Source organism: Sprattus sprattus, assembly GCF_963457725.1.
Source record: "Sprattus sprattus genome assembly, chromosome: 19".
NCBI classification, from domain to species: domain Eukaryota; kingdom Metazoa; phylum Chordata; class Actinopteri; order Clupeiformes; family Clupeidae; genus Sprattus; species Sprattus sprattus.
The window spans coordinates 2,916,804-3,171,803 of NC_137917.1; the positions used below are offsets into that span (position 1 = coordinate 2,916,804).

The 255,000-nt window shown below is 44.8% G+C and overlaps 3 protein-coding genes across 10 annotated transcripts in view; 1 reads left to right on the forward strand and 2 right to left on the reverse strand.

Moving 5' to 3' along the window:
* The window catches only part of LOC308380353 (nuclear factor of activated T-cells, cytoplasmic 1-like), a gene marked incomplete at its 3' end in the record, with an annotated part of 67,370 nt that extends 38,278 nt beyond the window's left edge, over nt 1–29,092 (forward strand). Inside the window, exons 8-10 of the mRNA XM_080857664.1 lie at nt 1–18; nt 8,513–9,112; nt 29,037–29,092. The exon at nt 1–18 is cut by the window's left edge and continues 115 nt beyond it. Coding sequence (XP_080713790.1) covers nt 1–18; nt 8,513–9,112; nt 29,037–29,092 — 674 coding nt within the window. The remainder of the gene's footprint in view (nt 19–8,512; nt 9,113–29,036) is intronic.
* Nucleotides 29,093–39,633: 10,541 nt separating this feature from the next.
* LOC308380846 (solute carrier family 52, riboflavin transporter, member 3-B-like) lies at nt 39,634–43,132 on the reverse strand. Its single transcript, XM_080858285.1, has 4 exons — nt 43,010–43,132; nt 41,204–42,294; nt 40,927–41,050; nt 39,634–40,549 (listed from the first exon to the last, which is right to left on the reverse strand). The coding sequence occupies exons 2-4, from the start codon at nt 42,247–42,249 to the stop codon at nt 40,337–40,339; spliced, it is 1,383 nt and encodes a 460-aa protein (XP_080714411.1). The 5' UTR covers nt 42,250–42,294; nt 43,010–43,132; the 3' UTR covers nt 39,634–40,336.
* Nucleotides 43,133–82,228: 39,096 nt separating this feature from the next.
* LOC308380402 (plectin-like) lies at nt 82,229–204,776 on the reverse strand. Of its 8 annotated transcripts, none has more exons than XM_080857727.1 (36): nt 204,633–204,776; nt 124,735–124,796; nt 120,999–121,013; nt 119,818–119,907; nt 117,816–117,893; nt 117,603–117,695; nt 115,983–116,149; nt 112,106–112,221; nt 111,539–111,645; nt 110,322–110,441; nt 108,632–108,727; nt 108,260–108,387; nt 106,645–106,738; nt 106,089–106,243; nt 105,554–105,905; nt 103,245–103,322; nt 102,978–103,139; nt 102,703–102,807; nt 102,491–102,586; nt 102,245–102,370; nt 101,977–102,129; nt 101,475–101,629; nt 101,021–101,147; nt 100,363–100,546; nt 100,166–100,186; nt 99,372–99,529; nt 98,052–98,227; nt 97,714–97,852; nt 96,905–97,261; nt 96,709–96,792; nt 96,499–96,603; nt 96,186–96,284; nt 91,223–94,576; nt 83,659–90,886; nt 83,270–83,368; nt 82,229–83,107 (listed from the first exon to the last, which is right to left on the reverse strand). In XM_080857727.1, exons 1-34 carry the CDS (start codon nt 204,721–204,723, stop codon nt 84,542–84,544), a joined length of 13,788 nt encoding a protein of 4,595 aa, XP_080713853.1. In that variant the 5' UTR covers nt 204,724–204,776; the 3' UTR covers nt 82,229–83,107; nt 83,270–83,368; nt 83,659–84,541. The 8 variants fall into 8 exon arrangements, with proteins under 8 accessions (XP_080713853.1, XP_080713855.1, XP_080713851.1 ...); XM_080857729.1 differs by lacking the exon at nt 204,633–204,776 and adding an exon at nt 184,085–184,159; XM_080857725.1 differs by lacking the exon at nt 204,633–204,776 and adding an exon at nt 150,794–153,875.
* Between the last annotated feature and the right edge of the window lie 50,224 nt (nt 204,777–255,000).

The window sequence follows — 255,000 nt, forward strand, 5'->3', positions numbered from 1 at the left end:
CCTACCTGTCTCCTAACGGTAACCATGTCTCCTCAGATCCCTTCTCCTTCACCCACCTCCATGTCCTGTCTCCTTCACCCCCCTCCATGTCTTGTCTCCCAACTGTAACCCTTTCTCCTCCACCCACCTCCATGTCCTGTCTCCATGAGCTCCTAAATCAGTTAGTCTGAGACAAAGAGACAAATCTCCATCTGTGTATCTGTGTTCCTGCAGCTCATCGACTCTAAGATCACACAGTGATTCAAAGGGCACACATAGGCTGAGAAATCCAAATGTATACCTGTACTTTTTACATCACATTGGGAGAGAGCGTCTTTTTACACGCGAATGTTTAATTTAAATTTCTTAAATGTATTTAAACTTTTCTCAGTAATGACAAGCATGTCAAAGGCGAGCCTTTCAACACTCCTGTGAAGTACATCCAGTATGATAACAATAATGCTACAATAATTATACGATACTTACAGAGAGATTCATCTCCTTAATACCCACTCTGTGTCTTAGCACTTAACCTTCTCCTGGAGGGTCCACACTGGTTGCCTGCTTGGTTTGTTTTCTTTGCTCCGATAAGGTTAACCCCTTTCAACCTTAAACAATGAGCCCAATCCGCTTGAGTCAGGAAGGAGCTGGGCCAAGCGTGAGGGACGTGAGCTGTGTTTGTTTGGTTGCGCCACTACAGTATGGCATTTTTTACTGCTGAGGTGTGTGCTCCCCCTGATTGACAGGGCCTTGGGGCTTTGTTGACTTTTTGACGGAGTCAACCCTGCTGCCCTAGCTCTCACACTTCACCGCTCCATGCCTCTCTCTCTCTCTCTCTATCTCTCTATCTCTCTCTCTCTCTCTCTCTCTCTCTCTCTCTGTCTATTTCTTTTCTTTGCTCCTCTCTCCTCCTCTATACTTGTGTCTCTTCCTCTCGCGGTTCCAACAATGCGTGTCGGAACCTGAAGGCCCGGCAGGGTGACTTCCCGATCTTTAGCCACACTCCACTTTTAGCCTCCACTTCTCGAATGGATGGCACTTCACTCTTGAATTCCCCTGGACCAGAGAGAGAGTGAAAGAGAGACCTAATGTTAACACGCGAGATGCTGATTTTTGGAAAAGGGGGACTGGAGAAATAGCAGTTTCTCAGGTCACAGGCCAGCTTTTTCCAGGTCTGTGAGGGAAGTCCCTGAAGCCCATGGATCTGGTGCACTTTCTTTTCTCTCTTTTCTTCTCTATCTCTTTTTCTTCCTTTCTTTTTGTGAAGCGCTCAGTCCTCTCACCCGTCTCCTGACATTCACAGGTTGGCAGTCGTAAAGTGAGAGTTCAGCACAGCTGGCTAGGTCAGGTCATGACCCCTGATGTGCCTCATAGACCTAGGCCCCATTGTCTCCCCCCCCCCCCACCCCCGTCAAACTGGCATTTTATCTAAGCCAAAAAAAGAAGAGGCTGCTCCGGGGTCCACTGCGAGGTCAACACTTAACATCGTTCAAACACTAACTCTGATTAGTTCCGAACGACACTCAAACGACACTTAAACGACACTCGAATGATGCTCCAGCTGGGTTTTGAAAGCTGCCACGTGAGGCAAACCGTGACTCGAGACATCACCGTGTCTGAGACTCATCCACACAGGAGGGCAGAGTGACACAGTCGCCCTATTTGTGTGGTTTGCGCAGGGAATTCTGGGTCGTGTTCAACCAGCGCAGAATTGACTTGACATGGAAGACCCAGCCCTCGAGGACCACTGCTGTGCACAAGGACTGCGCTGTGATACACCACACCGCTGTGTACGTGCAGCTTCAGGTTGTTGCTCATCGTGGAGAATAAATAGCTGTTCCTCTAACCCTAGACACATAAAACACACAAGTCACCGACCACACGTACAGTGAATCACTGCTGTGCATATATTTAATCTCTCTCTCAAAATGCTGTACCTATTCACCATTCTAAATAGACATCGTGTTCCAGTTTACTGGACCCCTAATTACAGCAGTTAGACAGTAAATTGAAGCATCATGATCTAATTTTACCTTTGGCAACCATGGTAGTGTATTGTGTGTTTATGTGGCAGGGTGTGACAAAATGGTTCTGCTTCGACAGTTTATTTATTTCTCCCCACAGCTTGCACAGTATTTTGCCTGTTACAACATGAGGAACAGAACTTCTATTGTAAGATAAAGACCGTCAAAATGCTCACTCACTTTTTGGTCTCTCTTATTTCACCTATGCTATCATATGTAGAGGACTGCTCTGACATACCACATGTCATTTTACAACGTTTATGGCCTTGGACCTGGTATAAGAAATAAAGACGGTTTTGACATGTGCAACCAGATATGGCTGTCATCAGGCCAAACATATTCTAACTAATAACAATGCCAGTGATAGCAGTGTGATGGGCGTCGGAAAAAAGGCAGTCTTGTCTTAGAAAGAAACGGTGTTTGTGGTTGTGAGTGTGTGTGTGTGTGTGTGTGTGTGTGTGTGTGTGTGTGTGTGTGTGTGTGTGTGTGTGTGGAGAGATAGTATGTAGGTATGGGTGTGTATGAGAAAGGAAGAGCGAGACAGTGTATGTGTGTGTGTGTTTGAGAGAGAGAGAGAGAGAGAGAGAGGGAGTAGTCTGAATGAAAGTGTTAACAAAAAGGCAGCTCTGTGACATGTAATATGGGTCAGGCCCGAGCGCACTCTTTGTCAACACTTCCGCCCTCACCAGCCCGACTGGGCCCCCATCACCTCACAGCAGCACTCAAGCACTACTGTGGTTGTTGACACTACTGAAGCACATCTCATTCACACTCGAGCATCTGCCTGAGGAGTTCAAAAAAGAAAGACACAGTCTATATAAAAAAACAAACTGCTTGAAATAGCTCCCCCGCTTAAAAGCTGCGGAGGGAGAGAAAAAAGCAGAAGGACAAAATAAACTTGTACTGGTCAGCTGCAGGTACTGAAAAAAACTAGTGATGTTTTTTTTTCTTTTTTCCTTCCACTCGTGGCCCTCATGTGTATCATCAAAACAAATAATGTTGTACTGTTTGTTCCCCTTCATAGTGCACACAGCTTTAAAGGCTAATAAGGTTGTACTGTTTGTTCCCCTCCATAGTGCACACAACTTAAAAGGCTAATAAGGTTGTACTGTTCGTTCCCCTTCATAGTGCACACAGCTTTAAAGGCTAGCGGCTAGTGCACAAGTGTAGACTTAGGGTAGACACTTCAAAATGATTATTGTTAAAAGCAACTGATGAGTTGACTCCAGTCAGATTCTGATCGGAACGTCTGTCTTGCATATCTGGTTTCGGTAAGAGGGGTATTAGGGGCAATTGTGGTTTGGGTGACTTTTCTTTTGTGTGAGCCTTTCCCCCGCAAGCTCCCGGCGCTAGCGTTACTTTTCCGATTGCGCGTCCAGTAACTCTTGCGTGAGTAAAATCATGACGTGTCATTCTCTCTTTTTTTTTTTACTTTCTTCTCTCTCACAACGAGAAACATTCTTGCCTTGGCCACATGAAACAACAAACGCTTAAAGAGTGTTGGCTCTAATAGGGCCGGGTTGAAGTCAGTTCTCGGAATCCCCTTGTTTTTACAAGGCGTTTTGAAGATTTCTTTGCAATATCGTGTTCTATTAATAACACAGTCGGCGGTTGACGCTTGATCCTACGGCTTGTGGTTGGAGAACTGGTGGTGAGGTATCGTGCCAGACAGAAACAATGGAGAGCCGTTCACCAGCCGGTTTATTTACCCTTGCACCAAGCCTCCTGGCCCGGTGGCACCGCAACAGCCGGGCTCTGGAGGAAGGCACGGCCGTGAGTGGAGCCTTACGGGCTTCCCACTCACTGTTGTGACGTGGACATGGCGTGATGTGCCGACACGTCTCGTGAAATGTCACCTGACCATGACCTAGGCCATTTTTAGACACCCAACATGTGCCAGTTTTGGAGAACAATCAAGGCATGCCGAGTTGTTGGCCATACTATATACATATGTCAGTAGGGTTGGTTTGTGTGTTTGTGTGTGTGTATATTTGTGTTTAGTTTCTGTTCCTTTTTCTTGTGTGCATATGCTTCTGTTGTGTGTGTGTGAGTGTGTGTTTTTGTGTGTGTGCGTGTGTGTGTGTGTGTGTGTCTATGTATATGTGTATGTGTGTGTTTGTTTGTGTTTAGATTCAGGGCATATGCTTGTGTAGTGTGTGTGTGTGTGTGTGTGTGTGTGTGTGTGTGTGTGTGTGTGTGTGTGTGTGTGTGTGTGTGTGTGTGTCTGTGTGTGTGTGTGTGTGTGTGTGTGTGTGTGTGTGTGTGTGTGTGTGTGTGTGTGCGTGTGCCTGTTTTTGGCATTGTCTGTCCAGGACATGGGAGCTGGTCCTAGTTTCAGGGAGGGGTAGTGACAGACAGACGCGCGCCCCAAGCCGTCCCCAGTGTGTGACCAGATTGAGCCCAGGTAGGGAGGCTATGAGTGCATGTCCAGCCTCTCCAAAACTTGATTAAGCACCACCTGCTCCTTCTGCTCCTCCATGTGTCTCGAAGTCCTTATCTCATCCAAGCCTGGCTCGTGACGAAGGAGCATGACATTCAGGATCCTGGCTAGAATCTCCCTCCTAATACGCTTTATGTAGAAACCAAGGATTCCCATATATTAAATCAGCTATTTCTGACTCTCATTGTCACTTGATTCACATTGATACGACATTGGGTGTGCAATTCAATTACATCAGATTTCATGTTATTTGTCAGTAGGCGTTGGAAGATACTTTCCAGAAACTGACCCAATGATGAGGCTGTTTTTAAATTCTGTGTCAGTGATGGCGAAATGTGTTTATGACCTTTCATCTCATGCATCTTGGCTCTTTGGCATCTATCTGTGTTTGCGCTCTGTGTTGGCGACCGGCTCCTGATAATATCCTCCGTGTAAGTGGGTGTGAATAAACGGGGCCTTCGGATCGCCACGCCGTCCTCTGCTCTCCGTCCAACATGAGGGAGCCATTAAAAAGCCAGGATGAGGGAGAGCGCGAGTGCAGCCGGCCCTTTATGGAGTAAGTGGAGAAGGCGCCACCATCCCTGATAGTCCGAACAGAAGGGCCCCGCGAATCCCAGCAGCCCTGGCGGCGGCACATGGTGCTCTCTTCCTCACGCAACAACCTGCCGCCCCCCCGCCTCCCCCGCCCACACACACACCGCTCCTCTTACCCCGCCCTCCAGAGAGGAAACCAGCACTCAGTATATACCCAGATCAGGCCTGATTACTTTAATGTGAGCCGACAGACACGGGCCTAGAGGGAGAGCGATGGAGAAAAAAAGTAAAAGAGAGAGAGATAGAAAAAGAGAGAGAGAGGGATAGAGAGAGGGGAGTGAAAGGATGGGAAAAAACATGTGCAGAGCGTAAACTGTCTGTGGGCCATAACGCGCAGGTTGGGGAGGAAATGGGAGCCAGCTGGGGATGAGACTGACAGGGTGAATCTTCTCTCTGTCGTGCATGCAGGCAGGAGAGACAGACAGACAGACAGACAGACAGGCAGACAGACAGACAGACAGAGAGAAAGACAGACAGACAGACAGACAGACAGACAGACAGACAGACAGACAGACAGACAGACAGACAGGCAGACAGACAGACAGACAGAGAGAAAGACAGACAGAGAGATAGGGGAACACCTGGAGAAGTGCTGGAGGGCTGTGTGTTGTCTCCCAGAGGCCCTCCGAAGTGTGTGTGTGTGTGAGGAAAAAGGAACGAGAAATAAAAAGTGAAGAAGTACAGTAAGCCAGTTAAGATTAAGCGCCGGAGAGACAACAGCCACTTGTGAAAATGCTCTCTATAAGGACAACACTCCTGATAAAAAGGGTGTAGGGTCTACTTGATGCATCCACTTGCACTGCACTGAGGGAATACATTTTTCTACAGGTAAAATATGCCTCAGACATTTCTCTGACTGATGCTGTCATAATGGTTCATCAATTATACTACAACATGTAAGGGATAACGGCCGACGAGCTGTCCAGTTCTACGAAGTTAATGGACGCTGCGGGGCAAAGAACACCACGACGCGGAGCCCATTAACTTCGTAGAACTGGACAGCTCGGAGGACGTTATCCCGCTTATCTCCCGCTTACAACATCCTAAAATGTTTTTATTATTTGTATTAATATTATTTAGAATTTCCTTTATGTTTAGGAAATTTAATATGCAAAATAACCTGATGAATTCTTGATTTGAAGCCTAGTGCTCCCGTTAGAGAAAGTAGTGAGAAAGTAGTGCGTGGAACTGGACCTTTAGTTTCCCCGGGCGTTGCTGCAAAGTGACACTCATGAGCTCACCTCTGTAAAGTAAACGGACACACGGACACAGGTATTGTTCATAAGGTTTTACTATTTACAGTTGAACTCCACGTTTCCGCTGATGGTGAAGTTTTTTCTAAGCGCTAACAGCCGCCTACAAATAATATTCGAGACTTTCAGTTAAGAATTACAATACTCTGCAACATTCGTGTAGAACATAAACAACTAACCAAGTCAATTTAGACATATAAAAAGTCGTGTAGATAGCTTAATTGACATAAAACATTGCCCACTAACTTGTCCCAACACGCCGCCATCTTGGTTCAAATTATCCTAGCTGTCAAAAAATAAACGTTGGTTGTCAATGGTAACCATTCAAGAGCATTGATATGGAACGGCGATTTAACGTTTCTACTGGGACTACGTCCAAGGTGTCCGGTTATACGAACTTAATGTACACCCCATTAGCCAATCAGAAAACAGTATTTCGTTCCAGAGGGAGATAAGCTAGATTTAATGCAGAAGAGAATTTGCTGGACAAACAAAGCTGGACAGAGATGCAAAAGACTAAGCCAGTCAGGTTGTGTGCTGGGTGTAAGACAGAGAGGGCCTGGTCAGAGATGCAATAGACTAGGTCCGGCTGGTTGTGTGCTGGGTGTAAGACAGAGAGGGCCTGGTGTATTGTGAACCCTCATGTGGACCACACTGAGGTGTCTGCTGGAGATCCCTCTGGGGTCCTGGCAACAATCTAGGCGGGCACCACCTGGGACCTCCAGGGGGACTCTCAGCCTTGCTCCCATGCCACCTAAGACTCGCTGGAATGACGCACATGCCACTCCCAGTGGGTGAGCCTCATCAACACCCACCCTCAGAGTGTGAGTGTGTGTTAAAGCAGTGTAATCACTGAATAGATAGAATAACACACACTATAACATTCGTCATGAATGAAAGCATGTTGTTAAAGCCTTGAGTGATGAGTGGCTTCTGCGGCCACGGATGTCTCCAAAGTGCACACCATGCGCAGACTGTGTCCATGGGAGTATACATTCAAATCTAGGGTACATTTTTGAACCTAATATATGATCTACTCTCAGCATACTTGTTTTAGTTAAATATTTAAGATTGAAGAGTTAAATGCAATGCTGGCTTATTCTGGTCAGAGTTAGTATTATTTGAGAGAAACTGCTCAGAGAATTGACTTGATTGTTGGAATAGAGTTGCGCACGTGTTTTGACCTCCCCTCAGTGTTTAAGTCTCGTCTCTGTATGTTTTAAAGGATAAGCTGTGTTTAAGTCTCGCATAAACAGCGTGCCACGTTGAGTCATGTCTCCCACATGAAAACCGATCTTGATGATGCGCAGGAAACCGATGATCATTGTCAGTCTGAAGTAATCTAAACTAATCAGTAAATGGCAGGAATGCACTCAAAATGGAGGTTTATTTCTACCAAGGCTGGCAGCAGGAGCCAGATAAGGTCATCGCACCAACCCCATTAAAGCCACGTCGGGGCTTCTGAAACCACAGGCACAGTGAACCCCTTGAAGAAGCAATAAGTATCCAATCAAAATCGAATCATCCCTCTATTTGTCTTTCCCATTCTCTTCTTCATTCTTTCTTTTTCTCTCTCTCTCTCTCTCTCTCTTTCTCTTCTTTCCTTTCTTTTTTTGTCTTAATTTTTGTGTCTCTTTATTTCAACTCTCTCTCTCTTTATCTCTCTGTCTCTGTCTCTCTCTCTCTCTCTCTCTCTCTCTCTCTGTCTGCCCCTCCCTCTCTCTTTTGCTCACTTTTGTCTTGAAAGCAACAATTACTCTGAGAGCATGGAGCCCTTGGGGTCTAAGGCTCCTACAGCAGCTCGCTGTTTTAAAATGCTCTTTTATAGGATATCAGAGCTGAGGGAGAATCCAAAGAAAATAGGGCCTGTTCATTATTAGAGCCAGCTGTGGTGCTCCACTCTGATGACTCATCAGTTTTTTTTTTCTCTCTTTTTTTTTGTCTTTTTTCCCTTTCTTTTTCCTTTTCTTTCTGTTTTTGCTCAGCTGGGTGGGAGTGTTGCATAGACACTGACACAGAGACCCATTCACGGCTGCTTGTTTGTTTGGCTGGTGGCAGGGTATCCTAGCCACAATCCCTCTCACTAACTCCTGTTATTCACTTCTTACTCACTGGTCTCGGCCACGTGGACCTACAGCACGTTTTTATTAAGACCTGCCCTCTGTTTTCTCTCTTTTTCTCTTTTCTTTTCTTTTTTTTTGTTTTGTCTTTCTCCCTTTCAGTCCCTATGGTTAAGACAGAACCGAATGACGACTACGAATCCCAGGGGCCACCTGTGATGTCAATGCATTCCAAATCCTATTACGGCCAGCAGAGACTGACCCCCATGATGCCGTTGGGGGAGGCGGACGTCTGTCTGGTGAGCGGGTACCAGTCCTGCCCGCAGCGTCACGCCACCATGCCCGCCTTGTCGTCGCCCAGTTCCAGCCCCAAGCTGCACGATCTCTCCCCCGTCGTGGCCTACCCCAAGTGCCTTCCCAGTAGCCCCACACAACACCCCGTGCCCTTGCAGGAGACGGCCAGCCGCGGGTCCCTGGGTCTGCCCGGCTCGCCGGACCACCACCCGTCCCTGACCCTCCTCCACTCCCAGGGCAGTCCGCACTTGGCCAGCCCCAGCTACAATCCTCCTCCGCACCCCCTCTACCCCGACAGCAGCCCCTCTTCCTCCCCGGTCTCCCATCCCTCCACCCCGGGCACGGCCACCACGGAGAGCCCCTTCAGCCCCGGTCAGACCCAGGGCACTCCTCCCGACAGCCCCCCTTCCCTTGCTGTCACTGTCAAGAAGGAGCCCCAGGAGCTGGACCAGATGTACCTGGATGATGGTGAGTCCACAGCAGTAGATGAACACACATGCCAAAGTGCTTCTATTTGACAGTTGCAAAAAATGTCACTCTTGACGAACAAGCAACTTTTAGCAAAAGACACACACCACATATCTCACTTCTACGTGGTTTGTGGTGGGTAGCAGATAAACACACGTGACACATTGCCTCCATTTGACATTTGCATGTAACACAAAGTCGTCTATTTGTCTATTTGACAATTGAACAAACTTTCAGACATCAACATTCGCCACTTTGCTCACTCTTACTGATCTTACTCATCTCATGATATCTCAATGGTCAGGTCCCAGATCAGGTCTCACTGACATGGTGGCAGGGGAATTCATCCCATAAAGTTCTAACGTAACGTTTGCCTTGATTTCTTAAATACCACACCCCGCTCAGGCACTTTTATTTTACTTTTATTGAGCACCGACAAAAAATGTAATCGTTAAAGCCATGACAGGTGAAGCACTGTTTGCTTTGTTGCTATGAATACTTACCATCTTTGACTGTAAATGACCGCAGTGGGATTTCAAACAATCTGTCAAAACAGCAGAACGCCACAAGGTCAGGCTCGGAGCGGTCGAACACAAACAGTGGCACACGCGTGCCGGGCCCAACTGTTGACACAAGGACTAATGAAGGAAACAAAACAATGGGTAGCGTTTTCCTGAGAGGGACAGGGGTTGATTTCGCTTTTTTTTCTCCCTCCCCTCCCCTCCTCTCACTGGCATTTCATTCGAGGGGATGTAGAGAGCAAGAGATCGAGAGAGCGTAGCGAAAGGCAGGAGGTTCTTTGTTTTTGCTTGTTGTCCCTCCAGAGGGTCTACATCGCAGCTGTCGTCATCGGGGGAGAGCTCTGGGGTTGAGCAGGTCGGGGTGGGGTGGGGGGTGGGGTGGTCCCTTGAGCCCCCACTGTGATCACAGGGTTGCCTACGCCCATGGGAACGTGTGTGTGCTGCGTGTTCACCCCTCACACACACACACACACACACACACACACACAGACACACACACATAACAATCTCTTCCGCTCATTGCCACATTCCCCTCATAATTGTTCATGCCTGCCAGTGAGGAAACTCTCGCCCTCTGGTCATCCCCCGCCAATAGCGCACTCCAAATGTTGGAGCCAAAATAACTGGTGAGTTTTGAGGGCAATAAAAGTGGGCTATGCATCCTCTGCACGCTGCCAACACATGCTACGGGGGGCTACATCCTTTTAGGGGGTACGAGAGAAGGTCCCCACTCAACTGGGGGACGTCACTCTTCCCGTGCAGCCTTTGTCCGGTTGACTCACAAACAGCGCACTCGGACCAGAGGGCCGACAACCCGTCGAGTTTTTGGAGGAGGGGGCGAGTGATGTTTCAGCAACCGGGAGCAGGGATTGGGATGGCGGTAGTGGTGGTTTGTCGGACGGGGGGGGGGCAAATTGACTCAAAAATGCCGCTGTCAGCGAAATTCTCCATTCCGTCAACTCCCATTTGTCCTCACCTCGTAAATGAACTTCCGACAGACGTCCGCAGGGACACGCTTGTCATCGGCACAATAAGAAAAAATCAAATTTGGTGAAACACGACATTCGATAGGCCCTCCATTTCATTTATGAAGTGTCTGCTTCGCAGATTATCTCGTAAGATTCTTTTGGTGTGTCTGGGACTGAAACACATTGCCAATGACCCCTTCAAAGTTCAAACAGACTGTAATTATTGTAAGGAAATCTAGAGCCACTAAGAGCAACCTCCGTATATTTATTGCTTACTTGAATGTTTTCAGCAACACAGTAAATAAGGATGGCTAACAAGCTCAGGCTTAGCCCCAAGCCCTTAGCCAGGGGATGAAACCCAAGCTGCATCTCATGCCTTTCTAAAGGTTGTTAAAAGGTCAGTTTACTTTACTATTGGTCTGAATTTCGTTACAATACGTCTAGGTTCCAGATCGGTGTGTAAAAAAACACCCAGGTAACCTAGTTTTGCCTTGCAGCACCTAATCTGCTGTCACTCTAGCAGGGTCCATCTCTAGGTCCTCACCGCCCAAAATGCATTCAGCCTGTGATTACGGCTGCATTAGCCCCTGCAGGAATGCGTATTGATTGGTGGAGGGCGACCGAATCGCATCTCTCGCATCTCATAAAACCTCAATAAGCTGCCGTCTCACGTCATCTAATGTCTCGAAAACGAGCGCCTGCGGTCGGCCCCGCTGGAGTCCCGGTAAGTGTGCGGTGGTAACAGCATACTGCGAAGGCATCCGCGCCCATGCAGAACCAAACCTCCATTCCGGTCCCCTCAAATGAGCCGAAAACAAAATAAATAAGACTAGTGGGCGGCTGGTTTTTCCCATCTCGTCGTGCATTAAGCCTGGAGGCAAGTAGAGCATGTGGTTGGAGGTGCTGTGTGTGTGTGTGAGTATGTGTGTTTGTGTGTGTTTGTGGGGAGGGAGGCCTTTCGGGAGATCCATCAGTGACAGACACAAGGCTATGACCTCACCCCCTGTCGGCTGTGAGTTAGCGGTAGCGTCGGGTGTCCCCGGACCTCAGTCCCAGTCAGAACCAGGACATATGAGCTCTCCCAGAGACCCGCCAGCCTCCCCAGCTCTCCCTCCCCCGCACCACTCCACTCAGGAAATGTCTTTCAGAGGCACACTTCTCACACACACACACACACACACACTTACACACTCACATACGCACACATTCACCCTTGACCCGTCTTAGACTTGTGTAGCCCCAGAGAAATCACTCAAGTTATCAACAACTAACTACCGTGCTGTTAGCAGCGGCTCTGCTAATGCTGGGGGACCCTCAGGGAGGGGAGTGACACGCAGTATGTCAACCTCTCTAACTACTCCACACTCTCCATCTTGGAACAACTACATCTGGACTCCCAGACCAGTACAAAGAGCATGACCTCATGAAGTGTGTGTCTTTTTAAAGACTTTTTTTTAAGGTTTCAGTATTTTTAGGCTTATGCTGCACAGTAGCCGCGCCGATGTACATTTATGTGCATTTATATTTACACCCAACGTCATGACTCACGCGAGGCGAGTCTGGAGGACTACTTAAGGAGTCCGCTCTCTCTCCCCAGCTGGCAGACACACACACACACACACACACACACACACACACACACACACACACACACTCACATGCTGAGCTGGTGTTTGTTACGGGGATGAATCAGGTCTGGCTGTGCTGAGTCACAAAGCTTTCAGTGGACCAGACGCTGGCCAGCCGGCTATTTCAGGTAACACAAGCCACTGCCAGGCCCAGACCACCGAGACAGTCCACTGACTCTGGTCTAAGAAACCCATCCCCCAGAGATGTGGCACCTGTGTAATGCCACAACCTCCCCCACACACACACACACACACACACACACACACACACACATGACTGCAGGTCCCAGAAATGTCCCATATGAATGATCAGAATGTCCAATTAAGACATTTTGTTAAGTCTCCCCAGCACCTTCTTTCATCTGTGGCCATTTACAATGGATGTGAGATGGAGGATAATGGCTGGCATGCAATGTCAATTAAACAAATAAAGAGAGAGAGAGAAAAAAATAGATTCTAGTTGATGAAATAAGAAGCGGTATTCACGCTAGCCTGTTATAGTGGGGGGGGGGGGGGCTAGCGATGATGGCAGATTCTGTCGCATGTCTAGTGCTCAGGCGATGATATCATGTTCCCCTTCTGTCGGTGTATGTGTGTGTTGCTGGCGTTCTCTTTTCATTGTGGACTTGGCACTCGGTTCTGTAGTAGGGTCTGGAGGCTTTTGGGCCTCATTAGCCATCACCTCCACAACTTACGAACTGGCCTCCACTCACAGGCTACATGAAGGCTCCTTTGTACTAGTCCGTGTGTGTGAGTGTGTTTATTGGCATGTGTGTCTGCGTGTGTGTGTGTCTGCGTGTGTGTGTGTGTGTGTGTGTGTGTGTGTGTGTGTGTGTGTGTGTGTGTGTGTGTGTGTGTGTGTGTGTGTGTGTGTGTGTGTGTTTATTGGCATGTGTGTCTGTGTGTGTGTGTATGCGCATGTGTGTGTGTGTGTGTGTGTATGTGTGTGTGTGTGTGTGTGTGTGTGTGTGTGTGTGTGTGTGTGTGTGTGTGTGTGTGTGTGGGCATGCATTTCTGTGTATGTGTATACTGGGCCAGCACTGCATGTGCCTGCACTGTGTGTGTGTGTGTGTGTGTGTGTTCATCAGTGTTTGATTGTTTGTCTGTGTGTGTGTGTGTGTGTGTCTGTGTGTGTGTGTGTGTGTGTGTGTGTGTGTGTGTGTGTGTGTGTGTGTGTGTGCATGTGTTATGCTCAGAGGCTGCTGCTGTGTGTCTTCTCTCATTAGTTGCCGTGCTGTTGGGTGATCTCACGGAGCAGAGCAAAGCGCCACGTGCCACAAGGGCTAATCAGGGACGCAGATTTCTCCCAGCTGTGCGGCACCATACAGTGGGCTCCTATTCACTAATGCCTATTTACTCAGAAAGAGAACCAGAGAAGAATACTTTCATTCTTTTCTCTCTCTCTCTTTCGCTCTCCCTCTGTCCTCTCTCACTTTTTTTCCCCTCTGTCTTTTAGTCTGTGATTCCTAGATCAGCAGCATTCTTAAATTTCAGAGGATCCCCAGTCTTCCACCATCCCACAACACCCCTCTCCTCCACACGCACCCTCGGCCCCCCCTGCCCCCTGCCCACCACACACCCTGTTCTCCCCCTCCGCTGCTTGAGTTTTTTTCTGAAGGCAGCTGAAGGCTTTTCTCATGGAAACTGTTACGCGTGCTGGCAGTCAGCCCAGGCCCCAGGACTCCGCAAAACCCCTAATGATGATTGAGAGTGCGTCCGTCTGTCCGTCCGCCCGCCCCGCTCTCAAAACATGCTGAGTCGCTAACATCGCAGTAGGGGCAGGGGGCTGGCGCTAACTGGGGATAGAGTGTGTACATGTATCAGTCTGCGTGTGTGTGTGTGTGTGTGTATGTGTGTGTGTGTGTGTGTGTGTGTCTGTGTTTGTGTCTGTGTGTGTGTCTGATCAACATTAAAGGCCTGGGGTCAGGTGCAGGGGGCAGTAATGGGACTAGCATCTGTTTGGAACCCTCTTTCTCTCTCTTTCTCTCTCTCTCTCTCTCTCTCGGAGCCTGCTCGTGGTCAGACAGTGGACTTTTTCCTGCACTCAGCCCTCGACCCCTTGACCCCAGCGAACGGCCGCCGACTCCGATGGGGGCTTTCAGTGAGCGCTCAGCACTTGGCTTTCTGTTGGTTAAGTGTAGTGTCAAGACCACAGTCTCCCAGTAGCCCCCGCTCTTTTATTGACAGGTAAAAAAGAGCCCGCGTGCCAGTGTTCTTTTTTCTATTATTTATGACTGGGGATGGACTAGAGGATGTGGATTTTTTATTATTGTTATTATTGCTGCGTTTTCATATTAGGAATCTTGTTTTCCTGGCAGCCGAATGAGCTGATGTTGAATAAACGCGGATCAGCTATGGGGAACTTATAATTGTAGGAAAAAAGAATATGAAACCAGTATATAGGCCTCAGACAGCCATTGAAGGCTTAAAGCGATGGTTTCTCAGCTATGAAGGCATTGCGATGCTCAAAGGGAGACCAGAAATGGGAGATTTCAGGGCTTTATGACACTGATTACCATCAATGGAAACCAAGCCCATTACTGGCTCTTTGTGTTTGAGGTTATTCTTTTTTTTTGGGGGGGGGGGGGGGGGGGGGGGGGGGGGAATTCCTAATTATTAACAGCAGGTGCTGGAAATGACAAAGTGTAATTAGCTTCCCACAACTGTGTCTGCTTTCATGTAACTGTAAGCAGTTGTCAGGGAATCTGTGTCAGGTGGAAATGTTGAACACAAATGGGTACAGACCTGCTCAGTTTCTCTCTCTCTCTCTTTCTCTCTCTCTTTCTCTCTCTCTCTCTCTCTCTCTCTCTCTCTGATGTTACATCTCCGTGTAAAGTGACTACACTGAAAATAAAAGACAGACACATCAGGGATGATGTCAGTGGATCAAATTGAGCTCATCGGACCCGAAACCAGGACCTTGGTTAAGGGATCCGCGTCTGAGTGACACAAGATTTCCACAGTGCGGCCTGTCTCTGCCCGTTCCACAGCGGTCGGGTCCGCAGTCCATGATCTGTTTCCTCTCAGCGCAACGTTTTATCTGCAAATTCTCTGGCAGGCCATGACAGGCATGGCTATTCATGTTTGCAATCAGGGCCTCCACATTTTACCTATTAGGACTCAGAGACGCTGGCCGTCCAGCATGGCGTGATGGCTGGAATTCTCTATGTGTGCTGGCTTCTTAGACGACAAGCTGGTGTGGAGTTCTGTTTGCATGAGCGGTTTGCTTGAGGAAGAAGAGTTGATGTTGCCATCTCGGCCCCCAGTACTGTCAGCATCCAGCGGGTTGCAGTTGCTAAGGTGACTGTACCTCAGACGAAAGCCTGAAGGAGAAGGAAGGGCCCACTGTTACATGGTGCCCTTTTTTTCAAGCCTGTTCCCATTTCATCTTTGAGGGAAAGAAAACCAAGACTTCAAGACAGATATAATGAACTTAGCAAATCCTGCTGTAGTCTAATGTTTTTCTTTTTCTCAGTTTGATTGGACAGGGCTTCTGTTTTCCTTTTTTTAGGAGGAGGGGGGGGGGGTTCTGCATTGGGTCCATTCAGCAGGTTGCCCAAACCCCCCCCACCTCCTCCCCTTCTCTTTTTGTGCCTCTTTTTCTTTCCTGTCAAGTCCTTTTTGTGGCGCAGTTCAATCAGCGCGGTCCAATTCCAGCCAGTCCGTCATTACACGTGCAGTCAGTGCAAAAGAATCTGTCTGGTGCGTAACTGCCTCTCTATCTAAACAAATTGGGGTTCTTCATGTCTGAAGCTCGATGCATTTAGTTCCGAAAGCAGATTTTTTCGCTCAGAAAGAGGAAAGGGTTCCAAGTGTTTTTATGCAATAATGGTCGGTGGAGGTGGGTAGCCAAGACTGGGAACGGCTACGGCACAAGTATTCCTGCCTGATTGATTCATGCTGTGGTTGTTTTTTGTGAGATACCTACTTCTAAGCCCAGCAGTCGTGTTAAGTTTTTTAGCCAAATGCTAAAAGTGATGGCTACCGCTGAGTGTTTGTGCATATATCTTGTGCTCAGTGTGAGCATAGCTAGCCCCGTTTTAAACAGCATTTGAGTGATGAATTACAGTGATGTGACCAGTTGGTGTCTCTTGGCTGCCATGATGTGGCATGTGGAGATTCTCTCTCTCTTTCTCTCTCTCAAATTCAAATTCAAATTCAAATTCAAATGAGCTTTATTGGCATGACAAATATAGTTTGCATTGCCAAAGCATAGCACAGACATAAATCTACACATATCAACACTCTCTCTCTCTCTCTTTCTCCCGCTCTCTCTCTCTCTCTCTCTCCTTCTCTTTCCTTCCCTCCTTCCTTTCTCTATCAGCCAGGTCAAGTCCCCAGTAAGAGTGTGGCCTGTGGCTTGGCTGGTGAGGGCATCTCTGTGCCCCCTGTGTTCCCCCACTTCCCTCCCCACAGACACCCCAAACATAAAGATGATGGATTGGAGATGGTGTGGTTTCTTACCCAACCTCACAGGATGGTCTTGGCAGTTTATGTTGGCTTTGGTCCCCCGTGTTTGGCAAGGCTAATTAGTGCCTGAGGTTGATGTGCTGCCATCCATGCATGGTGCTGTCAATACCTATTTATTTTCTGCGGCTGACATCGCACCACAGACATTGCGATGCTGAATTTTCTGAAATGGTAAATATGCCAAAATATAGTTATTTTTGTCCTTTTTTCCCCTATGAGGGTTATGCTCATTCCTATCTTGTCTTGTCTCAAATTTGAGTGACTTTCTATGTGGTAGCAAGGACTTTTCTTTATATTTCTCAAATGCACCTTTGTTTTTGTTTGTTTGTTTTGGACAGTGCCGGGAATGTCCCCCAACCTAATTTCCATAAAATATGTTAATTGTTTTTACCCCTGTTGAAATGTGCTCGGTGAAGGAGTATCCCGTTGTGACGATGGATGTCAACGGAGTGGCTGTAATTTAGCCGACAGAGTAGGGAAAGCCGTGGGGTTTTGCTACTCTTGGCAAACCCTCTGGTCTTCTGCTCCTTAAGATCAGCGAAGGCCATGGTGATGAAAAAAAAGAAAAGAAAAGAAAAGAAACCTTCCGGTAGCTTCTGTCACCGGCCAATAAACTACTGCATATCTCCATTTCAGTGGTGCGCTTTACTCGCACAAATCATCCCCTGCACGGACGCTGAAACTGCTCCCCAGCAAAAACAACCAAAAAAATGGACGACCTTCAAAATGAGCTCAAGGGCTTATGTGAGTGAACATTTCACAGCTCGATTTATTATCTCACCGCGCTTTATCGCTTTTGTCTATATCTCTCTGCGTCTCTCTTTCTGTCTTCGGGATCCAAAGCCTGCCAGATTTCAGCAATGCGGGTTCAGTTTCCTGTACAGGTCTGCAAAGGCCAGGGAACAGACGCAAGAGAAGCATCTGGTGAAGAGAGAGAGAAAGACAGAGAGAGAGAGAGAGATTGTAAGTTTGGAAAGATAGGACAGTGAGTTCTGTTAGCAGCTAGCACTGGTGAAGTCACGTGTGAGAGAATATGGTGGATTTGTGATGGGGTGGGCTCTTGCGTGATGAAAGCATTTGTGATGTGTCTCTGCGGTTGGTTGGCCTTTTTAGACGTGTGAACATGACAGTTGTATGATTCATCAGTAGGTTAAAGCACATGTTTGAAATATGTTAGCGCATTAGTGCCAAGTGCAGATGGAGATTAGTAAGCGTGTAGGGAAATGAAGGATTTTTGAAGAAGTGTGTGCGTGTGTCTGTGTGTACTTTTAGTAGTAGTCTGTATCTTTCTGTGTAGGTGCGTGTGATGTGGTAATGACTATGTACCAGGGCTTCCGTGTAAAAGCAGTCCCTCAGCACCTGTTCATTGCCCTGCTTCCCGTCACAGAGGGAAAGTACCTCTGTTTGAAAGAAGGGGAGAATCTGAGAAAGGGAAAGAGGACAGAACAAAAGAAAAATAAAACGTCCGTGGACAGACAAGAAGGAAAAACTGAGGCGGGGGAAGACGAGGTGTGCGTTTGTTTCACGACCTGTGAAGTTCCCTGGCAAGTTCCCCTTTCCCATCCTCTTTTCCACCAGTACTGCGATTGTCACGCATGTCGAGGCCGAACCCTGTACGTGCTACCGAGAGCATTGGAGCTGTTGAAGCTGAACCGTAATAAGCACTAGGAGAGACCGTCTGGGTCTCCCTTTTGATTCTGGAGCCCGGACACCTGTTTTGCGTGCAGAGCTACAAGCTACGGTACCCCAGCCGCCGCAGCTTCACTAGTGAGACTTTGCCTCTCCTCTGACTTGACGGGGTTTAGTGTCTTACGGCTCGCTTGGGAGCCACGTATGTTTCAAATCCCAATCAGTCCCCGGGCTCATAAAAGCGTCTCCTTTACATATGTTCATTCCATTTTCCCGTCGCACAACTAATAATTCCACTAATATGGAAAGCGAGTCAATTTGTATTACCTCGGCACATAAGATAGCAGAAAAGCCTTTTTAACATTGCAAGGTCGTCCGTGAACTATAAATCTTTGGATAAACTAGATCACTTGCGATGTCCGTGGGGACGGAGAGCAGATCTCAAGAGCACGCACGTCTGTCATATTTATCAAAAGCAAGTAAACTGTCGTAGGATTTTTCCATAGCATAAAGGGGACTAAGCTTTTCCTGAAGCCCAGTCTTCAGTCCAGCCTTCAGTCCAGCCTTTGTTGAGTTGTGTGAGAAGCGTAGCACAAGAAGCCCGTTCTAGACGGATCCAGTTGAGAAGGCCAGCACTCATTTTTGGGTGATTTGTTTCTATCTGTTTTCTTTTTTTTTGCGTGGTGTTATTTTTTTTGTTTTCGACATCACCCCTGTCAAGCACTTTAGCACATTTTCTTTTGTCTGATCGCACCAATCATAAAATGTGCTGGAGAAGGGGCCTGCCATAGGTGTTTATATTAAATCTGTAAGATTTATACTGGGATCCAGAGGAGGCTCTCTGTGAATGTGCTCAGGCCCAGGAGTCCATGCGCCAACTTGGGTATTAAATCTGCAGGTGATGAAATCGCACGGCCGTAACCTGGTGAAGGGCTGGCGGAGATTTACAGATGACAGCATGGATTGATGTCTCTCTCACTCACTGTAGGGTTGTGTGTGTGTGTGTGTGTGTGTGTGTGTGTGTGTGTGTGTGTGTGTGTGTGTGTGTCTGGACAGTCGTGTAGACTGTTGTCTGTACATGTGTCTGCATCTGCTTTATTTTCTTTTGAGCCTGTGTGTGTGTGGTGCGTGTGTGCTTGTGTGTGTGTGTGTGTGTGTTTGTGCATACATATGTGTCTGTACTTATCTGTCTGGTTGTCTGTGCATAAATGCATATGTCTGTCTGCAGGCACACGTGTGTCTTTGTGCACCTGTGTGAGTGTGTGTGTGTGTGTGTGTGTGTGTGTGTGTGTGTGTGTGTGTGTGTGTGTGTGTGTGTGTGTGTGTGTGTGTGTGTGTGTGTGTGTGTGTGTGTGTGTGTGTGAGTGTGTGTGTGTGTGTCTGTCTGTGTGTGTGTGTGTAAGTGTTGGAGCAGACTCAGCATTCCCCCGTGGCTTCAGAATTGTTCATAATGCTGGATGGATATTTCAGAGGCTCCAGATGCAGGGAGCTGGGGGAAAAGTTATGTGCATTTTAAAGAAGTCCAGAAGGAGGTCAAGGGGGGGGGGGGGGACAACGGCAGGCCAGAGCGCCCCACTGGCCCGAGAACAGAAAGGCGTGCGAGGTGCCCTTATGTCACCCTGTCACCAGCCTATCAAACGCTCCGCTCGCCTCTACAACTCAGCCGCTATGAGAAGACTGCTGAGGAGTAACTCTCTCAGGAGCTGAGGTGCATAGAAAAGAGGCAGCTGTATTTCTTTTTTTCTTTCTTTCTTTCTCACTCACTCTGTTCACTAAGTTCAAAGTTCAAGTGAAGCTTTGTCGTATGACCTCTATCACAGTCTAAAAGTACAGCATGTGACTTCTACCTACATATTTGAACGCACTGTTAATATAAGAACACATGGTAGCTATTCAGATAGTATAATGGCTGCCCTCTCTTTCTCTCTTGATTTTCCATTCAATTCAATAATGATTATTGGCATGATAACATTATACTTTTGCATTGCCAAAGCAAGTCTTAAATTGAACACAGGGTATAACTTAAATGAAGACATACATATGTCAAAGAAAACAATTTGTGTGTGTTTGTGTGTGTGTCTGTCAGTGTGTGTTGTTGTGTATTCAAGTGTTCTTAATTATTAGACACTGTGCCTAGTCGTAGTGTCATCCAGTTATGATTATTCTAAATGATTCTGGATTCTATCTCCGTGGAGTAAAAGGTGCTGTAATATTAGCTGGACTGATTCTGATTCCCTCCCTGTCATATGCATTGTCACTCTCTGTGGGTGGGTGGAGGGGTGCATGGAGAGTTCTGGGGACTATGGTTCATGGAGCCAGTGGAGCCAGGGAAGCGTACAACCGTAGCCTGGAGAAGGCCTATCTGTGATCGGCTAGAGGCTTGTGCCAGAGACAGTGACCTGTGCTGGACCCAGTCACAGTCGGCTGTGGGGCGTGTGCAGTTGTTAAGATCACAGACTCCCCACGGCAATAAAAGTGAGGAAAGAGAGAGAGAGGGAGAGAAAGAGATGGCACTGCGTAGTCCTCTACCTCTGCCTCAGGATGGAAAGATCCGGCATGTGAGAGGGCCACGAGCCAAACACTCTCACTGGAGTGAAATGGAGTGAGGCAGAAAAGTCACTGAGAGGGAGAGAGAGAGAGGGGATGAAGAAATACAAAGAAGGGGCAGAACAAGGGAGAGAGAAGGGGGTGAGATGGAGGTAAGGATAAAGGGGAAGGAGGGATAGTGGAAGGACGAGGGAGGAAAAGAAAGGTACCTCAGAGCTCTGTATCCTTGATGGATGGGGACCAATAAAGCTTACACTGAGCTAAGCCCTTTTGGATGCAGAAAATCTGTTATATATAATGTATTTATATGAATACGTTATTTATTACATATAATCACTGCCTCAGAAGAACTTTGCTTGAACAATGGAAATAAGACTTTCATCTGAAATGCCTTAGTATAGGTAATTTAAAAAAAGAGGCAGGAACAAGGACTGGAGAGGTAAAAAGGTAAAAGAGTTAGAAAAGAGTCTTTAAAAAACGATGACATTACAGCTGACAGCGAACAGGTGATTTAAAGAGGCAGACTACAAATGCTGATGTCATAAATCCCATTAAAACACAGGTGTATAGCCAACTTCTCACTCACAGACATTTATAATATACCAAAAGTATGATTGCTTCAATATGCTTCCTGCTCCCCCACCAACCCTTACACATTCACACACACACACTGACACACACTGTCACACACACACACACACACACACACAAACACACATACACACACACACACACACACACACACACGCACACACACACACACACACACACACACAAATACACAAACCACATATTTAAGAAGTGAAATCTCTCTCCTCGTAATATGTCCACTGTTTTTCCCCCCTCCTTCATTTTTCCAACTTCATACCAGTCAGAAGGAGTTTATCAGATGGCTAGTGTTATTTGACCATGAACCTTTACCAAATGAGGCGAAGCGAGGGGTTTCCATGCCTCTCCATATCTCCATATCTCCAAATCTGAGACTCCACAGTAGTATCGAGCATTGGACGTTAGTCAGACAGAATTAGGATGGAATCCTGCTGTAGTTTTATACACAGCAACAGACTGCACTGGAAATAAATGTACAATATTAGCAGTTAGCGTTTTTAGACTGTGCATCATTTCATCATTTCACATTTCTGTACTGAGGTAGATGATTATTTTTGTCTGCAGGGTGTCCCCCGACACCGAAGGTCTATTATGTGTTGTTGGTGCGTAAGTGAAAAAGAAAAACAAGGAGGCTGTTTGCCACCCCCCCCCCCCCCCCCCCCTTTATATCAGTCACGTCTCAGTTACCATGGAGCTTTAGCGGTAGCTTCAGGTCCACATGTATCCACACACGCACACACACGCACACACATACACGCACACACACACACACACACACATACAGAGCGCAGTGCTATCCCTGCGAGTGTGTGTGCCGCTCTATGATTCATTTCTGCCCGGCAGTGATTAGGGCACTGGAGATGGTCCCTAACCATGTAAACACCTCCCAGCGGCCACCCAAAGAGACCCGCCCAGGGCGCCGCACACACACCCTCCACTCCCACGGGGGGCCCCGCAGGAAGCGCGAGGTGGTTGATAGCGGAGAGGATGAAGAGAAAGAACGAAAGAGAGAGGAAGAGAGGTGTGATAGAGAGACACAGCATGCTCTGAATGATCAAAGGCCTAGGAGGGGGGAGAGAAAAAAAAGACTGTTTGAATTTGCAGCCAAACTAAACACATTAGTTTCAGAAGGCACAGACAACACAATTGAGTGGGTTTTTTTTTGTCCTTCGTTTTCTCTGGTTTTGTCTTTGGAGATTAGCAGTCTAAATTTGGCATTGTTATTGTGTCAGCTCTTCTCTCCTGCCCTCTCTCAGCTGTGTGTGTGCCATATGTAGAGGGACTGTCTGTGCATGTGTATATGTGTATGTGTGTGTGTGTGTGCGAGTGTTTGTGTGTGTGTGTGTGTGTGTGTGTATGTGAGTGCGTGCGTGTGTGTGTGTGTGTGTGTGTGTTTTCTGTCTGCTCTAAGCAGACACTCCGCTGTCTCAGAGGCCCCATCTCTTAGCCTGGCAACAGCTGTGATTCATCTGACCCGGGAGACGCGCCTCGTCTCCTCTGCAGCCCCCTCCGCATCACACAGTCACGCAGACAGACACACGCACAGAGACACGCACAGGTGAACACGCTGTCCCACGTCGTCCCCCACCAACAATCCCACACGTGCTGTATCTCTTACCTCAGAGAAGAGAGACCGAAAGAGTGTGAGAGAGTGAGTGAGAGAAAGATTCTTTGAAATGTGTCCAACGCTTTATTTAAATTTTCTTCCCATAGCATGCCTTTGAGTGTGCTGCTGTTGCTGCTGCTGCTGGGCTCTTGTGGCATTGGCTATGGAGACGGAGAGTGCTGGCCCAGCGTCATGACCCAGAGAGACTAACCTAAACAGGGGAAACACAGTCTGGGAACGGGGGCAGGAGCTGGAGAAGCTGCCAGTGGGGGATTAGTGCTGATCACTTTCTGTCCTTGTGCCTGTCTCCCCCCTAGAAACTTCCTTTCTCTTTCTCTCTCTCTCTCTCTCTCTCTCTCTCTCTCTCTCTTTCCTTGAGCTCAACCCATCTGACAGTTCGAGCTGATGAATGCTTCCACATGGGGAATGCAGACATCCCTCTCGTCACCAATTTTTTCCCCTTCCCTCTCTCAAATAAATATGATTGTCTGTCCGTCTACACGTCCGTCCGTCTGACTGCCTGCCTGTCTACCTGCCTGTTGACCTGTCTGTCTGTCTGTCTGTCTGTCTGTCTGTCTGAGGCGCCCTGGACGTGTCTATCAGCGTGTCTGATTTATTGCTAATCCGTTCATTACAACCCGCTACTGGATGGACTGGATATGAGAAGGGTGAGCCCTCTGACCGGGGCTTGCGATGCGGCGGGGGTTGTCAGGCGGACGCCTAGTAGTGTAGACGTCAGCCGTCAAACTCCAGTAGGACCTCTGTGATAATCTGTCTGCATGGGCGGTGTGAGAAGAGCTGTAACTGAACCCAACCCTGAGGCAGCAGGAGGGAAGCGAAGAGAGGAGAGAGACAGACGTGGGAGGCTAGCAAATTGTCCATTAAGCGTTTCTGCTGAAACCGAGAGTAGATTTGATATTGTGGGGAAACAATAAGTAATATGTACCAGGAAATTCAATTGTCTTTCTTCGGGCGAGCATCATATTCAGAGTCGAGCTTCCTTACCAAATCAATTCCACATGCAGTTCAAACAAGGCTAAGTACCTTTGGGCAGAGGCTGCCCTATCTTATTGACTAGAAAATATGCCAATCATATTTTGTACTTCACTCTTAAGAACCGAGGCAGTTTTCAAACTGAACACAAGTGAGGTCTGTCATGAAGGCAGCGTCTGACAGCTAGGCCTCTCAGCTCCCCTCACTGGTTTGATGAAGCTCACCATTTCCTTGCTCTTCGGTTTTCTATGAAAACCTAGCGCTACTCCCACATGTGGCTTGTGCACACACACACACACACACACACACACACACACACACACACACACACACACACACGCATCAGCTTGAGTTGAGATCCTCAGCTCTGGCTTCTTAGAGCTTGTTTTTAAAGGATCAACTCTCTGTCTATCTGCACATGCTGTAAGTCTGGGGCCTCCCTGCGTTTTTACAATCACAGGAGGTCCTCACACCTTCATCTATCTCCATCTATCAAAGACCTGCGCTAGTATCAAAGCCACTCCGAGGTGCTGAGGCTGAGGCTGAGCACAGGAAGTCCTGCTGCCTGAGATCTGAGAGCGGCCAGCATGGCTCTCTGGCTGAATGTCAGCGGTGGTGAAAGGTGAAAGAGGCACATTTGCACCACCTTTTTGTGTTTGGTCATTAGTGTCTTCTCTCGCTGAGTGTGGAGGGCTGCCTCAGTGCTATAGAGAGCAGTGTGTGTGTGTGTGTGTGTGTGTGTGTGTGTGTGTGTGTGTGTGTGTGTGTGTGTGTGTGTGTGAGTGGCCATGTGTAGCATTTACACGTATAGAAAGGGCTGAAGGAGAGTGTTGGGTTTCAGAAGAGAGGCTTGAGCACAAGGCTTTTATGGAGTGAGGGTGATCCATCTTTGAACCGCAGGGTTTCCCCCCTTTCTCATCTCTCTCTCAGCTCTCTCTCTCTCTCATACACACTCTCTTCCTCTCTCTATCTCTCTATCATCTTTTCTTTTTTCCTCTCATCACATTTCCTCTCTCCCCCCTCCCTTCTCCCTCCTCTTCACTCATCTCCTCCTGCCTCCTCCTCCTCAGCCTCCATAACTGGTGTGCAGTGAGGAGCTCTAGGCTCGTGGTGGCCTGATGAACTTCTAATGCTGGCCTGAGGTAACTCAATCAGAAAGATAATCACCTCCATTGCCCTGATGGACTCACCCCTTGCCCTACTATCTTAGTGTCTCTACCAGCACTCTAGCTTGCCAGCGCTTTGACTCTGCGCTCGCTAGTGCCTCCCTCTGTTTGTGTGTGTGTGTGGTTCTCTTTGGTAGCTGAGAGGACAAGGTTGATCTTTTCAGTGCGTCACATGGAACTGTGCCCACGGTGGTATATATATAGCACATAGTTATATATAGCACTGAGAAGGGGAGCTGGGGTGGCCAGGATCCTCTCTAGACGTCGCTAGTCGTGTGAACATAAAGGAGCATGGGCTATTTTTGTGGGTTGCGGAGGGAGGGGGCTTGTGTTCGCCACAGGGCATGGGTGGGCACTACAAGATGGTACCTTGGACAGCACACCATCTAACGCACAAAATACCACACCCAGAGTGGTGCTGCTGGACGTGAGTGTGTGTGTGAGGGTGTGTTTGTGTGGGTGTGTGAGTATGTGTGTGTGTGTGTGTCTATGCAGAATAGAGGGAGAGGGGGAGAAAGTTAGTATAGGGAGATAAGATGCAGAGTAAAGCTGTGTGGAAAGGTAGATCCAATGTGTACATTTATAGTGTTTTTCTCTCTCTCTCTTTTTTTCTCTTCATTCTTTCCTTCTTTTTCTATCTGTGTGATGTGTGTCATGTTATGTACATATGGTGTGTGTGTGTGTGTGTGTGTGTGTGTGTGTGTGTGTGTGTGTGTGTGTGTGTGTGTGTGTGTGTATCTTCCTGGGTGTGTGCAGTGTGCTTGTGTGACTGTGGGTTTGTTTGTGTCTTCTTTTTTTCTTCCTCATGCATCAGTGGAATCTTCTCGCCTGCATTTTCCATGTCATTGTATTTAGGTACTCGTGATGGACAGACTAATATTCAGTTTATAGAGCACAACCTGTGACCTAGATTATTAACAGAAACAACACACGAAATGTTCCATTTGAGAGTTGTCAGGCCAGGTAGATTACTGTCAGTCAGGCATTTTATGCAAATAAAAATACAATCACATAACCTCTTTTGTACTCTGTACAAAATGGAAGAAAAAATACTTTACTTTAAGATGACAATCAAGATACATTTTGTATGTAGGGTCTGTTCCTTCCTCTTCTCAGTCTACTAAATAATTAATGCTTTATGATTCTTTATTATTTTGAGTCTGGTTTGGAGATAATGGGGGGGAAATCCTTGCATCTTTCCTTGTTGCATTTTTCCGCACCATCAAATGTCTACTCTCTCTGTCTGTAAACCAACAAGGTTTGCTAAAGGAACTGCTGTGTCAAGATTTCGTTGAGACTTTCAAACCAGTTTTCATTGTTTTGAAAGCAGGCACATTTCTTTTTTTCTCATCAAGAACGTTTTGAAGAGCTAAACCAGTGCTACTTTTACGCAATAATTGTTTATTAGTAAAAGAGTTTCATGAAATATAGCTTTAAATCAGATGGAGGTTTGTAATGATGCACCCACAGGAATCCCAACAAATTGCAGAAAAAAAACCATGAGCAACCCGTCGTCTGTGGTAACACAGTCATCAACAAATTTTATTAAGTAAAAAATTACACTATAATTACTGTCAGAGATTACTCGCAGAAGCTGGTACTCCCCCCTAGATACCAAAGTTGACAGCGCTATCACAAACACCATTAAGCAGCTATAAATAACAGTGGGTGATAGCTTTGTGGTCTAACAGTCTGCCGCATCCTGTTTCGTAGGCCTTTATGAATGTCAACAGGGCTCTGATGCAAGGTCGCCAGCCTGTGGCCCTACCTGAACAACTTTTATTTGTTTTCACTCTCTCTCTCTCACACTGACACACACACACGCACGCACAAACACACACACACACACACATACATAAACACACACACACATACACACACACACACACACACACACACACACACTGCTGCTTAGCAATGGAAAACATGAGGTGCCTGGGAATGGAAAATATTAGTCGATAAAGTACAACAGAACAGCTCTGTGGGTGACATGTAGGTGTCGAACAGTTTGTGGCATTCAGGCAAACACATTTTTTTTTTTTCTGGGGTTTTTTGCACACGGACTGACGCAAAGAGTGGATGCGGCACTTTTCCTCAGAAAGCAGAAAGGTTACTCGTGCTACTAAGATGCTGATTTTTCTGATTGTTATCCCTCCCTCAGAAACTCTGTTGACCTCCACACCTCCGTGGCTCAGCAGGCCTTAAAGAGGAGCGTTGGAGCCCAAGCTTTGGTGCAGATTCTCGTTAAGTTGGTGTGTTTTGGTTAGTTTTTTTTTCGTTGTTTTTTTTTTTTGTCATGTGGATATAAATATACTGAGCACAGGCAGGTAAAAACAGCCCGCAGTGTTGGCTCAGGCGCCATTTTTCCAGTGGGAGTTCCTCTTGTAGGAAAGCGAACCCTAATCCGGTGTGTGTGTGTGTGTGTGTGTGTGTGTGTGTGTGTGTGTGTGTGTGTGTGTGTGTGTGTGTGTGTGTGTGTGTGTGTGTGTGTGTGTGTGTGTGTGTGTGTGTGTGTGTGTGTGTGTGTGCATGTGCGTGCATGTGTGTGCGTGTGTAAGTACATAGGCCAATGTGTGTGTGTGTTTGTGTGTGGGAGTGTACTTTTACCTTACATGTTGGCAGAATTGTTTATTTTCCCTCTTATGCTTCAGTTGCTTGCGTGCGCCTCTTTTCCTAAGCCTCCATCTGAAGATCATTTCTTTTCTTTTTTTTTTGTCCACACTCAACCCTAAAGTCTCTGCTCTACCTTTCTCAAACACTCGTTATGTGATGGATCCATCAGCACCCATCGTAGCATTAGCTCTTGAATAACATATTTACCCATTCAATTTTGACACCCTTTCAGCTTAAAGATACAGAACTCCAAAGCCTTTGAATAGAAAAGCTGAGAAATGTCCCGGCCTTTGTAGATTTCATCCTCCATGTGGAGCGTTTCCTCTCCTGCTCCGAGACGTTGTTTAGATGGAGCGGAGCCGCGTCGGCCGCTGTGACTCGTTGCGTTTATTTAGGGCACGTGTGTCAGATAAGGCAGGCAGGGCAGCACCTATACCAGGAGGTATAGGTTGAAGGGTGGGAGGTGGTGGTGGGTTAGCTGGTGGTGCCCGTGTGCCTACAGGATAAGAGAAAGGGGAGACCAACTTCCTGGCCTTGCCTGACTACTGCCTGAGTCCCGCGGAGGAAGTTGACCTCACCATCGGGCGAGGCGAAGTCCGAACCTCTCTCTTATCGGTGGAGAACGCTGTGTGTGAGGAGCCACTCTGTTGTTTGCTGATGGAATGGGCGCTCTACACACACACACACACACACACACACTGGTCTGCCTTCTTCAGTCACTTCCTCTCCAGCCCCCGCTGCATCAGACGGCTAAGATAAGGAAGGACCAGTCCAGGGATGGCTGAGAGAGTGTGGGAAATGTGCGACCACTGAGCTAAAGCCTCACTGTGTGTGTTTGTGTGTGGGTGTGTCTGTGTCTGTGTGTGCCAGAAAAAGGAGACTTCACAAGCTAGAGTGTCTTGTTTTTGCCTTCGTATCTGCACTTTTTCTTCCCCCAGTAGAGAAGGCATCAGAACTGGCCTTTTACCAGAGCCAAAGAAAACACGAAATGGCTACAAACAGCACACTCACTCAGACACACTCACTCATAAAGAGATGTTAACCTTACAGGAAAAAAAGTAATTAACGTGAACAGACTGCAGAGCTCGTTTCATGTGGAAACTGTCTTTGGTAGCGACGAACACTTTTGCCCAAATATTAACACAACATCCTGTTTTTCTCTTTTCCCCCGTAGTCAATGAGATCATCAGGAACGACCTGTCCAGCATCTCCGTCCACAGCCACGCATAGTGGCGCCTGCCACCGACACGCCAAGACCAAAGGGACCACAAGAAAGGGAGCGTCTCTTGATCCAGTTTAATGTGCCCCCCCCCCCCCCCCCCAAAAAAAAGACCAACAAAAGGGCGTGAGACATCCCCAAGACCCCGACCCCCTCCTGACTGTCCCTGTCACCTGTGCTCCTCTTGGGGGCTCCCTCTTATTGGACTGGCTGCAGGTTTCATCTGAGAGCTGCACATCTACTCGTTGATTGATTGAATGTCTCACATGAATAGCCTTAAAACCAAACGAGGTGTACATAGCATTTGTTGCGCTCTTGCCTTAAATGAGAGAAAAGGAAAAAGGATTGCTCTTCCATGGACCAAGACTTTTACGTTCTTCAAACTGATGAGCTCTTCTGCTTACAGGAGATGCGGGGGCTGTGCCGTGTTGTGTTGTGTTGTGTGTATGACCAGTGGGTGTGAGTGTCTCTCCGTGAGTGTCGACCAGTGTGTGTGTGTGTGTGTGTGTGTGTGTGTGTGTGTGTGTGTGTGTGTGTGTGTGTGTGTGTGTAAGTGAAATAGAAACAGGGTTAGGGAGGGCGGTGACTTGCCGTGGCGTTGCCTTACAGCATGCACAAAAAGGGATGCTATCTGCTCTCAGTCTCAAGCCGCATTTCAACCAGGACTTGTTTTTATATGCTTTTTTTTAAACTTTTTTTTTGTTATTGATTGTTTGTTTACAGGAAAGCTGGAATATGTAGAGTTCGTAGAGTAGACATCTTCAAGAATACCCAAGTCCTCTCTTGTAATGTTGACAACAATGTCTCTGTAATGGTCTTTGTATAAATATGTGTATTGTGCTGTAAATATGCATTTCCTGCCTGATGTAGCACTCCCTTCACCCCAGTCCCAGTGAGTGACATGCCCACTTCTCTGGATTTGCCATATTTCCCATCTTTGCGAGGGATATGTGGCAAATATACTAGGACATGTTGGGCTTTTTTACCGCCATCATTTATATCTGTCGATGTTTCACTATATACTGCAGGGATTCACAAAAGCAAAAGCCATGAAGTGGACCAGAAACTTTATCTCCTATGCATTTGCTAAAGCGTCTATGGTCACCTTATTGGTTTAGTTTAGATGATGATTGTTGAGTTTCAGCAGTTAGACAATTAAGAGCTCCTGACAATCGTGTTTTTTTTTCTTAAACCTGTAATCTATTGTCGCCTTCCAAACAATCCCTGATTTTGCCTCTGTGGAAGTCTTTCTTCTTCGTCTTATTCCACACATTCCATTTCAAATGTAAATTCAATCCGTGCTTTTTTTTAAAATACCAACAGGACAGGGCATGCTAGTTTTTGCATGTTATTTACGTTCAGTGTTGCCTACAGTTATCATACCCACTCAAATTGGCAATAATATGATTCCAAAGAACCACAGCCATTTTTCAGAAAGCTTTAAAACTTAAATTCTATGCACATACGTCATTTCTAACAGGCACGGCAGGGTTTCATCTCGGGGATATTCCCTTATGTTTGAGATCAGATATTTGAGATATGTTTTTACACTTGACAGGACCAAAATCGAGGACACGTTTTGAAAAATTGCCTGTGTTCCTTTTTTTTTCAATCTCTCCTGTCCCTGTAAGTGACCTAAGCCCCCCCTCCTGTGATGTGTATTTCCTCATCTCTCATGTTTGAACCACATTGAGGTTAATTGTTAAAGAATGGATTACAGAGACCAACACTGAGTTTTGATTGGTTTCCTTGCTGAGGATCAGTGCTCTGCCATGTTGTAAAACATTTGTTGTTATATGCTATCAATATCTTTAAAAGCATGCACTTAGTACCGATGCTACGGTTGTTATCCTTTTACTTTAGTACGCCATAATTAGCTACATTTGTATTTTGGAGTATCATGTACATTATAAACGCATGTGTAATGTTTCCAAAGATTTTCTCTCTTGTGCCTTACTCCGTGTTGTCTCCGTTAAACATGATTGTATCTCCTGATCCTGTCCTTTCTTCAGGCACACAGTGAAATATCTCCTCTCCTCTCTAATATGAAATATTTATAGTAATGAAAGTGTGTTTTATGTACACAGTATGCATTCTGCAACATGGATGAATAAAACCCAATTATTTAAATATATGTGTGTGATACCAGTGTCACTTCTTTCTTGTGTCCATAGTATCTGATAGATGATAGATGAGTAGCATTTACTCCCAAGTGGCCAGTGCAATGCAGAGATCTCCATACACTAGTCTTATACCTGACTTACAGAAATACTAGGCCTATTTAAATGTTGCTGTTTTTGAGCAAATTTCCATGCACTGGTCGTCTATAAGGAGTTTGAAAATAGATATTTTTTCAGTTGTAGGTATCACTTAAAATATATATAAAAAAAAATTCAAGTTCTTTTTATCAATTAAGCGCACTGCAGTAAAATGCAGTTGACACAATTATACTCAAATCAGCTGCATTGTTTTTGTTAAAATGATAGTCATGACTCATAGGGCGGATTCTCTCCAAAGTCACTTACAGTACAGTGGAGCCATATCTACCATTATAACACGGGTAGATAAAATCAAGCATTCTGATTGATTGAGAGTGAGTCACGGGGTGTGCTTTATTCAGCGATAAAGGTACTGTACGACCTGTTTACATTTAGCTGAGCGTTCCATATCAGTGTGCACTCAAAAATAACAGTAGATTTGAAATTGAACCAAGATGGCGGCGTGTTGGGAGCCTGTTAGTGGGAAATATTTTATGTGAATTAAGCTATCAACACGACTTTTTATATGTCTACAGTGACTCGGTTAGTTGTTTATGTGCTACACGAATGCTGCAGAGTATTGTAGGGCTTAACTGAAGCTCTCGAATATTATTTGTAGGTTGCTGCTAACGCTTAGACAAAAAATCTATTGAAACACATAGTAGCTAGCTAGCCTCGCTGCTAATAAGTATAACGTTGCATTCACACGCCTCCCTCGTTGAGGCAGAGTTAGTGGCGATATCCAAATCAATATAAACAAATATTAACAAAGTTGAAAGTGTCCCATTGTCGTTTTAGTTTTTGTAATGGCAACTTTATAAAATGAGCAATGTGAATTAATAAAATGGTGCGAGATTAATGTCGATCTCCTAGGTAATCATCAAAAAACGTTTGGTTCTAGGCTAACAGACGTGATGTTCCCAATGTTGTTTGTCTGTTGCATAGCAACAGCTACACAAAGGGGGACTATTTTCTCTAGGATTCTAATGTGATACACAATGTTTGGTGGCTACAACTTTTTTGTGCTGAAAGGCGGCTTACTATGTATAATTCAATTTTATTTAATATTTGTAATGTCGCTGGCAACCGTGTTATAAAAGCAATAAGGTACTTGAGTCAGTGCTGTATCGTCAATAAAGTACTTGTTCGAGGGTTGCTGCGCGTCGGGCCTAACAACACCCTCGAACAAGTACATTATTGACGATACAGTACTGCCTCTCGAACCTTATTGCTTAAGTGCACACGGCCCTTGTTGATAATATCATTGCTATCACCATGCCAGCACTCTGCCCTGTGTAGAGAGACATGAGAATGATAACAGGATGGACTGGGACACACTGAGTTGCGTCACACGGGGCTCTCCTGTGTACCACCTGTCTGTCCTGCACACTTTTTCCACACCACTACATTTTTAGGACTCCTATTGCCATGGTGACAGAAGGCAGGTACAGGCACCGCTCCTGCGTCCTGCGCCTGTGGCATTCCAAAAATAACGCCCAAAAACACGCTCCAAATTCAGTCACGCCTCTTTTTCCTGGCACCTTTTTTTAAACTCACCTGGGTTGTCCCGTGATGAACTTGTTTTTCCAGCAGCTCTTTAATCTTTGATGTGGGGGTGTTTTCTTTGAGTGATTTTTGTGTTTACATTTGTAGTATTAATTAATAGGCAAAGCAGCTCTTCATAAGCTCAAATACATATCCTTGCAATTCAGAGCTAACAGTAAGATACCGATCGTAAGATTTCTTACTTTATTGTAAATGCAAAATACCCCTGCTTATCATTTAGCACATAAAAGGAACCGGTCATGTCACCTTTTTGACTAGCGTCTTGAGGTAGGCCCTACCTGTTGTGTCGTTTAGCTGCTTTCTTGAAGTCACACACAGTACCTTGCCTTGGTTAATGGTATGGAAGAGTCAAATGTTTGTGTCATGAGTTAAATGTTTGTGCATACATGCTATGTTTGTGTGTGTGTGCGTGTGTGTGTGTTGGGGGTGGGGATGCTGTGCGTGGGGGGGGATGTCTGTCTGTGTGTGTGTGTGTGTGTGTGTGTGTGTGTGTGTGTGTGTGTGTGTGTGTGTGTGTGTGTGTCGGGTTGGGGATGGGGGGGTGGCGGTTGGAGAGGATGTCTGTGTGTGTGTGTGTGTGTGTGTGTGCTGCCTGCACTCATCCTCTGGTCCGTGCTGTGAACTGGACAGCCCAGGTGACCACGCAGCCTGGTTATATCTCAGCCGTCCACCGACAAATCACCTTTTAAAAGATGTAAAAAGACACTCTAAAAGGCATCCAGATGGCGTGGAAATATCTGCACTGTTTTATTTTCCATCTGCAACCATTCAGCCTGATCTTTCTTGGCAGAGGTTGGGAGGAAGGGGGTCAGGAGGTCATTTAAAGCCAATAAGATCTGTATGATACAGACTGCAGGTACCATGAACGAACACCCTGGTGAAATCTGCCCTGATGTCCAGAGCCATATTCCTCCATCCAGTCTCCCAAGTCAGTAATCAAAACTCAAGTTGAATTTTTTGGAAAGTCAGGCAGCTTAGGGGTCTGCACAGCGCTGGACACCAGGGTGGACACTCAAGGCAACCTGCTCTTCGGAGCGGAGCTCAATGAAGAGCACAGAGATGTTCCTCTACGTAGAAGTGTGTTTGTGGTTTCCTTAATGGTTTAAAAGCAAAGGGGCAGACAGGGTGAGTGAGAGTGGGCAAGCACCCACAAGAGAGAGAGAAGTAGAAAGAGCGAGAGAGAGAGAGAGAGAGAGAGAGAGAGAGCGAGAGAGTGAGAGCAGAGATCATCCTGGCATTGCAGGAGATGATGTCTAGACAATTACAGAGGCCTTTAAGCCATCCACTGTCTCCTCATTCACTCACTCTTCATTCCCCCTGACACTGATTCCGACAGAAGGATCCGGAGAAAATGGGAACGTCCATCTATTTATTTCAATAATCGCTCATCATTGATTGGCAGGAGGGTGGGGGCGAGCCAGAGTAATGATCCATTTATTTATTTTTTTACAGGACGACATCCTCATTGCCCAGATAATACACACAGTAGCCTCTCTAATGGACATCAAGGACGACCCTTGGATGACCTGACAGCGCAGGTCCATAGAGAGAGGAGAAAGCTTGGAGATAAAGGATGTAAACACGGTAGCTTACGGTAACAGTCCATCATATAGAGAATGCCAGTTAGTTCTGGTAACGTCATGTCTTGTGGCAAAAGTCATCAGAATACTGTAGTGGGGAAAAAAACACGCTAGAGTAGTATATCATGGAATTCCAGTGCAGAGAAATGAAAATATTTCTCCTGACACAGATTTTGCTTCAAATTTCATGCCCACTGACCTATCGTTTAAACATTGAAAAGTATCCCTCAACTTAGTAAGTGTTCTGTCATTCACAGACTTTTGTGATCTGAAATAATTTGCCGTCCGTTTCAAATCAATTTTATTTAATAGCGAGCCTCCTGGCCCTCACTGTAGAAATCACAGAGGGCCCACAAGGAAGTGCCTTCAGGTTTTGCGGCGCAGTAAACATGGAGGTATTTCCTACGCTGACCACAGTTTGGACATTCTGTTTCATATAAATCCCGGCAGTCTTCATGTAGCACACTGAAGCTTTGACAGTGGATTATTATGTTAACAGAAGCTAGATTTCACAACTTTGTGTCTGTATGTGTGTGTGTGTGTGTGTGTGTGTGTGTGTGTGTGTGTGTGTGTGCGTGTGTGCGTGTGTGTGTGTGTGTGTGTCCCTCTTCCTGAGTATGTCTGCGTGTGTGTGTGTGTGAGTGAGTGTGTGAGTGAGTGAGTGAGTGAAGGAGTGAGTGAAGGAGTGTGTGTGCCTGTGTGCAAATAGGTGTGTGTGTGTGTGTGTGTGTGTGTGTGGCTATGTGCCCTTACATGTGTGCGCACAAGCATGTGTGTTTCTGTATGTGTATGTCTTCATTCTGGGCCTCATTTATAAAACGTTGCGTAGAAACCATCCTACATTTTGTCTAAGACATTTCCTGAAATGAGCGTAAGTGAGATCCACAGTAAACAGACGTACACACAAAAAACACGTGTACGCCAATCCTTCGGTTATAAATCACAAATGGTCGTGAAATTGTGCGCAACTGAATCTCCGCCCTCAAAACGCCCCTATTTAATCTAATCAGCATATTATCAATGCACAAACAGAGCGCATCCTCAATGCACAAACTCTCTGTGACAGTGGCAAGCAAGAAAGAAACATGTAAACAGAAGAATTAAAGTGAGGCTGACATCGACGTTCTGCTGATGGAACAGCAGATGCGGGCCAAAACATCGTTAGAAAAGCCTGTCTGGTGGCGTAATGGCAAAAGCAAAGTATTTGACATGTAGAAGGCACGTCTCCGAAGCACCAGCGGCCGCAACTGTCGCACTGCTGCTCCAGCATCGAAGTCTCGCTGGCCATCGCCACCTTCCCTTAGGCATGCCTTTGCTGTGCTCCACTACCAACCGCGCACGGGCATGTGCTGTATTAAAGTGGTCTTCCTAGGCTGTTTGAGTGTGCGCAATCTGGATGAAAATACATTGGGAACCCTGTTTTACGCAGGAAATCCTCTTACACATATTACTTTTCCTGGGCACTGTATGGAAATCTAATACATTACGGGCATATAAAGTGATAATACTGCGAAGAACATCGGGCAAAATTCTGCTAAATGAATTCCAATTTCTCATCGGAACGTTCCTGTAGCCAGGAATCCAAGAACAGACAAAACCTGAACGTGTATGGCCTGGTTGCATCTGGTGCGCCTCTGTAGACGAGAGGCTATTTGGGCACAACGCTCTCGACAAGCTGTAGGCCTACCTGCTTATCAGCCATACATCATCCTGTGTCAAAAAGTGTGCGCGATCACGAAAAAAACCTTTCTCTCCTTATTGCGCAGTTGGCAATATCCTCTAACAACGCCAATGCAGCTATATCTCCTAATGAAAACTAAGCCACTATTAGACTTTCTATAGGCTATAGATTGAGCGAAATGTTTTACACTTGTGAAATAAAAACGAAATACCTATTAGACGTGAATCTCATTCATGTGTGAATTGTTCTAATAGTTTAATTGATTTTATTGAGCGAAACATTCGCCCTAATGGTGACGGTGGTGCACGATGATGATAATGAAACTGCGTGTCGGCGCTTTGAGTTCTAAATTCCTGCAGTACTCCAGTATTGCCACAAGGAAATGTACTTACACGAACTAAAACCAGACGTAGAGATACGTCCTTTTCTACGTCTAAGACGGTTTTTATAAATCTGTACTTAGACGTGGATTTGATCGCACGCACAGTCTAAGATCAATTCTGTGTGTAAGTACGTTTTATAAATGAGGCCCTAAGTCAGATCAAAAAGTGCTTACTCCAGTAGCTGGGATCTTATTACTCTGCTAGCCTGTTTAAAATATTATACAAGACTTCCCTCTGCAAAAATATAAATCCCAGGCTGACTGACACCGTTGCGTGAAAATGTATGGAAATGGCCACCTATGTAGGACACTTAATAGGAGCCAGTAATTACTGAATGAGTGAGAGCAGTGAGCCAGGCATCGCTCACTACTGGAGGTGGCCAGATCACAGGGCCTGAGGCCTTTCTAGTAAGGCCTCTGAGACCATACTCATTGTGGTCAAACTGCTGTGAGCAACACTTTTTGGAAAACTTAATTGTACGATTAGTCATTCTGATTGCTAACGTGAAATCAGATTCTTTGGTTGAAATGAAAATATGTATGTGTCTGGGAGGCCTGGTCTGTAGGCTATATGGGCAGTGCATGGGGAACCAGTCTGGTTGGAGCTATAGAAATATATAGGGTTGAATTGAATTGGATTTAGGCAAGACACTTGTGTTACTGCCACACACTTCCTCTCACTTTCCCTTCCGCCCACTGTGGTGTTGGTTAAGCGATTGGAGGCCCAACATAGATCAGAAAGAGGAAGAGAAACAGAATCATTAAATCAGTTTCCAACCATAACATTGGCATGAACATTCTGCTATGCTGAGATGAAAAGGAAGTTCCAGATGCCAGATTTGTTTATAAAAGATAGACAAACAGACTGACAGATGGATCAGTCAGTCACCTAATCAGTCAGCCAAACAACAATCCATGCCTGCTATAGTTGTACGTTTATTACACCAAGACATCCGGTGGTTGAGGTTGGTCTGCTGAAGTTTTTTTTTTTAGTAGCAGCATTGTGGGTCAAGAGTCACAGAATGAGCTCAATCTCACCCCGTGGTTCAAAAGCTGAGAAAAAAAGCAGGAAGGAGACTGAGACAGTAAGAGACATGACCCAATCGTATAAATAAGAAAGTGCGTAAAGTCTGGGTGTCTATAAGATCCACGTGTCACTATCTGCCAGAGGAATATATCCCGAGCACTGCTGTGTTAAAGGGTTCATTTGTACTTCTGAAGCGCCACATTTCTCAAGTCCACATGGGCAGTAAAACAGGTCCTGCTTTTAGGTCCTGTTATGTCCATGCACTTAACTTACAGGTTTTTCTTTTTCTGCAGAGGGGATACGTCTGTGATTTAGACATACTTGTGGCCATCTTCAGATGTTACGTTTTCCAACCTCCTCCAGCTTTCCTCAGACAGCTCCGAGCGGGGTTGGAGCGGGCGATTGCATAACTGCAGACGAGACCTGAGCGTTCCTGGCTTTTCCACAAAACTCAACCATTCCCGGCATTCCTTTAACCAGGCCCGGCTCATTAAAGTGCTAGGATTTCCCTCTCATATGTTTTAAATTGAAATTACGATCACAAACGTCTGCCATACACACGGACCTAAGCGAGTAACCAGATAAGTAGGGGAGAGAGTGAGGAGGTATAGGAAACACAGACCATCACCACACCAGACCATCATTCATTAGTATACTCAAGCAGGGTGGATAGTATGGAGTTGTGTAGAAAACTAAAGTGATGGATAGTGTGCAGTTCCTGCAGTAGTAGTATGATGTCACACGGTAGTCGAATCCCAAATTGGATGACGCAAGCCCGTTGCCCGCAACAATTTGCTGTCTGCTCAGTCGAATCACTTTTTTTTCCTGCATTCCAGAGGAGTCTCCTCACGCAGTGAATGGTGGGGAGGTAGGAAGCCTTACTCATTCAAACCATCTGAGACAGAGAACGTGAGGAGAGAGGTATGGTCTGTGACAAGTGTGTGTGTGTGCATGTGTGTGTGTGTGTATGTGTGTGTATGTGTATGTGTGTGTGTGTGTGTGTCAGACACAGTCCTGATGGTGAACACAGATGCATAGCCAGGGCCTATGGGGACCTGAATCAGAAGCTGTGGTCATCCCCCTGAAAGATGGCCTCGTGGGCGGTCACACGAGTGCAAAGGTAACCAAGAGATAAGTCAGTCTGCCGAGCAGCCAGGGGAAGTGCTCCAGACGTGACTCCAGCTGCAAGAGGAAATACCCCTGAGTAATGGGACACATTGCTCTCCCTCTCCAACACCAGAGAGGAGGAGAGCACAAAAAACGAGTGAAAAAGAAAGTGCCTGGCCTTGGAGAGTGAAACAACAAAGTGTTTCTGTGGACACAAGTAAACAAAAATACATTTCATCTTGGCATAAAAAAACCTTATATGTCCTTGCTTTTAATACGATGGGTAAAATGCTGAAAAGAATCAGGCAGATTTATAAGGCCTGGTGGAATGAGCACTGGAGGGGCTTCTGGTGTTCGGGCCGCAGTGCCCAACCATTAGAAGGCCGATTTTAAGATCCAAAACCAATTGTTTTATTCAGGATGTATAGCATAATAATCATTTAAGCTTGCAAAGTATGTTCTGAAGATCATTTTTTTCTGTCTAAGGCCATGTACTTGAGTTTTGGTTAGATGTCCTAGAAATACTTAAAAAATCAGCTACCAATTCATATATATATTTTTTTTTGTTTACATCCCCATATGAATACGTTTTCTGAGGAGGGACCATGTTAATTTGCAGTATTCAAAAAGTACTTCTGCTCTGACAAAAAGAGAAAAGGTGCATTTAAACCAAGAATTCGGTCATCAGGGTTAGACCGTTTCTGAGTCGGTTGGAGTATTATCATATGGACAACACTGACACCTTCTGGAGAATGCGGTAGACTGCATAAGATAATTGAACTGCTCAGTGACTAGACATGACTTGATCTAATCAGAGAAATTAGTCAAATATGACTACTTCTTAAAATTATCCATATATTTAGTTTTGTGGAATAGAATAAAGTTCCACATTTTGTCTGTAGGGAAATAAAGGTGAATGCATAATTATACTGTAAATGTTAGTATTCAGTTCGTTGAAATAGTGAAGAGTGTGTAGGTGGTGGAGACATCAGCAGAAATCCACTTGAAAATGAAACCAAGGAATCAAATCTTTTCATGTATTGAAAAAAAAAACAGGCAACACATAGAAAAACACCAGCAAATATCAAAAGAGACACATAAAACCATAGAACATGGTTGTGTAAACTGTTCAAATATATAGCTTTAAACCTTACAATAACAACTCATAAATTAAGGCACTGTAGCTTTTAGCTAGTAACAATATCTGTGACCATTCAGCCTTATATGATAAGTGTTGTGGAATTACCCATTGTGTATAACTGACATATTCCAATCTGTTATGGATCTTAATAAGCTCTCTCCTGCTTGTGGTAACAATATCATGCGCAGAGGTGAAAAATCCAGGTTTAGGAAGAAATTCCTCGAATTTTTTAAATTGATTCAACTGGATAATGGAGAAAAGGACTTTGACTTTCTACACCTGAGCTTTTCAATATCTACCTTAGTTATAGTTCAGAGGATAAGCATATGTTGTAATCACATTCTTGTTGTAATCACATTCTTTGGAATAGTAATACATTGTCTGTGCCATCAAAGAACCACAAATACAGCAGGTTGCCAGCCCTAATGACTTAATACAGTTATCAGACCTACCAAAAAGGAATCACTCAGGTATTTTTCAAATGAGCTGTTATCAGTGCATCCGTATCAGTGATTATTTGGGGCACTTGGTGTTACAGGGGTGTCCCGAGGTAAAGAATCCATACACGCTGACTAGAGGGAACATGGACATGGCACCAACCATGGAGCCTAGCTGCACAACAGCTCCACACCACACGAGAGCGCTGTGGCCCTCATCTCGCAGAATGATGCCGATGATCACCTTCACGTAGGAGAGGGTGAGGACAAACAGTATCCATGTAATGACCTGCAGCAGAGAGGGAGATAAACAGTAACTACCTGTGGCATTTGACCTAAAATGCTGCATACCTATCTAGTGTTTCCCATACAATATTCAATGTTTACTCATTTAGTATGCTGAAACTTACAGCAAGCCATTCACAGTTAGAAAAGGTTGTATTGTTATCAATATTTGTGCCTCCTGAGAAAGGTGTAGGTATGACTTGTCTTGTTGAAGAATAGACACAATTTAAATTAACTTTACAGTATATTTGTACCTTTTGCATACATTGTGCTATTCTCAAATGTACAACATTAGCCTTCAAGCTATTTATGATTACATGCATTTTGTTGGACCTGATAGTGTTAGCTGATCAAGTGTCTGGGGAACAAAAACAGGCTTACAATCATAGCTGTCCCTGAGGGACTGTGGACCAGCAGAGGACAAGGACTAAGAGCAGCCATGGCCATGATATACGCCCCAAAGCCTGTGCCAGTCAGCGTGAGGAGTGCCATCAGCGTCAGAGACCTGAGGCACAACCAGACAGACAGACAGACAGACAGACAGACAGACAGACAGACAGACAGACAGACGAGGATGTGGTAATTACACAAATGGATTAGCATCAGACAGTCAAATGAGGACACTGTGAATGATTTAATTAAAAGAACACAGTTTTACCTGATGGGAACAAACATGGCGATGAAGCAGGCCACTGGGTTGGCTACAGCTGCCATGGTGGCTGCCAGGTGATATGCCTGATTGCCGTACGGCAGGCAGGAATAGGACTGGACTGACGGGAGCACGGCATTGGTCAGCGCGTTCACCCAAGCCAGCACCATGAAGATGAAAAGCACCTCGAGCCGGCAGTAGGTCCCCTTCCCAAAGCTGCTACGGGGCTCCACCCTTTGGTCCTCCAGGATGTCCAGCATGGGCTTCTGCTCCGGGGCAGCACTCTGGAGCCCCAGCCCCACCTCTCCCTTCTCCCCGCCAACCCCTGTGCCACTCAGGTAGCGCTGGCTCTTGTGCTCCCTGGCCACGTCTGGGTGGAAGTTGAGCAGCAGGAATGCAGCCAGGCACACCACCATCATGGCACTGAGGAACAGGAAGAAGGTCTGCGCCGAGAAGTTGGCCGGCTGGTAGTGGGCCTCGAGCTCCCACGCTCCATAACCCAAACTGGAGTTACCCAGCTGGGTCTCGTTACCCTGGAGCCCTAGAGTGGCATTGCGGCACTGCACCATCCCGACCCCCTGGACAAGAGCGACCAGCGCCGGGATAAGCCCGCTCAGGCCCTCCCCGGTGAAGTATGTGGTGAGGTACTGGGGCGGCAGCCGCATCATGAAGGGCAAGAAGGTCACCGAGGAGGTGCAGTCCACCACCGACAGCAGGAAGCTGAGCACCAGCAGCGCCACGCTGTGCTCCGAGTCACCCACAAGCGTGCGGCGCCTCCAGAGGAAGGCCAGCAGGAAGGTGGCCACCACGCCCAGCCCCACGATGCCGTAGATGACGGGCCGCTCATCCAGGGCCCCGGGCTTGAAGCGGTGCATGAGGGTGACGAACAGGGGCCCGATGTTGGCCATCTGGATGATGACCGTCAGGTAGGAGGGCAGTAACCAGGCCTCTGGGATGGCAGAGACTATCAGAGGCAGTTCGACCCACATCCCGTTGATGGCTACCCACGAGCCCACACCAAACAGGCACGCCAGCACATGTGTAAGCAGCGACATGTTGGCAGGCAAAGTGTTAGTGTTTTTTTTTTTTTTTCTATGAATCTGAAACACAAATAGAAAATATGGATTATTTGTAAATAGTAGTAATCATTAACAGTGTTGTTACTGATATTAAATGTATTTTTAATATGTTTAATCAAAGATTATTCAAAGTCAGAGATAACATATTTAGTTATTTAGACTGATTACATGAACAAAAATACATTACTATACAACACATACTCTTTTTTGACATTCAAGACTGTGAATACAATGTTAAAATCAGCAGGTTTCTCTTCAACACATTTGCTAATTCGCTGGAGATACTAGGTAATAAAGCTGCAAGTCATCATCATAAGCTGAATTCAAACAAACTGGGTGCCTGAGGGTCGGACAGAGGTTGTGTGACCCTTCACACACAAACACACTGCTCCAGTGTCACAGCCATGCTCCCTTATCCGGCTACCAGCCAGAGACTAACCCACCAAGCTCAAAATAACTACAAATACATACTGTACTACTGCTGTTGGACAACACAATACAAGGGCAACTGCCTCTTTAATATCCACTTCCTCATTTGCCAGTTTGACTCCCATACAAAACTGTCAAAACAGGTTTTGTCTTTTAGCTTCTCCACTATTGTTGTCCCACATCATAAGCTAATTAGCTCAAAGCAAGTAAACCAAGTACAGCATGTAGGTATTAAAGAAACAGTTCCCCAAACACCATGCCGTTCAATGTCTCTGCTCATTCACTCACACTATCACACACATCCTACCTCGAGTCTGCGATTTCTACCTCTGGGCCGTCCCCTGGGAAATATCTCTCTCCATTGTGATTAGTGGATTTTCATGGTTACATCAGCTAGCATGTGTGCGTGTGAGCTAGCTGCCTTCCCTCCCCCATCCCTCTCTTAGTATAAGCGCGCTAGTTCCCTATGTGTGTGTGTGTGTGCACCTGACCTGACCTCCTATGAAAGCACTACGCAGGCGCAGGCTTCCCCGTCTGCCCTACACGCCCTCAAAACTTGCCGGCCGGCAGCACAAATGTCTTTTCAAAGGCAGTCAGCCATGTGCTCTATCTGTATCTCTCTCTCTCTCTGCTTCCTGGTTGGAGAGGCAGCCAATGGGGAGCCTGGGAGAGGGGGGAGGAGATCTGAGTGAGAGCTGGCCCCTCCCTGCTACACCCCCAGCCCTGTCACACAGGCGACCTTGAGCCAGCCCTCCACAAGCAGGAAGTTCTGGGTACCTTATGACACAGAGGCAAGCAGCTGCTGAGCAGGCACCGGCACTTACAAATAGAACTTAACCAGGATCGGCTCTGTTTATGTGGGCATTTCATTCTCTCAAGATAGGTATCCTAGATAGAGGGGCAGGTTCCTGTGCATTTATTCACAGACTATATGATTGTGTTAGGTTTATTCGTCTGTATGTTGTGTGGTTGCTAAATGTTATTTTTGGAATTCAGGGAACTGTTAAATTTACTCAGTTTTGTCCTGAGCAAAGCAAACTCAGTGGAGGAGTCTGGAGGGTTTCTCAATGTAAACTCTGAACAACAGAACGTCTTTCACAACGCTGCTTTATTCATATTTTATTGTGGTGTTTAACATATACTTAAACTATGTAACTCATATTCTCCTATTTTTTTTTTTTACAACAGAACAGAACAGAAAAGCAAACGTATGTCATAAAATTGATAGGCCTGCACAAACACACACATATAGGCACACACACACACAGACACACACACACACACAGACACACACACACACACACACACACACATACACACACACACACACAAAACACACACAAACACACACACAAAACACACACAAACACACACACACACACACACACACTTAGGCCAGGCACGCCAACGTACACACACAAGTATATGCATTACATACACACACAAACAAACGACATTGGCCCAGCTATGATTTAGACCTAGAATATCCTTGCATTTTTTATATACCAGGATTTGTTTACAGTTGAGATGTAATATTCTGAATGGTATGTGATCATTGTAATGCAGGGGTTTGCATACTGGATAGGCAGCTATGCAATCATGACACAGAATGCAGTGTATGAGATAATTGTCTCTTATCTTGAAAGACCGGTAAATTAGTTTCAAGACTTTACAGCATCATACCATGTGACTTTTTCTTTCTTTTATCATCACATTTAAGAATATTTTTTTGTTTGTTTTGTTTCATACATCTTGGTCAATTAACAAAGATTGTAAAATCATTTCTCCAGCGAGGCGGTGTGACGGTATGAGAAACTGTGTTTTGAATCCCGTGAGGTATTTCACCGTTAGGTAAGATGGGGTCAGTAGGTTTGTTGCTGCCTCGTCTGCTGGGCTACTTAAACATTCTCACACAGACAGCACAGAAGTTCACAACTGAAAACTTCATGTGCATTTGAACAGAACACATCCTCTCCAATGACTGTCTGGCCCTCTTCCTAAATTCTCTTGTTGTTGTCAATGTGGAACATGTAACAGAAGAAATTGCCATAAAATCGAACGACTTTCAGAGCCCTCTGAAGCATGACGCTATTCCAGGCGTTTGTTTAGATTCTTTGCACTAAATCTGAGACTTTGAACTTTGAGAAGGCTCCCCTTGTGAGTGTATAGAAAAGAATAATACCTCAAAAAAACAATTGGGTGTTGAAGCAAGATCCTTTAGGAATTGTATTTACACGTATAGGCTCAGACATCAATTCCAAACATCAAGGTCTGCGTTAGCCATGTGTAATGTGCCCACATTTCAGTGTTTATATGGCTAAGACATTTGAATAATGCAGTAAAGTAAGTACAGATAATGGCATGAACACTGGCACTTACCTAAGATGATGTAGCAGCACCAGCAGTGCTATGGGTGGTTGTGTGGGAGTGCAGAGGTGTGTTTGAGGAATTCAGGGTGCAAAGATGAGCTGCGCTGAGCAGATCTCTCACTATCAGGCCGACCTTGGTCTGATTCAGTGTGTTAAATAACAGTGCAGAGGCAACCCCCCCCAACCACCCCCACCCATCTCTCTCCACCTCTCAGTCTCTCTCTCAAACACACACAGACACACACACACACACACTTACATATACTCCCTCACGTGACCAAGGGAGAGGTTCACTGGGGTTTTGGATCAAAGAGGTTCAGAGTGAGAGTAAAAAGTCTTCTGTCAGGGAGAGGCCTGGGCGAGTGGGGGGGGGGCTGTAGAGGGGGGGCTGCTGGGGGTAGCTACCAGGGTTAGGTCCTAGCAGCCAAGTGGGCTGGGGGTGTGCTCTGTTAAGCCAACCAAAAGAAGGCTTTTGACAGCAGCCAGGGGAAGGGGGCGAGGGGGTGCCGTGGCTTTTGTTCTGGATAAATTCCATGTGAAATGAATGAGCCGCACTGATCTGGACTGTGACATAATATATTTTTTCTTTTTAACACAATTTCATAACTCTTTACTCGTTTACATAATCAACTCACATATTGAAACATTTATAGACAAAATAGAAAAGATGAAGCTTAACAACTGTTTCTTCAGTCCTTAACACCTGGGGTTTTATTATTTATGTTGAGTTAGAGATGCACTTTCATAAGAAAATGTGAATGTGATTGCGCCACAGTACCATACCCTATGCAGTTACATACTGTATATGCTAATGTGGGGGTAGCCAGCGGTTACAGAGCTGGGTAGTGAGGAAACGTCATCCCAAACACCTTAAGACGTGTGCTGACGATTTTAGCATCCATGGGTTTGAGTCTGGTGTGAGACTGTGCTTGTCTACACAACACAGGTATCATTAACACTTCGCCATATGAAAGAACTTTGACTCTCCTACCACCTGTGGGATAAACATGAAGTATCATCCAACAAGGTGCAGGTCAGTGGTTCTCAAACACCAATGACCCACTGACATTCTGGCACACACCGCCAGTTGAACAGCGGTGTTGTCCTGAACAGTGTCTCCTCGGACATGCTGGCACTTGGGCTTTGCCTCGTCGAGGCTCTTGGAATATGAGCCTTTGGCCTTGCCCTGCCACGTAAAAGCTGGTTGATGGGCTCTCAGTTCTTCACATCTTTGGTCACCTCTGACACCAATGTAGTGGCAAAAGGTTGAAAGGTTGGCCTGAAGTCTTTTATTTTGAAGCACATACAGCAGGAAACACTGCTGCAGACGGGCGGGAATGGCAGACAGGTCTATTCACACACACACACACACACACACACACACACACACACACACACACAAACACACACACACACACACACACGCACACACACACATACACACACACACACACACAAACACACAGGTCTATTCTCAACATAACAAAGATACTGACGGTGCACAGATAAGTCTACCTAACACATGACATTACCACAAAGCACGCAGACGAAATAATAACAGACATTAAAGAAGGGCCAATATACACAAAATTCTAACTTATTATACGGCTCTTCAGAACGTTCCAAAAAGCCCTGTTGATTTGAATGGGCCATCCCCAACGTTCGCAGGTACTTATTTTCATATAATGACCTGCATATAATGACCGCTGTGCTGTCAATGGCAACGGGTTTTGTGCTTCTGATATAGGTCTTTCGTATCATTCCGAAAGTATTGAGTCCGGTAACTTATCAATGGAGTTTCAGCGGACGGTTGAGCAGCTGTGTTCTAAAGAATGTTCAACGTCTTTGAAGTTCAACGTCTTTGGCGAACTATTTCTCTGCTTTTTAACACTACATATAGTAACAAATACATTGTAAAAAGACACACTGTGTTAAGTTATTTTTTGTTTTGGCAAGTTGCCGTATAATAAGCGGGATAATGTATAGAACGCAGGTCCTTATCGGAAAATAAGTCCCTTCAGGGCGAAGCAAGACACCTCCGCTTCGCGTCGGTGTCCGGTTCACCCTGTCGGGACTTATTTTCCGATAAGGACCTGCGTTCTATACATTGTCCCTTACTTAGAACATAGTTATTCTACTGCATGATGGGAACCAACTCAGTACACATTACAGTACTTTTCCATCAAATCTATACAACAAATGTTTTATAAATAAGGCCCCTGGTGTTTGCTGAGATGTACATATTTTGTGTTTTTAACATCTATAAAATTGCAAGGACACAATTATTGTAATTGTAATTATACAGATGGTACTCATAATATGAAATCATGGTTGATGTTTTGAGTATTTTTTGTCTGTTTGTGACTGTTGCTTGATTTGCTTTGCTGAACTGATTAAAGGTAATGTGTGCTGGGTGCCAGCTGCTCGCTGTGAAGACTTTCAGGAAAGCACAAAGCTGCATGGGGCACTTCTGAAGGTCACCCCATGTCTGCTCAGTGTCTGAAGCATTCTTGGCTTTACTACTTATATATTTTGCACTATCACTTTGCACTTTCCAAACACACAAACACACACACACACAAGCACAAGAACACTATCTTGCACTATCCATCCACACAAGCACAAAATCACTATATTTGTTTTGCACTATCCACACCAGCAGCACAAGAACGCTTTCCTCCTGGACACCGACCCCAACGACACTGTCTCACAATTATTGCATTTTGTATGTGTGGCGGTGAGGTGTATAAGTGTATATGTGAAAAAGCTACTGGATTTCCCTCAGGATTAATAAAGTATCCATCAATCTATCCATCTATCTCCTTTGTAAGTGCTCAGTCTGTAGAGCAAGACTAAAAAGGGGGATCCAGTGACCCAGCACTGAGGCTCCTACGCTGTGGGAGTGATTTCAGTTGCATAGTTGATCAAGGCAGTGTCAATTTCCAGGAACTTAACAGTACTGATACTGAAGAATACTGCAAAACTTATAGTGTACTGTAGATACATGATTAAAGAATTAGCCCTATGGACATGTCCATTTTGTTGCTTCTAAAAATAATTAAAGAGAACTAAATTAGAGGTTTATCCCAGTTGAACCATTACAATATTTAACATTAAGAGTTTAAATGTTTTTTTTTTCAGTGTACCTTTGTCAAGTGTTTGTGGGTTACTGAATATACTGATCACATGTTCAGGCCAATAATGCATCACTATATTCAACGCCTACTGCAACTTGCTGAAATGTTCTGGGGAGTGCATGTGATCCAAACCATAGCAATACTCACACAAAAGCAACTATTGAGAGTTGCCCTTAGGTGACAGCAACGTCCCCATGGCATAATGTCAAGTCTGGAGTCAGCAAAAAAGTAAAATACACATTTTGAATTGTGCCTGTATGTCCGACATCTCTGTCCTTTATTTCCAGCTTCACTTCTGTCTGTCCTTCTCTCCACATAGATATGCGGTTCATAAAGCCACTTTGGGGATTGTAGAAATATCTGACAAGGGGTTAAAAAACATTTCCAAACAGAAAAAAAGTCTCTAGATCAAAATGTCCTCCACATCCACAACTCTACATAATCCAAATATGTAGTAATTAAAGGTTTCACCCAGGCCATTCCTTCTTATTTTTCAAAGATAATAAGGGAATGCTACACTTCTTCATTATTGTCAAACAGGCAGAAGAAGAAAAAGCCACGCTGTTTGCTGAAATCCAGTGTTATATCAAAAAGGTTTATTGTACAAGTAATACACACAATTGCAATTAGTAACATTCCTCTATGATCACTTGAAAACAGATACCCAATCTAAGATCACTTGAAAACAGATACCCAATCGAACGTTTAATAAGAATATTTTACAGGTACAGTACACAGATGGAGTGCATAGCAGAAGTGGTGTTTTTGCAGTGTTGTAACTTAGCTCTAGAAGTCCCCAACATTCATGAAGTGAATACAATTAAGACTAAACCGTGGATAGAGACATGAGAAAAATACTCATCACAAAAAAAACAGCGTGTGTGGTTCAACTCATTTATCTTCTCAGATAATGTGGTAACTATATACACAATAACAAAAAAGAAGACAACTTATAAATGCTATTCACTTTGACCTGAACAGGGAACAAGCCTACATCCAGTCCATGAATAGCAAACCGAGTTACATTATCACATCCCACACACTCATCATAATGCAAGCAGCTGTTCACAGTTCAGTTTAAGGCAGGTTTGAACAAAGTCATTGTAGTCTGAATGTACTGCAGTGGTGAAGGTTGCATCTCAGAGTGGTTTCTTTTGGTTTCAGAAAACAGGTAGAGTGTGTGACTGACAGAGTGTTGAGGATATATACAGTGTTGTACTGTGGGAGTCTCAAAGACAGCTGTGTGTGAACATGTTCCCACACTCTATGAAGGGTCACATGGTGAAATACGGAGGGGTCAGTCTTACCACAAGTGATTGAAACTGCGTTCAGTCTTTTTCCTTTTTAAAGAAATGAGAAGGGAAAAAAGGACACTGTAACTATTAACATGTTGCTACTCAAACAAAATCAGATGTGGCTGAGGTGAGTGAAATAAACAGAAGGAAAGTGCACGAATCTTATGTTCACCCATCCATTGGCCCAGTGATAATACAGAGAAAAACATAAACATAATGATAAGAGGGTATCAACAAACCTGAGGAAGTTCTACAAAAGAGTAAAGATCAACTCCAGTCATAAGAATCACGTTCAACATCAGCATTAAAATGTTTGCTATAAATATGAATTAAAAACCAAGGACATCATTGTAGCAATGTTCATGGTATTTCAAGCTTTGAATAAAATACAAAGGCAGTCACTGGGCTTCATTCCGTTTCATTTCTAAGCATCACCAACAACTTGTCATAGCCCAGGGACTCTTCTTTTTAAAAAGGGAACGAGAGTGATCACAAAATCTTTGCAGTTGTACAACTTGCGCGCGCGTGCGCGCACACACACACACACACACACACACACACACACACAGAGAGGCTTAGGTAACCTGCAGCATTTATGAAGACCACAGGGAGGACTGGGTTTTGAGTGTCTTGCGAAAGATATGTTGAATTCATCAAAATATTTACCCTCACCGCGGGACTGCTGAGAGGGAAACCAGGCTGTCCATAATACAGATCTCATGTCAAAATCACGCAACATAATTTACAGTGTGGTTTAGACCCAAGGCATCATGCGACAAGGACCCCATGCAATACATTCCACTAAAGACTCATTACACAATCTCAGTATACTGTGACTCCTCTTCTGGAGACCAATACTGGAACGACACACCCACAGCTGACGGGAGATATGTTATAATCCATGATTCCAGTTCAAGATAAATGCTAGCCAGATGTTGGAGAACCCTGGCCAGGCCCTCAGTTGAGAAAAGAAAAGAAAAACTGCAGAACCCAAAAGCAGTGACTCAATGTGAGGTCCACTGGCTGGTTCCTTGGTAGAAATTTGCATGTGGTTTGATCCAGAGGGTTGAGGTTAATGGCGAGCTTTAAGATACAAATCTGTTGGCTCTGGTAGGCCGTCATGGAGGCCTTTTCCCTTTTGGTCTCTTGGTTCTTGTGGAGGGTGCCCCGGTTCTGGGGAAGTGCTGTGTGGCAATACCTCTGGGACACTGCCGTGGTAGTGGTTGGGTGGAGGGAGAGGGCCTCATGTTGGAGGTATCTCAGCTTCATCTGAAAGACCTAAAAGATGAAGATGAAGATCATCATCTCTATACATTTAAAGATACTGGAACACAGCACCACAACAGAAGACGCCTTGGGTGGCAAAGGTTCCTCATATTTTCCTTTATTCTAAATAATGGACTCTAAATTCTTCAGGTTATCGGTGGTGTTGATTATGATGAGCATTAGAGGTGTCATGGTTGTAACATGAAGTACAAGCATAGGTTATATGAGGGTGAAATGGACTAAAATGATTAGTAATCAGCTCAAATGAAAATAGCAATGTCATTTTAATAGAACAGCGCAGGGAGACTCCCATCTGTAGCATAGATTTGTGACAATATAAATACAGCCTCTAAAGCTATACATTCAGACAATGATCCGGGATCTGAAATCAGTGGAAAACTGCTGTAGAATCCATCCTGCCTGACTGACTGACTGAAGACCCACCTGAGGGTGAGAGTGAGTCATCATCTCCTGTGGAAGGGAATAACATCTCTGTTCCCAGAGCGGCGATGGAGCTCCTGGGTCGAACGCAGCGGTCGCCAGAGTAACTCCTCCGCAGCAGAGTCTGCAAGAGGCAGAGCAGCAAATAATGTAAGTGTGTTGTGAGGCTGTGACAACACACAGTGGGAGATACAGAAAGTCACAGGGCAGAATAATGGGAAACAAAGGTGCATAAGTCTCGATGTTCAAGACAGAGGGTGGAAAACCCTGACAGGCAGAGACACCTTTACAGGTTCCCTTAGGATAAAAGTGACAGCGTGACACACGACGAGTGGAAATATATTATTATATACATATTCTGGGTGATTCATCACTGTACGACAACAAAGCAACATTGTACGACAACATTCACCTTGCGTGTGAGGGGGCTGCTGGGAGCTGAGGCACTGCTGTAGAGGCTGAGGCTGGAGTTGGACCGGCTCACGGTTAGCCCTTTAGATCCCTGCCTGCGGCCAGACAAGTCATACGAGTCCTGGGACAGATACTTTGCTTTGATCTTCAAGTTGGTCCGCCCTTTCACTGTGGAGTGGAGAGAGGGACAGAAAGGGCTCATCTCGTAGTCATCATATCTCCATCTCATCTCATAGTCATCATATATTAGGGATTGTTTAATTTTTATGATACATTTACCAAGTTGCCATAGTTTGACATGCACCACAATCTTACCAAAGAAGAAGAAGTGGGGGGAAGCAACTGATCTTGTTGAACTTACCTCTGCAAGGGTCATTCTTCACAAGGAATTCATCTAGAGCTGTCCACCCTCCACCGACCCGAACCATGAGGGTACTGCGCAAAATACGCACCATTCGCAACTGCTGAGAGTCCCCAAACTAAGAGAGAGAACAGAGAGAGCAGTAGAATGAGACTTCACTCGATGCAACCATGAACTCATCCAGCTGAAACGCAAACTTCAAAAACTCATATGAATTTGAATTTCACCCACCCTGTAGCGATTGGCACTGATTTGCTCCACTTGGAACCTCCTGGGGCAGTTACATTGAGACACCTGTCTGCTCACCTAAAAACCGGACAGCATCATGTCAATAAGTATCTGATAAACTACACAGTAGCAATGGCTGTATGTTGTTCTCATAGGCAAATAGTTGACCGTTCTATCAGATACCTCTTCGTTGATCTGGTCTATGTCTAATGGCCGTCTGTATGGATCCCTGCTCGGATGAAGAGCACTCACAAACTCATAGTAGTCAATGTACCCATCGCTGTTGAGATCAAAGATCTTAGCAACAGCATTCATTTCCAGTGCATTGGTCGGGAATTCTGAACAGACCAAGAGGAAAAATTTAAAGTTTAGAGTTTTGTTGAGAGGTGAATAGATAACAGCACATACATATATTTGTAGATTATAATTTTTGTTAACAAAGATAATATGTGGAAGTTTGGTCTATGTAGCTACTACAAGTATTTCCTTGTTCCTAATGATGTCAGGGTCTAAGAAGAATAAAAACAACAGCACTTCTGTGTAGGCCTTTAGTCTGTTCTAATAAGCCCTTGCGCTGAGTATATATTTTTCATTGACTCTAGAAATGAGGGAATACTCACTGGAGGCAAGGACACTGTCGATTAACTCTTTCTTGCTGATTCTGCCATCCTGATCCCTGTCGATGCCCCGGAAGACGTCCAGGATGCGGGACTTCATGTGACTGATCCACTGCATGTACCGCTTGCGCCATTCGTTAAAGTCAAAATTGGCAAACTCCTCCAACTGGTCAAAAGACACAATGTACGGGAAACAAAAAGAAAGACAAACACTTAGTTGTTAAATGGCAATCAAGGACACAACAAGGGAAACATTTTCCTAAAATATCCTCATTATGTTGAAAAATTGCCTTAAAAGCCATAATACAATTGTCGATAAATAAGCTCAGAGTTTCTCAGACCGGCCCATAAAGTACAGAAAGGCCTTAACTCACAGTAATTGCTGTATGCATAAGCTGGTGAATGCCTTTGCAAATAGATATATTGTAGAAGTAAAAGTGAAGATTTATGTTCAGATCTAGGCACCTCTCTCAGTCCCTGCTGGTGTTCCTCCAGCTTGTTTTGTCTGGTGTGGGCGAGCAGCCAGAGCTGTCTCCAGCAGCTGACCAGCTCACACAGATGGGGGGTGTGGGGATCAAGGTTCTCCAAGGGCAAGACAATGGAGGGCTGTGGTTTCAGTGTGCTTCTTCTCCCTAAAACCACACAAGTAAAAAAACAACACACACACACACACACACACACACACACACACACACACACACACACACACACACACACAGACACAGACACAGACACAGACACAGACACAGACACAGACACAGACACAGACACACACACAGACACACACACAGACACACACACACACACACAGGGAGAGAGATAGAAATACAGTGTGAGATGAAATGTGTTTTTGGGAAAGAGAGTGATTATCTTGGATTTGGTAGTGACAGGTTCTGTCCAGAGGTTACCTCTTGTATTTAACTGAGTAGAATGAAACACGATCACTGGTCATGAACTTGAACATGCTAGGTGAGAATACAAATTGATGCAGCAGAGAGCTGTTTGAACTTTCACTCACTAGTTGGTGTCTGGCGTCTGGGGGAGGCCTGCTGTTTAGGAATGTGCTTCTGTTTGCAGGACCTTGTGGCATTCTCAACCTCCGGCGACTTACGATTCAACTCCTCCATAAAAACCTACATCAAGGAGAGAAAGAGCCTTCAGATTAACTTTGTACCATTCAATTCCATTTATAGGGCAGTCTTTGTATTGCTATAATTCCTTTGCGATAAACTACTCAGAATGTGATCAGACTCACAAACTTAGAAGTAGTTTTGTGTTAACGGGAGGTAGTTATCAGTAATATTTGTCAATACATTGTGAAGCTTCCTTGAGTACATAAGGTATTGGGTTTGATTAGTAATGTCTGTCAGTACCGCATGCTGAGTGATGAGCTCCTCCATCTGCTCGATGTCTTCAGGCAGAGGGTCCTGGTCCCGCAGGTTGAGTGACTCCTCCGCGGAAGAGATCCAGTCCAGCAGCCTCTGCACCTCCTCCCGCTCGGCCTCCACAGTGGACAGGGTGGCCTGGATCTTCTCCCCCTGCTGCTGGGCCCATGACTGGACCTGAGGGACAGACAGGATGGATCTCAGATTCACATGGCAACATGCAGCACGGGCTTTCCTGTTCATGTTCTTTCATGATTAGTGATTTTATTCAATGTGTTTTAAAGCACAATGATTGCCTGTGTCGTATTCATGCTGATGCTCCTCCAGCATACCTCACCTTGGCACGGTCGTCACCATAATACAATCAAACTGAGCATGTCCTCATGTCACTCTACATGTTCAGAGTTTCACTCTGCTCACCTCCTCAAAGCGTGTCTTTGTGACGCTGATCCAGCTCTTGATGGTTATGACAGAATCAGCGTGACAGGATGACAGAATCTCTTCTCCCATGACACGAATGCACTCTAGCTCCATCTCCTGGCAGTTTAGGGAACTTATGGCTTCCTAAAGTATGAGGGGAAAGGGAATATGATAGTAACATTTCAACTCACTAAAACAAATGGAACAACTTATGAAAAAAAAAATTGTATTTATACCAACTCTTAACTCATTAAAACACTCCAGAACACTATCTAAAACACATCTGTTAACTATTCATCCCAAAACAATATGACAGCTAAATATGACATTTAAGGCCAAAGCTATCTTTACCTGATTACTAAGATAACGGTGAAACCCTTCCTTACCTTATGTTGTCTGAAGAACTCCAAGAGAGCCTCATTTTCTTCAGGGATGACCCCGTATTTAAGGGCCCTCTCCACATCCGCTAAGCAGTCCAGGAAAGAGTGAACTTTGGTATCAAAATCCTCTGCCTAGGACAGTCAAAGATAGGACAACAGCAAATCACAACACAGAAGACTGATAATATAACTGATATTATAACTCACAGTAGGGGTTAGGGGATCTCTGCTCATAAATAAATCTGTCATGGTGTCTGTTTCTGATTCTGCTTCATTCAATTGATATGTGTATGTTGGTAATGTTAGAACTACCGGTATGTACTTTTGAGTGCATGAGATATATTGAGTTTGAGTGTTGGCTGGTTGGTTGGGTACCTGTCTCAGAGCCTCCTCCAGCCTGGCTTGTTTGGAGACGGAGAGTTTACACACGGCCTCCCAGCGGCCCTCCAGCTCCTCCATCTGCTCCTGCAGCCAGTGGGAGTCGGCCGTGCTGCCTCTGGTCAGGTCTCGCACCGAGCGCTTTAGGGTCCTGATGCACCCCGCTCGCTTGCCCAGCTCCTTTTGGAACACCTGCAGAGAGGGGATGAGAGGTTAGTGGTGTAGTTAGGATAGTTAGGACATTTTTCAGTAATTTTGTTATGATAAAAACCCTATTGGTAGGTTAGTTCCTAGTTACTTAAATTCATCGATTCACCAAAACTCTGTTGATTGAACCCCACCTTGTGCTTGTCAATTAAAATGTTGACCATGTCTTTATCTCCCCCAACTGGAACATCCTCAGCTAGCTGGGGTTCTGCCCTGTACAGCCAGTCATTCAAAGCCTGAAGAGCATCACTGAATTTCCCCGAAAATAGCAGGGCCTCGTCCAACTTGTGTTGTCTGCAGATTGATAACATTGAAGTTTATTTCACATATGATGCTTAATGTACATCTGTCTTCACCAAAACTCAATGCATCATTAGACATTCAGTGGTAAGAATAAGTGACCTATCAAAAACTCCAGAATGAACCGTTGATTAAAATGATTGAATTTCCTGACCTCTCCATTGACTTCCCAGTGATGGTATCCCATGAGTCTCGGAGCTCAGACACCCTTCTCTCCAGGTGTTGCTTGTCTTGTACAGTCTGAGATTTCTCAAGAAGGGCCCGTCCATTCTTCAGTGTAGCCTCATACATAGGCCTTTTAGATCTCAGAAGCTTCTGGAACTCCTACAAACAAACCAGTAAACAGTTATAATCACTGGTGCAGACACTACAGTACAATATATCCGTCGTGTGTGGGGATAGTCTAGACTCTACCTTTTGCTGTGTGAGCTGCTCCTTTATCTCCTCATAGGAGGAGGCGATCTCCTTATGGGTGTCCAGAGTCTGCTCCACCTCAGTCATCCAGTCCACCAGGAGGTGCCACGCCTCACTAAACTGCAAAGCCGAACAAACAGTTACAACATAATACTCTACATCGCCATTGTTTGTCATGCAGACGTCCTCGACGATTTTGAAAAGCAATACTTGACACATACTGTAGATAGGAAACAAATCATAGTGATAAAGCTGTCCACACTATCATCATAGCTATTGCATTACAGTAGTGATTAGTGAATGGTAGTATATGCGATATTGTCACACAGACTGTGTAAAGGCCTGCCTGCAGTCGTACCTGTTTGGCCCTCTTCTTGACCTCCTCTAGTTTTTTAGCCCTCTCCGTGGTGCGGTGGTGGAGTTTCCTGTAGCGGTCCTGCACGGTCATGATCAGGTTCTGCACCACGTCACAGTCCTCCTTCCTACTGAGCTCGGTGAGCTTGGAGGACGCATTCTCCATGGCCGTCTTCCTCTCTCCGTACGAGTGGACCTCACTCACCAGCACCTGGGTAAGTGGTGCGTACGGAGTAGTTATAGGAGGATTAGGATACTCTCACTAAATCACTCACACACGCACGCACGCACGCACACTTCTCTCTCGTTCTGTATAAATCGCTCATTCACTCACTCATTCGCATTAAAAGCTTGCCCAGACAATTACTGATGCCTTCACTACTACTCCCATATTTCCTTTTTATCCCTCATTAACTCAGTCATTACTCATACACTCAATAACTACCTCACCCACTCACACATGTATTCACCTTATGAGCCTGAATCTGGCCACAGATGGTATCCAGGACAAAGCTCGGAGATGGTAAAAGTCCAATAGACTCCTCACACTTGGCCATTTTGTTCAGCAGGTCTTGCACATTACTGTTGAACTCTTTAGCCAAACTCAGTCCCTCTGTTAACTTAGCCTGATGGACAAAAAAACAGCCAAATCCATCGTGCTATTAATAATGGAATGTTTCCCAACAGAAATGTACCTACAGAAAGGTTAATCTCTAACAATATTATACATAAAATACAGCACTCTAGATCATTCATTTAAGATACATCATTTGCCAAAAATATAATAGAAGTAACACAATTGTATTATTTTGTAACCACAGGGGCACACCATGTATCTCTTAACAGGACATCTTGACTCCCATGCCCTTGTACATAGTAGTGTTGTTTTGGCTGAGAGGAGGCAGCCTTCATGGCCTTCACACTGACCTTGCGTTCTTGCATTTTCGCATTGACAGTGTTCCACTTCTGCTCCAGGATACACATACTGTGCTCTGTGCTCGAGCCGCGGGCCACATCACTCCCTTCCAGCATCCTGTGGATAGCATTTCTCACATTTGTGTAGGTGTGCACCTTTGACTCCATCTCATTGCACAGCTCCTGAAAGAGAAGAGACAGACATAGATGATCACGCTTTAGAAGGACTAGACCATGTCAGTTTTTCGTCTCATAGGCAGAGGGCGAAGTTGGACATTTTAAACAGCAATGCAGACATCCTGCACTGTTTTAATAATCAGCCATTGGTCTAATGCATCCAGTTTGAACCAGAGAGTAGACCCAATGAATGACCATCCACTGATCAGCCATCTGCATTAATTCATAGAAAAAAAAACACATCATATTGAGCACTTTTCTAAAATATACTCTATTGTATATAAACAATATACTTTCTATTGTTGAAAATTGGATTTACCAAATGTGCGTTCAGCCTCTCGTTGGCCGAGTCTGGCATTCCCCACACCATCTTACTGGAGGATAACCTCAGGTCTGTGTTCTCCAGCCACTGTAGCAGGTCCTGGATCTCCATAGTAACATCTTGAACCTAAGGATGGGAAATAGATTAACTGCAGAGGGCTGCACATCAGGTTTTTAATGTGCATGTACATTATGTGTATACTAATCACAGTGTGTGTAAAAGCTTAGCATATGATGTCAGACATATTGTCAAAATGTGTGTGTTTGTGTGTGTGTGTGTGTGTGTTTGTGTGTGTGTTTGTGTGTGTGTTTGTGTGTGTGTGTGTTTGTGTGTGTGTTTGTGTGTTATTTGGAGTACATCTTGCCATGTGTGCACATTTTCAGGTCAACATGGGAGTAAGCATATGGGCCTATGTGCAGTATCTGCTCATGACAGTGTGTAAATTCTGTTCACATTCTCTGTGGATGTGTTTATGGAGGCCCCACCTGGCTGAGGTTGTTCTCCAGCACCAGCTGCCGACGCTCGGTCTCACAGCGCACAAACTCCCAGCGCTCGTTCAGCTCCTCCAGGAGAGACTGCAGGCCGTGGGGGCTGTCCCCGGAGCCGGCCTCCAGCAGGCCTCGGCCGGCGCGGTTCAGCTGCTCCACCGTGTGCACGTGGGACATCACGTCGTTCCGCAGCACCTGGGCGGGCCACAAAGAGAGCTTCATCAGCGGAGGAGGTTCTTCCAAACTGAGACTGGGGCACCCACAGAAGATCAGTGTATTACCAGTGAATACTGCATAACATTAAGCTTACGCTTGTGTTCAATCCATATTATCTTTCGTGTTCCTGCCCAAAATGGGCAATAACTCCTTAGAAATGTTTCCAAACCCTTCATATCTACTCCTTCTTTATCCGTGTAAAACAGCCCTGCTCTGATAACGATGGTCGTTTTGTTACATTAATGTAGCCTGTGGCTGACAGACAAACCAGTATTGAAAAACCTGCCTAAAATACCTCAAATTAGTTGGAAATTGTAGTATTTTAGAATTGTGTGGCCAGGTGTCCGCGTAATAGAACGAAGTGCCAAGGTCATCACATGAAACAATGTAGTTATTGGAGGAAAAGAGTTATGAACCAAATGAAACTCTAACAAAACACAGCTGGAGAGGGTTATTCTACAGCCAAAAATTAAGTCTGTGTTGACAGGCTCCTGCATCCAAGCCTTTTCATGCAGGTAGCGGGTTCAGGTGCCAAGACAAGGTCGCCACTCATGCTGTACCTTGTGCTTGGCCAGTTCAATCTCACAGGTCTGCAGGTCTATGCTGTAGGGCCGGGGGCCTTGGAGCTGCTCCGCGGTGCTGGACAGCCAGGAGTGAAGCTCATCCAGGGTGTTCTGGAACTGACCCAACCCCAGCAGGGCACACTCCAACTGGTGCTGAAACCAGAAGAAATCAGAACAAGTCAGAGTTTTGTAGCGAAGAGGAAGAAAGCAGTTATTTCCCTTTTAGAGAAATAAGAACAACTGCTTGAGCAAGACAGTTTAACGACCTTCTCTGTGACAAAATGGCTTTGAGTCTTTAAGAGTAAGAGTACAAACGCTATACACAAGTGTTACCACAAGACTGTCTTGATGTTCCAAGAAAAAATTCAATGTTGGCACATGTATATGAAGCAATGTGATTTCTCTTATACCTTCTTCTAAATAGGTAATTCCAAAATTGCTTAATAAGTCTGACACTGAGCACTGATGAGGACTGGGAGGTGTATTTCATCAGGGACATGCTGCGACATGTGCGCTCACCTGTCGGCTCACTGTCTCCGACTCCAGGCTGTCCCAGCGCTGACGGAAGTCACACAGCGGTGAGACCGAACCAGGTCGCTCCGTGCCCGGAGACAGGCGGCACACAAAGCGATGATTCAGACTCTCAATCTCGATCTTCTTCTGGTACAGCTCCCGTTTGAACTCCTGAGGATGAGTTGCACCAGGTGAGTCTTATGCACTTAGAATGTATTCATGGCTTGTGTACTGGATCCCTGTCAACTTACCTTCAAATCACAAAGCTGTTCTTTCACTGATCCCACATCAGGTCCTACCAAGAACTCCTCAGTGGACCTCAGCTCTGCAGACTTAAGCCACTCAAACAGTCCCTAAAAGGGCATAAACAAAAAGGCACAGATATCCATTTGAATTGTGCTCTGCAAGGTCATTGAGTGGTTCAAATATTGCTATGAGGTCATATGTCAAAACATTTATATTTATTGAATAACTGTATACATGTAATCTATTAAAGTGCACTAGATGTGGTTCAAGCAATTACGCATTGCAAAGTTAAATCATACCATATGTAGCTCTAGATGCAAATGATATTGTCCCTCTTGGCATTATAAGACGCATTCCTGATAAATGCGTATTTCAAAGGGAATCCAAACATAATGGTTTTGGAATATATTGCCTATATCTTTATTCGAAGCACGAAGGCAACGAAGGCAACATTTCGCTTTTGGACCGAAGAGAGAAGTTGACTCCACATGTACGGTTTAAAGTGCATGTTTCATAGACTAGATCATCCAGAGGACTGTTGCCCATTGGCAGAATACTGCATTCTGTCAGATACACATCACATTAACCGCAGGGTGCATAGGCCTTTATTGTGCCAAACGAGTTCAAATTAAAAGTGGCTTCTATTTGGCAAGGACTGAAGGCAGCGAAGGGAAAATATGACCAAATGTACGGTTGGCTAATGTAGCTTCACAGCGTCCTGTTTCACGTAATGTCAAACTTGTATAGCCTTTCAGCCACATATCAGCAACATTTGAACTGTGTCTGATGCATGTCAGACTCATATGATTTAAATGGAAAAGAGAAAATGAATGTTAACATAAAATGTATCAAAGATCCAAAAGACAATCAGTATTGGTTAAAATGAAATGGCCAAGAAAACCACACATTACATGGCTTGGACGTGGAGAATTTAGACTTTTCAAACTGTTTACATACTGATATTTACAAAGGCTTATGTAGTATAAAAGGACATAGATAACTATGGTGTTATCTTAAACAGGAATATACGGTATGCAGTAACGGGCCATACAGAGCGTACATACCTGCATGGTGTCTTGGTAGTTCAAAGCCATCTGTAGTGAGTCCTCCAGCTTACTGTGGCACTCTGTCCAGATCTTATTCAGGTTGTTCCATGTGCTGTACAGCTGTAACACCCGGTTGGAAGTTAGTACACCCATCACTTGATTTGACTCTGTCTAATATCAGTCTATTTTTATTGTAATATGTGAGCACATACCTCATCCAAGCTCTTTGTAACATCAGGTTTATCAGTGTCTCCACAAGCTGACATCAACTCCATTCCAAGTAGGCCAAGGGTGTCAAGATCTCCCTGCAGGCTGTCAATGTCCTCTTTGAGTGTCTGTGGATGGAGAAGACGAGGAGAGGAGAAGAGAAGTACAAAAGAGAAGAGAAGGGATTAGATCTAAAACCATGACCACATGACCATAGACAGAATAGGAAACTGTGGAAGTGGGTTTGGTGATGTGTGTGCAAAGCCACAGTACCTGCATGGTCTCCAGGCTCTGCCGTATCGTCTCTGAATCTGACCTGCTGGAATTCAGGTCCAGGACCGCCTGCTGGGCATCGTTCAGACCGACTGTGACGTCACTCACGTCGTTCCAAAACTTCACGGCGAGGTTTAGGAGGTTGAGAAGCCACCGATCCCTCTCCTGAGCCTGAGTCTGGGCTTCCTGCCACAGCTGTGACATGATGGACACTCTCTCCTGGATCGCTGGGGGTCAGACGGTAATATTATTTAGGCATGTAGTAGGCACAGTAGATTATGAACTCTGTACTGGGGATATATTGTCAAAACATTGTCAAAACAAGTTATATCGTCAAAACAAATGAACAGACACATGGTTTAAACCAGATGAATATTGTGAGTGCAGTACTTTGACTAATACAACTAAGGTGTGTCTTGCCCGGTCTTTGATTAAAACAACTTGAGCTTCACCTGCCCCGATGGAGCTGTGGCCCACTGCCTTGGTGTTGGCGAGCAGCTCGTCCGCCTGGCTCTTTACACGGCTCAGGCCCAGCTCCAGCTTGGACAGCTCGGCCAGCGTCTGCTTGTTGTCCTGCAGCTGCTCCCTGATGCGCGGGGTCAGGCCCTGCAGTGTGGCAGCCGACTGCATGTGGCTGCGCAGGCGCTCCAGGCTCTCCCCGATCACCGTCATCCGCTCGTTTAACTAGGAACAGGAGGGAGAGAAAGAGAGCCTCAGCAAATGTCTCCATTAAATGTGTCCATTTGCCCAACTGATGAGAGCTTTACTGGATATGTAAGCTGTAGATTTGTTCCGTTTCATTTCTGTAATCCTCTTACATGTTATCATTTGAAATACTGTTTTAATGTTGTAATGTTACATTTTAATGTTTTTTACATGCCTGCAGGAGATTGTAATGGACGCGGTGCGACCGCGCATGAACCGCATACTTCTGCCCCATGTTTGCAACCACTAGCGCACCCAAACAGGCATGGTTTGCACGCACACACAAACACTCATACAACTGATTACAATTGGTTCCTACCTCATTGAACTGATAATTGCCTACACTGGCAGAGGGGACACTTAAAATGGTCTGGGCCAGACCACGTGGATAAGGTGGTTTTTACAAGCCTTTGAGACAATATTTATTTATTAAATAGTTGTTTCTTTGTTTGATGATAGTGCGGAAATACTATGTTTATGTCTCAGGGTCTGTTTTGTCATTGTTGTATTGTTTAGTTTTTGTGTCTACCCCTGTGTGTAGAAATGGTACTGGCCGCCATGTATATATGTTCATTGTTCTGTCTAGTTTGGTTTTGTCAAGTCTTGTCAGGTATGTGAACCCTTTTTGACTGCTGATTGTTGTCCTCTCTTTAAAAGTGAGGCTTAGCAGGTATCTTTATTTTACTGCTGCATGTTGTCCTCCACTCCATTTAGAGGTTTAGCAGGTGATATTCCTGGAGACTGTTGCTTTTTGTGTTCTGTTTATTGAGAGGCTTAGCAGTTCTCCTGGATGAGATGAACCATATTAAAACTTATACTTGAACCCTCACTCTGTCTCTGAGCTTTTCGGGCAAAACCCACATTTTTGACGGCAACCAAGGCTCGGTCCTTCACAGTGATGCATAATAATAATTCTGATTCTGTGCATGTGTGTGTAGTTGGAGGGTGTGTGAAGTGTGTGTTTCTGTGTGTCCAACCTGTGTGAAGCGAGGCAGCGACTCCTCAAGTAGACTGGCCGCTTCTCGGACCCGCTCCCTGATGGCCAGGTGCTGCTCCTCGGTCTCCTTGGCACGGCGGCAGTAGTCCTCGCCCTGGGCAGGGCTCATGTCCGATAGACGCTTCGCCAGCATCCCCAGCCGTGCTATCAGAGGCTTATGCTCTGCAATGGACTCCCTCAGGCCCTATATGGAGGGTGATTAGAGCATTAAAAAAAGACACTAAATCTCAGATGAATCACATTTTTTTTGACAAAGCAGCAGGGACCATGCTGCAGTTTTTACATTTACGAAATTTCAAACACTCTGTGTTGTGTTTTGAAGGCCATAATGAATTGATGTAATATAGATTGAAATGAGATCATAAAAACTCTCAATCTATTCACTAACACAAAGGGATTTTTTCCCCCCCTATTCTCAACTGCAATGAGAACAAAGCTATGCCTCTAATCCTGTGGGCCTGTGATCTTGTGATTGTAATACATCGGTGAGATGAATAAAGACTTTTGGTTTTGTTTAATCCCGCCACAATCACAGTGTGTTTTCAAAGTGAATGGAGAGGTAGAGTGGATTTGGAGACATGAAAGGACATCATTGTGGAGAGCAAAAGAGGGAGAAAGGGAATTTAAACAAAAAAGAAAGAGAGGAAAAAAAACGTGCTGGCCCTTGAAGTTAAGCAGGCCGGCAGGCTGGCCCCTCGTACCTGTAAGAGGTCCTGTTGTTCCCTGAAAGCCTCGTAGCTGATGGTGTTCAGTGAGAGCTGGCCGGCCAGGGCTTTGGTTTCCTGCAGCCATGGAAACACCTCGGCATGGCCCTCGGCGAACTGGGCCAGCAGGGACTGAGCATGCTCCAGCTGCAGCACCACGTGGGAGCTGGTGGCTGAAGTGACGTGGCAGCGCTCCTGCAGGGCGTCGAGCTGCGTCTACGAGAGGAGGCAGAGGAGGAACAAAGGCCAAGCCAGGCATAAACAAACACAGCTTTTCTCACGGTTTGGGTCTGGTGTTACATCATACAATGGGCCCAAGTGTAGGGCTCTGTTAAGGCTTAGTGGTGCAGTGCTCTCTTGTGACAGGTGGTATGTGGTACCTCTAGTCCCTCTGACTCCCCCTCTTCACCGTAGGTTCGTAGTATTTCGGAGATCTTCACCATCTTTTCAATGTTAAACCTATGCTGTAGGATTTCCACTGAGAGGATCTGTAAAGAGATACATGATTCTTTACGTGAATGTTGAAAACTGAAAAAGCGCCAGTTGTTTTTAGAGCTCTTTAATCTTTAGGAAAAACAACTATGCTACCTTTCAAAATGATTGGTATTGGTATACTAACATTGTCAGGCCTAGAGTGGATGACTTTTTTTGTTCAAGTTATTGCATAAAAAGCATTTGATACATCAGGACCGCACATAAATAAGAAACATATATATAAACCTACTTGCATAAGACTTTGGCCTACAAAAAAGTATACATCATATAGGGAGAGGAAACAGATCAGGGTCTTGCATTCACCTTTTGTTCGTAGAGCTGAGAGGAGATCTGGTCTGAATCCAGGGTGATGGCCTTTAGATCCTCCAAGGCCAGGGCAGTGTCCCTGAACCAGGCCATCTCCTTCTCTACAGCCTGCTCCAACTGACAACCACAACACACACGTGTAAAGGCCGATGTGAAAATACACAGCATTTGCCACAAAAGGGAGAAGACACATGTTTTTCAGAATAATAAGTATTTATAGTATCGTATATAATATGTATACTAGAATACTTTATAGTACACTAATCTATCCTAGTAACTATGCGTCAGTCCCTTACCCTCTGTCTCTCAGCTGCACACAGTGCTGCGTCCCCGGCCCCCAGGTGAGCCTGGCTCCCGGCCCCCAGCAGCTCCCTCTCGATGCGGCCCAACCACAGGTGGAGGTCCTCCTGGCTGGAGGTGCAGCGGCTGCAGGCCTCCAGGGCCTGCTCCAGCCTCTGCAGCACGTCCACGCTGCTCAGGCTCAGCACAGAGAAGCGGATCCGGAGGCTGTCCACACGCTCCTGTACCAGCTGGGACTCCTCATCTGAGGAGAGGCAGGGAACCATGGCCATGAGAACAATAACATAACTGTGTCGCTTTAGTGTGGATATGCAGGACATCTGTACATCTCTCAGTGTATGTAAAAGCAATGAGGTCATCTGAGTAACACAAAAAAGGAAAGGAAATTATGAACCATGACTACCTGACACCCTCTCCATAAGGTCATGACTGTTTTGCTGCAGACTCAACAAATCAGCATTTTTGGCCTTGATTTGATCCTGTACAGCCTGATAATTAAAACAACAGATAAAGGAAGGATTCAGAGATGGGCAAAAATACACATCAAAGTAAAGCTCATTTCTGTCTGCACACCCTAACCTTGGCCTGCTCTGTGGCCTCCTGAAGATGGAGCATTCCTCTCTCAGCGGTGCGCAGCTCAGCCAGGTCCTGCTCCACAGATATCAGCCACTGCTGCAGCCGGTCAGTGCTCTGCTGAAACAGCTGGGCTTTGGGCAGGATGACTTCCAGACTCGCTCGCCTACAACACATCATTTTGCAAGCAACATAATCACCAATGAGCCCTCGCCTCACACCAGCAGCCAGACTGAAATTGGATCAGACAATGGAGATGTGGAGATATCGACCCCAGACCTGTTCTCAGCACCCAGACGCAGAGCCTCCCATTTGAGCTGTAGGCTGGAGAGTTTCTGTCTGGTCTTCTCTCCATCTGCTCCCTCGAGGCCCTCGGCTAGGAGCGGGCCCTCACACATCATCGTCTCCATGCTGGGCTTTCTGTCCTCCAGGAGGCGCTGCAGGAGCTGGTAAGAGATGTTCATTACATCTGTCAATTGCAATTTTGCAATGCTAATGCTTCCGCCATCATGTTTTTCACACTTAACTTGGAGTCAGTTAGTACTTTGCACATTGGTTGACATCATGAATAACAAATCTAGGCACCATTTAAGTGATGTATTCAAACTATTAACTTGACAAAGGAAGTTTTGTGAGGGAGGGGGGCTGGGGGCCAACAGTCTATTTCTGGAAAAACGTACCCCCAGGAAACTTGCCAGGAGCACAGTCACTGCTAGGCCTGAGAATAAGCATGCTGTGAAACGTGCCTCCTCAATGGAGCTACACCCTTTGTGGCCCCAGAGTCAAAGCCTTGTCTCATGTGTCAAGTCAGCATTGTGTGCGTCCAGGCATGTTTCACCTCACCCTCACCAAACCCACAAAAGCAGCCAAGCTCGAGCTGAAAGGTGAGTGACTTGCTTTTCTTTCTGCGAGGAACTGTACACAATAGACTTCCCTGGCACTTAGCGACCGTGAACATTCTCAATTCAGTACTGAATAGAGATAAACGTTGAATATAACTTCATGGCTGTACAGGATTTATATACATACATTATCCTATGAATGCACCAGTTCATGTACAGAGGTTCGTTAAAAAGATTCTGGACGAATCCTGATAGAATTATCATATTTGATTAAAGCTAATTGTATCAAGCATGGCCTGTAGAGGTTATAAATAGCATGCAGTAGGGATTGGGCATACCTTCTGTTCTTGTAGCTGTGCTTTCACCACCTTAAACTCTGAGGATGGAGGTTTCTGATTGGCTGTGAGCTCTTCAATTTCAGACACCCATGTAAGCAGGGCTTCCAGGTTCTGCTGAAAGGTCTCGGGATCCCCAAACTCATCTCTCAGAGTTAAGGCGGATCTAGCACCCTGCATGGACGAGGAAAATGCATGAGGTGATCAATTTGATTAGATTAGCCAAAATTAGATTATGCTAACCAGCCTAATAACACACTACAATGATGCATTGAGATTTGACACAGTAAAGCTTTATGAACAGAAATGTATGTTGACAGCACCTTCCATCTGTCCAGACTGGAGTCTTGGTCTGAACTGGAATGGCCATCACTTTGGAGCTGCAAGTTAAAATACCAGTTACATTCCCTGCAGCTAGAGGTTGTGGGTTTCTGCAGGTGGTCTGATATAACATTGGAAACAAATCAACATTTGAGCAACTTTGAATACATGGTCTATTTCTATCAAGATGATGGAATATTGAAAGACCTAACCCTTGGCTTGAAAACTTGTAGGTAGTGTTTGACTCCTTCTTTGCTAAATCAAAACACCTGCAGAAAACATGCATCCAGGAAACATACTTTATCATACCAGTTACGCTATGATAGCAGTCAACATATTTCTAAATCAACTAGGCATGGCTGTAGGCTGTAGGTCACAAAACAGCATGATGTAAATTATATGAATAAAGCTCATGGAAGATTAAATAAAACGGGTTGTTTTGAGGATGGCAAATGGTAATGGGAAAAGCCTAAACGCGAATAAGCCCAGAGTGTGCTCTGACTGGGGATGTTGTATTGACCTCTGCTAGTTCCTCAGCCGCTCCAGTGAGGACCCTCACAGTCCTGGTGACAATGGGGTCACCTCCCTTCCCTGCAGGTGGATACTCCGTCACCTCCACAATCTCCGTCACAACAGTCTCCGTCACCTCCGTCACCTCGGTGACTTGCGGTCTGTTCGGCGTTTTCCATGACCAGGGGCTCCCAGAGTCCCTCCTCTGGAGGCTGGCCCTCTTCTCTAGAGTCCCCCTGTCGTAATGTCCCAGCGGCGACTGCCTTTCCAGGGTTCCCCCGGTGTAATGCCCAAGTGGGGAGTGCCTGAACTCCGGGGGGTTAGTCCTGCTGGGCAGAGACCCGTTGCGGGGGGTTTTGACCGGCGAGGGCGTGCTGCGCCAGGCATTGTCCAGAGTGCTGGTGGTGGTGACCGTCGGTGCCGGGGAGCTCCTGGGCTTTTCCGGGGTCGCGCTGGGCGCCACATCCTCCGGCTTCTTCCCCTCCTCGCACGGTTCAGGCAGAGGCCACTCGCGCCGGCGCTGGTAGCACTCCTTTATGTATTCCTCGTCTGTGCGCACGTGCTTGGATTTGTTGCCCAGACAACTGGGCCTGCTGATGAGGTTACCCATGATCCTTCAGCCCACGGGCTAGCAAGGTGAGAAGCTAGGGGAGGGCCCTGGGCCATGCATGCAAGCAATGCATCTGCTGCCTAAAACACAAGATGGAGGGGGTGGAGAGTCTATTAACAAGAGTCCATTAACAAATAAAGAAGAGGTGTTAGATTTACCCCTGCCGCTAGCTATGTACAGACACCGGGCTCAGCTGGCTGCATCGCAGAAGACCACACACACAACAATTTTCAGTTTATATGCATCTCCCTTCACACAAAGAGAAGCCTGTCTTTCTCTTTCTCCCTCTCTCTCTTTTCTCTGTCTGCCCAATCGAATGCCACAGTCCTAGTCTTCGCCCGAGCAGGTACAGTAACTCTGTCTGAAAAGCACCGTTCTGGTCCAATGCGTGTCATGGGGGGCTGAATCGCTGCATCTCATTTTTGGCCCGCGCCAAGACATTTACACCACGCCACAATTTTTGGGGCATAGAAATCCAACTGACAGGGCCATCCACTGAAGCTAAGTCCCCCAGGATACCCACTGTTTGGCCTGGCAGGCTGGGCCACGGTCCCCTGCCAGCCTGTCCCTAGGCTGGCCCTGGGAACCCATTTAGCCCTTGATCAAATATGACAAGCATAAAAACGCTGCTTCATCTCCTGTCCCAATTTGGAAGGGTGGCACTGAGGAGGAGGGCCAAGGGGAGGAGGCTGTTTGGAGGAGGGGGTGGGGGGGGTGGGGGGGTTACCCAGACATAAAAGGGTCTCAGGCAAAAACACAAGAGTGTCCCCCACTCTGCTTTTCCCACCCTGTCTATGGGACCGCGAAAAACTCTGAACAGATTTCTATGCACTAGCATCAAATATCTGTGCATTGTTCTTCTATTAACACACAACTACTACCAAGACTTCCACTGCCTGTTTATACAAGTCCATACTATGTGTCTGTTAGTATAGAGTGTATATTTCTAACCCCGACTTTTGACATTCACCATTCAGTGCTCAGACAGAAAGGAGAAAACGACATGCAATTACTGTGCTCTGGCAAATCTGGCAGCTATGCTGAGTCTCGACAGTAGTGCTCTTGTGTGGTAAGGGGGATATTTGGGTGTTGACTCCTGCAGGTTAGTTCAGGTCACTGTATGCCATTCTGGATCAGTGCACCTCAATGCGGACCGGTATGAGGTAGACTGGGAAGCTAGACCCAAACACCCAGGGTGGTTTTCTGATTCACTGGAGCAGCAAAAACAGAATTAAGCATTCAGACTCTTTCCTACATCCCCTCATCATACAAAGTGGAAGATGACAAAAAAGTAAAAGGGGGCAATTTGACTGTATGGAGAGAACTAATTGCGGTAAGCACTTGTATTGATGGTGGGGTGAAACAGATTTATTGTGACTTTACTTACCAAAATCAATCTGTTGCACCCCAGGAGTCAATCATTTGTATTATACTCTGCATCAGTGGGAAGGGCTGACTGGAACCCTGTGAGAGTACTCTTGAGTGAGATATGTCTTGACATGTCTGTGCCATAGCAAACATGACCACACTTGCCCAAATCAGCATTGCTAGTGGTCCTTCACATTACCCTATGGATGTACGTTACACATTTTAAATGCATGCAGACTTGGGTGAGCACTGAGCAGGTGTCAAATTGAATGTCACCCATGGTTTACTTATCTTTTCTGAAGTAATTGCACACTGGTTACAATTAAACCCAAAGCTACTATGAGGGAATTTTGTGATACATGTTCAATCTATATTACTTCTTAAAGAACCGAAGATCTCCTTTGAACTGAGTCTCATTAAACATTGAAATAATTATTGCTTACAGTCTATACAGCACCGAGCCTTGAAAGCAGAAAGGTGTTTTTCTGGATGATAGTTTTGTGTGCCATATGGCATTGTGATCTTCTTAGTTGGATCTCTCTGGTAATTGGCTGAGCAAACATAAATGCAACCTGTCACTGGTGCTCTGACATTTAGGACATGGAGATTCTCCAGTGATTGTGAACCAGCTGGAGCGGAAGAATAGGATTCTCTGTGGTTGGAGATCCAATGCTCCATTCAACCACCAATCCATTAGCCTGAGCCTATTGATTTCACACATAAACTAGACTCAGGATTGAGGCTTTAAATGAGAGAATGGATACACTATATTAACACTTTTTTCCATCTTAGTTGGTAAGTTAAATACATTTTCATTTAAAGATATGAAGGTTAACATTTACAGATATGAAGGTAAACATTTTCTAGTCATGGTTTTACAAATATGGACCATTATACTGTAGATATGCATCTTCTTTTGTTCTTCAGGCGAAACTAGTTCTAAAATGGTGCCTTTGTCACCAAATAACACCCACACACCCATAGACACACACACAAATCCCAGAGGTATAGACCGGTGGGAAAACTAACACACAAGCAAAGGCTATTCTCCCTTCGTCCTATCAGCTCCTTTCAGACAGGCCCACTAAGCCAACAACAATCCGTTGTCTACCCACGGCTGCAAGGGCTCAGCCATAAAGACAACACATGGTGAGGTGAGGTGGGGCACAAAACTGGGTCTGTGCCAGTGATGATAACCAGAAGGTCAAGGAGGACGCATGGAGACCCTGACAGGGGTCCTCACTATCACAGCAGTCTAAAATGGCACCAGTCGCCATGACTACAGCCAGTGCCATCTGGTCACGAAAGCTTTTCGTCCTCACCCCTGAGTGTTTACAGTATATGACTCTCACTCTTTGCGTGTTGGCTGCCAAGAACCAGTGCTCCGCTCCAAAAAGGCTCTCATCCAGGTCACCTTCTTTCCTTGAATGACCCAGTTAATGCGGTCACTTAACCTGATTCTGTGCTCCAGTAAAGTGATACGGAGCCTCCTCTTTAAAACAACCCCCCACGCCACTCCTGCACTCCGGGTCCCATGACCTGAGCCGTCTCCTCACTTAACCTGCTGAAGACGGGCCACTACTCCCGGATACACCCACACACTCACCAAGCCATTGATTTATAGGGCATGCCTACAGACAGGGTCCTCTGCTGAATCAAATTAAGACGACGATGATGGAGAGTTACTCGCATCGACCGTTTTGCAGAACCATCGAGTAATCTATATGAGGGCACGCGTTGCTATGTGGGTAATCCCATTAAGGAACAAAGCATGCCTTAGTGTCTGCTGTCACTCAAAATGAAAACGGAGTGAGAAATATGGGACAGGAAATATCTATGTGTTGTATCTAAAAAACATCAACATGACAGCCAGTATTTATTTCAATGACTGTAGTAGCAGTGAGATGAGATATGTCTGCCTACTGTAAGTGGCCATACTGAGGCAAACCACATGCTCAATCCCCACATGACACATGCACTGTGACTGGTGCTTTGTCACGTAGCGTGTGTCAGTCGCTGGAGGCTAATAGAATAAAAGTCCTAGGTGTGAATAGTCTGATGTAATTAGAGGTCTGATTATAATAATACTTTAAAAACCTCCTCAGCCCGTATACATGGGGGTGCCTGTAATCAAGATAGTGGTCTTCTAATTAAAGATGGCAGCTGTGTACGCCCACGAGACTCATAACAACCTCTCGTGGAATTAAAAAAGGTTGACATATTTCACCTCTGTCAGTGAAAGAACTACATGTGTTTCTTGGTGGCATCTTAGAATGAATTAAAAATGACACTTCTGGGAAATGCAAGTCAAAATATGTTTTATCTTGTGGCCACTGAACATGTTGTAGACATGAAATATCAAAATGTATCTAATCAAGGTGATACTGTATGACCTAAGATACAGTGACAGCGGCATGCAATAAATAATTTAATCTTGAAAAGTGCACACAACACACCTCCTTCTGAGTCACATTTTTAAATAATATTGTACATTATATTATTTTGAGCTTCTTTCTCGTCATTTCCGTTTCAGTAAATATTATTTAAATCTCATTCTTACACACATCAACAAACTTTAGATGTTAATGTGATCTAAAAGCGAGTTCTACAGGTAATCAATCATTCTCTCCCTTTGTCTCAAAGACAGTTTACTCACAACAGCACGCTCTGAAAACTAATGAGAGCAAAATTCCTGTGGACCGCGGCTCATATCCCATTCATTCCAGCAGCCCTTGAGGACAATGAGACGGCCTCCACATTGCATCGTTCTCCTGCTGCTGCCTCCGCAGACCCCACCAAACTTCAGCTCCAACTTTTGAATGAAAAGACTGGCAGTTTGGGCAGTTATGTGATGTGATTCAGCGGCGTTCACTTACCCCCTGAGAATAGAAGACAACAAACGGCTAACTGAAAAAATCCAAAGGCTCTTCATTCATCGTTTCAAAAAAGGAGAAGACAGGGTGAAGCAAAAAAAAAAAAGAAGGAAAATTCCCCCAGTCCAGCATCTTTTGAGTGGCCACCCCTTTTTCTCTTCCCAACTCCCAACACATACACACTCACACACTCACACACAACCTTAACCACGTATGTTTACACGCCCCTTCATTCAAACAACCCCTTGCCTACACACACACACACTCCTCTACACACACACACACACGTACACCAGTTCAGATAACCCATGCTTGTCCGTTGCCCACAGTCACAAGCAAACAATGTCCCATTGCCCTTCCCATCGCCAGCCCCCCTCCACCTCATCCCCTCTCACTAGCACTTCTCTCTCTCTCTCTCTCTCTCTCTCTCTCTCTCTCTCGCTCTCCTTTGTTGCACAGTCTCCGATAGACAAATTCCAGCCTCACACAGGCTTATGAGGATGAGAAGCGTTGCCAGAGGAAGAACAATGAACTATATTCCCATATATCCCTGGTGGTGTGGAGAGCACCTGATCCATGGGAGATGGTGCTGTTCTGGTAGCTCCATGACTCTTGCCTGAGGTTCTGCTGGTGTGATGTGAACTCCTGGGCTCCCAGTGTTGTGTGTTGTGTGTTAGTCCAGTGTTGTGTGCCAGACAGTTAGACAGCAGAATCCTCCCTCACCTCCTACTTTTCCCTCCCTCTGCTAGCCCCTCCTCCCTCCACCACCTCCCCTCCTCCTATTCCTCCTCCTCCTCCTCTAGGGTTCTCTTTTGGCTCAGAAACTCCATGCTGCTTCTTGTGAAAAAAGGGAAAGGGGTTAGGAGGGTGGGTGGGTGGGTGGGGGGAGACGAGGGGAGAGGGGCACGGGAAGGGAGGAGGAGAGCTTTCTAAAGACCCCTGGGCTGCCCCCGAACATTCACATGTTAAGTGACAGCTGCCTTCAAGCCCTCTCTCTCTCTTTCTCTCTCACTTTCTCTCACATCCACACACTCACACACACACATGCACACTCTCTCTCTCAAACACACATACACTCCTATGATCACACAGTGATGGTTGTGGCAAGATAGCCAGGGCGCAAAAATAGACCCCTCCAATGCATCCCCACGACACCCCCCACCCCACAATCTCCATTCAGAGCCAGTGCACTAGCCTTTACTGGCGCAACAAAGAAGACTAATTACTGTAAAACATCTCCCATTACTTTTCAACTCACTTCCAGACCCGAAATTGCCAGCCCACAAACAAAAGAGACAGAGGGGGAAAACTGTGCAAGGAGACAGGCTCAGTTGGGGTTTCCCCTCTCATGGTCTCCCGGGAGAATTAGGAGATTATCATGAAATGACAATTTATCAACCACTCCTTTTAATAATGGACTTTGAACTTCCATCCGGCTCTGGGGTGTTGAACAGTGCATTCAGTAGAATGGGGCTTAATTTCCTCTCTCTCCATCAACATGTGCTCTCAAGTTGCACCATTCAGGGTCTTATCTGTGTTTCAGGATTTATCCCTGCTTGTGGTTAAGGGGTCGGAGGCGAACATTGGGTGTATTGCTGGATGGGAACACACAGGTGTGGAAGCAGGTGTCCTGACACCCCGAGGGCAGGTACACAGGTGGGTAACATCTCACTCCAATCTCCCCCACCCCTATAATCCTCAACCATTGTCACATAGACAGCATGTCCATGTGGATTTGCCTGAAGCCAGTGTGACAAAATATATTGACCTGTCTGATAAAACCGTAAACTACCAAGACAATGTAGCTTCATATGTCGATTATGATACTCCACTTTGATTAACTATGTCAATCTCATTCACTGACATCTGAGTCACAATACGTAGAATGTTAGGTAGGTGGATAATGTCACACTTCTTTCAGGTAATTCCTCTCCCAGGTTTCTTTAAATGGCCTGTCAATGTGTTTGTTTCTTCCAGAGTTTCCTGCCTCTTTTCCATTGAATGCAGGGAAATAATCTGCCATAGGTGAAGAAACTCCTGGTAACCCTTGAGCTATTATAGAAAGAGAGGGTGAAAGAGAGAGAGAAGGGGGGAGGGAGAGAGAAAGAGAGAATGAGAGGGAGAAAGAGAGAGAGAAGGGGGAGGGAGAGAGAAAGAAAGAGAAAGAGAGAGTGAGAAGGAGAAAGAGAGAGAGACAGAAAGGCATAAAGAAGGGGGGCAGAAAGGTAAAGAATGGGGGATAGCAACAGAGGAAAGATGAGAGTGACGGGGAGCAAGAGTGTATGCATCCATTTTATGGCGATTAATCTGCCTGTGTGTGTCAGCAGGGAACACTTGCGAGAGGAGGACTCTAAGGCCCCTTTAGAAGTTAAATGACTACCCTCTCCCAGCCTCCATCCCCCACCTTGGAGTCTATGCAAGGGACATAAACAAGACAATAGGAAGAAACCGAGGGACAAAAATGAAGTGACAATGCCTGTCACGGTGACTGTCCTGGGAAAGTAAATTCAGTGGTGTGACCCATGAGAGGTCAAGTTATTTAACCTTTGAGTCATCCAGGGCTAGAGAAGAGGCATCCTTCTCTGTCTTTCTAAATGGATTTATGTTCATGTGTGTGACCTCCCACGATACATGCAGCAACAGTAGGAGTAATTGAAAGATCCTGCGTTTTTTTCTTTTCAGTTACAAATATGCTTAAAATTCATAAAAAAGTGAACATTTCAGTTGCGTGGAAAATGTGTATTTTATTTATTATTTTCTAAAAACTACTGTAAATTCATACACACAACTCATAGCATTTTATCTCTGACTGCATGGAGACGGTTCGATAAAACCCCCTCCTGACTGGCCTGTGTGTCAGTGGTGATTAGGGCCAATGTCTCTCCACTGAGCGGGATCCCCTCTCTCTGTCTCTGGGAGCCCTTGGCACGGGAAAGGCAGAGCGCCTGCCAAAAGAGCCCGCTCTTAAAAAAAGGCACCTGATCTCAGCTTTTCAGCAGTCCCTGCTCTCCTCCAAGAAATAATTGAATCGTTGCCTCTGCCTCATGGCACTCTCCAGTCCTCTATGGCCTAAAGCATGGCCTTTAGCGCCACACAAACACACATATTCTCACCAACACACATACTCACAATCGCTGTCACACACAAATACAAATTATCTTTCCTCTCTACCCTGCTTGTCTGTGCCCCCTTCTTTCTCTTTTTCTCAGCAGCCCCTCTGTCTCTGTCTCTCTCTCTTTCTCTTTTTCTCAGCAGCCCCTCTGTCTCGCTCTCTTTCTCTTTTTTTCAGCAGCCCCTCTGTCTCTCTCTCTTTCTCTTTTTCTCAGCAGCTCCAGTCTCTCCCTCTCTCTTTTTTATTATCTCAGCAGCTCCTCTCTCTCTTTCTCTGTCTCTCTTTCTCTCAGCAGCTCCTCTATCTCTTTCTCTCCCCTACATCTTCGGGGACCAAAACAGTGGAGTTAAAAAAAAATCCTGACCTTGCAAAAAATACAAGATGTGCCAGTATGTTGCCAGCATGTTTTTCCCATTATCAAAGAGAATACATGAAGAAATTGTACGCAAGAATGAACTTGCCCTCAAGATCTGAGCTGACGGCTGTGGTGCCCATAACATTAAATATGTATTACATGAAGCAGTTGCATGTGAGACAATGGATATCCAGAGCCCAAATTACATTCTATGAAATTAGCCCCAGATATAGCCCACCATCCTTCCGCCCCACCTCATCCTTCATGTAAACATGGAGTACTGGGCTGGACAAGGAAGGGTTCTAGGATATGGGGGTGCAGGCATCAGGAGGAGACCAAATGGGTCACAAATTGGACCCAAATTCGATCAAAGGCCCCATGTGCCTGAAGACCCGAGAGCAGCAAAGTGGATTAATGCCACAGGCGTGTCCAGCCCTCCCCTCCCCCACTCTCACTCTCTCTCTCTCTCTCTCTCTCTCTCTCTCTCTGTCTGTCTCCTCTTCACCCCAGCCTTTAAATTAAATAATAGCTCAATGGCTGATCCAGTACATGATAATTAGCACTTCCGCAGGCACATCGTCTTCCTTGAAGAGTCACATGACAGAGTATATGAATTTACAACAAGCGGACCCCATGGCAGGGTTTTTATAGGTCACAAGTATGAACCATGGCACTGCCACGACTGCTTCACAAATACTGCTATTTCGCACTCGAGTTCACTTCCCAGAAAGAGAGAGGCTTGGGTGAATGGGAACAATGACGGGGATCCCTGCTGGGATGTATGGGATCCGGGAACATGTGAGAATTGCAGAACACGAGGAGTAGCTTTTTCCTCAAATCTTTTTGTTGGTACATGATGCTCTGGACAGATGCTTAAAGTAAGAGCTAGAAAATCGTTTACAGATGATGTATAACTTGTTTTAAATAGAGGTGTCCAGGATAACGTCATGGTGTGACAGAGAAGATACTGTAGCTTATTTTTTTGTTGAAAGGAGTTTTCACATCTTGGGTGTGTGTGTGTGTGTGTGTGTTTGTGTGTGTGTGTGTGTGTGTGTGTGTGTGTGTGTGTGTGTGTGTGTTTGTGTGTGTGTGTGTTTTTGTGTGTTATGGGGGGTTTGTCAGGTAGTGGGGCTCAGTTGTTGCACGCTAATTACACATCAACAATGGGCAGGAGGTGAGAACGCAGGAGGCGTTTCCTCACTAATTGCCATAATTTGTCCCAGATATAATTGCATGTACACTGATCCTTCAGATCGTCGACAGTAAAAGCACCCAGCTGAGCCAACTCAACATCCACTCACTTGTCTACTTCAAGGAACCGTAATCTGCCTTTCCTTTGTCATCTTCCCACTCAAAAGAAGGGGGAAAAAACCAACACGTACACATACAACAGAAAAGTCTGTTTCCTTCCCAGCATCCAAATCCCCCCCACTCATACAGACCCTAGAGAGAGGGGAGGTGATGTTTACTCTTTACTACACAGAGCTAGGGGAGAACAGCAGGAGGAGGGGGGGGGGGGGGGGGGATTGGAAGGGAAGCCCTTCACTCTTTCTCCCAGTTCACTTCCCATGTGCTCGCTCGTGTGACAGAAGTGTTTGCAGGTTATGTGTGCTGGGCTTATTTGAGATGCAAACTGTGTGTGTGTGTGTGTGTGTGTGTGTGTGTGTGTGTGTGTGTAGGGGGGGGGAAAGAGAGACCTTTGAGAGTGAAGGACAGAGGCTGCTCTTTATTCCACAATTCCCTGTCAGGCGAGACGTCAAATGAGGAAGAGGCCCTTTTGGCCCAGATCTGTCTGTCTTCTGCTGCTGTAGTGGAGGACAGTTTTGTCTTCTCTAATGAATGAAGCAGCACATATAGGATGAAGTGAAGGTCTGGTGTTTTGGAGGAAGGGGGGAACTAACCACAATACAAGAGAAGCAAGACTTTGCTCCGCTCTGTTCTCACATGCAATTAAAGTTCCCATTCACAGATTGTTCAGTCTAAATATTTCCGATTCTTTGTGGAACCCTAGAGAGGAGACTTGTGAAAAAGTCAGGGCAAGTTAGGACACAGACTCCTCTTCCTGTCAGTAGCAGGTGTGCTTCCTCCTGGACTTTTGTGTTTGCCGTGATTAGAGCGGTGGTTGGGTAGAGCACACTAACGAGTCCCCCCAGACTGTAACCATCAGCGAAGCAGACTGGAGGTATTAACATGACAAAAGCGTAGGGTTAGAGATAGCACGACGGACGTGATAAAAGACAAGCCCCCTTTCATTCACTCTCACTGGGGTGGGCAGTGACAGGGGCAGCCACCCCCCATGCAGACTCCTCTACACTGAGGCGTGGTGGTAGATCCTCAGAGTATGAATATATATTCATGTATATGTGCATACACTCGTGTGCCCGAAATGTGAGGAACATTGTTAGCTCAGTAGCTCTATGTGTTTCCCTGCAACAGTTAAAAGACAGCAAAACATTTAAACTGTCTCAAAGAAAGACGATTCATTCTGGATTGTGCTTGAAGTCCAAATCATCGAAAGATGAAAATGGATACACTGCAATTCACATCTACCAATAGAATGAAGAGCTAGTTGCACACGCTGTTTCATCTGAAAGTGTATTTCTCAACTAACCGTGAAATCAATCAATACATTAAATAATTGAGCATCCTGTTCTTCAGTCAACCATGATCCTGAACTGAAAAGAAATGTGTTCATTAGGAACAGTTATCTGATGACTTGGGAAATAGCCCCAAAAAATGTCTGACGAAAGCGATTACCTGTCTCAGATTATGATAGCCCTGAGAACTCAGTAAATATCCTCATTACGGGATTGTAACTGAAGATGGTGACGCACACAAAGGCACAATCATCAGGCCTTAAATGAGTTGGGTTTATATTCCAGCCACTTGATACTTCATGTGAATATTTTGGTCTAAACATTATACCTTATGATTTTATTGTGCCAGTTAACGCAATCGAATACACAGGACTAACACAAAGGCGTTGTCTATTTTTGACACTGTCATGCTGCCACACAAAATAACCCACAGAGGGTTGTTGGTGGTGTAAATCTCGGCATTAGGTAACTGCTAAGTGGAGATAGACTGGGTGTTTACGACAAGTCCTATTGTGGCCCGGATCAGAGCGCTGTGTCTGTAAGATCCTATTTTTCTGTTCGGCCTCTTCCTCCCATCTGAGTCTAATGTGCTTTCAGTGTGCTCTCTCATGTGTGCAGGGGGGCCTCCAGCCCAGGGCACCTCCCCAGTCTCCAAGTCCACCCGCTCGCTGCACAAAAGGAGCCTGCCTGCCTGCCTGCCTGCCTGCCTAACCCCCCAAAAGAGCTGCTCCCTCTCTGTCTCTCTCACCGTCACCACTCCACTCCACTCCCCACCCCCCTTCCCTTGTCTCTGTCCCTAATTCTCTCTCTGTCTCTCTCTTCTCATTCTCACCCTCTCTTTCTCCATCAGCACTCCTTCTCTCCGCTGTGTTGAACTCTCTCTTTGTCACCACCCCCTTGTTCCTCTCTCTCTCTCGATCTGGGGTCTGGTGGCGAGGGTTTACATCTTTTCAGAAAGACCCTCATGCTCCCCAGAGCCCAAACCATTTTCTGCTGGGATGCTAACCCTTGCACCATGGGGGCAGTGGGTTACAAAAAGGGGATGTTGGTTCAAATCAGGGTCTTTGGTTGAAGTCCCTGCTCATCTGTTGCTGGCAAACTCATCCCAAATACTTACTATCCAACAAAAGCATACGTCACCGAGACAGTTGAAAGTTTGACCGTGGGTCCTGGGAGCTTAGTTCAAATTTCTGTCTTCAGTTTTGTCCTCAATGTTGTTTCCAAAGAGATGGTAGGAGATGCCCACGGCTCTTTTTAAGATTGCTGTGACGTCTTCAGACTTGTAAAACACGGATTAAGCAAATCCAGGCGTTGAGCAAATAGAAGATGAATCCTCAAGCCGCTTCAAAGAACGTAAAACTAAGATCGTACCACTAGGATTGAACTCACCAGTCCATCTGCTGCCTGTCCGGCAGAGCTTTAACCCAAATACTTTTTGTCTCAAACACAGCACAGAATATGGCACTGGCAACGAAAAGAGGGCAAATGAAAGTGGAACAGATGAATGAGATGGGAAGCTGAGAGCTTTCCCAGGAAGACCTACAGCTGGATCCAGCGGGGGAAGCCTCATCTCCATGCTCTTCAGCCAGTGTCGCAATGCCCTGATCTGACCTCGGAACTCCCACTGCCACTGGCTCCAGTTCTCGGGGTCACCCCTGAGGGAGGACAGACACACAACACTCAGACAGCTCTATCTATCTGCAGGTGTCCACCCACCATTGTCTAGAGTGGGATCAATCATCTGCTCAAATCAGTACCGCTCCTCTGAGGCTAAAGTGTATGTGTTAGATCCTCTTGTTTTTAACCATCAGATTGATCTCCTCATCTTTACATATCTTAATGAACTGTCTTTAGAACCCTGACCTGCTGGAACTCATATGTTAGGTTATGGAAAGTAGGGACTAACCTAATACCTTACACATACCTATTTGACTGTCGGGCTCTTAGTAATTAGTGTCCCTGACGGCCTTTACTCAGTCCTATTAGGCTTATTTGACATGCAAATTCACACTAGAGAATCTGGCAAGAGGGGTTTCTGTTGTTTTCATTCAGTATGCAAGGAAATAATCAGACATACAACCCCACAGAATGAACACTCGGCCATCTGCTCAGCATTTGCTATTTGAACAGTGTATAAAAAGTGCCTCTCGCTGATTTACATTTGGACACTCTCCCAATGTTTGTTAATGAATAAAGAAAACAAATGTAGATGCTGATGTATTTAAATTTATACTGCACCTATATAGTTTAAATATAATTGTTGTCACAAGAGGTTAGCCTCATGTTGAAGAAACCTTTGGGAAAGCTGTGACACATTCAGCAGTAATATGATTTACTATTCCGTTCAAGTTTCTGCTCCTTGGATCCTGTCCTGGAGTTCTCATTAACTATGAAAGGACCTGAAGTCAACTACCGTTGCTGGCCGTTATTCTGGCCTATTGCCTTGGGTCAGTACGACGTCATAGCTGCTATGGATAGTAGGTCATCTATCACACAGTGAAATACTCCCCTTGTGCTGGCATTCTCAGAGGAACTGACTTGTTAAGAGATCAAATTCGAATCTGGAACAAAACTACGCTAGGTCCTTTTATGAGTTAGTCATCTACAAGCAACCATTACCCATATTGTTTTCCTGCAGGTGGAGCAGCCCCAGGAATTATATCACTTTCTTCCTGAAACAAATAGACAAGGAAAAGCAGAAATGCATTTCATGATCACGTACCGACTGTGCCAATGTACCAAAGGATGAAAGACTTGAAAGAATTGCAAAGTTTCAATCTATTTCTGTTGTTTTGTGTCAGTTGTATGCATTGGTTCATTAGAACAATTATTTAACCATATGATTTTGATGAGTAAATAGATTAAATCTACCAGATTAAGTGAAATCAATATGTGGCCGGAAATTCACTTTTTGCTCAACTTACACATGTGTGTTCTTGAGCGCTCCAATCTATAGAGTATAAGTGAACCATGCAGGCTCCTACCTCACTCCCCATTCTCTGAAAAGAATGGGAAAGAGGTGTCATATTTTCTGGATTCAGTGGCGCAAGGTGAGCAGCCTCAGCATATTTATGAGGTACAGCTGTGACCAGTTGCCTCCCCTGCCTAACTCTCTAAGACAAATACATTAGGTGGAACCTCAAATAGAACTGAATCAAAATGTCTATATTGTTGTACAAATACATTATTTTTAGTAGGCCTATTTATGTACAGGGACATTTTAAAAATAATTCTAAATAATTTGAACAATGAACCAACATGTGAATGAATGATAATTGACTTCTCAACTACCAACTCAGTAAATATCACAACAGTGTCCTCTTGAGGTATAATGGATAATTACAGTTGATTCAATCAATTGCCCAAAGTGTCTTAAAAGAAAGTTTTTTTTTTTTTTTATGGAACCATACCACATATGTCTGAACACTTCTCATACATGCAATATAAATATAATATACATACTAATAAAAAAACACTTACAATATACAGCTTCCCAAATTGATACAACACATAATATATGGTATGTGACATCACTTTAAGTAACTAAAGGGATATATTCTGAGAATGGATGAAAAAATGAAAAAGAAAGATGAGAACATTTTCATCAGATGTTTATTTACATAAGTTTTATTTTCAAAGATGCACCCAGTTAAATCCCTGTCAAGGCACTCCCATCTCTTTATGAGCAAAACCAACTTGTTAGTGGATTGCATACAAGTTTACGTTTTACATTTTACATCAAAAATAGTAGTGATACTTTTTTGCTACGCACTTTTCAAAATGTCTTTGTCCTTCGGTTTTTCCAAATATTTGTAACCAAGTTAGTAAAACATGCAAAGCAAAAATATATATATTACAGTAAATGATATCAAAAATATGATGAAAAATGGAAATAAAACAAGAGGATTTACACAAGTCAAGTACTTTCAAGAAAAAAAGAAAATAACAATGTTTAGGACTTCTTAGAGAAGAAAACTAGTTGAGAAAGCAACTCAGAGACATTCCATGGGAAATAAAAGAAAAAACCATGGACAAATGAAATGGTTGTATGCAAGGATTCAAAAGTACATTCAGTTGTTTACATGTATGGGAGTGTTTAATAATGTATTTTTCCAGGTTTTAAATGGTGCAACACTACAGTAGCTAGTCATTTAGATATTGGTGGTTGATTGGAAGTGTAATTATTCCAAATTTGAATAGCTGAAAAGTACATTCATATTATTATGTCAGCCATACTCCAGATTTTAGACTAAGACTATTCTTAGCTGTAACAAAGACATAGGAGAACATCCTATTTGTCCACAGAAGCTGAGCAGTGGATGAAGAGGTGGGTAGATGTGAGAGCCAGAATGTGTAAGTCCAGTGCACAGTTCCTGGCAAGTGTCCCAAGAAGATTTCAGTGTTACCCTAGCCTTTATTCAATCCTCTCAAAAGGAGAGGTTTGTGGGGCAAGAGAGGTGCTTGACTGCAGATCTAAAATAAAAAAAGGCCAAAGAATAAATGAAAAACAATGAAAACAAATACCAAACCAAATCAAAGAGTGCTTATTGTAATGATATTAAACAATGATGCAAACTGAAAATATGTTTGTGATGGCATTAATGGCAGTGAACATTGTATAGCAAACTGCTGTACCTGAGGAGCGGATGTTGAATGTGGATGACTTTCATCCCAGACTGAGTGAACACCATCTCCGTCCATCTGGACATCAGGACATCTGTTTGGTAAAGACTTCTGTTGTAAAAGAAACGCAGAGACCAAAGGGTTGTTTATTAATTATATGTTACTTAATCCTAAAAGTGTGCACTAAATTCTGTGAAATGTTCTGAAACAGAGAGAGAGTGAAGTAGCATACTCTGACAGAATAATATGAAAAAGGCCATTTAACTAATGTTAAATTACTTCCAAAAAAAACGGTCCATGAGTAGAACATGTCCTCTAGAGCACAAAAGTGAGGAAAATTCAGTAGGAAGTGTGAAGAGGTCAGCCAGCCACCCCCCAAAAGTCGCCCCAGTATAACTTACAGGTACAAAACCAGTCCAGGAACTTTGAGCACCTCCAGGTAATGTTAGGTGGAGCTGGGTGTGACATCTGAAATCTTCTTGGGACAGTAGATCATGAGGGACTTGACTGAGTAGAGCTTGAGTGTTGGTATGAGGACATATTGTAGTTGCAATTTAATAATGATGAGGACACTGGACATCATTGACTGGCTGTGTAGTACGTGTATGTGTCAGGGTTTTCAGACTTGAATGTTCGATTCCCTGTGGACAGGATGTTTGGTGCTTCTGTGTGATGGTTGAGCAGAAATCGCCCACCAAAAAAGTCTTGCAGCTTTGAATGTTGCTCTCTTAAAAAACTAAAAAAAAAACTGAAAAGCTATACATTTAGTGTTTTCCTTACTTTGCTCTTCAGCAAGTTAGCCAATTGTTCTTGATTACTTTGATGGCTAACATTCTCTCCTTTATAAAATAGCTTTAACAGATCTATACACATACTGCACTTAGAAATATAGCCATATATATATTTTTTGAATCTGGTAAACATACATTTTATATCTATCTTGGCATATCTTTTGGAGTTTTCTCCAGACAACTTTCTGAAGTTGCAAATAGAAATGTAAAATATTTAAAAACAATTAGCCTCAATGACAACTGCTCTATAAAAATAGCTGTCATTTAAAATGTTATTTTAAAATACTACCCTATTGAATATCATATTAAACTGCAGGGAAAAAAAGATACAAAAAATAATAACCACTTAAGGCTGGACAGGTATGCATAGTTTTAAGCATCCATACTATGTAGAGCTTAACAATCCAAAAAGAAAAGGAATGCAATTTCCTAAAGCAACCACATGCAAAGCTGAATAAATATGTCTTTGTTGTCCTCCTTTTAAATATACTTTTTAAGCCACTGAGGTGTGAAGGGGTAGAAATGTTGTGAAAGAGCGAAGCTCCTCTGAACTGCAGCCTTGAATGGTGGGCCTCATCATAGACAGTGCTGTAAGGGCCTGGGCTAGTTCATCCATGTTGATGCCACTGTCGGGTCCTGCATTGTATCTTCGGCCGTAGTTGGTGGATGACAATGAGGATGAGGAGAAACTCATGCTAAAGCTAGAACCAGTGGCATCAAAGCTGCTCCTTCTTGAGCCAGATCTTGACCCGGTCCTTGAGCCAGAGCGAGAGCCGGAGGCAGATCCAGAGCCACTGACGTTGTAAGGACTGTACAGGCCTTTGCTAGACTGGGATGAAGCTTCCAGAAGTCGCAAGCCAGATCCTTCCTCAACCATACTTCTGTCCATGGCATCTTTATAAGAAATCTTGAGTTTGGTTTTTGGGCAGGTCAGGTATTTGGAGTAGGCACTTACATCTCTTAGCTTTTGGGCAGTGCGAGCATCAATGGTACTCTTTCTGATGGCCTCCTCTAAAGAAACTCTTCCCTCAACATCTGGTTCTATGAGACCACCAGTGAGGTATTGCACTTCCAGAAATCGCTGACCAGCTTCATAATACAGCCAACCTTTCTTGAGGGCTTGGGAGGCAGACATCCTCACTTTAGTTCGGGGGTCCTCAAAGCCATTGAAGGCTTTCTGAGCCAGGTTTAATCTGTCAACCATTATCTTATCAACAAGATCCTTCTCAGTTGCCTCAGCGACAGAGAATTTCTCCCCTGTTGTAGGATCAATTATGCCTCCAGTGCAAGCCTGTGCCTCCAGCAGTCTCTGGCCAGTGATGTTGTCAACCAGATTCCTGTGCATTGCCTCAGTGATTGAGACTTTCTCTAAGGTGTCAGTGTCCAGAATTCCAGCCACTGGGCCAGTGACCTCTGTTGGATCATTCCATATGGTGGCAGGGGTTCTGATTGAGGGCACAGGACTCATGGGATATGAGGTGGAGGAGGTCGATCCGATGGAGGAGGATCGGGAACGGAAGCCACCCATATTTCCAGATAGCATGTCAGCAAATTCAGTGATGGCCAAGTGTCCAGAGCGGTACTGATCCAGAGAGGACTGGTCAATGAGGGCTCGGGCAAGGGCGTCATCAATGTCATATTGCCGGCCTGATCTCCTGTCAATGATGATAGACTTCACAGAGCCGTCAGATGAAGTGATGGTAACCTCTTCCCACTCACATTCCTGCTCTGACAATTCCAGGTAGGTCTGATGGTCAATGAGCCCTTTTCGGTACGCTTCGTACACTGTCATCTCTTTGCCAGACTCTGGGTCCACAATGACCACTCTGCGTTTGCGCACAGAGGACTTTGAGGAGGTCTTTCTTTCTCGTTTCTTCTCTTTCAGAAGCAAGAGCACAAGGCCAGTGTCTGGATCTGTGATGCATCTCTCCATCAGCCCAAGGTAAGTTAAATTCTCTTCAGTGTTGGGATCAAAGAATCCCTTGGTGTCATCAGATGGGTCAGTGAGGATCTCATTCATTTCCTCATCAAAGAAGCCACGTTTGTAAGCCACCTCTACTGGCAAGCGATGACTCTCCTCTGGATCGATGATTCCTCCAGTGGCAATCTGGGCTTCAAGGAGACGGATGCCATGATCTTTTAGAATGAGACCTTTCTTCATGGCCTGGAAGAGAGAGATGGTCTTGCCTGAGTAAGGATCTTTGTAGCCTGTCACGGCCCGTTCTGCAGAAAGAAGCTTGTCTTTAAATTCTGGACCCACAATGCCCATCCTCACAGATTCATTGACTGTCAGTTTAAGGTTCTTGATTGGGTCAATAACATAGCCTGTTGCGGCTTGGGCCTCAAGCAGCTCAAAAGCTGTCCCTGGTCTGATCATATTCTTCTTCATGGCTTGGTAGATGGAGAGACGCTCTCTGCTGGTCTCAACATACACTCCAGCAATACAACTTTCGCCTTCAATATATTTTTGGAGTCTACTGCTGATTTCTTCCACACTCACAAGACCTTCATTCAGTTCTGTTAGGGTCTTCTGGTCAATGATCTGTGAGCGGAACAATTCCTCCATGGTGATCTGCTTTCTAAGACCCTTGAACATCAGCCTTCTGTCGGCAAGTGAGAGGAAACGCAGGCCAGTTTCAGGATCAACCTTACATCTCTTGAGCAAATTTGCATAGGAAATCTCTTCTTCTGTAAGGGGGTCCACATATCCCTTCACCTCATCAGACAGCCTCTCCATTGTCTCCCTATTAATGTATCCACGGTGTGTGGCAACATCTGAAGGAAGGTGGAAGTTGAACTCGGGGTCCATAATACCACCTGTGGCTGTTTGAGCTTCAAGAAGCTTTAGTGCATATTCCTCAGTGACAAGGTTCTTTTTCACTGCTTGGAAGAGAGAGATGATCTTGCCACTGTATGGGTCTCTGTAACCAGTTACTGCCCTCTCAGCAGAGAGAAGTCTGTCGTGGATCTCTGGGCCAACTACACCTTTACGGACAGCCTCATCAACTGTGAGCATTTCATTTTTGACAGGATCGACGATGAATCCAGTTGCAGCCTGAGCCTCCAAGAGAGTCATAGCTACTTCAGAGTTCATGAGGCCTCTCTTCATTGCCTGGTAAATGCCGATCTTGTTGTTAGAGTCTGACATGACACCAGCAACACTGCCTGTGCCATACAAATATCTTTTCACACTCTGCATCTCCATGATCTCACGGATGGTCTTCTTCTCTTGTTTCAGCAGGTTGTAGGTTTCTTGGTCAATGACGCGAGCACTGTAGAGCTCTTCAATAGTAATTCTTCGTCTAATTGTATTGCATGTTTTGACATTCTCCCCTCGGATGATTTCTCTCTGTTCCATGATCTCAATGATGATGATTATCATGCGTTCCTTTGTAATTTGGCCAGCCCGGTATTCTTCCATGAGTTTAGCCCTTTCTGATTCTGGGATCAGATTTGAGCTCATGATATCCCACAGGGACATGGGCTTGTCACCAAAGCCTTCAATTGGAATATCAACCTGGGTGCCAGATAGGTCATTCCGGGTCTGTTCCTCAGTGTAAAGGTAAGTCTTTTCAACTATTGTTGGTGATTGTGGCTTGGAGAGAGTCAAGAGACAAAGTCCTGTGTCCGGGTCACTCATGCATTTATCTTTCAGCTGCTTGTATGACACATTGATATCTGAATTGGGGTCAGAGAACCTCTTGTTGTCATCTGTAGGTTCAGAGAGAGTGTTGGCCATTTCTTTACTGAAGAATCCACGTTGGATGGCTACATCATTTGGAAGACGGTGGCTGTTCACTGGATCAATGATTCCACCAGTGACCATCTGTGCCTCAAGGAGGGGTATTGCTTGGTCCTTTGGAATTAGTTCTTTCTGCATGGCTTGAAAGAGGGCAATTTTGTTTCCAGTGTATGGGTCTTTGTAGCCTGTGACTGCTTTTTCAGCGGATAGCAGTTTCTCATGAAGTTCGGGACCAACAAGGCCTGATTTCACAGCTTCATCCACAGTCAAGAACTGATTTTTCAGTGGGTCTACAATGAATCCTGTGGCTGCCTGAGCTTCAAGCAGTGCCACGCCTGTGGTCTGTCTGAGGAGCGTTTTCTTCATGGCTTGGTATATACTGAGCTTCTCTTTAGTCTGATCATTGTAGATACCAGCAATGCTGTCTGAACCTTGTAGGTATTTATTGACAGATTTATCTTTGCTAACTTCGGCTGCTGTCTTCTTGCCTTGCTGAACTGCATCAAAAGTTGCTTTGTCAATGATCTTAGAATCAAGCAGTGACTTGGCTGGTACCATAGTTCTGAGTCCTTTGAAGTTGCCTTTCTCCTGTTTCATGGTTTCTTTTTCATTAATGACTGTGATCACAATCTTTATGATTTTTTCAATTGTGAATTTGCCTGTTCTGTACTGTCTAATCAGATCTTGTCTTTGCTCATCAGTAAGGTATTCAGAATTTAGCATCTCCCAGAGAGTGACCTTTTTGCCTTTGAAGGGTCCACTTTCTACGTCCATTGATGCCTGATTCATGGCATCTTTGGTCTGTGCCTCTGTGTATTTGAGTTCCTCTTTTGAGTTAATAGCTTGATCAGAGAGTGGCAGAAGCTGAAGGCCCGTCTTTTTGTCTGTGACACACCGCTTTTGGAGTTGCAGATATGTGACATTTTCTTGAGTGTTGGGGTCATAGAAACCTTTGATGTCATCTGTTGGATTGTTCAGCAGCTTGTTTGTCTGATCATCAAAGTATCCCCGTTTGCAGGCCACATCATGGGGAATGCGATGACTTTTCACTGGGTCAATAATACCACCTGTCGTCATCTGTGCATCAAGAAGTCGGATTCCCTGATCTTTATTGATGAGGTCCTTTTTCATTGCCTCAAACAAAGACACTGTCTTGCCAGTGTAAGGATCCTTGTAGCCTGTGACCGCTCTTTCAGCAGACAACAGTTTTTCATGAAGTTCAGGACCAACTAAACCTGCCTTAACAGCCTCATCAACTGTGTGCTTGTGATTATTGACAGGGTCAACCATGAACCCAGTTGCAGCCTGTGCTTCCAGCATATTTAAAGCATGAGTGTGTCTCACCACCTCCCGCTTCAAGGCTTGATAGAAGGACAGTGTTTCTTTAGTTGAGTCGATAACTACACCAGCAATGCAGTTGGTGCCTTTCAAAGACTTGTGAACATGGTCCATCTCAGACACTTCCTTGACTGTTTTATTGCCTTTGTGTAGTTTGTTGAATAGGTCTTTGTCAATGATTTTGGATTCCAAGAGCTCAGTGGCAGGCACAGGTGCTCTCAAACCATCAAAAGCAATTTCATTCTTTTTCTCTTTCTCCTCAGCAACAGTTATGACGATCTTGATAATTTTCTCAATTGTGATTTTCCCTGTCTTGTACTGGCGGATGAGATCCTTTCTCTGGTCATCTGTGAAGTACTCAGAGTTGATGATTTCCCAGATTGTAATAGTTTTTCCCTTGAATTTTCCAAAAGGTACAGAGACATTTGTTTTGTTGAAGACATCCTTTGCTTCTTCATCAGTATATGTTCTTGCACTGAGAGCAGCATTCTCTGAGATGGGCAGGATCATCAACCCTGTTTCAGGATCTTTAGTACATCTTTCCATCAGCTGTTTGTAGGTGAGGTTTTCCTGGGTATTTGGGTCAAGGAATCCTTTGGTGTCATCTGTGGGTTTCTCCAGGATGTTCTTCAGGTCTGCATCCAGATAACCCTGTTTGAGGGCAGTTTCAATTGGCACACGGTGACTGTTGACTGGATCGATGATTCCACCTGTGGCCATCTGGGCATCAAGTATTCTGATGGCCTCACTCTCCACAATAAGTCCCTTCTTCATGGCCTCAAAGGTCGAAATCTTTCCGCCCGTGTAAGGATCTTTGTAACCACTGACAGATCTTTCAGCAGAGAGCAATTTGTTGTGCAGTTCTGGTCCTACGAGTCCCTCTTTGACTGCTTCATTGACTGTGAGCTTCTTGTTCTTGATTGGGTCAACTACGAAGCCTGATGCTGCTTGTGCTTCTAGTAGAATTAAGCCAGTGCTTTGTGAAATTTTCATTTCTTTCATGGCTTGATAGATGGACATCTTCTGGTTTGGATGCACTAGGAGGCCAGCAATGCAGTTATTTCCCTTGAGAATTGTCCTAAGTTTGTCTGTTTGGCTGAGGTTCTGCACAGTGGTTTTACCCTTCTTCAATTTATCAAACTCTTTCTTGCTCAGAAGTCCAACATCAAAGAGTCTACTTGCAGGTACCTTCTCACGAATGCCATCAAATGACAAAGGAGACTCCCCATTTCTGCTGTCAACTTCATCACCTGTGCTTTGACCATTGAGGACTTTCCTTGTTGTCTCTACCATGGTCATGTGAACCAGTTCACCTTCAGGGACCTCATCTGTTTGAATCTGGATCTCACGGGTAAGAGATGCTTGCTGCTGAATCTCTTCAAGGTGCTGCAACTTCTCACGGAGCTTCTTGTTTTCATCTTCAAGCATTTTCTCCTGGTCCAGCTTTTTCTTGGCAAGATCCTGCATCTCTTTCTGCTTATTCAGCATGTCCTGCTCTGCTTCCTGTTGTTTCTTGAGGGCAGCATCCATGGTGGCCTTGAGTTTCTTCTTCTCCTCCTCCATCTGCTTCCTTTGCTGTTCCTGCTCATCTTTGAGAGCCTTTCCCTTTCGGACCTCCTCTTCAAACTGGCTCTCTAGTTTCTTCTTCTCATCTTCAATGAGCTTCTCTTTTTTTAGTAGTTCTTCTTTCTCAGCAATGAAGGACTGCTGAAGGAGTGTCTTCTCCTGCTTCATCTGTTCCTGTTGCGCATTCACAACCTGGAGTAGGGAGAAAAAGAATAAAATGAGTGACATGATATTGCTGTTCTACACAAAGTAAATCACTCAAAACAAGTAGATATACGGTATTTTAACACATGCTATGCAAACATTCCATGTCTTCAGAGAGCATTCTTAAAATATTATTTAAATAATATGTATAGTGGCATTCAAAGATTGATTCAGAATATCATAATTCATCACATTATTCATTCTTAGTGTAGGGAAAAGGGATAGTATTTTGTTAAAGGAAGTATTTTCAAACTGAGAAAGTGTTACAGGGAGGGGTTAACAATGACATAAGCTGCGCTTATATGCCATTTTTGAACACAATACCTCTTTGGACTTATTTTGTAAGTCCTCTGCATCCCTTTTCAGTCTAGACTTCTCTTTCTCAAGGTCAGCGATGGCTTTGCGCAGCTCATCGGCCTCTTTGTTACTGCTCAGCCTCTGCACTTCGAGCGTCTGCACAACAGTCATCTTCTCTTTGGTTGCAAGCTCTGTCTCGTGAAGACGGGCACTGATCTCGTCTGCCTGTTTCTTGAACTTTTTGGCATCTGCCTCAGCTTTGGCCTGAGCACCACTGAGCTGAGACACCTGCAGTTTGAGTTTCTCTGCCTCAGCTGTTATCTGCAACTGCCTCTTGCGCTCAGTTTCCAAGGATTTCTGAAAGCCTTCCATCTCGTCATCCAGACGTTGCTGCATTTGCTGCTTGTCCTCCAGCAGCTTCTGAGCCTGTTCCTGAGCTTGCTGCTTCTGTCTCTGGAGCATTTCTGCCTCAGCTCTAAGTTTAGAAGCCTCCTGGATGGCTTGCATCTTTTCTTTAAGGACCTTTTCTGCAAGGGTCCGTTGTTGAGCAAGATCATCCTCTGCAATTTCTCTCATGCGAGCGGCCTCCTGAGCCTCGACACTAAGCCTGGCAGCTTCCTCGGCCAGCTTCTTCATGTTCTCAGCCTCTTCAGCAAGAAACTTCTGTGTGTTATCTTTGTCTTTTTTGATAAGGCGCTGGTTCTCCTCCACAATTCTCTGCTTCAATTTCATCAGTTCCTCCATCTGAACTTTGACTTTGAACAGCTCTTCTTCTACTTGAGCCTTCTGCTTAGAAGCATCACTGACCTCATCCTTAAGGCGTTGGAGCTCATCATCCAGAAGAGACTTCTGGTTATCTGTCTCATCAAGCTGCAGTTTGACCTTGGCAAGTTCTTGCTCAACTTGAGATTTTTGTTTTATGGTTTGCTCTGCCAGTTTCTTGTGTTTGGCCATCTCAGCATCAGCATGTTGCTTCTGTTTGATCGCTGCTGCCTCTGCTTGGGCTCTCTTTGCAGCCTCCAACTCTGCCGCCTTTCTCAGTCTCTCAGCATCCTCTTGAGCTTTGCCTTGGTTGGCAGCTTCCACCTCTGCTGCTTGCTTCTGGCGTTCAGCTTCCTCAGCTTGTTGACGAAGGAGAGCAGCCTCTTTCTCAGCTTTCTCTTTAGCTTTTTCTGCTTCTTTTGCTACCTTTTTAGCCTTCTCAAATTCTTGTTTCAGCTTCTTCTGAACAAGGCTGTCCTCTTTTTGCTGGACAAGGATGCTTTGCACTTGCTGTTCTGCTGCACTGCATTTCTGTGATGCTTCTTTAGCTGAAAGGATTTGCCGTTCTGCCTCTTTGTCTGCCTCCTCTTTTTGCTTATTGGCCTCAGTAGCTTTCTTTTTGAGGCGTTCAACTTCTTCCTGGGCTGCCTGGCGTTGACGAGCTGCCTCTTGTTCTGCAGCAGCAATTTTCTTAACTTTATCTTCTGCTTCTCTCCTTCGTTTTTCCTCCTCTAATGCAAGCTTCCTCATCTTCTCTGCCTCTTTCTCAGCCTGGATTTTTGTTTGCTGAGTTTCATCTGCAATGTTCTTGAGTTTGTTTAGTTCCAGCTCCAAATCAAGCTTTCCAGATGAGGCTTTCTCAAAGTTAAGCTTGAGGATGCGAATCTCTTCCTCCACAATTCGTCTTTGTTTGTGAGTATCATCAACAATGGATTTCTGTCTCTCCAGTTCAGCTTCAGAGGACTTCTTGAGTAGGATTATCTTTTCTTCAATGTCTTGTTTGTGTTGGCTGGCCTGATCTTCAAGAGCTTTCCTCTGGTAAGCTTCATCTTCAGCTTTCCTCCTGAGGCGTTCATTCTCCGCTTCCTTTTCTTTAAGGGCAATCTCAGCTTCAGTTTTGAGGCGAGTCGCTTCATTAATTGCTGCAAGTTTCTCTTTCAGGATTCTCTCAGCCTCTGCTCTTTGCCGGCCTGCTTCATCCTCAGCAGTCTGCCTCTGTCTCTTCGCCTCCTCAACAATGGCACGAAGCTTGGATGCTTCCTCAGCAAGGTCTCGCATTTTTGCAGCCTCTGCCACAAGCAGCTGCTTACTCTTTTCTGTGTTGGACATGCTCTCTTTGTCAGCCTTGGCCTTCAGTTTCAGAAGGATATCCATTTCACTTTTCACTTTAGCAAGTTCATCTTCAAGGTGTTTCCTTTGCTGCTCCGCTGCACTGACCTCGTTTTTGAGACGGTAGAGTTCATCGTCAAGTAGAGATCTCTGTTGGTCTGCGTGGTCGAAGTCAGCCCTTAAACGGATAAGCTCTTGTTCTGCTGTGAATTTCTGCTGTGCCGTGGTGTCAGCCATTTTCCTCTGCCTTTCGAGCTCCTGCTCAGCCATGTCCTTCTGTTTCAGAGCGGACTCCTCTGCTTTGGTCCTCTTCTTAGCCTCTCGTTCGGCATCGTCCTTCTGTTTTTCAGCCTCCTCCTGAGCAACAGTCTTCTTATGGGCCTCCTCTTCTGCCTGGAGTCTGAGTCGGAGAGCCTCGTTTGCCTTCTGCCTCCACTTTTCCAGCTCCTTCTCAGCATCCTCTCTGGCCTTGTCAGCCTCCTCTTGTAGCCTCTTGAGACGTTCTGCCTCTTCTTTGAGTTGAATAACAGTGCCATGCTCTTGCTTGAGAGACTCTTCCAGCTTTGAAGTCTTTGCAACGAAGGACATACGCTTGTTCTGGAGCTCGACAGCTGCGCTTTTTTGTGCTGCCTCGTGGGCCACCTTGATCTGCCGTTCCTTCTCAACCTCGGCTTGCTTCATTCGCCTTTCTGCCTCCTCTGCCTGCATTTTGAGATTGTTGAGGTCCTCCAAAGCCCGCTGTTTTAGTTTGGCAGCCTCCTTCTCAGCTTCGGCTTTGAGCTTGAGCTCCTCCTCGGCCTTGCGCTTCTTCTGTGTCTCGTCACTGACCTGTTTTCTCAGCTTTTCTGCCTCCTCTTGAGCAGCTTTTCTCAACCTCTCTGCCTCAGCAGCCTTGTCCCTAAGCTGCTGCAGTTCGGTTTCAGCAGTGCCTTTCTGCTTCACAGTTGTCTCCAGTTGGATCCTGATGATGCGGATTTCCTCCTCTATCTTGGTCCGGCTTTGGAGGGCGTCCTCGACCTGCTGGCTCTTGGACTTGATCTGTTGCTCTGAGAGGTTCTTGAGTTCATGTAGCTCTTGCTGAATGTTGTGTTTCTGCTTCTCCGCATCCAAAGCTACTACCTCTCTCTTGCTAACCTCTTCCTGCATCATGAGCTTCAGCTCCTTGGCCTCTTTTTCCGCTTTGGCAACGGCCTTTGCGTGACCCTCTGCTAGTTGCTTTTGCTTGTCTAACTCGGCCTGCATTTCGGCCATTTTTTTCCTGTCTTCCTCTTTAAGTTTCTCAGTAGTTTTCTGTATTAGTGGAAGCAAATGATACAGAAAAATCAGCATTAAGATCAAGCATGGGGTGTTATGTGTTATGGTTATGGTTATTGTTAAGGCTAAGGTTAAAGAAAAGGTAATTAGCTTAGATCAACACATGGTAGATGCAAATTCATGACAATGATGTTAGATTTTTCAAGACAGGATGCGGGTGCAAGGTTAATATGTATGACGCTACCGGATGTGTTTGTGTTGTTTGATGTAATTAATGTATGGAGACGTGAGACATTACTTCACAACAATTCACTTCACAGTCTGAACATCAAGTCATGCGCCTGAAGCCATTTTCTCTGTAGGATTCTCTTACAAGCAGTTGCTGCATTTTTCAATACAAGCCGGGCAATACCACACACTATTGATTACCACAACCTGCTACAAAGGTCTGATGCAAGGAATAGTCCTAAATCGAAACACTATCCTTTGAAATAAATTTAAATGTATGCAAACCCATTTGTTGGTGAATACACCAAAATTAATTACAGTAAGTCTGGTCAGCCTTAGAGGACAGTGGCAGTTGTGAACAATAAGATGATAGGAAAAAGGGAACTTAAGGAATGAAGGGCATTAGGATAGTTTGGAAAAGGCTGCAAGTGAGGCATTTAAATAAACTTTTATTCCAAAAGTGTTTTAGGAGAGGCTTTGCCCTGCCTGTCTGATAGCCAAGCCATGCTTTGTGTAGCAAGAAAGATGGAGGAAATGAAAAGCACAATTACACAATGAGGGAAGCTGCTTTGAGCCAAGTTATTTAAAATGCAGATATATTGATATAGATCATCTAAATGAACGTGCATGTGTTGTCAAGAAGACATGTTAGAGGAGAATGATTTCTATAGATGATCTAATGAGAGTTACAGTAGAAATGAGTCTGAAGATATGAGTGCAAATACCTGAAGCACTATAGAATTTACCTCTTTAGCACCCAAACAAGTCAAGCAATCATCATGACAAAGCACTGGCAAGCAGTTAAGAGAGGCAAAGAAACAAACAAAACATTAGGGTTAGAAAAGAACGGGAAAAAGAAATTTGTGTTAATCTGGAAGATTATCTGGTGACCAGAGTACAGTATACAGTATAACACTAAGGTAGTGTGCAAAATGGAAATAGGGAAGTGTCTTTTCTACAATAAAATGTACAGATGACATTTAACATCCATAGAATGATAACTATAAATAAATACTGAAACCCAACACTAGAGGTCCTGGTCAGCAAAATACACATTACCACAGACATGGTACCAAACAGCAACCCTGAACCCACGAACCCTGAGTTACCCTATGTCTTCATTTAGCCTTAGAGAGAAACAGGATCAAGTCAGCAAAATATTTAGTTGTAAAAGTTTATAAATTCTAGTTATAGTTTTTGCCATACATAAAACTAGAAACGACATTGCCTTTCTATCCAGAAACAGCAGCAATGACAAAGCATGTCTAGTCACCCATACATTAATTCTATTGGAGTGTGTGTGTGGATGTGTCAGAGTCTGTGTTTGGTTCGGTTTTGGTTGGATTAGGTTATTAAGGTTATTGTTAGTGTTATTGTTTGGGGAATGCTCCACAATTCCCTGTGGGTTGTCACGCACCTCCTCCTCCTCTAGGCGGCGCTGTGTGTCTGTGATGAACTTGATGTATTGACTGGTGAGCGTCATTAGCTCACTGTAGCGAGTTCTAAGAGTCACATACTACAGACAAAAAGAAAAAGGATTAGATATGCATAAAATAGGCATCACTTTCATAAACATAGTCCCTAACATGTTAATACATATATTAAGTAGAATATTCTAGATAATGTATTACTTGAATAACAGTCACCATGTGCAATGGACAATCAGAGTATTATCAGGAGTATAAGGTTATACTCTCCTCACTAAACACATCTTTGAGGTGGAGACTCACCTCCTGAATGATATTGTCAGAGGCCGAATCCATTTTGGTTTTCTTCAGGGGGGATGTCAGTGGCTCCACCTGAGCTTTGTAGGCAATCAGTTGAAGTTCGTAGTCCTGAGGGAATGAGAAAAACAGTCATTGCAGATGAGGCAGGAAAATAATACAAAATGTTATAGTTCCAACAACCATAGTGCCATGTGCATTTTATTTCAGATATACCTTGATGGTGTCAATGTACGCCTTGGCATATTTCTGACACTCATCAACTTTTTCTTTGTTCTTTTCAATCTCCTCCAGGAGTTTCTGCAAAAGTCGAATGACACAATATATCAGAGTCAGTTAGCATAACCCTAACCAAACAGAACATGGTTACTTTCATTCACAAAATATGCAAGCTTCTAAGAAAGTGTGTTACCTTCTCCTGTGCCAACTGCTCCTTGAGTGTCTTGCTGTCTGTGATGGGCACGGCCTGGATCTTCTCCTGCCTCTGCTTGGCGTCAGCGATCCACTGAATGAGCCAGTCATAGCTCTCGCGGTAGTAGCCGAGCTGCCTGCCCAGCTGTTCCAGTTCCCGCAGGCGCAGGTCAATCTGGGCATACACGGCTTGCCAGCGGTCCTGGAGGCTTGTGTGGAGCTGGCGGTAGTGCTCGAGCTCTGCGTCACGCTCGTTGTGCACGCGAGACATGCGCTCGCTGACGGATGCCGCCTTCCCCAGCCCACCCTCCAGTCCGTCGAAGACAGGCTGCTCGCCCTCTGCGTTCTTACGCATGACCTACAAGAGACAAGAATGGGATTTTTAAAATGGTGAGAGGCTTCTAGTAGTTACCCTGTTGTATTCTGCTCTATTCTTCACAGGTTTACAGTTTATAAAGATTTACAGAGATTCTTTCTACAAGCAACTAGAATAAAAACATTCTAGTTTACATTCAAATTTAGAGTTGTAATTAAATATAAAACTGTTCCATCTTTCCTTCATCGGTACTCCATCATTTGTAATTTGGAGTCAGGTAATTATTTCCACACACATGCTTTTGTTTACAGGGAGGATCTGGTCTTAATTCAATAAACCACCATAAATTTACTAAAACAACTATGTCAGCTAAAGTGCCCGAAGCATCACTTCCAAAGAGAAAAGCTGGTAATAATTAGTGAACATTTGGTAAACTGCACTGCATAGAGATGCCAGACATGCCTGCTTGATTACTGTCTTCACCGGATATTTACCTTGAGTTCGGTACGGTAGATCTCCACCTCTTTGACGTCTGTCGGGACCTTGTGAACGTCACGGAGGCGGTCCTCGTACTTCTTAAGCACGTCCTCTGCCCCTTGCGTGTTACGGACCACAACATCTATTGTCTTTAGTCTGAGGAAGAAGATGAGCAAGGACAGAGAGAGGTATTAACAATAATATTTTGACCTTTTGTCATGTCATAATTAACTATACAATAACAATATTTAGTTGAGAGCATTCCATTTCACAGACATAAAGTGCAAAAGTGCTTTGTTTTCTGTCATTGGCATGATACAGTGTGAGAAGAGACTCTGTTTAGATATCCACTTACTTCTCCAGGTAGATGGTGGACAGACTGTAGACTTGATCCATCTTCTGCAAGGTGATGTCCAGCTCTGAACGCAGCACTGGACTGCTAGCCTGCTCGGGTGCTGCCAAGACCTCCTCAGCTTTTCCTGCCACGACATCCAGATTCTTCTTGATGCCCTGCAGCTGAGTATGATCTTTCTGTGGACGAAACAATGTCAAAAATTCACTGAGCAAATTCCCCTCGCGGGAAGTATCCTGTGAAGAAACTGGAGGCCTATGTCTCTGCCTTTGACGCTGATCTAAAAACCAAACATAATGTTCTCTTAACTGGATCCGTATTCATAGGAACTAACCTGTGCCTGCTCTCCCTGTGGCCTGATGGACCCCAGCAAGTCATAGAGGAACAGCAGAGAGAGGAGCCCCAAAAACAAGAGCCCCATTACAGACCAGCAGAACTGGAGAGGAGACAGGGGCCCCTCGAGCTCATCGCCCTCTGAATCCATGCAGGATGGCAGCGAGGAGAAAGAGGCTACAATAATGACTAGCCCGCCTGCTACTAGCCTGTGCTAAACTGGGAGAGAAGCCCCTAAAACAGCCCCTCTCTGTTCGTCCCTGGCAGCGGGAGAGAGAGCACTGGAAACGGTGAGCATGGCATTTCATAATGTGACCCACCCCCCTCTCCGCTGCCCGCCTCTGCCCACTGTGGTCCGCCTTTTCTCCCTCCCTTCCTTCTCTGAGTCACCGCTCAACCCTCCACCTCCACTGCAGCACCAGTACACTCCCGACTCTATCTCTCCGGACATTCTTTCTCCCTCTCTCCCCATCCTGTGGTTATCTCTGCCCGGTGACTCCTGCTAAACGTCTGCATCAGCCTCTCCATCTGTCTCCCTCTCCATATCTGTTACGATGCACTCAGCCTCACCACCCTCCTTAATGGCATCATTCATTGTTTGTGGTGCCACCCTGTGACTTGCTATACGCTCAACTCTCAACTCCCCCCACCACCACAGATGTTTCTTGTAATTATGTCAACTGAAACACACGTGTCTTATCTGAGGATAAAATGCCCCCCCCCCCCCCCCCCCCACCCTAAAAAGCTCTATTCATTAAAAACAAAACCAGTTTTATTCTGCATGAGAGTGTATTGCATCTGGAACCATGAATCTTACATTCAATACCAACAACAATCCACCACTAGATGGCCCTGGTTTTCCATCAAACTCCCTAATAGAGTTCAGTGCATCCAACACTTGGGCTTGCAATGCCTTGGTCTTGCTCTTCAGAAGAAGATATTATGGAGAAATACAGCACGCGGTACAGAATACATATATAACAAGGGTACCGTTTGTTCGGAAGTCTTTCGGAAACCGTCCTTCAGTGGGTCTTTATCCACAGGCTGGCGCATCCTGGCAATGGTGCGAGACTCAACGTCCTCGATCTGCAGACGCAGGTCTCTGACCTGAGTGATGTAGGTCTTAGATACAGACTCATCCTTTTCACCTGTGGACGTGCACAGTGAAGAGAACCTTCAATAAGGACTGTTATATCAGTACTCGGGAACCGACAAACTGCTGTGAAAACCACAAGGAGGAGTGGTGCAGACGACACAGTCTATGACACTCCTGTAACTGTGCAACCACCATGCATGTATTTCAACAGTGTCAAGGAGACTGACAAGCGTTCAACCAAAGCCTTCTAGAGTAAGAGGAGGGTTTCCTCTGCCAAGTACAAGCTCTGGCTTTAGTACAATGCATAATCACTTACTATTTCTAAAGGCACACATCAAATAAGCGACTTGCAGTGGATGTGTATTTCTGTCATTGTGACAAATATAACAATTTACTAAAGAACGGCCAACATGTAATGACGAGCAAAACACATTCATTCAACTTATGTCCACTATTCGAAAGACAAACATAAAAGACAAACATATTGACTCGACAAAACACATGCATACATACACTACAGAAGACCAGTTAGTGAAACTAACGTGACATGATGGATGGGATGGATTGATTATGGCAAACATAATGGTGACACAAATTGATCATTGATCATTTCACTCATGGTGTAGAAGCTTGCCGCATTATCAATAGCAGTGAGAACAGCCCCATAGCATTTGGCTTTTACACTTACCCTTCGCTTTGGCCACAGTTCCTGTAACATGAATTTCATAGTTGTCTTAACATCCTGATACTCACCCACAATCGATTACACAAGAGCACTCTGACACTATGCAGTTTTTCAGTAAAAAACGGTTAGACTGAGCAAAGAGCGGAATGAGTCACAGAGGGAAGCCATAGAGGAAATCAGTTCATAATATAATGCTTTACCTTGTTCGCAAGTGCGCAGCAGGTTCTCGTAGTGTTGCGAGGTCTTCTTGTAGTCGGCCTCAATCTGCATGCGGTCGTCCGCCCCGAAGAGCTGCGAATCCTGGCTGTCCCTCAGGAAGTCCTGATAGTGCAGCTCCAGGTTCCTTAGAGTCAGCCTGTACTCCTCCGCTCTCATGCTCTTGAACTAAAGAGAGGAAGCGGCGGATTGGATTAGGTTAGGGTTATTAAAGGTCACAGCGGGCACAGGGAAAAGGGATCTGCTTCGTAAACTGAGGCAAAGCACTCGGAGCATGTTTTAATTGAATTGCAGGTGTCCATTTCAGCACACTCGGTTCATCCTTTATTAACAGATGATTTTGTTTCTTGGTCAGTGCGAGCAATCACGGGCAGTCTGTATACCCAACTGTAAAAACACTCAACGAATTTGGCTAGGCTAATTTAATTTGCAAGAGGCTTTCAGGATCACTTAATTTAACCCACTTGTTACATGTTTACATGGACCTTACTATAAATAACTACGGTTGTGCCATACCACATAAGCCAGGCATACAAACCTAAACACTTAACATATACATTTCATCTACATTTGTACATAAAGTGACAGACATTATTGACAGAAATACTTTTCCTTTTTTGCTATGAGAGGCGGTGAGCTCACCATGACTACGTTCCAGGAGCGGATGAGTGTGATGTCCTTCATCAGGTACTGCCACGCCAGGAGGCTCCTCATGTTGATGTGAAGCCTCTGCCAGTGGATCGTCATCTGCTGGAGGCTGGAGTCCAGGCTGATAAAGACAAAAGTACAGGTTTCAAAATGTTTGAAGTCTACACTGGGGACTGCCCCAAGGCATAACTTTTTGCACTGACAAAATAGCTAAATTGGTTGATGGCCTAAACCGACATCATGGAGAATTAGCTCACTTGCTATAAGTTTTCAGTTAACTTCAGATGACTCAACTAATGAAGTCATGTACCCAGATTTGTATCTAACAACTGGGGCATGTTTAAGTGAAGATAAATGTTGACGTTAGGAGCGTATGATCTCCAGGCGGTATTGTGCACTCCCTGAGATGAAAGTACAGAAGAAAGTACTGTTCATTTTTGATACTTACTTGGACACACTTTCTATAGCCTCCTTGTTGACAGGTGGGACGAGGAAGCAGACGGAAGGAACAACAGCTTCATCACCAGAGTGATTCAGCACCTTCCACTTGAAGGGCTGGGAGTTGTTGAGAAGAGCACACTCGTCTCCTTTGTGCACTGTGATCTAAACACATACAAGGGACACAAAGAACGAGTTATACATCTAACTGGTACTGTATGTATTCCAGTTTAGTACTCAATCCAGGAATACATTTTGTATATTTCCCAATATAGCAATATATTATGAAATATATTCTTAGCTATACATCATCATGACATTTAAATCTACATGCTATAATTGTCTAAAACATCGCTGCTTTTGTGTAAGGTACTATATTTGAGGCCTCCTTATATATTTGACATGCTAAATAAATGCTTCAAAATACATCATGTCCACAATGATTACGTATCAACAGTTCACCAGAAAATAAGCTCTTGTTTATGGCCTTGTGGGTGAGGGTTTGGTCTTACCTCCATCTGCTTGAAGTCACACACAGCCTGAATGGGGAATTTGCCCTTGATGGGATTGGTTGGGTTTCGTGGCTTCAGCTGAATAATGGTCTTGGCCCGCTTGCTCAGGCTGGCGATCTGGTTCTTCAACTCATTGAGCTGCTCTTTCTCCTCCTGTGGAGCAAAATTGTCAAAATCATTTCAAACTCACCGCAGATGTGATGCACACTTAGGCACCAAACAGTTAAACATAAGGAAAGTGTAGAGAAGAGACACAAATATTTCATACCACGGCATCCTGCAGAAGGTCTTCCAGACGTGTTGCTGTGGTGGAGCGATCACATGTGTACTTCTTCTTCATGGTCTCCTGTCTCTTCTTCAACGTCTCCTCAGTCTCCTTCACATCGGCAAAGAACTGGGTAGCAGGAGACAGCAGTGAGCATGGCAGATAGGGTGTGGTCCACAGGTGAGATTTACATATAGATTAAACGAACGTTGGTGTAATCATCAGAGGAATGGCCATTTGTTCCCTTACCTGGTAATGGGCAGTGTTCTCCTTGAGGTGAGCTTCGATGCAGCAGCACAGCTGGAGAATCCAGCTCCACTGAGTCTGCAATGCTGCTGTGAAAGCCTTTGGAAGGAAAAGAGATGAAAGTCAATTAGAGAGTACAGACCTTGGGATAACATCTGGATCAATGACCAGTCGTCCTGTGTCCGCCATCAGCGGTGGGGCATGGCCTCGCTTACCTCCACTGTCGCCTTGCCTGGGTGGCCCTCTTTGATGAGCTTGTCTCCAGTGGCCTGGATCTCATTGACCTTCCTCTCTCTGCCCTCAAGGTCCCTCATCAGTCCCTGTGGGGCACAGAGGCATTACTATAGATACCTTTGAAGCATCTCTGGAGCTTAGCTGGTATTGACCACCTCAGGCTAAAAGCTTCAGTAACCTCCAGGTCCATGCAGTGAGTGCGTGTGTCGAGGGCCAATGCAGTCGGTACTGAAGGACAAATCGTTTTTAAACTTACAGAGTAGTTCTCTTTCTTTGCTGCCATGTTGGAGTTGCGGTCGCTCCAATCAAAGTTGACCTCCTCCTCTTCCTTGTCATTGAGCCACATCAGCTCCTTGGTGGCAGCAGTGACGTAGGCGTGGAGTGTATCCAGGTTACGAAGACGAGACTTAGATGAGTTCTGCAAGGACAAAGACACGCAGTTAGATTCAGACAGGTAAAAGGGACAATCCTTTGGAGGACTGGGCAAAACAGAGAGACAGTTTTAATAAAAAGAAGTACCCACCAAAAGCTTAGCATACTGAAGATCCAGCTTGCCCAGGTACTCTCTGTATGTGCCCTTGCTAATTGGCGACAGCTGGCTCTGAAAGACAGAAGGTGAGAGGAACAATTAACATCATTTCCAGTAGGATGTCTGTAATTTGTTCATGTGTTTAGTATAATTCTTGAGGACCAGGGGCCGTATTCACAAAGAATCTTAGGGCTAAAAGTAGCTCATAAGTGGCGAACTTAGGAGAAACTCCTAAAAATAATGGGCGTGTCAGTCTTAAATTTAGGACTCCTATTTTTTTTTTACTAAGAGCAATTCACAAAGTATTTTATCCCTAAAAGTAGCACCTAAGTCTAAGACAGCTTAAAACTCCTCATGAGGACTCCTAAGTCACTAAGACTTATTCACAAAAAATCGTAAGATGGCTGCAGCCGACTTGGAATTGATAAAAGACATTGCTTAAACCGTGAAGGTATTAATATTGTCGTAGAATTAGCGCGGGATGCAATGACGCCTTATAACAACGATGTGTCCCGAAGTGAAATGTTTGGAAACATAAAGATAGCCTATTTGGCTTCGCGGAAAAAGCAAATGACGACACTGGGAATCATCAGTCAGCCGTTTAATTCATCAAACTATCAACGCACTGTAGACCCCACATCATCCAACAGTTTATCCAGTTGCCTTTGGACAATCGCCTATTACACAAGATCAAAGTAAATTCCATGGCGATCGCAGGAATGTCCAGTGACGGGACACACATTACAATAATTGCCCCATCAAAAGATGAGGACGTTTTCGTCCACCGTGGCCTGGATGTACCGATGACTCGTGCATTTCAACGGAGAGCGGTCTGCAGCAGGTTTTTGAGAACTTAACAGCTGGATGCCGCTGGGGTGACAGTGGCTATTGGTCCTGGGAACAGTAGGCTTTCGCTTAGGCTACGTTTCACGATCGTTTCGCTTTGATCAATTAAGATTGGAGGGCTTGAAGGGCCGTATGTGCTGATATTTGAGTGGTCAAGGGCTGGAAATATAATAGCCTAAAAGTTTGCTGGGTGCTTTAATTATTACTGCCTTGATTACATGCAATTGCCATATTTTATATTGATCGCTTTCTATTTCTCTTAACGTGCAAAGTGTCATTCCCGTTGGATGCACAAACTTGTCATCATGCGTGTGCATTCTGCTAACTGCACTGTCCATAACTATTTAATATGACTTAATTTGAAGCCTAGGTTATTCTCTTATTTTCAGTTGATATAGTGGGATTGTTAGAGGGACGTCACAAATTAGTTTTTAATGAGAGAGCCTGTCAACAACCAATCACCGTCCTCACCCCTTCTAAACTCGTGCATGAGAATCGACGTCATCCATAGCAACGGTGCTTTTATCTTAAGCTTAGGAGTTTGTATTATCCTTAGTATGAGTAGGTCTCAGAGGCGTTGTGAATCACTTTTAAGAAATTACTCCTACGTAAAATGTTTTAGCGCGAGTTAGGAGCACTCTTAGTGGTAAGATAAAAAGCTTTGTGAATACGGCCCCAGGACACCATTTCCATCCTGGAAGGAGAAGTGAGCATCTTGGCGGTCTACTCAACAACAGATTGAACTGGAAATGGAATGGAAAACACTGAGGCTTTCTACAGGAAGGGACAGAGCAGATTCTACTTCTTAAGGAAGTGTAGGTCCTTCAATGTGTGCAGGAAGATGTTGCTTATCTTTTACCACGCTGTTGTTGCAAGTGCAATTTAGTTTGCAGCCATCTGATAAAGAAGGCTGGCTCTGTGCCTGTAGTTGGTTGTTAAGAGAAGGATGTTGCACAAATGGCTCAGCATAACAGACAACATTTCACATCCTACTGGTCAGACAGCAGTGATTTCAGTTAGTGATTTTAACTCAGCTGTAATTGGGGCCGCTAGAAGAAGTCAGTCCCCCCCCCACCATAATAGCAATATATAATGACTCCCATCTGTGCCAGGAGAGGAGGCTTATCCTCTGAATAGCAATACACAATGCACATTCTACATTAAAATTAGAGCTATATCTCAATTTTTTTTTTTTTATTCTATTTATTTGATCTAGTTGTATAGTAGTTTGTGTATTATACATTTATTAAAACTACATTTTTGTACCTTCTTCACTGTCTATTTTTGTGTAAGCTATGTATGTTTTGTGAGTTATGTGATTTTCCATTTTGGGGATCAGTCTATCAATCCATCTATCTATCAATCTATCCAAAGGACACCCAAGCTAAATTAACTTCCTCTTTGACAATAAATCATTGTGTTATCTGATGGATATCAGCTCTCTCAATGTTAATTACCTCGTCAGCTCGTGCCCGCTCAATCTTGGTGCGGAAGTCCTCCACGGTCTGGTGCAGGCCTCTGTGGCTGCCCAGCTGCGACTCCACAGTGGGCAGGTCGGAGCCCCACTCGCCCCCATCGATGCGGCGCTGGTTCTCCTCCACCCAGGCCAGCAGGTCCTGGGTGTAGCGGAGGGTGACCTCGTCCAGCTCTGGGCGCCCCTTCATGGTTGACCTCTGCTGGCTGACCATGGTTGACTGCTGGCTGACCATGGTTGACTGCTGGCTGACCATGGTGGCCTGTGCACCGGACTTCAGGCGGAGATTGTAGTCGCTGCGCAGGTTGACAAGACGCTCGTGCAGACGGTAAACCCTGTGTGGATACATATGATAGGATCATTCATGTGTGCAATTCAAAGGGTCTCCGACAGGTTAACATCTTTTCCAGATTTCCCCTTTGTAGAACCTGTAATAATCTTCAATCAGTGGTTCAGTGAGGCATATCAAAGTGTTCAAGTCTAAGTTCCATTCGAACACTACATTATTAAGAACTTACCTGCGGTACATTTGCTCTGCCTGCAGGTGGCGTCCATCTTTGAGGATCTGCACGTCGTTGAAGAGAAGGCGGATCATGCCGTCAGCTTTGTCAAGGTCTTTCTCGACCTCAGCAGCGTGCAGGGCGGATTTTCCTGCACTCAGGAGACGGATGTCCTGCAGGAGAGACACATACACTTCCAATCACCACACGTCACAGGCCACTCTCCCTACCAAGCCCAGCGAATCCAGCCGTAGGCTGCACTCACTGATTGACTTTTGGGAAATGAACCTCCTCTGGCTAAGGCTATAAGAGCCAGACTTAATGACGGTGTGTCTGTGGTTATTAAGTTATCAATTAGAAACTCCAGTTTGTTTGTCTGGACTCATCACCGGAATGGAATGTGTTCCTAGTGTGCAATTTGAGGAGAGTGATTTAATAAGAGCAGTGTTGGAAGGCTGACTGGGGTTACTGTGTAGTCTAAGGGGAGAGGCTGCATGACAGACCTGTCCTGAGGTGTCTGTGCATGCAGCCCTGGTTGCCCCCAAACACAGCTAGCAGTGGCAGGTAGACTCACCGACTGAAGGAGGCTCTCCAGCTGGTTCAGCTGCTCCTCACACACACCGGACTCCATCTGGACTTTGCCCACAATCCTCTGTAGCCGCTCAAGCCTATGTCAAACAACGGGACGTTAGGAGACATGTTAGCTTCAGAGGTCACCTAAGAGCAGGCTTTCCCACACAACTGGTGGTTATGACGATCACTTTACAACTGGAAGACAAACAGACTGTGTTAGTGAGATGTTTCCATGACTATGTTTATAAATGCACATTCATTGTGGCTAAATCACTGTATAGCCTAACATGCAGCCGTATTCACTGATATAAATATGCTTAGCATGTAAGTTTTAGGATATCCAAAATAGATATCCAAGCAACAATTCATTCCAAATATAAAATCAGTTTGTTTAAGTGAGAAAGCATACATGCGTATTTCCAGTAAATGTATGCATGTTTACACAGTTTATATGTAAATATATATGTATACAGACAAAAAGCAAGTATGATGAATCAAATTAAACAAATGACCACACAATGACCACTCACTGCTTCTTTCTCCTTCGCCCGAGCAAATACTCTAATCTATAAACGTCTGTCACGAACGCCATGGCTCCAGTGATTCATCTAAGAATCCCGGGTACAGAGACGGGCTGGTCCTTATAAAGTCCTACAGCATCGCGGAACAGAGACATCCGCTGTCCAGCAGACAGAGGAGTGGACGTTTCGAGTCACTGGGTCACCTATTCCAGTGAAGCATCGTCCAGACGCAGCTAACGAGGCAGGCTGTCTTGTGACGGAGGGCCAGCCCATTTGTTCCCAGACGCGTCGTGTCTCCATATTTGCAGTCCGAGTCAGCCGACGGCAATATGAATCTCGAATTTTGATATGATTATATGCTGACCTTTTAACTTATCCTATTACTGCTGTCTGCAGTAATGTTGCCAAAGTTTCGATCTGTGGCTAACAAATCTTATATGGTTTCCTGTAATGTTTTCATTAGGAGGGAAATATTCCCCGACAACTGGTGTCCTCACACCCTACCAATGATTTTAATGGGAATGATAAAAGTTATGTTATTTAACCATCTTGCATTCTGAAAGATGTGAGTGTAACGAGGGATGAGAGAGAGGTATTGTTTTGTCAACCATTTTTGTTATGCTCCCAGATTACAAGGCTTACATAACATGAGTGAGGAACAAACTGTTCTCATCATAGCCCTACACATCCTAAAAGGGTTGTGTCTTATTTACTGTATCGGTGCAACACAGATTATAAAATCCACAATAAAAACAATAAAAAAACGGACTAGGCGCCAGCAAGAAAACCATAGAACTGTGATTTGAATTTTCCAGACAACTGCATTTATCTATAAATGCAACCTCAGTGATGACTGACTGACTGAAAATTACACCTTAGCAAAATCAACTTGTTCTGCCAAACTGTCTTACATAACAGAGAGGGGGAGATAGGGCATATCGAAATACACTGCCAGTTCAGCATGGTAGCGGGGTTAGGTCTTTTTTAGGCAGTCTAGAATTACAGTATACTACTGTGAATAGTTGCTTCCTTTGTGAGATGATGAGGGGCTGGGTTAGTGTATTTCTCCTCTGTGGTCTCCCACTGCTTTGTCACCTTTCAAACTCAATCCTGAGCAGCTTTTCTCTCTCCAGGATGGACACGTGCAGGCGACCCCATTCCTTCTCCACATCAATAGGGTGGTAACCTGGGGGAACCTTGATTTGACCAGCCTGAACGGCACCCTGTGGTAGTCAGTGAGATATGGAGAAATGAGTACAGGATATTAAACAGATAGCTGTATATTGATGCAGATTACAATAGGTTGAAAAATGCATAAATACAGAATTAATATACTAGAGAACCCTGCTTTGTACACAGAGTATAACTAATGCTATAAAGTAATTACTTGGCTTGTTTGCATTGTCTAACATTGTTGTGTGCATACATTATGTTTGTTTGATTGATTGATGAAGATTGATCACAAACCTCAAAGGACTGGTAGATATGTTTGGAGCGGTTCTTGTCAGATTCCTTTGCTGGGAGTTCTGTCTCTTTGAATTTCAGGAACTGGCGCCAAAGGATCTGGAAGGGGGACCAGTTACATTTATTGAAAAACAAAAACTTGAAAGTGTTTCCAGAGTCTAAGATGCACCACTGTGGATGTGCTTTGTTTGGGGATTTTAAGGACCTAACAGAGATTGTTTGGGCAAGAGGATGCTAGTTAGAAGTCTTAGATACATCAATCAGACGCTCAATGACTTGACATTCTAGATTAACATGCTAACAGCTGCATGGGTGTAACAGTTGTCACATGTAACACTGAACATGTAAATATCATTACAAGATACTACAACATGTTACATTTCCTCGAATGAGTTTCAAAAGCCTCAAACTCCTCTGACACTAGTGGCTATTGGGTCCACATGGTAACGTTAATCTAAGAAGCTTTAATGAAGCTGTTGTGTGCTTGTGTGTTCATCATTTCACTCAGGGATGGCCAATTGGAGGCAATTCAGACATCTACCTCAAAACTTCACCTTTTGTATAATCTTCTATGCTCACCTACAGACCATCTACATGTAACCAGGTGAAACAGCTGTGGCATGCACCTTCTTTGTGCTTTCATGGAGCTGCTCATCCCTTTGTCTCTTTATGAAGTGATCTGTACAGGGTGTGGTGGCATATCCCTCACTGAATTACAGGCCTGGGGCTTTGATATTCCCTGAGTGAAAGCAGGCACCGCCCTAATGGGATCGGCCCGTACACAGTCTATGACAATAAGAATCCAGCCTGGTTCTGAGATGAAGTGGCATAATTGCTCCTCATGATCTGGCATAGAGTGACAAGAAGAACACCAGTGTTTCCCCTACAATGATATTAGGGTGGCGGCCCGCCCCCCCCCAACGACCCCGCCCGCCCCCCCTGGAAGGTCAAGTAAAAAAAAAAAAAAAATGTTTTTTTTTTTTTTTTTTTTTTTATAAATATAGCGCCAGATCACAAAATAAGTCATTTAAGGTTACCTTTACCATAAAACATGTCCAATTATACTTATTGACTGCTGTCATTCAAAGAAACACATGAGCATCATAATTCATTTAAGTGTTTGTGTCCGTGTCCGCCGCCGCAGCGCATCGCCCCCCTCCCCCCCCCCCCCCCCCCCGAAGCTGTAAACCTAGGGGAAACACTGAGAACACGTTTCTGCACGCCATGATTTTTTAATTGAAATGTCAAGACTGTGAACCCACAGCAGAAAGGATTGCATGTGAGATCAACTTCCTATGGAGAGAAAATTGTGTTTTAACCCCAGAGACGTGAACATGAAACTGAAGCATGTTGTAAAAAGCCTGCTCGGGATCCCCTTAATATGCCCGTTCAATATTTCAAGGAACATACCGGCATACAAGGGTCACCTCAGACCCGTTTACATGAAAATGATGTACTGTACCAAAGTCCTATTTTATCCTTAATGAATGGCAGAGTCACTTTCTTTATAATTTTAGTTGACACCCATTATATCATAAAACACATCATCGCTAAGGCAATATTGTTGCTAAAAGAAGTTCCATTGATATTCAGAGACTACACTGTATACTTTAAAGAGTGTTGCCAGTCGTAAAATGCCAGTCATAAAGTATTGGAAGCACCATTAGTGACAGAATGGAACCGTAGGACTCACCTCGACTTCCTCATAGCTGGCGGGGAACTTTCGCTCCTCGAAGTAGTGGATATGATGGCGCATCCACTGCAGAAGAATGGTGATCAGCTCGTAATACTCCTGCCAACGCAGCTCCAGCTCCTGTGGGAATCACCGTGTGAAACAAACACACACACACACACACACACACACACACACACACACACACACACACACACACACACACACACACACACACACACACAGACAGAAACAAATTCAACAACAGACAGGGGCTGCCTTTTCTCTCCAAAACACTAATTCACTAACTCACACACCATGCTTACTCAATTAGGTGTTGACAGTCCAGGCCTTGTCTGACCACGCACATATAAAGGAGGGAGAATGGTGGAGGCAGTCGAGAGGATGGAAAAACAAGAAAACCCTGGCAGATACACTAGTGCAGCCTGGCACTTCAACTAAGGGGACCTCTTTCACCTAAACACGAGTTGCACGTTAGGTGGTTATGTTTGGCATTGTCTCCAGGGCCTAAGCTGTGTACCTGCCAGGAAAGGGTGTGTGTGTGTGTGTGTGTGTGTTTGTGTGTGTTTGTGTGTGTGTGTGTGTGTGTGTGTGTGTGTGTGTGTGTGTGTGTGTGTGTGTGTGTGTGTGTGTGTGTGTGTGTGTGTGTGAGTGTGTGTTTGTGTGGTGCTGGCTCTCTCTCTGGGGTGAAGCCACAGCAGAGAAGTGAAAGCCATGAGCTTCTGATTTCCTCAAGTTCTCAAGACTTCAGATCACAGGACACCCTCTATCTTTTGATCAAGAAATAGCGCTGCAATGACTTCAGCTGTGTAAGCAACAACAAACCGCTATTTCTTTTTTAAAATGCATTAACGTTTGAAAGGCCACATATGTCTTTCTTCACCCTTACATATAACATAGGACAACATAGTTTACCTCAGTTTGGGCGATATTTGTGTGAATGGTTAGCCCCTGAGCATGTGGCTAATGGTTGTAAGCTAATTATTCTATCTGTGGAAATGGCATGGGAACAGTCTACATACAGCGGGCAAGACAGATGACCTTCAGGAACTTCATTCATAAAATAAGCACAAGATTTGGTTTGCTTTTCAGAACTACTACGTATCTGATAACCCTTGTGTAAAGGGGAGAGCCCACTATTGTGGGGACAAAATGACCAGATGGTTGAACTCTGTAAGGTTATTGACTGTTTTATGCAAATAACAAACTGTTCTTACATTGGCCTGAATGCCATCCTGGGCATCAGGGACACGGGGCATGGCATCATAAAGGGAGGACACATAGGTGATGATTGACTTCTCATCAGGGTGTGGCACATCAACATCTGAAAAATAAACACAAATGTTTTATTTACTTACATGGCCTTGACTAGCTATACTATTAGAAGCAACATCACCACAGGATGAATGCCTATCAGGCAATGGGCTTTTCACCTCCAACATCAAAAATCATCAGCTAAACGATGACATGTACATGTAATTAATCCTATTGGGCTGGTACTGAGATAATAACGCCCACAGCCACACCCTCCACCGAGTCATAGTTATGGCTGAGTCATAGTCATGGCTTACTGAGGTGGAAGATACATTCTCTGACTAAGCTTCTAACATAGCTTTCTATTCTTGGAGGACAAATAGCACCATAAATCTTGTTAGAAATGGCAACAATTACTGTCTGTTAAAAAAATAAAAACCCACAAGAGACATATCTGTTCACTGAGGACTTGGACCTGAACTGCACTTTGACAGACATGGTGTGGTCTGACTGCAGCACACAACACGTACCCTCTGGGTCCAACAGGCGAGTCACGCCCAGGTCGTTCTCTGCGATAGTGAAAGCCTGCTCCAGGTTCTCAATGTTGTTCTGACGGTAAACTTTAGTCATGTCAATGTACCGGGGTCTGGTAGGGACAAAACCAGGAGTTACCATGATAGAAGATATGTCACACATAAGATCATATGTCACACATAAGAGCAAGGATTAATTTAATTCACACTGTTTATGACAAACACACATGTAATTCTAGAAGCTTCCATCTCGATATATAGCAAAACACTGTTTGGTGTGTGGAGTTGCAAAATGTATTTCTCATTCAGCACTCGAAAAAGAGTGGTGGTGCAGTATAGAAAGACTTGTGCTTGGCTTTGGTAGAGTCAAGCTTTGGAAACACACAAGGTTTGGTCAGGTATGGTCAGTTTTGCAAATGATTGGAATTGTGGAGATTTTACGCAAAAGAGCTGAAAACTGTATCCATTATGAAAGGTTAAGAAGAACAGGGAAAACATTCACTACAGCAGTATGACAGTGTGAAGCTCTAAGTTATGAAGGTAGTGCTGTAGGCCATTGGATCGAAGAAGCACCTGCCCCTATAAATCAATAAGAACATCTGTCACCCCTGGGATACACAGAATCCATAAAATGCCACCCTAATATAAAGTTGAAAGGAACATATGAGCTCACATTTCTTTGTTTTCATTTCACCTTACCCTCCAGTATTAAATGAAAACTCTCTCCTTTCTATGAAAGTTAAATGGAATAAAAGTAAAAACTGTGTAAGGATGGTGTGTTTGGTGTATGTGTATGTGTGTGTGTGTGTGTGTGTGTGTGTGTGTGTGTGTGTGTGTGTGTGTGTGTGTGTGTGTGTGCATCTATGTGTTGATGTGTGTGTGGGTATGTGTGATGCTGCTGCATCTGTTAATGCACACAGACTGCAACACGAAACCGACCCGCACAGCTCTTTGACGTGCAGAGTGGAGCGCACAGCGTAATGGTCTCCGGGGCTGGGCGGAGACGAGGAGTCTGAGCTGTGCGCCTCCCTGAGGGATGGCTGCCTCACCGCGCCCCGCTGCTGCGTGTCCTCTCTCTGAGAGAGGCTGCGTGACCCCTGACCTCCTCGCACAGACTCCTCTCCCCCGCTGGACAAGCCCCCAGGACTCTGCGAGCCGCGGCCTGAGTCGTAGGAACCTTCGGAAGGGATGTCCTCGCAAAGCATGACCACGCGATCCTCCGCATCGCTAACGCTAGCTAGGCTGCTGGAGGAGTTGCGCTTTTTTTTGAATGTCAGCCTTCTCTTGAGGTTCTTTAGACTCATGGCTTCTTTGAGGAAAAATCTTTTTTTATTGAAGAGATCCTCAGATGTCCTCTGAATGGATTGGACTTGTTTTGTTTAAGTTTCACAGACAGTCTTCTAAGCTCTTTTTCCCATGGTTGTGGCAGATGTTTTTTTTTTCTTTTTCATTCAGAGGGATCTTCCCACAGCATACATAACCCAAATCGGCTTTTGTTGTATCCGTCAACAAACGTCTGTACTGTCTCCTTTGTGTTTTTGTGGGAGAGAAAAGAAAGCCTCCCTGTGGTGCAAAGACGCCAGTGCGGTAAATGTCTTCTGTCCTCAACTTTTTTTGTGATCCACAGTCTTTTGAAGAACTCGGTCCCCTCGGTTATGACCCCTTAAACGCAGCTTTCATAAGTTTCTGTGAATGCTTTCGTAAGTTTCCAAAGTCGCTTCTGACAAGTCTCGATGTTTTGTTTTTCTGATCATGAAGAAGCAAAGCACTCTGCAATCCCAGAGGATAAAAATAGTCCCACTTGTAAAGTTGTAGCTGTAAAACAGTGAGCTCCCTGACACTTCAGTAGCATCAATCCACAGGTGAATCTCAGTTTGACAAATGAAAATTCTCCAGCGCTCCTTTGCACACCCTATCTCCACGGAGTTTCCTGCACACTAACTCAGTCTCTGTATGTGTCTGTGTGGAGGTAAAGTGGGGCTGTACTGAGGCTTAGCAGGTACATGTTAGTGTTTCACTGGAGCTGCCCTGCAGGTATAACTTTCTCTCTCTCTCTTTTCATCCAGTAATGAGACCTTAACATGCACCACGCCTCTGAGCATTCAACCCTCTTTCTCTCTCTCCCTCTCTTGCTCTCTCTCTTCTCATTCACCTCTCTTATGTTCCCTCTTCTTGCTTTTACCTTTATTCACCAGCACAGAACACACCTCACAAATGGAGAAATTCATGTGAACCTGCTCTGCTCTCTGGGGCTGGCTCAGTCGAATGAACCCCTGCTATTACAAGGCATTTCACTTTTTACATCAGAAAAAGAGATGCTTATTTAATTAAAAGCTATTCTGATTACCTCCACTGGATATTCCACTTTGTCTGCAATAATCAAGGTCCTTTGTATTTTTGTGATTCGTTATGCAAACATCAGCCCTCAGCGTCTCTGTCAATCACAGACAACACCCTCCAACTGGCATTCCAGACCTTGGGCTATGACTTGCTCTATTACGAAATGTTCTGAATTTGGCGTCCCTTGCGTGGTAAAATATCAATCTGAATCAAAGGCAAGTCCGTTCAAGACAGCAGATCTTTCGCCAATTATCATTTCGACTCAAGCGAAACAAACAGCCTCTTAGAACACCGTTCTAAACCGACGGCAAAAACAACACATATTATGGTGATATGGATCAGTCTCTTTTAAATGTAGGCAAACACATTGCCTGCTTAACTGCACATGGAGTAAAATGGCTTTACTCACACGCAAAATTAAACTTACTCTTGGAGGATTACATTTGCAACTTCTTTCTGGCTTAAAATAACAACAATTAAATTGATTTGCCTGGAAGGTACACTAGAACTTAGCCTGGATACCAGCCTGAACTCCGCCCACAAAATATTTGGTCTGGGAGATTCAGTCTGGAGTCGAGCTAGTTGGGAGGGATTCAAGCCCACCGAAAAGTGATCTGACCAATAAAATTGTAGGGCGGGCTTTATACGTTGATGGACAGATATCTAGATAGAATAGCCTATACATCGGACAAAGATGGCGCGGTCTCGGGAGCTTAGTGGGACATATTTTATATGATTTAAGCTATCTACACGACTTTTTTTATGTCTACATTGACTCGGTTAGTTGTGTATACGCAAAATGAGTGTTGCCAAAGATTGTAGGTCTTAACTGAAGCACTCTAGACCATTATTGATCGGTTATGCTAACGCGTAGACAAAAAAAACATTGAAACAAATGGTAGCTTCTAGCCTTGAGTGCTAATTAAGTAACGTAAGCAGGCATATCTCAACAGATATTGACAGCGCATTCATTTTGAAAGAGGAACAGAGAAACGCGATCAAGGCATTTGTCGATTGAAAAGATGTTTTTGCCGTCCTTCCTACGGGATCAGGTAAAAGTTTAATCTATCAGATGATCATAATACTACGTTGCTCTGATTGGTTCTAGGTATCCAATTCAGCAAAGAGGAATTTTCTTTCCTGGTTCGTTGAAACACGCCCCATAATCACAGCCCAATGGTTCGGTCTCAGACTCATATTCTGACTAGAATTATGAGTATGACATCGTCAGGCTAACTAGAACTAGGACCACTACATGGTTTAATTGGCAAAAATTTCCAAAAACAATGAAAGAAAAACACTAGGAACTGTGTTGCCTACGTTATTGTGCTTAAAGTCCTATAATAATCTGCTAAAAAAATTGTAATATGAGGAATATTGAGGATGTTGCTCTACACTGTGCAACTCTACTCACCAAACAATGTATTTTTTTTTAAGAAACCCTTATTGAGTGTTTGTAAGTTAGTCTCTACTGTTTTACTGTTTTTGTTGGATGCAGGACTGTGCAGGCGGGTTGTCTGGACCCTGTACTCACTCGTGCTTGTGGATGACTGCGTTGAAGAGCTTGCCGTCTCTCCAGCTGGTGGTGAAGTTGTCACAGCGGAGGCCTGGGTAGCCCTCGACCATGCGCTGTGACCAGAGAAGCAACTTCTCCTTGGCTGTCATGTCATCTGACTGGCCATTGATCTGGATGTCTGAAATCTATGGTGGCCATAAAACATAAACCTGAGGGTTAAGACACGACATTTGACTATTTGATCAATCAGTGTCTGATTTAATTGGTTTACATGCAAGCTACAGATTGTTTAGAACACTGTGCAACTAAGCAAGGGAAAGTTCCAGAATAAACCATTCACCTCCCTTCTCCCAAACCTGTGATCGTTTTAAACAGAAAGACCAATGGCACAAGGGGAAAAAGCCGAATGCCAAAGTGCATTAATGAGAGAGGAAACTCTGACCACAGGCAGCGGACATGGAACCTCTAGGGGAAACTACTGTTTTGACTTGTAGGGCGAAACCACGTCACAGCCACAACGGCTAAATGGGAAAGAATGAGTAAAGCCCCTTAGATTCTCCTCTTCAGCAGTCTTGCCTCCTGTTGCTTTTTTCAGTTACTTACTGACTAAGAACCTTTAGAAACTGAGCTTGCTGACCAAAAAGCACAGTATGGTACTGTCTGTAAAAAAATACAATCGTTAACGTGACACCAATCGGGCCATGTCTGAGAACAGGGCTGTCCTTATTCCCGTTCCAGGGCTGCATTTGGATTTGGGTGGGAACAGAGGTGAGTCAGCGGCGGACCTGGGGCTTCCCTTGAGGTTTGTCCCAGACCTGGGGTCATCTTATGTCCAGAGGATCGTCTCATTTCTGGACGGTCCCCAGATGCCACACCCTAATCACACCCTCTCTTTCCCAGGAGAGACGCCTGTGACTCACCCACAGCAAGATGTTTTTGTCCTTTGCTGAAATCACATACAGCTCAAATGTTCCAGAAACTTCTGGGAAAGGCGCCCCTATCACAAAGACCCAACTTTGCCTTTAGCCGCCGCCCAAAATACATCAATTTGGTCGGTATGGCATGACTAGTTTTGGCACTGATGGTCAGTGGTTAAAACCCACCATGAGGCCTCATGAAATGCATGACAATATCCTGCTAGAAGAGCCCAGAGTTAAAAAGGGTAGAGAAAGAGAGGGTTGGGTGGAAACCGATAGCACAACTTGTATCTCCCACAGCCACAGCACCCAGAGACACTTGGCCTCGCTTATCCATGTAGAATCCATCCAGTTCTTCCCCATAGCTACAAAGCACTGTACATTTAAGCTGTTTTCCCATCGAGTCAACAACTGTTCTGATGGAGTGCAGAGTCAAATGTATGATATGATGGAGATTTACTTGGATGGATTTGACATGGTCTTATCTGATTGGTTTGATCTGTTTAAATCAAGATTCTGACATGACTGAAAGATCAGTTAAAATCACAAGTACCATGCATTTGCATGTACAGGTGAATCTATAAGTGTTAATGATTGCCTTCGGTTTTATAAGGCACTTGATGGTGTTACTTGATTGGTCACTTGATTGGTTGTCGATCACAGAGGAGGAGACGTGAGGAGGTAAATGGTATGGGAACTTAACACTGACAGAACATGAGACCTGGAAGTGGAGGATGATGGTCCATATGAGCCCCAGGGTGAGCTTAGGGTTTCCATCTGCAATGTCGTCATTTCTGATGTTCACCAGCTTGACCTAGGATCGAACACAAGGAAAGGAAAACTAAATTCAGAAACCTCTCCATCAACCGATCAACAAACTTCTTCTGTCTAGTTACAATATGTCTTAGATCACACAAAGACCATTTTGCATTACCTGCCGGTGCCTCAGGAAATCCAGTGCTATCTGTACATTCTGCAGCTTGTGGAATCGCATGCGGCCTTTCTCACGGGGCTGCAGACAATAGAGTGGTGAGGGGGAGGGGAAAGAACAGAGGAGAGGTAACGTTAGCAGGCCTGATAATTGCACAGTGAATCACGGTGGTGGTGTGTGCCAGGCAACTCTTCAGAGGATCCTTTGGTGCATGGAAATGGAGGACTTGCCCACACAGGAGAAGACCTGCACAGGCAACAGAAAAGGATGCCTGGAGTAGCTACTTCTACTTGGACACGATACAGTCTATGAGCAGGCTAAAATGGAAGAGGGATGTGTGAACTCTAGGATGTGTGACAATGTGGCACGGGAACTAAATGAATAAACATCTTTGAGATCTTCTTTTGTGCAACTGTAAAAAAACACCTGACAAAAGACCAAGATCAAACATACTCAAATGACAATGTAGGATGCCATAAAGACATTTTAGAGATCCAGCCAGTGAAAAATACATTCAGGCATCAAGTGAAGAACAAGGGGACAGTATCTATCAACCCCAAATCAGCCCTCCAGTGTAGAATACTTGAGTGATCACTCATTTTGTTAGCTACAAGACCTATGTAAATTTATGGCATGTAATGGATTACACATACTATGTAAAACATATGGTCAGAGGGCCAAATAATAATTATCTGCATCACAGGATTAACCAATAATTCATGCAACAAATAAGCCAAATACCACATTTGGTTAGTAGCAAAGTAAAAAAGGGTTTGGTCAGTTTCCACTTTACTCAAATGTCTTACTGTGAGGTGTCACTGCAGCAGTTATTAAGTTCTCCATTAAGAAGTCTCACAGTGGTTTTCAATGAAGAGAACTTGTTTAAAAATGTAGGTATTGCATAGACAAAACTTAACTTCTCAATTTTTAACAGTATAGCCAAAACAAACTCAACAGCCATCCTTCTTTTGTTATTCCACAGTACTTTTAACCCTAGGCAGCAAAATGTGGTTAACACACATTGGATCCTCCACCCAACTTGCAACACAAACACCAAAAACAACATACAAACTGATAGCCTGAAAGAAAAGAAAATGAAGCCAATGAAAGACAGACGACGGGGAAGCTAACAAGCGGCCATGCACAGGCCGGGGGGGAGGGGTGACCCATGCCAACATGAAGAAGGAGCCCAAGTTACAAACCCACTCACCAACCGCAAGTTCCTCACAACGTCTTTCTCCCTCGACTAGCCCCAGCAAGAGCAGTGCAAAGAGAAGAGGCATAGGCCAAACAGGGCATAGAACAGCAAACGGGGAGAGAGAGGAAAAGGGCAGAGAGGATGGAGAGGAGGGCAGAGAAGGAAAAGAAAGAGTCAAAGAGATGCACACAGTTCAAAAGAGAGAGAGATAGAAGCCAACGCAAGGTTAATGTCTGTTACGGCGTTGGTGGCTTTTCGAAGAATTTAGCTGAGCCACATGGTATGATGCTAGTGGGAGTGCAAGGCCGTGATACATGTGCTATAGCATTTTTTGTTGTTGATGTTATTTTAGCTGTTTGTGTAGAACAAAACAAACAAACAAACATAAAGATTTAGTCAAGGTTGTCAACACAGCACATCTGAATTTGTTGTTTGCTTCCAAACATGATTTCATCTCTGAACATCTGGTTAGAAAAGCTTACAGGTGTTTCAAATCAGAACTAGCTGATACCAAAAAAACACCTTGAAAGCTAACAATGCCAAAACAAACCCACAATTGAGCCTTACTTCAGAGTTGGAATGTAGTTTGATAATAGTGACCATATTGATACAAGACTGACCAAACTAATTTAGTACTGAGCATATTAGTTTTTTTTTTTTAAAATCTGTATAAATTTGACCTTGGGCTTAAGAACTCTAACTACTCTCAAAGCAGCTGGGCTAGGGTTAAGGCTCAAACTGAGATGCGATCTTCATGGCAGAAGCAGAGCCTGTCAAGTTGTAGACAAACGGTTGGTTGTAACTCACCAGCGTCTCCCCGGATAGGACCTCCAGCAGGGAGATCAGGTTGTGTCCATCTCTGAGATCTTCATAAAGATCACTCACATGACGCTGGGCCTGTACAACAGAGAGAGGGAAAAGTTCACATGTTGGTCCATGCACAATCAACCTGGGTAGCCACCTCATATAATATGTGAATGCTACGTGCATTTACGACATTCAAAGCAACAGTCTGCGATTCTAGTCCATTACTTTTTGTCACATTCTATGGATTGCTCCACATGGTCCTCTAACTGTCAGTTCTGTTCGTACACAGTCCTGGCGTTGTGAATGGGAAACAAACATAGTGGCTCGGACCAAGCCATAAACAATTCCAGCAAATCAAGACGTTGCTACAGGAGCATGGAAGGGCAAGCTGTGTTGAGCTCAAATATCAACAAACTATTCCTCTAATTGCGTACCTTTATTTTTAATTGTGCTTATATATTTGACGAATTATTTTATTCTGTATTTTGAAGATATACAGGATTAAATTCTTTTCTATATTTACAGTTATGTATATTTATGTAAGATTTGAGTTCTGGCATATCCTTTTTTCTGCCCGTCAAGCTCTTTAGGGAGCTGTGTATGGACATCTTGATAAGAACAGCGGGCAGGAATGCATGCCTGTAAGCACCAAACCAGGCTGGTTTGAACAGAGAAACACCTGCCAAATCGACAGCTGCATACACATGATGGATTAGAGTCATTGGTGAATCATAAAAATCCAGTCACACAGCCAGCCCAGCCCAGTTTTACACAAGGCAGTGTTGGTGTGCTGTGCCTTTTGTGACCATTACTAGGTGTTGGAGCTGTAGAACCCCATTTGTGGCGTATGAGGCTGGAGTATAGTGAGTAAAGCCAGAACAAATTGGATGTAATATGCCATAGCATTAAGTGCATGGGAGTGGAGTAAGAGTGCACCAGCATTAACACAAAAGTAGAATAGCGTGTCAAAAGCTGAATTAATAAGGTCATATTAGAACAGGCAGGGGTTAGAAAATTCCAAAGGGTTTCATATGCAAAAATAGTATTCTATTTAGTATAGAAAATAGATGCATAAGAAAAGAAGGAAGCGTGTTTGTAGGTAAAGGGTCCACATGCAGCTGGGGAACATAGGCTGGGACAGACACTTGCTTGGACCTGTTAGCAGATGCTACCATACCTACCTCAGCTTTCCAGTGCTGGATGGAGAGATGAAGGATGGCGATGAGAAATAAATGAAGAGAATGTTGGGAAGGAGTAAATGGGAAAAGAGGAAACATGAGATGATGAGGATGTGTTAGTGAATAAAATATATTAGATTGGGAGATGAGAATTGAAAGATGAGAGATGGATTCTTTTAGGCAAGTATAACAAGATGAGAAGGATTAGTCAAATGGCACTTAGAGAAGTCTGAAGAAGTGAAGGGCAGCTTGTATTTCTATCATCCCTTTGGCTTCAAAATGATTCATTTGCTCAGTTGCTGCTGAACTCTCTGTTAATGTTGGATTACTCCACAAGTATTAACATGTCATCGTCTGAGCAACTTCATTGAAAATATCATCATATAATTAAACAGTGCTAAAGCTGTTAAAGCCGTCTGTAAAGGCATGATTAGAAATTAATAAACAAGCAGAATTTGATAACAATGATATAAATAAAACATAAATAAATAAAGCAAAATCAAAAACATGAGGCAAAAACCAATGACACACTGTTTTTTACCTTTTAAACACAAATGACCATAACATTCCACGTAGATAATCATTTTAACGTCATCTTAAGAAATGTATGGTTCAAGAGACAAAACACTGAATGTCCACCAGGGTTCACTGTTGATCCACGTAACCAAACCTACCTCACGCTACCTGGAAACTAATGTGACTAGGATGTTTCTTTGTTTAGCTTCCCGTACAAATGAGGTGAAAAGGCATCAGTCTTTTTAAACTCTATTAATGTAATCCTCTGTAGGAGAGCGAGAGATAGCATGAGTAAAGAAAGAGTCCTCCCATGTCCTTGTATCTATTTGTAGTCCTCAGGTTAGAATGTACGCTTCCCTTCTGCATACTACTCCTCTTTACTCATATTAACATGCCATCTATCAGCAGGGAGCAATACTCTGGTGTTGAAGGGGCCATGGCATGCAGTCAGTCTCACATTCTCTCTGATGACAGGTAGAAGTATGCTACAAATTGAGATCCCACTGTCAAGTGAGCTGTTTGATCTCTGTCGGGGTGCAGACCCGTCAAGGTTAAACCTTTAAGGCCATTCAGCCGATAATGAGAGTGACAGCCATTTAATACCCAGCAGGCAATGCGTTTGCGTTGCATGGTTTTCATTCTCACCAAAGGACAAATTCCTTGGGATTATGTCTGGCTATTTAGGTATGTTGGAAGAAAAACAACACGTTTGTTGTTGACACTGGTTAGCGGTGTTTATGTTATGCACTACAGATTTGTACTTTTGCTCACCGCAAATTGAGCTGGCCTGAATCAACGATAGCTAAAGAGATATGAACAAACAGCTTTTCCCCCACAGAAGCCCAAAAGAACGGCACAATTTCTCCACACACTGAAATGTAGTGTGTAAAACTCTACTGTCATCACCGACCTCCACCCTCATTTTTCCTCAACTCTCTCCATATTTCAGATTTATGCTCATGCCATTTAGTCTGAAAGGGGCTCCACATCCCTTTCCTGAGCCTGATATCTGTCCCTCCCCTCGGTACCAGCTTACTGGAAACATAACACAAACATGAGTTTGACATCAGCTGGGTGTGAAGGTGGGGTTCTGGTTGTTAACACTTTCTGCCCCATTATGCACCCTCAAATTAGCAACACTTTCTCGAGTCTAACTAACTACTTTTCATTGTGCCAGTGGTAATTGGACCAAACACTAGGGAAGTGCCGCCACTGCTGTCTGACAGAACCTTTGCAGAATGGGGTGGTTTGCAACATGAGCCTGCTTTTGGTTTGGTAATGAAGTTTGCGCAATTTTGCAGGAAATAACATAGTGGATTTACTGTTCAGCAACGGCTTGCTGAGTAGCTTTTAAACTCTACTAGCTGAACTTTATTAACCTTTGAGATGTTTTGGGGCAAAGTTTACTATGGCCTAAAACATAATGGCCTATTAACAACAATGAAGGTTAGTCTAGCTCCAAGAATCAAAGTCTGTATTGGGATGTGACATAGTTGTTTATGCATCTTCTGTTCACAGTTCTTACATATTTTTAAGTTACCTTCTGTTGAGGTGGTCATGCACAATTTTTCTTATTTAACCAGCACTTGGCGTAGTAGATATCTCATTGTTTAATTTTGAGCATGGACAATAGTTACCATAAAGACACTGTCTTTTGACATGGCATAGTGGCATTAAACTTTACATTGTCAAAGTCACTTGCTCTGTGGTATTCTAATGAGTAGAGCAATGCCTTTAATTACAAAAGACTGCTGAACTGTTACCTCAGAAAATTGTATTTTCTCACAACACAGCTCTATTTTATCAAGAATGCTCAGCAAAAATATAATGTTTATTTTCCAGGCTATTTATAGGATATGAGGGGGTGTTTGGCATTTGAATGTGTCTCTGAAGACACCAGCTTTGTCCTTCAACAACCTAGGGAAGATCAATGAATATGTTATGGCCGAGCAAATGTTACGGCCAACTAGACCTTACTACGCAACTCTGGCAGAGGCTGGGGGAGACTAGACAGGCAGGCAGGCAGGCAGACAGCCATCCGCATCAAGGCGTCTGTGGAGCACATGCGCTACCGTTGGCCCAGGCAGTGGGATCGCTGCCCGCAACACAATCGGCCGCTTCAGAAGGAGCAAAGCGAATCCAGATGTTTGTGACTCACTGCCGTGTACATATGCAGAATGTGCTTACAAAGAGAGAGTGTGTTTGTCTTATTTCTAGAGTGGAGTTTCTTTGACTTTTCGGCCATGCTTGCATAGATTGGACAATAGTCGTTTGAATGTGGAGGGTGTCTTTTCCATTTCCGTTCTTCTGATTTAATGAATGGGGTTTATTTCTGTTAGAGGGGGTGGGGGGGGGGGGGGACCTGGCATAACAAGGAACACCCCCATCACAAGCTGCGGCCCATAAACTTCTGGTTAAGCCGTGGGATTGTGTCCAATGATAAATGACACAGCGAGGGTATTTATACTTGTGGAGTGGCTTCAGTGGAATCCATTTTTCTTTACTAATGAGAAGGTCAAGAGTGAGCTGTTTGCATTTTTAACCCTCCCCCTTCCTTTCCCATCTGCCCCCTCATTGTTAGTGCCCAGTGATTAATGAACTGACGGAGTGAGGTAGGTGAGAGTAGAAGAAGAGTAATTGACATGTTGACTGTGGCATCGACGAACCTCTTGTCAGGAGGCAAGAGCTCTGATCAGCCTCTACGTAGCTGGTTTGTTGCTCTCCAGTACTTTAGGCTTTCATTTTGAGTTTTGACTCAAATTTAAAAAAAAAAAGCAGGTTTTCACCTATGGCATCCTCAGCTCCATGTTGTGGTGTGGACCTGCTGAGGTTTAGAAGCCTCAACGTCCTAATATTCTGTTGCCATGGGTACACGTCTCCATGATTTTACCACTGATGCAGTACCTGCATGTTCAGCTTGAGAGCAGCCGAATGGTGTTTCTGAACTGTGGTGGTGCAATCACCAGGATTAATCTTAACCCTTATGATTCAACACACCAAATAGCAGATATTTATTTCATGGTATATGCTGCCAAAAATGTACTGGGTAAAAATGGCTGACTAAGAAACTGAGAAACCATTAGGGTTGACAAGATTTGACAAGCACTCAAAAGCCAAAAAGCAAATGGACGTAATCAATGCACTTCCTGTAAGTTAATTGCATTTTAGATCCGCTGTGTAACCACCTCGCATGATTGCATGGAATTCAGATGATTTTTTTTACCTTCATGAGATGCTTGTTCACCCATTTTGTGAAGGTCTTTTTCTGTACTCGGTCCCGCTCATCTGGAAAGGAAACACAAATAATGGGGTTTAGAAATTGTGTAGCAACATCAGTCTACTCAGACAGGACCTTCTCTGGAGAAAAGTGGAAACAGGTGACATGTTGAAATACAATATTCAGTGTGTGGTATGGTGTGAAGCAGACTTTGGGGGGTGGGATCATGAAACACTGTCTAGAGGCCCTCAGACCCAGCTGTATCCCATTGTCTGCCCGTTCCGGGAAGGGTTGTCATGGCACGGAGGAGTCATCGTCTGATGATGATGGTGTTGTCTTTGCGCTTTCCTCCAGTCATTATCACACGCTTACCCTGCGGCTAGTCATTGTAAGAGGGGGGAGTGTCCGCCTCACAGATACAAAAAACTAAAACGTTAAGATGGAGGAAAAGAGCTGAGCCAGCCAAAGCACCCTAGGCTTAGAATCTACCGTGGCTTGTGCAAAACAGTCTGGGCTATTTCATTGTAAGTGTGAGTCCAGGAAAAACAAGGAGCTCTTTGAGGAGCGCTGGAAGATGTAGAGTTTTTAGAGGTGAGGGACGTGAGGACGGCCTGTCAGCACAGCAGACAGGTGACCCGTGATGACACAGCCAACACAGCCCCCCCCCCTCCGGCTGGAAAAGCCGACTGGAAACAACTGACACTTGTAGAAGTCAACATAGGTTCAGCCACACTCAGACAAAAACTCCCGCTGACACCTGATCTTGTGTTACCTGATCTAACCCGTAGCTAGTTCTTCCTCTATCTGAGTCAAACCCACCTCAGACACACCTGCACATCACACCGACTATTCAGTGGCACATCTGATATCTCCTAACTCTGTAACCTAATTTCAATTATCAACGCAAGATACAGACAAATGGGACAATATGAGTCATGATTTCGATGAGTCATGTTGACTGCACCATACTGCAACCAGCAATCAGTTTGAGAAGCCCTCACAAATATGGTAGTAAACCAAGATGTGATGCAATAAAACAGGGTTTCCTAGTGAAAAAAAGAAAGATCACCCACCCTTAAAACACACCCAGTTGATAAGAAAAGCTTAGTAGGCAGGGAATGTGGCTGACTCAGACCTCATGCGTATGTGGCTGCGGGCTACACATGCACTCTCCCGGGTGCTCGGTTGGGATGTTGTTATGATTGCCACGTTGCCATGGAAACCCAGCAGGAGTAGGGGCGACCTTTAAAATCAGCAACTCTGACCTCGGAAATAAACAATGCTCTCTAGTTTAGGGGTCCATTTCAAAGAAGTAAAGTTAATGAGCTACACAACAGCAAAATAATCGCCCAGGGCGCAAGGGCCCATCAGTTGGGGCCGGCTCAGAGGCCCCTAGTGCCTCAGCACAGGCCACACAGTGACCTTTGATCAGTGGAGTAGTTAAATGAAATGGCACTTATACATATTACATAAGCTGCCGCTAATGTTTACACCAAACAATTAAATCCACAACGGACTCCGCCCTTCATAAATACAAGTCAAGCGAAATGACAGCTCACTTTTTGACAAAGATTTCTTTCTGTATTTATTTAGCCTTTCAAATGAATAGTCTCACAGAAAGCACACACTTTCACTGAGTTGCAAATGCCCAGCTTACTCACAAGAACCAGATGCACAATCCAACAGAACTTCAACCCCCAAAAGAAATATATAATTTGCTCTCGTTTCCAAGTTCTAATTTGGCCCTGCACAAACCCAGCCATTTGGACTCGATGGCCACGAAGAGCCCATAGAGTTCCACCACTGGGATTTGCCATTTTTTCCATATATGACTGAAAGTGGCAGTAATTACATTAACCCCGCAGGCTGAATCATTTGAACCGCCACTGCTTTGATACACACCCCTGTGACCATTTTACTTTGAAAGACAAGTCATAACATGAAGGAGGGAATGAGGGACACAATTATACCAAGAAAGTGCTTTTTCAGCAGCATTAGAAAATTCAGTGTACAAACGACTCAGACTTTGAGTTCAGCTGATCACTGGCCGGAAAGACTACTGCTGGTGGCTGTTTGACCAATGAGATCAAAGCTTACGCTCAACAGTGTGTAGAAAGCTCAGCCTAGCTTACAACCACCGTGGATGGCAACAATGTGATATCTGCTATGTCTAAACTCACAGCAAAACAAAGCTCACACTGCCATTCTGAGACTGAACCGAAGCACTGAGAATTTCAAACAGGCACACCAAGACTGAGTGGGAATTTCCACTAAAGAACGGACAATTCTTCTTCTCAAAGGCATACTTAGAGGGACATTAAACTCTGGCCTGTTTCAGTGAGATTGCTGTAGAGCATTTTTTTCATATTTGGGATGAGACAGAAAGCCAGCACCATGAGGGAGTTCATTATATCACATAATTACCAATTAGGTCATTCCTGTGGGATAAGAAGAGACAGAGCATAAGCCCTGCCCTGTGTTTTGAGAGAGAGGGAAAGAAAACTTTCCAAGTCAGAATCACAGCAGCAGCATAACGAAAGGAAATCCAGACTTCACTGAGCTACTGATCAACTATTCACCAAATGGTCATATACAGACCAACTCCATATAAACAAACTGCATTAACAAAAAAGAGTTTCGGATCAGCCTGATCTGACCAGTTTAGGGCAGCACTGGTCAGCTTAGGCTCTTTCTGCCTGTCCCACAGCTCGAGGCAGATCAGTCATACCTTTCCTCCCATCCATGGCTTTAAGCATCCCTTGGTAGAAGCCGTCATCCGAGGCCTCCCTTTGCTGGCCATTGCTGTCAGTGGAAACGTTCCTGTACTTCTTTTGGCTGCTCATGCTCTCTTACTCTCCTACTGTTTTCCTCTCTACACCCTGCTGAAGTACAGAGTCTGGTCCCTCCTGTAGGTCCTTGGTAGGTTACTGTGTGACTGTCTGAGTCTGTGTGAGTGGGAAGTCTTCTCTGTGTCAAGCACAGGGCACGTTTCTGAAGCTGCCTTCCGAGGTGCCTGTCTCTTCTGAATGAGAGAGAGGCGGCTGGCAGCGTGGAGTGTACAGCGGTCGCGTGGGTGTGATCCTGTTCGAGTGCTCAAAGTGTGCTCTCTCTCTTTCTCTCTCTCTCTCTGTCTCTCTCTTCCTCTGTTCCTTTCCTCTTTTCCTTTTTGCCTGGTTCAGCACTAAGCTCTGCCCCCTCTCTCTCTCCCTCTTACTTCTCTCCTGTCTTTCTTCTTTTTTTCCCCCTTCGTCTTCCTTTGTGGTAAATGGTGCCTGTAGGCTACACAGACTGTGTGTGCATGTGCTGAGCTGTGTTTTTTTGTGAATGTGTTTGTGTGAGTACGATTACTGAGGACACTGTGGGCTAGGCTGCTTGCACCCCGCCCCTCTCTCTCTCTTTCTCTCTCTCTCTTTCTCTCTCTCTCTCTCTCTCTCTCTCATTGCTTGTCACGCTGGTGTGGTCAGAGACTGATGGAAGGGGTGGGGTTAGGAAAGTGATCAAGCAAGGTGTGGCGACCGACACGCCTCTTCCGTTACCAAGCTTCTGCAAATGCCAGGCCATACACACTGTCACGAGCACACACTGTCACTAACACACACACACACACACACACACACGCACGCACACACACACACACACACACACACATACACACACACACACAAACAAACAAACAAATACAGACATCCACCACATCCTATAAAATATGCAACAAGCACACATTCACTTACAATCAGAGTCAGACTGGGTCGACGAACGAAAGCAGTCACTGACGCAACACGCACACACATACACACCAATCTAAAGGTCTAAAAAAATAGTAAAAGGAGGAAGTGAAGTGAATTTCGAAATGTACACACCCTCACAGTACAAATATTCATGTATCATAGGGAGAGTCTCTGTGTACTTTTATAATCTGTGCTTGGTGCTTCAGAAAACAATGTCCTTCAAATGCAGACCTTATCTCAAGTAATCTCAAAACAAAGAATAACAAACACACACACACACACACATACATGCGAAAGCACAGACACACACACACACACACACACACACACACACACACACACACACACAGACACACACACACACACACACACACACACACACACACACACACACACACACACACACACACACACAACTGTTTGTTTAATCATTAACTGCTCACAGCATTCCACATTGCTGCATAAGCATTACGCACTCCAACAATCGGAAGGATGGGCCGATCAGGTACCCACATGAAACTGAGGCGGGTGCCAACCCCACAGTTGCCCCTGAAGCACAGACACACAGCAGACATAGAGCAGTATCTGGCCCTTCCAGGCAACAATGCCTTACCAGCAGCACAGTACAAACCAGTTTTAGGGTGTCAGAAAAGATTATGTTAGGTAGAGAGCCTTTTGTTAAGGACAACTATGACTGATGTAAGATAAGGCACTCGTGGTTTGCTGAGATTACCATGAAAAAACAGGGTGCATGCTGAAAGGTTATGTTGTGATCCTCACATCAAAAAGGGGAATGCTTGTGTCAAAGTCATGACATCACCTGTCATTGCTGGGCCTTCCAGAAATGGAAATAAAAAATATTTTGTCTCCAAGCACCATTTCACTCTTATGAAGTCTTAAATGGGACCTCAGGGATTGTCTTTTATCTTATGGCATTTTAAGGAAAGCAGGATTCCAAACCATTTCTCAACGCAAGACAATGAACAACAAAACAGGATGTCACATGACGGAGAGAGAGAGAAGGGAAAGAGTTAGGTGACAAGTTTGATATGGGTTAACGTGGGCGGGTGAGAAACAGTGATTGTAGGTGTGTTGAAATCCCCCTCATATATTCGCATAAGCCACCGAGATGCAGGTGCTGACAGGGATATCCACCCTACTGCGTGTCTAATCCCCTGGTCCCTCTCTCTGAGGGGAGTAAGAACTTACAGTCTACCAATAAGGGATGAGGGTGCAGCTCCTGTTAATACTTGCACAAACTTGAGACAAGGACAGTGACTAGATGTGAATGTATGTGTGTGTGTATGTGTGTGTGTGTGTGTGTGTGTGTGTGTGTGTTTGTGTGTGTGTTTGTGTGTGTGTGTGTGTGTGTGTGTTTGTGTGTGTGTTTGTGTGTGTGTGTGTGTGTGTGTGTGTGTGTGTGTGTGTGTGTGTGTGTGTTTGTGTGTGTGTTTGTGTGTGTGTGTGTGTGTGTGTGTGTGTGTGTGTGTGTGTGTGTGTGTGTGTGTGTGTGTGTGTGTGTATGTGTGTGTGTGTGTGTGTGTGTGTGTATGTACACATGTGTGTTCACGTGTGAGGGTGTACAGTGCCACTTGAAAGTATGTGAACCCCTTGAGCACTTAAGCGTTTTCTGTTGTTTTACCATGATTTTCCATTTTTTTATCACCAATTTTCCATAGATGAAATGTCAGGTTTATGTTTATCATTTGCATGTACTTGTTTAGAGGAAATTGTTTGAGAAGCTGAAAAACTACATGAAACATGGAATTAGTCCATTTCAAAAGTAAGTGAACCCCCAGCTGAATTGATAAAGTCAAGCAGGTAACAGATTCAGTGAAACTTATTTGGGTGAATAATTAGTCAATTGAGCAAACCGATCATCTGAGACATCCTTAGGGAAAGGTTTGGGCAACACAGATTAAAAGAGAGAGGAAACCAACCAAACTACTGTAGTGCCAAGGTGTACCCACACAGATCAACAATGCCGAGAGGAAACGAGATATCCAAGAACATCAGGAAGAAGGTACTGACAGCCCATCAGTCTTGGGAAAGCTGTAAGACCATCTCCAAAAGATTCCAGCTCCATCCATCCATCCAAGACAAATAATTTTGAAATGGAGGGCATTCAACATGACCGCATCTCTGCCTAGAAGTGGACGCCCATCAAGACCATCACCAAGAAGCACCAGAAGAAGAATAAATCAGGTAAAAGTCAACCCACACATCACCTCTAAAGAGTTTCGGACCTCTCTGGCAGCATCTGGGGTAAATGTACATGGGTCTACAATCAGACGAAAATTGTTGGTTTTGATCGTGACAAAATAATTCTATCTCGGACTCATCTGTTTAAAGAAGGGACTTCCAGAAGGCCTTTGGTTTATCCAAGTGCTCTCGGGCAAAGTTGAAACGGGCAGTTTTGTTCTTTCTTGAGAGCAGAGGCTTCCTTCTAGCAACCCGATCATGAATGTCATGTATATTCAATTTTCGTCTGATTGTAGACCCATGTACATTTACCCCAGATGCTGCCAGAGAGGTCTGAAACTCTTTAGAGGTGATGTGTGGGTTGACTTTTACCTGATTTATTCTTCTTCTGGTGCTTCTTGGTGATGGTCTTCATGGGCGTCCACTTCTAGGCAGAGATGCGGTCATGTTGAATGCCCTCCATTTCTAAATTATTTGTCTTGGATGGATGGATGGAGCTGGAATCTTTTGGAGATGGTCTTATAGCTTTCCCAGGAACCTTCTTCCTGATGTTCTCGGATATCTCGTTTCCTTTCGGCATTGTTGATCTGTGTTGGTACACCTTGGCACTACAGTAGTTTGGTTGGTTTCCTCCCTCTTTTAATCTGTGTTGCCCAAACCTTTCCCTAAGGATGTCTCAGATGATCGGTTTGCTTAATTGACTAATTAAGCACCCAAATAAGTTTCACTGAATCTGTTACCTGCTTGACTTTACCAATTCAGCTGGGGGTTCACTTACTTTTGAAATGGACTAATTCCATGTTTCATGTAGTCTTTTGGCTACTCAAACAATTCCCTCTAAAAAAAGTACATGCAAATGATAAACATAAACCTGACATTCCTTCTATGGAAAATTGGTGATGAAAAAAATGAAAAATCATGGTAAAACAACAGAAAACTCCTAAGTGGTCAAGGGGTTCACATACTTTAAAGTGGCACTGTATGTGTTTGATTTGATATCATTTGCACAGATATGGAAGGAAACGCCCTAAATAGTAACTTTAAAGCGGCTTTATTGTGTCTTGTATTTACAGGTTAAGGAATGAAGGAGTGGCAGCTTGGACAAATTAGAAGAGGGAATGTGTGCCTGCAGTATACAGAGTCCAAGCTTATGAACATTATGTCAGATCACATCAATTCTCATATCTTCAAAGCCTTTACACACAGATGTGATATGACAGGCTCTGTTTATGTTTGTGAGCCACTTGTAATAAACATTTGTTTAAGATAAAAAAAGTACTTCATAACTTTGTTTTGACAGAAAAGGGATTGTGACATCCTCCTCAAATCTGACCTGTATGATAGAGCATCTTAATTAGTATTATCGTGGTGGGCTTGCTATTACCATGGTCATTCCAGAGCATTGGTTGCAGTTGGATAAATGCAACATATCCTGAACTATGAAGTCATCTTTGCAGTCAGAGTCAGGGCAGGTAAGACAGAGGAAAAATACTTGGCTTAAATGGGCCTCACTCTCGCTGCATGTTTCGACATGGAATAAACTAGAAACAAACAGATTGCAAGCTAGACATTATGCTTTGTGTCAGTGTCTGGAAATGTAGATTGTACTGTCATTGCTTATATGTTATTGGTCTGGTTCTCAACTAGACAGTCATTGACATGTCATTTAGCCATGCAGGTACTGATAGGCATCGCTTTATCACAGGATCCTAAAGATAGTCCTCAACTCTTATAATGTTGGTATTAGACCCAACGTGGCTGTAGTGGCGTCATGTAGTTGGAGTCATCAGTCATGGCCCTCTCTGTCCCTCTAAGCAGACCCTGCAGTCCCCTAAGACTAACTGTTTTTTTTTGTTTCTTTTGTGGGGGCTGTGAAAAAGATGTCCTCAAGCAGTCATTACCCTGCTCACTAATCTAGTCACCTCAAAAACCAGCTGGCAGCGCAGTGAGCTCTCAAGGGAGACAGTGATGGGGGGATGAAAGCATTTTGTGCCTGCAAATCACATGCTGGGCTTGGGTAATAACTGATCAGTGGTCGCTCAAGTGTGCGTCTCCCAGGGTTTTCTCCTGGTGCGTGCCTGGAGTTCTGCGTGCGTCACACCATCATAAAAAAAGGAGGGACCCAGAGGCATGCTGCAGCCCAGCGGTCCCTCGGCCCAACCTCTGCTTTCCTTCAAGGTTTAACTGCCTCATCACACACACACACAAACACACACACACACACACACACACACACACACAAACACACACACAAACACACACACACACACACACACACACACACATACAACCACACACACACACACACACACACACACACACACACACACACAATTCTCTGGACCGTTATGCCTTCTCTTCACATCCAGAATGACTTGTTATCTTCTGTCAGATTCAAATGCAGCAATACTTACAGTTCCTAGTGAATATTTCTCTCAAATGATAAGAGAACATGGGAAAAGTTCTTTCCAAGGCACTGACCGTAAACATGAAATATCTGATCTGGGCTTGCACAAGTATAACTGTAAATAAACCAACTCAGCATCTGCTGATTCTACATCATCCTATATATGAACAGAAATATATCAGAAAGATGTGACAAGGAATAAAAGTTTATGTTTTCCAGTAAAGCTCAAAGCTGAGCTTAGCACTAATTGACACTACGATCAATCCATGACAACAAAACAACGATTCTATCAATGACTCCCACTGAGATTTTAAAGGGACACTATGCATAACTGTATCTATGCTGTGCCAAGATTTGTGCTTGTTCTCAATGTCTTTAAACACTGTTAAGAACCAGGTGGAACTGCTCAGCGGGAGGCTTCTTCACAACTTGTTCAAACTCCTGCTGGGGCTATTCCTTAGGAAAACATTTGGAGTGAACAAATGATAGAATCTGTCAGTGAATATTGTTATAGCCTTGAAGTGTTCTGGAAGAAGGCAGGGAGTGGCTGCCCTCCTGAGCATACCTGTCCGGGGCGCGTCCCCGACCCCTCCCTCCAGCCAGGGGGAGCTACCTGCTCTCAAAATCCCTCCAAACACATCGCTCATCCTCGCTTTGCAAGTGGCAGCCTGTGCTGGGAAGCCTGCCCCACCCAAAGGGTTTGGAATGTTGATAAAATAAGGAGAAAAAAACAAGATGTACCTCAGCTTTGTGAGTGGGGCGTGTGTGGGGGGGAGGTGGAGATACAGTTTGTGTTAATAACATAGGGTGAAGAAACGATAAGGGCATCTCATCTCGTGTGTGTACCTGTGTGTGGGATAGTGGGAGTGTATGTGTATGCGTGACACATGACACACCCTATCCTTTTCTACATGCTGAAACAGAGCAGATATTCTACCCAGCAGTCAGCTTAAGTAAGGCTGACTCCTAACATATTCATTACAGATCTATCACGCCTAGATTTTAAAGCTATTGCTATTGATCGTTTTGATAGAGTTCTTGAGGTTTCTCACGTTTTATATTAATTGTGTGGGTCACTTTGGATGAAAACATCTGGTGAATAAATAGCTATAACTACAACTTTAACCGTGAATCACAAATTCCTTTCTTATCAATTTCCACATTTAACTTCTCAGTATTCCATCTCTTTAGCTATCTGTTTTTTGTTTTAATAAGAGAGGTGGCATTTCAGATAACCTTTAGCCTGTTTGGCCATCAGTCTCAGCCCACTCTTTGGCTCAGAGTGCTGGGGGGGGGGGGGGGGGGGGTTGGGTGACCCGCTTTCCTTTAATATACAAGGGGGCTTTTTGATGCCAATGACAGAGTGGGATGAAGCCAAATCTTAATTTAACTTTGGGGCTGAGTGGAGAACTGATAACCATGGCAGATGAGATTTTCAAAGACGGACTGTTGCTCGTACACACAAACCAAAACACACACAAACAATGGTTCAGCAAGGAAAGCCCCATAAAACAGTTTTATCTAGAGCGTTCTATCAGCATATCATAAGTAACTCACAGGTAGCCTGAAAGCATTGATGATTGGTAACCTGGCCAAAAGAGTACTACCTCCCTCTACTGGTAATGAATCAGACATTTATTATTCTTCTCTGAATTCCTGAGCTCCTCACAGATGAAAGACTTTGAAGAGAAAAAGGTTTTAAGGGAGTAGGACATTTCATATTTCATTTCTCCTCAGGGCACACCAAAAGCTCAGAGTACAATATTAATGAAACCTTCCGAAATGTAATGAGGAGGTTTTCATTTCCTTGTCTTTCCCCAACAGTTTCATAAGTGCTGTAAAACCCAGGGTCTGATGGCTAAATCTGATGTTGCGGAGTGCTGGCCTCAGCTTTGGTGGGAAAAAAAGAAATCCGAGAAGAGTCACAGTAGCAATGTACCGAAAACACAGAGGAGCCATGGCAACAGAAACCGTATGCACTCACTCTCTTACTCATGGGAGTATTTTTAGAAATCAAGCTACCGGTCTTGAATGACTGGGCATCTCCCGACAAAAAAAAAAAATCCCAGTCCACGTTCCATGAAAATCTACCGACACAGCGATATACTACATGAATTAATCTACTACATAAATTCATCTACCACACAAATGACTAGATTTGCACATTATTTCAGTATTTCCAGTTAAATAATGAGAACTGCTGTGACTCTCATCTCAGACTGGAGAGCAGCTCTATTCACCAGCCACTAGATGGCGATAAAATACATAAAGCAGTGATGGACTTCACTGAATGCAGACTTCCTTTTTTAACAGCACAAGGGACGTTTGCTAATATGAAACGAAACTGTTAATAAGAGTTTTAAGTTTAATTACTCATAACAACTTTGTTTAAAGTAGTACAGGCAACATATAACAAGTCATGACAACCAACAACTTGTCTCTTTTCTAAGTATGTTCAAATAACCTATTGCATATAGGTCGTATAAAAAAACGTATAAGTAACGCCCACTTCAGCATCATTACATTCTTCAACCAACATGCATACACATCCCTGTCACACCTAACCCACCCATATTACATGGTGTTGAAGCCATGAGGAAGTACAAATGACTCATGAAAAGTGAAATCCTTTCCCAGTAAAACGCCCCTGCCTGATCCCCATGCTCTATCTCAGCTGTTTTGTCGCACTTAATACCATAAAACTTCACTTTTGTACTCTGTACCCTCATATAGTCTCCTACACAATTCCTTGTAAACTAAGTTGAACAATGCATACAAAATAAACCCAGCACTGGACAGCACTAAAGTAGTTTCTTCTTTCATTGTATTTTGTTGAGAGTTAAAACCGTCAGGACTATGACACATCTACAGATGCCGATCACGTTTCACACATTTTCCTTTATTAATTTTACACTATGTGAACATCTGTGACTAGGCCCAACAAAAGCTTTAACTGGGAGTCAGTTCAGATTTGTGTATAACAGAGGGCCTCTACGGGCCCCTGGATTAGACAAGGGCCAGCTGGAAGCAATCACAGAAACTTCCGCTTTAAGACATGTATCCCAGTCTGTTGCAATTAGTGCTGTGTGGCATTGAACAACTGCTTCTGAGTCTTTCTTCCTCTGTGCCTGCATTCCTGTCTACAACCCCGTGAGTATGATATTTTAAACCAAATGATTTTTAAATGCATAGCATTTACCTAACTGTTTAATCTGCATTTTTTAGTTGATTTGTTTGCACATTAAGTATGTGTTTATGAAGAGTTGTAAAATTATACGTAAAAGTATTGTAAATACCCTTAAATGTTGAAAGGATAGTTAAAGACAAATGCACATTGTTCTTGTTATTGCATGTGATCTTTCCAAACACCCCCTTCTGCCCAAGCTCCGCCTCCTCTGCACACTGGTCTCTGTCACTCACCTGCGCAACACATTTTACTGTACAGCCAGTCAGTCCGTTCCCCGCGGCTAATCTCGTTCAAATAGTTTTCTCGTTCGCAATGCATCCCGATTTTACATATTTCATAGAATGCATCCATTGGAGATAAGGATCGTCCGGTCGCCATATTCCATGTGACTGTCAGTTTTTGCTTCAGGTTTACTGACAGCAATTACATGAAAGCATGGTTTCAAGAGAGAGAAAGAGAGAGGGGTGGTGGTGGTGAGGGAGAGACAGAGTAACCAATAACAGACTGCCTTTCTCTCTTTCACATATACAAGCCCTGCCCATGTTATTCAACTGCAATGCAAATTACAACTAAAAAACTGAATTGTTCCTTGTTCATCATATGACTAAACCAGCACCTTGCTACAGAAGTGACAGCATTCTCAAGAGAAACATTTGCTTTGGATATATCATTAATGGCTTGCTATTTATTCTAATGGAAGAAAGGTCTCTTTTGTTGAATTTGCATTAAGCTCACAACTGTACACGACACAAAACATGAATGTATATCACATCACATCTATAAAATGCCAGTAACAGCTGATCTTTGTAAACCTGACACTGTCCTGCTAAGATATGTGATCTACTATGCTATGGAACTATACATTGATTAATAATGACTTAATACATTTCTAAAATATGATTGATCCAACAAATCAAAAGAGGTTCTTCACAGAACATTACGAAAACAAGGCTGTCAGTTGAAGACATTTATAATGGTGTGCAACTGATCCAAGGTCAGCTCTAAGGGTCTTCACCTCTAACCACAGGACAGCTCTTGCCATACAACTGCCTTTTTCTCCACAGGCCAGACCCCAATGCTCCCTTCACAAACCGTATCCAAATCCCAAATTGTCATTTTTTTTTGCCTTGAACTGCCACACCATAAAGAAGACAATCTTTCTTATTTTTTCTTATTTTCCATTTCAGTAGCCTACATCATAGCCCCTGAGAAGAGGCATCAACTGTACTGACACCAACATCAAACAAGATGAATTAAACATGATATTAGCCTTAACCTATCATTACACCCCTATTGTTTATGATCTGAAGACGGCTCAGAGTTGAGACATCAGAGACGGGGAAAGACACCGCCATAATTCTACACGTATCAAAGATGAAACAGCTTAGACGAAAAGAACACGCCCTGAGGTAACGTTAACGCCCTGGATTTGAGACAGGACATTTTGTATAAAGAGCAGCAGGTGTGACACTGGAACAGCCACACTCTTTCATTTTGTGCCCGCGTACCAGCATAGAATCATTCATGGGTCTAAGGGGTCACACAGTCATAATTCACAGTCTAGTTTGAAGGGGTGTTTACACAGCCGTGAGAGAGCATACCCATCTGTGTGTATGCGTGTGTGTTTATCCATTCATTATTCATGTCCCCTGCCAAAGAAACCAAGTAAGCAAACACTGAGAAGAAAGAACCTGGCAACGTCCACGGAGAGGAGACAATGCATTTTCAATAAGATGGCTGTACAACAAAAGGTCACCATTACAGAATAATATCAAGAAATGAAAACAAAGAGTACAGCCCTATATTGTTCAAACAGTACAAGTTGTCTAAGTACACTGTTTTGAGTCTAACCAGAAAACAGCACTCTCAAAGAATTATGGCATTTACAAGTTATCTATTAGTATTTTCTAATGTTCTGCTTTTTTAATGTCATAACAAAGGAAAGATAAACTTCTCAAAGTGAGCCAGAGGAAATAAACTTGTCTGTTTGTGTAAAATCATTATGGACATCATGAATGCGCCGTTCCGTGGAAAGCTCTTCTTCCTCTCTTGGAATGTGCCCAAGGGGAGCTTGGTATGGCTCCGTTCCCAACAATTTGTTTTTGTGTAAATATTAACGATCTGAGCACGTCAGAACAAGATCCTTGCCATGAGGTGTATTTTAATATTGTGGCATGGCGTTTCGTGCCAATCTGCTGAGGGAGCAGATCTGACGCGGCTATCCGTCAGAAACATGTTTTGGGGATAATTAAATAACCATTTACATAATAAACTGAAGTCATTCCACTTTAGATGTGGATTTAGACTAGACACCTTCAGCAGTGGACAGTTGGATGTTGGTGTACACAACTGAGTTGGATGGTGTTAGGAACCCAATGGAGGACGCCAAATGGTAAAAATAAACTCTGAGCACCGTGCGGATGTGTCCCCTCACTCCCGGTGAAACTCATAAATACGGCCCGTGAGATACAGACTGTCCCATGATGGCTATCATGACCCTACTGTTCCCTTGCCTCGCTTTTGGCCGCTTTTAATGGCACTGTCCTGTCTAATGTCCCAGAGCACATTCGGACGCACCAAAAACCAGCACTTAAACAATAGTGTAAGGGCTGCACTGGAGTGATCTACTCTCCCCAAGTGGACCCCAGACTCAATGTGTTCTGTGTACGTCCTGAGTTTCTGGAACATTCCATACTGCTTTATTGCTGTACCTCAGCCTGTAGAATTTACAGTCGTCGTGATGAGTGAAAACTTGGTTTCACAAGGACATTTTATTTGTCCTTGGATAATAAATGAAAGGTGGAGTTCCATAAAACTCTAAACGTCATATACGTGGCTGCAAACTCAAGAACATTTGCCGTGAGTGTGTCCAGGAAATATATGAGCAGTTCACACATTCTGACCATTTAATGGTCCATTTTCTTTCATTTCTGTCTAGCTTTTAGCAGATGTATCTGACTTTATTTGCAAGTCAAAGATTGTGGTATTAGCAGGAACATATAGGAGATGACATCCACTACTCTACTTTCAGTTTAGGGAGAGATACATCACCTCAAATGTCACCTGATAGACGAGATGACAAACTATACAAACCTAAACTTTAACTACTTACAATAAAATCAATATAGCTATTACTTATACATACTTATACATTGCTTAGGGATATATACAAGCAAATCATTAACAATTAATGATTAATAGCATGGTCGATAAAAGTGACAGTAAAATGAGCATATCTGTGTGGAGCTCAAGGTACAGGCCAGGACCCACCAAGATGTCACGCATAATTTCCTTTTCTCTCAGACACACCTAAAGCTAATGACCTATCTGGAGATCCAGTCAGGGCAGTTCAACAGGATGCACACCTACCATTATCTCAGCTTTCACTGTTGGCACTACCCCATTTTCTGTCTTTAAAGCTATTACCAATTGTTATCAATGCCATAACGGCAGTAAATTGTCTTCACTTTTCTTTCAAATCAAAGAATTACAAAAATGTGTCAAAACAAAAGCATCTTTAAAGAAGAGTGCATAGAAGACAGTGTTGTAAGCCCACTGGTGAGATCCCTACACCTACTGGTGCACTCCCTAAACCCACTGGTGAGCTCCCTAAACCCACTGGTGAGCTCCCTAAACCCACTGGTGATCTCCCTACACCCACTGGTGATCTCCCTACACCCACTGGTGAGCTCCCTACACCCACTGGTGAGCTCCCTAAACCCACTGGTGAGCTCCCTACATCCACTGGTGATCTCCCTAAACCCACTGGTGAGCTCCCTCCAAAGCGACTGAGAAGAGATGTAGTGAAGGGCTGTCATGAGATGCACAGGTGCCGGTGAGAGAGCACAGCTGATGCCAGATCAGACGCCGCTGGTGAGTGTCACTGCACCGGAGGACCATAAATCAACACAGGGGAAAGTCAGTGTCCCCCGGGGCCAAAGAGGGAGTGAGGCACTGACCCCAGTGCAATGGGTGTTCATCTCAGAACACTGCTGGTAAGAATAATATTAGACATTTGGTTTAATGTTTTAGGTGTTCCCGTGTCCCAACTGACTGAGCAACTGGTAGATCAATGTGCCAACAACACCTAGATGGGTTCAGTACTCTTATGCTGATAAAAATGTATACCTGCACTGTACATAGCTTTGGCTATTAGCGGCAGGCGGTGCGCCTGAATTGTAAGCTTCTATGATAAATGCTCTCATTATTCAAAACTGTCATTTATCTTCAGGTTGATCTTTATGAAACAGAAATGTCTTAGATATTATCTCATTAACTGAATACAGTTCCAAGTAAGTGACTGCATCAGTGGAGATCAGGAAACACCTGTGGTTTAGTCTCATATCTGCATCTCTTTTAGCTGTATAAAGTACCTCTTAAGGCATGACTCTGTTTCTCTGTCTCCCAGCGCTTTGTGAGATGGATTATCATTCCATTCATGACTAGACACACCTGGGCAAACATGTTCTGTCTCCCAGTCAACCTAGACCAAATGACATAATTGCATATTCCCAGGCAAAAAAAAAAACCTGTTGCCAGACAAGTTTAACAGTCTTGCCAAATTTCCTTCGAACCCATCCCAACACACATACGCTAGGTCACATTAAAGTGTGCGCTTCCCACTGGCAGTACACATAAGCTACATGCATTCTCTGCCTGTGTTGCCGAACACGAGTTATAGCAACATGAGACCTGAGATCAGTGTTCTGTGCTGCCTGGGAATAATGAGAGTTAAGCCCATTGCAGCTGCAGAAAGGTCAGACACTTGAAAAACCCTGGCTCAGGCACGGAGATATGTCAGCCAGGGTCTGAACCTGGTCCATAGCAGACAACAGTGGACATGCAGGACGGTGGGTGGGTGTGTGGGTTTTTGTGGCGCGGTGATGAACTGAGCGATCACCACTTTGTTATGGTTCTGACCTTACACATTCATCTGTGTTAAAGAAGGGAATAGGTCACATGAGCGGGAGAGCCCATTTCTATTCTATAATCACCATTTCCAGATATTACCAGATGACAAATTAACAGATACTATACGCATAAAAAAAGCAAGAATATTCCACCAACCTAAAAGTGACACACTTCATGGGCTTATACTGACTAAAGGGAGAGGATGAATTATATATCTACAAACATCTGAAAACAAACACACCAGCAGATGGCAGATACATGATCAAACTGCACATACAGCTCTCTGATAACACACAAGGGGAGATAACTACTTCTCAGATATGAGAGATGGGAGATGGCTCGAGCCACTCCTCTTCCTACCAACTTGACTATCCAGGACTCACAGAGTTAAACTCAGTCCTCTGGGGGTAAAGAGACACACACACACACACACACACACACACACACACACACACACACACACACACACACACACACACACACACACACACACACACACACACACACACACACACACACACACACACACACACACACACACACACACACACACACACACAAACAAACGCACGTGGGAGAAAGCAGCCCAAAGAACAGCAAACAGCAGCCCTTCAGACTTTGCCTTGTCTAAAAGGTGACCTGGAGTCCTCCCCGTATGTGGTGGTTCACAAACAGAACCACCTAACCTCCACCACCTCCACCTTCCCCAGGCATGTCTTACCTTGTCTCGGCTGCGTCCGTGAGCGCCACACAGCTATCAGGATGACAACGTGCCCCAAAACCACCAGGGCGGGGAGCACGTTTTCTAGGGGGCTTGCCGGCATTAGGACAGAGATAAGCTGGGGATGACACTGACCGCAGTGACAGGTGGGAGGGCAGGGGGTGAAAGGGGTGGGAGGGGGAGGTGGGGGGAGTGTGAGGCACGTCTGCGAGCGGAGAGGGGTGGGTTCAGAACCTTTTAAAAAAAGACTGGCAGCTAAAGTTCCCTCCAGCTGGAGCAGGAAAACGTTTAAAAGTCCACACACACACACACACCCCCCGTGTGTACTCTTCTTTTGCTTTATTCAAGGAAAGACACTGATCTTTAACGCACACCCACACTCCCACTCACGGTGGAATTCAAACACTCCCTGCTCCTTTCACTCAATAGGTTGGCCAGGAACAACAACATAACTTTGTAGATAACTACCACAAAGACCACCGCAAAGGTCTTTGCTGTGTCAGATAACAGAGGGAATTCTTGCAGAACTCAGTCATTTCTTAAATGCTACCTCCTCCTTGACATCTATCCGTTCCCTATTTAAATCTCTAGCTTATGTCCTCATATTTTATCTCTACTTTCAAATGTAAAGAACACAATTTACCATATGCTTGCTATTTCTAGGCACATCTTTGTATATAGGACCTGTGTCCAAAGGGTCTAATCCAGTGTTTCTTAAACGTATTCAGACCAAGGACCACTTAGCCAATAAAAAAAACTTGTGGACCATCTAACTAAATAGTATATCCCCGGAACAACAGGCCTCCTACCCAGACCTGGCTCCAGACACTTGTTAGCAGCACATGATTTTCACGGTTGGGCTCTCCTTTTTTACTTACCGGTACCGGTATTGATATGACAATGAAATAGGCAAAACATATGGAACCCTGGTCCATGCGTGACTTGGTTATGTTACAAACTATAGTTCGCTCACAGCCTCATACTCCTATCACACACTCAGACATGCCAATGTATCACACAAAACAACGATGCGCATACCCCAGGGCTGGATTAAAACAATGGGCTTTAGGGGCTGCAGCCCCGGGCCTCGCCACCAGGGGGGCCTCAGGTTGCCCGATGTCGAGTGAGTCAACGGCACTGCGCATAACATAAGAAGCATTCAGAGTGAAACAAATTATAATGCGCGAAAATGTCCGGTCAAAGAAAGCACGAGAGTGGGGCCAAAAGACTGGTCCGTGGACCGTGACCCTCTTATCACAAAAGGCCTCAAGTGCAAAGTAAGACTGAAGAAGATAAATTCACATTTCTAAACTTTGCTTTGGTTCGCAGCACATCGCATTAAGACAGGGATAAACACTTTTAATAACATGCTTTCAAATACGATGATGCAGGTCACAAGTCAGGCTTCCCGGTTCCATCTAAATAGGCCTAATAAAACATAAATTCTTTCAGCAATTGAAGATGTATGAGTTTTTATCCTCACACATATTGCTGCAGATTAGGCTAATTCATTGAAAATTGTAGACACATTATTTGCAAGCCAGTAAGACATAGCTAAGTGAAATGCTTTAGCTTAGCTATAGAATCTTCCATTTTCGCAGTCATGGTCAAATATAAGTGTAGAGGTTATCACTGAGGTTTTTTGTCAGATCAGGACTAAATAGGGTCTACGCTCAATCCAGTTTGTGAGGTATTGCGCAATCTGAGATGAGGCACAGCTCTTCGTTGCCTCATCCTCTTGCTGTCTTCTGTCTGTTTGAACAGGACATGCGCAAATTCAGCGATTTTGATTATAAACTGCTTGAAATGATTGGAATCATGCAGAAAATACATTTATATCACAGACGAGTGATATAGGCTCTGCCTCCCCTGACCGCACGTTCGTGCTCTCGCATAGAAACGTGGGTGCGGAGCCAAGCTGTTGCTTCACTAATAGGCATATGCTTAATCAATTTGTTATTTCATTCCCTGGCTATTTAGCCTTGTTTTTGCTTTTGAATGAATGGAAATATGTATACATTTATATTATTGGTTTATTATTGTCTACAGTGTAGTCTACTACACACATACATTTTATCCTTGGCTTTAAACTAATCATATTTATAGAGTTGTTCTGTGGACTTTAAAGCACTGATGTGACAGTACACCTGGCGTGGGTTTGTGTGCGTGTCATGATGTGCGTCAGGGCGATATAGGGGCCTCATCCTGGTAATTAGCCCCAGGCCTCAAAATGTCTTAATCCGGCCCTGCACGCGACCGCAGTAATCCACTACCAACATTAGGCAAGCCGACTGGCATTAATATAGCCATCATAAAGTCATCCTAGTTGTCATTACCCAACGTGACTTACTTTTGGCCGTCGCGGTATCGCGGACCATTACGGGGCACTGGCGGACCACCAGTGGTTAGCGGACCACACTTTGAGAACGACTGGTCTTATCATTGTTGATAACTGATGATCAAGAAATTAGCCTTCAAATTGCTATAGTGCCCTCTTCTTTCTTATGTCACAACTTAAGCTAAGATGAAGACGCAAAGTTTGTTGACCACCTAACTCACTGTCATCACCAGTACATCTATTCCAAGTTTATGAGCTGTATCTTCATATATTTATACCAGTATGTTGACGTGGCTTCTAGGCAGACTGCAGTTGCCCAACCTGAGCAAGGTTTGATCACCAAACAAACATGACCCCCCCCCCCCCTTTTTTTCTCTCTCTTCCTCACTGTCCGGAGACCTGGAGACGTCAACTTCAAACATCTCGACTCCAAAAGTTTTAACCAGGACCTCCCTTGTTCACGGCAAACACAGGTGTGAGCATTCTATGGCTTTTACACAAATAGCGCAGTGGCACAGCTCCTAACAGACATGTGGTGGTGACACTTCACCCCTATTTCCCACCCTCCCGTTTGACATTTGTCATGGTACTACAGCTGTCAGTCAGTACTGGTAAACACATAGCCACTGTCAGACCTTTTGGAGGAGGGAGACCCAGGGAGCAGAGACCAACACAGTCAACCAGACAAGAGACATAGCCTTCCGAAAATGCTGTGTTTTTAAAATAAGCCGCAGCACATATCACGCGTTATTCAAGTCCATCGTGGTGAGTCCACAGGTTTAAAAATGGAATAGAATTTCAGTGCTGGTGCCCGAAGCTCGTGGATGTGTAAATGCGAATATGTGTGTGTGTGTGAGAGAGAGAGAAAGAGAATGTGTGAGTGTGTGTGTGTGTGTGAGAGAGAGAGAGAGACAGAGAGTGGAAAGTGTCTCCCCTCCTCTCGGAAGCACAGCAACATTTCTCGTGCCGTGTCTGCCAAAACCACACAGTGGACAGCCGCACACAGAGACGCACTACAACAGACAACACAAGACACTCGGCTTAAAAGCAGGCCAACCTTACCGGGTATAACCTTCATTTAGACGCCTTGTGGAACTTGGAGACACCAGAGGTCGGGAGGAGATATAGAGGAGCGCCGAGAAAGAACCAGATAGAGAAAATGGGGAAAATGAAGGGAGGCACACCCGTTTGTTTGCTACGAGCTGCCCTGTTTCGCCCCCTTCTTAATTTTGACAGCCCATGCCTGCTGCTTGGGCATGTCAGCTGGCTCCCTGGTGGCTTCGCAATTAGCCAGTGGAGGGCGGGGGCGGGTAGGGCGCGGAGGGGGTCCTGCTTGGAGAGGTGGGTGGGGGAAGGGGAGTGTGGGGAAAGGGGAGTGTGGGTGGAGGGGTGAGGGTACATGGGGTATTAGAGCTTGGAGTGGGATATAAATATCGAAACGAGGCAAGCTTGTCAAGCTGTCGCAGTTAGAAGCTGATGAAACTGCTCTGGCGTCCGCTGGGCTTCTGCCACTCAAGACCCGACAGAGGCAGGCTTTTCCCCAAGATGAAAGAGCTATTCTGTCCCGATGAGATCACAGATCCCCGGCTTATACTGCCATTTAGACACACGTCTGTCATTCTGAGTGGACAGTATACAGACCCACATAGATCCATTTGTATACAAAACTTTAGAGAATGTATTCTCATAAGTAGAAGTAGAAGTAAAAGCATTTTAGATGTATCTTCCTTGTGTTAATTCCTTGTGTTAAGGTCAAAGCTCGTGTTCCAAATGCCATAAGCATTCCTTCGGTGCTCCACTCGAATTCTAAACACTCAACCCAAGACCTATGGCTGTACATTCAACATAATACATTCAGAACAACAGTCAGAACTCTCAGAAAAAAAACACTGAAAGAAAACTGAAAGTAGAAAACAGCCTGACACCTTCTTGTCCTTTAGCCATAAAACATCTTGTACCCTGACAAAAGTCATGAACTGAAATCTGACCATCACATAAATTACACACATGGCCTGCGTGAACAGAGAGTACAACTCTGCCAGGCTCAGCCCAACTCAGCCCAATACAAACAGTACACTCTAAACAGGTGGTGTCCAACCAGTCTAGCGCTGGCCTAAACAAGTCCCCATCTGAAATGATACAACATACAAAAGTGCAGTAGGAGCAGATCAGAGCAGATCAGAGCTAAATGTTTCAGAGACGCATATTTACAGACTAAATATGGCGTAGCTCAGTCGCTGGTGGTCCATCGGACGAGTTGGAAAATCTGAGCTCAGGTCCCTAAATGCCAGTAAACACATTTATTTTTCTTCCAGGACAGATAGCTGGGATGGCTGGCATGGCTGGAGCTCCCAGTCTCCTGCACCTTTGGCATACTGACGCTTTGGGGACCCCACAAGACGCAAAGCACCCCCTATATTTAGTGTCTATTACATTACTGTGCTTGGTTTTTGCTTCGCACTTACAATTGTGACTTATGGTGCTGACAGAATATCCACTTTCACACTTGTAATTTTCGCTGCTGTGTTTACACTACGCTCGTCTGCGTCCATTTCTGTACCAGAGAGTTTGGGACTAAATGGACTAACTTGTGAGGCTTTATTAGACACCCTTGGCTCAGCGCACAAATGCTTTGGACATTAGAGAGAGACACTCAATAGTGTAAAAATAGTCGCGGCCATCTAGATAGGTTTCTTCCTCTCGTGATGTTAAATTAGGCCGGCCTAAAAACTGACGGGGAATTGCCGAATTAAGCAACAGGGCGGAGAAGAAGCGCCAGTCGTCTAGTTGAACTTAATGAAGTGAGGTGGCAAGGGGAATGACTCATGCAAGTCATCTGAGCATGTACAAAGACCAGGGGGTGGGGTGTCTCCGAGTTAATGTACATTCTTGTACATCATCAAAAGGGGTGCCAAGGGAATCCATAGCATGAAAAGGATATGGAAGAGAGGCTGCCAAAAAAAGGCTGTGCCAACTTCACAGGAACTATTTCTTTCAGCTTTGTGTATTTACAGGTGTCTTCGTTTGAATACTACAGGAACTGCTTTTGTTTTTCATATAAACAAAATGTGGGATGTTGGGCTTCATCACAGAGGATTCAAAACAACAGTAAGAGAAAGCCTCTCTCCACAAGATGTCACGGGGCCCCATCATGTGAGTCTATGCCCTGTATGCTTGCCATGCAGACTGACATTCATACACTCTTTTCAGTACTCACGCAACTGCTTGAGACCTGGGACCTCCAAAGGGCTGCATTCAGAAGGCATGGATTCCTGTGCTGTGCTACAGATAACTGCTTTGAGTATAAAGGCTTCAACTACTGTACAATGAGTCATCCAAAGAGACCGACTGACCAGCCGGCACTCATTATATTGCACTGAGAACTATAATTGAAAGTGGTTCCATAAGCTTTTTTCTTCCTCCAAGCCAGATCCTTCCAATCCACTCACTGGCACAATGAAAAGACACACTCATACGTCAAAAATGGAAGAGAGAGAGGAGAGAAGAACAAGAGAGGAAGAATGCTAGAAAGGCTAGAAAGTCCTGCACTTTTTTTAAATAGCACTTACGAATCACTTTGATAACATCCTCTTACCATGTACTAATGTTTTTGCCTGTAAATCGCTTTCGCAACCCAGACTGCAACATTGTGTTTATGACTTCAGCTCCGGGTGAAAAAGGCCACATCGGTTCCTGTTAAAGGATTTCTGTCATGACCATCCGAGTGGGTTCATTAGAGGCATCCACCTGTTGACCACACAATTCCCACGAGTGGTGGGACATGAGCTGGTACACGAGTGACTGACATCTTCTCGCTTACTCGCTCGCTCGCACACAACAGTGGGGCCCAGATTTATGGGCTCACTGTTTGGGGCTCACGGGTGCGAAGGCACAACACAGGCTATTGATAGCGTGTGTCAAACCGAACGGAACTTCGCTTCTTTTCATCCGCTCTGTGAAAGGTCACATTTGGCTTTCTCTGAACTCGCTCCAGAGTGACTCACGCACAGCACCACAATCATATGCCATGGAGGAGGAGGGAGGAGGGGACACAGAGGCACCAGTGGTCTGGTATTGAATTGGGCCAAACATGGGGGAATGAGCGGAGGAAACAAAATGGCACGACTGACATAGGAAAGATGGCGGCGAATGGTATGAGGTTGTTTGAGTTGGTTGGTTGAGTTGTTTCTTCACTCAAGAAGAGAGTTTTGAACTTTTTTATCAAATGTGTATATCTATATTTATATATATATATACATGCCTATAGATGATTGATCTCTTGAGAATCTGGAAAAATAGGTGTATAACACATTTTGAAATGTTGTCATTCCAAGGGTATGGCATTATAGCTTAGCCCATGTGGGCGTAGCTTTGAACTAGATATTCGGCTAGTTACTGCACAGTAATTACATGCAAACAGCAATTTCACTGTCATGTACACATAAACATAGCTGTTTAACATTTGGGTGTTTAAAGGGTAATTACTGTGTTCTCTGTCATTCATTTTGTGTAAGAATATTTGATTGCTAGAATGGATCAAATTGTAAAAATCAAAACACACAAAACTCTTTTAGCTTGTTATCCAAATGAACATGCTTCTGTGATTCTGACTAAATCCATTATCTCACAATCGCTTTGAATAGCAGACATTACCTCACAGAGGGGTCTAACTATTACTCTACAGGAGGGGGCGCCAAGGAGTTGGCTTTGAGCACAGCCTGGAGCAAAGGTAGTCACTGAACGAAAGCTGAAAGATGATCTCTGCTAACTCAGAATGAGTGAAATGCCTGTCTGTGGGTAATGGAACAAATGATGCCCAATACAGAGCCCACAGAAAAACATTACTCCCAAAATGACTCCTCCCAGTGTAAAAACTCTTACAACCTGTGAAATCAACCGACACTCCCTGTGAATGCTGCCAAATACTGACACACACCCTGGATACTGTAAACCAAATATTCCTTCTGCCTGAACACAAAGACCTTGCATGTGCAGCCTGCTCTGTCACTATTCAAATCAAGATGCAAATTTTCAAGAACTTAACAAAAGTCGCATACAAACCTCACGAGTCACCACATAAAATGCTTATTTCAGATACCAAAGTTTTAAGAAGACCCCATGAAATGGGATGCATGAGTGTTTTTGCTATCTCTGAAGCCACAGACAGCACAGGAAACTGCTGCCAACACACATTCCGGAATGTGTTCCATTGCTCAATCTGGTACAAAAGCGAAGGAGGGCACTGGTTGTGGTGGTGTGTGTGAGTTTGTGTGTTGAGTGTGTGTGTGTGTGTGTGTGTGTGTGTGTGTGTGTGTGTGTGTGTGTGTGTGTGTGTGTGTGTGTGTGTGTGTGTGTGTGTGTGTGTGTGAGTGTGAGTGTGTGTGTGTGTGTGTGTGTTTGGTGGGGGTGCGGTTGCCCTTATCTTTGGCATGCTCCATTGCATAATCTCTACAGCCACACATGAGCATTGCTTTTGAGTGGACCTCGGAGACGGAAACTAGACACCCGAGACCACAGAACCATGGAACTGGGAAAATCTTGCAGGCTTCCTGTTTGAAACACAGATTCTCGAAGTTACAAGAAAAATAGAGCCCTTTCTCCACTCCCTTGTTCATTCTCTCATTTCCTCTTGTCCTTTAACTCCTCTCCTGAGAGAGTGACAGAAGACAGTGCACCTCTGGGCACCACCCCGCTGACTGACAGGCTCGATCAACACTGGAATTGGGAGGGAGGGAGGGAGGTGACGAGCAGAGCAGAGATTGCAACCATAGTATGCTGGTAAACTGCTTATTACCACAGACCTGGAATTCCCCCATCAGTGTTGTTTTGGAAATGTGAAATGAAGCTGTAAATCTTAAGTCAGTGTCAGACATGTGCAGTGTCTGCTATGCTATGCTTCTCACTCTTGACTCGATTAAGGCTTAGGGAGTGGCTGTGGTGGGAATCGATGCCAATTTGCAAATTTGACTGAAACACACTTGTGGGCTGTTTTATTCACCCCTAAATAGTTTGAACCTGACTAACAGGATGACTGTTCCAGAAATCTTCCATGCAAAATGATGGGATTTGCAGGCTGGCTGTGACTCTGACTCACTGACTGAGCTTTTTCACAAGTTCACAGCAAAACATTTTCAATTACATGGTATGTTGTGATGGGTTTGGCTCGCTATGTCCTTTCTATTTTGATTTCTCAAAGAGCTTTGTAGAATACTTGAAAATGGACTGAAAGTAAACTTGACGTGTGGTTCTTCAAGGGAGTATTCAGTAACTCATATTCACCATATCAAACTCTCATGGCGTCTTGTTTTGTTTTTAACACAAACAAGACAAGCCATTAGTGTTGCTTCTGTCTCGCTCGTGAAAACACGCGGTCACTAACCAGAACACACAAAATGCCAACACCATAACGGGCAGCACACCATTCACCTTGCCACTCCCACCCCCGAGCCAACACTACCAGAAATGTACCCTAGCAACGGCTTCAGTGACATCACAGGTGCAGGACAGGAAGAGAGAAGGAAAGAAAGAAAGAGGAAAAGGGATGGGAAACGGAACTGGAGTATTCACAAACCTTCCTGGAAGTTTGGCCAGGTCTTCTCCTCGGGATCTTCCAGGGAATGGTCCCACTCTTCTGGAGAGCCAGTCCGCTGTTCAGTCAGGGCCCCACCGGCCAGCAGAGCTCTCTCCATGGCCAGCTGCTCCAGGACATCGTAGTCCAGGTCATCGCCCTTGGGCTCGGGTTCCGATGCAGGCGGGGACCCCGCGGCTGTCGGGCTAGCAATATGCTGCACCTCAATGACCTCCTCCACCACGACAATCTTCTTCCTCATGGTGCCGTCGGCCTCGTCCTCACACTTCTTCGCTTCAGTGCTGACTCCCTCAGGCTGTGGCTCAGCGGCGGGGGGAACACTGACGGTGATGACAGGCGGTGTCGGCTGCAGATCCTTGCCCTGCTCGGAGGCCTGGGTGAGGGGGAGTCTTTCCTCCCTCTCTCCTCTCTCGGATTCTGCTGTAGCAGCAGCAGCGGCGGCAGGAGCAGCGAGAGCGGCTGTGTGTTGTGCAACAATGGGAGGCTCCCCCTGCTCGTCGTGGGGGCTGGTCTTGTGAGCAGAGACTGCTGCTGCTGCTGTTGCTGCTGACGCTCCGGCTGCTGCGGGTGCTTCCCTCAGCGAGGAGGATGTTTTCGCTTTCAGGACCTCCCGCTTGATTTTTTCTTCAACGAGCGGGGCTGGCTCCACCTCCCCTTTGTGTGCTGGGGCCTCCACATGCACAGCTGCTGCCGGACAGACTTCCTCAGTGCACATTCCTTTTGAAGGTATCTGCGGAGGGTCATTTGTTCTTGTCACCACTGAGGATGGGGATGAGTCACCATTAATGGTGCTTGCGGTCTCCACCTTAGTTGCCTCTGGCTCCACCGCAGGTGGGGGGGTTGAAATTGTTTCCAAAACAGGGGGAGCAGCTTTCTTTTTCTTTTTTGACTTTGTGGCCTTTGGAGGAACATCAGTCCCTGCACTCACGGCCTCAGGCTTGGGTGAAACCTCAGTTGGTTTAGATGGAGGTGGTGAGAACTGAACAGCAACCTCTTTTTTCAATTCAACTTTGATGCTCTTCTCCTCCACCACTTCTCTCTCATCACACACAGTGGGTGGTCCTGCCTGTTTAACTGCATCTTCTGTCACTTTCACTTCTACCTTGGCTTCAGCCTGCTGAGAGACTGCAGATGCCAATGTGACCTCCAGGGAAGATGCTGCTTTTGGCTCCTGCATGTCACGACCGGCGCTAACCTTTTTGACCTCTCCCTTCTGCTGGACAGAAACTTCAGCCTGTGGTTTAGCTGATTCCACAGGACTTGGTGAGACTTGTTTGCCAGCACTGTTCTCTATTGGTTGCTGGGCAAGTTTTTGTGTTAGCTTAACCTCGGTTTTCTTTTTGATGCTCTCTTTATTATCATTTTTAGATGTCACTACATCAGTCTTCAAAGATGCTGGTGCTGTTGTATTGACTACTGCCTCTGTTGATACTTTGGAAGAGTCTTCTTTGGGCTTGGCATCAGCAGTCTTCTGTCCCTTCAGCAAGGACATGGCAGAGATGCTTGACATCATAATTTCTTTATCAGGTGATAAAGCATTTTGAAGTTTAGTGTCATGTGGTTCAACCTTCACCACCACCTCTTTAATTTCATCTAGTGTTTGTGTTTTAGTGAGATCTTCAGCTGGTTTGGGTGGTTGTTCCTTGGCCTTGGGTCCTGTGCTTTTCACCTGTTTCTCCACCTTAGCAGCAGATTCCACCTGAGCAGCGGCCTTGTCTGGTTTGTTGCCAGTTTGGGGGGGTTTAGCCGTTTCCTGAGGCACTTGGACAGGCACTTCTTTTTTCTGCACCTCTTTGGCTGCTTTAATGGCAGATGACACACCTGATCCCACTGCTGCAACTGTAACTGCTGCTACTGTGGCAATTTGTGCTTGATTGGAGGAGGTCAGATCTGAGAAGGCTGTTGTGCTTTTAACGGCCTGAGAGCTACCTCTGTGGTTCCCAGACACAACCTTCTCCTGCACTGTAAACATTGAAGTCGATTTGATACTAACAGCATCTGTAAAAGGCCTCTCGGAGGTGGTCTCCATGGTGAACCTTTTGTCATAGCCCTGCTCCATCACACGCTCAGATTCTGAGCGAGAAGCCCAACTGTTTCTCATAGGAGGCTGAGCTTGGTCCCCAGAATTCCGAAATGCTTTGGGCTTTTCTTGCTCTGCAGCCATTGGACGACCTCTGAACCGAGGGGTTCTATCAACTGGCAACTCCTCCTCAGCAGATGCCCCCATCCTCTTGTGACGGTATCCCTGGCGCTCCAGCGAAGCTTCATGGCTCTCCGCTCCGGGTTTGGGAACGTACGACGTTGGACCCTCCACTGTCTGGACCCGAGCTGCCCGCTGGGCCAGGGCCAGGGTGGCAGCTGGCCGACGCACCCGCTGCAGAGGGGTTGGTACGATCTCGGGGGGCAGGTGCAGGTAATCCCGCAGGTAAACGATGCCCTCGTTGGTGAGGTACCAATAGAAGTGCCTCCAGGTGAAGGTCTCCCTCACATACCCTCGAGACTTCAGCGAGCCCATAGCGCGGATCACCTGCAGATTCTTCACCGCGGGAACATCGGGGTGCTTGGTCTGGGGCCGCTTGTCTTTCTTGGCCACCATGACGCCATCACGAAACAGCAGCTCATAGATTGCCCGCAGTTCTGCAAGGGGCATCACCATTCCAGCCACCATTGTTGCTCCTCTGTCTGTGAGCCTCAACAGAGACTGTCTGACTAACTAACTGGCAAAAAAAGCACACACGCGCGCACACTGCCTAAAGAGAGAAATAATTAAAGAATGACCTCACTCTTTCTGTCTGCGAGAAGGTCCAGTGGCAGAGCCGGCTGCCACGTGCTTCCAGTGCAATGAAATAGAATGTGTGAGTGAATCCTCAGCGTGTTGCCTCTGTCCTCAGTCTTCCTCTGTCCTCTAATCTTTGAGTGTCCTTCCGAGGGAGGGAGGAAAGTCTGTTTACTTTCTTCTGAAAACTTCCTTGAGGGAAGAACGAGTCGAATTAACTCCGGAGACTGAGTCCTAAGAGCACTGTTCTCTCCTTCACTCTGCCTTCCTTGGAAGTGAACACAGTCCGGGCTACCAGAAGAGCAGTGACAGCCGAGGGAGGGGGTGTGAGCGAGTGAGAGAGGGAGGGAGAGAGGAGTGAGAGAAGGGGGGAGGAGAGAGAAAGAGAGGGACAGAGAATAAGGCAGAGAAAAGAGAGGGAGCAAGAGAGAGAACACTGCTCTACACAGCCCCTCCTACCTTTACCCAGCACTTAATGAAAAAAAGAAGTTGCCTGAAATAAAATCTGAGCGGGATGACTGAGAAAGTGAAGCGTCGGCAAGAGTGAATGAAGCTAATGAAGTAAGCGCAAGTGACGTCCTCAAGATGAAAGCGACGTGAAAAACTCGCAAAAAGGCGAAAAAGCTAAGTGAGCAGCACACCTCTGAAGTGCTCCAGTACGTGCAACTCACTAACTGAGCTTGTGCTGGAGACGCCCACCCACACTAAGCAACATGTGTAACACACCCCTCAGTGTGTGTGTGTGTGTATGTGTGTGTGTGTGTGTGTGTGTGTGTGTGTGTGTGTGTGTGTGTGTGATTCAGTGGAACTTGAAGAGAGAGTAGGTTGGACTACGGAGGATTAGGTTATAGAAAAAGGAGACACCCTTTAGACATACCATCCTACATGTGAAACACACGAGTCATTCCCTCCCCTCCCAGAGTAAACTTTCTTTACACACCTCATATCAAGTGACAGGGTAAACCTCTTGCCCTACAGACACACAGAGTATCTGCTCAGAGCTGCTCCATGCTCACATTTAACAAGAACAATTACACCTGAGGCTGCGAAAAAACATACAATTAGTAAGAAAGATTGAATTTTTCCGGCATTCATTCTCTGTGTGCATGGAGGTGTGCATGCTTTGTAAGTGTGTAGGGAATAAGGAAACAGTCATGTAAATAATAAACCAGGTTGCCTACAATGGAGATATCACTGAAGCGCAAAAGAACGTTTTCAAACAACCAGACAGTGACAAAGTACGCCTTTGGAGAATGTACACACTGTCTAGTCCGGCCCTTGGTATTTTAATTAGCAGCACGAGCAGAAACGACCAATGATATACCAAATGGCCCTTTAGTCTTCAGCACAATCCCCACCATTTGAAACGTTTCAAAAGACACACCGACACACACACAGCTCTTAGATCGCTTTCATGACCTACAATTACATTTAACTGTCCTATCAGAAAAGAGTAGGTCAGTGATGTGACAGAACTTGCACGTGGTTGTGAGGCATGAACACATCCAATTTATGCACCAGACAGACAGAACAGGGAAATAGACGGGTAGTCAAAGGAAAACCCTGAAACCGATGAACACCTATAAAAGCTCTGCTTTAGTGCTTTATTTAAATGACGTAACACGGTGAAAGCTCCCCTGCTCTCAAAGTGGACTGCTTCATGGACTCAGTGCCTTGATATAGACACTGAACTCAAATAGCCTCTGCGGCAGGTCGCTAAATAAAGAGCTGTACATTACCCCTAACCTTTCCTAGCAACCAGGAACATGATATCAGATTTCTAATGGCCTTATCATTTCTCTTCTTCCTGCATCTGTCTCTCTCTCTCATCTTCTGTCTGTCGGTAAGTGAGACGGATCGTCCGCCCGTGAGAGAGTAAGGAACATGGGGAGGAGAGAGAGAGAGAGAGAAAGAGAGAGGGATAAGAAAAGAGAGAAAAAGAGAGACTGGGAGGGAATGGGTGACTAAAACTGAGTGGGTTTTACAGAGTGGTCATGGGAACAGTGACGGCAACATCCCTACTATTTGCAAAAACCACGTTTGGGTTACAAGAAACCCAGACACTGAACACTTCTTCTTTTCCTGTTTACTGTTTAATCACCATGGCGACCGCCATACAGAGCGGCCAGCTCCAAAAAAGCCAAATATCCTCTTCCAGAAAGGTCCCATACCATAAATATGTACGCAAGACAGCTGCAACGGATGCAGTGTCACGTCTCAACAGCTGTCCACATCATCACCGTACACTTCATCAAACTATGCTGAAGCATGGCACCTGAGGCCAGAAAATACACAACCAACTTTACCACCACTGAACACTGTCCATGTTCAGTTTGGCCTTGGGCACTGTTCGTTTAACAATTTTGGCCAATTAAAAAAGCAACAGCGAGTAACCACCTCCACAGTAAGGTAATTGCAGTCTTTACTGGGCATTCAGCAACAACACACTCATTACCTTTTCAGTGCCACTGTAGTTATGGCTGGGCCAGACATTTACATAACCATGTCATTAAAATGGGCTTGCTGTACACAGGCATGCATTGTTTAAACACTGATCACATCATGAGTGTGTATGTGTGTGGGGTCACCTTTGCCTCTATGTGTGTATGTGAATGTGTGTTTCAGATCAACTTTAATATTATACAAAGATCAGATCAACTGTAATATTAGACAAGAATCAGAGAAACTGTAATATTATGCAAAGATCAGATCAACTGTAATATTATACAAAGATCAGATCAACTGTAATATTATACAAAGATCAGATCAACTGTAATATTAGACAAGAATCAGAGAAACTGTAATATTATGCAAAGATCAGATCAACTGTAATATTATACAAAGATCAGATCAACTGTAATATTATACAAAGATCAGAACAACTGTAATATTATACAAAGATCAGATGAACTGTAATATTATACAAAGATCAGAACAACTGTAATATTATACAAAGATCAGATGAACTGTAATATTATACAAAGATCAGATGAACTGTAATATTATACAAAGATCAGATGAACTGTAATATTATACAAAGATCAGATGAACTGTAATATTATACAAAGATCAGATGAACTGTAATATTATACAAAGATCAGATGAACTGTAATATTATACAAATATCAGATCAGCTATAATATTATACAAAGATCAGATCAACTGTAATATTATACAAAGATCAATTCAGTTATAATATTATACAAAGATCAGAACCATAACACAGCATGAAAGGGGCCAACAGAAGAAGTATGCATACCATCCACCACTCTCTCTAAGTGAAGGAGGCAGCATGACCTATGAACCTAACAAGTCCATACAGAGAGCAGTGAGATACTATTCAAGAACAAACCAGCCCACTCCCACTAGAGGAATTCATTTGGGAACTATCAGTAGGTCTTTCACCACAAATAACTTTTATTCAGGATGTGGAGGCGTATGAGGTGTGTGTGTGTGTGTGTGTCATTTCTAAGGAAATAAATTATGAACTCTGCTTAGGGGAAGGTATAAACTCATAGAAATCATTGACATGACCTCCAGAATTGTGTGATCTCAATTGCAGGTGAAAAGAAAGTCTTCTTTCAAACAAGTTAGCTATTCAAAATAGCCCAGATAAGTCTGACAAGCAAGGATTTCAGTGGACTTATAGGAAATGGAACGGTCTTCATTCAATCCATTGTTTGGGTTTACAAAATAATTGTTATCTTAATTTTCCAGGTAAAAGCCGCTCTTAAGAGTTCTGGTTGCACCATGTCAATAAGTTGATACTTGATCAATAAGCAAATAAGTCAGATAGGACCTACCTACATGGATATCATACCAAGAAATACAAAAATCCAATATGCTCACTGCATTTCAACACAAATACCTTTTGTCACGACATACAGGCACAGAGAGAAATGATCCGTTGGGCTCTAACTATTCAAACAACTTCCTGGAAGTCAGATCACCTCTTAACTCCAACCACTCACTGTCCTGACAATCTCCCAGAAGTCACCCAGAAATAGTCATGTGATGCTTCAGTGACTGTGTCTTCCTGCTCAGTTTGAGCAGTGGTCATTGAGCTCAATTTGCATCAACATGCCCTATGGCCTCTACAAAACGGATTTTCCAAAATTGTACAACGTCAGGATTTCACGCACTGATTGCAAACAAAGTAGACATGGTTCTCCGTCCAACCAAAGAACCGCTAGCCAGAGGAACACGCAAAATGTCTCCTTTTACAACTTTTAACTCTGTGGTTGCCAACAGGCAATTTTCGAAGCCAGATTATAAATGGTGGATTTGTATTTCTCGGAAGTCTACTTGATGAATGAGAAATGGTGAAATTATAATTAAAATATAAAATGTAATAGTATATTATACACACACTCAAAAAGAAGTTCATATATGTAAATACACATGTGCTGAGAGTGAGAAAGAGAGAGAGAGAGAGAGAGAGAGAGAGAAAGAGAGAGTACAAAGGAGAAAGAGAGAGAGAATAGGAGAGAAGAATAATTAAATCAAGGCTTTGCAGACAGTGTTCAGATCTTGTCTCTGCCAGTCTGTTCCGGTAAAGTGTGCCACGGAGCCAAGTGTGCCCAGAATAGACCTGTCATCAGCCACCCCAGGAGTCGATGGCCTCAGGCCCACCGTAAAGGGGCCGCAAGGACTCAGGGGGGAGCAAGGGGGCATTTATCACTTGGGACACGTGCCACCCAAACCTTAAGCTGGCTCATATGCACTAATGACAACACCACCAAAGTGACTTTTCAGGAAATGCTAAAATGCATACTTTTGCATGCATGCATACTGCCATGTCTATTTTTATGTAACTCTACTCTTGAACGACGAATACTACTTTAAAGGATTGCTGACTCTGAACCAACCATACGATACAACTAACAACAGGAAACAAAAACGGAGGTGTCCAATCAAGTGCTATAGCACACTGAATCTGTGTCTTTGACTGAGAAGCACCAATGCTGTGGCAGCTGTGTCACAATGAGACTGTATCAGAACCATTCGTTCAATATGGTAGAGCAGACCTGGCTTTGTTTAAGCTCATCTGCATGAGTTATGTCCCTCTCCCTGACCACAATATGGATGCTCAAGAGTCCTCGCTGGTTCGAAAAGCAGAGGGAATACAGTAGATGTGTCATTGAAGTGTGCACTATTCTCTGAGCATAGCAAAACATTTTGCCAGCAAATACATGCGGTAGCTATTTGCCTTGTTGCATTCATTACTTGCAACTTGAATTTCACAATACTGAGAGTATTTTTCCCTTTATTGTATGCATCAAAGTGAGGCATAATAACTTCTTACATTCCCGGTCTCCCCAAGACATTTATTTTCATCTGATATGAGAGATACAAGGTTATTAGCATAGAGTCACTGCCAACATGGCATATCAAGTTTGCATGAGGGCTGAGCATAATATGCAAAGTTGAATCCCAAATGCAAACTTTGATGGTAGAGCGCCTATTATTGTGCAATATTTGGGTCTTCTTTATACTTTGATCACTGACTGTGACGTCAAGTTTATTGGATCATACTGTATTTGCAATCTGTGCAAGCTTAACTAGAAAGACAAAAACTCTAAACCTCTAAAAGGGCTTAGAGTGGGTCAAACAATGCAAACTCCTTCACTTTGGAAATACATGGCTCCCTGTGACCTATCTTATTGGGGACAGTTCTCCATTTGCAACTCCCTTCAAGTGAAAGTGCTGGCAGGTGTGTCTCCCCTCATTTTACCTCCCTCTCCCTTATCTCTGCAGAGAAAGCCAGAGGAGAACAGCTGGGTAGGGGTCTGCCTGCCAGCACCTGTTCACAGCTCATAGCCGGTGGCTAAAAATGCAAGCAGCGCTCTATAAACTAGCCCTGCCCAAAGGGGTCACGATGGCCCTCAGGATATGAGCCTCCCCGGGGAACTGGAGTTATTAGAATTATAAAAAAAGAACAACCAATATGATCATGCTTATACAGTCTCCCACAGTGTATCCTCAAGGCTTATTGTTTTGAATCTTGCACAGTGTTAGCCCAGGCTTTGTCAGAGCTTGACAACTCATAACTATGTTGTGTGGAATTCTGAACTACTTTTGAACCAGGTCCTAATAAATCTATGACTGTCAACCTAACTGGATGTGTAAGAGATAAGGACAAGATTGTGTTTGACAGGAAGAATGTATTTTGAGACACATTTGAAAAATTGTGTTTTAGACTGCAGACAAGAGGCATGTAGGTGCAAACATAATAGATCATTTCAGATGACTACCTAGATATAAGAAAAATCAAGAGAAATTTAAAATATCCTTCTTTTTTAGGCCTACCTTAACCCGGAAATCCTTTGGTCAGTTGAGTAACCTCTGGCTTCTAGGTATCCTTTCCAGAAATTCCAGGAATGGCTCTACATAAAGATCAATCTATTCATAGCGAGGGGGGCTAGCATGCACCCCTGTGGTCACACGCACCTTCACTGCATAGTGACTTATGCTCACCACACCTGCCACGAGCTAACACACCAAACCACATTACCTGCGGTCTACCTGTGGTCTACCTGTGGTATACCTGCGCTAGTGGCAGGGGAGACCTTCCGACCACTTCACCTCTGGCTTCCCTATTAGCAGTACCAATTACCACCTTAGCAGACCGTGACTGGGGACTTTGAAACCCAAGAGGCCCCCTGACCAGTCGGAGCTTATCAGTTGGCACAGGATCAGACATTCATAAGGAATGATTCAGCAAGATTGAGCGAGGCCTGCGAGAGGGGGTTGCTAGGAAAAGCCACTGACCAACTTACAGAAAAGAAAGAACGTGGGGTGGGCGAGGGGGAATAACTTCCAGCCTTCTCCATTTCTTGGCAAATTACAAACGACACCGAGGGCAGACCGGCATGCCATAGAGGCCCAAAAGACAAAGAGAACTCTGTCTCGCTATAGGCACGATCTAACAAATAAGGTGTCCTGCACATTCCTTACATTCAGGTGAAAAATAAACAGACAGATATTTTCAGGGCCACTCAAGGGCCACTCAAGAGAAGGTGCTAATGAAGAGGAGTCTCCGAGCACCACAGGAAACACAAAGGACAAAAGATTTAGTTACAGAGAAACTTCCACACACTTCATCCAGCTTTTTACTCTGCCAAAAGCAGACTTCTTCCAAGTAGAGGCCAATAAATACTTCAGGATTTGGGCAACTGTGTACAAGTCCCAGCTTTTAGGAGTCCTGTTAAAAAATGTCTTATTCACAATATGAAGAATTGTTTTAACATTTGCATAACGTCTTGAAAAGGAATCCAATTCAAATTTGCGCTGACGTCAATGGCACAAGACAGGGAGTTGGAGTAGGAGGGGAGTGAGCAGACATGGCCATTCTCAGCACCTCTTTAGCCGAGGTCCACATGGAAAAGTTGTAAAACTCCACGGCACTTGAAGGAAACCTCCACAAGACTCACTTTGTGTCCACTGCCTCGTGAGTCAGAGAGAGCACAGTGGCTTCTCCTTTTCCAGAGCGGAAAGAAATACAGTCACCGATGCCCCCCCCCCCTCCCCCAACCCTGCACCCACGCCACCTCTACTGCCCCAACTCAAACAAACACACACACTACCACAAGAATGAGAATGAGCAGGAGTTCTTCAACACCTCCCTCTCTCACCCCCTCCCTCTTTCCCTCTTTTCCTCTCACTCTCTCACCCATGAAGTGTCAAAGGTCTGCCCAAAGTGATGGTGCCCCCTACAGCACACCCAAGAGGAGGACAGTAAGGAGATTCTCCCCCTGCTTCTGAAGGGTGAAGATGGGGACGAAGGTAAAACGCATGACTCAAACGATGATTAAAATTACAGAGGACTTTCAAGACAATGACCAACAACCTGAAAGTGCAGTACACTATTTTCCAATCACACACAAGCCTTCGGTTCAGTGGCACACTGGTCTTTCTTTTCAGTTTAATATGTTCAAGGAGTTCTCGAGCAGCACAATGTTGCATCAGAGGTAATGAAAATCAGGTTTTGGAGCTGCAGAAGAACATTATGTCCGCCAAGCTAGTGAGTCGAGAGAGAGAGAGAGAGAGAGAGAGAGAGAGAGAGAGAGAGAGAGAGAGAGAGAGAGAGAGAGAGAGAGAGAGGAGTGCACAAAAACGCTTTGTGAGCAGTAAACAGCTCCAGGAGAAGGATCTCATTTGAGGTCGGAGGGGAATTCAAAACAGTCCCCACTCTTTCCCCAGTCCCTGGCTGGAGCTGTATATATACCAGCCCAGATCAGCGGAGAGGGAAGGGAATTCAAGCTCTGTTCATGCTAATTAACCAGAACTGGCTCTGGTTCCGTGGAAGACAGGAGTAACATATTCATGATCATGCACCCCCTGTTCCACAGATCAAAAATATGTAGGACTACAGCTTTTCTGACCTGTCATCCCAAAAATATAGCAAACGAAAGGATAGGAGGCAAACAAAAAAACTGGCAGCAAAATTTCACTGCCTAAAGGCTAAGAGGTACATCACAAACTCCCTCTCAACTACCCCCATAAAAATACCCATAAACACACCTACAGACGCTCACAAATATTCACACAACACAAGTATTTGACACAAGACTGAACAGCATGTGAGGAGTGCATTCTGGCATCAGCCCACACCTTTCCCCTTACTCACCTTCCACAGAAGGTACCCTGCCCTCAGCCCCTCCCCAAAATGCCTATCCTTCTCCACCCACATACCTTTCCTTTCCCCTCCTACCTTTTTTGTCGCTACGCCAGAAGCGATCCCCCAGGACGTCTCCCATGTCCGGGGAAACATGACCTGCTGCTGTTGCGGCTGCTGCTCCCGTGCTCACGGCCATGGCTGCTCCTGACCGCCCTCCAGCACTGACCCGTGGACAATACCAGCCACCCCTCTCGCACCCATCTGAAACCGATCACCCTCCCCCCGAAAATAGTGTGGAAAATGGGGCTGAAGGAAGCAGAATGGTGTGTGTGTGTGGGGGGGCGGAGGGGGCCAGTTAAAGGATGGAACAACAGCTTCTTTTCATCTCCTGCCCGCAAACACAGGGCGGCATCAGCTCAATAAATCTACCAGGGTCCACATATTCCCCCCTGTCCTCCCCCAGTCTCTACCACCACCACCACCACCCCTCGGCCATACATCCTACAGGCCCCGCTGCATTGTTCCAGGAACACTAACTCAGACACAAACACTGGCCGCCTTGTCCAGTGGCCACAACAGATTTAGGCCACCGTGATGAAGATGGAGAGAGAGTATTGCCATGGCATGTAACCGTGGGCCAGGGAAATGCTAAAGAACGACTTGGTGCAACTGCTGAACTGCTGTTCTTTCTCCGACTTTAAAAGGGGAAAAAAGGACCTTATCCATACAGCATCATTTAACGAGAGGCTAATATCTTTTCATCAGAGCTTATCATCGATTAGCTGTTTGAGTGGTTGTAGGAGGATGCTCTCTGTTTCGTGACTGTTAGAGATGTACGATATGAAGTAGTCGAAGAAAGAAATCCAAAGTCATTAAGCTTTATGTGTGCTTGGTTAATGACAACAACGGCCACGCCTAATGAAACAAGGTCCTCTGGCTCAAGATGCCTTCCCCATAGTAACCAAATGAGAGCACGCTCTGATGGATCTGTTCTGAGGCCTCTCTTTTTTGTGTCAGATAGTTGGCAAAAACATTAGCAGTGCCTGTCAGTGTCAGGCTCTTCTTCTGAAGTGAACATAACAACACTTTAATTTGATTGAAGTGATGAACCCTAACTGACCAACACCTCGAGTTGACCTCGCTAAGGAAATATGCTCCAACACTTGAGAATCACATGATTGACGTTAAGCTTACTAGCTTGCTTAATCATCATACTATATGCAAAGTGAATGATAATTGTGCCAAGCCACAGTGAAGCCCAAAGACATGTGCAAATGTCTTAAAGCACGCTCAATTTGATGTCTAGCTCTGGAGGTATGTGAAGTGCAATCCTGACAAAAAATGCTTTATCAAAAACAAATTAACACAAAAAAAAGAACAAACCTAAGAAGCCTGCAGCCTGCACTATTAGTCAGGATTGCACATCCCATACCTGCAGAGACAGGTACTTGCACAGCTCAGTAAAATACCCACATGTGACGAGTGACATGCCCAACAGAAGTGCAGCCCAAGCAGTTCCCAGGGAATGAAAAACAACAAGAAAACGACATCTCTGCCGTGTCATGCCTTGTCTGTATCAGGACAATCTGATGCCCCCACCCAAGAGGATAGTCTATTCTCTTGTCTAAACATGGAGCGAGAAACTCTTAATGTAAATTACTAATGTGTTTTTTTCTGAATTCAGAAAGGCCATAAAGATGGGGCAGACTGTGACTGTCAGAGAATACAAAAACTAATCTCTATGTCTCAAAGTGTAATGTCCCCAACATGCACCAACACTCAATTCTCTTTCTAGCAATGCTGTTCCAGGAATTGTTTACAAAAAAGTCATGTGCTCCCATCAGTGACAACAGGTGTTGGCCTCGGCTTAATGAAATGCACACCAAGAGTATCCAACTGAAAGTGCTAACCCCAGCAGTATCAAGGAAATGAAGCACATCACCTCTGAGTTTATAATGTCAAGTAAACACATAGTTTCAGAACCACAAGCATTGGAGGGAAAGATCCACTTGAGGAAGCAACTACAAATCAACTACAATTCAGCTTTACTTATCTTTAGAGCACTGAGGAAATGTTTATGCAATCACAATGAATAAATTAGCTAATTATTAGTTACCTGTGAGAATAGTTTATTCAGACTGTGAAATCTATCTGCCTTAATGGACAGAAGTCAAAGCCTTGTGCTGAGGGATATAGAATACTTGCCCAAACCAAATAAGCACTAACTGTCCGCCATATCCTTTGGAATAACACTTCATTTTCTTGTAGTCACGTATAAATGGTGCAAAAATCCCCCAAATCTCCGCCGTCTCAAATTATAGCCATCGCATTACACAACACCCAATTGGAGCATCACGTGTTTCATTTAAGTATGTGCCGCTGATTTACTGTGAGAGTAACCGTTTATTTGGGGGAGTATTACCATGGCATCATTTAAGATGGTGGAGTGGCTAGAAAATGGCTGACAGGGGAGTGCCAGGGAGGTGAGTGCCAACCTGACTCCCAGAGCTCATGGGCAGGATCAGTCCATGGGCACCACCTAGGGAGCCATCCTGTATTGAGCTCAACTGGCCTGGGCAGCTTATTCAAGTCGACACAAGTGAAACAGAGGGCAGGCCGGTGGAGGCTTAGTAAGTGTTGTGGAACTGAAAATAAACAACTACAAAATAAACAAATAAATTCAAGAGGCACTGTGAGAGTCTGATGAAAGAAATAGCTCAGGCTGCAGGGCACAACAGGGCGCACTGAAGCCCTTTAAATGTTTGCACAGTGAGTCAGCAAACGACCAAACCACACATGGGTGTGGTCAAGCCAGCCCACAAGGTTGTTCCCATGGAAACGTGACTCATACACATACACACACACACACACACACACACACACACACACACACACACACACACACACACACACACACACACACACACACAGTTTGGTCGGTTAAATATGCTTGCCCCCAGACACCAGGCTCTTAGGAACGGTGCTGTTGTCAAGGGAAACAAGTTGGTCAAAAGCACAAATTGACACGAGACACCCTGCCCTCTTCCTCTCTGGCACCGGCCGTGGCAAATCATCATCACAACGTGAGAAGCAGGACTATTTTTAGACAGGGATCCAGAACCAGGATCAACAACCTTGCCATCACACCTTTCTTCTTTCCTCTCTCTCTCCCCCTCTCTCTTTCTCTCTCTCTCTAACTCGCTCTGGCTCTCTCTCTCACGTACATATGTGAGCATAATGCAGCAGAAAACATATAAACAGAGCATTGGATGATTTATAGAGCCCGTTCTGCTCATAAACCCCCCTACATCTGGAGAGAATGAATCAGTTGCATTCTTTCCTGGAGAAGGAGGAGGAGAATAAGGGGAGACAGAGGCAGACTGAAAGCATTGCAGTTTGAAATAAAGCCCTGGTGCTCTGCAGCTCGTTTCGTCCCGGTACAGAAAAGGGCCTCTTTTTCCACAACCGTGAGGGCTTTTCCTGGACATCCATCTTCATTGTGACTCATTTAATGTGTGTGTGTGTGTGTGTGTGTGTGTCTGTGTGTGTGTGTGTGTGTGTGTGTGTGTGTGTGTGTGTGTGTGTGTGTGTGTGTGTGTGTCTGTGTGTGTGTGTGTGTGTGTGTGTGTGTGTGTGTGGTCACCACTACAATCAAACAATTAGAACTTAGCTAGAGAAGCCACAAGAGGGCTCCAGTCAATGTGACGGCAGTGTTTGGGTCCTCATTAGTAATGTCCACTATAAGCTAAATGTTGACAAATTGACTGAAGGTTTCCAAAAAAGGCCTGTATAGATTTAACAATACAATATGTAAGCTGTATGTTCCTGAATTCCATAGTTACATAGAATGTGGTGCAAAGTTGCATAAGCGCACCTTTCTAGTGGATAATAATAACTGTCCATAATTATTGCTTGTTAGGCGACTGCATAGTACATTGCCTTATAAGACAAGACCTCAACATGAAAGGCCTTTTTACAGGTTTCACTGAACACAGCTTGTGCAATCCATGCATACCTGCAAGAGAAGGTGATGGCAGACAGACCACACCCAATCTACTACATCTGCATGTATTCACAATGGAGGTTTTCACTTGAGTGTGACAAGGAAGTTGTCCCACAGCTTTGTCAGCAACCACAATACTTCACCTGTCTGCCCATAAATCTTCTTAGATGAAAGCTGCACTAATGAACTTTGTTGGCAATAAATCATTTATTTATGTGTCTTTGACACTTTAACTGTCTCTGTCTGTAAAAATTACACAAGGAGGCCAACAAATAAGGCTTAAAGGATTTGTTCTCCTCAGGGGCCCTATGTATAGGAACAGCCCTTGGGGTATGTCTTAGTAAAGGGATGGGATGCTCAACAGTTTTACAAAAAGTATAAGAGCTCAGGCTCACTGCATGAACAAAATTGTTCTTTTTTCATGTTTTCTTTTCTGAAAGAATGAATCTGTCCAATGTAAAATTACCTTTTTCATGCAAGACACTTGCGAAACATATAAATGAATTAGACTGTGACTCATTTGTAGTGACTAAACTGAGAACACTGCAGCACAATGGTCTGGGAACATTTTGCAATCAGAGACAGACAGGCAAGATATGACAGACGAGCCACAGCACCAGGAATCCAAAGAATGCAATGTCTCAATAGTGTCATTATAACACTCCTCTTCACAAGAATCCTAACCCCCCCCCCCCCAATCAGGACTTTATCTCTGAGTCGAAGGCCTGTTATTGCTCATAATGTAGTTCCTTGGCCTGTGCGATGGTGGAGCCAGGGGGGAAAACAAACCACCACACCCACAGTTATTGGGATGAGCAACTATTGCAGGAAGCTAGGTGTGGTGCCTCTGGGGTCCCATACATCTATGAGCTCTGCTTTTCTACCTCTCAACCAAGCTGCAAACTCATAGGTGGAGAGTGCACACACAGGCACCCACTGCTGCACATGTTACGCAGGCATATACACACACAGAGGTTTTGTGACGACACGTAAATAAATGAGACACCATGGAAAATATCCACATGAAGGAGGAGGACCTCATGCCATTCTGATACCTTAATAGGGGATGTGTGAGAAACGGCCATATCTAGTTCTAGCTCCACCCCCATCCCCACCACACCCATCCCCCCCACCACCACCTATCCCCCCACCCCTGCATCGAGCAAAAGTGAAGTGCTGACACCTTTAATAGCCGGGGCGCTTTAAAACAACACACCACTGACAATGCCCATGACCTGCGTGCCCAGAAAGAGGATCCGGCCAGTGGGCACAGGCAGATTGTTACATGACACACAATGGCAGAGGCAGATGCATCAAAGGAGAAAGGTGACGTAGCCATTACTAACACCATCTCCAGTTTCTTCTACTGGGATCACGCCTTCACAACTTACACAGCATGATTTAGTGCAGTTCTCAGGAGGTGCACTGCTGGGTTAGGGAGGGAGTAAAGAAATCCGATGGCTGGAACAGGAGCTTGTTAAATCAAAGGCACTGACTTAAATGGGTACATAATGAACGAAGGAGGGTCTATTTTAGTGCAACAGGTGAAATGTATTAACACTTATCCTCTTGTCCGGGCACATCAATGAAACCCTTAAATGTGTGTTTGGCAACAGAGTGAATATATGGGGCGAGGGAGAATGGGCAACTGCACGGAGTAGAAATGAACACCAATTCAGGGACAGTGAGGCAGCTCCAAGCCCTTTAGGATAATGATGGGGATCTGCAAGTATAATAGCTCCTTCTGGCCATGATATTAGAGAACCTGGTTTGGATCGTTCTGACTGTCAATGATAAATGAGAGATTGTATCTTTTGCCTTACGGCCCCTCACTCAGACTCAGACTGCAGATCATCTTTCTCAAGACTTTCTCTTTAGAAGTTTCTCCTTCTTGCTTTCAGTTTACTTCTATGACTATCTTCTTAAATGAGCTTCTCAAGCTTGACACAACTGAAAGGAATGCCCTGCAGAACTGCCTTCTCTTTTACACTATACCACCTTATCGCTACCAAACCATTGCATGTTACCCTCCCAGGGTCACGCCTTGCTTCCTCTGTTCCACCTCACATCACTCTTTGCCAGTACTACTTATTATGTTAACGGTCGAATAACTTACATCTAAGAGGCCACCGTATTGGGAGCACAATGGATTTGATCTGCCGCACAGGTCCGGGTGAGACCAGTACAGGGTTACAGCTATCAACCATTTCCCCCTGCCGCCCATTCAGCAAACACTTGGCCTGATAACCTTGATGAAAGAGTGCAGCTGAACTGAGCAACACATTCCTCCCAGACCAAGAAATAACATATTGAACCACCTACCGGTAAGATACTGAGAAGAACTAAAGTTAAGTGTCTGTGTGTCAACTACTGGTATTGACAGACTGTTTGACCATAGATGCGACCATAAAGAGAGTGCTAACCCTGGGTGAGGGGTCAACTGGCCATCAAAGTGAAGAGGCCATGGGTCAGGTCTGTTGTTTTGCGTGAAGACGGGTTTGGGCTACCTCTCTTACGCAGGTGTAACTGTGTCTTTACGGTCCAAAATTCCAGACATGTTTTCAAAACTTGCCCTTGAAGATGCTGTCAGAGTGATTTATATGCATATACTTTAACACGTCTATTATGTGTGCAGTCTGTGTCTATAGGTGTGTGTACTGTATGTATGTGTGTGGGAGGGAGGGTAATGGGTGTGTGCCCTGGGAATGTGTGGGTAGGTGAATGCAGTTGGGTGTTTGGTGTAACACCAGAGACCCACTCAAACAGGAACTTGAAAATACATATAGAGAGTTCCATTGCCCTTTCACAATGAATATTGGGCAAGAGCATGATTATTAAAACTACCTGACGCCACTTTTGTTCACGTTACTGTAGGTCTGTACTGTATGTATGTGTGTGGGAGGGAGGGTAATGGGTGTGTGCCCTGGGAATGTGTGGGTAGGTGAATGCAGTTGGGTGTTTGGTGTAACACCAGAGACCCACTCAAACAGGAACTTGAAAATACATATAGAGAGTTCCATTGCCCTTTCACAATGAATATTGGGCAAGAGCATGATTATTAAAACTACCTGACGCCACTTTTGTTCACATTACTGTAGGTCACTTTTAAAAAGACTTCCACTGAATGATTTATTTTCTCTCCAGGTGGGATGGCTTTGCATTCAGTTGAGGTTTGGATCAAATTACTCGTTGTGAAGAAGTTGGCAGCAACATCAAAAGATGTCATGAAATGTCTGAGGGTGTGTGCACTTCAAGACATTATACAGTTTCTGTGCAAGGGATATCTGGTGTCTCTTCCATGAACTTACCATCATCTTAGAAGTAAACAACACTATGTTCTCAAGTAAGGTGAATACCGTATGTGCCATTGTACTGCAGTAGTATGACTTATCTGATAAATAACAAGTAGATCTTACAGATTCTGAAGCTTCCTCTCAAAAGAACGGGTGGAAAATACCAAACGACTCACCTGCGAAAGAAAGAGAAAGAAAAACTAGAGTCAAAAAGACATCAAAATAACACCAGATGCCTCATAAAGATAACATTGCATGTGTTCCTCAACTGAGCCAGATGACTGGAGGCGAAAAGAAACAAAGAGAAGAAAATAGTTGGATATGGTTTGTGTTACCGACATGATGACTCCAAAAAGCAACCCAAAAATGCTCTTAGCTTTAGAGACTCAAGAGGCTCTACAACAAAAGCCTGCTTATAATTGATGCTTAAAATCTTGGGATTCACGGCACACTGTTAAACTTGAAAACTTTTGAACAATGCATGAGATAGTTGCTGTGGGGAGGAGGAGGAGGCCTTCAGGAGATTGATGGAACCAAGAAAATCTACCCCATCTGGGCTTCGCGTGAGAGGCATTTACTGGCACTCAGAGAGCAGCTCTGGTCCCCAGTGATAGATCAGTAGAATTCCTGAAACCTTTCCTGAAACCTGTGCTGAAACCTGTGCTGTAACCTTTACAACAGCACCACCTACTGAATATTCAGCCAAACAGCAAGAAGAAAAGGTCACTCATTGCATGCAAAACAATAAACAAATGAAAGTGCTAAGCATGTTTCCTGTTTTTGAATAGAAGAAGATATTTAGGACATCATGCAGGACTGACCACTGGTCAGTGATCACAGAGCTAGTGACATTGAAGATAATAATGGGACATCATGCAGGACTGACCACTGGTCAGTGATCACAGAGGTAGTGACATTGCCAGCGGCACATAAATGTTTCCCATTATTCCACCTGCCACACGTGATTTGTCAAGGATTTCGTACATGCGCCAAAGAGTATCTTTCACTACAACTAGCCAAAAATAGGATGATTTAAAGTGCACAGAGTCCAGTACACTATGGCATACACAGAATGGAGTTCATGCCAAAGTCAAAGGAGACACGCATACACAAACATACAGATGACAAACTCAAAGGAGAGAAGCAGACCGCTGAAAGTCAGAGTGCTATAAATCGCACCATTACGTGCTGCATTCCTGGAAGCCAGGTTTCTCTGGGCATCACATGAACTTTGCAGAGAGAGAGAGAAAGAGAGAGCGAGCAGGAGAGAGTAAAGAGAGAGAGAGAGAGAGAGAGAAAAAAGGTCGTTGTCTAACTCCGGCAGTGGTTCATAAATACTACATCCAAACACTCCCCCGTCCACCTCCCCCCCCCCCCCCCCCAAAAAAGGAAATATGCCCCCATCCCAGCACCACATGTGTCTTGTCAACACCACCATCACCCCTAAACATTACTCCTCATCTGCACATTAACAGCATTCCCCCTCAATGTCAGAAACCACACACAGTTGCATACTTAAGCATGGGCCACCTCGCAGGGCTACTGGAACCACATGGGGCCAATTCACAGGAAACCCAACCCCTCAAGGCCGGGACATCCACCAGGGCCACAGGCCACCATGGAAGAAACCTGGCACCTGTCAGCAGTGCATAAGGAGTTGCTGCGTCCACTGGGGAGGTGGGAGTTATGGCAGACATGCAGGCCTAAGGGCTCCAGGGCAACATTAGACTCATACTAGAGGGCCCCTGATAGCTTTGCTGGTGTTTCACACCCACCGGTCACTGGGCACGGAGAAGGTGAGAGGATGGCGTAACTGGCCGTATCCCCATAAGTGTGGCCTGACCAATGACCCCATACAGTGGAAAGGAAGCTGGCTGACCCTGCACTGCCTGTGACATCTACTGGTCTACTGTGTCCTATGATGAAAGCTGGTTTGGACTGGATAGGAGTTCAATTGGAATAGTGAGTGATTGTAAATACTTGCTGTTGGAATTTCTATTGGTCCTTATAAGCGTAGTCTGTGATTCTAATTCAATACACTTTTGGTCCAATTCAGCAAATTGCCCCGGACAGTCCTCTAGCTGTCTGTTCAGTGTGTGCACTCAGGTGTTCATATACAGTACAGCCCCGACTCTGGGAATTGCAAACAAACATAGTGGCTTGGACCAATTGAGGCCAATCCATGCGTTGCTTCAGAAGCACGGAAGGGAGAGATGTCATTTGATTGCCTGTTGAGCTGAGATTTTTAAAATGATCATTATCACAGCCCTCAACTTTAACTACCTTTGCTGTTACATGCTTTGTAAACACTTTGGCAATGTGAATACTGAAATGCGTCATTCCAATAACCCTTTTGAAATCGAAGTTGAATAGAGTTGATGAAACAGAGAAATGACAGGTCGGGACAGAAATGCAAGAGTCATTAGAGCACTCAGAGTAGAAGTGTGTGTAGCTGGAACGGGCCAGTGAGTAGCCAGAATGAAACAGTAGGACTGAGGGCGGAACAAAGGCCAGTGTCTGGGAAGACAGAACACATGGGCAGACACTTCAGGGGAGAAACCTGCTGGAACATTCCAGGGAGGGAAGATTTCCTCACAATAACAAAAGACCAAAAAAAGGCACAGAGATGCCCATGGTCTGAGGGATTCTGATTCATGTCAAAGTTATTCAGAACACACTGGGACAGGGACATACACACACTCACACACACATGGAGAGACACAGACACAGACCCAGACCCAGACCCAGACCCAGACCCAGACACAAACACAGACACAGACACAGACACAGACACAGACACACAGACACAGATACAGACACAGACACAGACACAGACACAGACAAAGACACAGACAAAGACACAGACACAGACACAGACAAAGACACAGACACACACACATACACACGCACACACACAGACAAATGGTATGTTCCAGTGTTGGCACGCACGCTGATGAAAAGGCAGATGGATGCTTTCCATCACAGAGGGGCGCATGTCATTCTCTCCCTGTCCGATGGATCTTTCCAGCGCAGACAGGAACACAAACAGAACCACCCTTGTCCCCGTGGTGTGAGACTCTCCTCACTGGGCGCTCACGGGAGAAGAGAGGCGTCTGGGCACCAGAAGGGTGACACTGGTGAAAACGGCATCGCCATCCACCACTGGTCAAACACAACAGACCCTCTCTCTCTCTCTCGTTTTCTCTCTCTCTCTCTCCACATACACACACACACACACACACACACACACTAATATGAAATACACACTCAGAAGTTTCCCTCTCCCTCATGCACTCATGCACACAGTCTTGCACACACACACACACACACACACACACACACACACACACACACACACACACACACACACACACACACACACACACACACACACACACATACACACACACACATACACACACACACACACACACACACACACACAAACAAACACACACACACAAACACACACACACAGAAAAAGAGAGAGTTCTGGCTCCCTGTGAAGTCTAGCCAGTGCTGTCACTGACAATCTGCCGGTCTGTAGAGCCTCTGTTTGGTGCCTCACCACAGAGACAGCGTGGTAAACCACAACCCGCCAGACAGACAGAGCATAGGGAGTCTTTGAGTTGTGCTTAGCCTCTGAAGGAGAACTCTCAGGACCTGTAGCCTTTTTCTGCCCACTCAATGACACATTACAGTAAAGGACTCTCAACCAGAGCCAACGCCAAAGGCCCCAGTGCTAAAACACTGTCCAATGAGGCGGGCACTGTAGACCCTCCGAGGTGAAGGGAACTCACTGTTGGCCACTGAAAGACGTAATTACAGTAATTACGCCTAATGACATCTATTTGAATTAATGAGATGACCACTATAACAGGATAAAGAGTCAAATGGCACTTCTTTATAAAGGCTCGCTTCATGCAATGGCTTTATAAGGGTCAGTTTTGTGGATAGAATTAAACACAAAAATGTAAAACTTACCCTGGTGGGTAAGAACGACGCCACTGACTTAAGGACCCGCTAATCAAATGTTTAACATAATGGTTTGGCTGTCGGACACATATAGCAGCACTGTGCACAGAGAAGCAGCTGTCTGGTTGAAGACTCAGATGTAAAGGTGAGAAGGGGCTGGAGGGCAGAAACTCCATTATGAGATGTCTTAGTCCTTCTAGGAATGCCATGGACTCCTCTGGAAGCAGCACTGTTACTTCTGACCTTTGCATCTTTACGTCTTCAAGGTGGAAAAAACATATGAACATATGAATGTATGAACATATGTTTGTATGAATATATGTATGTATGTATGTATGTATGTAAACTTATGTATGTCTCATTCACACGTCAGCCCAAGCGCACACAACAGTATAACCTCTTGGTGCCGATGCTATACCAATGTAGCATTCAATCATTCAACACATAAGCATGCTGAGTAAACCTTCACATGTGTTCACCTCGACATCAATACACTCTCGATTACCCTACAAAGAAAATTCCGCAAAGGAAAGACCAAAAAACAAACACCGCTACCTGCTTCACACTTCAAACGGTAATTATCAGAGCATTCTAACAAGCTGTCTTGTCTCCACTGCATGCAGAGACAGGAGTCACACTGCACCTCTCACCATACTCTTCACCCACAGGGAGTCGATGCAAAGCAGGATTACAGTAGACAAAGAATGGCGTGAGAGGGGTTCCTCATCACATGTCGGTATGTGGAATCAGAAGTGTGTGCTTTGACCAGCAAGGACAGATGCTCTGGACAAGCATGAGGTCCCTCTGAGTTCTCAGAGTGCAGTCTGTTTTTCACAGCGCAGAAGAAGAATGTGTCTGCAGTGAACAAACACTTACGATAAGGCTGAGTTATTAAATTCCAGTGGGCTTTGTGTGTCCTGCTGGCCAGCAGATAGACTGAGCCCACTCTGAACCCTGCGGCAGGACAGCCACCTGTTGCGTGTTAGTCAGCAGCGTTAGCTAGCTAGCGACCTCTCAAGACCAGGCCCTGTGGAACGCCTCTTCATGCTGAGCACCTGCTCTCCTTCTCTCTCTCTCTATCTCTCTCTCAGCTTTTTATGTGTTCACACATTCAGTCCCTCTATTTTCTCACTTTTCTTTTGTCTCCTTTTCTGTGGCAGCAGCATTATGTTTGTACAACGAGCCCGCTTACCTTGGTCAGAGCAGTACGAGGCCATCATGTTCAAGCAGTGGAACAGACCTTTGGAGCCTGTCCTGCTGCAGGGTGTAGTCTTGCAAAGGTATTTCTTTACACTCGCTTACAGGCAAACTTTCGGTCGGGAGCTGTTACTTGTGCCCTCTGTGTCTCTTCCTCTTTCCCGGTCTCATTCCCCCTCTCTGCACCCTCCCTTTCAATCTCTATCTCTCCCTGGCTCTGTTGCTCTGTCTCTTTTCTCTTTTTAACACGTCACGCTTTGCAGATCTTCAGAATGAGCATATTCCCCCTCCTTCTCAGGCTAGTGGTGCCCTTCCCACTACCCTTTGTGTGTGTGTGAGTGTGTGCGTGTGTGTGAGTGTGTGTGAGAGTGTGTGAGTGTGTGTGTGTGTGTGTGTGTGTGTGTGTGTGTGTGTGTGTGTGTGTGTGTGTGTGTGTGTGTGTGTGTGTGTTAGGGGGAGGTAAATGGTGGGTGGGAGCGTAGGTGAGCGTGTGAGCTTACATACATGTGAGAGCATGCATTTGACTGTGTGTGTGTGTGTGTGTGTGTGTGTGTGTGTGTGTGTGTGTGTGTGTGTAACTAAGTAAGTAAGTAATCGTTTTTGAAGCTGTACACCGACTCCAAACATTTCTCCTGGAAGTCTTTAAGCTGTTTGTAAACATCCATTAGCACAGTGACACAGTAAACAAAGGCACAGCGAGGGGTACATGTCGCACAGATAAAGCCCACTGAGCATTCTGGGTAGCCCAGGGGTTCCCACGGTGCTGTGCGGTGCTCGGCGCTACCCTGCAGGGTTCAAATGAACTGCCAGAGGCACCGACACAAACTCGGCACACTGCCAAACCTCACTGAACGAATCTGTGCCAGAAACAGCACACACAAACAAATGCAAACAAACAGACACACACACACACACACACACAAAAGTACACACACACACAAACGCATAGTGCACGGAAAGAGAATCACGCGAGGTGAAATGTTCTTTCATGGTACATTGTGCGTATGTGAGATGCTAATAAATGTGAGTCTAATAAATCATTGAGTAGATTTGAAACACCTGTGGAATGGAGAACAAGGTTACTGTATGTCCAATGTGAAGCAGGTGTAGTATAAGACAGGTAGAGCTTGAATTTAGTCAATGATTAACCCCTGCCGCCACACATGGTTATAAAGTAGCAGCTGATTGGCAGGAGGAGGAGTTTTATACCAAAAGTCCTCAAACACAAAGAAATGTCCCAGAAAAGAATTGATCTTTGTTTGGATATCTAAACTTAGATAAGGGCAATCAATGTGGGCAACACTATTTACACTGGTCAGTCAGTAATAAAATATGTGTCTTTGGTTAAAATTGAACAGAACAATACAATGATAAAGTTTCCCTTAATTCTCTTTTAAGCCTTGAGAAAGGGACCCTCACTTCCAGGGGAAATCCTGTAATAAACATGGGCAGGTTTTTTGGACTAATCGACCCTGCCCAAATCCCCCTGCAAATCTTGCTTTTGGCTGCAAACTGCTGAGTCTCAGTATCCGAAAACAATCAGCAGCTCCAGCAGCTGCCCCCCACCCCCCTCCTCTCCACCTCCCCCAGGGAAGGACCACCTAGCCCCTGAACTGGCCAGCAGCAAAGTGAGACTGAGAGTGCTCTTCCATGGACTAGTCTCTGATGAGAGATAGAGTTATTATGTCACTTGGGGCACGGCTGAGTGGGAGTGCTCAAATGACAGTAGAGTAAGGGGCCAAAAGGCTGGCAGCTTTGAATCTCAATATGGGAGCTGTGTTTGAACTCAGAACAAGAACAAGACATCAGTGCAGCTTTGACTCTCAATATGGGAGCTGTATGTGAACTCAGAACAAGAACAAGACATCAGTGCTGCAAAGGCCCATGGCAAGAGGGGCACATCTCTGTGCATAAATGAACATGCTCGCTGAATTGTATGTAATTAACCGTAACAAATTAGGAATAGGAAACTCAATGTGGGTGATATGGGAGAAGTGTACTTATAATTGCTGCTAAAAAGAATGATGTTCAACTTCAGTCACTCTGTCTCTTTGATCACTTCTTCTCTTTAAATTAGTGCAAGCAGGATATTACATAACTAAAATAGGCCTGAACATCTCCCTGGACAGCAGTCAAATGGAGACAAAAGACAGCAGTCTTAAGCTGAATAATAAAGGAGAAAACGTGGGTTATCTGCAGTGACATCAGGAACAGCCCACTAAACTACGTCTACTCCCAGAGCCCCAAGCCTGTGACCTTTGCCCCCGAGAGAGAGCACTGATGGGACTCCCAGAAGATGGGAGTGGGCCAGTGGAAAGAGAAAAAAAATAGGACACTCCTAGCTCATCTGTTCCAACAGGATAAACACACACACACACACACACACACACACACACACACACACACACACACACACACACACACACAGCTGCCACTCATTGTTCAGACTCTTAAGATCCACCTGATAAAGGCCTGGCCTAAGCTAATACTTTAAGGCCAGGGATGATGGGAGTTAGTTGTGCGGAATGGAACATGCTTGGCCACCTACGCTGTCTTCTTGTTTCGTTTGGCTTGGCTTGGTTTGGGGGCAAAGAAAATTCTCCAGAGAAGCCACAAGACTGGAATATTTTAAGCAAAAGCTTAGAGAAACACGACACCTGAAACATCATGCATAAAATTAGTTTGACATATTTAAGTGACTCTTCTAAACTGCCAAGAGCAATTTCAAGCAGAGGTTTCAGGTGTGCCAGTTTTAATGAAGATTATATCACAGAATTTATAGTGCAGCTCCCTAAAGGTCTAATTTCAGCATTTAAATTTTCCAGCTTTCAACCCAATGTAGTGTTATTAACATCAGGCTACTACAGAAGCCTAGTGTGTTTATGGGGGGGGGTTGGGGTTACAGTAAAGCTGAGACAGCCTGTCGTATAACACAAACGTCGGTGTTATGACTAGATGACTCCTGGAATTAAACATGGGATCATATCAGCAGAGCCGTCTCTGATGCGGTAAACAGACCAGTGGCCTTTCATCAGCAATGAACAGATTCCACACAAGTAAACAGAATTTCCGCAATCTTCACAAATTCCCTCTTCTGTCTTCCTTCCTGGCTTTGTTTTCCATCTTTCCCCTCGGTCCCAGGAGCCCAGTCAACAAGCACATATGTACAGTCCATGCACATACACTCAGACAGACACACACAGAGACACACACAGACACACACACACACACAAACACACACACACACACACACACACACACACACACACACACACACACACACACACACACACACACACACACACACACACACACACACACACACACGAAAATATATTTTCACAGCCTCTTACATAACCCTGTGTCCAATGTTTCCAATAGGTTGCATGGACACGTCTTATTTAAAGTCCTAATGCACACACTGTGCAGAGAATTTCCCCTGCACTCATGAAACATATATGTCTTCTCTTATTCATACTCTCGGGCAGTGTAATGGAAAATTCACACTTAACTTAGATAACCATGCAGAGGTGAGGACAGGGGCACTTCTCCCTGCCTGTGCTTTCCCAGCACAATGCTCCGGATGAAGGGGCCAGGTCAGTGTCATCTTTACTAGAAGAATGCCCAGGAGGGCGGCTGGCTGGTGGATGCGGTCAGGGAGGATATGGGGATGGGACCACGATGAGATCAGCGGCGGCCCCCGGGTCACCTGACCCAGATGCTGCCCTGTCGGGTCTGGCACGCCATGCTCACACCTTTGTGCTCAACTAATCAGTCAGAGTGTGTGTTTTGATGTCTGTGTGTGTGTGTGTGTGTATGTCTGTGTGTGTGTCTGTTAGGGCCGGCTGGAAAAACAGCAGCCCAGTGTCAAATGTGGAGGCACACACACACACACACACATTGAGTGATGCTCTTCCTTGAAAACACTCTGGAGTACACAATTATGGATGTTTGTGCAATATGCACTCACACACAATGAAGCGTGCAAATGGCCATTTATACACACACACACACACACACACACACACACACACACATATTGCAACCATAGGCCACATTATGACAATGACATGATGCTGCAGGCTTAAACGTGTGTGAGTCACTCTCTGTTGTGCTCTGTGATTTTCATACTAATGTCTGGAATTCCACCAGTGGGCTTGTAATTGTCACTGAGTCCCGTGATGGACTATGTCCCCACTGGGGAAGTAATTGCCACTATATGCCAGTCATATGTCCCATGGGATGGATGCAGTGCATTACGAGGACAGATGAAAGAATAACCGCTCATGAAGGGGGGCCAGAGAGAGAAACAGAGAGACAGAGAGAAAGACAGAGAGAGAGAAAGACAGAGAGAGAGAAAGAGAGAGAGACAGAGAGAAAGACAGAGAGAGAGAAAGAGACAGAGAGAAAGACAGAGAGAGAGAAAGAGAGAGAGACAGAGAGAAAGACAGAGAGAGATAAAGATAGAGAGAAAGACAGAGAGAGAGAGAGACAGAGAGAGAGATTAGGAAGCTCAGTGGGATTCCTGACACCTCCAAACCCCACCAGCAAGCATGTCTGGGGTTGCTGCAGACTCCCCACCCCTATTTGAAGGGCTTTCCATGACTTTGAGTACCAGGCTCTCTAATGCCACGCATGGATCCGTTTAGCTCGTAAATCAGGAGTCTCCACTCTTAGGTTTCCCACTGTCTGGTAAGTGGCTGACTGAGGAGATGGCATTAAGGAGGGCTTGCCCCCATCAATGGGCCGGGGGTAGGAAACAACTGCCACACTGTAACTGTGCGCAGCCTTGACGTCCACAGAAAACTGGGTCAGGGCACTCAGATACTGGGACTGGAAAAGTGGTAACAAGCCTTATGCTATTCCCATTTTCCAGGCAAGAGGTGTGACAGTTGACTATGGGTCCAGATTGAACCCTTTGGGCCACTTTTGGGTATTGCCTTTTACTGGCGATACCTAATGCAGATATGATATGATATATGATATGATTGCCTTTACTGGCTATACCTAATGCAGATATGATATGATATATGATATGATATATGATATGATACGATACCTAATGCAAATATGATATGATACAATACCTAAGGCAGATATGATGTGATATATGATATCATTGCCTTTACTGGTGATACCCAATGCAGACATGATATGATACCTAATGCAGATATGATATGTGATACTATCCCTAATGGAGATATGATATGATATGATATATAATATATGATTTGATGAATAGAAAATATATTTAGCATCAGGATGGGATGCAGCCCTGCTCTTCCAACTACTCCAAATACAGATGTCCTGCGTCATTCTGCATGGGTGCGACATTGGGAAGGGCATGATATGTGCATGATGCATGTAAGTGTTTGTGTGTGTGTGTGTGTGTGTGTGTGTGTGTGTGTGTTTGTGTGTGTGTGTGTGCGTTTGGGTGGGTTTTTTGTGTGTGTGTGTGTGTGTGTGTGTGTGTGTGTGTGTGTGTGTGTGTGTGTGTGTGTGTGTGTGTGTGTGTGTGTGTGTGTGTGTGTGTGTGTGTGTGTGTGTGTGTGTGTGTGTGTGTGTGTGTGTCTTTGACCATCTGTTACGTATGTGCTTAAATATGTGTTTGTCAAGATGTCAATGACCCCATGATCAAAATCTGAGTCAAACAGGGGGGAGGGGGGGGACTACTCACACACACATTCACCATTTTCCCAAGCGCTCCTCTGAGCCGCGTGCGTAGCGGGCTATAGCAGACAGGAAATCAGGGCAGGGCACCGCTGGTGAGGGAAACTCTGACAGGAAGGCTGGGAATGTGGACGACGGCTTTCCCAAACTGCGTAGGAAAGCCAGGGAATTCCCTCCTCGGCTAATTGCTGCCCCTTCCCTCAGTGAGTAAGTGTCAGTGAGGGCACGCGATCAGAGTGGGGGTGTGGGACCCGGGATGCAGTAATGGATAGTATGGGAAAAGAGTTGCTGATAGGTTATGGGTTCTAATGTGCTACATGGCAGTTTACATCAAAAAAAGATTCAAAAGCTAATAATAGCTCATCAATTACAAATGGTAACTCAAATTATGATCCCAGCTCAATTTCACTTACAAGAACGTAAAAGAGTAACTTTCATATAACAGATACCAGACTAAAGCAACACTAAACACATGGTACATTTGTTTTTCACACATGAACATACTGTACAGCTTTTGCCATCAGGTTAATCCTGTGGGGTATACGGTCATTTCCTCTGCAATCACACTACTTCCTTAAGGCAATCATTATAGGGTGTGCAGCTAAGTTATGGAAGGGAAAATGTATGTGTGTGGGTGTATGTGAGCACGAGTGTATTTACTGTATGTGTGTGTGTGTGTGTGTGTGTGTGTGTGTGTGTGTGTAGATGCGCAAGACAAGAGCTCAACCTCTCTCTTGCCTTGGTTTAGCAGGATTGCAGTGTCTGTAATACAGCAGGCTATTAATTGAAATGCATGCATGCCTTTCTCTCTCTCTCTCTCTCTCTCTCTCTCTCTCTCTCTCTCTCTCATGAAATGCCTTTTATATCTGAGAGTAAGAGATCTGCTCAGTCTATCGACCTGCAAAGGAGGCCACTTCTCCTCCTTGTCTATTTGAGCTCATTGATCTGTCCCCTCAAAGGATCCCAAGTATAATGCTGCTTTCAGTCACTGCTTTCTTCTCTTTCTTTCTGTTATTCCTGAATCTTCCATCCTCTTGTGGCTCCGAGTTTCTCAAACCATCTTGACCTTGCCATATCGTGGGTTGTAAATCAAGGAACACCTCCTCCTACAGCTCTGTTGCCAAGTGCATCAGTCAAATACTTGTCATACGCAAAGTCCTACACCAGGAGCTAAATCAGTCAGCATCAAAAGCCCCTCCTGTAGATCAGTGTTTAAATGAGGGGATTCAGGCCAGGAATCGATCCCCAGAGGAGACTGGCAGCCACACAAGGGCCTGACAACCCATGATAAATCCGTAATCTTGGAGCCATGCAGCCCTCTAGCCACAGGCACAGCTGCCACATCCCGGTGTTGTGACTCGACAAAATGACCAGCCCCACCCCACTGGTCACACGAGAGGCACAGGAGGGAGACAAACCCTTGTGCATTATGGGAGTTCCCATCTCATGGTTACTAGGATACAGAACTAAACAAGCAGGCAAGTCAGGATTGCTAAATCATATTACATTGCTAAATCATATTACATCAATACGACAGGTGGCAGGCTGTCCACTTTATGTTAGTTGGCTGGCAGATGCGTTGCAAATCTTCTCAGAACTATTTTTTGTTATAATAATGGGGTTTTTAGATTGTATAGTGTCTATTTCTCTTTTAACATATCTTAGGGAAAAAAAGCCCAAAAAATTACATTAATATACAAACACTACTTCCTTTACTCCCACTGGTAGTCACCATGTTGCGTCGCTCAATATTTGCATAAAATAGCCTATTTTCGACTTGACTTGTTGGTGATGCAACAGTGTCTTGTCATTGTTAATCACTAACTCTCATTGAAAATGAACTGCAGCTGGTCACTTTGTCACGCTCCTGTGTCACTCGTGTGACTATGGGTTACTGGCCTAATTGCCACAGTATGAATTTAGCACTCTAGCGGTACTCAATATCTTACCGCCTGTTAGCACTTCACTGCTAAAACCTGTGACTTCACCACATTAGATATTACGTGTGAAAAGCTACTTAAGATCACATTGGTTTTTTGACTCCCATCAGCCGTCAGACTGCCTGGCTTAGACACGTTGACTTGCTTGTCCATTCCTTCTTAGTCTCCATTTGAAATGAGTGACCACTCAATTCAAGGACAAATGCCAGGGACGTTGACCAGACAGTGGTTAACGTGTCTTGTCATAGAGTAAGATTAATTCGTCCACACTGGACATTTGTTCACAGTTGTTGGGGGCACAGTGCCATAGCAACCCCATTCACACAAGCAAGAGAGTTGTCAGATCCATCAGTGCCCTTCTGTGAACTGGAATTTCATAAGGCCATCTATCACTCTCACTGCATCAGCGTTACAAACATTACATCACCGCAATCGGTCAAATCCTACATCGTCTCCTCTTCCATTCTACTCCTCCTCATCATCATCATCATCATCATCATCACAATCACCAGCATCAGCGTAAAAGTATCTGTTATTCCATCACTCATCACATGTCTGAAGTGAAAGCAGTTGGCTGACATTCTGAACATTCTCTCGGTTTCCCCTTCTAGAGGAAATAGCTTTGACTCAGAAAACCAACTCAAACACCGGAGCGTGCCAAACTGGTTGAGGTGAGATACTGTATATAGCAAGAATTTAACCCCTGTGGGCTGATTTAGATGCACAACTTTACAATAGCACAAGTCACAAGCAGAAGTGTGGGAGTCTTGGCCAAGAGGCTGAAACCGAGGGTGGTGATACTCCATTAACACTTCACTAAACCCCCAGCTCCAGAAACCAGGCTGGGCATGAAAGGATATGGGGATAATAGTGAAAGTGGCTGAGACTGGCAATGGGCAGAGAGCCCAGAAATCCATAATAGCAACAGTGTGTAAGGTCATGTGTACATCTCTCTATAGTTGCCCCTTTTGTAGAGTGACACAGGGGGTTGTTCTCATGGTATGGGGCTGAGGCTTTATGTGTGGACAAAAACGAGATTAGATCAGAGACACTCTTAGAAGAATAGAGTCCATCAGAGAGAGTTATGGGTCCATTACTGGAAATGGCAGGGACAGCCTGTGAGTTAGCTCTGAGCATAGTGTCATGAAAACAGCTATCAGTATAGTAACATTGTATGACAAGTAGCCACAAGCAAGCGCACTGGTGTCAGTGACACCAGCAACAGAGACAAACTGAAAGATGTAGCCTTCAGCCTGAGACCTTTTCCTTTACACCAGCAGTCGTTGAAACCTGTACCAATGCACACTCTCAAACACACACACACACACACACACACACACACACAAACACACACACATGCACAGGCATACACACACACAAACACATGCATACACACACACACACCCACACAAACAGCGGTAAAGCCAGAGTGCTGTACATTCTTCCAGGACTTCCGCCGCAGCTCAGCAAACAATGCCTCCACCGGGCAGCCCTCCCTTCCAGTCACCCCCTGCCTCGAGCTCCAAACACAAAAACAGTCCCCCCCCCCTCCAGTCCCTGTGCACCCCACACAACAGATCAAAACTGGGTGTGAGGGGAGAGACTCCCGCCCCACAATAACATTCCTGTCCAGCACAGGTATGCTGTCCGAGAAAACACGTCAAACTAGAAGCAACCTCGTTCCTCCAATACCAAGTGACTGACAACAACAGTAGATAACAAGAGATGCATGCAGACATGAGTAAGAAGAAGGAGACAGAGCGAGAATGATAGAGAGAGAGAGAGAGAGAGAGATGTACCTTTGAGAGATGTGATCTCCTGTTGTATAGACCTGCAGTCCATGACTTTATGGCTGCTGGTTGTGCTCAGATGAAATATCTCTTGAGGAGTCTTCTGCTGCTGATGATAGACTCTCTGCCTGTGTCTGTGTCTGTGTCTGTGTCTATTTGAGAGCCACGTGCAGGTGGATAGAGTTTACACACACTCTTTCTCTCTCTCTCTCTCTCTCTCTCTCTCTCTCTGCGTGTCTTTGTGTCCCTCCTCCTGTTTGGTTCTTGCCTACTTTACGAACTTCTCTGTGTCTCTGCTAAGTTGCAGTGTTCCTCCTCATCAGCTGGCTGACTGCTGTCTGATTATCCCTTAGCTCCCACTCATATACAACACACTCACAGTCCCAAACACACAGATACACAGCCACACAGACACACACACACACACACACACACACACACATTGCTCCCTTACTGTGCAGGAATCTCACTGTAGAAAACTCCTCCCCTGCGGTTCCTCCCTCATCCTCCTCCATCCAAAGAGACCCGGCATTTCACACTGTGCCGGGGACCTCGGCGAATCCCGGCGGGGCACAGGCCCGACATTCATCATCTCTCGGCCAATCAGCAAGCGGCTCCTCCAAAACATTCATCAGGACCACGCAAAAGCCCTGACAGCACTGTAACCAGATTCGCTGATGGGGTGGTACGCATGCCAGGAGGTAAATGAGGCAGCCGAGGAAGAAAGGGAGAGACTAAGAAGAGAAGGAAAGAGAAGAAGAGGGATAGAGAGGAAAGAGAAGAAGAGGGAAAGAGGGCAAGGAGGCCCTTGCCTTCAGGGGATGAAAGGGAACTTGATCAAGGTCAGGGCAAATAATAAGAAAGTCATTTGAGGTGGTCAAAAAACAGAAGACTTAAATATTAAATATTAAAACGTATCCAATACAAGCAGCCCGTCACATACCATTTATTTTTATTAAAAACAAATCTGTGCAAATCAACTCTGATTCCATGCTCATAAATCTCTGTGTCTGAGCTACTGAGGCAGAAGATCAGAGATCACTGAAGGCATCCTTTTGCTTGTTCAGTATCCCAGTGCGAATCAGAGCACATCTCTGGAGTGGAAGAGCCACACACACACACACACACACACACACACACACACACAGACACACACACACACACACACACACAAGTTCCCTCTCTCTCTTTCTGTCTCACTCCACAACCAGAAGACATGACACGTGTACATTCTCTGCATAGTTCACATGAGTCCCACACAAATAAGCAGTAGGGGTTACTTTGATAGTTCACCATTTCAATTAGTCCGAGGAAGATTTTCCCAGAATGTCATCAGAATGTCATCAGCATAGACATGACAAAAAAAAAATGCACTTCAAGAGCTGAGCCCATCAGGAGAGGAACTTGCTTAAAAGAGTAGAAGTCCTTGATCAAGGTTTTTTTTTTGTAAAACATATGGATTTGTAATAAGGAAGTTGATAGCTGATGAAGTCTGATGGTAGTGGGTGAGAGTGGAGAAACACCATGTAAGGCCCTCCAGTGTGTGGACGTGATCATTTTCCTCTGAAGAGTATATGAACTGGATGCCACCCATGTCTGCGTCACCAAAGGTCACAGACGGTATTCCGTCTTGGCGTAATAAGCGAAGGCGTGGGGAAACGAGTGACGTGAAGTCATCAGGGGAGGAAGACAGAGTCTGGCTGCACACTCTCCAAAATGAACAGAGCCGGCTGGCCAAATCTAGCTAGCAAGCTGACCCCTGGGTGGGACCAAAGGCCTCCCGCTGCCGTCTGCTTCCTCGTTTGAAATCCTCTCTCTGTCCTGGCATTCCGACATACCTGAGGCCTTCCAGTGGAAAACAGAGCAAACACAAAAGCCTCTCTGATTGAGTCTGCTTGACTTGGTCTCTTCCTACTCTACCTCCATCTCAGAACTCAAGGCTGAGTTCAGGAATCCACATGAACTCGAGGACACAGCACATACACACACTTTTTCACCTCTAACAATTCCGCTGCAGAACATTGTGCTCATTGTCAAAAATGAGAATGATGGTGATGGGCTGGATGTGGGAGAGATGCAAAGACAAATAAGGAATAGAGATGTTTGCTGTCAAATCTCTGACCAGGGAAACTCGATTACCCTACATGTGGTAGCTGTAATTAATTTGGCTATTGGCCAAGGGCATCTATTCGATCTACATAATGTTAAAACTGCAAGCGAACTAACAGTCAATTTTTATGGATCTTCTAAGTTCACTTGGGATAAAGTAACAGAAATAGTCACATATTGTTTTAAACCAGTTTTTGTGCTCACTTTTAAAGCTACTTTCAAACATAAATCCACAATACTACATTTTTTTAACGCTTAGCTTGTTGTATCTGCTTCAGCATTTATCCATTAGGTCTGGATTGTTTTACATGAGGATTTAATCACTGCTGAAGGCCAGACAGTACTTCAAAGGAAATTCATTTAGCTGTGGCAATGAATCCTCAAGTCTGGAAAGCACTTAGAACCCTAATAGCCCCAGCTTATTCTCATCTTAAACAATCACAGATGAATTAATGTGTAAAGGCAATCTAGTAGTAATGTTTATGTAGCAATTATTATTATAATAGAGATCAACAACAAATCTCAAGACAGTTAATCAAATATGATTGTGGTTCACTCCGTTATTTAAGAATATTTGTGTCCAGGACAAGGTTTACCTAGGCCCATATTTTAACTGGTGAGGCAGGCCTCCCATGTCAAACCCTGACTGACCTAATATGATCCTGCTAAACTCCCTGACTCCATCTCTCACTGAGGAGGATGACTCAGGCTGCTGTCAGCTAGCGGTCTATTATTAAAAGGCCAATGTACTCCCTTCTGTGTGTGTTCCTCCAAATCCTGTATGCGTGATGCTGTCAACCATTTTGTGAATTATGTCCGTTACTCAGACCACAGGGGCCATGTTTCAAGCAAATAAACATTACTGCCTTTTTAATTTTTGTACATTATTGTCTAGACAGTAATACAATTACTAGGTACCCTATGTACAACGAGTAGTAAAAAGCATTTAAAGCCAGCCTAAAAAACACATCACTAAGCATTCTTTCCACTGGGCGGTCAATGGAGATGACAGAGGAATAGCTTCCTGCTATTCACACTCTGATGTCCCTGATGCAACGTATATGTGTGACTGACTTATAGCGACACAGGGTTCACAGTGACCATTATTGAGCTGTTACTACAGCTGCTTGCCCATGTGAAGTTTATAAGGAGGCTCACAGAGGAAAGTGTCTGTCAGCGTGGGAGTTTATTAGCCCCCTATCGAACACAAAAGTCAACGCAGGTTGTATTAACACCTGCAGGAGGAATCCTCTTAACACACTCTCTAAACACGCTCAGCAGGGCTGGGCCACAGCTATCTGACTCAGGCCCAATGTCCCTCTTATTTTCCACCTCTCCTTTCCCATCTCCTTTAGGTAACCTTAGTGAAGTTGAGTATTTTTCCAGTAAAGAAAATAGAGAGCTATAATGTTGACACATATTACACTCAAAAGACAAAAGACAAATTACTTTCTTTACTGCGAAGAAACATCTACTAATAACTATTGCACTGTAAGGTATATGTTCACTTTCATAAACATCACATTCCCACTAGGTGCATTAGGCCTGTGATCAGAATGAAGCTGGAAACCACTCTGTTGACAGGCAGTGGTAGGCCTACACTGGTTCAAACCTGGATCCTCAGCCTGAGGGCGGTGTCTCGGGCCGCGGGCCAGCGCCGTCCAATAGACCCACTGTGGAAGTCCAGACAAACATTCCATCTCCCTGAGGTCACCGAGCCCTGTAAATCTCTGTGAAATGTGCCAGCTTAGAGCGACCAGTCAGGGGCAGGGGTAGTGCGACGAGGTCCTAGCGGTGGAGGAGAGCGGACACATCCGCCCAGCTCCCAGTGCTGCTGAGGCAGGGCTTTGGCCATGAGTGGCTTCCCTCCACAGCCATAGCTGATTAACACTAACGGTATTTGGAAAATGGTATTTTCAGGTGATACAGAAGCAGTCAGGACCTAATTGACAAGACCTTGAATTGTGTCTCAGATTTTAAAGGCAGTAATGTGGGAGTAAAAAAAAAAAAAAAACATTCTTAATGGCAGCGTTAAGAAAAATGGAGGCTGCCTAGTTTTTATGCCCGTTTTGGTGTACGTCATTCACACAGCCGATCCTGTAATTAGCAGACTACATAATGCTGCATATTGTATATAAAACATCACCACAGTCACCAGTGGCATGTGTGCTTGGGTGTATATAGAGTGTTGCTGCTGTGTGTAGGCCAAGGACTTCACACACAGTGGGCCGACGAGTGAATTTCACAGCCTGAGTGAATGTGTGCGTTTGTGTGTGTGTGTTAGCTTGTGTGTGTGTGAATGTGTAAATGTGTTCATGTGTGTGTGTGTGTGTGTGTGTATGTTTGCGCATGTGATTGATGTCTGTGTGTGTGAGTATGTATGTCTGTGTGTGTGTGTGTGTGTGTGTGTGTGTGTGTTAGTGTGTGTGTGTGTGTGTGTGTGTCTGTGTGTGTGTTTGTGTATGTGTGTGTGTGTGTGTGTGTGTGTGTGTGTGTGTGTGTGTGTGTGTATGTGCATGTGGTTTACTGGGCTGGGCCATTTTGGCACACAGTTTCTCTTAATCACCACACATATTTCCCTGCTATTGTTAAAACTCCAAAAAAGACCACAGTTTGACCACACAGGATACTAGTATGATTAGCTTCCAGAAAGCATTTTTTTTATATAAATTCACCTTATTACCTTAGCTAAGCTATCGTCTGAACTCAAATGCACTTTTTTGGTCATACCACATCTTTATTTTGTGGATATCATATTGGAATTTATTGTTTTGTGAGAAGCTATAAAGAGCTGAAAGACACTTTTAATAACTCACTTGAATTACTCAGAGCTGAAAACAGAGTTAAAATCCTCAAAAGAAAAGTTATAATTATATAACTCCTACCCCCTCATTACAGTACACACAAACAACACAACAATTAAGAATATCTGAAAACACCACAGAACCCTGTAACCTAACTTCCTGCTATTAATATCCCCTGCCTCCCTGGGCTGACCAGTGTCACGGTCATTTTGTCATTAAAGAGTCACAGCGGCCTTACTGCTCCTAAATGGGGTGAGGGGGTAGTTGCTTGGCCGTGCTGTTTCCAATGTTGAGGCCAGGGCCATGCAGCTGCTCCCCCTCAGCGCAGGGAGCGCACTTTGACCCGGAGGGCAGAGCGTCTGGCAGGGACACACGCTCATCCTGTTTCAGGAATGCTGGGAATCATGGGGGATGTGAGGATGTGTGTGGGGTGCTTACAGCCACAGAATGACCCTTGCAGGTTTCCTAAGTGTATTCCGACCAACTCTGGCCCATGCAGTAGTGGAACAGAACCATGATATCTCTTTAAGGGTCGGGGTGGGTGGTGGGAGTTTCACCAATCAAACAGTACAAACACAGATAAGGAGGTTTTATTACGACTCAGTGAAAGGAATGAGGGAGACAGACACTAGCATGGCACCTACTTATCTAACGTAATCTATGAACTGGGAACAAGTCAACTCAGAGCAATGCATCACTGGCCAAAGAGAAAGAGAGAGAGAGAGGCATAGACAAGCTCTTGGCTTCTCTTGGACTTCTGTTGATGTTGTACAGATGAGGATCCACTAGGGGCTGTGCTTACACTACTGATTGAAAACAAGTTCCAAAAAGTCAAAACAAAGTCAAACCTGTCCATGAAAAGTATTGTTCTTTAAATAGCTTGTTTCAGTTTGGGGCCACCTACTTATTTAAGAAGACCTTTGGTACACAACATAGCTGGGGATAAAATGTATTCATATTTGCCAGGCAGAATACACCTCGAGAGACTTGACCAAACATGAGAGCTTGGCTTGAATGATACATTAATAATACAGTAGATGTTGGCCATATGCATTATGAGACACATTTCCATAATCAAGAGGTGCTGAGTAAGCGGGTTTTACATTTTAGAGGGAGAAATAGAGGGGGAGAGAGATAGAGAAAGACAGAGAAAAAAAAAGGGGGGGGGGGGGGGGTCGTAAACTACATGCTAACATGAAGCTGGAAATGCTGTCTTTGGCAAGTCAGCTTCCCCGGAGACCCGGGCGTGAGAGTGGAGGGCCCTGGAGCGGATCTCCCCATCCAGATAGCATTGCAGCCGGGGAGGGGAGGGGAGGGGAGGGGAGGAGAGGGGAGAGGAGGGGAACTGCCACCCTTCGCAAGGCATCCAACATGGAGAAGCTCTCAGACAGCACAGTGTTCCATACTCCAAACCAACACCTCTGCACAGTGTCTGCTGATCAGTGGAAATATAGGAAGGGGAATACTCATCCTTTGCCTGTCTCTCAATCTTTCCTTTCCTTTCACACCAACTGCTCTACCTCTCACCAGACAGATTTCACACTCTATCCGTGCTTTTTTATATCCCTTCTTCCCTTCACATACACACGCTTCTTCCCCCTCTCTTTCTTCCTCTCTCGACTCTGTTCCCTTTCCCTTTCCCTTTCTCTCTCCCTCTCCCTCATTCACCCTTGTGCTCTCTCTCTCCAACATCCCTTCTTCTACCCTCTCCTTTGCCCTCTTTCTCTCTCTTACCCTGGTCTCCTGCTTCCCACGTCCACACATGCTGCAGCACACTGTATCCTATCTCTGCAGTGTCACAGAAGACAAGGGAGTTGGGCTGCAGGCACCGGCCGGTCCTTCTTTGAGAGCGGCTACGTCACGTCAGACCAACACACAGCCCAATGATCTTTCCCGCTGCTTCAGCCGCTGCTACTGCGGCTGCCGTCACACTGTTCTTTCCACAGGTTCCAGAGCTGGCAGCGATGTGATAAACACACAGGCACCTTCCATGCCTCCGCTGTCTCACAGACGGGACAGTGACCAGGCTCCAGGTGAACAGCATGCTCACACTAATAATAGTGCAGCGACTAATGGAACATTACCAGGGTGGGGTGTGGGGGACTGACATCGTCATCATCATCATCATACCATCAACATCAGAAGGTAAGCATTTGAGGTATTTTGTCTATATAGGACCTTGACAAACAGTAACTGTTCGAGTTGATGCACAAAATGCATACAATTTGATTTAAAAAATTGCAATATATATATATATATATATTTCGCCTTGCTTACAATATCACAATGTATTAAATTGTAACCCCTGTACCCAAATATGTATCACCAGATTCTTCCCGATACACAGCCCTACTGCCTATGTGTAGATTTTAGTTGAGAATTAATTCTGTATATATTGGCTGTTCAAAAACTTAGTGTAGAAAGGGCCTGGGTTCAAGTCCAACTCAGAAGAAGCACTGACAGAATTGACTCCACCACTGTTCTGGAAATCACTGTAAAACCCCTGCCAAGTAAATAACAGTGCCCTTCAAGGCAGGACCAAGATAACAGTACAAAGACTGGTGAAGTAATATCAGCTAAATCTTCTCATATCAGAAAAGCCCATAAAGGAAAAGTGACATTGCTGGAATTCTTCCTGTCCGTTCAACAAAAGGTTGTTTAGCCACTTCTTTCATTGCTCCTATACAGCCAAAGGCTTTAGCTCAAGGGTACTGAAGCTGGTAAGACTGAACACACCCTCTCTAGATACCAGAGCACACGTGGATAAAGATACCTTCGCCGACAAGACAACCTTGTAAATGCCAGTGCCCTTGAAGCCACACATTCATGCGGATACTTTACCACCATATACTTTAACAGGTCAAAGGACTTTAAAACACACACACACACACACACACACACACACACACACACACACACACAGAAAAACAAACTCACACCTATTTTTCCTTCAGCTAAGACAAAAGGCTACAATGTGTGAACATACAGCAGGTTTCTTTCGTTCAGTTTTGTTTTAACCTTTGAGACAACTACTTCAGGTTTGTGTGGTTTACTCCTGATAAGAGAACCTGTTTGGATTCATACCAGTCAAGAAACACCCTTCAAAAATAACATGATTTAATTGGTTCTTCTTTTCACTAATTACAAAGGGCCCAGGAGTGTTTCTTTTCCTACCCCAGGGGCCACAATCGACTCTGCTCCCGACCCTTTAATGCTTCCGAACCCCGGCCCCAAAAAACATGGCAACTGCAGGAAGCCCAAAATTAGCGGTGCTTTTTGAGCACAGAGATAAAGCAACAAACAGCCGGTTTTCCAGTGGGTCAGCGTTGATCCCTAGAGGTGGGGGAGGGCATGGTAGGGCAACACCCAGGGCACCAGAGAGATGGTGGCACAACACCAGCTATGACCAGGGCATGGCTCACTGGATACGGTATCTGACAGTTACTTTATTTATCGGATGGATATCCTGATAATAGTGTGCAAAGGAGTCATTAACGCTGGCTGGTTAAGTGTGCAATAAAAAGGAGCCTTGATTTAATGCCACTCATTATCCAAATTTGAGTTTGCTAATCTGGGAGTGAGGTTGCTAGTAATGGCTGAGAGAATATTTTGGGTATAGGAGGAATTCCTGAATAACTGACATTACTGAGGGGTATGCGTGTGTACTTTTTAGGGGGGGAGGGGGGGTGCCTTGGAGATGCCTTGTTAACAGACTAATGTCTACTTCAGATGAGTGGGGGGGAATTACTGGCCTTTTGAGCATGTGTTGGTGTGTGTGTGTGTGTGTGTGTGTGTGTGTGTGTGTTAGGGCGTGTGTGTGTGTGCGCTCTCCTTCCTGCAGCAGCTGTGTGGGGTGACCTGCCGTGACATTCCTGGCCCACGTGGTGACTCAGTCATTCAGGCTCCAATTGCCTGACGTGCCACTCCGCTGGAGTAAGCTCTATAGATCAGGTCTGTGCAGTACCAGCACGTCCCCTCGTCCTCTCAGTCATTCATTCAGTCATTCAGTCATTCATTCACTCATTCACTCATTCACTCCGCTGGAGTAAGCTCTATAGATCAGGTCTGTGCAGTACCAGCACGTCCCCTCGTCCTCTCATTCATTCATTTAGTCATTCAGTCACTCATTCATTTCCTGTTGGCATCTGACTTTCAGGATCGGTTCAGAGCTTCAGAAGAGAAGGAATATTTATGTCCTTCTAATGATTCATCTATTATGGAGGATTATCGGGGCCAAAACTAAATAAATAAATAACTAAATAAATAAATAAATAAATGGTTAAATACTTGGATAAATACATAATTAGAGTTATTTATACCTACATTTATTTATTTATACTTACATATATTTATTTATACTTACATATATTTATTTATACTTACATTTATACTTATATTTTGTCATACATTTTGTCATACATTTTGTCATACTTACATTTTGTCATACATTTTGTCATACATTTTGTCATACTTACATTTTGTCCACGGTGTAACTTGCTTGCAGCAAAATAAATCCGTCCAAAAAGTCAGGGGGCGGGTTAAAGCCTCTGATTGGTGGTTCAACTTGAATTGACTGCTTTTGACTAATTCAAGATGGCAGCACCCGGTGTGGATTCAATAAATGGAATATTGCATGATACAGTAGTCGAAATGTTGGCTGTAGCTGAGGAGATGGAGGCAACTGACTATTCACATTGTTTTTAAAATCATCATCATCAACGGTATCGGCCCTGACTGACACAGACATAGATGAAAATGTGTTCACGATCCTCAGCGAGATGATAGCAGATGAGGCTGAGTGATAGCCTACAGGCGATACACCCTGGAGGTGGTCTACTCTGTTTGATCTTCGGCTGGCACAATTGAACACTTCTCACTCTCTGGCCTGAAAATACAAGATATTGCGAACCTTTTTCGAGTGTCCAAGCGCACTATCAAGCGACAAATGCAGCAGAGTGGTATCAGGTATTAATAAGAGTAGCCTAGACTGTGTCTGTGTCAGGGGTATAGAGGTTCGGGATCTGGAGAAAGTAATGGGTAAACGTCCCTTGTCATGACTAAACGGAGAGCTCCAACTATTAACTCTCTAGTCTGAGAGTTGTCATGTGTTGGGGAGCTGTGAGTCTCTTTCTCTGAGACTGTTGTAACGTCATTACTGCTTGACTGTCACTATGTTTACATTATTGTGCCCTATAAAAGATGGTCCTCCGGCCTTCAGAGCGGAGAGAGACATGATTGAGACCTAAGCCGGATGTTGTGTTGTTTTTTATTGTCAGAGGTCTGGGTTTCTCTCCCAATCTACAGATTGATAAACGTATTACAATCCAGTACTCAACTGAACCCCGTTTATACGGTGGGAAAACGTATATATTTTCATGCGGTTTGGCCTTTCATTTACGAGAAAAAACTGAGGTTTTATCACGGAAAACGATAATTTCTAAAAACTCCGGCCAAAGTGGAGATTTCAGGAAAACTCAGTTTTTGCGTGTGGACTGGGTCAAACGGAGTTTTAGGTTATCAAACGTCACATATGCGCCTAAAAATGCATTCGTCATGTGAGCGTCCTATATGTACAGTTAGTTTGCTTACTGATCATGGATGCTGTTAACGTAGTGCTCATTTATATGTTAATGCAAACGCAGGATTGCATTCTTTCAACCCTATAACTGAATCTCTCAACCCTTCCCCGGTGTGTGACTATTGGCTTTAACAATGGTATCCCCTGCACTTCCACCAGTGGACTACGAGTTTTACATTCCATCTTGTCTACCTGTTGTAGCCAAATAAACGTAAAGGATCCACATATCTAGGACTCATAGCCAATTTAATGGATTAGCAGCCTACTTATGCAAACCTACAGGTTTGGCATAGTTATGATGGCGCTTGGGGGCGTATATGCGGGTTCATGTAAACAGAACGTTTTTTGGAAAACGACCTTGTGTGTACGACGTTATTTTTGAACGGAAGGGCAGAAATATTCTCTATTCTGTAATTACCCGACTATGTGTAAATGTGGTCTTACTCTTAGTCACTCCGTTTATGAAGAGACGGACAAAACACTTTCTTCATCACTGGTGATTCAAAAACTGAGGACATAAGAACCATGCTACAGCGTAACATTCTAATAGCAGCCTGATGCAAACTATGGAAGAAGAGATAGACGTGATGGGGTAACGACAGCGCTACGACTACTACGGCCAGTGCACCCATGGCTTAGGCCAGTAGGCCACATTAAACCCAACATTTCATAACACTACTAGAAATACTACTAGGCTACTACTAGTATAGTCGAGTTGAGGGCCTCTTAAATTAATAATGCAGCCTCACGCAGCAGCTGAGGGTATGTCTTCTGGGACATTCTTGATTTATTTAAATAATGCTCAATAACTTTCATTAAACTAAATCTGGCGCTTGGCATCCATAAACGCCAAAATTCAGTATCCATCGAGCCTGATCGACTGGTTGAGCCTGCCTGGTGTGTAATACTGTTCATTCACCAATCAGAGGCTTTAACCCGCCCCCTGACTTTTTGACGGGGGATGACGGATTTATTTTGCTGCAAGCAAGTTACACCGTGGACAAAATGTAAGTATGACAAAATGTATGACAAAATGTATGACAAAATGTAAGTATGACTAAATGTATGACAAAATGTATGACAAAATGTATGACAAAATGTAAGTATAAATAAATATATGTAAGTATAAATAAATAAATGTAGGTATAAATAAATCTAATTATGTATTTATCCAAGTATTTAACCATTCATTTATTTATTTATTTAGTTATTTATTTATTTAGTTTTGGCCCCGATAATCCTCCATAATCTATTGCTCTCTAGCTATCTATATATAAATATAAATCTACCTATCTGTCTGTCTGTCTGTCTGTCTGTTTGTCTTTCTGTCTGTCTTTCTATAGTCTTTTTGGATTCTCTGCCTGACATTCTGTCTAGTAACAAACTCGATCCATCTTTATTCATTGTTTAATTCATCAATATTCATGTCATTTGTAATTTCCAAGTAATTTTCAGAGCCAGTCGTACTTCAAACACAAAACAACACCAGGGTCATTTTTCACAGTAACAGTGTTTTACAGAAGGGAAATGAGGGGCGGCTAAACGCGAGCGCCTGATGAGCGGAAACATACTTTCCATCGCTACTGGCTGCACACTCCTTTTGAGCTGGACAGGGTTCAGAGCGCATAAAAATAAATGTCAAAAAAGTCCCAATCAAGCGAGGCTTGTTCGTCTCTGACAGAGTCCTCTTTCTTCCATCCTATCCACTAAACCAAATTAAGTGGGGATTCCATTTCATGCTACTGACACTTACACATTTTCTACAGACAGTTTCCCTGAGAACTCTATATCGGCTACACACACACACACACACACACACACACACACACACACACACACACACACACACTACATCCAATAAAGGCAAGGCAAGGCAAGTTTTAGTGAGTGCGTCTGACATCCCTTTAATAGGAAGATCACTTTGTGTTTTCCCGGCCTGTGATCTGTGCTTGGGCAATGCTAAGCAGCACCACAGATTCCAGTGCGGGGTCGTCTTCTCCACGAGCGAGCATTACACATTTACCACTTCATCAGATAGTGTCATCCCATGGTCACACAAAGTAAACGAAACACCCAGGCATGCACACAAACACATAAGATCTCTATCTCTCTCTCTCACACACGCACACACACACACACACAGGAGAACAAAACAAAAGCTTTAACCCACAGCTAACAGTAAGCCCATAAAACAACACTAGTTCATACACACACAGACAGGAGCTAGCTCTGACTGCTTGCTACTGTAATCCTGCATATGGGTTGAGGTTCTTCTCTCTATTTCTCTTTGTCTGTGTGTGTCTGTGTGTGTGTTTGCGTGTGTGTGCGTGTGTGCGTGTGTGCGAGTGTGTGTGTGTGTGTGTGTGTGTGTGTGTGTGTGTGTGTGTGTGTGTGTGTGTGTGTGTGTCTGAAGCCCTGAGGTTGAATGAGACAGATGAGCTGCAGTGAGCAGAGATGGGAAATGAGGGGGAGGGAATGTACCCAGTCGGCAGAGGTGATGAGTCCAGCGTGGACATAACACTCCATTCCTAGTGTGGCCCTGCCCCTGGTCTTTCAGTGTGTGTGTGTGTGTGAGTGTGTGTGTGTGTGTGTGTGTTTGTCACAGAGAGTACATGTATACTGCTGTGAGTATGTGAGGGACAGACAGAGAGAGCGTTTATGTGTTTGTGTATGTGTGTGTGTGTGTGTGTGTGTGTGTGTGTGTGTGTGTGTGTGTGTGTGTGTGTGTGTGTGTGTGTGTGTTTGTGTGTGTGTGTGTGTGTGTGTGTGTATGTGTGTGTGTTTGTGTGTGTGTGTGTGTGTGTGGGCATGTGTGTGGGTGCGTGCAATTTCCATGTAATCACTGCATGAACCACTAGCAGTGGAAACAAACCAGTCTCTTTAAAGCATCCCTGCTTGTCCCTTCTGTGAGGCTAAGAATGCCTGGAACATTCTGTATTGCCCAAAAAAAATAAGCTTTTTGAGTAAAGCAACCTGTAAGTGTCACTGAATAAGGCAGTAGAAAATACCCAATACCAAATATGTACTGCAGCTCAGCGGAAAAATGCAACGGTGATCTAATCCATCACAACATCCATGACATAAACACCTGCAATTTACCGCTATTCTGTCACACAGAAGCATTCGGTGTCTTTCTACTGTGTTTTTACGCCGGACTAACAAACAGGAACGAGACTGAAACAAACACCTTTGTGTTAAGATCCTGTGCTATGTTTCCCGTGTTCAGAAATGATTGATTACATGGATGTGTCTTGACATGGTCTTGTAATCCCAATGTGTCAAATTTCCTACAGGCAGGGGCCAAAAGCCAATGTCATTACCCATAAGCCCTTGCCACGCTGCAAACTGTCACCTGTGTGTCATCACAAAGCTGGCAGTGACAGACGGTACGCTCTGCTCTGCGTTGTGTCTACTGGAGTCTTTTTCGCAAGTCACCATGAAGAAAAACAGGTTCAGGGATTCTCTGTTGCTATTTGGACAAGACACTGTGGAGCCAAGACTGCGGTGGCTTGAGATATCTAAAATTTCCATCTTAGCCCGAACACAGGAACTTTGGAGGCAAAATCCCAGATGTGCACATGAACATCCCCTTCCTTGCCATTAGCCCATCCTTAAGTTCATTCACACATTTGGATTTGATTGATGTTAACAACACCATTCCTCCTCCCTCACAGTGAGGTGGAGCAAACTGAAATGTCTTCCCTGAACTGACCACTGTCCCAGCTACCTTAATAGAAGCTCACGGTGGGATGAATCATAGATTCACCCAGCAGGCCAGACCCAGTGGAAAAACTCTTCCCCCAGTACTGTGGTTCTCTGAAGGCTAATATTAGAAAGGCCTGGTGAGGGGGAGGTTCCTCTGGGAAGTGCAGGTTCAGCACTGCAGGTCCTGCAGGTTTCACAGAAAGGCTACATTTTCCTTCTTTTTCTACTTTTCTCTTAAGGCAAGGAGACTTCAGGTAACTCAGGTAATTCAGGTAACAAAGACAGACCCGAACAACAATCCCACAGAGCTAGAAACAAGGAGAAAGAGGGAGAGAGAAAGAAAGAGAGAGAGAGAAAGAAAGAAAGAGAGAGAAAGAAAGAGAGAGAGAGAGAGAGCGAGAGAGAGGTACCCAGGGCCATCATCAGAACTCAGATGTCATAACTGCTCTCTCAGCAACAAGAGAAGCGAGGACGAGGGACGGGCCATCAACCGGATCGGCATGTTCATGCCACAAGCCAAATGATTATATCGGTGAACTCAGCACCGCTCAAAACTTCCAAAGGAGAAAGGCAGTGCAAACCTTCATTCAGCCAAAAAAAAACACAGACAGACTTACACACATAGACAAACTCACACACACACACACACACACACACACACACACACACACACACACACACACACACACACACAGAGAGACTCACACAAACACACACACACAAACAAGGTCACTGTTAATAATAAAACATTTAAAAAACATAGGCCTGTGTGTCCTCGGCTTGCTCTTTGATGGATTAGCTATGAGGGGAGTTTCATTGTGGACACTCCAAACTCCAAATAAGGCAAAGGGGATTCCAGGAGAGCCTTCACCCTTTCACGAAAGCCCTGACCTGCACTGTGCAAAAGCATCCATGACACACACACTCAGGGCTTCTCTACACTCAAACCTGCTCTCATTAACAAACTCTGTCTGGCGTAGCACTGCCACCGTCTGCGAAAGCTTCGCCCGTCTTCAGTTGTGTTTTTACGTTATGATGACAGGCAGCCAGGGTTCAGCCCTTACTCTGGAGACTAACACCTACCCCCTCCAATCCCCCCAGTGCCTTTCCATGACTTCAGCTGCCGCTGCCATCACACCGAATTGTTCAACCCAGGGCGCCGCTGGAGAGGTGGGGGGGGGGGGGGAGGCGATTTACGACCAGCCACATGTGGAAGGTCAGTTCAGCAGGGACAACCAAGGAGACTCTATCACCTCTACACCCCGCCCCCCACACCCACACACACATACACTCCTCAGCAAACACACAAACAAACACACACACACACACACACACACACACACACACACACAGAGCACCTGAGGCCCGGGCACCTGCTACCATTCCTATTGGTAGAGGGAGAGTCCGAGAGAAGAACTGAGAGAAAAACCATGGAAACCTGGCTGCTGTATTCAGACACTGGCCTTTAGTAACACAATACGTTGCAGGTCATTTAAACATAACTGATTGGCTGACTGAATTGACAGATCCACTGAAATGGCAGCACCCGAAAGCGGCAGAAGAGAGGATACAAGATTAAGATCCTATTACCTCTACATCGGATGTTATTGCGGGTTTGAAACAATAAAACCTGCGAAATGAACCCACTGCCAAAAAATACTGCATGTTCAAGTGACCTAGACGTAAAGGTTTGTCTTTAACGCAAGGATGAACTAAGAGCTGCTGAGAATGCATTTCCTGTCAATTCTGGTAAAATCAAAAAAGTAGGATGCCCAACTTTTTAGGGAAATTTTATGCATTATGGTGCATTATATTATGGTGCATACCGAATTGAACGTATACTTAATTATTACAAGGACCTTAAATAATGCAAAGCATTTTCCACAAGTATTTATTTTAGTTACAGCTATAATGATAAAAAACTAACAAACTGTTAATTAAAGAAAGAAAGTATGACAACCAAAGGCATGTTCTGTTACTCTTAGATACCATATATCAGAAGATAGCACAAGCACACAGGAATTCTTCATGGAATTTCTGATATCCCTGAAAAAGCAGAGGAGTGGTTCATTGAGAATTGGGACAGATTTGGCCAGGAACTGATCCTGCCTCTAACGATCTGTGCTATAGCTGCTACCCTATCACTTTCCTCCCAGCACAGGAAGCAGTCATCACTCACTCCTGTCTACTGGAGAAACCTTAGCCAGAGGTACATATGCCTTGCATACACACACACGCATGCACGCACGCTTGCTTGCTCACTCACTCACTCACTCACTCACTCACTCACTCACTGTCTCACTCTCTCACTCACTCCTTCACTCCTTCACTACTTCACTCACTCACTCACCCTCTCACTCACTCATTCAGACACAGGAGCATCCACTACAGAAAAGCATGACAATGCCAATGGCACTAAAAGAGAAGGGTGAAGTGGTGAGATCAGCAGCCTAAAAGGACAGCTAGATCTGCCAACACATTGGCACATCATTAAGTCACGGAGTAGAGAAAGGTCTGCATTATTTCCAGACTTATGCTCCTCTCTCCTTTCGGACTGCCGAACACACCAGAAACCTTGAAGTCATGCGCATCACCCACGTGGGCGAGTGAACAGAGTGTGCCGTGATACCGGTCTTGTCTTCGCTGTGCTGACTCCTCTGTAAACCGGCCGAGAGCCAATTGGCAATGCTCTGCCGCTCCCCTTCAGCGTGCCAGATGATAGTCCCCTTTCACAGCCAGGAGACAAACATGAAGAGAGAATGTGTAAATCCGTCATTAGCCCAGATACAGATGATCAGATCTCACGTATGTATAAAACATCATGACATGGAGTCACAGACAGGTCAGGAAATTAGGGAATGAGGTGGACACAAGACAAAAAATCAATGATGCTACAAAATGAATTCATTGTTGATTAATGAGATTAAATGTCCTGAAAATACATTGGTATTTAAATTACCCCCACAGACAATCAAGTCCACCCCCCCGCCCCGGTTGCCCAAAATAACTCTCTAATTGGCCACCCCAAACAAGGCTGGGCTATATTTGTCAGGGTATTTTAAGCCTTATGGGGCAAAAAGAGGGATGGATGGTCTCTGGCGTGAAAGAAGGGGGGAAAGAAAGAAGGGAAGAAAGAAAGAAAGAAAGAGAGGGAGAGACAGAGGGAGGGTGGATGCCAGACTAGGGCAATCCCCCTCCGAATCTGCCCACAGTTGCCTCAGTGACGCCTGCCTCACCTGCTGTCACAAATTGCTTTAGGGGACGCTGGGAAAGCTGGGGTGTCTGCCAACCACAACAACACACAGCAATACCGCACTGATTTACACACCTACAAAGAACACATATAAAACACGTACCAGACCAAACATACCCATGTCCAACACAACAAATAGCCAATTCACCACAAAAGTAGTATTCCGCTTCTTTTCTGTGTCTTAAATAACGTATCTAAGCTGAGACGTAGCGTGTAAAGTGATTGGCCGTGTATGTGTTGCACTTTAAGTATGCAAAGCACCACAACGAGCATGACAAATGCAAGCATGTGAGCAGAGCAATAAATGCATAACAACCACTCAAGTAAAGAATGCTCTTTTGACCTTGGTCTCACAATACAATACAAGAAATCTATCCCTAGATATCTTAACATTTCTTTTTTACCCCGACATCAATGTCGTGACAGGTAGTGAAAGTTCTTGTCAAATGAGCAGCCTCTGTGGGGCTGCATAAGTAGTCTGTGTTTCTCGGTCTATCGCCAAAATGTTCCTTGTTGAAAGTTACAGAGCGTGTTTCCATGGCAACCTGACCGGTATTTTAAAAACACACGTCTAAGTGTGCCACTTATAAGCCAAGCAGTCTTTAACACTGGGACACCAACCAAACAGATGGAACGAGTGTCGTCCGTGTGAGCCATCGCATCAGAGCTATGAAGAAAATGAAAACTGAACTGAATGAATCTCTGAGGTTCTGTGCCGCATTACTGAAGATATTAATCACAAGGGCACAGCAGCTCCACTCCATCCACTTGCGGCCTGCCAGAGAGTGTTTACAGTCTGAATACTTTCCGTTATCAGGCAGCAGTATGCAGAAACTTCAGCGCATACTCATGTGAACAGATGACTTTATGTAGTAGTAACTATAACAAATCAACAAACACACACACACACACACACACACACACACACACACACACACACACACACACACACACACACACACACACGCACATTCGACTCCCAAAGGGACACACTGATGGTATTTCTGATGCACCTGTTCTCATATAAAGTGGCAAACCCAATGAGGTGCTAGGGGCCAAACTAAACAGACTCATTCTCTGAACCGGTTCCATGGACTGCAAGCAGTTGGTGTGCTTCTGTAATTACTCTTAATGCCACATGGTACTGGCAGTAGTTACTGAATATGGAGCACCTCTGTAATTATCTATAATGGCCGCTGAGATGGAGAGATATAGGTCAGAATAGGGAGGTGAAGAGGAAGGAGGGGGTAGGTGGGAACGACAACAGAGAATCCCCGCTAGTTGTGCCTTAATAAGGAGAACAGGGTTGACGGGCCCGGTGCGGATCGAAAGACAGGAAAGAAAGGAACGTCTCAAACATAAACTCATTCACCCCTCCGTTCCTCTCCTTGGCCCTCCCTTCATCCCTGTCCTGCACTTCATCCGTATCCACAGTCCCTGCATCTGTGATGCAGCACAGGCTCAACATCTGCCTATGAGCCCATGCCAGATTAAGAAAGAGGGAGTTAGAGAGAGAAGGAAAGAAAGAGAAAGGTTGGTGGAGGGGAGGGGTGATGGTTGTGGGGGAGCGGGGGGAATCTGGGGCGATATTTTTAGAGGAGCCCTCCACACACACTCTGTCTTCCCTATGATCAGCTGCTGGGAACCTTTGAGGGCGGCAGAGACGAGGAGCAACCCAGCCCAGGTACATGCAGGAGAGTGGGAGGGAAGGGGGGAGGGGGTGGGGAGCGGTGCTCACAGTAGGGGACGATGCGCTGGATCGATGTGACAAAAGCAAAGTGAATCACGAAAGAAAAGGAAGTGTCAGATATGAGAGATAAAGAGAAGGGAGAGACAGGTGATAAGATAAAAAAGTAGAAACAGTCGAAAACCCAAATGTGGAGATTGGGCCAGGTACCACGGTGTCAGCGGTCAGACACTGGCCTAGATTTCACCAGAGAGAAGCCGACTCTAGAGACTAGAGGTTCTGCCACATCCGGCCCAGATCAGGGGCAGATCAGGGCCAGCTCATTGAGCTTCTATCTGGGTCTGGAGCGCCCACACATGGAGAATGAGTATGCATGCTCACGACCAAAGTGCCCCGAGGAGCCGCATGTCTCTGTGACGTGAACCAATCTCAACGAAGTGAACTGGTCAGCTGTGCATCACAGGTGGGGTCAGATGAGTCAGGGTCAGGCAGTGTCCACGGGGTTAAGTGCTGACACAAAAGATAAGAGCTGTCCACTACAAACATCCTGTGATGAAACCCACAGATTAGAAATGTCTCCTCCATCACTACCTTGCCGTAATTAACATTTCTTCTGTCTGTACAGTGTTACACAAGGAAACATGGTAGACAATCAATTTTGGATATCAAACATTCTGTTTACCACCTTAGATAAGATTTCAACACACCTTTTCACCCAAGGAAGGCGGCATTTTTATGAAGGTCAGGAGGGCATGTAGGTCATAAGTTGACATTTCAGGGCAAAGCCCTCCAGTAAATCCACTCTTCACTTCCACAGCCTTCACACAGGCAGCAGAGTGACAGCCCACATGTGTGCCAATCAATACTGCTCTCAGCACGCCCTCCCTCAGAGAGAGAGGAGCTGAGCTGAGCTCTGTCTGACACACACACACACAAACACACACACACACACTGGTCAGCACTCTCTCATTCAGAGATGTGCTGCACATGGCTCAACTATATCTCATACCGGCACACACACACACACACACTCTCACACACACACACACACACACACACACACACACACACACACACACACAGACACACACAGACACACACACACACACACTCACACTCACACACACTCTCTTTGTAACACATTTCTCGGTGTCACACACTGTTCAACGCTAACTCAACCACCGATGTGCAGCACATGGCTAAAATATCTCATAAAACACACATTCTCTCTCTCTCACACACACACACACCCACACAGAGGCACACATACTTCCTCCAATCTGTCAGTGACAAGAGCCTGTATTCCCTCATCAACATTCCCTCAGTGTATGTGTGTGTGTGTGTGTGTGTGTGTGCGTGTGTGTTTGTGTGTGTGTGTGTGTGTGTGTTTGTTTATGTTTCGGAGCTCCGACGGCAGTTACCTTTGTACTTCTCTCGGACGTTCTCATAAGCTTGGACGAAGTCCTGCTCATCTGCATTGGGAGGGAGGCAGGCGGGCTCATACATGGCCATGCCGGGGGTCGCTGCTCGCTGCAGCAGGGGCAGGGGAGGTACGCTGTCACCCTCTTCTTTCTCTCCTCTCTCTCTCTCTCGTCTGTCTCTCTCCTTGGTTTGCCTGCTCAGGTGGCCGGCTCCCTGTCCTCTCCTGTCCTCTCCTGTCCTCTCCTGTGTGCCGGTGCTGCTCAGAGCTGCTCTGTGCTGTGCTGTGCTGTGCTGCGCTAGGCTGTGTGGTGCCTGTGGCGTGTTCACTGCTCTTTGCTGCTCTCAACTTCATTCCAAACCCCAGCGCCACTCCGCCCCTCCCCTCCCCTTTCCCTGCTCACTGAATACCAGCAGGCTCTCTAAAGCCCGCCTCTTAAAGACACATAGTAGAGAGATAGATGGAGGGAATAGGGCTGCATGTGTCTTTAGCTGCACACAAACATATATACACACTCACACACACAAAAACATACATACATACACACAAACTTATACTCCCCTTAAGTAAGATTAAACAGGCCAGTGTGTGCCTATAACCAACAAATATACACGTGCACACATATGGCACACACCTCATAAAAATGCCTTTTGGAGAAAGTAGTGCTGGCTTTAATTTGGGGCAGAGGGAATACAGAACACACACACACACACATAAACAAACAAAAGCCCTCCTGCATAGCCTGCGTCACACACTTCCTGTGCAAATAAGGGCTCAGCACAAAAGCTTCCACGCACCACATGAAACTGTGACACCCACAGAAACGGCCAACCTGTCCAAAAAAATCCCAATTCCCTGAATAATGTGAACAACAAAGATCAAACAAATTCTCTCTCTCTATCTGTGTCTCTGTCTCTCTCTCACAAAGTAGCACACAACTCTTCAAAGCCTCCCGACTGAAACACATAAACAAACTATCTTGTCCTGGCTGTATGCCCCGGCTCATTATGGGTCCACTCCCCATGCTAATTGAAACAAAACAGCCACTGAGAGTGTGTTCGTCCACACCGCTCCACACTCCCTGTGGCTGGTGCATGTAGAGACACCCTGGACAGACAGCAGCAGCAGCAGCAGCAGCACCCAACTGGGAAGAAAGGGACAAGTCCTCAGCCACGATTCAAAAGATGAAAGCGGTTCCCCGGAATACGTGTCCTCACAGAGCAAAAATCACAGCATCTGATAGGTCTGTTTAAGAGGACTTCCATTGTGCCGTGAGGTGATATCATGACACTAATGACTACACAAGTGAATGCACTGGGATATGTTGTCATACAAAGCTGAACTAAAATGGGAGACAATGTAGTGATGTCAATGCTTTGACACGTCTTGTAATTTCCTTTTCTGAAAATGTTTTTTTTTGTTAATACCAACTTGTTCTTCGTAAGCATTAGCCACGCTATCCTGGTGTGGCCGTGAGCTGAATCCCTGACTGTGAGTGGGTAATATTCTCTGTTGCAGTATCTGTGTAGAGAGATGCCCTTGACTCCCCCTGGAGAACATCTTCAGGATGAAGCGCATTGAATATTCAGCAGCTTAGGACACACGAGAAATTAAAGGGGAAAATCACCAGCTGGGTCATAACTTCTCATTTTTATCGTCGGTCTAGCTCATGGAGATTACCAGGCGACTGCACAAATACATCAACATGTAGAAGATAATACTCAAGTTTTAAAAGTGTCAAAATAAAATACAAAAGCACAGCAACAGCAACAGGTATCAAAATAAACTACAGTATCTTTATATATATATACAAATTTCCAAGGCAACATGTCAACCTCAAGTCCACATATTTGATTATTTGATAATATTTGACAGCTTTTCACTGCTTAAGAGGGCATGCTATAGATCTGTTTTGAGAAGCGCTGTATCATGATGGAGAGTATTTAAGCCAACTATATGACCATAGCCATGTCAAGACGGAAACAAATATCATATTTTGTTGTCATAGCAACAACAAAAAAAACTCTCAATGCCTGCACCCTTTCAAAATTGTACATGCAGGTGATATGGTCTGTGGCACCCAAGCAGACACATTTTGTCACGTGTATGTCAGTTTTTGTTGTAATTGGTATAGTTTGTAGGATTTAGGGTGATCTATTAGCCGAAATGACACTTATGTGTTCATTATTGTTTAACAACCTGTAACTATGAATCGGTGTGGTTTTGTAAGCTTAGAATGAGCCCTTCATATCTCCATAAGGAACGGGTCCACGTCCACAGAGTCCGCCATTTTGGCCGCTGTGACGGTCGTGGATTCAGGAAAAAACACTCCTGCCCTGTATGATCGACTGCTTACGCACGCATTGTTTTGCACACAAGCACACACATGCACACACACACACACAATGGACCCTTCCGCAAACTCCGCCCCCCTTAACAACGCTTGCTATATCAGTCAAGCATTCACGTTTCCCAGGTTCTCAGCATTGGTTTGAATGGCGTGGCAACATGTTTTCAACCGTGTCAATTTCAGCCCTACCCAAAGAAATCACAAGCATTTTTTGGAAAAACGGCAAGATCTCAGATCGAAGCAGGCAAAAGGGTCTGCAATATGCTTATATAGGCTACAACCACGACATTACATGCCGTGTTTGTAGACAGACAAATGCTAAGGCTAACAGGTTCATTCCAGCTATGTTTATGTGTTCTAATATCTACACAGTCGCCGCTACGCAAACATGTAAGGTGGTAAAACTGAATCGTATTTTAAGCAAGGGTTTTCTCACGTTTTCGATGCAGTGGGCAGATTTGAGCGACATAGCTTCTTGGAACAAATGTAGGTGCTTCTGTTTACGTTGCTGACATTCAGCTGATGGGGGGGTCGTCAACATTGTTTAATCCACAGCAGGCATTTCTCTCTCTGGGTCTTGGGTTTCGGGAAGGGATAAAATGTTACCCCTCCCTCCAGCCTTTTTGGATATCGGCTGTCAGAATTACACACTCCATAAGCGCAACGTTTCATTTTCTCTTCTCGAGCAGACGTCTCTCTCAATGACTTCCATTCATCAAAATGGCTCGCTTGACTGAGGTCCCGAGCTTAGTAACCGTTGCTATGCTATGATTGATCAGTTACCGTTTTGGGGAGTGGTCGCGGAAGGGTCAATTAAATTACTTATTTGAATCCACCAATCATATTCTTACAGAAAGGATTCGAACATTTCTCAGAGGTTGAATACAGATTAGTGACTCATGGGTACAAGAAACATCTCCTACGCCAAACAGCAAGACTACCTATAGCAGCTGATACAGAGCAGAACTTTCCTAGTGGTTTAGATTGCCTCTTACTAAGTCCTGCCAGTCGTAGCCCACTGACCGAGCTACTGGACATGCCCCAGACAGTCAATACTACCAGCTTACATGTATAGCCTAGGTCGCTCATCTTGTATCACACACAAACACACAAACAAACAAACACAAAACTGATTGCACAAACTTTCACAAAGTTAGAACCATTTATTTAAATTAAATAAGTTGGTGCACCAACGGGGTCTTATTGAACAGAAAATTGATTACCAACCAGTTGGGAGTTTGTCCTCTGCTAGCTGGTCGTTCTGACACAAAGAAGCACCGCCGGAAACCCAGAACATTTATTTTGGTTCATAGCTGAATTACACTGCTATTTTCCTAAACTGGCAGAAGGGACACTGGAATCCAAAAACGTTCCCCAAATATCCAAGACCAACCTCTAGCGTGCAGCAGGTACAGCAACAAAATGGGCTACCCCAAAAACTAGCAATAGCTAACTAGCAGTAATATTACTGGCATTGGTCTGTCTGATATGATCTAACCGTATGTTTTTTTTCCCTCCTTTTTTTCATATTTCGTGGGGCACATCTAGGGCCCCACCGCTCAATGTTAACTTTGGCCTGTGTGATTCACGCTCATTGGTGTTTCCATGGTAGAACACAGACAGAAAGCACACACAGACAGAAAAACACACAAATCAAATAACTCCAAAACAAGACTTTAATGCTTGTGAGTCAAGTTTATTCACACACACATTCACGCTACTTTGCATAAAATATATATAATAATTCCATAATGACTCTTTCTACCTGTACCGAAGAAGGAGCAAATGGGAAGTAACGACAGAAGCGCCAAAAAAATCTAATTTTGCACCAGCTGCAAGGAGTTAATCTGCAAATAAAAAGCGACGAAGAAGACGCTGCAGGTAATGTTTTGTTCTGCGTGTATGTTTTTCTCCACTGATCTCAAAAAGAAACTGGATAGCGCATCCCATTGTATCAAAGTGAGGCATCGTGGTGGCCATTTTGTAGGGACCACTTTCCTGCTTGAGACCAATGATTACCACAGGCGATGAATATTTTATATAAGATATTTAATGAATTTGCGTATTAAGCCTTATTGTAATTTCAAGTTTTCATAAACATTGTTATATAGCTTGTGTTTGCTTCATATATGGGCCATTCTACCGAATCGGTGCAAAGTCAGGTTGGAAATATTTTGAATTGTTTTATGTTTTATTCACAAAACTTTGTCCGTATGTATATTGCACCATATCTAAAGTACACATATCTAGTAAAAGAACAGTCAATTTTTATATTGTATTTTCAGAATGCGTTGGAATGTTTTCCTCTTCCAAAAATTGTCACTACCGAAACATCACATTTACTATAGTAAAAAAGTATTATTATTGACCTGTTCAGATTGTGTTTCCTTCCCTTCTCTGAAGAGTATTTTTACAAATATTTCTTGAAGGTTTTCACAATGAAATCCATAAAAATGAAATTTTTACCAAATTTTCAAGTTCAATTTATCTGTTTCGGTAGTGACTGCACTGTTTCGGTAGTGACTGCACTGTTGGATGGATGTTCATTTCTCTCCCAAAATCTTCCAAAAAGGTGCTCTGGGCCGCCCTTTAGTCCACACAACACATTTATTTAAAAATGATGGGATTGAACTACTTACCATTTCATTTTGTCACTACCGAAATCATCTGGTCATTACCATATGTTTCGGTACTGACCATTTCGGTAGTGATAATTCGAGCTAACTTTAAGCATAAATAAAGAATTCTAGCAAGCACACGGCTTGCAAACAAATCTTTGAAGAGGTGTACACACATACAAACATAAGATTTTGCATGAAACCCCAAAAGGTTTACTTAATTGAAGAAAACATGGGTTTCGGTAGTGACAATTCTTAAGGTTGCACGTCGATTTTCAGACTTTGGAACACATTTATATAAAAACTATGGGATTTAGCTACTTACCATTCAACCATGAGGGACAGGGATGCAGTGTCACTGCATGGTCAAAAATGCAGGGTCGTGGCTAAAACACAGGCTCAGCCAATGGACTAAAACTCTTGTGTTTCGGTAGTGACATGAAGACTAGGGACATGATTTTTTGAGTATAGTTAATTGATTTAAAAATTAAACCCACAATAAATCTAAATATTCCAAGTTCTGTTTCAACCCAATCATAAAGATCTTTGAAATTAAATAATTGAAAAAAATCTAAAAAAAATTAAAAGGCATTGAAATTTAGATGTCAGGGTTGGGGACAGCTACTTCCCAATAGAAAGTACCCTATAAATGATGATTTTGTATATATTTAGCTTATCACTATCTCATTTAATGGTTTATATAGACCATAACATTTTCTTAGTAAATATCTATGCCTAAATACCTAATTGTTTTGTAAATAGTTTTTATTGTTGAGGGACTGCATATTACACGAATTCGGTAGAATGGCCCATATATAAATATTTTCAAATATTGAAACTTGTTCCTCTATCGTATTTTATTAGTGTTGATGATTAGAACCTGGCCAATTACTATAAGGCTTAATATGCAAATTCATTAAATATCTTATATATAATATTCATCGCCCGTCATAATCATTGGTCTCAAGCAGGAAAGTGTTCCCTACAAAATGGCCGCCACGATTATTTTTCGAGTGGCCTCACTTTGAAACTGTCAGAAACCATGGGATGCGCTATCCAGTTTCTTTTTTGAGATCAGTGGTTTTTCTCTGGTTCTCAATCTCTGGACGATGGCAACCTGTCCTAAAACAGATGGTAGGCTAAGAATGTCGACGAATGAGTGTATGCTAAACATTAGCTAGCGCTAACTAGCATAACCAACACAATTTCCGAATGGAGTGTTGCTCACAGCTAGCAACACTACTTACTATCCCTTTATCCAAGCTGTTTCTAACTTCAGTTAGATATTTAATCAATGGACCACTTTTTCTTTGAACTGATGTGGCCTCCCTTTAAATGGTTTCCCATAGAGGTAAGGTCGGACAGCGCACCGGCTTGTAAACCAGCGAATACATTCCCGGTTTACAAGCCGGATGAAAGTTCTTCCGTACAGCGGTACTTTTTGGTCAAGAGGCCAAAGAGTTCAGTGAAGGTGATATAACACCAACACCTAAGGTAAGTAAAGCGTTCAAATAAGTCACATTTCGATTATAGCCATGTAGTTATTCGCACAATTGACATATCTGCTGCTGGTTCCCTATTGTTAAGTGAACAAATTATATCTGAGGGCCTGGTGCACTTTTTGTTTTCTGCTTGAACCCAGATAGATGCCTCTAGTGGCTTTATTTATGTTCGATCTTGTCAGGTAAACATTACAAATGTGACTTATGGATGAACCTATCTTTGCAGCCAGATGTCATAAAGCAGCTATATTGGAGGGTGCTGCAACTGGTGTTTCGCATCAAGCCAGAATCCCTCTATCTGGTGAGTATTTAGTGGGCAAGGCCCACATGGTCCATCTTGACTATTTGACCCTTTGTTAACATTTGCCTCATGTTCATGTTTGTTGGTCTAATGGGAAAGTTATTGATTGAGTTCATATGAGTGGGATGTGGATCTACCAGGGGAATTGAGTTGTTCACAGCTTTTTGTTTCTTTCCTATAGGTGCCTTCGTCTGTAAACATCCAGGATCCTTCACTGCATGAAGGGCAGGCACACATCATGAATCTCTTCTTTCGCATGTGAGATGTTTGTGTGTAAACAGTATATATCAGATACACTACTGCAAATGTATAGGTGTTGCATTCTTTTTATTATTATTATTATTATTATTATTATTATTATTATTAAGTGTCTGTCTGTGATCTGTTTTTCCTTCTCCATGTCTGCATTATTTTTTCTGGTATGTAAAAAGTTGTTTTGCATTTCAGGCGCCAATTCTTGCCTATGTGCCATGTGTATGACTTTCCCTCAGTGATCTGCATTTTCCTAGTAAGTGGTATCTTAACGTGAGGGCATGGCATTCATTTCTTCCATAAGAATAGAGTTTTTCATAATTTTTTCAATGTCATGTTTTCACATATGTAGTCTTTATCTATGCAGACTTTACAATTACATTTGGTCATTTAGCAGACGCGTTTATCCAAATCTTTCATTTCTTTGACTACATTCATTCAAAAAGTATTCAATAATGACCTTGTGATAAATCTATTTCACGTGTTTGCATTGTAGGGACCAAGCAGACAATGATTGCTTTGAGTGGCATCATGAATTTCCTCCGCTTCAGGAAACAGAGGATGGAAGTGATAGAAGCACATCAGCAGAGCTTTGTAAGTCCTCGCCCTGTTCCACTATGCTGTACGGTAATGGGTTATGAGGGAGAATCCTGTCAGGACTGATGTAAATCCATGAAAAAGAGAAGAGCCTAATCAGAATTTAAGTTTGCGATTGTAGAACAATGCTCATAAGTTTTACATGTTACTTTTGCTCATAAGTTTTACGCTACTCTATAGGAACCTACCTGTTGCTTTCGCTGCATCTTGTACAAAAAGGTTGTTTCCAGAAACCTTGTTGTTGTTTTTTGTTTCCTTTTTAAATATATAAATTTTTCCTATATTTCCATTCATATATCTTTTTTTATAGAGGTTAAATATGTTACCCTTCAAGACTGTCTAATAGGGGAATGATTTGGGAAAATAATCTCATTGCGATTTTTCCTGCAATATTGCAATTGAGATTTAATATGCGATTAAAAAAAGAAAAAAAAATCCCCTTTTTTTCCCTCAACAAAACGTAAAGAATGATTTAAATATGAGTTAACACAAAATTAGATACATTTAGTGAAAAATATTCTTTCCCACATTCTTCATTTTTATTTAACTGCTCATTACAGATACAAGAATAGCACATCAGTGGCTTTGCCACTGTGCATTTAAGTAATTTAAATGCAAAGTCATTGTATGTATAAACACAAGGCATGTACTTTTTAAACACTGCGTGCAAAATGTATCATAAGAAACGATTTTTTTTAGACCACGTTGTAATCGCGGACGTTGCGGTTAGAAAATCGCGTTTTACCATATCGCAATTTAATCGCAAATGCAATTAATCGTTCAGCCCTACTGTCTAACATGTATTGTATCTAAATGTACAAATTGTGTTGACTAAAGGCCTGATTTCCCTGTTCTGTTACCCCTCTGTTCTAGCGGGAGAACCTAGACCGACAGAACGCCTGCAAACATGGGGTCAAGGATCCAGAGAAACGAATAAAGGAGCTAACGTAAAAGCTTATTGCAACTTTGATTCTTTTTATTTCTTTATTTATATATACATATTTTGTACCTGCTGTACTGCTATTCAACACTTACAACTGCCAATACTTTCACTATCTCTGTTACTCCTAAGGCTCTGCCTACAACCATAGCTAGTCCTGGTACGGCCACCTACTGTATACATCGACCTTAGTATCATCCGCATTAAAGTTGCTATCTATGGTGCATTATTACTAATGGTGTAGATTTCAAATATATATGTGTGTGTGTGTGTGTCGGTGTGTGTGTGTGTGTGTATACAGTATAAACAGTATACAGTATTTATATAATCTCAGAAGCCATAACTTTGCTCCTGTGGGTAATTTTTCACTACTTGTATCATAATACTAAATATTAATATTGTAATGGTGTGGGCAATGACTAGGCTTCTCTTGGCAAGCACACTGATTATTAGACAGAAGAAAACTGATGCATGATGGCAGGGGAGCAGTCACAACACAGTGGGCAATGGTGACAGAGGCTAATACACAAGGAAAGCAGACAGGGACATTTACACAAACTGACATTAACGTAGGCTGAGAACAAAAGTTCACTCAGTAATGGAATTTCAAACATAAGGCGGCATTTATGGGCGACATGCACTGCATTATGAGTGCCCTACTACACGCTCACAGAAACATGCATGGGAATGTGCAACTCCACTGCATGCATCAGTGTTATCAGTTGATATTTAAGAATGATTTTTCCTTCTCTTGTTGATGTAGGACCATCTCTCCGGAATAGTAGGCCGAAGCCAAAGCTGGACAAATATCTGGCTGAACTACACAAGAGTTTGTCACAGGCGGACCAGGCAGTGGTAAGAAGGGAGCACGCACGCCATTTTTATGTTTCATGTGTAGCCTATTTTCTCTCACACTGTTAAAGAGGGGGGTCGGGAAATGTGTTATCCCTGAGGGGCATCCGGTAAGAATGAGAAAGAATAGAGACTCGGGATGTTCAGTTGAATTATTTGCACTTATATTGGTTTCAACAAATACATGGGATGAATTGTAGGGTGTGTGTGTGATTGTGTGTCAAATGTGTGTGTGTATGATTGTGGGTGATAACGTGTGTGTGGTTTTAAACATGGACGCACACAACTTAAACCATGTCCAACGTTCAATAATATACAGTGATCACTAAAAGCAAACTGCCACTCCAACTATTTCTGCCGTTAATTCAAAAACCTAAAAATAATACCGTTTCGAGTGGAGTCACATGACCAATGTAATGACCTTATATGGTCATAAACCGAAGCAGGCTCTACTTGGCAACTTAACAAATAGTTCCTATGGCCTTTTTAACAATGCCGCCCCCAAATATACCCTGTAAATTTGCCCACAAGTGAGGCCATAACAAACGTATTAGTCCTGCGGAGAACGAGAGGTTAGTGGTGTCTGATCATCCTCAGGCAGGGCTGCCAGGCGGACCAATCTAGAAACAGGTCTAGTATAGCAGGGTTTTTCCTGCATAGAGAAATTGTAGGCGCGCGCCTAAGCCGTTTTCCCGAACGCCTATGAAAAATCCCGAGCGCCTAAAGGCAAAAAAAAAAGTCTGCGATAAAAAAAAACTGTCATCCAATTCAGCTTAATGGTGTTTTAAGCGCTCACGTTGAATTCAAGCAGCAGCAGCAGATCCCGCCTCCTACCCCCTCAGCCAAACATTGAACAGAGGCTTCTCCAAGTTTGCAAGAGTAAGTCACGTTAATTTGATTTTTTTTTAGCAAGCAGTTGCCTACATTATCTTAAAAAAACAATACTTTGATAGTAGGCTTTAAGTTTTATTTAAGCAGTGTGTGCGTGAACCTATATATCCTATGTGTGATGGTAAGACTAATATTAATGCCATATATACAATAACTGATTTATGAGAGCTATCCAAAGACTGGTGACTGCCGATTTAGCAGTCAACGTACCTTACTCTGTACGTTTAGATGCTTTACAGGTAGCTGTAAGCCATTAGATGCCTGGGAAATATTTAGTATCTGTAAATAACAGCTCACCTTTATCTTTTTAACCAGATTTGTAAACAGGTCGCGATCAACAGGCTACAATACAATAGGTACAATAGGCTACCTTGGTTATAAATCGAATTACGGTAAAGTCATGCTAGCATTGCGCTAAATAATTAGGCAGCTAACATTAATAAGTGGTGTTTACATAAAGTCACTTATTGTATATGGCATAAATATTATTCTAAAACACCTTCACTAGTTGTTTTAAGCAGATTTGTGAGCAATTCATCACGTATGCAATGCAAGTCAGCGAATATGTTCTGAATAGTGTGTTTCAAGTAGGCTACAGCCGAACTCTCGTTCTGTTTTGATCAATAGTCATCGAGTTGATAAGTCTGATCTATAAGCAACTGTGAGGTGCGCGAATGGACAGAGCCAATCACTTAAATACTCAACCTGCGGATGCATCCTGACTTCATCAGTCCGCGGTTTCAATATTCATGGCTTCCAATTTATTAAAATATCTGCTTTGAGAACTTACACAGGTGTAGGCTATTACTTGATTTGACTACGCGTTTAAACGAGTACCAGTAGAACGCGGGTCCTCGGGAAGGCAGACAACAGCATTGGTTTTGAAAGCTCAACTCGTTTGTGTTGCATCTCGAATATAATAATATTAATATTATTATTGATAAACCGGTGCGGTTGAAAACTGTCGTTCCACTGCGAGGGCCAACCCGACGTACACGAATACACCTGTACAAATGCACATTAAATTTCCACTCAAAATACTGTCAAAAGTTTGATTATTGATTTCCAACGCAGCCTCCATTGGTGAAAATAATGGTATGTAGGTTTGTATAATAAACATGAATAGTAATAATAGATAAACTTGACTTTCATAATTCGTTTGTTCCATTTCTGACCACTGGTTAGTTCTAGATTCTATTGATATAGATTTCAGTAGTTTGCATACGAGGTAAACCTTGATCTTGAATCTTTGAACCATACATGATAGAACCATGGGGCTTGGACTATTGTCAATATTAGCCTATCTATTTTAATTTAAAGTGGAAGCAAAATGATCACCTCAAGCATAGCCTCCATTATTTATGAAATATATATATTAAAAAAAACATTGATTTCTGCTGACTGATTTCTGCTAACACAGACTGTGCGCGCGAAGCGCGCAATTTTTTTTGGGGAGCACCGAAGAGCCATTTTGACCCAGGAAAAACCCTGTATAGTCCCGGTCCTTCACTTGCACTGTCGCCGATCTAATCCTCCCATCAGCTCCCGCAGTAGTAGGTTACAACACCCACTGGCCACAGGGCGCAAGGCAGGCGCTGATCAACGATCATCACCGCAGTTCCGGTCTGGAGGTTGTCGGTTTCCTCGGTCCACTTGCTTTTGGGCTGAAGACTAGGCAGGTACCTGCGGATGAAGTGTGACCAGAAATGGTCAGCCAGGACCTGACTGTGTCTCCAGAATTTACGTGTCAGCATTTCAGAGGCAGGGTAGACGATCTGAGGTAGTGACGAGTCGGACTGTTCGCAGCACTTCCTCTGTGACGGACTGGCTGCTGAGTGTCACCTGGAGGGCTGCTTTTAAGGACCTTATTTCTCTCTCCCAGGTGCCTCCGAAATGAGGTGCCCCAGGAGGATTGAACTGGAATTTGATTTGCTGCTTGGCAAGCCAGGACTGCAGATCTGGCTCCAGGGCAGTGAAGGCCTCCTTCAGCTCCTTCTGGCCACTCTTAAAGTTTGTCCCTTGGTCAGACAACAGCTCATAGGGCTTCCCTCTTCGGGAAACAAACCGGCGGAGTGCCATCAGGAACGAATCTGTGTCAATGCTATTCAGCAGGTCTAGATAGACTCCCCTTGTGGTCAAGCATTTAAATATTATGCCCCATCTCTTCTCACTGTGACGACCAACCCAGATGATGAAGGGCCCGAAACAGTCAACACCAGTAGAGTGGAAGGCCGGTTTGAACAGGCGGAGGCAGGAGGGGGGCAAGTCAGCCATTCTTGGAACCTCTGGTTTCCCTCGCCACCTCTGACACTGTGTGCAGTGGTGCTGATGTCGCTTGATGGTCTCCCGTCCTCTCAGGATCCAATATTTCCTGCAAAGCTCAGCGAAAACCCGCTCCACTCCTGGGTGATGTAGGTCTTCATCATAATGCCTTATGAGAAGGGCAGTGAGAGGGTGTCTAAAACCACTGGGTGTGTTACTTCTTGGTCCACTCCCTCTCCACGGAACAGGCGCCCACCAACTCTGAGAAGCCCGTCAGCATCCAGCTCAGGTGATAAGGTCAGGAGTCTGCTCGTAGAGGGTACTGGTTTCCCTGCGGAAAGGGTTTTGACTTCTTCGGGGAATGTAGATGCTTGGGCATCTCTGTAAAGGCTGATCTCTGTCCTTTCTTCCTTGTCGCTGCCGCTCACAGTGATCTGGAGGGACGCTGGCCAGGCATTAGACTGCTCCAGCAGAAAGGCAGGGCCCTGACTCCAGCGGGATGGCTCTGCCAGCTGCAGGAGTGTCTTACCACGTGTGAGATCATCAGCTGGGTTAGTGTTCGTAGGGACATAACGCCACATGTGGATGTCTGTGAGCTCTTGGATCTCAGCAATCCGTGTGCGGACAAAAACTTTATATCGACATGAATCAGAAGTTATCCAAGTGAGCACAGTGGATGAATCAGTCCACATATGAACATTGCGGACGTCCAAAGTGAGCTCTCTCTTGAGCGTTGTGGCCAGCTGAGCTCCTGTGAGGGCTGCACAGAGCTCTAGTCTAGGCATGGACTGTTGCCGATTTGGTGCTACTCTGGAGCGGGCTGCTAGGAAGGCCACTTGTACTTGTCCAGAGGCATCCTCTGTGCGCAGGTAGCCTACCACACCATAGGCCCGCTCGGAGACATCGCAGAATATGTGGATATCTCTCCAGGCATTGGGTGAATCCAAGACAGCTGTGACATAACATCTGGGGATGGAGATCTTGTCTATGTGCTTCAACTCACTTTCCCACTCCTTCCATGCTTGCAGAATGTCAGCTGGTAGCAGAGGATCGTCCCAGTCTCTCTGTTTCTCCCACAGCTTCTGGACGAGAATCTTCGCTCTGGTGATGAATGGGATGATATATCCTAATGGATCATACTGGCTGGCCAAAATGCGGTAGATGATCCTCATAGTGGGGGCTGCCTGGCTCTCCATCTGACGACATTTGTAGGTCAGTGTGTCAGACTGACAGTGCCACTGTAGGCCCAGGGTTGACTCGTTGGCATCTGACTGCTGGTGGGAAAGCCAGAGCTCGGTGCCGGCTAACTGGTCTGCGGCTGGGAGATGACAGATGACCTGAGGGTCATTACTGGCCCACTGTCGCAGAGAGAAACCACCTTCTTCCAACCAACCCTTTAATGTCCTTCATGATGACACAGCTCTGCAGCCAGTTGTCCACATAAAAATGGTGCTCCACTGCATTGCGCACTTCATCCTGTGGGTCACTGTGGTCAATGACATGCTTTTGAAGGGCGAATGTTGCACAACACGGGCTGCACGTCGTGCCGAAGGGAAGGACATTCCACTGGTAGACTGTCATTGGAGCGTCACGAACCATGTCTCGCCATATGAATCGGAGGAGGAGTTTGTCCTCAGGCAACAGGCGTATCTGGTGGAACATCCCCTTAATGTCACCAGCAAAGGCAACTGTGTGCTCCCTGAAGCGTAGCAACACTCCTAGGAGGGATGCACCCAGAGTCGGCCCTGCCAGCAGACACTCGTTTAGGTTGCCACCTTGGTACTTGAATGAGCAGTTAAAAACTACCCGATGATTTCCATTGTGGCTGACAAGATGATGTGGGATGTACCACGACGTGGTACGTTTCTTCCTCAGAAGAGGGGTTTCATACCTGAGTATACCATCTACGTCCACTCTCACTGTATCAGCCTGTAACAGCTGCACTGCTTCTTGGTCACTCCTGGAACGGACCACCTCCTTCTCACTCCGGTAATCAAGTGGGGGTAGTCTGATCCTATCAAGAGAAGTGGTGGGACATTGTCGAGGGGCTGGAGTGGGAGATCTCGCAGGTGATGATACTTTGCCACTGGATGGCTGTGGCGGGCAAGACCCAATGCTTCAGCTGTAAAGGCACCCTCTACCTGGAACTTCCTCTTAGGCTGTGAGGCGGGTGAGAGGGTGAAATTGACAGTCGCTCCTGCTATGACCTGTGCATCATTCTTCACAGTCCTGAGAGAGAGGTTCTCTGGTTGTCCCACTAAGCCAAGCTGTTTGGCAGCAGCCTACAGCAAAATGGTCCTTTCAGATCCATCATCCAATATGGCATAAGTGGTCAGTGTACGTGGGCCATGGTAGAGGAGTACTTTAACTACTTTCAACAGAACACTGCTACTGTGACCTGGTCTGTCTAAGTACAGTGTCCCAGTTGAAGTCTCTGCTACCACTGGTGGTTTCTCACCTTCAGTGTGAGGTCTGGCGTTGATTTCGTGGAGTGCTGTTAACTGTTTTCCATTGCAGGTTTGGCAGGTGACCTTTAGCCTGCACTTGGCAGCCTGGTGCTTCCAACCACATCTCCAACAACGGTAATTGGTCTTAATCCAGGCTGTCTTCTGCACACTTGTCAACCCCTTGAAATTACTGCATTGATTGAGATAGTGACTATTGCTATCACAGTAAAGACAGTAGCTCTTAACTGTATCTGGAGTCTTCCCACCTGAGTCATCACGGATGGCTGCGGATGGTGAGGTGCTTGTACGAGAGGGGACTTCCATCACTGTGGTGGAATATGCCGCTGACTTGCGCTCCCTCTTCTCTTTCACCTTCCTGAATGCTGCTCCACTGTCTGCACGTGCTGGTTTGACCTCTGTGCCCTGCACATCCAGTTCAAATTCAAGCCAGTCAGCGAAGTCCAATAAGGTAGGCACAGGCTTCGTCTGCAAATCTCCAAAAGGCTTGAGGTCTCCGCTGCGAATATCTGGCTCATCCATCACCTCCGCTATTCTCTTTAGTGATAACTTGTGGGGCTGTCCATAGTGCTCTATCAGTGAGCACATGGTGTCACTATAAGGACGGTGTGAGTTACAGTATGAATCAGCTATTAGCAGAGCTTCCTCAAATCTTAAGTGGTCCACCAGTACCTGATATTTAAATCTCTCTGTGGCATCTTCTGGCAGTAGATTCTCTAAGGCCAGCCTCAGCCTAGCGAACTGCGGTATGGAGGGCTTGGGGCCTCGGTAGGTTGTCTCTCTCCTGGGTGGAGAGGCGGAGCGTGAGAGGCTATGGACGCTGGACTGAGGGGGGCTTGCTGGTCGTAGTGCCCGGCAGGTCACACGATGTGGCACAGGCCTGTATGGACCCTCATCAGAATGTCCAGACCTGGCGTCCTGCTGACATGGTGGAGGTGGATGTGGCTGATGGCGTACTGCATGCAGGTTTAGGCGTTCCATGACCTCAGTGATGTAGTCACGTCTACTTGGCTCTGCTGACCGATGAACCTTAGCTTGTGGCAGTGGGTCTTGGAACGAGGGGATATGGGCAGCACGCCTATAGCTGGGTGGCTGTGAGGGTGGCATAAAAGGCACATTGAGTGGCTCATAGACTGGCAAGTGAGGTCTGAAAGCAGGGGAGCTGCTGTGTCTCACTGGATGAGCAGGCGGGTTAGGATATGCTGTTTGAGATGTGAATGTGAGGTGCTGACGAGGGGTAGAATTAACTGTTCTGTCACTCTGCATCCTCTCAGTCAGAACCTTAACTGTCTCCATAAGTATCCTATTGTGCTTACTCAGGGCGTGGATTGTGCTGTGCTCATCTTTGGCTGCATTTGCAGGTGCTAGGGGTGTATGCACAGTAACTCTGGTTGCGCTGGCAGCTCCTTGCACAGGCCTCTGTTGTTCAGTCTGCCGGCCACGCGTAGCATTAGGCTCATCTTCATACTCTTCCTCATCATCTTCCAATAACTGGGTGTAGCTGGGCTGATGACGATGAGCTGCATACTCAACTTCAAAGTCAGCCAGACGAACTGGCCGTCGGATGATGCGGGGTGAGTGATGTCCTGCCTCCGGATCAAACTGGTTTTCGTCTCCAAACATCTTTTTCCTCAGCAATAACCTATCCCAGGTTTCGGCACCAAACTGTTAAAGAGGGGGGTCGGGAAATGCGTTATCCCTGAGGGGCATCCGGTAAGAATGAGAAAGAATAGAGACTCGGGATGTTCAGTTGAATTATTTGCACTTGTATTGGTTTCAACAAATACATGGGATGAATTGTAGGGTGTGTGTGTGATTGTGTGTCAAATGTGTGTGTGTATGATTGTGGGTGATAACGTGTATGTGGTTTTAAACATGGACGCACACAACTTAAACCATGTCCAACGCTCAATAATAAACAGTGATCACTCAAAGCAAACTGCCACTCCAACTATTTCTGCCGTTAATTCAAAAAACCTAAAAATAATACCGTTTGGAGTGGAGTCACATGACCAATGTAATGACCTTCTATGGTCATAAACCGAAACAGGCTCTACTGGGCAACTTAACAAATAGTTCCTATGGCCTTTTAAACACACACACACACACACAATGTGCAGACACCACCTTTATCCTGCACACATACATGTAGATAATATCTCTTCTCTTAAACAGAATAACCTAAAGGCTGAAGTCCAAAAAGAAAATAATGAAATTATCGAGTGGATGAGGAAACTGGTTCGATTTCCAAATGCAAACGAGCCTAACTCCCCACATAGCAGCTGACCCCAGATCAGATGGAGCCTGGATGTGGACCAGATTCCTCCCAGGTCCAATCTGTAACAGTCAGCCACTGTCTTAATCATAGTCCTATACATCACCGTGAGGTCTGTGTTCTGTCCCTGTCTTGTTTCATTGTATGTATCCCTTGTGTCTCCCGTGTTCCTTCTTTTGTGTTTGTTTACCCTTGTCTCCTCGTGTCTGTCTCCTCACGCCCTTTCCTTGTTATTTTGCTTGTGCTGTTTATCAGTTTGTCTCCCTTGTGTGTCATGTGATCTTTGTTGTCTAGTCTTTGTGCTTCCTTGTTCCCACCATGTGCTTTTCACCATGTGCTTCCCTGTGTTTGTTTGTGTTTGCCATGTGCCCTCGTTGCTGTCATTGTCTCCCCCGCCTTGATTGTTCTCACCTGTCCCTCGTTATCTGTTCTTGTTAATTCCCCTCGTTTAGTCCACCTGTGTCTCTTTGTCTGCCCTGCCTTGATTATTTTCACCTGTCCCTTATTATCTGTTGTGTGTGTATATATAGTCCTTGTGTTCTTGTCTCTCGTTGCTGGTTCGTCATTATTGTTGCGTGTTGTTGCCCAGTGTTCTCAGTGTTCTCAGTGTTCTCAGTGTTCTCAGTGTTCTCAGTGTTCTCAGTGTTCTCAGTGTTCTCAGTGTTCTCAGTGTTCTCAGTGTTCTCAGTGTTAATTAAGTTTTCTCGTGTTGCCAACCCTGGACTGGATTTCGACTTCTCTTTTGCCTTGCCTTGACAGTAAAAGTTTATTCTTCTATCTACCCCTTGTGTCTGAGTCGTGCAATTGAGTTCACACACCCCAACCCCAATTCGTAACAGTACGAACCAGCCCCGATGAACTCAGCCGACTCAGACCCAAACCTGATTTTTGACCCAGATGGCAAAGTTTTTGACTTTGAGGCCAATAAAGCCTTACATTTGCTCCCCTGGGAACTTTTCTGGGACAATGGCTCATCGAGTGAGGAGGACCAGGACCCAGATGATGAACTTTCAGAAGGTATGTTTATTGATGGGGGTCCTATCCTAGGGGATCGCTTTTTTGGGAATTCTGTAGTCGGAGGCGACTACACCTACGGGGACAGTTCAGATGAGGAGGAAGAACTGTTCTCACCACTACTTGAGCCCGGACCCAGACGAGACTCGCTGTATGCGGGCAGTTGGCTGGCCATCAGGCATACCCCGTTCAAGACACCACCTCAGGTCCCTTCCGTTCCAACACTCCACTGTGAGCCCGGTGGGTGGATCGGTGGGGATTATTTCATGCGGGATCAGTACTTTGTCTACACTGATGAATTGGAAATGGTGGACACTGCTCCTGCACCTCGTCAAGCTCCAGCTACCAGGCTGGCCCCTGCACCTCGTCGATCTCCAGCTCCCCGGCTGACTCCTGCACCTCGTCGAGTTCCAGCTCCCCGGCTGGCCCCTGCACCTCGTCGAGTTTCAGCTCCCCGGCTGGCCCCTGCACCTCGTCGAGCTCCAGCTCCCAGGCTGGCCCCTGCACCTCGTCGAGCTCCAGCTCCCAAGCTGACCCCTGCACCTCGTCGAGCCCCAGCTCCCCAGCTGACTCCTGCGCCTCGTCAGGCTCCAGCTCCAGCCCCAGCCCCTGAGCCATTCCACACTCCTGCAGCTCCTGCTGCTGCTGCCCCCGCAGCTGCTACCCCTGCTGCTGCGCCTCCCGCAGCTGCTCTTCCTGCATCCACTGCAGCTAATCCTGCTGCTGCTCCTCCTGCAACCGCTGCAGCCACTCCTGCTGCTGCTCCTCCTGCTGCTACTCCTGCAGTTGCCCCTCCTGCTTCGTGCAGGGCAGCTGCCTCCGTAACTGCTCTGCAGATCACTGCCGACTCAAGACACTTGAAACAGCTTCTGCTGCCCCCAAGGCAGCTTCTGGTGCTGCTGCCCTCGATGTGGCCGCTGCTGCCCTTGATGCAGTCTCGGTCGCCATCAAAGCAGCCTCTTACCCTGCCCCTGATGTCCATGACGTAGCCACCGCTGCTATCGCTCCCGAAGCAGTTTCTGACGCTACATTCCCTGTAGCAGCCTTTGACACTGCCGCCCCTGAAGCAGCCCCTGCTGCTCCTGACGTAGCTTCTGTTGCTACCACCCCTACAGCAGCCTCCGAAGCTGCCACACCCAGAGTAGCCTCCGCTGCTACTGCCCCTGAAGCAGCCTATGACGCTGCCGCCCCTGAGGCCATCTCTAATGTCTCCCCCGTAGCCTCCGTAGCTACCGCCCCGGAAGCAACCTCTGACGAATTCGCTGATGGTGATGCCACTGAGGCCTACGCCACAGCAGATCCAGCCGTTGCTGACCCGGACCCCGCAGCCCCCGCTGCCGTCACTGACCCAGCAGCCACCACTGCAGACCCGCACCTCGCAGCCACCGCTGCAGACCCGGACACCGCAGCCACCGCTGTCGACCCGGACCTCCCCGGACCCCCGACCCGGACCGACCCGGACCCCTGCCTCACTCTCGTAGTCGCCTGCCTCATTCCACCCGGCCTGCCGCCAGAGACTCCGTCCCTGTTCGGCTGTTCCCCCGGTCGACCACCAGAGACTCTGCCCCTGTTTGGCCACCCGACATTCTGGCCGTGCTTGGCCGTCCACCCAGCCAGCCACCAGACATTCTACCCGTGCTTGGCCGTCCACCCAGCCAGCCACCAGACATTCTGCCCGTGCTTGGCCATCCACCCAGTCTGCCACCAAACTCTTCAGCCGTCCGCTTGACCCTTGGTCTAGATCCCGCCTGCCTTGCTCTTGGCCCCCTCCACCCACCCTATGTGGACTTGTTAGGTTCTTTTTGGGCCGTCTGGCATCCGGCCCTTAGAGGGGGGGGACTGTGAGGTCTGTGTTCTGTCCCTGTCTTGTTTCATTGTATGTATCCCTTGTGTCTCCCGTGTTCCTTCTTTTGTGTTTGTTTACCCTTGTCTCCTCGTGTCTGTCTCCTCACGCCCTTCCCTTGTTATTGTGCTTGTGCTGTTTATTAGTTTGTCTCCCTTGTGTGTCATGTGATCTTTGTTGTCTAGTCTTTGCGCTTCCTTGTTCCCACCATGTGCTTCCCTGTGTTTATTTGTGTTTGCCATGTGCCCTCGTTGCTGTCATTGTCTCCCCCGCCTTGATTGTTCTCACCTGTCCCTCGATATCTGTTCTTGTTAATTCCCCTCGTTTAGTCCACCTGTGTCTTTGTCTGCCCTGCCTTGATTGTTTTCACCTGTCCCTTGTTATCTGGTTTGTGTGTGTGTGTGTGTGTATATAGTCCTTGTGTTCTTGTCTCTCGTTGCTGGTTCGTCATTAATGTTGCGTGTTGTTGCCCAGTGTTCTCAGTGTTTCAGTGTTTTCAAATGTTCTCAGTGTTCCTCCGTGTTCACAGTTGTAATTAAGTTTTCTCGTGTTGCCAACCCTGGACTGGATTTCGACTTCTCTTTTGCCTTGCCTTGCCCTTTTGGATTTGTTTGCCTGCTCTGGACTGCCTAACTGTGTACCGAACCCTGGACAGTGAAAGTTTATTCTTCTATCTACCCCTTGTGTCTGAGTCGAGCAATTGAGTTCACACACCCCAACCCCAATTCGTAACAATCACTGTACAGATATCCAAACAGCAGTGCAGTGTCTCCTTCTCACTAGCACCGCTCTCATCCTGTCTGGACAGAGTCAGCTGGAGACCGATGCCATTGCCTTCAAAGAGGCCAACAGGCTCAAGTCTCAGATTGTGGAGTCGCCCAAGAAGCTTAACATGATGATGGAGGACATCAAAACCATTAAAAACTCTTAAGTACGTGGCCACAAGGCACTGGGTGGGAAGTTGGTTCTCCCCTGTTTGTGATCTTGTTAGTTTGTTGTGCATTTGCGATTCAATGTGTGGCTACAATTTGCATATAAACATACTGTATATAATGTATATTTATACATCACCTTATGACTTGTTTAAAACTAAATCAGAACTCCTATAAATGTGGTTTGTGTCAGTGTCTGGGTAAATTCATTTCTCACATTGAAATTAAGTTACTATTAAAATAGTTGTTCAAAACGTTGGACCCAATGGCATGAATCCCCCCAGCTGTTGAATTTTGTTTATATTGTCAGTCAAATAATGACTTACGATGACAAATGATGATGAGCCTTACTTACCTGCTTGTGCGTGTGTGTTTAGGAGCTAAAGGAGGAGCAGCTGGTGGAGATGCAGATCAATGTGCAGGTGTTGGAGCAGAGCGAAGTGGAGCTCCAGCTCCTGAACAAACTGCCACAGGACCTCCAGACCAGCATGACCAAGGTCGACCACCAGCAGGAGGAGGTAAGTGCCGACTCGCCAATGCCTCCTAGGTGAGCCCATGTCTGTGATCTAAAGGCATCTCCTCTGAATTTCAGTGTGAGGTGGAGCAGCGTGCCGTTTATGCAGCTAGTGGATTAAACTGGGTGTGATTTTTGACTTGAGCTTGCTTACCAAATTGGCTTTAAGCTACTTGTAATACAGAGCTTGTGTTAGCTGCCCTTTATGTATTTGCCAAGACTGTAACAAATAAGACATTAATCACCAGTCGTGTGTGTATCTGTGTACATACACAGATTCAGCAGCTGGCGTCTGAGTACGAGCAGCGTCTGAAGGAGATGAAGGCTGTGGGAATAGAGGAGGCGCAGCTGAAGGGGACGTGAGCCATGAAACGGGACAAGGAGTCGAAGCAGCACATCCACCGGAAGAAGAAGAAGAAGAAGACGATGATGAAGGACCACCACTTGCGCAACGTCATGGGGTGAGGACTGTTCGACTGTGTCGATTAGAGACCCCTGACGGCAGGTGCTCTTTTTGTTGGGCGCATCGGAAGCAGTAACAACAACAGCAGAGCTGTCAGATCTGTGTGTTTTATGTATGACTGGCTTGTCGGATTGGAAAGAAAAGGCAAAGAATGGATGTCAAGGCTAGGAACCAACCTAATGGCACATGTGTAGAGCAGGAGTCAGGAAACTCAACTGTAGTGACGGTACTCCGTCACAAAGTGTTCTTTTTTGGATTTCCACATGACCTCCTCCTGCGCCTCGACCATGTGATGACCTGCCCGTTCCCTCCATCATGCAGGGAGTGTGACCGGGTCCATCTGAAGCATAAGGTGGTGGTGAAGCAGATCGACGACCTAAGGAGGGAAACTCAGTAGCTCAGGACCCACACGCAGGCCTGGAGGGACCCCTGGAACCAGGAGCTTGAGGAATTACAGGTACCATGCACTACCTCTGCAAACCTCTAGGTGTCAGTGTATTCTGTCGTGACACACCACCACACTACTGACATTAAAGTATGGATTGAAGTACAGAAAAGGTTCTGACTTCTGAGATTTTAACTTTGGATAGCACTTTGACATGGTTATATTTTGAGGTTTGTTGTGTAACAAGTTGAAATGTTCGATCTCTTTCAGGCCATGTCCGAGACCCTGTTAAGCAGCCTGGATTAGCCTGGACGTCGTCGAGGGCAACGAATAGTTTCTAGACTTGTTTCTTGACTGATGTTACATTTCCTTGTATTTTGTTATATATTCTGTCCTGTTTTTTATAATGTATCATTTATAAATGTTGTGTAAAAGACTGAGTTGGATTGTGTCCTCATGAAAAAAAATTATTTTGTTTTGTTATAAATATAAAATAAATATTATTGAATTAAAGTGTTACCTTGAATCAATCTAGTGGTTATTTTGGGAAATCTTTCAGAGCTCTCCTATTAGAAATTCTCTGAAACATTGTGACCAACCTTTCGTTTTCAATGAACAAATATGGTGTAAGAATCAAGAGCCCGAACCTGGACAACCTAGAGACACCTAAGAAATAAGTCTTTTCTTGTCGACTTTTGTGACCTTGTTCTAAATAACCCGAGTCTGCCAGTCTGTGAGATAGAACTGCGCTGTCCTGAAAGTCAATCACCAAAAGTATCCAACTGCTTAGCCAAGAAATGGGCAACCATGCAACTCTGTAACAGGCTATAATGGTCAAAGGCATACAGAAGCAGACGGATTAAATCAATTTGTATCTCAAGATTGTCGTCAAAATGACCTTAACCTCGCCACTTGATTCAGCCATCGAATCAAAAGTGATGAATCTCGTTTTGCGCAGCTGAATTCACATTTGTAAACAATTGTCACTTGTATGAGTAATATCAACAGAACAAAGGTTTTTTTATAGTGTGCAGAATTAAGAAGGCTAACATGATGTTATGTGTTCACTTTTTTTTTTTTTTTTTTTTTTTTAACATACCTGTAATTCCTTGAGAAGGCTTTTGTCCTCTGCTGATATAGAGGCTGAGCAGGTCTCCTGGATATTTTAAAGAGTTATTAAAACCCATATGTGCTGTGGGTGACTGGGACAATGGCAACACTGCTGGGAAGTCTTTTGACTGTCTCTGGTATGATGGGGAGGACTCTCAAGACCAGGGCCGCTTGTAACAGCAGTCTGATGCTTTACCGGAAGGAAACACGATAACTGGGAGCAGCTTGCAGGCATACAACCAGAACCACTCAGCAATGTCCCACCACCCCACCCCCCCCCCCCCCCCCCCCCCCCCCCCACACACACACACACGCTTTCTCAGAAAGGAAGTGCAAATCGTTTTTGTTTTTTTTGTCTTCTATTGGCAGGAAGATGAGTTGCCCTCATGTCATGAGCCGAGGATATCTACTGCACGTCATGTGCGCTCCTGATGTCCTAGCCAAAAATGGCAGCCGAAATTAGAGCGCGCCTCTTCCAAAACCCATCAGCGTGAGCGAATGGCACTGAGGCCTATGGGCAGTGTATGGGTGTCATACACACGGAAGCTGAGAACACTTTTGCACCCCGTTCACTGTGCAGTGAAAGAGTTTAACACCTCTCTCCCAGCGGGATGGTACCCACCAGAGGGCCAACACACCAGTAAATCATCGATAAACAAACATACAGAGATGAACACACTTCATATGGAAAAATATATCAAATTAAAAAAATTATTAAAAGTTTCTCTACACTAAATGTAGTGTATATACATACATTTACAAGATGTATTAACCTTGCTCAAGTGACACACAACGAACATAACTATTATACATAACTACGTATACATGAACACACGCATGTGCATGACATATACAAATAACATACACAGATACGCAGACTCTTGTGGCAGTCTGAGAGCTAGACAAAGAGCAGTGACAGTTTTCAGCAGCTGATAGTGCGACCGCATAAACATTTACATTTCAATCTCTCATTTACTGGCTTTGTTGCGTCACGGAGCTCTAAAAATAACCGAGAAGCCAGCGCGTCTTCACAGCTCAGAGAACAAACATGTAGTCACACACACAGGGAAAATAAAATATCGCCTTGATATGTGTGAGTGTGCACGTGAGTGTGTGTGTGTGTGTGCTTGTATATATCCAACATTGAAATGCATGTCGATAATGAGCAGGTGCGTGAAAGTGAGTGTCCATTGGTGTGTATGAAGGCAAATGAGTGTGTCTGAGTGTAGTGCATAGGTGTCTATCAACAGCAGAAGTGCCTTTGTTGCTGCCCAGCTCTCATTTTGTTTTGTTTTGATGTGTGGGCCTTAACATGCATCTTCAGTTACACACACCCGCACGCCTGCGCACGCTATGGGAGAGCTTGCATGTGTTTATGTGTGTGCGGTCCCCTATGGACTGTGTGAATGTGCAATCGTGATACGGCATGCGTGCTAATGGCACCTGGCACGGTAGTGACCTTTGCTCCAACACCCTAGTGACACCAACACACACATGAAATCAAATATGTCCGACTCCGGACTTCCGGTAAGGGCGGCGAGCTAGACAGACGCTGCTTTTTAGTCTCTGTTCTAATTATAATTTCTACTCCTTTGAAAGCCATACAACAAACTCAAATAGAACACGGATACGTTTTAAAGCAAGGTTAACTATGTCAGGCACAAGAAAAAAAGGTAAAATAAACCCGACAATCAACCTAATGAGTCTACGAACACTTGGCCAAGTGGCAAACCGCATGCTAGCCACGAACTAGCAGCCTCTTCAGTGGAGGATAGCGAGAGGATGGACGCAACAAACAATGCTCGTCGGGATATCCAGAATCAAGATATTTTAGAGGCCATCGCTTGTCTCAAGACTGAAAGTTTGGCGCGTCACAGGGAAGTTATTGATGGCATAGCCCACATTAGATCGGATTTGGATGCCATCAAAAGCAGAATGACCACGGCTGAACAACGCATAGGTGACACGGAGGATGTAACAACACAGCTAACGGCAACGGTGTCTGAGTTGGAAGCCAAAGTGAAACAACTTCCAGAAAAGAATGACGACCTTGAGAATCGCTCACGCCGTTCGAATCTGTGCTTCATTGGGCTGGAAGAAAAGGCGGAGGGTGCCGACGCTGAATCCTTTCTGGAAAATTGGCTCACCGAAGTCCTCGGTCCGGAGAACTTCCCCCATCCGTTGCGGATCGAGCGAGCTCACCGCATCGCAGTTACTCCAACGGTCAACACTTCAGGCAAGCAGAAGCAGAAGCCGACATCTGAACGTCCCAGGACACTGATCGCGAAATTCCTGAACTTCAAAGATAAAGTGCGGGTGATGAACGCGGCACGGAAGAAGAAGGCGATTATGTACAACAACCGACAGGTGAAACTTTTCTCAGACTTTTCAACCGACGTGCAACGCCAGCGGAACGCCTACTATGCAGTGAAACAGACTCTATACTCCAAGGGAATAGAGTATGGCCTTCAATACCCCGCCAAACTTCGGGTGACATATGAGGGAAAGGTCATCGTCTTCCAGACGCCCGGAGAAGTGGATACGTTTCTTCACAGCATTGATGATGACTCTGTTTGAGAGTCAGGGTGATGAATTGCTTATATGCAAAGTAGGCTAAACTTGCAATAGAAATGCAATATAAATAATTTCTAGTACACACGGCTGATTTGATTTGAAAGATGTTTACAAGTTAAACAAGGAAAAGAAAAGAAAAATGGCTCATTCAATTGGGCCCCATATTATTCTGTTATTTCTCACTTTAAAGGGTGTCGCTAAATAATTGAGTCATGCTTGCACTCAGTAACCTATTTGCTTTCAGAACCTTAAAGATTATACGTTATTGGCTATGGTTTATTCTAAAATGTTCATTTTGTCCTAACATAAATGGGTGGTATTTTATATTATTTGAATACACAGAGATTAAAGGTGGTTTATTTAGTTTATTTGACTTACTCTTGCTCCTAATCAGGAGCTATTGGAAGGTGGATTTACTTAGTTTAGACTGTAAAGTAGGCAGTCGGTGGGTGGATATGTTAAACATTTTGCATGTTCTTTTCATTTTGCATGCAAAATGTTTTTGGTGTGGTTCTTGTGTAGGTTTTTCATTATTTCATGTGTATTGTCGTTTTATTTATTCTTTTTTGTATTTCCCTCTTCTCTGTCTCCCCTCATATTACCCAACTCTTCAGTACAGCTCGTGCTCTTTGTTAAGGCTCCCCATAGCATCCCCTAATGGCAGATAACCAGGTATACAAATTAACCTCATGGAACATAAGAGGCTTAGGCAGTTTGGTGAAAATAAAACAGGTAATGACTAGACTAAAACACTTGGGCTCTAGAATTATATTTTTACAGGAAACACACCTAGTCTCCACTGAAGTCATCAGAATACGTAGAAGGTGGCAGGGGCAAGTGTTTGCTGCTAACTTCTCATCTCATGCTAGAGGAGTAGCTATCTTAATTCACAAATCTATCCCAATTCAAATAATCTCAACTATTATGGACCCTGGGGGAAGATATATAGTTCTACACTGTAGTTTATTTGGAAATTACCTTAATTTAGTAAATGTTTACGGGCCAAATAAGGATGATCCTGATTTCTACAAGAATATTTTTCTAACAATTTCAACCTTAAGGGGGGAAGTTATAATGGGGGGAGATTTCAATTGTGTTTTGAAACCAAATATGGACCGTGAGGGTGGTCAAGACTCATCTCATAGTCATACAAGAAAGGTAATTCACCACTTCATGGCAGAGCTGGGGCTGTGTGATATATTTAGGAAACATAACCCAGATAAGAGAGAATTCTCATGCCATTCTACTACATACAATACCTATTCCAGACTTGATTATTTTCTAATTTCTAACACCTCACTATTCAAAATCAAGAGTTGTTATTACAATGGCATAATAATATCTGATCATGCTGCAGTATCTTTAGAGCTTAAGGTTCATAAAGAATACAAAGGCCCTCCTAATTGGAGATTTGATAACAAATGGCTCCAAGATCCTCAGTTTGTACAGTTCCTTAATTCAAACATAGATGTGTTTTTCAAGCTCAACAAAAATGAAACGTCATCGCTAATCAGATGGGATGCCTTTAAGGCTTACATCAGAGGGCAAATAATAAGCTATACCAGTTTTAAATCTAAAGAATTTAAAAAGAAACTGTTAGAAATTGAAAAAGCTACTAGAAGAGCTAATTGTAACTAATAAGACACCATCTGTAGAGCAAAGATTAATCACACTTAGAGCTCAATATAATGAAATGTCAGTAAATAAGGCCTTAAATAATCTAAATAAATTAAAACAGCAATTCTATGATCAGGGGGAAAAGGCAGGCAAATTACTTGCCTGGCGCATTAAAGCGATACAAAATGAGAGATCAATACATGAGATAGAAAAATCAAATGGAACAATGACTTCAGACCCCAAAGAAATAAATGAAACATTTCAGAAATTCTATGAAACACTTTATAAATCTGAATTCTCCGCTGATAAAACATCTTTAAATGGCTTTCTTGATGCCCTGAACTTTCCTACTCTTTCTCAAGAAGACATAGAAATTCTGGAGAGACCATTAGAACTAGAGGAGTTTTATTGTGCCCTTATGTCTATGCAAAGTGGAAAAACTGCTGGCCCAGATTCGCTGCACATTGAAATATATAAGACCTTCAAAGATATGTTGATACCCCAATTGTTCATTATGCTTGAAGAAGCCTTCAGAATAGACTCCTTACCACCTTCCTTCTCTACAGCCCTCATCACTACAATATTGAAACCTGGCAAACCACCTAATAAATGTGAATCTTACCGACCCATATCCCTACTAAACTCAGATACGAAACTAATCGCTAAAGTCATTGCACGGAGATTGGAGAAAGTCCTACCTAGTCTGATTCACGAAGATCAAAATAGATTTGTAGTAGGAAGACAAGCTTTTCACAATCTTAGAAGAGTCTTAAATATTATCAATATAGAAGATGGATCCCCCGATGTGGCCCTACTCTCCCTGGATTGTGAGAAGGCTTTTGACAGGTTGGAATGGCCATATCTATTTGATATACTCCCTAGATTTGGCTTGGGACAAAATATTATTAAATGGGTTTGGTTATTATACAATGGACCCACTGCAGCAGTCTTGACAAACTCCATGACATCCAAACCATTCAAACTTACCAGAGGAACACGCCAAGGATGTCCACTGTCGCCCCTTTTGTTTGTATTGTCCATAGAACCACTGGCCCTAACAATTAGATCACACCCTCTGATACGGGGAGTAAATGTAGGAAGCTGTGAACACCGAATAAGCCTGTTTGCAGATGACATCATACTCTTTTTAAAAAATCTGACACAATCCCTTCCTGCCTTTCTTAATATAATAGCAACCTTTGGAAAAATCTCTGGCTACAAAGTCAACAAAACCAAGTCTAATATTATGTTCCTAAATGACAAAGAGAGAGATAATCCAATAGTAGGGAACGATTTTCATATTGCATCCAAGGGCTTTAAGTACTTGGGGATACAGATCACCCCCAAAATACAAGATATAGTCTCAGAAAATTATAACCCAATTCTATTATCTACCAGTAATACTCTGAAGAGATGGTCAGATCTTCCCATATCTCTGATTGGTCGTGTAAACATACTTAAAATGAATATCTTACCAAAATTCTTGTATCTTTTTCAATCTATCCCACTTAGCCCCCCACCTACCCTATTTCCTAAACTGAAGGAATTAATGACTGATTTCATTTGGAATAACAGGCGCTCAAGACTTAGAATATCCTTACTTTACCTGCCATATGATAGAGGGGGCCTACAGGTACCAAACTTTCTATGGTATTACTGGGCAGCCCAGATCAAGGCAATAATACACTGGTTCTCAAATGAACCTAAAAAATCCTGGGTTGAAATAGAAAATTACACCACATCCCCTTTGCCATTAAAGTTATATTTATTTTCTGATTCATTAAAGAACCTGTTAAAGAACACACACAACCCCTTTGTTAAAAACTCCATCATAGTCTGGCACAAAGTGCAATCACATTTAGGTATTGATCCAGACCTATCAGGGTTCACCCCAATATGGAGAAACCACCAATTTACAGCAGGAAGAAACGACTCAGGGTTCAAATCATGGGCAATGAAAGGTATTAGTAAAATCAGGGACATGTATAATGCAGATAAGGTATTGTATAGTTTTGAGGAATTACATGGTGCTTACAATATACCCAGGAACCACTTCTTCAAATATTTGCAAATTAGGAGTTATATTTTGAAAAAATACAAACAACAGATAAACAAACCACCACTGTCCAGTCTTGAAGAGGTTATACTAAATCATATACATAGTCGTGGTCAGGTTTCAGTGACTTATAACTTAATTGTGGAAAACTCCAATGAATCTTCAAATGACAAGAGAATGAAGTGGTCCAGTGACATGGATACAGAAATTTCTGAGGACGAATGGGAAAAGGTATGTCACACAGCACAGACTCAAACTATAAACACCAGGTTTAAACTTATACAGTATAAATGGATTATGCGCACATATATAACTCCTTCCCTCTTGCACCGCTTCAATAACAATAACCCTGACCTCTGCATTAAGTGTGGTCTAGAAGAGGGCACACTTTATCACTGCCTGTGGACCTGCCCTAAAATAAGGGAATTTTGGGAAAAGGTAATAGAACGAATCTCTGACATAAGCTCCACCAGATTGCCCGTCTATCCTAAGCTGTTCATTCTTGGACTTGTCCCAACAGACTTAAGGTTGTCCATTACAGATAAAAAGATGGTATATATGTGCTCACTACAAGCTAAATACTGTATTGCCACTTCATGGAAAGCTATGGAGGCACCTTCTGTCAATTTTTGGTTCAAGACCCTGTCCAATACTCTGGCCATGGAAAAAATGACTTATGCTAAAAGGGGGAAGCTACAGATTTTCTACAAAGTATGGGAACAATTTACAGACTTCTTGGAAAGTCAACATGATGTACAAGATGTATAGGCTGTATACTTTAACTTTCTGACAGTATTGTAAGAGGGTTTTTTTTTTTTCTATTTTTTTTTCTTTTTCTATTTTTTGCCTTTCTTTCTCTTTCTTTAATGTTGTTTTGTTTCTGTTGTTGTTGCTTGTTGTTGATGTCTTTTATCCAAAAAGTATTTCCCTTCTATGTTGCTAAGCATATGTATTTTCATGTATGTTGTTGTACAAGTTGGAAAATTGAATAAATAAAATTCTAAAAAAAAAAAAAATATGTCCGACTCCGATATGACGCGACACCACGCCAAGGAGGGGATCCATCGCATGACCACCTATGTGACCCCTGGGTTAGGGGGGGGTCAGACAAGCCTCGGCTGCCCTGTGAAGGCCACATAGCACATAGCAACGTGGGGTGAATACAGTCTCAGAAATCTGACAACTGTGCATATAGAACAACCTGCCATACACACAGGTGCCGTAGCATTAACAAGTCAGACATGCTGCCAAAGTGCCACCATCATCCTTTAACATAATTATTCGGATAGTTTTTAATAGACTACTGCAGAATATGCATGAGTATGTGACGTCTATGTGCGTGTACAGAAGGGGGTGGGAGATAACTCACACACAATCTTAAGCTCGCTGGGAATCCCAGGGGAGAGCAGAGGCATGAAACCATGGAGAACTTCAAAAGGATATCTCTTTTATGAGGGTGAACTTGGGGCACCACCACTTTACATAAAAGACACTCCAGTATTCTCTAGGAAATCCGCTCTGGAACAGAGCTGCTACTCTTGCATGTTGAAGAAGAATCTCAACTACAGAGGAAAAAATACAGACAAAGCATCCACAGGCCCAACACACACACACACGCGCGCACGCACACACACATGCGCACGCACACACACACAGACGCACGCACGCACGCACACACACACAGTTGTGGTTCATATTAAAGGAGAAATAAATATGCCACTCTGAAGTAATATGCTTGAGCTTTCATTAGCAGATGCTGCTTGATATTGTTCTCCTCTGGGAAGAGAAAGGATGTAAACTCATAAAGTCGAAAGCAATATCGCCTTCATATATTAGTTAAACTGACTCATCCTGGTTTTTTTAATATCACTGCCACATTAAACCTTTCTAACTGAAATAATTTGAATCTATTGCAAACTGAGTCATGAGAGTTTAATCAACAACTTCAAAACAAAATCAACTTGACTCAAAGCTCGAAGGATACAACTTCTCAGTCTGTCAGCTTTTCAAACGCGATGCAACCTGGAACGGCATTGTTTGTCACTTTGCATCAATTGACTTCTGGTCAAACAGAGCATCTCTAAGAAGGTGGTGCATACACAGCACAATAAGCATGAAGGGTTTGGCAGAGGTAGACCTTAGGTAAACCTAAGCAATGAAGCCACAAGCATTCCTTAGTACACAGTAAAAGTGCCACTGGTTGGGTGGATTGAAAATGTCAGATTTTGCCCTCTCCTGGTGGGTTACTGACTGTACCGGTACCAATACCTTTCAAATGTCTGCCCAACTATGAGCTACCATCCACACCCTATAAATCGTGCAAGTCCATCGTACAAACATGCAAACTGATAGGGTGTGACAACTGAGGAATTTCCACAAAAGCCACTCAAGTCTTTCGGGATTCAGATCTACAGTGGAAAGAGTTCAAGTCCATCTGTTTCCAACATTATACAGCTGTAACTTGATAAAACAGATATTAAACTCTCTACCTTGTTCCGACAGAGAACCGTGAGAATCCTACTAATGACTCAAACTGTCTTTTTGACTGACTGTGAACCGCAATCACTGGTCCAAAAACAAGGGATCAGTCACGCTACAGGGAAATTCACAGTCCACTGAAGAACAATTGCAAGTACTGAGCATAGTGATGTACTTTTTTCCAATTGCTAAAACATCTCTAAGTGGTTGAGTCTGTCACAGTTTCCCAACTAAGGCCTACTGACACCTAGTGGACAAAGTAAGTATTGCTATTTAAATGCCCACGCATTAATGCCCTGCATTAAAGACGTTATTCTAAATCTATACAAATGTCATTAACTGACTGTATGGATTTGTCCAGGTTCATGAGGACTACAAAAACACTAACCGAATTTCCATCATCATCAAGTTCTCTTTTTTCAGTGTACGAACACTTCTTTGGTGTGCTACACTTCAGATTCCCTTCTTGATGACAGACGGTTAGCTCCTCCTAAAGCTTGCAAACATCTCATGCTCAGTGAGGTGTGCAACCCCACAGCTTTCAGTCCCAGCGGTCATGTCTCCATCGCCCCACACCTACCCTCCCTCCCTATCCTGTCCACCCATGTGGAAGGGTTTGCTTGAAATCACTGTCATCTCCTGTAAATAATTGACCGGCCCCCCGTTAGGCCACTTTCAGCAGGTTATGTAAAGCTGTGCCCTTGGGGGGGGGCTTCATAGCCAGACTGGCGCTACATTGAATCACTCTGACGCAGACCGGAGGCGAGAGTGCACACTAAAAGCCACTGCTGCAAGAAAATAATCAACAGTGTACCGCTGGGGCCTAATCGCTGTATGTGACACAGAGGGAGACGGTGATGAGGACTCAAGCCATTATGCCTTATCCAAGCTTACAAGTGGCATGAACACCTCATTAGGTATTGTGTGTATACTCAAATTGCCTGGTAATAATCTATGCCATTTAGATAATGAGTGATGTCTCTTTTATGAGGGTGTGTGTGTGTGTGTGTGTGTGTGTGTGTGTGTGTGTGTATGGTATTCATGACATGAACTGACTCATCCCAGCAGCACTTCCCTCAGGAGACTGCCAGTTGTACAAATATCTTTAAAGTAAGCATAAAAGAATATTTGTGTGTGATGTTTGTGCACACAAGACCATATGAGAGCCATTTAGTGGTAAGAGGTGGGTATGAACAACACAACACATTGAGTATTTTGCTGTGACACATCACATCTGCTGTCCATCTCCTTCCTGACTAGCACCCTTGGATACATGACTTCAGAGGGATCTTCTGTAATCACTGAATTACCGCGTTATGTACGTTTGCCTTAAGACTCCCGGTTACTACTGTCTGCTTAAGTAGCTTATTTGCCATCTTGTGTTGCATGTGCTTGATGTTTGACTGTGTTAGGAAAGTCTTTAATAAAAAATAAATAAATAAATAAAATCCATTATTACTTCCCAGGAGGAGGCCATCAAAACAGAAGGAAGTTACAAGCTGCCACACCAGACACCAGAGATCATGTTTTTGTAACCAAACCCAACTGGCTTACGGAGGTGGATTAGAAGGCTACCAGTGCGTGTTAACGATTCAGCAAAACAGGCTCCAGCCTTTCATCCGTTTACAGTACAAAAACCTCATCCTCCTCCTCCTCCGAAGAAGAAGAAGCACCATGAGCATGACTCATCGAATAAGGGGGAAAAGCCCTTGGCACAGAGGGAAGAGTAAAGCATTGAGAGAGTACACCACAGATCAGTTCTTAACCGTGGAGTGTAAGGTTATAAGGTTACTAAATAACTCATGATCCTAGCAATAGTGTAAATAAGGAACTAAACCTTTTATAGTTTTTGTAACAACTGGCGACAGGTAATGAGTCCTGACTGACAAGCAGCACAACGAACATATATTCAAATCTGAATACCTGTCTCTGTGGATCATTTGCACAAAAGAGACAGATAACCAGCAGTGAGCATTTCATGACGTTGTTTACCTGAGTTCCCCATACATATGACAGAGTAGGATTGAACGGAGTTGAATGGCCGCATGTCTGAGCTGAGATGTGGCCCGCAGGGCTCCTGGCTGCACTCCATCGGTCAGCAAAAAACAACAGCGGTGGGTGCTGACACAGCCCCACTGGTTGCTCTCTCTATTTCTCTCTCTTTCTCTCTCTCTTCCTCTCGTTCTCTCTTTTTCTCTCAGCCACATACACTCACACACCCACATGGAGGTTTAAAAACAGGGCTATGTTTCACCTTCACATAACCACTAGTAACATATTCCTAATGTATATACTGTATATTTTGACTGATATGTTACCAACAAGAAACAAATATGCCTCTATCCTCTTCACAGTATATTGCATATGTTAGTTTGATTTTCTTGCGGATCAGTATTGTTAATAAAATACTCTTTCATATGCTTTCTTTCCATGCGGGGTGCCGTGTGGTAGTCTTCAGCTATAGCTTCAGCATCCATATTTGAGACATGGAGCAACACTGGAGCTGTGAATGTAAGTGGATGCCCATCTCCTTACGGAGGTGAGATCACTGCACGCCGAGACGGCTTGAACGTGCTATAATGTAATTCACTCCAACGCCTGCCATTAACTCTATCTTGCATAGGCTGGACTGTATGTCTGGATGCATGCTTGTCAGACTGGTCGGTTTCTCTGTGTAAGGATGCTTGCCCGACTGGACTGTTTCTCTGTGTAAGGATGCTTGTCAGACTGGTCTGTATCTCTGTGTAGGGATGCTTGTCAGACTGGTCTGTATCTCTGTGTAGGGATGCTTGTCAGACTGGACTGTTTCTCTGTGTAAGGATGCTTGTCAGACTGGTCTGTATCTCTGTGTAGGGATGCTTGTCAGACTGGTCTGTATCTCTGTGTAGGGATGCTTGTCAGACTGGTCTGTATCTCTGTGTAGGGATGCTTGTCAGACTGGTCTGTATCTCTGTGTAGGGATGCTTGTCAGACTGGTCTGTATCTCTGTGTAGGGATGCTTGTCAGACTGGTCTGTATCTCTGTGTAGGGATGCTTGTCAGACTGGTCTGTATCTCTGTGTAGGGATGCTTGTCAGACTGGTCTGTATCTCTGTGTAGGGATGCTTGTCAGACTGGTCTGTATCTCTGTGTAGGGATGCTTGTCAGACTGGTCTGTATCTCTGTGTAGGGATGCTTTTCAGACTGGTCTGTATCTCTGTGTAGGGATGCTTGTCAGACTGGTCTGTATCTCTGTGTAAGGATGCTTTTCAGTTTGGCTCCATAAAAATAGTCAGACAGGGGACCTAATCTCATTATACAAGGTTATTCCTCCACCGCACCGCACCACACACACCACTGCATTGTGGGCTTTTATCCACTTAAGCTTTTGATGGTTTAAAATGAGTGCTGGGAATGGTGTGTCTCTAAAAGATTGCCGGTAAGAGGGTTACAGACAGAAAAGAATATCTATTGTGCTATGATAAAAACCCACAATTCAAGGGGAGAAAAACATAAGAATAAGAAAAAAATGCTGAACTTTTGCAAAGGTTTATCAAGAGCCCTCTCTGTCTCTTCTCTATTTCCCTCTCATTGCCAAACACACACACATCATTCAATCAGATTGCTTATGTTGGATAATGGACTGGATCCCTGTGTGAGTATGCTCTCTAATGAATAATGCTATTGTGGGCTCCACAACCATCCCAGCTCCTGTTGCACTGTTTACACTTGGCACTCAAATAAATACATTTACATCCTTTTGTCTGTTGTCCATGAGATGCATGGATCTCTAAATCACACAGCTGGCTGACAGAATACTGGGCCTGCAAAACAAAAGTCTAACTTGATTTGTCCCCGACATAGTGAAATGCTGGGGAAATGCAGTCTGAAACCAGAAAATGAAAGCTAACCTCTGCCTGTCTGCAGACTGTAGACTTGTCTGAACTGTTGTATTTTAATGCCTGATGTGTAAGGAATGCAATATTTGTGATTAGCAGCAGAAGTAGTAGTAGTAGAAGTAATAGTAGTAGCAGTGTGTGTGTGTGTGTGTGTGTGTGTGTGTGTGTGTGTGTGTGTGTGTGTGTGTGTGTGTGTGTGTGTGTGTGTGTGTGTGTGTGTGTGTGTGTGTGTTAACCAAGACCCACTACATTGGACAGCTCCAAGTGGGCCAAAAAAGGAACCACCCTCAAGCAGCAAGAGGAATTTACACAAGAAAACTGAAACAAACAGCTAATGACAGAAACCAGTGGAAACCACTGTAAAGAAACTGTCTGCATGTGTTAGTGTGTGTGTGTGTGTGTGTGTGTGTGTGTGTGTGTGTGTGTGTGTGTGTGTGTGTGTCTATGTCTGTGTGCCAGTTGTCATGGGGTCTTACCTGCGATTCGGATGACGGCCCTCTCGGCTGGGTCCAGGACCTCTCCGGTGGCAGACTTGGAGCGCTTGACCCTCTGGTGCTTGGGCAGGTTCCAGGGGAGCGTGTCCCCGGGGCAGGGGGGGCTGCTCCTCTCGCTGGAGCTCTCCTCTGGCAGGGGCCACTCCCTCTGCCTCTCCTTCCTCCTCGCCATGCTCTGCACAGAGACGTGGAGAGGACACATGAGATGCATTGTCTCCATGACGGTAGAGGACACTCATGTCCTTTCCGACGTCCACTGAGATACATTCCCATGCAAGTGCATGCATCCCCAAACATACATAGGCACACATGTCAGTAGACAGACACACACAGAGACCTATGGACGGCTAGACAGAAGGATACATGCACCAATGCAGACAAGACACTCATACAAAAATACAGAGGGACACCAATTATCTCAAAGATACAGTTATTGTGATAAAACAATGAACAATGCAAGGATGGAATAGATCATATTTATTTTAAGGTGAGAAACTCACAGATAGTGGATGTGTTTCCTCACTCACCGACATGTATTGACTACACAATCCTGATCCCAAAACCATCTGACTTTTTCTGTCCCTGAAATATAAATCAATGTATCTACCACTACTTCCTCTTTGTAGTAGTCCACATCATCAAAAAATGTGTCTAGTTAGTTGACTCAGAGGCGCCAATCCATTTCCTTTTAAATCAATTTCGGCTTAGTAGAGAGTGATGTGCTTTCTCACTTCATGTATGTAATTCACTCACTTAGTCATGCACAGGGACTCAGGGATGGTAGGAAAGCTGCCAACTGATGTGTTTAACAGAAATACACATAGAAAGGTATTCTAGTATGAGTCAGCATGAGACAGGCCACTCTCTCACAGGTTACCTGCCAAGTGCCTCCAGCTGTTTGTGTGATCATTAACCTTCCTGTCCTGTAACTGAGCAGCAAGTCAAATATTTGAACATTTCCATATTACTGGTCTATAAAGTGAGATTAGGGAAATGTTGAGAAAATTAAATTGTGGACTGTGACTGATACAGCAGACAAGTAGCTATTTCCTATTTCCACGTGTGATACATACAGTACCATATAAGATAGCTTTGGATAGCTTTGGACTTTAACCTCAACATGCAAACTCTCCCGACCTCTGAAAGTCTTCTAGAGTATCTTCAGGACAGAGAGAAAAATAACTGCCACATTAAACCCTTCAGTGAGGACAACTGCCTTTTTACAATATTAAATTATAAAGTAGCTTTTTTTGTTAAACAGGGGTGCTAGCAACCTTTATATCACACACATAGTATACGTATGTGCGTGTGTTGTCCTGACTAAAGTCAGATTGCATTTCAGAAACAAATGCTGAATAAATCTACATTAAATCTGTTCAGTCAGTAAACAACAGAAAGAGAAATATAGCATGGGATAAAATGGTGGAATAAACTCATAATCTATGCAGGTGTTTTATGGCAGGTACCCGTGGGCAAATCATTTCATATGAAAATAAAGCACCCTTGATAATGCACCAGTGTTGTACTGAAAGGAGTCTCACACAGTTTCTCTAGGTAAATGCAAATACCATGGGTCAGCACTGGTGCAACAACGAGCTGCAGTAGGTGTCGCCTACGGGACAACAGAGTGTTTTGGAAATTAAGGCAGTGGAAAACAGCAAATGGCACCCAAACCCACTGCAGTGAAATGCCTTAAGGTATACAATCACACCATCACAGGTTGAACTCAGACATCCCATGAATTGGACGGCACAGAATGGAATTCCACTACTTCTGTTGAAAAACCAATGGAGCACTCATGGACACATTGCTGTATGTCAGTTTGTCAAATCGATATGCCGAAATAAAGGTGCTAGAGCAGGATTACCAGTACTTAATATAAAGCAAAAGGTGTGGTTAACTGTCATATATTCGACAAATCGCTGTGGCTTGTTTCATCAAAAACACTTATTCTCTCTCTCCCTCTCCCTTTTCCTCTCTTCTCATTTCTTTCACTGTAAGTGATGACTGGAACCTATTTAGAGCTACCAGAATGAATGCTAAAAATTACAGCCATTACAGACATACGGGATGGTTATGGGAACATTAGTAATTTGACTATAATAACCTCTGGACATTTCCATGGTTTTGGTAAGATATCCAGGACTTTTGTGGGTCTGAAGGCACTTTCTGACAACAAAAACAAAGTCTGAGAGTAGAGAGAATAGTAGCACTGACTGACACTTCATAGTAAAGAATGTAGAACTACACCAGAACTAAATTTATGAATGCTGCATAAGCTTGAGACTTCAGTTACAAAGTGGCATCACGTAAGCCTACCTTATAATGCCCAAGCTGATGACTCAGGTGCAATCATGTGTGCCAGGGTAATCCTACCTTGAAGGTTAGCGGCACACTACATTAGCATCAGCACCTGCTGTTGAAGAGAGAGCCAAGCAGAGCTATGTCCTATGGAATAATGTAGGCTACATGGCTATACAGCAAAATAATACTGCGCGAATCGATCAGTCAGCTCCGGGTTCATTCCGCTTTCAGAATGCCATAGAAAATGAATTAACATTATTTGGAGGTCGGGCAAAGAAGCTTCTAGATATTAAACATATGGTGAGAAGCATGACAGGTAGGCTAAAAGAAGTAATGTTATGAGTCAGCTTACCACCTATTGAGGATTGCCTCGCAGGTTTCCGTGGTTCTGTCAAAATGGCATGAATACGGACACCCCCTCCGCTCCACTTATTTCACTCTGCGGCTTGTTACAGAAAACCAAAAGAATAAACTTGAAGAACCCTGCGAGCAAAGGCGCTTGCATGTGTGGCCGGCGTGTTTAATGTTTAAGTGGCCACTCCTATCCGGGAGGCAGGCTTTGACAGACAACGGCGAGCCGTAATGCAGAATGTGCAGTCCACTGCTGCAAAGTCCCCGTGGTGCATTTGTGTGTGTCTCTCCTTCATACACCACCATCACTACTATACTGAATCCAAGTGTTGGTAAGCCCTATCGCAATCAGAGACGACCTCCATAATATCCATTTACACACAATAGGTATGGGTTTGACCCATTATATCAAGCGTCACCTCATTGACGTGGTGCTTCTCAGATGAGATGCAACCACCTGACACACTGCACGCTTACGCTTACTTACGCTTAACAGACCAGTTAACGGTACCGACAAGAGCTGATGCAGAGTGCACCAGGATAGCAGGTGATTGGCGCGGAGCCAGGAAACAGCTGTATGCCTGTAGGTAATCCCCAATACGGACCAATGTAAAAGAACGTGCTTGGAAATTGCTTCACAGGAGATATTGCCAGTTGCAACTCTGTGATTGTCGGTGCATTCACATTTTGGCCAGCATGTTTAAGAGGCTGCTACCCTGTTAAAAGACTGTGATGCAGGTTGCACCTGCGGTGTGCACGATCTTTCTTTATAATTTAGCCAAATGTATCCTCCTGAGACCCGGAGGAAAAAAGGTTTTGATATTTAGATTTGTTTGGGATAATTTAAGTATTGTGGGTGAAAGAAACCGTTTACATTATTTATTTATTTTTCAAAGATTGTATATATTTATTTTGTATTATCTGTCCCATGTAGTGGACATCGGTGCTTGCTGATCACAGAATGTAAATCATTCTCGTATGGATTTTTGTTCAAATTTATTTTCATGAACATAAACAACTATTTCATTGAAAGAAAAACATCTGAACACTGAAACATCATTTAAAAAAAATAACAAACAATAGCATACACTTACAACACAAGTCAAAAACAATCATGATTTTTTTTTTTTTATCTGACACACACAAAAACATGCCTTTGCATCCTTCTCTCCTGCACCGTGATGCATGCTCTGCCTCTGCCATCTTTGGCAAATGGAGTGCCCCATATTTTTTCACATCATAAATGGGCTGTGGTTCAGCGGACCTCCTCTTCTTTTTTGAGCGTACTTTTCGTCATCACTGCTCATCTGTTCATTGCTGGCAACCTGTTGACCTCGACCACCCTGTGTCTTAGCGTTCATCTGTTCAGCCAACAGCAGCTTGAAATCCAAATACTGCAGCATCTCTTTCTCTGGTTTCCCAGAGGCTTTATAGTCTGTCCTGTACTGAATCCAGCTGTTTGTGGCAGCCAGGTCAAAGAAGTGCTGGACAGTGCGGACTGTCCATTTCCTTGTGCGACGTGTCATGGGATGGAAACTGATCATCCAGTTGCACAAATCAACCACTCCCATTTTTCTGTTGTACCCAGCCACTAGGATGGTTTTCTGACCAGCATTTCAGATGCACCTCTTCCTTGCTTTTATTTGTCATGACGGTCCCTGTACCTAGGAGACCATTGGCTTGTAAGTTACCCAATAAAGTGGCAGAGGTGAAATACAGGTCAAAGTACAAGTGAGCCTCTTTGGACAGAGATTGTGCCATCTAAGCAACGGCATTCCCTCTGATTCCTAGCTGCTGGTCAGTAAAGGTATTGTGGCCCTTGTAAACCTCATAAATCAGTACCAGGCCATTGGGACTGGCAAGCACAAATGCTTTTAGTCCTGAAGGATTCGGTTTACCTGGTACAAACTGCCTAACAGGACACCGGCTGGTTAAGGGAATAATTTGCTAATCCACACAGGCCTTGCAGGGTCTCGGCAGATTGAGGCATCCCTGTTAAACTCTGTTTAAGAGAGGTCTCACCTTCCAGAGGGCATCGTTATTCTTCTCCTCATCAGAGACATCGAGATCATTGGTATCTTTGATTGACTGATTTATCCTAAAGAGTCTCGACTCATGGAATTTTAACAACTGGCACCCTTGTCTTTGCCGCCCAGTACATCCGGATCTTTGAGTACCTAAGACATGACATGTATGTGCCAAAAAAGGTTTTTCAGCTCCTCTGGAGTGGTTTTTAAGCTGCCTCCAGAGATGAGCACCTCCCGCTGGTTTGTGTGCTCTGATATCTTTTGGAAAAACCTGCTCATCTATGTATTGTTTAAAGTAATCAGAGGGCTTCCAGTCTTTGTGGTTGTGGCCAGCATTATCCATAATTGTATTCTCCTCAACAACAGGATTGAAACTGAATTGATAAAGAAAGGAGATGTATAGTTTAATGTATTATACTATACATATACGTGTATATAAATACATAAATCATATACAAATCATCAGGGTCAATACTTTACCAAATCAATTTTTAACTGACTCTTTGTGTGTGTGTGGGTGTGGATGTGTCCTCCATTGAGCTTTCACCTTCCAGCTCTACTGCCTGGCCCTCCTCCACCTCATCTCCTGACAGCTCTAAATCTGACTCCCTGCATCAAATCTTAATCAAATCTTTTCTGCCTCACTCAGTCCTCTGTTTCCGGAAATTGTTTAAAATCTGGCAGTAGTTAGTCCTACTGTCCACTGCAGAGGACACTCAATAAAAGTTGTGTTTTCAAATGGTTAAATGTTACTGTACATTTCTGAAATTGTAGTTAAGACTCTCATATTGAAGAAACAATTTGATTATTAGCAAAAGAAACATAGTGTCTGCAAAAAATTGATCACTTTCCTCATTTGCTGCCATAAAATGTGGATGATGCAATTGCTGCAAAAAAAGAAAGTCCATGTGCTCTGTTGGCCACACCCCCACAATTGTGACCTCACTAGAAAGCCCAGGATGCCCTCCTTACTCTAGTACTCAAATAGATTGCATTGATGGTGCTCAACTTAAAGTCCTCAGACTCATGGTGGCACCTACATGGTGTAGGTGGCAAAGTTTCAATCCCTGTGTCCCCGTCTGGACGGGTCAAGGAAGCTGAAAACCCTAAAAATTGTTGGCCCCCAGGTCCGTCCTTCTTTCCTCAACCTAACTAAAGTGCCACAGCCTCCATGCCAAGGGTGATAGCTGCCCCCGACACGTCAACACAGGCTCCCCACCGGGTTAGCAGGACCAGGCCAATGATGCACGGATCAATGATGTTGGTGAGCCAGAACTTGCACACCAGCGCCTGGCCTCCAGCCTGTACTCGGAGCAGCTCCCTCCCTCTCATGCCAGCCATTTCTCCTGTCACAGTCCTCAGATGGGTATGGATTGGTGACCATGCTGCTGAGAGTGGCCCAGCCAGAGTGCCCTGGAGGATGCCAGGTTGCACCACGGAAATGGTAGACTCCACTAGGGCCCAGCAGGGTTGAATGTCGAGCTGGCCGTTCAGATACAGTCCTTTAAGGTGACCTGCATGGTGGCCAACAAACGTACATTGGCCTTGGAAGGGAGCTCTGGCTTTCGGTGCTGGTGCTGGTCAGTCAGGAGCAATGTGATGAGGTTTGTCACATCAGTAGGAGTGCTCGGTCAGCCAGGGTGGATGTTGTCAAGTCCCGTCCCGTACTGACTGCCTGTGTACCGACCCTGGACCGAACTGACAACGAACTCTGCCGCTGTTGTTGTATTGTGGAATATAACGTGTTTTTTGGACTGCCTATGAACAATACAGTAAACAATTGAATTGCACTTACCTCTGTCTCTGTGTCGTGCGTTTGGTTCCACAAGTTCTACTGAAATCCTTACAGTACGAACTGGCCAAGATGGATCCAGCCGACACGGAGAAGGTGCGCCGGACTCTGCAAGCCCAGGGCAAAAGAATCGTCCTGACCGAAGAGGTTCTACATGCCGTGAGTACCGAGGTGTCCGGGATCTCTGCCCAGATGGGAGGACTGTCTACACAGTTTGAGCAACTGTTGGCTCGGATGACTGGTGAACTCCCGCTCCAACTCCGATGGTAGATCATGCTCCGATGGCAGCGCCAGTGTTCCAGGCTAATCCAGTGCCTTCCGTGACGCCAATGCTGCTCGCCCAGCCCGAGAAGTTTTCTGGCGAATCTGGAGACTGTCGGGAATTTTTAGTTCAATGTGGACTTCATTTCGAGATACAGGCACAGTCCTTTCCGACGGAACGCGCTCGGGTAGCGTATATCATCTCCTTTCTTACTGGCCGAGCTGCGAAGTGGGCGACTGCTGAGTGGGCTAGAGGCACTCCGATCTGTGCCTCAGTACAGCTGTTCACAGAGAGTTTAGGCAAAATATTTGATCACACTGCTCATGGTAGAGAGGCAGCACGATCCTTGATGGATCTACGGCAGGGCAATCGTAGTGTTCATATATGCTATGGATTTTCGTTCTCTGGCCACAGATAGTGGTTGGAATGAGGAGTCACTTTTCAACGCTTTCATGCGTGGATTGGCTGATCCGATTAGGGATCAACTGACAGCCCTCGAGCTGCCAACGGATGTCGATTCTCTCATCGCTCTAGTGAATCGGATTGAGAACCGTATGAAGCTACGAAAAAGAGAGAGAGAGAGAGCTAAGCCGCACTTCAACCCAGCGTTCCTAAAGGGACCAGCGACTGATTCTCGTCAACACTCCTGGCGATCTCCTGCTCTGTTCAGTTCAGCGGCTGCCTCACCAGCACCTCCCGCGGGTGTGGAGGAGTCAATGCAGTTGGGTCGGACAAGACTGACGGCAGAGGAGCGCCAGCGGCGGTTTCGTGAGGGAGAGTGCATCTACTGCGGACAGATGGGCCACTTCATCTCCGGATGTCCATTGAAGAGCCAGGCTTTTGTGAGAAACCCAATGGTAAGCCGTGCCATATTCTCTTCATTTAGGCCTGTGATCCAAGCACAACTAATAACTCCTTCTCAGACTGTGACTCATCCTGTGTTAGTAGACTCTGGGGCTGATGAGAGCTTTATTGATTGGAGGTTAGCTCAGAGATTAGAATTGAAATTAATTTCTCTCCCCAAGCCTTTAGAGGCTCATGCTCTTGATGGACGCCTGCTGTGTAGGGTGACTCACCGCACCCATCCTCTCCAGTTTACTATTTCTGAGGTACATACTGAGCTTCTGAGTTTCCATCTCCTTGAGTCTCCAGCACACCCTCTCATTTTGGGTTTTCCATGGCTGACTAAACATAACCCTCACATTGACTGGTCCACAGGGAAGATATTGGGTTGGGACAGGAAGTGTTCGGTAACCTGTGTCTCTGCAGCCTTTTCCTCAGAGGGTCACCACACCCCTGATGTGGCCACGCCTATCAGTCTCAGACTCACTGCGGTTCCACGCAGCTCTACTACTTCTCTGCCAGCATCGATGGACTCAGACTTCCCGGATCTCTCCAAGGTTCCTCCGTGCTACCTCGACCTCAAGGAGGTTTTAAATAAGACCCGGGCCTCAGCTCTACCACCTCACCGGCCTTATGACTGTGCGATTAACTTGCTCCCAGGGACTTCACCCCCTAAGGGGCATCTCTATTCCTTGTCGGCACCAGAGGCTGAGACTATGAGGAATTATATAAGCTCTTCTTTGTCTTCAGGGCTCATTCGTCCATCCTCCTCTCCTGCTGGTGCAGGTTTTTTTTTTGTGGACAAGAAGGATAAGACGCTTCGTCCATGCATTGACTACCGTGGTCTTAATGACATCACCATTAAGAATACGTACCCTCTCCCTTTGATGGCCTCTGCGTTTGAATTGTTAGGGGATGCTAAGATCTTCACCAAGCTAGACCTGAGAAACGCGTATCATCTGGTGAGGATAAGGGAGGGGGACGAATGGAAGACTGCCTTCAACACACCTAGTGGTCATTACGAATATCTGGTGATGCCTTTTGGATTGACCAATGCTCCAGGGGTCTTCCAGGCTCTGGTCAATGATGTTCTCCGTGACATGCTTGACCGCTATGTTTTCGTCTACCTGGACGACATACTTATCTTCTCACCGGATGAGGAGACACACGTTCAACACGTCCGGGAGGTTCTCCAACGCCTACTCAGCAACCAGCTTTTTGTGAAAGCAGAAAAATGTGAGTTTCACGTCTCTTCCGTCTCTTTCCTGGGTTTCATAGTCTCTAAGGACAACATTGAGATGGACCCTTCTAAGGTCAGTGCTGTGACTGAATGGGCTACTCCATCCACTCGCAAGCAGTTACAGCGCTTTCTGGGCTTTGCAAATTTCTATAGACGCTTCATTAGGAATTATAGTTCTGTTGCTGCTCCACTGCATTCTCTGACCTCTCCCAACACCAGGTTTCAGTGGTCCCCTGCAGCAGAACAAGCCTTCAAGAGGCTGAAAGAGATTTTCACATCTGCTCCTGTCCTCACCCTTCCTGATCCCCACCTACAGTTTGTGGTGGAGGTGGACGCCTCTGATGTCGGAGTGGGAGGAATCCTCTCGCAGCGTTCACCGAAGGACAATAAGCTCCACCCCTGCGCCTTCCTCTCCCGAAAACTCTCTCCTGCCGAGAGAAATTATGATGTCGGTAATAGGGAGTTGTTAGCCATCAAGGTGGCTCTAGAGGAGTGGCGTCACTGGTTGGAGGGAGCAGAGATCCCTTTTCTAGTATGGACTGATCATAAAAACTTAGAATACATCCGCACTGCCAAGCGGCTAAATTCTAGACAGGCCAGATGGACTCTATTTTTTACCAGATTTAAATTCACTCTGTCTTATCGTCCTGGTTCGAAGAATGTCAAGCCTGATGCTCTGTCCCGCCTGTTTGACTCTAGTTCTGCTCCCAGATCCCCGTCCAACATCCTACCTCCAGCCTGTGTGATGGGAGCGGTCACGTGGGGAATCGAGGGAAAGGTCAGACAGGCAAATAGTAACAGGAATGTACCTGATGGCTGCCCCCCAAGCCGGTTGTATGTTCCTGTATCTCTTCGTTCCCAGGTCATCCACTGGGCTCACACTTCCCTGGTGTCCTGCCACCCCGGAGTCCGACGAACCCTCTTCGTTGCCAGGCAACGGTTCTGGTGGCCGTCCATGGAGAAGGAGGTCGGGGAATATGTGGCAGCCTGCTCGGTGTGTGCCCGGAACAAGGTTTCCCACCGCCCCCCTGCTGGTCTCCTTCAGCCGCTTCCTGTGCCCCATCGTCCCTGGTCTGACATCTCCTTAGATTTCGTCACTGGGTTACCATCATCCGAAGGTAATACTACAGTCTTAACAGTCGTTGACCGATTTTCTAAGATGGTACATTTTATTCCCCTGCCTAAACTGCCCTCTGCCAAAGGGACGGCAGAGGCAGTTCTCTCCCATGTTTTTCGCATACATGGTTTTCCTAGGGATGTGGTGTCAGATCGGGGACCACAGTTTATTTCTCAATTCTGGAAGGCTTTTTGTTCTCTCCTCGGTGCCACAGTCAGCCTCTCTTCAGGTTACCATCCCCAGTCTAACGGCCAAGCGGAGAGGTTGAACCAGGAACTGGAGACCGGATTACGCTGTCTAGTCTCCCAGAGTCCAACCACGTGGAGTAAACATCTCATGTGGGTGGAGTATGCGCACAACACGCTACCCAGTGCTTCTACTGGCTTGTCTCCGTTTCAGTGTGCTTACGGTTATCAGCCACCCCTGTTCCCCGACCTTGAGGCGGAAGTTAGCGTCCCCTCTGCCCAGAGGTTCATCCACCGATGTCGTCGTGTTTGGAAGGGAGCGCGAGATATGCTCATGAGGAGTGCAACCCAGTCGAAGAGGATGACGGATCGACGACGGACTCCCGCTCCTAATTACCAGCCTGGACATAAGGTTTGGTTGTCCACACGTGACCTTCCCTTGCGTGTGGAGTCCCGCAAGTTGGCTCCCCGGTTTGTGGGGCCATTCCCAGTATCTAGAGTCATTAACCCTGTTGCTGTTCGTCTCAAACTTCCCAGGTCTATGAGGGTTCACCCCACCTTCCACGTGTCCCGGGTCAAACCAGTTAAGGAGAGCGCTTTGGTTCCCCCCGCTAAGCCTCCTCCTCCTCCCAGGTTTGTTGATGGGGGTCCTGTCTTCACTGTCAAACGCCTTCTGTCAGTCCGACGTCGTGGCCGTGGAAAGCAGTATCTGGTGGATTGGGAGGGTTATGGTCCTGAGGAGAGGTCATGGGTTCCCACGAGCAACATCATGGATCCTTCCCTCATCCAGGATTTTCATCGCCTCCACCCTGATCTACCTCGGACGTCAGGTGCCGTCCCTAGAGGGGGGGGTACTGTCAAGTCCCGTCCTGTGAGATAGTTTATGTTTCCCCTGTATTGTCATTATCTATGTTCTGTGTTGTGTTTGTTTACTCATCTCTCCTCTCGTTTCAGACACGTCACGCCCTACCCTTGTGTGTGCTCCGTCTCGTTGATTGTTTGTCCCGTCATGATTGTTGTCACCTGTCCAGTCATGATTGTTGTCACCTGTTCCTCATCACCTTGTGTGTATTTAGTCTGTGTGTCCCTGTCCCTCGTTGCCAGTTCGTCTTTGTTTCTTCATGTCTCAAGAGTTCCAGCGTTTTTCCTTGTGTATTGATCTCCTGTTGCCGACCCTTGCCTGTCTTACGGATTACGTCTTTGCCGCTTCCCCTTTTGGATACTCTGCCCGTCTTGGACTGCCTGCGTGTGTACCGACTACTCTGCCTGCTAAACGGATTACGACTCTGCCTTTCCCTTCCTGGATACCCTGCACCACCATCGACTGCCTGCCTGTGTACCGACCCTGGACCGAACTGACAACGAACTCTGCCGCTGTTGTTGTATTGTGGAATATAACGTGTTTTTTGGACTGCCTATGAACAATACAGTAAACAATTGAATTGCACTTACCTCTGTCTCTGTGTCGTGCGTTTGGTTCCACAAGTTCTACTGAAATCCTTACAGATGTTGTCTGGATGATGGGGGCCATGTCTCCTGGATTCCCGCCGGGGACAAAGCCAGCCCCTTGATCAATTCAGCCAATTTCTTCAACCACAACGGCTTCTTGAAAGTATTCTCACTCTCTTCTGTGAACATGCCATGCTGCGCTGCTTCCATCACCATCTCCCTCTCCAGCGGACACTCTAGGGCTTTAAGCAGTGCCCATGAGAAAGCTAGCTGGGTGTGCATGCGCAGGTCAGTTGGGGATGGCGCCCTGATGAATTGGCCGCGGGCTAGCTCAGTTTGCACGGTCGATGGCATGTGTGCATACGCTTATCTCGTCGAAGGTACCCCTCAGTGCGCTGGTTAACGGGCCATCATCAGCCCTCTCGCTAGGATCCAAAAGCAGCAAACATTGGTAGCATGTTGTCCGCCAAACAAAAAGCAACTTGGAGGGCTTACTTTTCATTCGAGCAAGCACTCACCCAGGCTTACAGTTGAAATTAGACAGCTAGTGGGAAAGACAAGTGTGTTTATCTGTCCCATAAATGACCACACTCAATCACAATTAGTTTGAAGATGGTTCAAAAAGTAGTTCATAAAAAATACTTCAAAAACAGGCAAATTATATACATAGTGTTGCTTTAAAGTGGTAAAATAAGCATCATCAGGATTCTTTTGTGATTATGATGTATTCTCAGTTACAGCTTTGCAAAACATTTAGTTTCCTCGCCTACTTTAAGACAGACTGTTTCACTTTGAACCTCTTTTAAAGGTATTTTGCTTTCAGAGAAAAAAATACTGCCATTACACAAGTGGTGGGAAGTTCCTCATGCATGCCTCTTAGAGACAAATCTGTGAAAAAGTTGTGTGTTCAGGACCACTGATGAGCAACAGATAAACCCTGCTCACAAACTGTATTTAGAGGTAGCACAATGTCTTGACCCTAGTCAAGGTCCACAGTCCTAATTTGTTTGCAATGTCGCCAATAATACTTAAAGGTGGGTTTGCTATTCTAACCTCATGCAAAACCAGTCATGCACAGTATCATTAATAGGGAAATTACTACAAAATTCTCAATTGTAAATGTATTGAGGATTTATACAAAGATAAGCTGTCGCTACATAAACACATTGGGAAGGTCCATGTGTTGGTGTACCAAGTGGCACTTTTTATTTATATAGTGAAAAGAGTGTATGAAGGAATTTGCAGACAGACAACCTCTTAAGGCCTTGCAACCTCTATCATCCTCTATCTGGCATACCTATGTCCTGAATAGTCTTGTGCAGTGGTCCATGGATGGACAAAACATCTGGAACCAAAGATAAGGTGAACGGGGTATTTCCACTAGTGCCATCTGAACTGTAGACATTGTGGCAAAAAGCAGTGGATCATCTGGATGGATCATTTTGAAGGGAAGATAAACATTAATGGTCCCTTCTTGGAAGCAAAATTAAGCCAGTTCACTAAATGCTAACATACCACTTTACTGGAAGGATACATTTTAGGTAACTTTAACCTAGATATCAAGAAAGTAGATTTAATGTATTCTTTAGGTAAATTACTGGAAGAGATGTTTGAAGTTTGCAAATTAGTTGATGATATCCCAAAATCCAAAAAAACACAAGGATATTTCTTAAAAAGCTGGTTGAGGTATGCTGTGGTGATATCTATCTTGCTGTTTTGCTTCTCTGTACTTCTTACTTGTGTAAGAGGCTTTTGCATGTTGTATTTACACTACATCCAATTAATTATTGTTTATAATCATTGACATGACTAATTCATATTTTAGTTTAGTTAAAGCAACAATACGGAGTTCTGTTCCAAATTTAACAAGCTGACTACCTAAAAGGCATGCAAAAACCTTGCAAACACCACCAACAGCCCATTTGACACTGATAGAAGCTTGCCAACACACTAACTGGTGTCTTTTGGCAGTAAAGTTAGGCAATGTCATGCTGTGAAAGCTTTTCTTCAATTTTTGCAGGGTATTCTAGCCTGGTACACGGAACTACACATAGGGAATATCCTGGATGGCTAGTGGGACAGACACAGGTGTTTATCTGTCTTTCACATGACCATATGCTATCAAAATGAATTTGAG

What these genes read in the sequence shown, in the direction of transcription:
- LOC308380846 (XM_080858285.1), bottom strand. Translation starts at nt 42,249, where the DNA reads ATGTCGCTGCTTACACATGTGCTGGCGTGCCTGTTTGGTGTGGGCTCG. An exon ending in GCCATGTTTGTTCCCATCAG is followed by an intron (nt 41,051 to 41,203) that starts GTAAAACTGTGT and finishes GTTGTGCCTCAG; the next exon opens with GTCTCTGACGCTGATGGCAC. An exon ending in CCTCAGGGACAGCTATGATT is followed by an intron (nt 40,550 to 40,926) that starts GTAAGCCTGTTT and finishes TCTCTGCTGCAG; the next exon opens with GTCATTACATGGATACTGTT.
- LOC308380402 (XM_080857725.1), bottom strand. Translation starts at nt 153,479, where the DNA reads ATGGTGGCTGGAATGGTGATGCCCCTTGCAGAACTGCGGGCAATCTAT. An exon ending in TCCACCATCTACCTGGAGAA is followed by an intron (nt 97,853 to 98,051) that starts GTAAGTGGATAT and finishes CTTCTTCCTCAG; the next exon opens with ACTAAAGACAATAGATGTTG. An exon ending in AGCAGTTGGCACAGGAGAAG is followed by an intron (nt 96,793 to 96,904) that starts GTAACACACTTT and finishes CGACTTTTGCAG; the next exon opens with AAACTCCTGGAGGAGATTGA.